Source organism: Nyctereutes procyonoides, unplaced genomic scaffold, assembly GCF_905146905.1.
Source record: "Nyctereutes procyonoides isolate TBG_1078 unplaced genomic scaffold, NYPRO_anot_genome, whole genome shotgun sequence".
In the NCBI taxonomy this organism is placed as follows: domain Eukaryota; kingdom Metazoa; phylum Chordata; class Mammalia; order Carnivora; family Canidae; genus Nyctereutes; species Nyctereutes procyonoides.
This window is the reverse complement of record NW_026575047.1, coordinates 19,683,774-19,972,131: the sequence shown is the minus strand read 5'-3', so window position 1 is coordinate 19,972,131 and position 288,358 is coordinate 19,683,774. Positions and strand designations below refer to the sequence as shown.

At 41.5% G+C, this 288,358-nt stretch overlaps 2 protein-coding genes and 2 long non-coding RNA genes across 10 annotated transcripts; 1 reads left to right on the top strand and 3 right to left on the bottom strand.

The window, feature by feature from the left end:
- Window positions 1–2,856: 2,856 nt before the first annotated feature.
- LOC129510456 (uncharacterized) lies at window positions 2,857–41,112 on the bottom strand. Of its 3 annotated transcripts, XR_008664602.1 has the most exons (6): window positions 41,032–41,112; window positions 37,637–37,705; window positions 37,313–37,428; window positions 11,563–11,621; window positions 6,010–6,183; window positions 2,857–4,886 (listed from the first exon to the last, which is right to left on the bottom strand). It is a non-coding gene; the product is annotated as an uncharacterized LOC129510456 (long non-coding RNA). The 3 variants fall into 3 exon arrangements; XR_008664601.1 differs by having other exon boundaries at window positions 6,010–11,621; XR_008664603.1 differs by lacking the exons at window positions 37,313–37,428; window positions 37,637–37,705 and having other exon boundaries at window positions 41,032–41,111.
- Window positions 41,113–53,710: 12,598 nt separating this feature from the next.
- Window positions 53,711–205,148, top strand: RBM47 (RNA binding motif protein 47). Of its 5 annotated transcripts, XM_055326756.1 has the most exons (6): window positions 53,711–53,776; window positions 53,924–54,082; window positions 192,806–193,968; window positions 194,918–195,124; window positions 196,598–196,794; window positions 202,364–205,148. In XM_055326756.1, the coding sequence occupies exons 3-6, from the start codon at window positions 192,837–192,839 to the stop codon at window positions 202,604–202,606; spliced, it is 1,779 nt and encodes a 592-aa protein (XP_055182731.1). In that variant the 5' UTR covers window positions 53,711–53,776; window positions 53,924–54,082; window positions 192,806–192,836; the 3' UTR covers window positions 202,607–205,148. The 5 variants fall into 5 exon arrangements, with proteins under 5 accessions (XP_055182731.1, XP_055182730.1, XP_055182728.1 ...); XM_055326755.1 differs by lacking the exon at window positions 53,711–53,776 and having other exon boundaries at window positions 53,858–54,082; XM_055326753.1 differs by lacking the exons at window positions 53,711–53,776; window positions 53,924–54,082 and adding an exon at window positions 54,748–55,194 and having other exon boundaries at window positions 194,921–195,124.
- On the bottom strand, window positions 121,740–135,827 carry LOC129510523 (uncharacterized). The gene is made up of 3 exons (XR_008664611.1): window positions 135,661–135,827; window positions 126,501–126,645; window positions 121,740–122,453 (listed from the first exon to the last, which is right to left on the bottom strand). It is a non-coding gene; the product is annotated as an uncharacterized LOC129510523 (long non-coding RNA).
- A 54,765-nt stretch (window positions 205,149–259,913) lies between the features above and the next one.
- On the bottom strand, window positions 259,914–278,971 carry CHRNA9 (cholinergic receptor nicotinic alpha 9 subunit). The gene is made up of 6 exons (XM_055326586.1): window positions 278,925–278,971; window positions 272,610–272,727; window positions 272,199–272,344; window positions 271,115–271,269; window positions 264,801–265,333; window positions 259,914–260,539 (listed from the first exon to the last, which is right to left on the bottom strand). Exons 2-6 carry the CDS (start codon window positions 272,671–272,673, stop codon window positions 259,998–260,000), a joined length of 1,440 nt encoding a protein of 479 aa, XP_055182561.1. The 5' UTR covers window positions 272,674–272,727; window positions 278,925–278,971; the 3' UTR covers window positions 259,914–259,997.
- Between the last annotated feature and the right edge of the window lie 9,387 nt (window positions 278,972–288,358).

Genomic DNA, 288,358 nt, shown 5'->3' with positions numbered 1-288,358 from the left:
CTGACTTTGCTTTTGTTAAAAATGTTGCAGAGCAGTCTTGGCTAATGGTCTTAATATGGCCTTCCGTTGCATATAATTAAATTATCTTTTAGTAGCTAGAAGATCATCATCTTATCATGATGAATTTTTTTTCATGATGAATTTTTATTTCTTGATAAGATACAACCCATTAAGCTGAGTAAGCAGAAAAAATATAGCATAGTCCTCAGCTCTTCTCTGTTCTTAAACAAGTTTCTTCATTTCTCTAGGCTTTGATTTCATATTCTGGATGAGGGGTTAGCAAACCATGAACCAGAAGCCAAATCCAGCCTACCATGTATTTTTACACAGAACCATGAGCTAAGAGTAGTTTTATATTCACAAGTAGCTCAAGAAAATCAAAAGAAGAATATTTCGTGGCAGAAAAAACTATATATAAATTTTACATTTCAGAGTGCACAAAGTTTTATTGGAATATAGCCAGGCTTATTTGTTTATGTATGTTCTAGAGCTGCTTTCACACTGCAATGGCAGACTTGAGTAGTTATGACAGAGACCATATGGCCCTCAAATCCTAAAATATTTACTAACTGATCTTTTACAGAAAAAGTTTGCTGACCCTTGCTTTAGGTTTTTTAATGGATGAAGAACTTTATTAAAGCATATAAAATGAAAATATATGTAGAGTTTTAAATAAATAAAAACAGTTCTAGAACTATCCCATGGATTGAAGTACCATCTTTAAAATGAATTTGGTAAGATAAAAGAATATTCTGAATCAAAAACTAAGCCGATCTTGTGTCAAAAATTTCATGGATACAGGGGCACCTAGGTGGCTCAGTGGTTGAGCTTCTTCTGCCTTTGGCTTATTGGGCTCCCCTCAGGGAGCCTGCTTCTCCCTCAGCCTATGTCTCTGCCTTTCTCTCTGTGTCTCTTATGAATAAATAAATAAAATCTTTAAAAAAAATTTTTACCTATAGTGCTAAGCCAAGACATGAAGGCACCACAGGTATCAATTTGGTGACTTTGCTTAGAGTCAATATTCTTTACATATCTGTTTACTAATTGTTAGCAGGAGTGAAGAGAAACTGATTTTCTATTGAAAAAATGAAATGTTCACTGTTTTTAAATGTTCAGAGTGAGGGATTTCTTACAGTAAGTTATTTGCAATTGCCTTTCACTTTGCATCTTTTTCATCACTTAAAACTCCAACGGTTACTCTCAGGCACCAAGCAGTCGGCTAATTTACATGGGCATATTTGTTAAGTATCACTCAAAATACATTTTAAAGGTCTTTGTTTTCTGTTTTCTATACTTGCAAACATTTCCCATCTAGTTTGTCTCTGTTGCGTGTCTGTGTGCTTCCCAACAGCATGTTATCGTATGTTATTTCTTGAAAGCAGACCATTTCTGGGGGACATATTGTAAGTTCTATAATTTAGATGATAAAGGATGAATTGATCTTTTTTAAAAGTAAAGAACACTATACGCATGTATTGTTTGGCTCCAGTTTTGAATGTCCTCTGGCTGTCTAGTTCTCAGGCTCATGCCCCATGGTACTTGAACTTGTAAGCCCTCTAGATTCTGAAAAGATGTAGATCCATACTGGCATGAATTGTCTTTTATTTGCACCAGAGGTCTCCATGATCTGATGGGATTGGGACCAATTTACATTTTGCCTGTTGATTAAAGAGTTGAGTATGGAAACCTGAGCCAACAGGCATCAAATTTCTGGTTTACTACAGTGATATTATAAACTGGCCTCCTTAAACTGGCTGATGGTTTAATCCTGTGAGGAACAAATAAAACTAGATGTATAGATATGTGTGTATAATACGTGCATGTATAGTATATATGTATATATATATAATGTGTATATATATATATAATGTAATATACTTTTATATATACTTCTATATATATTTTTTCTTATATATATAAAGTACTCTCTTAACACTCTGTTTGGTACAAAGTAGGCACTGAAAGAAAGACAACCTGATAGAGTAATTGTCACCTTGTTGCAGACATCTCCTTAGAGAAGATAGATCAAACACCAGGGAGGTGTGAAAGGGAGGCTCTAAAATAATGCTGTCCAACAGAACTTTCTTTAATAATAGAAAATGTTCTATATCTGGGCTATTCGATGTGGTAGCCACAAACCACATGGGAGCTGAGGAAAGGGTTTTTTAAATTTTAATTTAATTAACTTAAAATTTAAAAATTTGAAACCACATGTGTGACTGGGGTAACATATTAAATAGCACAACTCTTTGGGGCGCCTGGGTGGCTCAGTCCATTAAGCATCTGCTTTGGGTTAAGGTCATGATCCCAGGGTTCTGTGATTGAGCCCCATGTTGGGTTCTCTGCTCAGTGAGGAGATTTTATTTATTTGAGAGAGAGAGCCCACACAGAGACAGAGGGAGAGGGAGAAGCAGGTTGCCCTTGGAGCAGGGATCCTGAAGCAGGGCTCGATCCCAGGACCCAGGAATCATGAACTGAACCCAAGGCAGGTGCTTAGCCAACTGAGCCACCCAGGAGCCCCGCATTTAACAAGATATTTCATGTAATGCTGCAATGATGTGGGAAGGTGAATTAGAATGATAACATCTAGGAAAGTTATTCCAAAATGTGTGTAATTTATTAAATCACATGTATTTATAACAAAATATATTCACATAATCTAAAATAATACTGAATGGGGTGCCTGGCTGGCTAATTCGGAGGATCATGTGATCTCAGGGTCATGAGTTCAAGCCCCACGTAAGGTGTAGAGATTACTTGAATAAATAAAACTTTATAAAATCATACTGAGTGGAATTTCAGTGATAGTGAATCCCAAGCTTACTTCCAAAACAGAAATAACTTCAAACAGTGGATTCTGAGGTGACTTCATTTTATTTGGGTACCGCATTTGATTGATAAATTAACTAATCCAACACATTTCTGGAGCACAAGATATGCAAGGGTGAACCACACAGACATAGGGAGAAGGTATCAGGAAAAAGAACTTATCTGGGGTTAGGAACCGAAAGAGAGCCACCATGACTACAGAGGAAGAGGAACACAGAGGAGAGCACATGCAGAGAGATACAGGCAGGGACTCAATCTTACAGGACCTTTTACAACAGAGGATGGAGTTTGAACTTTCCCCTAAGTGCAAGTGAAAACCATTTGGAAAGTGTTAAGTTGAGGGTTGAAAAGGGATGATGGCAAGATCAGACAATTTTAAAGAATCCGATGATGGAAAATAAAACCAATGATGAAAACCTGTCTAGAGAGGGAAGCATAGAAAACAAACTGGAAAATAGGAAGGTAACTGAATCATGTACAGGGTCTTTTAAGAATGAAATAGATTTTCATCATGTTCCATGACATAGCCCCGAGATGTGTTCCAACACAGCAGCCAGAAGGATACTCTAAAAAGTCAGATCCTGTCATTTCTCCAATTAAAGGTTCTTGTCTCACTCAAGCTTAACACTTGCTTCCAAGACCCCATATGGTCTGGGCCCCACAGTCTCTCTGACCACCTCTCCTACAAATCTCCCCCTTATGCCATGCTAGCAACCCCACTAGCATCCGAGCTGGTCCTTAAACATGCCATTCATTCTCTGTAGCAGAGTCTTTGCACTTGTGTCCTCTCTTCCATCAGATATCCCCATGGCTTCTTCAAGTTTCTGTTCAAATGTCATTATCAGTCCCTAACCAACATATATAAGATAGTACCTCCTGGCTCTCCTACCCCTCAAGGGTCCATTTTCTTCTTACCTTGCTTTTCTGTTCTCCACAGCATTTATCATAGCTGATGTGCTATTTATTTATTTGCTTAATGTTTCTCAGCCCCAGGAAAATGTAAACTCCATGCTGGCAGGGTCTTTGCTTTGTTCTCTGATATATCCTCAGCAGTATAGATGTTCAGTGATTATTTGTGGAATGAACAGAAGAATGAATGAAGGAAGGCTGGACTTGATGGCCTCTCTAACTTCTTCCCTAACTCACTGACTATAGTTTGGGGAACCAGGACCAGCACTTCATGTTCTGCTACTTTGTGCAAAAGCTTTCATATCACCCTCCCTTAAGGAAGGTTCCAAGAATTGTGGCCAATCTCCCATCTTCTATTTCTCTCCCCACCTCAAGTATCTACAAGCAGCTGTGCCAACCCTTCACCCAGTACCAACTCTTTCCAGTGCTATTTTCTCCCCCACTCTTGTGCTGTGCTAGAGAATGAGGGAGCAGACCAGAATGACTGGGAACCATGAGGTAGATGGGGAGCAGGGGGACATTTGGTGGCTGCAGCCCCACTGTAGAGCTTTGAAACTTCTCTACGGATGCACACAGGCCAGCTGGTGCCTGACCATAAAATTGTCTCCCATATACTCCATCCTGGTCATTCAGTGCATAGACTGCCAATCTCTGGTTGAGTGTCCAGAGGTTGTAACATGGAGGTGTCATATATGTCAAATTCACCTGGTGAGCTATTTATTGTTTTCAGATTTTATTTTATTTTTCTAAGATTTATTTATTCATGAGAGACACAGAAATAGAGAGAGGGGCAGAGACACAGGCAGGGGGAGAAGCAGGCTCCATGCAGGGAGCCTGACGTGGGACTCGATCCCAGGTCTCCAGGATCAGGCCCTGGGCTGAAGGCGGCGCTAAACCGCTGAGCCACCCAGGCTGCCCTCTTTTAAGATTTTAAAGGGGGAACCAAGCAAGTGAGATTTTTAACCTGGCTTAAAAGTACCAGTCTTTCTTTCTTTCTTTCTTTCTTTCTTTCTTTCTTTCTTTCTTTCTTTCTTTCTTTCTTCTTTCTTTTCTTTCTTCTTTCTTTCTTTCTGTCTTTCTTTCTTCTCTTTCATTCTTTTTCTTTCTTTCTTCTTTCTTTCTTTCTTTCTTTCTTTCTTTCTTTCTTTCTGTGTGTTGTTGTTGTTGTTATTGTTTAAGCACAGAGAAAAGAAAACAGTGTGAATTAGGGCTCAGAAGGTCTGGGTTTGAATCCTAGTTTGTGACTTGATGCTTGACCATAGCCTCAAGCAAGTAACTTAAACCTCTACAGGCTTCAGTTTCCCATCTGTCAACAGAAAAATCACTCCTGCTCTGCTCAGCCTCAAGGATGTTGTGGGGATCATGAGGCAATAATAGGTGCATACTTTTTGAACGATATAATACTATTCCCACGTAGAGATTGCTATGAACAGAAACCTAGTTGCAGCATCTCTCAAATGCCTGACCAAATGAAAGCGCGATCTCTCTTCACCCAGTAATGAAAGGCAAGTTCAACAGAGGTGAGGAAAAGAACATCAATGCATTTTTGGGCTTTGCATTTCTATGGGAACCATTAGCACACTATTGTCTGTAGGGAGATATTCAATTATAAATGTATTTTTATGGCATGACAGACTGAGTACCTTTAGTCATTTAAATGATCGTCTCTGAAAAAAAGGTGGATTCGCACAATCATGGTGACTAGTTGAAATTATGGCTCTCAAAAGGAATTTACTTTTTAAAAAAATGGTTGCTTTGATTTTATGTATGTGTGTGTATAAGCATATATATAATGCTTACTTTAAATGTGTGCATCCAGAAATGCTTTTAAATGTACTTCATATCATTTTAACCTAAGCAAATAGCTTAATTAAGATTGACATGAAGAGTGCAGTGTTATAAAAGAAAATGTCATCACCTTTGTTGAAGAGTATGAGACTTTAACCTAGTATTCTTTTGTCTTTTGCAAACACGAGGCTACTCTGGTGATTAAGAGACATGGCAAGACTGGTCTACTATTTCTGGGAGAAAGAGTAGGTGGCCACAGGTAAGAGCCCAAATAAAAACTCTTATGTACCTGGGTGCCTGGTTGGCTCACTCAGTGGAGCAAGTGACCCTCCATCTCAGGGTCATGGGTTTGAGCCTCTAGTTGGGTATGGAGATTATTTAAAAATAAAATCTTAAAAAAAAAAAAAAAAAAAAACCACTATAGCAAGTAGAATGAAATGATCTAGATGTCTCTCCCACACAGTAAAAGGACTTGAGACTTACCAAGTAAAACATCTCACATTGCCGTGGTTTGTTGATTCTGAGAAGCAGGCAAACCTGCCGTGCTGTGTGACAAAGCCTTCTTATTGCACTCCAGGGTTCACTTTCCAAAGGGCGATCATTCAGTTTGGGACTGGGCCACTAGCCTTGGCGTCTTTATTCACACACTTCATGACTCTGTAGGATGGGGACAGGGACAAGGGTGGAGTCCTGCCTACAGTGGAGGCATTGGTTGCAACTGCTAATGGAGGAGGAAAACTAAGTTGCTGAAATATAGGCTTGGAGTTTATGTATGAATTTCAAGTGTCTGTGATACTCCTATTTGCCCAGCAGGGAACTCTCATGTGGCATATCCCACAGAAACTGGCACATTTGTAAGGATTTCTGAGGAACCAGATGGAGTTACTGGTTTCGCCCATTTTATTGGTTAATATGTGGTGTGTTTGGGAAGGGATTGGTGTGTGTCTGGTGGTTCTGCCTGTGTCATCTAAGGTCACCATTCTGTCCTCTAGAGCTGAAAATACCACACTTCAAACCTGCCTCTTGACTACTGGTTGTTCATGTGTTTGGCAGCCTATAGCCTCCATTGTCTTCCCAGCATGTTTTAATCTTGCAATGCCTGTGGAATGAAGTATCCATATAATATAAATTGCAATAATCAGCTCTTGACAGATTTCTGCAAAATGTTTATGGATAACTTCCTTGAATGTCCTGAGACATTCTACAAAGAATCATTGTCAATGTTTCAGAGAGAAAGAAAAATGAGATAGCTATCTATACTATTTCTTCATTCTAGTATTGCATGTGCTTGGAAGCCAACCAGATTTCTAACAGGGTCTGAAATGTCAGCCGGAATGTACTGAATATATAGTAGAGGCTAAGATTAAATTTCCTTTGGTTTACTCAGATAAGCTGGGCATGGGGTTAGTTTGGGGGGGTAGGTGGAAGGGAGTCACTGGCCTAATAATATAATTCACTGCCCTTGAATAAATCTTTTCTTACTTTCCTCTTCGATTTGTGCCAATCTGTGCTTTTTGTCATTCCAGAGGGTTAAGGCAATATCCAAGTCTACTAAATGGCATCTTGTTTGAATATATTCTTCAAAAATTATCATGAAAAAAAGGCATTAAATCACATAAACTTCTCTATACCATGAGAAAATAGAAATGAAGCAGTTTGAACAATTCCTTTATTCTCTCCCTAAATTGTACAAGACGCGGAGTTTCCTCAATGAGAATGAATTTTCTTATAGCAGTCCCCAAACAGCATTACGTTGTTTGAAATTCAAATAGACAAGGATATTTTCTGTTTGATGAAAAACAATTTCTACTCCTAAGTTGCAAACAAAGCTGCTAAGTTCCCATGTCATTCCCAGACCCATTTGAATATAGCTGGAAACACTCCAGATTCAGCTCAGCATGTCAAGGAGCTTGGGCTTCTGGGGCATTTTTTGGGTCACGTGTAAGGGTTTGGAAGGGCTCTTCAGAGCTCTCTGCACCTGTCTCCCTGCTGACATTGGCAGAAGCAGAGTCATTATTGCTGAGACTCAACGACTCATTTTTCTTTTTATACAATGGTTGTTGGCAATGTCTGGGCTTTCTTTTCTGCTATGGAGCCTTTCTTAATGTCCAGGAACCAGTGGTCACTGACCCAGGCCCTCCCTCGGCATTGGCTCTAGGATCAAAATCCAGCCACCAAGGAATTCATGTTTTCTCAACTCAGGGGAAAGAATCACCACACTCATGTGCTTTTACCTCTTAAGGAATTTCAACTGCCTTCTTATGCACATGGCTGAATAACAGGGAGGAAATTTCATATGTGACCGAGATGCTGTGACTTTACCATCATACCCTGGACCTAGACAATTATAGTTTATTGTTTAATTCATGAAACTAAAATGATGTAAGTTTCACGATTGTAGATACCTGGACCTGGATGGGGTACTCAAGGTAAGTCTTCAGCCTCAAACCAGAAATGTACATTAGTTATCTTTCAAAGAGTGTTTGTCTATCCTTATCCATGTTGGGAAACATATAAACAAAAAACTGGACTCGCTTTAAAAAAAAAGAGAGACAGAAGACTTTCCGTCTGCATTCCCTATCTCAGTGCCCCTCCTTGGGAAAATGAGTAGACAGTAGCCTAAATCTTATCAGCACTCCTTCTCTTGGTTGAAAACTTTCCCCAAAGATAATTTGGTCTGATCATTCCTCTTGCTAGAGATGAGGGAATGAAGCTGAGAAAATCTCAAGGAATTATAGGTGTTTGAAGGAGAACAAGGGGGTGGAAGCTCGGTTTCCCTGACTAATCCATTGCTTTTAGAATCCTATCACTACATCTCCATGTCATAAAATCACCTTGGGCACTTGACAAAATTTTACAAATGACAATTTCAGCCATTCCAAACCAGCCTCTGGAGTGTTGTCCTTGTGCTAAAATGGTATCTGTCTCTTTTCTACTGTTTGCACAAGGCCAGTGCAGGTAGACGGGCTATACTTCCACTAGAGACTGCAGAATGCTTCTGAACTTTGAGGAAGAATTGGGGTAGGGCAGTGGTTTTCAAGCATTCACACCATGGTAGGAAATAGATTTGATGTTGTGACCCAAATCCCAAATAACATGACTACGAAGATACAAGTATATGTATATAATATTACTGAAATAAATTCCTCAGAAAAATACTTGTCCTTACTACTTCAATGAATTCTGTTCTATTTTATTTAAAAAATATATTGTTTGTGACCCACTGAATTGATTTATGAATGAGCATGATTCTGTGGCTTTACTCAATGGGGATGTCCCTGGCTTGCCTCGTCATGCTATTCCTGCCCAAACTACAGCCGAACATATTTGTTTCTTAAAATAGACCCAGCCACACCCTATAAAACATTTCATTGGGTGCCATCTTGGTTGGTAGTCAGCATGATCAAAGGATTCTCCTGTGGGCATATCCATGGGTGTGTCCTAGGCAAGCAGCTGTGGTTTGAGGAACAGGCTTGTGTCTCCTTTTTCAAACTGCTGAATTATCTTTTGGATACCTCGCCCCCCATCTCCCTTACGCAGCAGGCGTGATCAAAAAATGGTTGCAGACCAACCTGTTCTATCAATGCTATGACCTTGACCAAATCACTTAAAACCTTTGATCCTCAATCTCCTGATCTATAAAAGGGAAAACATTAATTCTACCTCCAAGGCTATTGTGAAAGGCAAGTGATACATTAAGTGTGAAACTGCCTTCTCAACTTCAAAGTAAATGTTAGGTATAATTATAATTTTACCTGTAACACTATAGGCCACGACACCATTAGAATTACAGGTACAAATGACACAGCAAACTGAAGCTCTGGGAGGGTTCCTGATATTTATATAACTCTCTGGTATTTAATAAACTAAGAAACACATTAATATGTTCTAAAAGCAGATTATTAAATCTGTCAGCATCTCTATGAGGTTATATGGTGCTACCTTAGAACCTATTGACTTAAATTCATAGAGACAGAAAGTAGGATAGTGGTTACCAGGGGCGGGAAGGAACAGTGTTTGATGGGGACAGAGTTTCAGTCTGAGATGATTAAAAATTCCTGGAGATAGATGGGATGGTGTGATGATGGCACATCAATGCAAATCCACTTAGTGCCATAGAACTATACCCTTAAAAATGGTTAAAATTATAAATTTTATGTTATGTGTATTTCACCACAATAAAAAGGAAATAGTGACTTAAAACCATAACCCTTGAGGCTCCTGGATGGCTAAATTGGTTAAGTGTCTGCCTTCGGCTCAGGTCATTGTCCTGGGGTCCTGGGATGGAGCCCCACGTCATCAGGCTCCCTGATCAGCTGGGGGCCTGCTTTTCCTTCTCCCTCTGTTGCCCCCCACCCCCACTCATGCTCTTTCTCTCACTGTGCTCTCAATCCCTCATAAATAAATAAATAAATAAATAAATAAATAAATAAATAAATAAATAAATAAATAAAGTCTTTAAAAAAAGAAAACCACAACCCTTTTAGAGTTAGGATTTGTGCAGGGCTCAGCAAGTTCACCCCATCTTGGCCTGTGTGGTGTCTCCTGGGACAATCCAGCTGGGAGTAGAGGATCTAAGATGGCTTCATTTACCACTTTGGTTCTGGCTCTTAGCTGAGGTGCCTCTGTTGTTCTCCACATGGCCTCTCAGCCTCCAAGTCTTCTCTCTACATGTGTCCTCTCTACATGTAGACAGAGTGTCCTTTACAAGGCAGCTGGGTTCTGACAGAGAAAGTAGAAGCTCCAGACCTCTTAAGGCCTGAGTATGACGTCCCAGAAAGTTGTTTCCATCACATGCTGTTGGCCAAGCCAGTCACTGGAATGGCACAGATTCAGTGTGGAAGAGGACTATACATAGGCATAAATTCAAGGAGGCGTGGATCACTTAGGGTCATTTTGTAACAATCTGCAACAGCCTCCATGCCAAATTGCCAGCTAGAATTTCTCCCTTATTTTGCCTGATATTAAATTCTGTTCTAGTGCCACACATACAGATTAACAGTACAGGGTAGTGGTTCAGAGGGTGGACTTAGGGATAAAGCTTCAAATATTGGCTCTACCATTTATTGGCTGTGTGACCTTTGGCAAGTTATTCACCCTATATCTCAGTTTTCATACCTATAAAATGGGGACGGCAATAGTACTTATCTCATCGTGTTGTGGTGAATATTGGAAGAGTGACTATGAGTAAAAACCTCCATAATGGTCCCTGACATGAAGTAAGAACTACACAAGAACTTGCTGTTATTGTTTTTGTCTCTTTTGTCAGAAAACAAAGGAAGAGGTAGTGTGGTGGGGAAGGGAATATTTAGGCTAAATACGACAGAAAGGCTGGAAACCCTTGCTTGGGTACACAGGACCTCCCTGCCTCACAGAGTTCTCACTTACATCTAAATCCCTTGCTGACATTTAAGCCTCTTTTCTTTTGTTCTGCCCCCAGGAGCCATGGAGAACAGCTGATCAACATCTCCCCATAATAATCCCCTGAACACCTGAAGACAGCTGTGAGAGCTTAAAGACTTGCTAAAGCTAATCTGAGCATAGGTAATTGAGTTGATGATATGTTCCAATGCATGTAAATCTGTGCCTGGGCACAGTTAGCGAGTTATAAGTAGTTACCTCCCACTTCTCTTCACTCCCCTAGGAGCTTGAAGCACAGATCTTCCCTTCCCTGAACGCAGTTGGGGAGTGAGTTTCCTCTTGCTGAGCAGAAACCTGGAACAGGTTTCTGAGGAGGAAGATAAGGCAAGCAGGGGCTAGGAGATGCCACGTGTGTGGACTCTGCTGGCTCAAACAAAGGGTTAAGCCCAGGAACTGATAAAATTGAACAGTTAATTAGCACCTACTGTTTACTACAGTGAGCTCTTGCTGAGCTCACTGGTGGCCCTAGTACCTAATCCCATGGGCACTCTTCTGTCCTGGGCAGCCTGATGGCATTTGTCATCGTCTCCTATTTTTGGAATGAGGCAGCACATTGTGGGGATTTTGAGTATTGGAGCCCGAATTCCCGGATTCAAGTCCTGTTTTGTCACTTACCAGCTGCACGACATCATGCAAGTTACTTAACCGGTCAGGTTCTTCATCTTCATCCTCATCTATAAAATGGGATTGATAATAGTACTAAATTATTGGGTTGCTTGAAATATATTAATTTTTTTTTCTGTGAACCTCTTAGCACATGGAGGAGTAAGAATTCAAGATATTTTTTTAGAATTCTTCTCCATTGACTTCCAGGATGGGGCTCTTCTGCTTCTTGGATCACTCCTTATATGCCTCTTTCATCCACCAATGAAAAATTGGCAGTGCCCCCAAGATTCTATCTTTGATCCTCCACTTTTATGATTTTGTATAACCTCTTCTGACTTCTATGGGGTTGAAGAGTGAACAGGGATATTAGAGTTCAAGCAGTAATAGAGGTGATCAGAGTTTTGGCTCAGCCTAACTGGAAAGCCATATTAATATTTTGTTAATAATACCTTAGGCATCAGCTAGGACACTAGATAAAACATGTTTTAAAAGTAAGGACCAGGGATCCCTGGGTGGCGCAGAGGTTTGGCGCCTGCCTTTGGCCCAGGGCGCGATCCTGGAGACCCGGGATCGAATCCCACGTCGGGCTCCCGGTGCATGGAGCCTGCTTCTCCCTCTGCCTATGTCTCTGTCTCTCTCTCTCTGTGACTATCATAAATAAATAATAAAAAAAAAAAGCAAGGACCATATTCTAGAGCAATAGTTCTTGGATAATTGTTCCTCAACCACCAGCAGCAGCACCTGAAAGTTTGTTAGACATGCTGCTGGAAATGCAAATTCTGAGGCCCCACCTCTGATCTACTGGATCAGAAACTTGGAGGAAGGAGCCCAGAAATGTGTTTTAACAAGCTCTTTAGATGATTCTGATACATGCTACAGTTCAAGAGTCACTGTCTTGGAGGAAGACCTATTGTCCTAGGTCTGCCCTAGTTATGCCTAAAACTAAGCCTTGACAAGATCCACAGGGGAAATGGTTTGAAGATTGAGCACACTAAATTAGAGGAGCTTTTCTGAAGATCTACCCTAACAAAGTGGGAAAAAAAAGAAAAAAGAAAAACCTGCATAAGTTCAAAGTGAGCAACCAATGATTAACTGCCTACTAGAACAAAAACTAAAATTTTTTAAAGGAAGACAACAGAATCCAGAGTCTAAAATTTCTATAATTTATCACCTTTATCCTCTGGTGTTACCATGAAAAATTATTATACAAGCGCAAAAATAAGAAAACAAAAGTAGACATTAGAAACTGACCCTAAAATTACTCAGATACTAGATTTAGTAAACAAAGACATTAAGGCAGCTATTGTATTTTCAAATAATTAAAGGCAAATGTGTTCAAAATAAAGGAAAGTGTGATCTTAATGAGTAAATAAATAGGGGATAAGGAATCTCAGAAGAAAAATATAAACTATACAAAAATAAGCAAATGCAAATTCTTGAAACTTTCAAAATAAAATAACAAAATTCTTGGGGCCCCTGGGTGGCTCAGTGGTTGATCTGACTTTGGCTCAAGTCATGATCCTGGGGTCCTGGGACTGAGTCCCTTATCAGGCTCCCTGCAGGGACCCTGTTTCTCCTTCTGCCTGTGTGTATCTCTCTCTGTGTGTCTCTCATTAATAAATAAAATAAAATATTTAAAAAATAATAAAATAATAAATAAATAAATAAATAAATAAATAATCACAAAATTCTCTAAGGGTTTTAACAGGAGACAGGAGAAGGAAAATTCCAGAAGAATCCTCTAAAGTTCAATTGAGGGCAGCCCTGGTGGCCCAGCGGTTTAGCACCACCTTCAGCCCGGGGTATGATCCTGGGGACCAGGGATCGAGTCCCACATCGGGCTCCCTGCATGGAGCCTGCTTCTCCCTCTGCCTGTATCTCTTCCTCTCTGTCTCTCATGAATAAATAAATAAAATTTTTAAAAAAATAACATTCAATTGATAAAAATTATACAATGTGAAGAACAGAAAAAAAACCCTGAAGAAAAATGAATAGATCCTCAGAGACCTGTGGTACAGTATCAGACATGATGTAATTGGTGTCCCAAAGGAGAAGACAATAAGAATAGGACAGAAAATAATCAAAGAAATAATGGTCAACATCGCAAATCTGACGAAAATATCAACTTCACAAATCCAAAAAGTGAGCCTTAGGCAATATAAATATGAAGAAAAACATACCTAGGTCCACCATTGTCAGATTGCTAGAAAATAAAAAAATAAATAAAGAGAAAAATTTGAAAGTAGTCAGAGAAAAATAACACATAACATATAGGGCAACAATATGTGGAAATAATCAAACTGCTATGAGAAACCAGAGAGAACAGAAGACAATGGCATGACCGCTTTGAAGTGCTAAAAGAGTCTAATTCCAGATTTAATACCTTCTCACTCCATTCTCTTCTCCATTTGAATTACTGGTCACCATCTCTTTCCTTTTCCACGTCAGAAAACGGAATCATTCTAGACACCTGTTTTTCCCCCATCCTGGTATCATCATCCAGGAGATCTTGATACTACTTTTTAAATGTCATTAAACTAGTCCCACTGTTATCTCCACTGTTGCTGCTTTAAGTCAGGCTCTTGCTAGCTCTAGTTTGAAGCTCAGTTTCAGGAGTCAGATTGCCTGGGTTTGAATTTTGGCTTTACGCCACCTATTAGGTGCAACTTTGGGCACATTCTTTGACTTTTCTGAATCTCAGTTTCTTGATCTGTAAAATGGGAATAATAATTTTTAAAAAACTTATTTGTGGAGACTTTTAAGATGCTACAGTTACAAATATCCTTCAAACCTCAGTGACCAACAACTGCACCTCATATTACATGCCCACTGGAAGTCAATGGGGCTCTGCTATCTATTGTTATTCTGGAATCCAGACTAAAGAAGCACCACCATTTGGAATACTGACAGTCACCATGGCAGAGGAAAAGCCAAGAATCTGACAAATTATATTCTAGTTCTTAGTTCTTAAAGACCACTAATTCTGAAAGCTTCCACCATTTCATTGGCTACATTAGGTCACACAGTCACATTAAAAGGAGGTCAGAAATGTGTGGTTTTACTTCCTACTCAGAACTAGGAAATGATAGTAGCTAGTGCTAGTGTCTATATATTCCTGATTCTTGAGGCGCCTGGATGGCTTAGTCAATTAAGCATCTGACTCTTGATTTGGGCCTACATCATGGTCTCAGGGTTTGAGGATTGAGCCTCACATCAGGCTCTGTGCTTGGTAAGCAGTCTGCTTCTCTCTCTCTGTCACTCTCTCCACCCATGCACACCCATCTCTCTCTCTAAAATAAATAAATCTTTAAAATAAATAAATAAATACTCCTGATTCTCCTTTTGAGCACATGGTAGGATTGCACTTCCTTGCCTCCCTGGAAAGGAGTTGGCTATGGAGTTGACTATGGCTCTGTGACACTTGGGCAGAAGCTTTCCGAGCCCAGAGACAATAAGCCACATTCACTTCCCACTGCTATGATGATCCTGTCTTGAAGTTATGAGGTATGTATTGAAATGAAACTCCCTTTACTCTGGGTTTTTGTGTGACTATGAGGAGCATTGCCCCCTGGCCAACCTACATGGGACGTGTGGCATGAGCAAATAATTATTTTTATTGTTTTAAATAATGTTGGTTAATTATTTGGGGGTTGTTTCTTTAAAAAAAATTATTTCAGAGAGAGAGAGAGAGAGTGGGGTACAGTGGGAGGAGGCAAGGGACAGAGGGAGGAGAGATCATCTCAAGCAGACTCCACACTGAGCATGGGGCCTGATGTGGGACTCAATCTCAAAACCCTGAGTCAAAATCAAGAGTCTGACGCTTAACCAACTGAACCACCCAGGCATCCCTTGGGGTTGTTTCTTGTCACAGCATAACCTAACCCATCCTAATATATTATCTTATAGGATCAATGTGAGGTGTGAGGATTAAATGAGATAACGTAAAGGGGCACCTGGGTGGCTCAGTTGGTTAAGCATCCAACTCCTGATTTTGGCTCAGGTCATGATCTCAGGGTTTTGAGATAGAGCCCCATGTTAGGCTCTGCACTGGGCATGGAGCCTGCTTAAGATATTCTCTCTCTCTCTCTCTGTCTCTCTCTCCCTCTGCCTATCCCTTCCCTATCTAAAAAAAAAATAATAATACAAATAAAAATATATTAGTTAACATGTCAAGTGCTTGACACATGATTAGCACTCAATATGTGTGAGTAATCATCATTCTTGCCCAAACCCTTGTAGTAACCTCCTAATCACTGGTCTCCAATCCTGCCCCATTTACTCCAACTACATTGCCACCAAAGCCATCTTCCTAAAATGTGAATCTGACCGTTTCACTTCCTTACTTAAAACCCTTCCGTTTCTCCTGACTTTGATAAAGCCTAAATTCCCTAGCAGGGGTCAAGACCTTCCATGGTCTGGACCCTGCCTGCCCCTCCAGCCTCATCTCCCAGAGATCCCCCAGGATCCAGCCACATTAAGCAACTATTGTTGCCTGTTCTTGCTATGCTCTTTCTTACACTCTGGTATCATTGCAAATCCTGTTCCTTCTGCCTGGAGTACCCTTTCTTCTCTTGCCCATCAAGCAAACTGTTTATCATCGTTGAAGACAGCTCAAAAATCATCTACTCTGATACATTTAGTAAGAATTAACTACAGTCCTCTGTTTTGCACCAATTTTTTTGTTTGCTTATCTATTTTCATTAGACTGTGGCCCTCAATGGCAAGGTCTGTTCCCACTTCATCTGTAACCCCAGTGCCTAGCACAGTGCCTGGCATGAGCCAAATACGTACTTACTGCCTGTTTATTGAAAGAATGAATAAATGAATGTTTTTTGAAATTGTTTCTAATATGATTCATTAACTGGGACATACCAAGATGGGAAAGTTTCCAATTTTTCTTCTTACACATGAAAGAATCTAAATAGAAAAAAAGTTTCTCAAAATAAAAGCAGTGCAAACTAATTTGTAACTCAATATTTTCTATTCCGAAGATCTCACTGCTGATCCCTAAATTCAGCAATATGGTTACCACATCAGTGGTAGCATAATATAATAAGTATATTTAATAGCTGTTAATAGCTGTTGCACAAAATGCTTATTTTTTGACATTTTGACTACCTGAGATACTTGATATGACAATATTTTTGATCTGATGAAAGAGATAAACCACCAATAGATAAAACATCTCAGGAATATATCGCTTATTCGTATTTTCTGGGTGTACTTTCTTTTACAAATTGTGGTTTTCATAACCTTGAATACCTACAGTCACTTTTCTGGAAGGATTGCTGCTTTTCCTGTGGCATTTTTTTACTATTCCTTTAATCAGCAGTGTTCTTTTTTTTTTAATTTTTTATTTATTTATGATAGTCACAGAGAGAGAGACAGAGAGAGGCAGAGACACAGGCAGAAGGAGAAGCAGGCTCCATGCACCAGGAGCCCGATGTGGGATTTGATCCCTGGTCTCCAGGATCATGCCCTGGGCCAAAGGCAGGCGCCAAACCGCTGCACCACCCAGGGATCCCAATCAGCAGTGTTCTTGAGAGCTCTTTATTGTTTCTCTCTTTGTGAGAATAGTAGCCTTTTTCTGTGGAATTTTCAGAAACTTTTACCTCTACTTCTATCATAAAATCCATAACCATCACAGAGGTAGAGACTGAGATTTTTCCAACAAAGCTTTCCCTTTATGAGTCCATGATCTGATTTCCGTGGACTACCATAAATTCTGCAACACTTATATTGCCCACTGCTATCAAACTACCATGGTTCTACAAGGGTGATGCATCCGATAGCAAAATTTCTAAATGAGAGAACTCTAAAATCCTAAGAAATATATTTTCAAAGACTTACAAAGATCAGAGAGTGCCTGGGTGGTGTAGTTGGTTAAGTGTCTGACTCTTTGGTTTGGTTGGTTTTGGCATAGGTGGTGATCTCAGGGTGGAGATCTAGCCCTGCATCGGGCTTGTGCTCAGTAGAGTCTGCTTAAGACTCTTTCTCCCTCTCCCCATAACCCTCTCTCTATCACTAAAAATTAAATAAATAAATCTTTAAAAAAATCAGAGCAGAAGTTGAGGTGAGAAGGACATGAGATCATAAAAAAAGGAGATCCGGGTATATATATACTTGAGATCTATACTTGATCTATACTTGAGATCCGGGTATAAACTGGCGTGCGTATCTCATGTGTAGTAGAGTACAGGGACCCAGAATGACTTCACGTAGAAAACTGTACAGGTTAAGTCTTCAGAGAAAAGAAAACATGGCTAATGAGATAAGTGTAGCTCTCAGGAAGGGCATGACTCATAACTTTAAGACTTCTGAGAAAGAACTGTGGCACCTCCTACGTGGACTAGCCCTTAGATCTGGGAGGCAGGATGACTGTTCTTGGCAGAGGGGAGGAAAGAGAAGAGCGGAAACATAGTTCTGGGAAAGGAAAAGGACACCTCCAAAAATATGCTCTCTTCTCATAGACCAAGAAAAAATGGCTTCAGCCAGAGTTAGTGATTTCCAAAAAGGAAATTGAAAATTCCACAAAAGAAAGAGTGTGAGCAATAGCACAGCCATGTAGACATTGGTTGGAAAACATATTATGGAAGGTGGTAATTGCACTGACATTTTAGGTTTAAATAGTCTGTGGCATTATCAGGGAGACCTGTCCAGTGTTCAGAACTCTGTCCGTAAGAAAACAGGCTCCCAGGTGAAGGTAAGACTAGAGTACAGGCTGTTTTTTCAATTGTGGTGGGTTGTAATCAAGCAATCACCTCTTTCAAGTGCATAACACCTTCAGCAGAACCTGGCTAGCCACAGGGTGAAGAGGGACTGGCAAATTAAACATATAATGGTCACTGGACATAAATGTCATTTTTATTTTTACAAAGAAACAAATTGAACAGATCCAAGGGGACAAAAGGAATATAGTTTCTAAGGTCCTTTCTTTCGTGGGTGGTGGTGTCTCAAACACTCTGAACATGTGGATTGCTTATTGTTAGCATGTGCTTTAAAGAGAGGCAATATCAGATCACATAACAAAATTGAATCTTATTAGCAAGGTGTTCCCAATGTTGATGGATACAGATTGAAACTGTAGTTGTTGGTTTTCCATTTTCTAGACTTGTTTCAGATAATAGACCAGGGGATATGATTGCTCTTTATTATTTCAGGTGAAGTGAATGAATGAAGTAGAAATGATGGGCTCTGTGGAATTATTTGCTGATATTGTTAGGATTTCAGAGATTGGGGGCACCTAGATGATTAAGTGGGTTAAACCTCTGACTCTTGATTTTGGCTCAGGTCATGACCTCAGGGTCATGAGACAGAGGCCCATGTCAGGCTTCACTCCAGGCATGGAGCGGAGCCTGCTCAAGATTCTTCCTCCCTCTCCTTCTACCTGCCGCCCCCCCAACTTGTGGGTGCTCTCTCATGATCTTAAAAAATAAAAAAAGGGGATCCCTGGGTGGCGCAGTGGTTTGGCGCCTGCCTTTGGCCCAGGGCGCGATCCTGGAGACCTGGGATCGAATCCCATGTCAGGCTCCCGGTGCATGGAGCCTGCTTCTCCCTCTGCCTGTGTCTCTGCCTCTCTCTCTCTCTCTCTGTGTGTGACTATCATAAATAAAAAAAAATAAAATATAAAATAAAATAAAAAATAAAAAAAAGGATTTCAGAGATGGATTGGATGTGTTCTTTCCTCATGATGGGCAATGTTCCATCTGTCGTTCTGTGGTAGCTTGAAAAGCAAATAAATTATTAGTCTGGTTGAGACATACATTTCTCAACTGAGTTTCTTTGCATTTTCAAGTTAAAATCTGAATAGCTTTTCCAATTTTAGAAACAGGTGAAAGGCTATTTTCATTTTGAGTAACATTATCTGAAAACAGAAGTTTTTTCCAAGAATTCTCTAATTGTTTCAGAGAATGTCTGAAACACCAAAAGCTGGAACCACTGGATTAGTTTGGGATTTAGGAGTCCTCTGTGACACACAACTAGGCCAAGTTGAAATTTTGTTTGCACAAAAGACCAGAGATAAAGGAAATCCATTTTCAAAATATCCTTGAAAAGCATTATGTCATAAGAGCATGCCAACATAAGGAGTCAGCAATTTGGTGAGACTTAGGATTAACAGCTATACAGGGTGGTTTCTATGGTTGGTTAATAATGCTCCTAAATTCAGAGAGTATTTTTTTTCTCTGACTCATGTGGGTCAAGCAGAGGGCAGTGTACGAGTAGGGAATGGTGGCATGTAGCTGTTAATACCATATTCTAACATTATTATTGACTTTATATACTTTTAATGATAATGCATAATTTATCTCAAAATTTCAAATAATCTTAAAGCAGGATGTGAGATTTTTATGTTGATTAAATAGATGCACTGGTTAAAATGAACCAATGTTGCATGAGGACCATTGGGGTCCCTTGTTTAGACTGCTTTTTTGAAAGAGTCCAGGGTAGTCCTTTTATATAGATTGATCACAATTCATAATAGCTATCATCATTTAAAACTACAATCTCAAGAGAAACCATAAAATCGAAATCTTCCCATCCAACCACTAGTGACTTTCAAGTTTGATGCTACAAGGATATCTGCTCTTTCTTCCAAGGATCCACCTTTGTTAGCAGCAAAACAGACAAAGCCAACATCCCAGTGATCCTTTTCTATAGGAAGGTAAAGTCTGTCTGCTTTCAGAGTAGTAGCTACTTCCACCACAACACACTATAACTGTGTTCAAAAGGAAGTGTTGTCAGAATAACCTCCCAGAATACACAGAGCCTCACAGGAAGTACTTAACTGTTGCACAGACCCTTTCAAATAGATTGAATAGCCCCACAATGGCTTATCTGAATCCTCCACTCAAAGCTTACCCTGGATGGTAGGGTCAGATTGAGAGGTCAATTGTTATAAATGTGTCTGCAACAATAGCCACCCAAAACCTCCCCTGAGCCAATGCAGTTGCTCATCACCAGATGTTAAGCAGGTCCCAATGGCTTTCTACCTTAAATACATGCCCATCAATCTTTTAGATTTCACTACTATTACCTCACGAAGAGGCCCATTATATTATCAGAAAGTTCTAGATCAGTGGTTCCCAACTTTCTTCTTTATTGGAATCTCCTTATTAATATCAACCCATTTCTACTGGAAAATAAAGGAAAAGAAAGAAAAAACTTTCAGACCTAGTTCTAGCAAACTTCCAACCAACTTGGACTGAGATTCAAAACAAATATATGAATCTCAGTTCAAAGACAAATTTTCCAAAAACTGCTAAGTCCTTATCAGACAAGGCTGAGGTACAAAAAGATCTAAACTATGGCTGTACATAATTCTAATATGTAAGATCTTTAATTCAAATCTTATTACTTAAAAAAATATTTTTTTAAAGATTTTATTTATTTATTCACGATAGACAGAGAGAGAGAGAGAGAGAGAGAGAGCGAGGCAGAGATACAGGCAGAGGGAGAAGCAGGCTCCATGCCAGGAGCCTGATGCGGGACTCAATCCCGGGACTCCAGGATCGCGCCCTGGGCCAAAGGCAGGCAGCAAACCGCTGGGCCACCCAGAGATCCCCAAAAAGGTGGTTTCATCTAGGTTTGTTGTTTTCCTTCCCCCTAATTATGTCCCCAAATTAACAAAATTGCTCATATTTTGGTACATAAAATCACCTTTATAGTATTGCATACTGTTAATTATCACATGAATATTGTACAGTATAATATTACCAGGATTGAGTAGCTTTGAGTAATATTCCAAGGAAGAAAACGTCTTTCACTAGCTAACTATATTTGCAGCCAATGGCCCCTCCTGGGCAGAGACACATGCTGCTTCTCAGCAGGAAAGAGTTAGTCCTAGAGGTGTCATATTGTTGAATGCAGATAGAGATTCACTGACGTCAGCATTTTCCAGATTGACTCTGCACACTGTTGATAGGTGATACTCAAGCAATTTGGTATTGTCATTGCTCTAGCTTCTGAACACAAAGAGCTCTGTTGTATCTGTTGAGAGCCATCTTTGGAAGGAGAGGGCCTGAAGTCCATTATCAAAAATAGCAGATGTTCTACCATTTACATGTCCCAATCCCACATGAACCTTAGGGGATCCACACTAGGCAACCAGAACAGATATTTTCATTCTTAGCTGAATGTCCTCAAAAATTCCTTGCAATATTGCACTGACAGCTAGTCTGTTACCACAGAGAATGGGACAGAAGCCAGATTTAGCCTTTAATTTAAAGAATCCTGGTTTCTAGAGGTCCATTTATCTGCACTACCATGACTATAAATAAGAACATCCCTAAATGCTGCTATATTTGCTAGTAAATGTGAATGACCATATTGATACCAGAGTATCAAAGCTAAGCTTAAAGTCCATAGCAAAGATAAATACTTTAGGGATGCCTGGGTGGTTCAGTGGTTGAGTGTCTGCCTTTGGCTCAGGTCGTGATCCCTGGGTCCTGGGACTGAGTCCCCCATTGCGCTCCCTGCAGGGAGCCAGCTTCTCCCTCTGCCTTTCTCTGTGTCCTCATGAATAAATTTAAAAAATTAAAAATTTTTAAAAATTAAGAAAAATAAAAACTTTAGAATAACACATTCTTTTGGTGAAAGGATTGGGAAAACAGGCACTCATATACTGTAGAAAGGAATTTAAATTGGTCCAACTGCCATGGAAGACAACTTGGCAATAGATGTCAACACTGCATATGCTTTTTTTGCACATACTCTTTAGCCAAGCAATTCCACCTCTAGAAATTTATCCTTCAGATATCCTTAAAGATGTGCAGAATGACATATGTACAAAGGTATTAATCACAGTATTATTTATAACAGAAAAGTTTGAAAATGAAATGTTCATCAGAGGACTCAACAGAGGACTGGTTCAACAGAAGACTGGTTGAATCAATATGGTGTACCCTTCCAGTGGAATACTCTACTGTCATCAAAAGAATGAGGCAGCTCCTTATGTGCTAATATGGAAGGATCTCCACGAGACACTGCTGAATGGCAAGGTTCTGAACAGAATACAGTATTATCATCTGTGTTAAAAACATATCTGAAAAATGTCTGATGACATATTATCATAGAAGCATTTATACTGGAGTTTATGTATAGACTATCTCAGGAAGATACATGAGAGCCTAGCTCTGCTTCAGGGAGCTCAGTGTGCAGATACCTAGGATAGAAGAAAAACTTTTTACTGTTTCTCTTTTTTGCATTCTTTTAAGTTTTGTAGGATATGCAAACTTTGCTAATTCGGTAAGTAAATAAATAAAACACAATTTGAAAAATCCATGCCAGTCTTATAAGAGAGGAGGTTAGGCCGGGGAAGAAGAAAGAAGCCTTTAAGTGACTCACTTTTGCTACTTCTCAGTAGCTCTGATGAAAGTGGAGATGGCTCAAATTTATTTGCTTAACAAACACTTCATATAGTAAGTACTTCTCCGCACCAGGCCCTGTTGTGAGCACTTTATAAATATTTAATTCAATCTTCACCACAACCCTATGAAGTAAATGATGTTTTACAGATGAGAAAACTAAGCACAGAGAGATTAAGTAACTTGCCCAAGGCCACATAGAAAGCAAATGTCAGAGACAGGATTTGAACCCTAGTAGTGTGGCTCTAGGACTTACGCTCTTTATAAAAGATGCTGCCTTGTGCCTTATGATGTCATGGTGTGAAAACTATGTGATGTCATCAGTGTGAAAACCATGCCTTGGTTGTCTTTAATATAGTCAACCAAAATAGTCATAGCTGAAATGAGTTCATTGTGGATGTGATGTGCAGAGGCCATTCCTTCCCTATTTTATTTTATTTATTTTTAAAGATTTATTATTTATTCATTCAGAGAGAGCGAGAGAGAGGCAGAGACAGGCAGAGGGAGAAGCGGGCTCCATGCACCGGGAGCCCCACGTGGGACTCGATCCGTGCCCTGGGCCAAAGGCAGGCGCCAAACCGCTGCGCCACCCAGGGATCCCCTCCTTCCCTATTTTAAAGTGACTTCAGCCAACTCCCAGAATTCAGCTGGTATCTATACTATAAAAGCCTGAGCTTACGGTCCTATGGTGATAAACTCACCACAAAGTACACGAGAAGGAAGAGGAAGGGTAACAGCTTTGCCAAAATGAGTTGATAAAGCAGAGAGATGTAATGCACTCAGAAGAAAAAGGAGAAACTCAATCTCTCTTTGTTAAATTAGATCAAATAGAATTTCCAAATCAAGTCATCAAATCAATGCTCCAATTAAAACAGAGATCACTTGCAGCACCCGGGTGGCTCGGTCGATTAAGCGTTCAACTCTTGATTTTAGCTCCGGTCATGATCTCAGGTTGTGAGATTGAGCCCTGCGTCCTGGGTCAGGCTCTTCCCCGAGCAGGGAGTCTGCTTAAGATTCTCTCTCGGGTAGCCAGGGTGGCTCAGCGGTTTAGCGCCACCTTTAGCCCAGGGCCTGACCCTGGAGGCCCAGGATCGAGTCCTATGTCAGGCTCCCAGCATGGAGCCTGTGTCTCTGGGTGTGTGTGTGGTGGCGGGGGGAGGTGTCTCTCATGAGTAAATAAATTAAAAATCTTAAAAAAAAAAAAAAAAGATTCTCTCCTTCTGCCCCTTACCACTTTATCCCCCTGCTAGCAAGAGCATGTTCTCTTTCTCTAAAAAAACAGAGATCACTTATTATGTTCAAAGTACCGCAAGAAGCAGTTAGGGGAAGAAAAAGCAAATCCCGTGGCACTTGTTAACATATTGAAACACGCATACACAGTTGCTTTGAACACAACCCTCTCCCCAAGGCCTGGCTCTGTAAATATTAGCTTGATAAAGACACTTATTATGTTCAAAGTAGTATTTTAACATTTATAAATATGAGAAAGATAATAATATGTACCATAGACAGTATAGTTTTGTCTTATACTTGATTCACTCAGCTGAGAAACTTACCTATACTGTACCTTCCTCCAAAGGGGTCCTTATGTGTAACAGTGGCAAGGTTAATTGTCTACTATTTTACACATATACATTATCCCTCATTCGCAAGGAAGTTTTCTGAGGAAGGCATTTGTTGTAGGCAAAGATTTTAAGATGACCCTCAAAGGTGTCTTGCCCTGATCCCTGGCACCTGTGAATGTGATGCGCTTTCACTCTGGTGGATGATAGCATGTTATATGGCACAGGTGACCTTAAGAAATGGAGATTATGGGATCCCTGGGTGGCGCAGCAGTTTGGCGCCTGCCTTTGGCCCAGGGCGCGATCCTGGAGACCCGGGATCGAATCCCACGTCGGGCTCCTGGTGCATGGAGCCTGCTTCTCCCTCTGCCTATGTCTCTCTCTCTCTCTCTCTCTCTCTCTCTCTCTGTGTGTGTGACTATGATAAATAAATAAAAATTAAAAAAAAAAAAAGAAATGGAGATTATTTGGGTGGGCCTGACCTAAATACACGAGCTCTGAAAAACAGAGATCCCTTAAACGGTTGAGAGCAGAAGTCCCAGACACCCCAGATGTGAGAAAGACCTGATGCGTAGGCCCTGGTTTGAAGATGGAAGGGCCACGGGAAGAGAAATCTGTGGGCAGTCTGAGAGAGCTGAGGGGGACCCCCGGGCTGACAGCCAGCAAGGAAACAGGGACCTCAGTCTGACAACTACCTGCAAGGAACTGAGTTCTGCCAAGAACAGGAATGCACGTAGAAGGGGGCCTGAGCTCTCGGTGAGAGCACAGCCGAGATACCGGATTCCAGCCTGGGAGGCTCTGACTCAGTTACACCATCTGGGACTACTGACCTGCACAGCAGCTGTGAGGTAATAAATGGGTGTTGTTCCAATCCTCTAGATGTGTGCTCATTTGTTACGCAGCAGCAGAAAAACAAATCCAGTGTTAATGCCCCCCTCTTACAGGAGGAAACTGAAACTCAAAGAAGTAAATTGGTTAAAACTCTCTCTCTCTCTCAATCTCAATCTCTCTCTCTCTCTCTCTCTCTGTCTCGGCGAGGGAGGATTTGACTTAGATCTGACTTCAGAGCCAGTTCGCTTTTCTCCCTCCCTGCCACACCACCTATGACAACCTGCCCACGCAGCTGCTAAGAAATGAGCTAACCAACCAGGAGCTGCGGAGGGAAAAGGAATAAAGCTTTCTCCGCTTGAGGAAAGGATGAGTCAGATCCTTATTTTTAGAAACCAACCTGAAACTTTGGCTGAACAATCGCTTTGGTTTCTGCACCGATCTGGATCCGAGGGAGTGCCCTCCCCTCACCTGCTTTGCTTGAGATGTGTAAGTGGGTCTCCTGTTCCGGCCTCAAGCACTAGGTGACTGATTTCCAAACGTCTGAAGCTGAATGGATTTAGCCAGATTAACATTCTAACAGCAAGAAGCAGTTAGGGGAAGAAAAAGCAAATCCTGTGGCACTTGTTAACATATTGAAACACGCATACACAGTGGCTTTAACACAACCCTCTCCCCAAGGCCTGGCTCTGTAAATATTAGCTTGATAAAGACACGTCCGTCCGTTTAAAAAGGAGGCGTTTTGAAGAGCAGTTTCCACCAGGAGCTGGGCCCAGCAACCTGTGTGACCTTGCCTTCCTCTTTCCAGCTCTCTCCGCTCCGAGCACAGGGCCCCTGGGCATTCTCTTGAATGTGCCACGCCCTACACTGCCTCAGGGCCATTGCATTTCTGTTCCCCCTGGCCTAGAACATTCTTCCTCTTGTCCCTGCCCTTAATTCTGATCACTGCTCAAATGACGTCTTACTGGAGTGTCTTTCCCTGAACATCTTCTTTAACACAACCATGTTCCCCGCCTGTCACTCGCTCCTTATTCTGCTTTATGTTTCTTCACAGGACTCACATTACCCAAATGCACCGAACGCATAAAACTACACTTTTCACTTGTTATAATCTGCCTCCCATACTAGATTGTAAAATCTAGGGGGGGGCAGAGACTCTTTGTCTTATGCTTTGTTCTCAACGTCCAGAACAATTCAAGGCATGTAGCAGGAGCTCAAATATTTGTTGGATGAATTAATGAATCAGGAACAGAAGTATCGCATCTATTTAAATAATTTGTCACTCCTGATGTATCCCTGCATCCAATTTTTTTTCTCATTTTTTAAATACCATTTGCTAACCTGTTTAATATAGAAAAGATACTCGATTGCATAGTTGTACAAAGACCAGAATAAAAAAGATTAAACACTATAGAGACAAAGGGGCACCTGGCTGGCTCAGTCAGTAGAATGTGTGACTCTTGATCTCAGGGTTATAAGTTCAAGCCCCACATTAGTGTAGAGGCCACTTTTAGGCAAATAGGCTTGAGTAATGGAATGTAGAAAGGATTATATATCCGTAGGCTTTAACTAACCAATGGGCTACTTACAACCAGGCACAGTTACCAGAAAAGGGAGACTTCCATACATCATCAGACCTCCTTACATCCCCCCTTTAAATCTCGCCCCTACCTACTGTCTCATGGCAGACAGCCTCTCCTCTGCTGTCCTGCCCACTACTCCCTTGTGATATATTCGTTAAACTTCTATCTCCTTTCTTCTGTCTCAGGTGAGTTCTTTCACCTCCCATACCACGGGCTCCCACCAGATCATTGCCCCACATTTGGGTGCCCCCATCCGATCGATGGGACACCTTATGTATGTATGTATTTAGAGGAGGGGGAGGGGCAGAGTGAAGGGCTGCAGAGAATCTTAAGCAGTCTCATTGCCCAGGGGCTCAATCTCCCAACCTTGGGGTCATGACCTGAGCAGGAAATCAAGAGTTGGATGCTTAACTAAGCCACCCAGGCGCCCTGAGAGATATTTTATTTAGACACCACAGTTAGGTGTAGAGATCACTTAAAAATGAAATCTTTAAATAAATAATAAAAACTAGAGAGAGAGTGGTCTAAGAATAAAATCCTTTTCAAGAGTAATGTGACCTTGGAAAAGTCATTTATTTCCCTGGCTCCAGATGTCTTTTAAATAGAGGTGATGACAGAGTCTGATTGGAAGGGCTAAAGCAAATAGGGTCTGGAGTTTTATTCCTGTGCTAAGATTCTTAGAAATTAGAATTCAGTTGGTAGGGAATCAGGAAATATTAGTTTTAACCCTGCCTATGTTAAATGTAAACTGAGTGTGTAACTTCGGGCAAGTCCTTTAACCTCTCTAGGCCTTGAAGAAATCAAAATTTGAGTCCTTTTGAGGTCAGGCCTTAGTCACTGGCAGGGTTGGGGGTTGGGAAGGAGCTGGGTCAACCAGATGTTCTGGTGTTTGTAAGATCTTAATCTCTGTCCCTACAGGGCCATAGGTCCACCTGTTGTTTGGTAGAGGCGAGGCTCAAGACTTAAAATTTTGGTTCAGTAAATATTTTCAGAGCACTGGCTATGAGCTGTGTGCTGGGGGATACCACACACAACACTCAAACAAGGTCCTTGCCCTCTGATGTTCTAATGGTAGGAAACACAATAAATGGCTAAATGGAAAATGAATCAAGACTAATGGTAAGTGCTAGGAAGGAAGTAGAAGAATGCTCTAAGAGAATAGTAGATAGGAACCATTGAGTTAACTTGCATCAGGGAAGGCCTTTCTGGCTGAGTCTTAAGTGATGAGAAAAATGCAGCCATGGCAAGAGCATTTCAGGCCAAGGGAAAGGCAGGTACAACCATCAAGGCCTGAGAATGGAAGGGGTTAGGACATCCATAAGCAGACAAAGGCCATTGTGCAAAGGGGGTAGTGATTGAGGGGACAGTGGCAAGAGATGACGTCATGAGGCAGGAGCCCTAAATGTGAGTGAGGCCATACAGGCCATGGAGAAGGTAAGCAGTTGTCCCTTTTTTTGCCCAGAATGGAGGAGTTTCCTGGGATGTGGGACTTCACATGTTTAAATCAGGAAAGGCTTGGGCAAGAGACGATATGTTGGTCACCCTAGCTGTGATTGGGGGTTATAGTTTACCCTGTCTGCCGTAGGCAATCCCCCTAGGAGGTTTTAAATAGGGAAATGATATGTCTTGATTCCTGTTTTCAGACATTGCTCTTGGCTTTTGTGTGGGAAATGCACCGGAGAGGAACAAGATGGTAAAGGAGGAGGTCAATTAGCCAATTATTGCAATCTTCTAGGCGAGAGGGAATGGTGGATTGAAACAGACTGGTGGTATTGAAGCTGTAACGATGTGGGTGTGTATAAGATGCATTCTGGAGGCAGAATGAACCCGATTTGGGAATGTATGCAGTGAAGGAAAAGAAATTAGGGATGACTCCTGGACTTCTGGTTTTAGCAGCTAGGTGATTAGTTTTGCCAGCAAAGGGAAATCTAAAAAGGACCAGATATGGGAGCTGGGAGAGACAGGGATGGAGGCACCTAGGGTTCAATGGGGAGGAAAGTGTGACGCCAGAGTGAAGACACTGATTGCTATGGGTTCAAAGCATTTTGTAAGCACTAGCTAATTAGTTCTTATAACAGTTGTTCTGAGTTGTTAATTACCTGAACCCCATTTTACAGGCTCTGGAGAAGAGCAAGTGTCTGTAATTTGCCTAAGGCTAAAGTAAATTATAGAACTAACAGCAGCACCAATTAATTCCTGGTAGTCCTATGCTCTGCCAATCTTTTAAAGAGTAACTCTTTGGTTAGGATGAGTAAATCAAATGGTATTTTGGGAGACTAAGGCATGGAATTTTGAGGCCAACAGACCTGGAGTCATGTTTTAGTTTTTTCCCTTGGTACTTATGTGACATGACCACATATATAAAAGTAACATCCTTGAGACTTCAGTTTCCTATAAAACAATAGTTATCGAGTCAAAGAAAACATGTTCTTACTTTCTGCTATACCCTCTGTCTAGAAATGGTTTCACCCAGAAAACCAACTGTCATCCTGTTAGAGAGACCATCTCTGATCACTCTATAATGAATTAATATCCCCTATCCAAAAACACTCTCCACTCCCCTTTAGCCTGGTTTGTTTTCTCTTTATAACACTTATTTCTACCTGACCTACTATATATCCATTTCCATAAGTTTAAGGATTTTGTCTGTCTTGTTCCTTGCTCCGTTCCCAGAGTCTAGAACCATGCCTGGCACAAGTGACTGCTCCGTAATATTTATTGAATGAGTGGCTAAGTGAAATTATACACATAAAATAGTAAACGATGTGGACACATGGTAGGAACTTAAGCAGTTACTATATCAGAATAGGAATTGAGCAACATACTCAGTTTTATATGTTCCTTGTCTAAGAAGTTGTTTTAGCAGTGCTTCTTTATGTATTTAGTATTCAAAACAAGTCGGGGCACCTGTCTGCCTTAGCAGGTAGAGCATGCAATTCTTGATCTTGGGTGATGAGTTCAAGCCCCATGTTGGGCATAGAGTCTACTTAAAAAAAAATTAGGGTGGCCTGGGTGGCTCAGTGGGTCAAGCATCTGACTCTAGATTTCAGCTCAGGTCATGATCTCAAGGTCCTGAGATCAAGTCCCACGTGAAGCCTGCTTAAGATTCTCTCTCTCCCTGTCCCTCTGTCCAGTCCACCCCCCAAAAAAAATCAAAACAAGTCTTCAAGGTATTATTGAAAAGGTATTTACCAGTTTTATACTTCATTTGATTCATGAACATAAAGATAGTCTTTGCTCTTTCATGGTGATCCTCATTATCATCTTGTGGATTACAGTTATGTGATCCGAGAACAAACCACTTAAGACACAAACTCATAAATAATATGTGTGTGAACAAACAAAACCACCGAAGGCTCAAAAATACGCTACTGCCACTTAGGGATGGAAATTGTATTTTTACATAATTGAGATAAAACTTGAGTTACAGATGTTTTGTCATCTCTCAGACCTCTTCAGAAAGAAAAAACTACAAGTAACTTTTCCTCTATAAAAATCATCAACCTCAAAAAAAGTACTCAACCTCTTAGTAGTAATTTTATTATAAAACATTTATTCTTAATTTCTAGAACCCAGGAATATGAATCTTACCATTATTTTTAAAAATATTTTATTTATTTATTCATGAGAGACCCAGAGAGAGGCAGGGACATAGGTAGAGGGAGAAGCAGGCTCCCTCCTGGGAGGCCGATGTGGAACTCCATCCCAGGACCCCAGGACCATGACCTGAGCCAAAGGCTCAACCACTGAACCACCCAGGCGCCCTGAATCTTACCATTCTTATTGCCATCTCTCTTTTAACCCCAATGCCTTTAAATATTTGTTCAAATGCCACCCTATAGGTGAGGCTTATTCTGACCACCACTCACATTCCAGCCTACAGCCCTCCTGCTCTCATTTATATTTACTGTTTTTTTTTTTAAACAAAACTACTTGCCACCTAAAAGTATATAATTTACTTATTTATCATGTTTATTGTTTATATCCCCTTGGTTAAAGTGTAAGCTTCATGAAGGCAGGAATTTTTGTTCATTTTGTTTGCTAGGTATCCTCAGGGCCTAGAACATAGACTGCCACCTCATAGATGAATGAACAAAACTTACACTCTAAGACTTAGCAAAATATAAGGTTGTTGGAGGTTAGGGAGGTGAGTAGTCCCTGGTCTCATCAGGTGGCTGGACATCAGGTGGCTGGAGCAGCACAGACCTGGGTGATGCCAATGTGACTTCCATGCACGACAGCAGCAAGGCTGTCACCGTCTTGGTTCTCTCTGACATGTCCTTTTCTGTTTTTTCCTCACCCTTCCTGGCATCAGTCTCTACCTGGCCCCCAGCCCTCAGCTCAGTTATTTTCCTGGCCAATTTTAAAAAAAAATTTTATTTATTCATGAGAGAGAGAGAGAGAGAGAGAGAGAGAGAGAGGTCAAGACACAGGCAGAGGGAGAAGCAGGCTCCATGCAGGGAGCCCAATGCAGGACTCAATCTGGGGACTCCAGGATCACGCCTGGGCCAAGGACAGGCGCTAAATGGCTGAGCCACCCAGGAATCCCCTTTCCTGGGTAATTCTATTTATTAACTCTCTTTTCACTATCTTCCTGATTCTTCATCTTCCCTCCCTCACTAAGAATAGGAGAATAAACAAATGAATGAGCCATCAATCAACTGACCATCAACAAGCATTGACTGCTTGCCTGCTATATACTTAGCACCTACAGGGTATAGTATATTCTAGCAGTTGAACGAGCAGCTCTGGGATTGGACGGACTTTGGTGGAAATCCTGCCTTTCCTCCTGCTATGCTTGCTGGTTGGCTAGGAATAGTCACTTAATTCCCGTTTCTTCATCTGTGAAATGAGGATGATAACAGTGTGAGCCTCAGAGGCTGTTCTGAAGAATGAGGGCAATAATGAGTATGAAATACTTAGAATGTTGCCAGACACAAATTAAGTGGCCATAACTATTAACCCTTAAGATTAATTCTGTCTTGGGGCACCTGGATGGCTTTGTTAGTTAAGCCTCTGACTCTTGATTCTGCTCAGGTCCTGATCTCCCAGGATCAGGGGGAGATGGAGCCCTGCCTGGGACTTTGTGCTCAGCCCTGAATCTGCTCCAGATTCTTCTCTCCCTTTCCCTCTTCCTCTGCCCTCCTCCCCCCTTGACTCTCACATGCTTTCTCTCTCTTCCTAAATCAATTCTTTTTTTCAAAGATTTTCTTTATTTATTTTAGAGCAGGGAGCCTGATGTGGAACTCCTGGGATCATGACCCCAGCTGAAGAGAGATGCTTAACCAACTGAGCCACCCAGGCACCCCATAAATAAAATCTTAAAAAAAAAAAAAAGATTAATTCTGTCTTAAGGCTCTGTGGGAAATTGGCTAGACATCCAAGACTTGATCCTTGTCTCCCTGGAACTTCCCAACCCATGAGTCAATCAGAAAACAATCCAGGAGTGGATATATGACCTAGGACTAATTTGTGTGGTTTAGACTGAATAAAGATGTAATGATATTGAAAGGAATAAAAAGAGAAAAAAAGCAAATGCCAGAAATAGTGATTTTTAGTATATTTAAGAGGTAGAAAATATGTATTATTAGATTTGTGATATATTAAACACTTTATATATAGAATATTTAAAATATATATATTAGGTTCATAGTATACTTAAGGGAAGAAAAGTGTATGAATTGCAGGGTTAGTAGCCAGTCGAAGTGCAATGTATTCAAACATTCAAGAACTTCAGTATTCTGGAGCCACATGCACCGGTTCAAATCCCAGCTCTACCCTTACTAGCTGTGTGATGTTGGTCAAGTCATTTAGTCTCTTTGTGCTGGTTTCCCCGTCTGTTTTCCCCATCTGGAGGTGATAATACTATTAAATATCTCATAAGATTGTTATAAAATTAGATTAATTAGCACATGCAAAGTACTGAGGACAGTGCCTAACATCATTGCAAATATCCAAAGGTCAGCTACTATGATCCCACATTTATCTTCTTTTTCTCCTTAAGTCTTCATTAGAGAAGAATAATTTATTTATTTTTTAAGATTTTATTTTTATTTATTCATGATAGACATAGAGAGAGAGAGAGAGAGGCAGAAACACAGGCAGAGGAAGAAGCAGGCTCCACGTCAGGAGCCCGACACGGGACTCGATCCCAGGACTCCAGGATCATGCCCTGGGCCAAAGGCAGGCGCGAAACTGCTGAGCCACCCAGGGATCCCCAGAGAAGAATAATTTAGAATGTCATAATTGGATTCTTCCATTATTTATCCCAATATTAATATGTGTTTCTTTAACTTAAGCCACCAATACACTATATTGGTAGCAAATAAAACAAAACAAAGAAAACACAACCCTCCTTATGAGTGGTCTTGATGCAGCAATGCCACTTTAGCATCCTGTGGCCTGCTGGGAGACCAATTCTTGAATTCTGAAAATGAATTATACCATGTGTGAAGATGGTATGGGCTTAGATTATGCATTAAAGGGGAGAGCTAGGGGACCCCTGGGTGGCTCAGCAGTTTAGTGTCTGCCTTTGGCCCAGGGCGTGATCCTGGAGTCCCGGAATCGAGTCCCACGTTGGGCTCCCTGCATGGAGCCTGCTTCTCCCTCTGCCTGTGTCTCTGCCTCTCTCTCTCTCTCTCTGTGTGTCTCTCATGAATAAATAAAAAAATATTTTTAAAAAGAACAATAAAAAATAAAGGAGAGAGCTATTATACTGCCTTGTATGTCCCAACATTTAGCTGTGAAATTTTGCACGTACAGTATTACTCTTCTTCCTAATGGATCTTCAAAATTTTTCATTGGCTTTTTTTTTTTTTTTACCACTCAGAGAATTACCATTTAATGCATATATGTGGCACACACTTAAAGTATGGGACTCACTGTTATTTTTTCTTGTCTCTTATGTTCTTTACAGTATAAATTTCTTCATACATGTTATCTTAAGTTTACAACTTAAGAGAGCTAGGGGTTCTATTGGTCCTAGTGTTCTATTGGTCTACTACTCCTGATAAAACTTTTAGACCCTATTTGAATGAACATTGTCTAGAAGTAACCAAAATAATTTTTTATGTGAGCTGCTACTCAAACTGTATTTTAAAGTAGTTCTCTTTTACTTGAAATAATCAAGTACATTGAGATGCTGGGTAATAGGTACAAAAACTTTCATAGAGCAGGATGCAAATGCAAAGCATTATTGCAGACTCTGGCATGTCAAAAAAATCTTCCTTTATTTTGAGGTTACTAATAATACCTTCTAGTCTGAAAAATAGGTATGTTAACTTTACAGTGGAGAAACCTTAACCAAGTAATCAAGGTTAATATCCTCATCAATAAGATATATCAGCAAGCTGCTCCAAGCTTGCACCAAGGACATCTCACTTGTGTAGTACTCCTGCCAAAAGGATTAGTGATTAGTCTAATCATGAGTAAACATCAGATGAACTGAAACTGTGAGACATTCTATAAAATAATTAGCTGGTATTCATCAATAGTGTCAAGGTCAGAAAAGAAATACAAAACCTGAGCGACCCTTGCAGGTTGGAGAAAACTAAAAAGGCACAGCTACCAAGGGCGATCAAAGTAAGAGCCCAGGTTGGGTCCTGTGTTTAGTGGGAAACTGATGAAATTCAAGTAAGGTTTATAGTTTAAGTAATAGGCTTGTATCTATGTGTTAACTTTCTAGCTTTAATAATTATACTATAGGCATGAAAGATAGCATCACAGAAAGCAGGGTGAGGGGTAGTGAACTCTCTACTATTTTTGCTATTTTTCTCTAAGTCTTCAGTTCTTTAAAAATGAAAAATAAAAAAAATAAAAATAAAAAAATAAAAAAAAATGAAAAATCAAACTAGCAAACAAAGGAACTCTATGTGTCTGACTTTAAAATCCTGATTCTGGGATGCTGAGGTGGCTCAGTGGTTGAGCATCTGCCTTTGGCCCAGGACGTGATCCCTGGGTCCTGGGATTGAGTCCTGCATCTGGCTTCCTGCAGGGACCCTGCTTCTCCCTCTGCCTGTGTCTCTCGTGAATAAATAAATAAGGAATTTTTAAAAATAAATAAAATAAAATAAAATAAAATAAAATAAAATAAAACCCTGATTCTTGGTGTGCCTGGGTGGCTCAATTGGTTAAGCATCTGCCTTCAGCTCAGGTCATAATCCCAGATCCTGGAATCAAGTCCTGCTTTGGGCTCCCTGCTCAGCGGGGAGTCTGCTTCTCCCTCTTTCTCTGCCCTTCCCCCTCTGCTTGTGTTCTCTCTCTCTTCTGCTCTCTGGCTATCTCTCTCTCAAATAAATAAAAAAATCCCCTCTAAAACAAAATGCCCTGACTCTTAACCACCAGAATGTACTTAGAATTCTAGTTTAAACTACATAGGGATTATTTGATGTTTGGCTTCTGGAGCTCCATTGCACCTGTCTGGTATCTCAGAGCTAGTCCTGTGTTTAGGGTACCAGGAAAAAAAATATAGGAAAAAGAATAAAAGTTCAGCTTTAATTAACCTATGCACAAATTTTCAATCCAAAAAATGACAAGAAAGCATGTCAGCATTCAAATAATAGCTCACATTTATATGGCACCTACTATGTACCAGTCTCCTCTCTAAGCATGTTACAAAAAAATTTTTTTTAAGATCTTATTTTTACTTATTTGATACACACACACAGAGCACAAGTAGGAGGAACAACAGAAGGAGAGGAGGAAGCGGACATCCCACTGAACAGGGAGCCCCATGCAGGGCTTGATCCTAGGACCCCAAGATCATGAGCCAAAAGCAGATGCTCAGCTGACTGAGCCACCTAGGTGCTCCCCATGTTACAAATTTTAATATATTTAATCCTCATACCAACCCTAGGAGGGTAGGTAGCATTACTTATCTCTTTTTTTACAGATGAGGAGATCAAGATACAGATTTTTTTTTTAAGATTTTATTTATTTATTCCTAAGAGACACAGAGAGAGAGAGGCAGAGACACAGGCAGAGGGAGAAGCAGGCCCCATGCAGGGAGCCCGATGTGGCACTCGATCCTGGGTCTCCAGGATCATGCCCTGGGCCAAAGGTGGTGCCAAACCGCTGAGCCACCCAGGCTGCCCAAGACACAGATTTTAAGTGACTTGCCCAAGGTTATTATACTTGCCCATTATTTCACTCAGAACACAAAACTGATAAATGAGAACACCAGAATTCAAACCCAAGCTTCCTGGCTCCAGAGTCCATGCACTTATCCAAGCTTCAACACTGCCCTCTGCATTGATTTTTTTTTTTAAGATTCTATTTATTCATGAGAGACACAGAGAGGGAGGCAGAGACATAGACAGAGGGAGAAGCAGGCTCCATGCAGGGAGCTCGATGCGGGACTTAATCCCAGGACTCTGGGATTACGCCCTGAGCCAAAGCCAGATGCTCAACCACTGAGCCACCCAGATGTCCCAGATTTTGTACTGTTAGAAATTTTATTTTGAATTACCTGTGATTTGGGGAGCACTCATCTGTCAGTGTATAGGGTCTTGAGGCCTGGACTCCTTAGACCCTAAACTATGTCCAGTCAAGGCCTGGTACACAGCTCAAACCCTCCCTGCAGTGTCCTGGGTCTGCAGATTGGGCACTGAAGCCTCAGCCAGGTTGGCTCATCTAAGTTTGCTCCAGAAACCTGAAGAGAAAGGATTCTGTTCCCAAACCCAGGGCTCAGTTCTCTCAGCAGTGGGTTTCATTTTCTCTACACAAAAAAGATAATCAAATTCATGCTACATAATCAGAGAGTTTGCAAAGCAAGAATTCCATCTCCCTCTGATAGTCTCAGAACTGAACATGCAAACCAACAGATTCCTAAAACTATTGGTGAATCGATTCAACTAGAAAAACAGAAAATATGCTAATTGACATGGCAGGGCCAGAGAGGGTAGAAGAAAGCTAAATTTCTATTCATAAAGTCTGATTCATTTAGAAAAAGAAAAAGTCACATGCCGTCAGATTGGGATTTGTGTTCACTGCAGTGAAGAGAAATACAGAGCCTTCATACTCTCAGGGGTGACTAAGCCATTATTTCACTCAGAACACAAAGAACTGTTGCTGTGCACACCCCCTCACTGTAATTAGCTCTTGCAAACGGGATGAAGAATCGAACACGAGAGGTCCTCGGCTGTGTGCCAAGCACTCAGAATTATTTATTTTATTTTGTTTAAGGAAACAGAGGAGAGGACCATGTCTAATAGCCTGTTTCTTCATGGGCCCCTGCATTACATGCAATGAGAAGATATTTCTGCTCTCTTCTGTTTGAGAGCAATAAGAGGGGCCTCCAAGAGACCCAGACCACACATGCTTGTCTGGGCCAGTGGCAGGCTGATAAATGTTTAACAACCAGTTGGGGGGCAAATTGAAGGCTGATTGGTAGTATTGCCGATTTCTATGGTGTAAATACTCCTACCTTGGCTGATTTCAAACTACAAATCCGACATTCCTGAATGAGGAGCTGGGAAGAGATGTGTGGTAGTGCACCTCTGTGTGCTCTTTCCACCACTCAAACAGTTGGTGCAAAGAACCCTAAAAGGAGATAATCATAAAATATAACGAACTAGTTAGGAAATGGTAAGTTTTGTGTATTTGTTACTTCATTTTAAATATAGTTTATTTCATTTAAGTTTGGATCATTTAATTTTAATACTGGCTATGTTTAACAACTGGCCCACCAGTTCCAAGAGCGGGACAAGGAAGTTCCAACACTGCTCTGAGTCCTTCAAATGGAGCTCACCCATTCTCATCCAGGGCTGCTATCTTCTTCTGTGAGAACAGTCATTGCAGCCGGCCTTGCCTTTACCTGCTGACAAAACAGAGAGATCACCTCCATTCCTCGTTATGGTGTCTGTAGGCTATCTAATCCAAGCATCTGACTTTATAAAAGCGGAAAGTAAATCTCAGAAGAGTCACATAATAGTAATAATAGCTGGTATTGATTAAACTCGTACTATATGCCAGTTGCTGTGCTAGGTGCATTGCAGAGTATGTCCTTGCAACTTCATAAAAATCATACAGAAGTGCCTCTTTGGCACCATTGGCCTCATGGTTCACCAAAGAGCAACTCCTCCTTTTGATTTGGTGTTTTCAGCACACAAGCTACCTTTCATTTGTTCTTTGAAACTTAGACTTCTTTTATTTAATTTTTTAAAAAAATATTTATTTGAGAGACAAAGAGCATGTGCAGAGGGAAAGGGAGAAGCAGGATCCCCTCCCCAACAGGGAACTTGATCCCAGGACCCTGGGTTCATGACCTGAGCCAAAGGCAGACACTTAACCAACTAAGTCACCGAGGTGACCAAACTTAAAGATTTCTTAAAGTGGCTATGGCTTTATCCTGACATATCTTGCACAGAGCCATATATATAATAGTGCACAATACATGTTTACTGAATTTCAGTGTTGAGCTATTTAGGCTCCAGACCCAAATATGTGCTTAAAGTCTTGGAAAACATCATCTCAGTATTCCCTGTCATTGCCAAAAAAAAAAAAACCTTTGGAACTAAAATTTACCATTTTAACCATTTTTAAACATACAATTGAATGGTGTGAAGTACAACCACAATGCTGTATAACTTTCACCACTACCTATTTTAGAACTATTTAAAAAAGACATCCACAATAGGTTCTACTTTTGTTTATTGAGTAAGTAATATATTCACATGACAAAAATGTAGTCTGTGAGAGTTTGCAAGACAAAGAAAGTCTTCCCTCTCTAGACCCCATAGCCCTCCATGTCTCTTGTCTATAGGCAACCAGTAACCATTTCTATACTTCTCCATAGGAGATGAAAACATGAACCCTAGATGTAGCTGACCTGGTTTAAATCCTGGCTCTACCACTGACCAGCTGTGTGACCTGGGGCAAGTCATTTAACCTCTCTGTGAAATAGAGATAATAATAGTGCCTACGTCCCAGGGTTATTATAAGGATTCATGAATTCATATGTTTAAAGGGCTTAGAATTGTGCACCTAGAAAGTACTATCTAATTCCTAAGAATACAACTCTGGAATTCTGATCTTCCCAAAGACCTTAGTGCATATAAGAGTGATGTGCCAGGGTATATATATGTCAAAAATCAGTGTGGGAATGCTGAAGGATGAAGGATGGGGTGGGGCAACATCTTATACTAGAACATCATATGGGGAGTAGGAGGTTCATGTTCTGCGTGTGCCACTGAGCCGCTCTGGGGCCTTCAGATTTTACCTCTCGGGGCTTTTGTTTTCTTGCCCATGAAATGAGAACATTTGACCAAATGAGTCCTAAGGTTCCTTTCACATTTAACAGTCTATGTCTGTCTCTAAAGAGTTTAAAAAGTGCCAGCACTCTCTCAGGGAGCTGAAGAAGTAATTAGGAGGTAGGGAGGCGAGTTCCTCAGACAGGCATTGATAGCTCAGTGGGACTGAGACTCCTAGGTCAACTGTGCCACCTGCTTGAGTCATCTGGTTCCCCACATCCTCTTTTAAAGGAGCTGTGCACTGTCCCTCTACCAGAAGATTCAATTTCAAGTTAACATGCTCTGTTTAGAAGACCAGAGGGATTCTTTGTTGGCCTTGATGACTCATCCGGAGAGTTTGTCACCTATTATATTCAGATTGCAATCCTGAATTATTACACTGATAGAGTATTGAGTCTTTTGCTTGTTTTTTTAACAGGTAAAATTTACCAGCTGGTAATCTGTGGTTACTTTCTGGTGTGCTTGGCCAGATGGCACTTTCAGTGATAAAACTGCATAGCACAAAGAGGTTTCACTATGTTCTAAATCTTCTCTGCACTGTTTCTCAGATATCAACATTTCTGCTCAAGCAAACTGTTTTTCTGAGCCCAGAAACTTAAACACAATGAAAACAGATGAGGGAAGCTCCCAGGGTCTGATTAGCTTGGAGCCATCATTTAGGCCCTTTTGATTAGACATTCAAATAAGATTATACAGCTTTCTATTTGGATACTCACTTTGATTGTGAACATGTAAAAACTCACCATCACTGTTGTCATTACTGCTGCATTATTACCATTATTGTTTTATTGATAACGAATCTTACAGAGAACACTTGTATATTGCCATTTGCAAAGTATATTTAAAATATTCCCTTATTTGGTCTATATTATTATCCTTTGAGGAAGTTTGGGAGAGTAGATAAGAGAATAAGCTTCAGAGTTTTACCAAATTGCATTTGAATCCCAGCTCTGCTCTTAGATTTGGTTTGACTCCATGTCTGTATCTATAAATTAGGGATAGCAATACCTAATTTATACAGTATAAAGTGGGTGGATTTGGAGGCATGATACAAAGAGCCCAGCTCAGTGCCTGGCACAAAAGCACCCAATAAATGGTAGTTTTACTGTTGTTTAAATTAGTCTCCTTTTTTGTTTTAAGATTTTTAAAAAAGATTTATTTTTATTTATTTGATTGAGAGAGAGAGAGAGAATGAGCAAGAGGGGCAAAGGGAGAGGGAGAGAGAATCTTAAGCAGATTGTGCTGAATAAGAAGCCCAACGCAGGGCTTGATCTCACGACCCTTAGATCATGACCTGAGCCAAAAACAAGAGTCAGACGCTTAACCAACTGTGCCAGCCAGCTGCCCTGCCAGATTTTATTCTTAAGGAATCTCTACACCCAATGTGGGGCTTGAATTCATAGCCCTGAGACCAAGAGTTGCATGCTTTACTGACTGAGCCAGCCAGGTGCCCCTGATCTCCTTTTTTATACAACTAAATTAAGATTCAAAAAAGATGCCTCTTCATCTTTTCAGTGACAGCCTAATGATGAAGATGATAACATTTTTAACAGTAACAGCCTTTACTCATGTCTTCTGGACTCAAAACCCATCTGTGTTCTTTCTACAGTGTGACACTGCCACTCAAAAAAAGAACACTTCTACACTAAAAGTGCCTAGCTTAGTTATCTGACTTGCTGAAAAGATATTTGTTGGGTTTTTTTTGTTGTTGTTGTTGTTGTTTTCCTTTTTTCTGAGTACCTTTTGATAGTTTTTTTTCCCCTCTCTCTTTCTCTTTCTTTTCATAGAACCCAAATAAGGAATTGGAAATGAAGAACAATAAAAACAGCCCTCGGATTGGTTTCTGAGTCATCATCATATACCAGACAGCTCTAGATTACTTTCAGTGGCCTACCTCTTTGAAAGCTTCCACACGTTCCCTGAGATCTTTGGAGCTGGAAGTTCTCAGTTCTCTTCTGTGTCATCTAGGCACAGCTCCATCATGAAAGCAGAGGAAAGTACACAGGAAAAGTTACTGCAGGAATTTCAAACTAGTGACGGAGTCAGGACTAGAACCCACATGTCTAGGATTCCAATCCAGATTTCCTTCTTCTTCATTTTGCTCTTCAAGGAGAGTTCTCTCACCTCTCCCTTTGTAGTCAAACTAATGGACATTGTGACATTGTCTTCCTAATCCTATATGTTGGACTGCAGGATCACTTTAAATATCAGCAGGTTACACAATTGTGACACTTGAGACATCACAGTCATAAGACTGAAAAGGTTTCTTTGGAAATCACGCTGTCAAGATGAGAGTCTCCTCCCAGGGGTTTTGTTCTGGTCTTAGGGTGTAACAAGAGGCTTTCTCGTGACAAACCTAAGCCTTCCTGCTTGGGGCTGAATTGAAAGTAGGGCAGGACTTGCCAATCCCCTGGTATTTCTGGGTCTCCCTTTGGTCCTCACCAATATCAGGAAGGGTGAAAATTTAAATCCTAGGCTTGCAGCTTTCCTCCTTCCCTTCCTCCCTCCCTCCTTTTCTTCTTTCCTCCTTTCTTCCTTTCTTTTTAAGCCAAGCACACTGCTAAACCCAAATCTGGAGATTTTCCAAAGTTAGGCTTCTTTAAACTTGATCCTCTAAAAGATCCTTTCCCTTCTTTTCTCCCACAGTAATAGTGCATCCAAAGGCAGTGAATTTACAAATGCACGGAGGAGGAACAAAGATGGTGTACACATGATTTCGAGTTTTGGTTCCTGACAATTTTCAGCACCTGACCTTACCCAGACAGCAATGGTTACTTTGTGTTTTGACCTGAGTTATTTCGAAATGCTTATTGGCATTGAGACCTAGATTTCATGCCATACCATTTCAGAGACCTTAGGCAAGTCATTTAACCTCTCTGAGTTTCTGTTTTTCCATCTGCAGAATGGCAATAGGAATGGCTCAAAGCTATTGAGGCCAAGTTTATAGTACTCCTAATACTGACATAATAACAGCTCAAATGTCTCCAATATGAAAAATAAGTAAGTGCCACCTGCCTGGCACATGACAGCCTCTAAGCCCTTCTTCCCTTGCCTACTGAGTCATTTACTACCTTTCTTTCATTATTACTCCCCTTCTTCTTCTTCTCCTCAAACCCTCCTTGGTTCTTTCCTGATTTCCACGTACAACATAGTGGAACACCGGTTCATTTTCCTGTGCCAACTCCCATTTCTTACACTTCAGGCTGCTTAGTTCATTTCCATTTCTGCTCAGCAGGGAAGACCAACTTTCCTTCTCGTGGCTCTGGAATTTATGTTTCTGTTTGTTTGTTTGAAGTCTCACATCACAGGGGATCAGCCTGTGCCTTCCATCCTTGCTCGGCCTGGTTCTTCAGAGGGGTCAGGTCTTCCTTGGCAGTGAGATTTTAAAATAACACTGCTGGCGAAGCACAGAAAGTCAGCCGAAACCAGCCTTCCCCAAAGACCAGCTATCTGCTCAACCAACAGTTTTGGATTCCTCCCTAGGATTATATCTCCTTTTGGGCTCTTTATTCAGCCCCCAGCTTACCACGGGGCTGGCTTTTACCCTGTGATAAAAACTACAAAGATAGCAGCTGTCTTAGGGACTGATGGCATCTTTGAGTTCCCTCGGGCTTATCTGTAGCAATTTTTATGTGGCCATTGCACCAGCCCTCAGGCCCCTCAGTCACTGGTTTTTCACACCCTTGGAATTTGCTCCATGGATTCCTAATGACCTGGACAAGTCTGCTTAGACGCTTGTCCTGCATTGAAAGGGAGCCTCTTCTGGCAATAAGAGTCTAACCAGAGTAAGTACATTGCAGGGGTGGGGGTGGGGGGATGGGGGCAGAGGTGGGGAGGGGGGCAACGAAAGGTTTCCTGGCCTCCCTCTCAAGGCACAGTAAGACCTCCCCTTTACCCAGAAGTGCCCGGTTGGGAACGTGGCTCTCAACTTCTTGCTGTGTACACAAGGCTGAGAGCCAGGAAACCACAGCAGAAGGGTCACGTATTCATTCATCAGATACTTGTTAGGCATCTTCTCTGGACAATGCACTCTGCCAGGGCCTGAGTTGACTAAGGAGGAAGTCGTGGTTCCAAGTGAGCAAAGTCAAATATGCCTACATAGAATGACAGCGCCATGTGACGCACATCATAAGAGACGTCTGGGTAAAGGGCCAGGGATCTACGGATCTCAGGGGAAGAAGACCCTCACACTGTCCATGGTGGAATGTGGTAGATGGGAAATGGCATCACAGAAGGGGTGACTGTCCTGCAGAACTTTTAAGAATGAGGAGCTCGACCCACTGGAGGCCAGTGGTCTAAGGGCCCAGGAGGGGAGGAGACTGAAGACACCGTTTGGCAGCCAGCCAGCCATTGGCCCTCAGACAAGGACTTGAATGCCATAGCTAATCTGGGAGATGATTCCAGGAAACAGCCACAGGGGAGTGGGGAATGCAACAAGGGATGGAAGAAAGGTTGTTATCAGGACAGTTGCCATTGCAGGTAGTTGGAGCTCAATCCCCTCTGGGCAGCTCTGGAATTCAGTGTAAAGCATGTCTCAGAGTTCTGTCAACAGAAAGCAAAGAAGCCCAGATGGAGGGGATGGTTTCCAGGAACAAGTCCTGCTTGCCCAGCCCAGGGTGCCCCTGCAGCCAAGGTAAAGTTATAGAAAGAGAGGTGCAGGTGTTTGCAGCAACAGGTAAATGTGGCCTGATGTGAGTGAGGCCCCCATAGCATCTGCTATAGGGGACCAGTGGCATGTGAAAGGAGCATCCTGAATTATGGACCATTCGGTGAAGAGATGAAACTGTAAAGGAAAGCGGGAGTCAAATTGTACACCTCGCTGGGGGGTGGGGGTGGATCTTTATTCAACAGGGAATGGGAATCACTGAGGGCTCTGGGCAGCAGAGTGTTCTGACAGAGGAGCCATGTGCCCCATAAGCAGGACAGGTTGAACGTGGAAAGGCAGAGTCACCAACACCAGCCCTGCCAGCCCGTAGATGGATGACTCCGCGGCACTTACAGGGATATGAGTGAATTGTTCCCTTTTCTGTATTCCCAGGCAAAGCAGGGTCCTTATGCTATTGGAATGATCAGTCATGCATATCTGTGCTTACACAACCAGACCCTCTATAGGTTGTGATCTCATGCACCATCCTAAGCCCAACAGCTTGTACAGGATCTAGCACATGGCAAAGACTCAGAACGCATTTGATTGATGGACGACTAGGTTGCTGTATACTCACAGCTCTACCCAGAGCTATTCACTGTGCTCGTACCAGGATTATCCTTGACCCCAAAGGCACCAGATCATCCCATGTACACATTTTGGAAGTGGACCAGAAAGGCAGTAAGGATGGGGTGCTCTGAAGTATTTCGGAACTCCTTCCCTATAAGCCCAGAGCTGGTCTCAGAAGGTGCTTCCTTCTAGTCTTTGCTGCTTCAGCAAGGCCTACGGTGGAACTTTGCCCAGTCGTCACCTCCACAGAAGACATTTTGCCACAGTCCTAATATCGTCACAGGAGGCTGGACTTTCCCTCTGGGTTTGGCCAACTACGTGGTGTAGGCCCTGCTTTCTGCCCAGATCTGACAGCAGTTGCTTCTGGTTGCCAACCAGAGAAAGAGGCTATCCTTGTCATTCAGCAAGGGGATGGTTTTCTGAAGTGGCTGTGTGACCTTTTCAGAAAATCCCCATGGAAAGGGGAAGTATTCTGATGGTAAACAAGAGGAAAATAGAAAGCATTCAGTAGCCAAAATCTTTTCTGGAATGGTGCTCCACACCCAGTGATTCTGACCCAGATCTTAAGGTAGAGGAGACTTTTAAAAAAAGATTTTATTTATTTATTCATGAGAGACACAGAGACAGAAGAGAGGCAGAGAGATAGGCAGAGGGAGAAGCAGGCTCCCCATGGGGAGCTGGATGCAGGAATCGATCCCAGGACCCCGGGATCATGACCTGAGCCAAAGGCAGACAGACGTTCAACCACTGAGCCATCCAGGCATCCCAAGGTAGAGGAGAATTAACAGGAATCCACCACCACAGAATTCATAAGGAACTTCTAGAGGTCACATTCAATCCACCCCCCCCCCCCCCGCTGTAGGTACGACCGAATTGAATTCATTAAATATTGTATTGTACTTCAAACATTTTAGGAAAAGATTCTGTATCTTTTTCCATCAAGGATCCAAAAAACATTCTTATGGGTAAGAAGCCCTTCAAAGGAGTAATAGAACCTAAGGCCTGAAAACTCATTTCATAACTGAGGAAACTGAAGCAGAGCCAGAACTAAAACATTGTGGGCAGCCCAGGTGGCTCAGCAATTTAGCACCACCTTCACCCAGGGAACCCGGGATCGAGTCCCACATCGGGCTCCCTGCAAGGAGCCTGCTTCTCCCTCTGCCTGTGTCTCTGCCTCTCTTCCTCTCTGTGTCTCTCGTGAATAAATAAATAAAATCTTTATAAAAAAAAAAAAAAACTAAAACATTGTGCCTTGACCCCTAGTTTGGAAACTTCCTTCAGTCACTCAGAGAATATTCCTTGAGTGCCTACCCCCAGGACCTCTACTTAAATCTGGGAAAACATAGCCCAATAAGACAGTTTCTGCACTCTGAGGAAGGGGTTCATAATCCAATAAAACAAATATTTGCATTTTAATTCACTGTAACTGTCACCAATATTATAATAAAAACATGTTCAAATGCATCTTAAAGTCTTACCAAGGGTCCTTTCTGCTTTTTTTTTTTTTTTTAGAAAAATGGGCGCTTTTATAACAGATTGCACAAGCTTCTACTTCTACCTTCTCCCTCCAATCCTCATATCTATTAAGAAAGATTCACTATTTGATTCACTTAGGCACACATTTAATGACAATTGTGTAAATCCCTGAGCTTTATTGTAAAAGCAGAATACATAAGTTCCCATCTTGAATTTGCAATGTCAGGCTATTATTTGTCCAAAGAGTTCAAAGGAGCTGGGCTGAGGTCCATTTACCTTTCTATTGCCTTAGAAATGTGGCCACTGTGCTAAAAAAACAAACCAAACCAAACCAAAGCAAAAAGACAACTTACTACTTGTCCAGATTTGTAAAAAAAACAATGAAATACTTAATATGAATGGAGGAGTAATGTGGGTCACTGGCCCATGGGCTGGCTGTCATTGCCAAAATAATCAGTTGAGGTTAGAATTTGATTTTATTTGAGTAATACTGCATTATTTAGGCACTGAAAGAAAGATATTAATCCTTATCATTCTAAAAAAAAAATTCACTAGTCTTACCAAAGTTAAGAAAGGAGATAGTACCAAGAAGAGAGCTTTCTGAATAGTAAAACATGAGAGAGAAAATGCTGCTAGGTGCAGATGGATAAGTGTGTATGAATTTCACTAAATCCACCATTGCTATTTTATAGGAGTCTTCATTCAAGAATTGAACTTGAAGGTGTGGGTCAATGATGCATTGCAGTAAAAATCCACTTAGGTTCAATATTAAATCTCCTTCCACCTCCCTATTGTGTAGTCAGTAATGACCTAGTTTCAACTGTCCACCCCGTAGCTGGGCACTATGGAGCACTTGTTCCAATCAACTTGTGAGATGGTCCACTCTGCCACCTGCAGATCTCCACCTCTCTCCACAAATCCCTATTTTGATTGATGACCACATGAAGCTAGAAACCTTGGAAGTTGTTGACTCCTCTCTCCTCTCACTGCTACCTTCTTCCTCATTACATTCAATTGGTCATCAAATTCTCCCTCAGTTCTATTTATTCAATATATCAGGCAGGGTTCAACTCTAGTCAAGAGAACTCACTCTAGCCGTTTTAAGCAGAAAGGGATTTTATACATGCAATGAAGCGCTTACACAACTGTTGGAAGAGTAGGCACTCAGCTGGACCTTGAGGTATGACTCCCATAGGAACATTGCAGAGCTGGCCTGCTGGGAAAGCTGTGGCATGTGCCACAACCAGGAAGGTTGGGAATCAGAAAACCACCACTAGTATTCTTGAGTTCAGGGACACACCACTTCTGTTGCAATTTGGGATCAAAAAGTGACCATGGCCATGTTAGACACGATATGTCTCTAATTCCACGCCAGGAAAAGAATAGGTGCCCTGTACCCTGTGCTCTGTGCCCTAGCTACAGAGCTAGAGCAGCACCCTGGGATGTTACCACAGGAACACTCTACATGTTTATGCCTGGGCTTGCTACGAACTGGCCTCTTCCTCACTTTCACCTTTCAAATCTTGCACAGATGGATTGGTTTCTCAGAACTCACATTCCATTTGGAACTTGAACTGCAAAGGAGTCTGGGAAATACAGTGTTTAGCTTTCCAGCCTGCCAGTACAAGAAGGAGAGTGGAATGAGATAATCCACAGCATCTTTAATGTCTCTTGAACAGTCGTGGCCCTATGGACCTTGTCATCGCTTACCTGAACCATTGCCATTTTCTCACTACTAGTTTCTCTGCTTTCAAGTTGTCCTCCCCTTCCATCCATCCTCTGCACTGTACTTGAGTTTTCTTTCTAAGACACACTGGTGATTGTATCAATTTCCTGTTCAAAATCATGTCACCCATAATAAAAGCCATTCTCCTTTCAAGTCTCTTAGCCATCTGGCCCCAACCCCCAACTGCCAGCTGCAAAATCCTGCCCCCACTCTGCACCTCCAGGCTGCAGTCACACCAGATGCTAAATGCTTTTGCCACCCTTCCCCCATCTTACTGTTCATGAAGTTCCCCTTCATGTTCTCATTTTTCATTCAAATGTTACCACCTCTAGGAAGTTGCTCTTACTCTCCTCCTCCTCCACACACAGAATTAATGGGTTCCTTCTGGTATTTTGCTTCCACCTCTATTGACCTCCTCCCTTTTATTATATATATATATCTTATAATGTGAGGGAGTGGACTGTGTTTTTGTTCATCTGTGCATCTCCATTGCATGACTCTTGGTAGAACTCAGTAAATACTTGTTGAACAAGTCTAAGTTAGACTGCCACTAACTTCCTGGGCTTGCAACACGGAAGGGCCATTGGCTGGTTGCTCACCTGTCACTATGGAATATTAGGTCCTTTAAGATAAGGACCATATCTCATTTATTTTTCCATATTCAGCATGATGCACAGAACATGACACATAGGAGATATCTGATAAATATTCATTAGATAAAAAATGGATGGTTGGATGGATGATCATAACAGAATACTTGCATGGGGCTTATAAAGGCCTGGTGCTGTTTCCAGCACCCCATTTACAGTAATGCATGGGATCTTTCAAACACTCCTAATGAGGTGGGCACCAATGAAGAGTGTTAAGCACTAGATAGTCAAGTTGTTTGCCCACAGTCACACAGTTAGTAGGTGGCAGAAACAGGATTCAGGCTCAGGCAGCTGGTTCCAGACTGGGTTCTTACTATGCTTATACTGGTGATGTGTGGATGAATGGATGGATATACAGGGGTATTCCAAGCAGAGAAACAACAGACAAAAGTAAGAATATTCACTTCATTTCTACATGGCTTTTATGGTCAATAAATTTAGCCACATCTGCAATTAATTCTGTCCTATAAAATATCCCCTGCAGTATATGTCAAATTAAACTTTAACCATATTTTTGAAAACGTACTTGCATTCACCCTGTAATATGACCCTAAATCTCAGACTCTCAATGAGTTAAACCCTACTTCTCTTGACACATGCTTCTAAGTACTGATAACATTCAAATGTATTTCCACATTCATTCATTCATTCATTCACTCATTCATTCATTCAACAAATGCTGTTGAGTGCCTACCATGTGCCAGATACAGGCTTTAGGGTGGCATTCCTACTACCAGAATTCATACATACATAAAATAATCATAGTCATATATAGAATCTTTTGTGAGTCCATAGAAGGTAAGGATCACAGGCTCTAGAGCTACCGGCCCTGCTACTTTCTAGTTGTGGGATTTCCACAGGATCACATACCTACTCTGCGTGTTGGTCTCTTCATATATGAAGTGGGTGTAACAACAGTCTTTATCTTATGGGGTTGTTGTGAAGATTAGCTAATACACGTAAAGTACTTAACATAGTATCTGGCAAATATGCTAGTAAGCACTTAATAAACGTCAGTAATTTTATGTTGACAATCATTTCTGGTAAGTTATTGCTGAATGATTGAGCTTCTTAATGTGAGGCTGTTTTCCATTATGAAATAAAAAGAGGTCTGGAGATCTCTGGTGGGGAATCTGTCTTAAAGGGATATAAAGGAATTAACAGCATCTGTTGCCATAACAAAACCGTTTCTTGGTCTCGAGTGGGCCTTTAAGGGGCCTATAATTGACTTTCGTGTTCCTTCTGTCTCAGCAGGCAGGTGGGGTGGGAAAAGCCTTCAGTCTAAGGAGGCTGGCTCTGGCAGAGCTATTTGTGCAGGAAGGACGAAGGTCAAGGGACTCCTTGTATTGAAGGCCTTTCTCAAAATGAAGGATTTGGCTTCTGAGATTAATGTGTAGAGGGAACCCCTGCTATACTTAATTCCCTTTTTTGTGAGCTCAGTGCATTTTTAAAATTCAGTGAGGGGCCCTCCTGTAGTGTGGCATGGAGACCACAAACCCAGATGCCCCTCTGACAGAGTCCTCAGGGGCTGTCCCTCATCCTTTGACCTATGAGCTGACGACTGTGTTCTAGACTTAGTGGCTGGGCCAAATCATTTGCATTCAAGTGTGCCCACGAATAATGTGTCTTAAATTTGCACAAATTAGATCCAGTGCAGATTTTATATAAAAACGAGAAGAGAAAAAAGATTAAACAAAAATTCTTCTGTGGGTAGCTGGTAGCCACCATATAAAGGAAGGGGAGGCTATGAAAACTGTGGTTTTCCTGGGTAAAGTTGCATGTTCTAGATCAAAATAGGGTTTATTTTCCGAATAATTTCTGTTGGGAAAGATAGCAGCCTCAACAAAGTTTGGGTTTGGGTCGGTGACTATAGTATCCCATCCAGCAGTAATTTTTCTGTTTCAGGTAAAATTAGGGGAAATGAAGGAAACAGGTAGAAAGTAAAACCACTGAAAAGATATCGCCCTTTTTTATACTGTAAAAGGGTACCTAAAAGTTCAGCTCTTATAAGAAATAGATAATAGAAACCTCTCCCTCCCCAAAAGTCAGTTGCTTACTATGACTTCACCATAGTCACAGGGAATTGCTTTATTTATAGCAAATAGTAAACAGCAATCACATGCCAGGGATTATTCTCAGCTCTTTACATTTATTTATTGCATGCATCATCTAGGCCTTAGCTGCACTGTTTTATTTAGTACATAGTCTTTAGTCTTTAAGAAACAGATATTGAGGGGCACCTAGGTGGCTCAGTAGGTTAAGCATTTGACTCTTGGTTTCAGCTCAGGTCATGATCTCAGGGTCATGAGACTAAGCCCAGTGTCTAGCTCAGTGCTGGGCATGGAGTCTGCTTGGGATTCTCTCTCTCCTCCTCCCTCTGCCCCTCCCCCCCACTCATACTTTCTCGCTTTCTTTAAAAAAAAAAGAAAAAAAAAACAGATATTAAAAACAAGTTTATGTCCAGCACCATGCTTTTATGTGTATCATCTCATTTAATCCTCAAGATGGCCCAATAGATAGGTATGTGCCATCAGCAGCAATCTGAGGCTTAGAGAGACAGGTATCACTTCCAGGACACAAGCTTCAAATCTCATGGACTTAAAGCCCAACGTCTTTCTGTTGCCATCCTTGTGTTTGTCACAGAATCAGAGTTCCATAGGGTCAGCATACCTCACTTTCATAGCGGACAGATCCTTGATGGGGTTCCTTGTGGATTTCCAAAATGAGAAGTGTCCAGATACTCTGGGCAGATTCTCTTGGCCCTCTCCCTGCAACTGTGAGCTAAAACCATCTTCTGGAACTTCTTGAGTCTGTTCCAGTAAAGTAATCACAATTCTAATCCTAGGGAAGAGTAAAAAGCAGTAGAAACCTAATTTTGCTACTTTGTAGCAACTTGAAACAACTTAAGAACTGTTAAGAACCTCAGGTTCCCTCTCTGATCAACGGGGCAATACAAATGATTTGTGCTTTACCCATCCTGACCTCACGCAGTCGAGGTGGTCAAAGATGATAATATTCGTTGGAGATGCTATGGAAATGAGTGGTTATTACTATACCTTCAATTTGCCTCTGTTGATGAGAGTTTCTTGGAATAATGTTATTTGACCTGAGATTTAAACATGGGCAGGAAGATCCTTTGTAAGCCATGGATTAGGTTTTTTCTGGGTACAAAAGGAAATAACCTTTTTTTTTTTTTTGAGTACCCACATGTGCCAGGGGTTGTGCTAAGATTTCACCTCTCATTTAACCACTCAAGAAATCTGGGGAGGTAGGTGCTAGCTATAAACGAAGACACTGTGAAGCTCAGAGCAGTTAAGCAATTTGCCCAGCACCTCATAGCTGGCATAAAACTGAGCTTCAGACTCAGATCTGTGGGAAACCAAACTCTATGCTGTTTGCATTCACTCTAGCACATTGCCTCATAGGCAGAAGGGAAAGATGGAAGCAGAAAGCAAAATGCAGGGGTCTGCAAACCTAAAATACCCTGGGGTCCAGGGATTTGCCTGAGAATTAAAATTAAAAATAATAATAATCAAGCATCAGGGCTCAGCCACAAAGAAAAAATAATGTTGGCTGACATTTCTTTTGTTATAGCCCGTGGCTTAAAGAGTCAGTTTTATTTTCACGTACTCCTGGGGAGGATAGTGGAAAGTAGTTACAAATATTATAACCGTTTAATGGGTGGTGGTGGGCAAAACTGAGAAAGAAGAAGTGGAACAGCCAGGCAGCAATTGAGAGAAAGTAATGGACTCAGAGCTGCCATAAGGTCTTCCTTCCAGGGACTTGTGCCTTGTCAAGGGCGATCTTCTCTGATGCCAGCCCAGTTCACCTGCAGTCACTGACCTCCACACTTTCACACTCTATTATTCCTGGTCATGATTCCCCAGGCTTTGGCCCAGTGCTTCCTGTGGAAAATCCTGTTCTCAGGTGGAAAAATCAGTAAGCCCAAGAATGCCCTCTCTTGATCATCCTTGACAGTGAAAGGTTCTTGAGATCACAATCCGGACACTTCTGAAAAAGAAAAATCCAGGCTAACGTAGAGTTGCAGTTTTCACACTGTCCAAAGATCATGGGACCCTTGTTTGTGACTGGCAGGGTCAACTCTTAGAGATGGTAAGAGAACCTCCATGTACTCTCACTGCCAGCTGTCGCTAGTTCATCCTGCTTGACAAGGAATGAACCCAAAACATGTTTAACTTATCTGAGTTAAATCTTGCCCCCATAGGGAAGATAATAAAACCCAAAGGAATCTAAAATGTTTCAGAATTCTTTGCTGGTTTTAAGGAATCATTTTTCCTAAAGGTGGCAAATGCTGCTTTTAGATTTAACTAGAATTGGGAACTAGTCCTGGTCTCACTGTGCAGTGAAACCCTGAACTAATGTTTATTATGGTTCATAATGGTTTATGGACCTGAGTGTCTTCATCTGCAAAATGGGGGTAAAGTAGCTCACAGGGTTGATCTGTAAGATCAGATAAGATGAGGTGGGTGAAAGTGCTTGGTAAAGCACAAAGGGCCTCATGAATGTAAAAGGGGTGGTGATTTCTTTCTTTCAAGGTGAAGCTAAGTGGAGGGAAAAGGGTGTCGCATCAGCACTGATCATACTTTTCAGCCTTCAATAATCCCTTGTTCATATTTATGAGGAGTTTTAAAATTATTTCCCCCGATTTCACACTGTTTTTCAAATGGCGAAGACCATTATTTGGCCTGCATCGGTTTCTAACTGAACAGGATGAGTAACTTTCCCAGGGTCAGACAGCAAATGAAGTGCCTAAATTTAAATTAGAATGAAGCACACATCTGAGGCTGATTGCTGGTCCTGGGTTTCCTATTAGTGAACTTGTGGAATGCACAGGCCAATTTATCTCCATGTAGTTTGTCAATCTTGCAACTTTTAAGTGAGATAAAAATCAGTTGGACACCCCTTTACAGAAGCTTTACTTTCCGTTGTATTCGTAACTGTCTACAGTGTAAGACTGTGGGCAAAACTCTCATCATCGGAATCTTCCAGAAACTGAGCAAAAGTCTCATCATCAGAATCTTCCGGAAGCTGGGAAAAGTTAAAAAACAAGAAACAAAAAACAAAAACAAAAAAACCCCAACCCTGCTCACAGCGTTAACAGCTAGGGAATAGCTGTGCTGGGTCTGGAGTCCACTTCTACCTCGGATCATGCCGTCTCCACTTCCGAAAAAAAAGCCACAGTGCAAATGCAAATGATGATGATGATAATAATAATAGTAATAATAATAATAATAATAGTGGCTGCTAGCTACCTGCCACGCACTGTTCTAAGCTCTTCGTATGTACTAACTCATTTAACCAGCAAAAAACATTTTTGGATTAAAATAGCCCAGTGAGAAACTACTTTTTTTCTTTTTCTTTTTCTTTTTTTTCTCAGTTGGTGACATTGCAACCCGAAATCACAACTCCGTTTTAGGTTCCTGGTGGTGCCTGCTTCCTCTTCTAGTTTGTTTAGTCACAGAATTCGATTCCTGTTGGCCGGTTCCGCGCCTACAAACAGGCTTAGCGCTCTATTGAAATGCGTGAGGCTCCTTAACTCTTGTATAAACAGGTAACGCGGAGGGGTGGGGCCCAGATTGCGGGTTTCTGTGCGATGGGGATGGGGTGGGGGTTAGAGCCAACTCCCCAGAGATCAGGCAAGGTTAAGGGAGGGCTTGGCCGCTGTTTTTAAAGGCAGTGTTTTTTGTTCCCTTTCTAGAAACCAGCTGTAACTTTAGGTCAGGGCGCATTAAAATGAGCCACTTCTGAACGAGCAGCGCCCAGGCCCCAGGCCCTGCTGCGAAGGCCCCGGCAAAGGTCAGGGTTTCGGCCGCGTGACGTTCCTTCCTGCGCCCGCCCGAGCGCTGCGGCGCCCCAGGTAAGGACACTCCGGGAGGTCCCCCGGCTGCAGGCCCGCCGCGGGGCTGGCGGGGACACTACCTGCCCCGGCGACCTCGGTGCCAGGGGGGAAGCACGGGGGGGGGGGAGGCTGGTGCTGGGAGGCTCGTGATTCCACAGCAGGTTCCTTATTCCGCAAACATGGTTCTGCTTCGCTTCTCTGAACAGCCCAGAGGGGGCCCGACGTCGGAGGACAGACGTCCCCAGGTGGAGCAGGTGCCACTCCTGGGGCCGTTTCTGGATGCCTGAGATGGATGGGACTTTCTGAGCGGGGAGAGGAGTCTGTCTGCTGAAGTCCCCAAATCTCTCCCATCCAGGAAGAATTAAAAAAAAAAAATTTTTTTTTTGTGGGGGTGGGGTGGGGTGGGGGTAACCTTCAGCCAAGGTATCTGCGCTCCTAAAACAACAGGAATGTTGCACTGGCCTTTCGCCAGCGGAGGCTCAGCGAGCAGGATAAAATTTCAGTGCAGATTTACGGGAAGTTGCCGGTGTTGGGAGTAAAAATCTGGTTTGGTGAGTTTAAGGGAAGGGAGTAGACGAGAGACAACCTGGCTACTGTGAGGCGAATGGCCTGGGCTGGGGGAGGGCGGCGGGAGGAGGGCGGAGGCCACCGCGCGGAGCTCGGGGACCCGACGCCGCCGGGCTCCCGGGGCGGCTCGGCGACTGCCCCCGGGCTGCACCCCGCGCTGTCGGGCTCGCGCTCCCGCCGGGGACTGCGCGGCCCCCGCGCCCCCCGCGCCCCCGGGAGCTGCCCTCGGGTCCCCGCTGCCGCCTCCCGCTGCGCGCCGGGGAGGAGCCGGCGCCTGGGGACTTGGCCCCGTCGAGAGTTTCCCCCGCGCGGGTGTCCGGGGCGCGGGCATTCCGACCAACCCGAGCGCCCCGAGCCGGGAGCTCAGCCTCAGCCTCAGCCTCGGCCGATCTGTTGCTTTAAGCGGCGCGGCGGGGAGTAGCTGGACACTCCTTATTCTGGTTTTACATTAAAAAGAGGGAGGCCGAGAAGATGTTGTAGGTTACTTCCTAGCTGTGTCCGATGCTACGGGGCTGTGAACGGTGTTCATTTCCGAAGTGGGCGACTCCAGATACTTTGCAAAGGTAAGGTGGGCTTTGCCAATCCCTCGGACTACCTTCCCTGCATCCGAAGGTCAGGGTCCCAGTTTTGGATTTTTTTTTTTTTTTTTTTTTTTACTTTTTCTCTCTTCAGCTCTGATCTCCTGGTAACACTCTCCGTGCAAACTCTGATATATTTAGTGGGAAAGATATGGTTTCAAAAAAGGATCTTAAAAGCGTCAGCTTCTGGAAAAGCAGAAAAATCATATAGTCAGCCCCCTCATGTTTCCTCTGGTGATGAAACCTCTTCCATGCAAGACACAGATTTTTTTTTCCCCTCCCCACCTTTGAAAACACATAATTGGGCCATGCAGAGGCACAGGTGACTTGTAGAATCAGTCCATTAAAGTGAGATTGAGGAAATATTCGGGCGGGCATCTATCTCATTTAAGTGTTAAGGTGAGGGGGGGCGGGAATGAGGAGGAATGTCTTCTTGCAGGAATTTACCTCCAAAGGTAACACTGAGCACGGGGCTTAGTTGTTTAAAAGTTAGGAATTGAATCTGTGTAAAAGCGTAGGCCTGATGGATTATGACAGCTGACGAGTCACCAGTCACCGGATATTTAAGAAATCAGTTAAAATAAATGACGTGGGAATTTTTCAAATAAATAAGTTATTTATTTATTTTTTTTAATTAGGTAAAAGTTTATCTACTCTTGGATACTGTCCCAGGACATTTGGGGATGTGGCTTCTTTCTAGAGGCTTATCAAAGTGATAGAAAGATAGTGTCCTCAAGGTATTTATTTGTAGGCCACACTGGTTTTTATGAAAAATCAAGCAATTCTTTTCTAGTGGCATCTGAATGACTCACTCGTTTGTCTTTAGCAGGAATGCAGATTAGAAATGTGTTCTTTATTTCTCTAACTTATTTCACTTAGCAAAAAAAAAAAAAAGTGTTCTTTAAAAGTTTTAATGCCAGAGTCACACACGTTTTTCGGGGGAGCAAAAAAGCAAAGGTTTGACAGCCCAAAACGTGAAGAAGTCGCCACAGTTTTAAGCAGGACTGCGTTCAGACCAAGAGCGTTTGAGGACTGCAGGTGCCCATTGGATTCTAAAGGGTGAGAGGTTGTCAGTGGCGTAAAACACAACCTCTTGGATATGGCAATGAGATAGCGCTTTGTGGGAGTTTGTGTTGCTATTTATTTAAACAATCTTTGTCAGATTGATGATCTGAAATCTTGGAGGGAAACAAAACCATCTCAGTCTGAAAGTGAGACAGGACGAAGAAGAGAAAGAAATGTGGGTTTTTGTATCTTTTCTTGTCCGCCTTATCCTTCATTCACCCTGTTCTGATATGCGTACTGTTGGCCTCTTTGTCTTAATAACTGCGTACTGGAGAATGAGGAATCAGAAATTTCACAAAAGCCTAGCTTCGTTATTAACGTTCAATAGTTGTTAAATGAGGAAATAAGCTGACAGCGACAAAGCTGCTAGCCTAACTGTCATGCTTCTTTACCTGACTAGGCTACTCCTAAATTCATCTGTTCAAGGGTCTTTTTTGAACGTATGTGGAAAAATGAGTTGAATTTTGAAGACGCTTTAGCTTCCTCTTGGTTAGTGAGTTTTCTGAAACTTGTAGAATTGAAATTATGGCATTATCATTATACTCCAAACTCTATTGTTTTAATAGTCAACATATTTGTTTTTGATTCCCTCCTGTTCTGCTCTGGGCTAAATTTTGGAAAGATTCTGACCAAAACAGTTGGTGACACTGAAGATAGAATCAAGATAGAAAGCAAGGGAATTGTGCTTCTGGACACGAGTCCTGTATAGTTGCTACAACTACTCACATTTTTTTCCCTCACATGATAAGAATATTCAGATTGGACTGTTCTCCTTGATTTATTAGTAGTGGAACCTGTTCTAGGTAAGTTAAACAAAGATTAGAAGGTTAAAGTAGATGAAATTATTATTTTTTTTTCACAAAACGCATTTACTTTCCAAATCCTACTCTTGATCTGAAGATTAAGATCAAGAGTCTCAGATAGATGATTGAGCTTTGACTGCTATAGGAAAGCATTTGCCTGTTTCAGACAAGATTCCAGCTCCACATTTCCAAGCCCTTCTGGTTTTTCAGGAACAGGCAGAGGATAGGTGTAGGGGAGTTCAAAAATGGACAAGAGGTTCAAGTGAAACGGTGATTAGGTTTTCCCAGAGGATGCATGATCCTAGAAAAAACTTACTCTGACGAGGGCTTAGGTTTGGGATTCATAAGATTTAGAAAAAGGATGTGCTTTGCCTGAATCTAGATTTTGTGTGCTGAACATTTGAGTTACTAGGAAGACATGACTGCAGTTTTGAAAGTGGTTGTCAGAATGGTTCCGTGTTTGAGATTATTGGCATGTCTCAACCACTGGTCTGATGAAGAGATATAGTTTTCCTCTTGGGAGCTGTTTCTGTGTCTTATGATGCTGTCAATTTTCTGGTTTCGTGTTGTAAGAGACGTGTGAGTCAAACAACCACCTGCTTGGAGTAATTGCCTCAAAGAACAACTGGAAAAAGACTTTCAAGAGGGGCAAGGCAGGAATGACTTGGATTATGAGGTAGGAGGCCTTTAGATTCTCCAGGAGAGAACTGTGGTGGGAATGACAATGGGTGATTGTTCAGTTGCCACCTCGAGTTGTTGGAACCACCTCAGGCTGGAGGGATTTAGGGGGAAATGGCGCCTTGCCACTTGTTGTGTGTGGTCTGAACCATCTCGTCAGGAAAACTCTCCCAAGGTGGTCTGCACTTGATTTCTGGTGGTTTCTACTTATCTCAGAGTTGCTTCCCTTTCGTTTCTATTGGCATCTGTATGGGGGAGAGGAGACTGAGGGCCAAGATCATCTCCCCTTACAGTTGATGTGTCCCTTCTTCTTAGAACCTTTTCTATTTTGTCCTGAAAAAGGGGTGAGGGAGGAATTTTCTAGGAAAAGTAGAAAGGGAGAGAGTGTCTGGAGGAGTACACGGTCAAGAAATAGGTGAGTTCCCAACACTGTTGGTAACATGGAATTCACCAGAAAGCTCCCATGGAGATTTATTAATGCCCTCTAACCGCGGCAGGTGAACTGGCAACCATAGGAATTTGAGGCTCACCTCTGCCCCCCTTTTGTAATTGAAATGTTCCCAGCACACTGCAATAGATGGCTAATTTGAATGGGCTCAAGATATCCCTTGGTAGGACCATAAGTAAACTGATTACAAAAGAAACTCGCATCCATCTTACTGCGTTCCACTCTGTCTTTTCTCTACTTTCTGCTGTGGTTTAAGGACACCCAGAAGAAAAAAAAAATTACAGCTCAGTTTATATAGCATATGAGTATAAAACGAGCATTCTGTTTTGTTGTGAATATTCAGTTGTTGTCATCACAGGAATTTCATTTGTGCAAAAATGATTTGTAGGTACATTTAGAAGTACGCGGTTTGTGTGTTTGTGAAATACAGAGCATACGTAAACTGATACTATGCCAGAAATGATTGATTGTAGTTTATGGTTGCTCTTTTGATAAACCCTATCATGTCTTAAGAGTGGAGTCATTTTAGAAATCAAAAGTACTATCTCTGCTTTTTCGAAGGCCATTTAAGAGAGATGACATCAGGAGAAAACAAAGTGCTGGGGTAACCCTGAAAACCCTTTGTGATATTTGGGAAAATGTCAATGTTTTAGTCTCAGCAGATTCCTGGTAGTGCAAAATATCTTATTTATAAGTTACAGCCATTCACGTTCATCACAAAAGCAATCTCCAGCCTCCTCAAATCATGATATTTGTCTTTGAGGGTGCTGTACTTTTGTGATTCTTAGGAACATGGTGGCCCAGTGCCAAGACCGTGGTAAATGCCAGGTGTGTACATGTTGAATGAAAGGGGAGTTGCTCATAGTTTTAGCCTCTGGATTGTGCTTTGCTTTGGCTAATAGTCAATTTTGCTCATATTCCTCAATCCCCTGGGGAGAAAGACAATTTGATCCCAGAAACTATGGGTAATCCACACGTGGGTGAGCAAGAGTTAACTATATGTGCCAATGGGCAGTGGGTGGGGGTACAATGAATGTGGGGCATTGTGCACTGAAACAGGAACAGGATGCCCCTACCTGACCAAGGAAATGCCAACCTGTAAAAATTATAATAAAAATATTTACCTTTCAGAGCGCTGAGACCTGGCTCAATCATTTTTGTAAAGCATTTTACATCGTGCCAAAAGAAAAAAAGAGTATTTAATAAAATGAAGAAGATTTTTTTTTTTCAGGTGCTAATTCTCATAGATCAATTTGACGCCCATTCTGAAAATGGTTATTTGGGCCTTTCCAGCTCAGGTCAAACATTCATCTTCTAAAAGTGGGAATCCATGTCCAGGATGATGATAGCACTGTGACTTTTGAAAAGACAGCTTAACTAATATTTCTTTCTGTTTGTTGTCATTTATTTTTAAAAATAATAACACAGTCCTCAGTACACCAAGCTCTTGCCAAGATTAGGCCCATCTTCTCAGTGGACTTCCCAAGACAAAGTTGCCTTTGTGTAACTGTAACTGGGAGGATTTGGTGGCACAGGAAACTCAATGGGGCACTGAAACTTATTATTAACAGAAAATTCAATGACCTGATGTGTGTGTGTGTGTGTGTGTGTGTGTGTGTGTGTTTTTTACTCTGCCAGCTGCTATCTATGATCTATTTCTCCATGCAGATGATCTCACTATATTAGACTTTCCCAGGGAAGAATATAATGGTTTACCTTGGAGTTCAGTTAGAGGATAGAAGACCAAAACTGCAGCATGCTGATGCAGAGGAGAGCTCACTTCTGTGGATTAGTTTGTTCATAAGGTAATCAGCAAAATTTGGTCATAGGTGAAAAGAAAGAAAAGATGGTTAGCCAGAGTGAAAATGACAGTTTGGGGAAAACAGATGACGATTGCGCTAAATTCAAACTCCTTGGCAGAGTGGCTAAGAGTATGGACTGCCTTGATTCACATCCTGCTTTTGCCACTTATGAGCCAGGGGACGTTAGGTGGTTACCTAAAAAATAAAACAAAAAAAGAAAACCACCCCCCTTGTGACTCAGTTTCCCCAACTGTAAAATGTCCACTTTACAGGGCTGTTATAGGATTAAACAGATTACTGTATGAGCAGAGTTAGAATGTCACAGGGCGAGTAGTCAATATAACCTGGTACATAGTCAACGTGGTATGCATACGTATCACGTTTTGATGTATTTCTGTGTTTGAATTCTTATCTCACCACCCTACTTCATGTAAGAGTTTTTTACACGAGCTCTTTTGCTGGTTGGAAGCCAGGATTCTCTTCCTAACCTCGCTGTTTGGCTTTGAACAAGTGGCCATTGCCATTGTACACAGGCACTATTTTGCTAAGTTACTTTTGGTTTTTGTATTTAGTTGTATGGAGAAAATTTTATCTAGAATCACCAAGGGACATTTTTCCCCCTCTTTCTCTAGGGAAACAAAAGATGTTGATTAGAGACAAAAGGAATAATACTGTTATATCTTTTGGTGAGAGACCACTGGGTGTTATGCTGAAAACTGAGTATAGATTCTCAGAAATAGTGGGGTGCCTGGCTGGCTCAGTCAGTAGAGCATGTGACTCTTGATCTTGGGGTTGTAGGTGTAAGCCCCACATTGAGTGTACAGATTACTTCAGAAAATAAAATTAAAAAAAAAATTCTCAGGGCTAATGTAAAATAGAAGTATTCTGTGTAAAAAAACCTAAATATAGCAAACCTAAATAGTTCCTATTGTGACTTTTGTTGGTTAGTATTAACTAGTCATGATCATGCTATATAATATGGGACTTTCTTAGAACTGCCACAGTGCCTTATCTGTGTACTTCTCATGGCATTTTATATCACTTCTTACTTTTGTAGATTCACTGTTTTCCCTGTCAAACCCAAATTAAGTTCCTTGGAGATAGGATTTGTGTCTAAATAATATTTGTATCTGTCAATGTCTCTAGTTTATAGTTGAGTGCCCAATAAATAAGAATTTCTTTGCCAGGATGCATTGCAATGTAAAGTAATGGCATAATTTGCATTCCATGGGTATGTAGTATATACTTTTTTTTTTTTTTTTTTTTTTAAGTAAGCTTTAGCTTCAGTGTGAGGCTTGACCTTAGGACCCTGAGATCAAGAGTTCCATGCTCTATGGGCTGAGCCAGCCGGGCGCCTTGTATTTGCAGGACTTCTTTCTTTTTCCACAAGCATTTTACCAAAAGTTGTTAGAGGAAATATGTTAGAGCTGTAGTGAACTGAACTCAGACAGGACTGAGCCAGAACAGAAGCCCTATCCACTGGCCAGCCTCTGAAAGCATGGCAGGGTGGGGGAGGCCAGGGGTAGGGAAGGGCTGAATTTTTACAGTGCTTGGGTGCCCACTGCATTGTTTAAAAGTTTATACCTCTTTTCTCTGCTCTTTAACATCCTTCAAAAAGCTCAGACTTGTTGCTAGGTAACTATGAGAAAACGAAGAAAGGCATTTTCTCAAAATTAGGAGAAATTTATTAGATAATTATTAGGGAAAAGTGCATCTTCCCCAAATTAGGGGACATGAACAGAGAACAGAGAGCTCCAGGAGATGAAATAATGTTAGGTGAACCCACAGATCTGTGAGCCACAATGGTGTGGTTTTGTCAGTGGCCTGGTACTATACTCTTGGCTGAGGAAAAGTGGTGAGGAAGGAGGACAGATGATCAAGAAGCATTGAGAGAGTTGCCTGTAGTGAAAAATCCTATTTGCAGAGCAAAGGGAATCCAGGAAGAGGCTAGCAGTTAGCTCTTCACACTCAGTGCAAACAATAGTTTGGCTCAGGCACCTCCTTTGCTCTTTGCCCTTCATTGTGTGTTCCAGGATCCACCTCAAGTTCTACGTAGCTTTGCTAGTGAGTAAACACAAACTACTAGCTCAGATGTGTGTCCTGTCTTTGCAGTTGCTCCATCTGCAGAGGCGCACTCCCGGCCCTGAGACCAAGCCTGGGAAGGCAGGGATCTTGGAATATTCTCTCAGCAATCTTCCCAGAGGGGAACCTAGAAGGAGTCGCTCCCCGGTAGTGACTGTAGGAGGCACACAGACCCTGACATTAATGGTAACACCCATGTTCTCACACATCCTAGTTATTTGTCACCAGTCTTCCCTTTCTCTACCGACTAGTCGTTGGAACTGCAGAATCTGCTTTCTGTTCTCCTTGCTTTCACTTCTGCCCTTACTTACCCCAACACTGTTCTCGATATAGTGTCTAGAAGGTTTATTTTTAAAAAATTTTTACTTATGCATTTGAGAGAGAGAGGGCGAGAGAGCACGAGTGCAGAAAGAAGGGCAGAGGGAGAGAGAATCTCAGGTAGACTTCGTGCTGAGCTGAGTGCGGATCCCTTGTGGGCTCGATCTCACGACCCTGAGATCATGATCTAAGCCAAAATCGAGAGTCCGACACTTAACTGACTGAGCCACCCAGGTACCCCTAGAAGGAAAATTTTTTTTTTTTGAAGATTTTATTTATTAAGAGAGAGGGAGAGAGAGAGAGAGAGAACATGCAAGAGCAAGGGGGAGAGGGAGAAGCTCAGCAGGGAGCCCCATGTTGGGCTGGATCACAGAACCCCAAGATTGACCTGAGTCAAAGGCAGATGCTTAACTGACTGAGCCACCCAGGCACCCCCAGAAGGACTATTTTAAAACAGAAGGCAGATCATGTCAGTCCCTTGCTGAGATACCCCTCTGCATCTCAGTGACAGCCAGTGAGGCACTATATTTCTAGTCCCATTACCTCTTATTACTCAGTCCTTTACTCACTCTGCTTTAGCCACAGTTTCATGCCTCAGGGCCTTTGCACTAGCTGCTCCCTCCCTCTGAGCCATTTCCCCCAAATATCTGCATGGCTCACTTTTTCACCTCTTTCAAGTCTTTGTTCTTCCTTCCTTTATCTAAAACAGTACTTTCTCCTTCCTGTTGGCACTATCTCCCTACCCTGCTTTATTTTTTTATTTGGTACCTCTTAACATGCTATATGATGATAGAGTGATTGTCTCTTCCCAGTAGAGTGTCTGCTTCATTTATTGATGTATCCCAAGTACCTTAGAGTGGAGTCTACCACAAAGTAGCTACTCAGTAAATATTTGTTGAGTGAATGAATGAATGAATGAAGAAAACACACAGGCTTTGTGACAGCACAAATATGACTGAGTGTTCTACTCAAAATACAGCCGTGAACACATCTTTCTGAATAAGCCTGATTTTTCTCCCCGACCTCCCCTATGAAGCTGCCATGTTTTTCTCTGGTTTCATTACTTTCTGTGCCACCAGGAGCCCTTGATGGAGGCTGATGACTAAGTAAAGAGCAAGGTAGGGCTGAGTGTGGGGATGGCGCAATCATTTCAGCTCTGCTCTGTTTCCAAATCAAAGCCTCATATTTGGCAATCTTTTTGTGATTTCCATCTAATTCTTACAGCCCTGTTTTGAACCAGTCTTGTGAATTGCATGCCCTACAGATAATTACTTGTCTAACTCATGTTATTATATAGTTTATTACTTTTTCTATTGTCATTTAATTATAATTAATGATTGTTCTGGAAGTAACTGTCGAGTTGTTGTTTTTTTAACTATCTCTTTTAACCTTTGAGATTCTGCCAAAAATACCTATTGCTGTTACAGGACTCCATCTAGATTTTTCTTGATTGTAGATAGAGCTCACTTAGGTATTTTGCCTTGACATGGCATGCAACGAGAGTGGTAGTGTTGTTGTCTGCATCTTTAATATTTCCCCAGCACCTTTGCACAAAACCTTGCTCTTGCCTTCTACTGAGTGGCATAACAACTCTCTGATCTGTTGTATTTGTTTGCTGGCCCTGGCCTCCTTGTCTCCTTTGCATGGTTAACTTGGTTTGGCAAAACTGCACTTCTCGGTCCTCGGTGGCACAGCTCTCTGTGTGTGTCCACCTGCCTTTTTTAGAGCTACCCCATGGCACTGGAAAGAGCTTCTCCAAAGGCTGGTAGAACTGTGGCTATTAAGCTTGGAAACACTAGAACTGCTCTCAAGGTGAGCGTCTACTCCGTCCAGCAAGGTTCTTTGCATTAAAAAGGCAATAGTATATACGTTCTGCTGAAGGTACGGTGAAGATCCTGGATTTACTTTGGACCTTTGTTGATTATGGCTTGTGGCCCAGTGAGAATTATTTGGATTTTTTTTTTTTTCACCTCCAAGTTGGTTTGGAAGCTGTCATTGCAATTAAGAGTCCCTGGAAAATTTGTTGGGAAATTTAAAAAACTAAATATATCTAATAAACAGCTAATAATTCTAGTACTTCCTGCAAATCATCTTCTTACTATATGTACTGAATGGGACATTAAAAATGAACAGCACGGGGGCACCTGGTGGCTCAGTGGTTGAGCGTTTCTGCCTTTGGCTCAGTCATGATCCTGGGATCAAGTCCCGCATCAGGCTCCCTCCCTCTGCCTATGCCTCTCTCTCTGTGTCTATCATGAATTAAAAAAGAAAAAAAAAAAAAGAGAATAACACACAAATGTTAAATTAGACTTATCTTTAACAATGTACTATGTAGACAGCTGGTGTCATTATTTATAAGTTAGAAAAATTTATCAAAATACAGACCTAGTAAATAGGTACACTTGAAAACAAAAGGTAAATATGAACTAAAATGATTTAATAAACTAGACAGTGAAAGACCTATTTTTCTTATGTAGACAGAGACTCAGCTGTTATTTTTCAAGTAGCTGCTATGTGCCAGACACTAGGTAGCAGGTATGCAGGGGAGGATAAAAGTTCTTTGCCCTCAAGGGGCTTTCTTAGGGGTGTAGCTGGGATTCAGTACTCTGAAGGAACTACCAAGTATTAAATCGATGATAGTAGGTGGGACTCTCCTACCTGGGTGGTCTAAGAAGTCTCCTCCAGGAAGCTGGATGCTGAAGGCATCTGATGGATGGGAAGATCCTCACTGGATAGAGTAGCATTTATGAAGATCCTAAGCCTGGGAAAGCTTGGCATGTTGGGGGTCATAAAGAAGGCTGATATGCTGCAGTGCTAGAGTGAAGGGCAGAGGGGGATGAGGTAGGGTTTGGGGGTTACTGAGACCTAGAGTATTTACGCTTGTCAAGACCATGGGAAAGAGTCTGCATTTTGTTTCTCCTGAGCCCAGTGGAAAGCCATGAGAGGTGGTTTGCTAGTTAAAAGATAAGTGACTGCTGGGTGAAGCCTGGATTGGAGGGAGGTTGTCCTAGCAGATGTGGCAAGAAAGACTGGCAGTGAACATGGAGAGAAGCATACGATTCTTCTGTGCCTCCTCCTGCCTTTTTCTATAGTGTCTGTTCAGCAGTGGCAGGAGTTTCACCAACTGGTGGAAATAGCAAGATTTGGTGATGGCCTGGACATAGGAGTGAGGGAAGGAATGAGGATTCTAGCTTAAGTTACTGGGTGCAGTGGGGAGACTGAAGGAGAGCCGATTTGAGGGGGGAAAAGGGAATCAAGAGCTCTAGTTTGGGCATATTTACTGAGTTGCCTGTTAAACTTCGCAGGGAGATGTTCAGTTTCCCTTTGTATCCAGTGCCATTAGCAAAACAGGGGGCACTTCTTCTAGGCAACTATTTTATATTTTAATATTTCTTTCTCACTATGGCCAGATTTACAAATACAGGTTAAGTGTGTGACCTTTATTTATATATCCCAAATGACAAAAGAATATTCTAACACTGAGTATCTACTGTATGGAAAACTGATGGTGGGGGTGATGGGTTAACATTAAAAAATCTTGGGGCTCCTGGCTGGCTCAGGGGTAGAGCAGGCAGGCAACTCTTGATCTTGGGGTTGTGAGGTTGAGCCCTGTGTTGGGTGTAGAGATTACTTAAAAATAAAATAGTAAAAAAATTTTAAAAAAATCTTAAGTAGGGGCTGCCTGGGTGGCTTAGTGGTTGAGTGTCTGTCTACCTTCAGCTCAGGGTGTGATCCTGGGATCTGGGATCAAGTTCCACATTGGGCTTTCTGCAAGGAGCCTAGTTCTTCCTCTGCCTGTGTCTCTGCCTCTGTCTCTCTCATGAATAAATTATTTATTTATTCATGAGAGAAACAGAGAGAGAGGCAGAGACACAGGCAGAGGGAGAAGTAGGCTCCATGCAGGAGCCTGACATGGGACTCGATCCCAGGTCTCCAGGATCACGCCCCGGGCTGAAGGCAGGCATTAAACCAATGAGCCACCCAGGGATCCCCAATAAATAAATCTTAAAAAAAAAAAAATCTAAAGTATGATTTTAGCCATTGAAAATCTTTTCTAATTCAAATTAATCCTATATGTATTTATATATGATCTCAATATTAATAAATTGCTTGAGACAGTGGAGAGTAATAAATAGTAGACTAGATCAATAAATAACGCTTGACATTTGTATTATATAGTTAATATCTTATATATCGATATATGATAAATATATATGCCGAGATAATTAAATGTATATTTAATATAAAAAACATGTTTGATTCACATTATGTTCCAATCAGTATTGAAGAACATTTAATATTGGAAACTAAGTATAAATAATGCATGAACAAAGATTCATCCCATATTACAAAAGAAAAATATGGGATGAAACTGGATTTCCTTGTGAGTTATAACCACTTACAGGCATGCAAATTCAGGCTGTACATGTTGATGCTTAAAAATGGATCCATTTGGAATGCACAAATATATTTCTTGTCTCTTCCTTACCTAATGTTACAAAGAGTCCTCTGCACTTCTGCATGTTATGTAAGTGGGAACTGGAGGCCAATGTAGACACACTTTCAACTACATTGTGCAAGGCTGATTTGTATCTCTAGCAAACCCATTTTTTGGACTTGTAGAGCAAGTCCTGGGGGTGTGATTGCAAATGAGGCATATGGCTTTGGGGGCTTAGGGGAATGGGAAGCATTATCTGTTTTATGTTTTAGTACCACCACTGCCAGCCCTTCTCCCCATCAGTGGTTTACCTAAAAAAAAAAAAAAAAAAAAAGCATATATTTTTAAACCTGTAGGAATAAAATACTATTAAAAAGCACTAGAAAACTTCAGCCCAGAAGTGTAATGATTTAAAAAGTCATCAATTATTAGTGGTGGGTGACTGGAAGTGGGAGAAGAAGTTACAGCGGATAATGTTTTGTAATCATGCCTATAGAAACCATCAACGGCTGCAGCCTTGCATTCTGGTGTGTCAACACCCTGGAGCCCATGAGGCATGATCAGATTTATTGCTTAATTGGGCCAAGTGGTGTGATTTGGGTTTATGCACAAGACGGGTCACTTTCCAAAAGGATATGTAGTGTCTGAAGGTTTCACATTTCTTTAAATTCTGTGTTTAATATGAAAGACTGGTGAGGAGCTGCTATGTTGTGGACCCTTGATAATCAGAGAAAGAAAGAAGTGAGGCTTGCCCTGGGTAAGTGCTGAACAGCTATCTGTAAGAAAATATTTGGAGTTGAAAGTTGAAAGCAAAAAAATAATAACAGTGGCTAATAATGATGGCTGACATTGAATGAGCACCTACTGTATGCCGGGCATGAGCTTCTTCAACCAACAGAAGTACCCTTAAGAAGTAGGTTCTACTATGATCCTTATTTGGCAGGTGTGGAAATGAGGTGCTGCTAGGTCAAGCAACCTGCCCAGAGTAAAGAGTGGTCAGGATTCAGACTGTTGCAAAGCTGCCTACATAAGGTCAAGTTGGGAAAATCCTGCACCAGGACCCAGGCTTCTTACCAACATCTGCTGCTGGTTTAGCAGATATGTGACCTTGGACATGGCACTTCACCTTACTGGCTTTCGATTTCCCTGCCTTTAAAATTGAGTAGCAAGGAGGGAAGAGGGATGCCTGGGTGGCTCAGTGGTTGAACGTCTGCCTTTGGCTCAGGATGTGACCCTGGAGTTCTGGGATCGGGTCCCATGTCAGGCTCCCTGCATGGAGCCTGCTTCTCTCTCTGGCTGTGTCTCACAAATAAATAAAATCTTAAAAAAAAAAAAAAAAAGATTTGAGATGAGACATGTTTTACACAACCCCCAATTTTTCTAAGTCCTTTTACTTCCATGGTTCAAACCTGTAAAAGGGAAGGAATCTCAAAAAGGAAGATGGAGGTGGTAGGAGCAAGTGGCAGAAGGGAGTTGAGTTAGAAGGGTGATCACTCTGTCATTGAATCCTAGGAGGAAAATTGCTAGGTTACATGGCTTGTCCACATCTTGCAAAGGTTTTACAGACTTGATTCCTAGATCCCATTCGGGATAGAGAATATTGGTGACATATAGGGTGGTTCTAGACCAGTGCTTCTCAGCTGGGGAAGACTGTCCTCCAGGGTACTTATGGCAATGTCTGGAGACATGGGTTGCCACCATTGGTGGGGGGTGGGGTAGTACTGGCATTTATGCTGTTAAACAACCTGCAATGCATGGGACAGCCCCTCACAACAAAGAAATACTTGTCCCCCAATGTCAATAGTGCTAAGGTTGGAAAACACTGTCCTAGACCAGCCTTTGCTCGCAACTGCTACAGCCCCATACACCTTGAACAGATAGTGTTTCTTCCTTTAGTTTTTTTTTTTTTTTTTTTGAGAGAGAGAGTGAGCGAGAGAGAGCGCACGCGCACCCGTGAGGAGGGGCAGAGGGAGAAGGAGAGAATCTTAAGCAGACTCCATTCCCTGTGGGGCTCGAGCTCACTGAGATGATCTGAGTGGAAATCAGGAGTTGGTCGCTTAACCAACTGAGCCATCCAGGTGCCCCTGTTTCTTCCTTTAGTTTTTAACACCCATCTCCTTTCTGAAGATTAAAGGCCAGAGAAGGGATTTGGAGGAGAAGGTTAGGACAAAGTTGAACTGAATTCTGTTCCCAGGATGCAGGTGTTTGCCGGGACCCCAATTAACAGTTTGGAAAAAAAAATCCGCAGTTAATGGTTTATTTTTCTCCTTGCCATGGGTTCAGTGCTTAATGTGCACTCTCTTCTCAGGCTCTGAGAATTTTTCCTTAGGTCCTACTCATGTCATGAAAATCATGAAAATACATAATTTTGGTAGGTTTTCTCTTTTCTTTTTTCTTTCCTTTCCTTTTTCCTTTCCTTTCCTTTTTCCTTTCTCCTTTCTCCTTTTTCCTTTTTCCTTTTTTCCTTTCCTTTCATGTCTTGGCAATTCCTAACAGAGCTGGGCTTTGAGAAAGTTTGTTAGAATCTTTTCAGACCTAAAAGATGCCTTCAGTTGAAAGCTTTAGGTTAAATAGAATGAAGGTGTCTTGTGTTTTATCAAGTCTGGATCTTAAATTCATTTAAAATGGAAAATCCTTATACAATGCTTTAAACTCCACGGAGAGAGAAGATCTCTATTAAACAAATACATGCTGGTATATAGGCACACTGTCAACAGCCTTGGAAAGACAACAAACATTAAAAGATGGCTAGAAATGAATTCCATGTACTAGGCTGAGATTTTCCTTTGAAGAAACATTTTTATAGGTATATAATGTCCTGTAGATCTAGGGAAGAAAGATAAATGTCCTGTAGATCTAGGGAAAATGTTTAGGTTTGCAGTTGTTCCTAGCTGAGGGAGGCTTAGTTCACCGAGTTACCATAAGAAATTAATTACAATTAGGGAACACCCTTCGTGTTATGCCAGGTCAGGTCATTTAGGGTAATTCCTGGAATTTTTAGTTACAGCTCTTTGAATGTCAGTTAGATACAAGACCCTAGATACCATTATCTCTATACACCCACACATTATTTGTCCACGATAAGTAAATTCATTTGCATTCTGGAGAACTTCTGTCCATTTCCCTGCCTTCTATCTTTAGGAACAGTTGGTTCTACAATTTACTACCCTCTAAAAGCTAACTTCGAGGCTTCTAGATGCAGCTGATTTAATTGTACCCTGGCCCTCTTGTTCCTTCATGCTTTTGACATTTGAGTTTTGTTTTTGTTTTTGTTTTTTTGTTTTTTTGTGTGTGTGTGTTTTGTAGGTAGGTAGGCTCCATGCTCCATGTGGGGCTTGAACTTATGGCCCTTAGCTCAAGAGTCAAATGTTCTACTGACTGTGGCAACTAGGCGCCCACCTTGAGTTCCATTTTATCTCAGTCTTCACCTTTGTGTTTTGAAGAGGCATATGTCTTGTATGGAAAGCTAACACCCAATGCTTGATTATTTTAGTTGTTCCTCATGATATTTTATATATACATATTATGTATATTATATATGCATATATACATATTACATATATTTATATTGTATATACTCAGGTATATATATGTACATATAGAATTCCTGATATCTTTATGCTGAACAAATTAATGTAAGATGCTCTGTGGTTTTCCCCAAGTCTTGAGTAATGCTTTTAAGTTTGCTCGCCAAACTATTCTTGAAAATGCAATGTGTTTTGTTGGCCTTTTTGGTTGTAATAACTTGAGCCATTTATTCACTGAATGTGTGTAGGTCCTAGATCAGGCATTGGAGGTGCAAAATGGGTAAGAAATACTCTGGGTTCTTAAGGAGTCCACAGATAAGGTAAGACATAGAAACCAACAAAAATAGTACTTTAGTTTTTTTTTCTAGAATATTCTAGAGTAGCTATAGAATATTTCTAGGGGTATTTATTCATCCATTGATTTGCTGAAAACTATTTTGTGCCTACATTTATCTTCTAGAAATAAGAAAAGATCTTTTCAAAGAGCTTATGGTCTGGTATAGACAGACACATTATGAATGAAATATTCTAGATACTACTGGAATCCATAGCATCAGTTTAATCTGAAGAGGCATAGCAGGGGAAGAGGGAGATGTTTAGGGAGGTCCTCATAAAAATAAGACCGTTAATGTATTTCACATATACATAGCATGTCCTAAGTGCCTGGTCCTATTCCAAAGCACTTTACAGAGAATAACTCATTTAATCTGCAAAAAAACCCCATTGTCAGGTACATACAATTATTATCCCCATTTCACAGACCAGAACACTGAGGTGCACAGAGGCTAAGTAACTTGTCTCAAATTAGGTAGCTTAGTAAATACTGACAGAGCCACTGACAGAGCTGGAGTTAGAAACCTGGCAGTGTGCCTCCAGAATTAGAGGTGATTCTTTCTTTCTTTTTTTTTTTTTTTTTTTTTTTGAGAGAGAGAGAGAGCGAGAGCGAGCATGAGCTGGGAGAGAAGCAGATGGATTGAGAGAGAGAGAGAGAGAGAGAGAGAGAGAGAGGCAGACTCCCTGCTGAGCAGGGAACCGATGTGGGGCTTGATCCCAAGATCCCCGATCCTGGCGCTTAACTAACTGAGCCACCCAGGTGCGCCCCTAGAGGTGATTCTTGAATGAGTCTTGTAGGTAGCTGCCCTTTGAGGGGCAGTCCAGAGAGGTGAGATGAAGGAGTGGGAAGAAACTTAATCACAAGGACTTTGTCTCATAGGCAAAGCATGTACTTTATGCTATAGACATTTAAAAAACAAAACTAAACTAAAAAACGAAAAATAATCTGAATTCTTCTTAAATTTTGTGTACTTTTTCTTTAAGCTCTTTTATAATGTGTTTGTCTTTTTTCACAAAGTTGTCTACACCACCCTGCAATTCTGTAAATGACGGTCCCTCCCTTTACGTGATCCTCACACCATCCCTGTGATGTTCAAAGTCTCCCTTTTACGGAGGTGGGTACTGAGGCTCCTCGAAGAAATTGCTGAGTTCACATGGAACCCACAGTTTAATCCAGGCGTTGTAAATTGAGGTTTTTCGTTGCTTTCTCTTTCACACCTGCCTCCCCAAAGTGGATGTATAAAAAGAAAAGGAGGGAAGTGTATCAAACGTCGCAGGCAGCTCACATGTTTTGTGTCATCTTGCTTTTCCAAATCAGAGATGACAGCGGGATTAGCAGGCTGACTCTAAGGAATGTACATATAAGACACTCGCCTTCATTCAGCAGTGCCATGCTTGTGGGATTTCTGCTACGCGTACTTACTTCCTAACATGTGCACACCCAGAGTGTGGCTTCCAAGCCAGGGTCTTGGATTGTACCTGTTTTGCTAGCAATGGCTTTGGCAGGTCAGTGATTGTCAGAGCAGACATTGTTACTGCTCCAACAATCTCCAAATTCAGGATTTGCATGTTTGCTTGGCACAAACAAGCCTAGTTGACAGGAGAGAGAAAGAAATCCAAGTCTAAGCTTGTTTCAATCTCAGTGGTGAAAGAAAGGGCTTTTTAGGCTGTTTTGTACACAATCTTAATACAGAACAGGGTTGGGCCTCTGTGTAGGGGCGTGAGATCTTTTGCTACTGGGTTGGAACTTCAGAGTCTGCACATGGGAGGAAATAAATTACTCCCTACACCTGCTCTTCCCTCAAGTGGTAACGTTCTGCTTATGATACAAGCATTTACTGGAGCAGCTCAGAGGGACTGGTCATGCTGCTAACTTCTGGGGCGCTGTAGATCAGCAGGACCCTCTTCCTTCAAGCTGCTCCAGCGGGGAGAGCTGACCTGTCAGATCACGAGGCATGGGATCTGCACAGAGCACCCAGAGGAAGGGGCAGTCAGAGGAGAGATGGGCTTTCAGCTGGATTTTGTTTGTTTGTTTCTTGGAGATAATTCACATACCATGAATCGCTCCATTTTGAAGTGTAAAAGTCAGTGGTTTTTGGTCTATTCACAAAGTTGTGCAACCATTAACCACTATCTAATTCCAGAACATTTTCATTACCCGAAAAAGAAACCCCATGTCTGTTAAGCAGCCACTCTCCATTTCCCTCTCCCCTACCCGCTGGCAACCGCTAACCCACTTTCTATCTCTGTGGATTTACCTATTCTGGACATTTCTTATAAACAGAATCATACAATATGTGGCCTTTATATCTGGCTTGTTTCACTTAGCATATATATTTTCAAGGTTCATCCGTGTTGTTAGCACATATCTGCTCTGCATTCCTGTTTATGGGCGAAAATAATTCGTTCTATGGATATACCACATTTGTTCATCAGTTGATGGGCATGTGGTTTCAGCTGGAGTTTGAATAAATAGAAGAGTTTTTGCAGGGCATAGAAGGGATGGTGGATTTTAGGGTGGATAAGAGTCTTCATTTTAATGAACACATGCACATAGCATAGTACCATTGTTGAATGCCAGGCACATTATAGGTCCTTTATAAATAGTAACTTTTTGAATTCTTTAAAAAAATATATTTTATTTATTCATGAGAGACACAGGCAGAGGGAGAAGCAGGCTCCATGCTGGGAGCCCGATGTGGGACTGGATCCTGGGTCTCCAGGATCACGCCCTGGGCCAAAGGCGGCGCTAAACTGCTGAGCCACCGGGGCTGCCCCTAAATTTTTGTTACAACCTAGTGAGGTGGCATATGAGGAACAAAGAATGTATCAGGATTAACCCAGATTGCTAGCCAGGAAGTGGAGGTCCAGATCCAGGCAGGCTGGCTCCAGAATGCATTGCTCAACCACCATCCAGCTCTGCTACGACGGTGAGGTCATGGGGCAAGGCAAGCTCAGTCTGCAGTCTGTAGAACTGTCTAGGTGGGGTTAAAGGGCAAAGTGGGTGCAGGAGAGAATGTTAGATGAGGCCAGAGGTGGGGTGTCCTCCACTCAGCACTCATCCTTGTGAGTCATCTATGTGTCATTCTCCAATGTCAAAACTGCTCCCCGTTCTCTCATCTTTCTTTCTTTTTAAAAAATTATTTAATTAATTAATTAACCTGAGGTGGAAGGTCGGGGTGGGGACGGGAGAGGAGGACAGAGAGAGCCAAGTGGACTGTGCTGAGTGAAGAGCTCCCATGTGGCGCTCAGTCTTAGGATCCTAGATCATGACCTGAGTCAAAACCAAGTCAGATGCTTAACCAGTTGAACCACCCAAGCACTTCTCCTCCTCCTTCTTTCTATATTAGTTTCCTAATACCAACCATTTCCTACCTTTCCCATTTTTCCCATACCCATATTTCACTTATATCATCATTTAATATTTTTTAAAACTCAGCTCCATTTTGTTTTGCTTAAATACATTTATTTATTATTTTTTAAAAAAGATTTTATTTGAGAGAGAGACCCAGAGAGCACAAGTGGAGGTGGTGGGTGGGGGGAGGCAGGAAGAGGGAAAGGGAGAAGCAGGTTCCCTACCGAGCAGGGAGCCTGACATGGGGCTTTATCCTAGATCTCCTGGATTATTACCTGAGCCAAAGGCAGATGCTTAATGGACTGAGCCACTCAGGCACTCCTAAATACATTTATTTAAAGTGGAACTTTACTTCACTACAGTAAAAGAAAACCCAGTACTTTTCTAATAGGTATTTAAGTAAACCAGGCCATTAAAATGAAATGCCTGGGGGATCCCTGGGTGGTTGAGCAGTTTGGCTCCTCCCTTCGGCCCAGGACTTGATCCTGGAGCGCTGGGATTGAGTCCCGCATCAGGCTTCATTCTTGGAGCCTGCTTTTCCTTCTGCCTGTGTTTCTGCCTCTCACTCTGTGTCTCTCATGAATGAATGAATAAAATCTTAAAAAGAAAGAAAAAAAGAAATGCCTGTACTCATTAGCACCTAAAGCAACTTGTACATTGGCAGGTGTGTCATATTTATTGAAATATCGGGGCTTGCAGGATAAGGTTCAAACACTGTACTGGACCTTCAAGACTCCATTTCAGTCTGCACTCTAGCTCTATATCTAGTAGTGATACCCCATGTGGCTGTCATGTCAAACATGCTTGCCTCCTGCCTGGACTCATCATACCTTTTCATTATAATATGTTGGGGCACTTGGGTGGCTCAGTTGCTTAAATGACTCTTAATTTTGGCTCAGGGTTGTGAGATGGGTCTCTGATCCCTGTATCATCCTCCATACTCAGTGGGGAGCCTGCTTGAGATTCTTTCCCTCTCCCTCTTCCTCTGCCCACCCCCCACCCCACACAAATGCTCTCTATCTCAAATAAATAAATTAATCTTAAAAATATATATGTTGTTCCTTTGTCCTCATTTTCTCTGTTTCCTTCCTTCCTTCCTTCCTTCCTTCCTTCCTTCCTTCCTTCCTTCCTTCCTTCTTAGGACTAGCTCACATAATTTTTCCTCTTTAAATATTTTCAGATTCTCTGGATTCCTCCAGAATTTGGCTTTGAGATGTCTTGTCATGTATTGCTGTTACTTATTTAGTGTGTCCCTATCAGATTGTAAGGTGCCTCGAGATTGGGACATTATTTGTTGAATGAATAAATGATTGGTTAAGGCGAAAGAGTAGAGACCTTGAATGTGATAGTATTAAAACTACAGCATTCCTAAATCATAGAAGGTTTTGAAACAACCAACATGGACCATACTTTTTTTTTTTTTTTTTTTTAAACAAAGCTAAGGTAGGGTTGGCTGTGTGCAGAAGTCAAATGAAGGAGTGAGGTCCTGGAAGCAGGGAGAGAAATATAAAATAAGCACTGATTAAAATGCCTGGTGCCAAAAAGGGGATCCATTAAATCTGAAAATATACCTACGTTATGGACCAGTGATTCTACTCGCAGGTATATTCCCAATAGAAATCTGTATGTATGTTTACCAAAAGATAAGTTTAACAATGTCCTTCGCATCATTAAAAATATTTCCAAACTGGATGCAACCCAGATATCCATCAATAGTAGAATGAGTTAAAAAAACATGGTCTCTTCATTCAATGGGATACCATATATAATGAGAATGAACAGCATTATTGCATGTAAAAAAAAAAAAAGGCTTAAAACTCAACAAACAATGGCAAAAGAAGTCAGACCTTGAAAAATGTAAGATCCCCTTTTGCATAAAGCTCAAAAACAGACAAATCTATGGTGTTGGAAGTTAGGATAGCAGATCAGCCTTGGGTGGATGGTGGCTAGGAGGGAACCCGAGGGGGACTTTTGGTGTGTTGGTGATACATATATGTTCAGTTTGTGAAAATTCAGTTAAGAAGTAGTCTCTTAACCTATACATTTCCTTCATATGTGTTGTACTTCAATGAAAAGTCTGTATTTTAAGAAATGGAAAGAAAAGTAATTAGCAAAAAAAATTAAGTTAAAAAGCCTTCTTCCAAAAAGAAATAAACAGCAGTTATGAAAAATAAGCAGAGAAACTAGTGACAAATCTAAGATCCTGAGCTGTTTCTCTCAGTTTTCATTTGTCTCAGTTGTCTTGGGATTTATTACTGCTGTGTTTTGGCTATGAAAATAATAACTACTCATAATTGCATTTTGTTTTGCAACATTTGAATCATAGGGTCATTATTCCGTTTAATCTTTAGAACTTCTTTATGATGGTTCATTATTATCCCCATTCTCCAGATGGAGAAATTGAGGCCCAGAGAGATTTCTTAATTTGTCCTTACAGAGTTGGTTAAGTGACTGACCTGAAACTATTTCATCTAAGTCTTGTCCGTGACTCTGGGCCACATGGGATTGGCAGTTGGACTTGGACTTTGAGTCTCCAGGAACAGAGAGGAGTGGAAGGGGGTTGACACTAATGGAGGGAAGAGTGGTGAATGATCTATATGATAAATCCACAATGGAAGCTTTGTAATTAATTATGTCAAGCCAATAAACAAAGCTTTTTTGACATGTGAGTTAAATCCATTGTTCTTTTGCTGTTTTTCTGCTTCCATAATTAGGGGTCTGAAATACAAATTAAATGACCTCAAATTAACAGAAAGAAAATGCCATGGACTTGATTGAGTTATAATTGAAAGTGTTTTGGGCTGCTTTCATTGAGCTTTCAGCAAACACAAACTTTCCATGAGTGGCCGTGGAATCATCTAGCATGTTTTCGGTTGGATAGGAAGGATGACAGGGGCTTTCTGGTTCAACATTCCATCCAATGCAGTAATACTTCTGCAGCATTAGTGATAATTGTGATCTAATAAGTATGCACACCCAGAGCTTCCCATGGGCCAGGCACTGATTACATTTCTCTGAGGTTGCTGTTAATATCCTTGTTTGACAAGTAAGCAAATAGATTTGCTGTAGAACATACAGGTAATTAGAGCAAACGAGATCTAGACGGTCCTCTTGATTCTAAACTTGAAGGGTTTTGTTGCTGTGTTACTTCACTGCTTCTATCTTGGCCTTGAATTCATTCAGTGATCATCAGATCATCATTTCCATGAGACACACCATGTTGGGAATGGAAAACCATACTGGAAAAGTCTTTCATATATTTATGTGGAATCCTCTTTCTCTTAATTTTCATCAGTGGGACCTAGTTTTACTCTCAAGAGTAATACCACTTAAGATTCCCCCCTTTCCAGTGAAAGCCATATGTCCAGAAATTAAAAGTGTGCGGTTACATTAGTTCCAGAATGTTGCAATGGCTCCAGTGATTGATTGGTGTACAACAAACTACCTTGTATCTTAGTAAGTCCAATAACCACCAATGAGTACCTATCCTCTCTCATGATTTGGCATGATTTAAGTAAGGCTTAGCTGGAAGATTATTTTGATATATATGCACCAACAGAGATCTGTTGGTAGTATTCAACTTGTGTCTAGTGTGGTCCTAGAATCCAAGATGGCTTCATTCATGCCTGGTACCTTGGCAGGGACAGTCTCAAACTTTTCTATTAGGTCTCTCCTACGAAGTAGTTGGACTTCTTACATGTCAGCTAAGAACTCACAGGGTGAGTGTTCAAGAGAGGACATCAATCTGCCAGTCTCTTCAGGTGTGACCTTGGAAGCTGGAAAGGTTGTCACTTTCAGGTCAGAGCAGGCAGAGAGCCCACCCAAGTTCGAGTGGAGGGACGAAAACCTCACCTCTCAGTGGGAGGAGTGTGTCAAAAGTTTTGCAGCCATTTATCATTTGCCACACTGAAGATTAGTCCAACTTAATCCCCATTTTCCTGGGTTGGAGGTGATACTACTTATTCAGATGTGAAAGTCCCCCTTCTGAAGTTACTATTTTCTCTATTTTGGGGCATTTGAACTTTAAAGGGCTTCTTTTCTAACTAATTATTTTAGTTATAGAGCACGGTCTTTTTCAGTACTAATTGCTGAACTTAAAGAGGGTAAGCCCATTAATATTACAGTTCAATAAGGACAGATCTTCCTTCAAGCTGTCGGACAAATGACTTTCTGATATAATTCATTTGCAGTTTAAACATATGTGAGTAGAGGGCAGAAGGATGCTGGAGATGGGGTAGAAGAAGAATGTAGAGACCCTAAATCAAAAGGGTTTTTATAAGTAGCTTAATTTGTACTCTTATCCCATTATATCATTTTCTGTTTTTCATTCCTGCAGAGAATTTGTGACCTTTTGAGTCTTTAAAACAGCATTTTAAAGTTCTGTGATTTTGGTCAATGAAATGCATACTTTATTTTTTCATTGGAAATTGAGGCAAAAAAAAAAGGAAATTGAGGCAAAAAAAAAAAAAAAGGAAATTGAGGCAAAATTAAATGGTTATTCCTCTACCTATATTGACCGAAGGACTTAATTGAAATTGTTTCTAATCTTTTGATCCTTGTCACACTACTCTGCTATGCAATAATACACTAAAGAATTTTCAGAAAGCAACTGTTGGGGACCTAGCATAACTCTTTGCCTTAAGAATATGCCATTTTGTAGAGTTATGCTAGCAGCTGGTATGCTGAATTGATCAAAAGGTGCTGTTAGAGAAAACAAAATGCTTTTTGCAGAAGTAAAACCAAGATGTTTTGGATAAGAGGTGTGAATTCATTGTTGCCAGGTACCTTGTTTTTTTATTTGTTGAGAACCTAATGAAAATCTTATATGAGGATTCAAAAGCTGAAATAATAGGTTTTTCCTGCACAAATGCTATTTATTTTTTACTGATGTAGTCCTTACTGCAAAAATAGAAATGAACTGGAGCACACATGCTTGATGAGTCTTTGTTTTATTAAAGTATTTCAGACCTACTGAAAATTACAAGGAGTGGTATGCCAAACACTCCTGTGTCCACAGTCCAACATAAGAAAGACCACATTAAAAACAAAAACAAAAAACCAAAACAAAACAAAAGACCACATTAGAGAGATACCTGAAGCTCCTGTGGACTTCATCCCAACCCTCTTCCTCTCTTCCCTAAATGCAGGATTACCATTTCCCGACATGACTTCTTACCTTTACTATATATGACATATACACATAAATAATACATAGGCTTTAACGTTCTTAATGGTTAGAGAAAAAGAAATCAAAAGAACAGTCTTTTGTGACACTTGAAAATTATGTGAAATTCAAATTTTGGTGTCCATACATAGAATTTTATTGGCATTCAGTGTAAAGATGTATCATCCAGGGATCCCTGGGTGGCGCAGCGGTTTGGTGCCTGCCTTTGGCCCAGGGTGCGATCCTGGAGACCCGGGATCGAATCCCACGTCGGGCTCCCGGCGTATGGAGCCTGCTTCTCCCTCTGCCTATGTCTCTGCCTCTCTCTCTCTCTCTGTGTGACTATCATAAAAATAAATAAATAAATAAATAAATAAATAAATAAATAAATAATAAAAAAGATGTATCATCCATGGTTGCCTTTGTACAAAGTGGCAGATTTGAGTAGCTGGAACTGAAACTATATGGCCTACCATGCCTAAAATATTTACTATTTGGCCTTTTATAAAAACAAACAAAAAAAAAATGTTTGACCCCTGTCTACCATATTCACACACACAAACACAGAGTAAATAATCTGGCTGGGGCAAGATTGGTATGTAGGTATACATGCTTTGGCCAGGAGCAGGCTCATATGGACAAAAGGCCTTTTTTTTTTTTTTAAATAACCTAGATATTTTTTCCTTTTCTCTGGTCTCAGGAGACCAGCAGTGATTGACCTTTCCCCTCTCAGCCCCCATCCCTGAATGTCTTATTCCTCTGCTTTAAGGTTTCCCCTTTGGTCTCACTTTTCCCACCCTTGTGTCTATAAAACCAGCAAATTCCATTTCTCCTGTGACAGAAAGAACAGTTCCAAGGATAGTCACCTCCCTGAAAGTTCTTAGCTTAGCAATACGCTTTGCCTGCGTCTCCGATTTGGCACATTGCGTTCCCTTGCACTTTCCTTGTCTTCTGTCTCTTAGAATGTTGGCTTACCACATACCAAGAGATCACATCTACAACTGGCTGCAGATAGATAGGCGAAAGTCAGCAAGGAGCGACTGAACAAATGTTCTTTTAAACAAACTGTATAAAGAGTTGATGAGACTATTTCAATTTCTTTTGCAGAAAGAGAAGTGATAGTAGTGATACCTTTTCCTTTTTCTTTAGTATGATCTTCCCCTTTCCCAAGCCAGAATTATGCAGATAATTGTCCCAACTGATAATTTTCTCTTCCAGTAATAGCTGAATAACACTCGATAGTGTAGTGGTGAGTTTCGGGCTTTGAAGTCAGGCAGTCCATCTGTTAGCTAAGAGACCGTGTAGTTTTCTTAGCAAAGGAGAAGGAAATGGCCATCCGTGGTGACTGTCAATAAAGGTGGAATACAGGGACACCTGGGTGGCTCAATGATTGAGTGTCTGCCTTTGGCTCAGGGTGTGATCCTAGAATTCAGGATCGAGTCCCACATCCGGCTCACTGCGGGGAGCCTGGTTCTCACTCTGCCTGTGTCTCTGCCTCTCTCTCTCCGTGTCTCTCATGAATCAATAAATAAATTTTTAAAAGAAATAAAGGTGGAATACAAAGAGTAATGATACTTTAATCTCAGGGTGCTTTTAAGTGAGTTGGCAAAATAAAGGAATGGCAGAAAATGGAAAATACTACAGGGTAAAAAAACTAGAGTGTCATAAAGGCTATCAGAGAGATACAGAAAAGGTACTGGAAGGGAAAGACAGGAGAGGTGATTTCCTTTTTGGGACAATTTGAAGCGCTTCTCGAAGGAGGTAGCAGGGAGAGACAAGGATTTGAATCAATGGAATTTAGAGCAAAACCGTTCTAGGCCACTGGGACAGCATGAGGTGCTGAGATATCAGGTGGAAAAATAGAGGACAGAAAAGAGTTCAGTTTGCCCATATATGAAGGGTCATAGAGAGATGAGAATGGAGGGGAGTATTAAGGTCTGGCAAGGCAAGGCCTTGAATGCCAAGGAGAGGAGTTTAGTAGCAATGACAGTATACACCCCTTCCAGTAATATGTGTACTTGTACAATTATGACTTTTGAGTCTCAGCTCTGTCTTCAGCTCTAGAAGACTGCTGCCCCACAAGGCCTTGACTTTTCCTATCTCGGTCCAATGTCACTCCATGCAGATTTGCTATCTCGGTACAAAAAAATGTGAAAGATACTGGAACATGTTTTACAAAACATCTCCAAAAGAACCAATCTAAGAAGCGTTGTGCAATGGCCCTCATCTCTCCATTATCACTCTCAAATCAGGAGAAATATCTCTGACTATAGCAGAATATACTGTCTCTTCTGTTCCTTGCTCAGCCACAGTTCTGGCTGAGAAAAGAGGCCAGAGTGGAAACTTTCATATTTGAAGTGGGCAGAGGAGGGGAGGAGAGGAAAAATGATTTTCTAAAGTATTCCCTTGGATCAGTAGGGATATACATTTATCAGGGTTTCAGGCACATCTGAAGTGGCCTTCCATGGGTCTCTTTCCTGTACTCAGGTATTATTTAGGCTTCCATTTATGAAGATGGGCCATTGGATAGAAAGATCATTTAATGTTATTATAATGAAAGGGTGTCCCAAATATTTTTCATTGAAGTTAAATTAAATACAGAGGTTAGTAAACCAAACTAAAATTCAGAATGCCATTTCAATATTGACATGAGAGGACCCCTGGGTGGCTCAGTGAATTAAGCATCTGACTCCTGATTTTGGCTCAGGTCATGACTCCTGCTTTTGGCTCAGGTCATGATCTCAGGGTCCTGGGATCTAGCCCCATGTCAGGCTCTGCACTCAGTGAGGAGTCTGCTTGATGTTCTCTCTCCCTCTTTCTCTGCCCCTCCCCCCAACTCACATGCACACCTGCATGTCCATATATTGACATAAGGGTCAGAGATTCTTCGAGTATGTGCAGCCTGAGTCCTGCATCCTAGTCACTCTGAGTTGAGCCTGGGGATCTGCATTTGGACCACACCTGAAATGAAAGATGATTTTTAAAAACTTGTTATTGTGGTAAAATTTATCATTTTAACTATCCATCTCTGGAACTTTTTTTCATTTTCCCAAACTGAAACTCATTAAACCATCATTCCCCATTCTCTTTCCTCCAGTGCCTGGCAGTCGCCATTTTACTTTGTCTCTGTGAATTTGACTAGTGTAGATACCTCATAAAAATGGAGTTGTATGGTATTTGTCTTTTTATGACTGGCTTATTTCACTTTGCATAGTGTCCTCAAGGTACATTCATGTTGTAGCATGTGTCAGAATTGCATTCCTTTTTAGGACTAAGTAATACTCCATAGCATGTATATGCCACGTTTTATCTCCTTACCAGGGAATGAGCACGTGGCTTGAGAAACCTTCTGGCTATGGTGAATAACGCTGCTCTGAATATCTGTGTGCAAATATCCATTGGGTCCCTGCTTTAGCCCTTTTAGGGTGTATATCTAGTACTGGAATTGCTGGGTTATATAGTAATTCTATGTTTAAATTTGTGAGGAACCGCCATACTGTTTTTCCATAGCAATTGCACCATTCATATTCCCACCAACAGTGCACACATTCTGTTTTCACCACATCCTCACCAATATTTGTTATTTCCTGTTAATTTGTTTTTTTAAATAATAGCCAGCCCCATGGGTGTAAAGTGATTTGATTGAGATGATTCTTTTTTGTGCCAAGTTTGATAAGAAAATGTTAATTCACAAAGTTGTAAAAAAATTACCTCATTTTTAAAAAAAAGATATTTATTCATTCATTCATTCATTCATTCATTCATTCATGAGAGACACACAGAGAGAGAGGCAGAGACACAGGCAGAGGGAGAAGCAGGCTCCATGCAGGGAGCCCAATGCCGGACTCGACCCCCCCCCCCCGGGACCCCTAGGTGCCCTAAGGTGAAGGCAGGCACTAAACTGCTGAGCCACCCAGGGGTCCCTACCTCGTGTTTTATATTCAAATATGTCCCAAATTGTTTTCATTGAAGTTAAATTGAATAGAGAGGTTAGTAAACCAAAAAGTCAGGAAAGCACCCTGAAGGACACAATATAGCTTTAAATTATCTAATAGTATAGTTTCTTTAAAGTGTGATGGAGCTGGTGTAAGTAAGAGGAAAATAAGCTGATGGTTGTGAAATGATGCCTCTCCTGTATTTCATGTTGATGCTAAGTTTTGCAGACTCTCTACTCCTGAAATCTCAGTCCAAGGAAGAGCTAAGAAAAGGGGGGGGGGGGAAGAAATGAAGTATTTGGTGGTAGTGGGGAACATTGGACTTTTAAAGCAAAGGTCTAAGATTCTATGTTTGAAGCCTGAGTGGGAAATGGTAAAAGTGAGGAGACACTATTTTTTATTTGAGAGAGAGAGAAAGCGTGCTTGCACAAGCAGGGGGAGTGGTAGAGGAAGAAGCAGGGACTGGTGGGGCTTGATTCCAGGACTCTGGGATTATGACCTGAGCTGAAGGCAAGCACTTAACTGACTGAGCCACCCAAGCGCCTTGTGAGGAGACATTATTAACAACAAGTGTAGCACCCCTTGGTTAATGAATACACACTTTTCCTGAGTTGTAAAACATATTTTTAGAAGTGATTCTCTCTGGGATTACCATAGTGAATCTCTCCTAGGCATCCAAAAAAAAAAAAAAGTATATATATAAATTTTTAGAGATTCAGTTTCTATACACATTTACCTCACACCAAATTCCTGCCAATCCGTGAACATTGTATGCTCTTTCTGCCGTATGTCTCCTACCTAGAGAACTCCCTCCAATGTCCCTCCACTGGGGAGCCCTTCTGGTGTCACAGGTAAAACCTATCACCCGCCAAGATAATTGTGAAGTTGCCTCACACATCTGCCACTCTTTGATTTTCTTACCCAGATGCTATTGCCTTTTTTTTTTCTTTTTTAAATTGAGGTGATATTCATGTAGCATAAAATTAACTTTTAAAGTCTACAATTCAGTGGCATTTCGTACATTCACAGTGTTATGCAACCATCACTTCTATCTAGTTCCAAAACATTTTCATCACCTCAAAGGAAACCCCATATCCATTGAAGAACTCACCCTCATTCTATCTTCCTTTTGCCCCTGGCAACCACTAATCTGCCTTCTGCCTCTCTGGATTTAACCTTTTCTCAATATATCATATAAATGGAATGTACAATGTGTGGTCTTTTGTGTCTTTTTTCAGGTAGCATGATGTATTTGAGGTCCATCCATGTTATAACATGTAGCAGTATTTCATTGTCTTTTAAGACTGAATAATATTCCATTATATGACTATACCACATTTTGTTTATCATGCATACATTGATGACCATTTGAGTTGTTTTTAACCTTTAGGCTGTTGCTTTTTTAAGGTAATCATGACTAAGCTAAATGATAATCACCAAGTGAGGCAGTGTGTCTTCAGTCTGGAAATTAGGGCCCTTGTCCAGGAAAGAGGGACCTCTACTAGGACTGCTTAGTGACCCTAGATGAAAGGGTGCAGATGGGCAGTTCTCAGGCAAAATGAGGCCTTCAAGATGTGTTTGATTTTACGTGCACTGTTGTCCTGTTCAATCTTTAAAACTTGATTTTTTTTTTTAATTGAGTAGGCGCCATGCCCAGTGTGGGGCTTGAACACACAACCCTGAGATCAAGAGTCTCATGCTGTATTGACTGAGCCAGCCAGGCACCCCTGTTTGTTTTATTTGTCAGTTATCTTTAAAACTTGAATCCATTGTCCACATTTAAATTTAAAAGATTCCCCTGCTTCTCTCTCCCTCCCTCTTTCTCAGTCTCTCACACATACACTTGAATATTTGTCTTTTTTTTCTTTAGATTTAAAAAAATTTCTAAGTAATCTCTATACCCAATGTGAGGCTCAAACTCACAACCCTGAGATCAGGAGTTGCAGGCTCTAACGACTGAGCCAGCCAGGCGCCCCTGAATGTTTGTCTTGTTACAAAAAAAAACAAAAACAAAGCTTTGTCAGTACCTGAGCTGTATCTGCCTGGCAACTGCCAGGTGGAGTTGGATGCAGGCTTGTACTTGGGAAAGTCCTCTCTAGTTTGCCATAGCCCTGACTCAGTGAGGCCAACGGTCAGGACGTTTGAGTTGCTGTCTTCTTCTGATAATGGAGTTAGAGGAATGTGAAAGATGGGCTCAGTCTCTATCAAAAAACAAAATTCATTTGAAAAGAGATGCAAGTGGTTGCCCCCCCCAACTGCCTTTCTTGGTCCTGCAAGCACCTGGGATCATGTCCTCTATTTTACCAAGTGTTCCTCATTTCCCTAATACCAAAATTTTAAAACCCATTTATTGAGATATTCCATACCATTCACACATTTGAAGTGTGCATTTCAGTGGATTTTAGTATATCCACAGGTACATGCAACCATCACCACCGTTAGTTCTACAACATTTAGACAAAACAGTTATTTAACATTAAACAGTCATTTATCACAGTTAGAACCTTTTCATCATCTCAAAAAGAAACCCTTTGGCTGTTGCTCCTCTGTCCCCCTTCCCCTTGGACCTAAGCAACCACAAATCAAATGTTGGGATTTTTGATGGCACACCAAAAAGGGATTGGAAGGGAACACAACACCAAGCACGTCAGCCAGAATTCCAACCCAACTGCTGTTGGAGTGTGACATTGTTGGAGTTTGACAATGTCTCTCTCCCATTGCCAATGAGAGAAAAAGGAAGGAGGGATGGTGAGATTGAGATTATAGCGCTTCATTATTGCTTTTTTGTCACCTGGAAGCCCTGGTTTCTGTCCCGCCCACTCTTTTTTTTTTTTTTTTTAATAAATTAATGATGCAATCTACTCCTTTGGGCCAGTGAATACAGGATCTTTCTTTGGAATCTTAATTGTAGCACAGTAATTTATACCTGTAAGCAGCTCATCACCGCATTTCAAGACCAAGGGAGGCAGCTGCCTCTGACTAGCAGCCAAGAGAACAGACATAGTGGGAACAAAAATTATTTTGTCTTTTTGATCACGGTCTGGCTACTGTCACACCTAAAAAGCTGCTGGGTCCTCATCCCAGTCAGTGAATTTCAGGAACAAAATCGCTTAGGTTTTCAGTGCTTTAGTGTTTTTAAGGGAGTGTGTCCTGCCTTTGTCTCCTACCCTAACATTTCTTGGTTAGTTGGTCGTTCTTATGGAGAATTTCAGTTTGCATTTGACACATGTAAGAACCTTCCAGGTGTTGTCATTATTCTCATTGAATCATTGCTTGTGGCACTTCAAATCCTAAAGGGAAACCACCCCAGAAATAATTACCTTGGTGGAGAAGCATTGAATTTTAAATGACCAAGCCTCTGGGAAGCTGGAATGTTCCCCTACAAAGCCTACAGCACTCACCTTGCTGGCAGTCTTGAGCTTCCTCTTGGCCTATGGTTGCCATATTTAGCAAAGGAAAATGATTGTTATCTGAGGTCCAAATTTTTGCTTCCACTCCAGGACATCGTTGTGCTGCGCATCACTTGTCCTTTGAGTTGCAGGTCCTTAGATCTAGGTCTGGAAGAGCTTCCCGCACCTCAAGGAAGTGGGAACTCAGAAGAGCAGCCATAGGGCTGGTGACCCCTTTCCAGCTGACACAGGTGGGCCCCACAAACTGGCCAGACCAAAGACAGATTCTGGCAAGTTCCAGACAAGTAGGAAAAACATAGACAGTAGTGGCACTTAGGGTGCTGTTTGGTAGAGGGCTCAATTTTAGGTTCTGGCTTCATTAGCTTGAACCTCAGCAGGTCACTGTAATTCTTTGGAACCATAATTGCCATGTTTTCACTTCCCTGAAATGAGAACAGTGAAAATATCAGTAACCAGCATTTGTTTCAGGCACTACTGTTTACTTCTCTAATTTACTTAGCAGTCCTAATCAGGGGGACATCCCTCCTAACTCCCTGCCCTGGGCATCTCAGAGAATCCTCACAATGACCTTTGAAGGGGGTCATTATGCCCATACTATAGACCTAGAAGCCAAGGCTCTGAAGGTTTAAGGAAAGTGTGCCACCCAGCCCCTCCAGTATTTTATTTAGTGAAGTCAGTTGGAGAATTCATAGAAGTGGAAGGAAAGGGCGAATCCACATATTTTGTCTTCATAGGTTTGGTATCTCTCCCCATACGTCCCCCACCCCCCAATCTAGTGCCTGGCACATGGTCTTCTCTCAGTGTCACCCCTGGAAGAGTGAGGGGTCAAGGTCCCTGGTCTCTTCAGTGTCACCCCTGCCCCTGCCCCAGTGTAGGTAGAGTCCTCCATTCTCAGCTCTTCAAGCACTTGGTGTAATATCACATATTTTCGTATTTAGGATGGTAGCTCATGTCAGAGTAGGAATTTCCCTTTGGTCCTATTCAGTCCAGACCCCTCATTTTAGAAGGAGAACACTGATGTCCAAGGTAGTCCTGTGATAGGCCTAAGATCACACTTTTACCTAAAATAGTTGTTCACTGCCTGTGCACAGCTGTTCTGAAAGCGTCGCCTCCATCATCCTGTATGTTTCAGTGGTTAGGGTGTATGCACGGTCTTCTGTAAGGAAACCCACAAAGCACCCTGAGAAGGGAACTCAGATCTTCCAGACTGACAATGGGCAGTGTCACCAGTGAAGAGGAGTGGCTGGATCCTCCTAGTTCTGACTTTTCTTTCTAAGGACCATCTTCTTGGCTCATCCATTATATTACCTCCACCTGGCTATTCTCAGGAGCACTGTTCTGACTTTAAAATTTGAGTCTAGACTGGATGTAGGATGCTTGAAGGAGGTAGGATGAATGCAGAAAGTTATAAGCAGCTAGATATTCTGATTAACAAGATAAGGCTTTTCCATTGTTGCTGGTAGTTGGGCCTCTGCTCCCAGTCTCCTTCCCTCTCATTTCCAAGAAATAGGGGTTGCTGTTAGTCTGGTTCCCCAGGAGCATCCTCCAAAGTCTGAATCTCCACGCAAGAGAAAACTCCAAATGGCAGTTTCTGTTCCTGGTGGTCAAAGTCTCATCTTCCGGATTCTTTTTCTGGTTGGAGGAGCCTCTTCTGTTTCAGAGTGTGTAACGTTAGGAATAATCACATTCTCTAGGGAAGGTGCCCGCCACTGCCACCACTCAACAAGGTTCTTTTGTTTTGTTTTGTTTATTAAGATTTTATTTATTCATGAGAGACACACAGAGAGAGGCAGAGACCTAGGCAGAGGGAGAAGCAAGCTCCCTATAGGGAGCCTGATGTGAGACTCCATCCTAGGGATCATGACTGAGCCAAAGGCAGACGTTCAACCACTGAAGCCATCCAGGTGCCCCTCATCAAGGTTCTTTACCCCAAACCTCAACAGGACATAGCTGGCAGATTACAACATGGTTGTGTCCACATTTAACATGTTCTACAGAGGAGTGGGAGGTGGAGGACAGGCATTTAGGGCATCTCCCTAACATGTTAATTCTTTAAGATGTGTACCCTCTCTTCTCTTGTTTTTTCTGTCCTGTGGGCATTTAGCCCAGTGTTGGGCACTCAGTGAACCCTTTTAGAATTGGGTGGATTTGATATATCAGGTGTACCTTAAGGAAGGAGTTTGGGTGGGTGGGTGGGGCCAGGGACATGAGTCATGTGAGAAGAGAGAAAGTTTGCCATCCTGCTTACCACCTTCTAGGCTACCGAAGAATGCTTATTCCACTTTCACCCCCTGGAGTGTATTCATTCATTCATTCATTCAGCTAATAATTCTAGAGTGCTTACTATATGCCAGCTATTATATTTGGTGCTGGGCATCAGCAATGAATAAAAACAGCCTCTGTGTCTGCCCTAAAGAGCTGTTTTTTGCGTGGTGGTTGATGGATGATCTGTCCCAATCTCATTAGTAACAGTAGGAGCATTGTTAATAAACCCTGCTTGATCCTGTGCTGAGACACCTCTGTCTTCTGAAGATGCCTGCGTTTGCTTTGATTTTGTTGGGAAGTACGGATGCTAAGACGAGTTTTGCCCCAGAAGCACCACCAATGTGATTACCCCGGTTAACCAAGACGGCCAGTATGAGGCAAGGAGATAATAGGCTGTTGTGTAATGTGTGCACTTTTTCTTTACACAAGACCTTTAAAGGTCAGTTTATTACAGCCTAATGAAACAATTAGGTATATATATGGGGTAATTTAGTTGCTTCTTTACTTCTGCAATAAAAGTCGCAGGTCTTGGTGATTACAGACTTGCTCTGGGGCTCTGAAATGAAAAGGATACATAAGAACTTTAGGCTCAAAGGAACTTGATCCTATTTTCCTCTTTTCATTTTTTATTTGGCACATGAATTTCATTCCATACAATTTTTTTTCCTGTGCACAGTAAAGTTTTAAAATAAACAGCAGCAACTCTGTTTTCCTAGTTTAGCTAACATGGAAACACCTAATCCTCTTAGTTTTCTTGATTTTTGCAAACAAGGATTTGTTGGGATAAAATCTTTAAGTAGTCCAGTCACATGGACTAGATATTCATTTAATGACCCCAAGTACAACCTGTGAGAAAAGCAAACTAATGAATTAATAATGTTCCCCACAGATATTTTTCTGCCTTATTTTTCAAACACATGTTGCATGAATTGAATGGAAGTAGTAAATGAAAAAGTATTCACCCCATAAGTAGGGAATAGTCACTTCACCTTGTAGCTAGCCCTCCTGTCAGCTTTCTGACCTTTCCCTATTGAGCAGGTAGGAAAAAAAAAAACAAAAAACAAAAAACAAAAAACCCCAACAAACCCCATGAGTTATATAGATGTACTGTCCAACACAATAGCCACTGGTTCCTGGTGGCTACTGAAATGTGGTCAGTGTGACTGAGCTGAATTTTTCAATTTAAACCTAAAAGCAGGAACAGTGTATTTTTTTTTAGAGATATATTTATTTATTTGAGAGAGAGAGCATGTGCATGTGGGAGGAGGGGCAGAGGGAGGGATCCCAAGCAGATTCCCATCCTGAGCAGTGAGCTCTGATGTGGGGCTTGACCCCCACAACCCATGAGCTCATGACCTGAGCCAAAACCAAGAGTCAGTCGTTTAGCCTTAGCCGACGGAGCCACCCCGGTGTTCCAGTGTAGAGTATTTTTTTTTGTTGAATGCAACTTTACTGGGAGGCTTGTATGTATGTTTGGAGCAACTTGAATGTGTGAATCCACTTTTTTAACTATAAATTTTATGTCATAGAGATTATTTCTTATGATAATTTTGCATTCAAATTGAGATGTGCTATACATGTAAAATACATGGCCAGATTTTAAAGACTTTGTTAAAAATAAATATGAAGGGGCTCCTGGGTGGCTTAGTTGGTTAAGTATCTGCCTTCAGCTCAGGTCATGATCCCAGGGTCCTGGGATCGAGCCCCGCATTCAGCTTCCTGCTCAGTGGAGAGTCTGCTTCTCCCTCTCCCTCTGACTCTCCCTCCTGTTCGTTCTCTCTCTCCTCCTCTCTCGCTCTCTCTCAAATAAACTTTTTTTTTTTTTAAAAATCAATGTGAAATGTCTCATTTAGTAATTAATAATTGTAAGGCTATATTTTAAAGATTTTTTAAGTAATCTCTAACCCAACTTGGGGCTCGAACTCACAACGCCAAGATCAAGAGTTGCATGCTCCACCCACTGAGCCAGCCAGGCTCCCCTTAATAATTTTTTATACTGATTACATGTTGAAATAATAATGTTTCAGATACATAGAGTTAAAAAATATATTAAAATTAATATTGCCTGGTTTTTGTACTTTTTAAATGTGGCTACCACAAAATTTAAAACATGTGTCTTGCATAATATTAATACAGACAGCACTGTTGGTTTGTTGTGTTTAGAACAAAAGGTTCCATGCCATGGTCCACAAAGTTCTCTCACCTGTTTACCTGGTGAGAACATCACAATGAGCTTGGTTAAAAACATGAACAACAAATTCTGTGCCATAGCAAATCACAAAATATATTTAATAATTCTGTTTTTTTATTTTTAAGCTTGTCAAACCCAAGTGGTCTTAGATACTTTTTGACTGCAAAACTACATCACATATTTAATTCCACTTACCCTGGGGGAAATCTCATCTAAAGTTTGAAACAACTCAGCTGGTTAAGAGAGCCATTCAACAGTATGGTTTAATCACTCTAGTTATAGATAGCTTTACAAAGCATTTAAATAATATTTTATGCTAGAAGCACTAAAGTAATTGTGGTTCAAAGCTCAGGTTTTGGAGTCAGGCACACCTGGGCTTGAATTCTCTATCTGCATGTTTAGTTGTGTGACCTCAAACTAGTGTGTGTGGGTTTTTTTTTTTTTTTTAAGATTTTATTTATTTATTCATGACAGAGAGAGAGAGGGGCAGAGACACAGGCAGAGGGAGAAGCAGGCTCCATGCAGAGAGCCCAATGTAGGACTCGATCCCGGGTCCCCAGGATCACATCCCCAGCTGAAGGCAGCGCTAAACCGCTGGGCCACGGGGGCTGCCCTCAAACTAGTGTTTTAAATGTGTTAAGCCTTGGTTTTCCTCATCAATAGAATGGGACAATAGTGGTCCCTATGTGATAGGGTTGTTATGAGGATCAAAAGTTATAACCCATGTAAAGTGCCTGGCACATGAGAAGTGCTCTGTTGTTAATTGTTGTTGATTATGAAGTTGCCTTATTGTTGTTATGATTATTCCTTGTGAAGTATCCACCATTGTCCTCAAAGACCCTACCTACTATCTTGCTGTTGGATCCGGAAGGCTGTGTCAGAGCTGCCATTTATTCGCAAGTAGTGTCTTGTGAAAATTACTTGCTCTTCTTGAGCTTATCCTTGGCCTTACTTTGTTCTTTTCTCCTTTCTTGTTCTTTGCCCTACTCTGCAATCAACCTTTGATCTTGAACTTTCTCTTCTCTTGCTTTGTGTTCTGTACTTGGCACGCTCCATATCTCTACTAAGATTTTATTAATGAGTATGTATTGAGCACTTACTATGTGCCAAGTTCTCTGATAGATGCTAGGAATACTAAGATGAGTGACAAAGCTCCTGCCTTCCAAGAGCTTATTAAATAGTCAAGAGAGAGAGTTTATTGATCAGGGTAACAAGTGTCACAGGTATCACAATGGAATTCGGCAGAGTCCTGTGTGGGCAGGGGCAGGAATGAGATGCCACAAGGGTGATGATCAGAAAAGACTGACGTGACAAGTGATTGGCTGATAACGAGCAGGTATTGAGAGTCAGCATTGTGTTAGAGAAGAGACAGGTAGAGGGCCTGGGATAGACACATGGGAACAGCCTGCAGCCAGAACAGTGTGTTCTGGAGATGTCAGTAGCTTGAACGGAATAGCTGGGTCACCATATGGAAAGATGAAGTTGAGCCAGCACATCAGCCTGGAGAACTGATCCTGGAGGTCTTGGTATGCTTTGCTAACTAGTTGGTATTAAGTGATACAACCTGGTCCCAGTTTTGGCAAGATCACTTTGGCAACGAGGACTGGCATTAGAGGTGGAATCCTGTAAGGCTACAGCCAGAGTCTGAGTTGAGTGAGGAATCTGAACCAAGAGGTTGGCTTTGGGACAGAGAGGAAGGGGCCAGATCTGGAAAGTCAAGGTGACTCTGCAGTGGTGGTGGAAGCTAGCCAGACTTCTTGTGGTGATTCTTTCGCAATATATGCAAATATCAAATCATTATGCTGTATACCTTAAACTAGTAGAGTGTTACATGTCAACTATATCTAAATTTTAAAATTGTAACTAGTCAGTTTCTTTAAAAAGAACAAGATGACAACGATGGCAATGAGGACGATGATGGTGGTGTCCAGGAGGGGGGAGAGGAGCAAGGAGGGGAACTGGCTTAAAGCCTTGGTGATTGACTGAGTGAAGGCAGGGAGGGAGCAGGAGTCAGACACCAGCCAGGATTCTTGCACAGTGACTTGGGGGATGGAGCTCCACTTGCTAAGGTGGGCACAGGGGAAGGGAAGCAGGCCTAGGGGATAAAGAGTGAGGTCTGTGTGGGCTGTGGTGAGGGCAGTGCTCTGCGGGCTGGAGACGGAGAGTGAGGCTGGCTGAAGGCTCCGGTATAGTGGCCATTACTTCCTCTTGTGCTTTACCCTCTTGAGGGACTGTTGTCACTGATGCCACAACCAGCCCTGTCCACCCCCACACATGCTCAGAATGCTTTCAGGGTTATGTTTTGAAGTACTTTTTGTCGGGATTGGGGTGGGGGTGCGCCCAACTGGCTCAGTCAATAGAGTGTGTGACTCTTGATCTCAGGTTCATTAGTTCAAGCCCCATGTTAGGTGTGGAGCCTACAAATCAATCAATCAATCAATCAATCAGTCACATTCTGTTGGGGTTATGGGCTCTCTTCTGACAAGGGACAACTTAATCTCACTACACACCCCGTCCCCCATCCTCTCACAAGCAGATGGTACACCAAGGGAGAGTCCTCCTCCAAAACACAAATGAACCACCCCTGTGTGATGTTTCCTAATTCTTCATCTTCCTAAGTGTCCCTCTGCAAAGCTTAACACTCTCCAGTGGCATCCCTCACTGCTCCGCCACAGGACCCCTAGCCGTTTCCCCAGCCTCGGCTGCCCCACCTCTGCCTCCCTCACCAGATTCCAGCTTATAGGCTCCTGTTCCTGGAGTTACACACAAAACACACAAACAAATGTACTTGTTCCTGCTACAGGATGTTTGCCCTTGTCTGTGCCTAGAATGTTCTTCCCTCAGGTCTCCACTAGGCTCCCTCCTTTTCTATCTCCTTTTCTTTATCCAGTTGTCAGTGCTGGTACCTCGGGGTGGCCTCCATGTACTCATCCCTGTTGGTCTCCACCCAGTGCCCTGCTCTTTTGACGTCATAGCACTTCCACTGCCTGAAATGATCTCATTTGATGGCTTATGCGTGGTCATCTTTCCCCAAAAGTGTGTAAGTTCTTGGTTCCCACATGTCCCCAACACCTGGCAGAGAGCTTCCAGGTAGCAGGCATTCATTACATATTTGATCTAAGAGCTTGAAATCTTGGTTAAACATCCCTGAATTAAGGTGTTCCCTCCCCCTCCCCCGGGCCCCATATCAGCTAAGTTGTTTTGCAACAAACTCCAGTTTCTAGAGTGACTTTATCTTTGGTGGGAGGAAGGGGAGGCGGCTACCCCAGTCAGATGCCCAATGGGAAACAGATGGACACTCAACAGGATAATTAAGGAGAAATTAATAAAGGGATTATCAGGGTTTAGGGAAACCAACAAGAGATTGTGAAGTACTGCCAAGAGCCCAGAGAAAATAGTTAAATGAAGAGGCTCTGTCAGGAGCCTGGATCAGGCTGTGGCCACCCTTTCATCACCCACAAGGGAGAGAATTTAGGGGATAAATACTCTGACCTTGCTCTACCCCCAGCCTCTCCGTCTTATGCCTGTGCCTCTATTGGCTTAGTTCAGTGGGGTTGCCGAGGCAAAGGGAGCCTAGGCCACGTGGGTCAGCATCCAGGGACACAAAGTGGTAGTGGAAGGGGGTGCTGAGGACACGTACAGTGGCAAGATCAGAAAATCGCATGATGTCCATGCCATTTTCCTTTGTCCCTGATTCAAACACTATTTTGTACCGTTACTTAATTATTTTTTATACTTACATGTGATGCCCATGAGAGAAAGGTATGGGAAGACAGGGAACATGCTTATAACACCTTTATTTTTTTTAAATATTTTATTTATTAATTCATGAGAAAGAGAGCCAGAGACACAGGCAGAGGGAGAAGCAGGCTCCATGCAGGGAGCCCGACATGGGACTCGATCCCAGGTCTCCAGGATCAGGCCCTGGGCCGAAGGTGGCAGTAAACCACTGAGCCACCCAGGCTGCCCTGCTTATAACACTTCTAAAGAACCTGGAGTGATGTGATAGGGGGCGATTCCTAAGTATGTGTGAGCTCTGAGTGTAATGGAATGATAGGTGAAAACTCGCTAAGTGAGCATGATCCGAAACCAGAATATTTTGGGCAAATTTTAGGAATGACAAGCAACAGCTTAATCCTCCATGGCAGCATTTCCATAGTACCCCCGTGCCTGGTGCGCAAGAATGCCAGATGGTCATTTTCGTGTGTTGGTTTGCCTGTTTTAGTGCATCATTTATGGCCAGAGTCCTAAGACTCCATTTGCTTCCCAAGTCAGAAAAAATTCTCCGTAGGGAAGGGGACAGTCGATGAATCTTCCAGAGCCCTTTCTTTATCTCAGCTTACTCTACTCTGGGCTGATAATATCACTAAAGGGATAGTGATGCCGTGTTTTCCTGCTAACTAATATATTTTAGGAGAAAAAAAAAAGTTATTTGTGTTAAAAAGATAAAGAGTGAAGTTCTAATTTATTCTTTACCATTTGTTGAGAGCTCATGGTATAGACCATGGGTCCCAAAATGTAACAAAAAATAATAGCTCCTACCTTGATTGAGCACCTACTGCATACCAGGCACTGGACGACTTGACATAACATCCAACAATCTCATGTCATTGGTATAATTAATGCAGTTTTATCGTTGAGTTGGATCTAAAGTCATCAGCAAGGAAGGGAGATTCAGAAAGGCAAAGACTGGGGGGGTTCTTGCTGCATGTGGAGATGCCCTCAGATGACTGCTGGGATTGCCGTGTAAAGCCTGTTGTGGAGTCAGGGTGGGACGACAGAGCTGGTCAAAGGAGGACATGACTGAGGGTGGTCATGAATCATTCTGCTTGGCCATGCGGTGGGAAGGAAGCCACGACAGAGCCGGATGAGAGAAAGATGTGGAAGAGGCAAGCTGAAGGCAGCTGATACCAGCAGGGAACGCCAGTGAAGAATGCAGCCTCCAGTCTGTGACTCCCTGGGGATGCTGCAACCACGATTTCAAGCCCCTTCTCTTGGAGATCACCTGTCCCGGTGCTTACGGTCCTAAGGTTTCCACAGGCTTCCACGTGTCTGAGGTTCCTCATTTGGGATCCAGAAGGTTATCCTGTAGTGTTCTGAGGAATTCCTGGAACCTCGAAACCAGGAAGAGGATATAGGGTTTAGGTTCCAAATGAGGAACCTCAACTCATATCATGTTGTCATTTCACAACTAACAGAATGTATTAGAAACTGGGAGGAGGAGGATGGGGAAGGAAACAGGATTCAGGCACACAGATAAGTCACCTGGATTCTTTTTTTTTTTTTTAATTTTTAAGTCCCCTGGATTCTAAGGGTTTTTTTTGTTTGTTGTTGTTGTTGTTAAGTGGAAGTAAACAAATTCAGAAAATATCCATGAGATGGAGTTATTTGATTATTTGATTTTGCTAACTAATTAAGTTTAGTTGGAGAAAGAAAGGTTTCTTGGTAGAGAGAGGCCCATGGTATTTGGTGTGTTAGAGTTTAGACAGGGTTTGCTGGTACTCTAAAAGTCTGGTTTCAAGGAAAATATATTTGATTTTGCATAAGATTTTCTGTATAGTAATGGTCGGTGTGAGAGAAAATGCTTTGTATTTCTGCCGGTCAGTAATTACCCTAAAGTCCACTTTCCCAACATAGTAACTCCAAGACCACTGGAGAATATGGCTGGGGAAGGCTCCTCAGGGAAAAATGCTTCAGAGGAGGAGATTAATTAATGAACGTAAGGTGGAAGAGAACGTTATAGAAAAGGCTCACAAAGATAAGCTTTCAGTTATAAGAACAATGAAATTTAAGTAGGCTCTGACACTAGGTAAGGACGTAGAAAGATCAAGCTAAGAAAACTGAAAATGGATAAAAGTAGAAGATGGAATCAGAGGGAGACCATTTATTTATTCAACTGTTTGCTGGATGCCACGGAGAAAATCAGTGTGTGTTTGTGGGTTTCTTTACGGGGGAATAACACCGTGGGGCTGCATCTGTCTAATCATAAGATTTCTGCAGAAGTAGGAGAAAACACCAGAGTTTGAAAGTGTCCCTGATAAGACAGAGATTTGGGGCTTTTGGTTTCTTGTTTGGCTGCATTCCTGTCTCTTTGTAACTATCAGGTTATCCCAGACATCTTGTTTTGAAAGCGTGAGACACCATGGAGAGGACCAGGGAAAGGAACACAGGATTTAAAAAAAAAAAAAAAAAGGATGTAGGAGGAGAAAATAAATGGCAGAAGGGAACATCTTTATTTTTCCAAGGAATCTGACCCTGGTGCCTATTATACTGTCTGCATCTATTTGGATGGACACATGAGCTGTTTCCAGAACTATCTTCATGACAGTATTAACTCTGTGATCTTTCTGAGGCTGTCTGCAAACCTGCTGTTGGCCAAGGACCCTGGTGAGCAGGCATTTCCCAGTTTGAGGAAGTCCCCGTGGCCAGTGTGAGACTGAGGTCACCAGTGTGTGGAGGGCTGGAGTGTGGACTCAGTGATTGGCTAGATGGAATTTAGCCTTTTTCCCAGAACTGAAACTGGTCCCAATCCATTTGTTGGCTCAGCACTCGAGGAAGGCTATTTCAGGAAGCAAACCCAGAAGGAACTAAGAACGCAGTCATGTGTTCATGAGTGACTCACTCAGGGTTTCTGCTCTAGCATGTGACCTTCAGGCCACCAAATGCATGGAGTGGGCTGAAAGTTAATGATTCATTGTGGGAGGGGGAAGCCCTTTATCTGAGCAACTCCCTACCAGGTCCTGGAGTGGCTTGAGTGACAGGTACCATCCAGCATGAACATTGCAGTCAGCCTGCCTGAAACTGCTCTCACTGTGACCCTGGGAAAGTTATTTAATATCAACCTCTATCAGTTTTTTCATCTGTAAAATGGGCATCATCATAATAATACTTGCTAGGATTGTGAATATTATGTAAGGTCACACATGCACAGTGTGTGGATGTAGCACAGTACTGGCCATTGCAAAAAAGAGAAACAACATGGCAATTGCTAACCTCAAACACAAACGATTTCTCATTAGGATGTTAATATGTTACATTTATTTTGCATTTTACAGTTTGTGAAATGCTTTCATATGCATTATGTCCATGGATCAGAGAGGATAGATCAGAGGATAGTAGTAAAAATGTTTCACATTTATAATAGGCTGATGAGAGTATAATCTAGGAAAGATAAGGAGAAAGGAATGTATTCCATTGCCTGGTGTTCTACCCCAGGAGGAGTTTAGGAAAGGTGGCCCCACCGATGCTGATTGCATACCCTGCCTCTTAGCAAGCTATGTGGGCCTCCAGGGTAAGAGTGTTTCCCTAAGGATGCTGTCCAAAGGAAAACATGGACCACTGACCTGGGTGGGCTAGAATGAGGTGAACTATTGACAAATAGAGGCCCCAAGAAGCTTCTCCCCTGTTTGCCAAGAGGCAACCACTAGGCCCAGAGAGTATCTGAGAGGTCAAACCCTTTCCTTCCTGGAGCCAGGCCATGGAACTTGTTACATGTGAGAAAACCATGAAGAAACCAGATTTCTCTCTTTAAGAGAGAGAAATTACAGATGACCAAATGGCACCATGCTCTTGATCAATAGAATAGGACAGTCCCGGGCAAACCCACAGGGGTTGGTACCCTTGGCACACAGTAGGCCTGGATCACAGTGGCCCGAGGGGGATTAAGGACAAAGCTATAACTCAAAGCCAGATAACTTGGTGAGACTTCTTTGTAGATAGCTACTCGGGTGAATCTTCCTTGTAGGTAGCCACGGTGATAATATTCCCTTTGTGAACGATAGTGTTTGTTGAGTGTTTCTGTGGGGCCAATAGCCTACCCTCAGGTTGGGTTTCTCAACCGTTGGCACAGTCGATATTTTGGATTGTTGCGGGATGTTGTCCTGTGCATTGTAGGATGTTTAGCAGCATCCCTGGCCTTTACCTACCAGATGTACTAGCACCTGCCAACAAAAATGTCTTCAGGCATTGCCAAATAACTTCTGGGGTGTGGGTGGGGGCACAATGGCTCTAGCTGAGAACCACTGCTCTAAGATCCATAACAGCTCCCACGTATTGGGAAGGTGACCACCCCATCAACTTTGTAAACTCTTAGTTTTTTGCTCTTTCCCTCCAGCTTTGCCCCTCCTAATATTCTGATAGCTCCCCACTCTTCTCTCCTCCTATCCTCCATGATCATGTGTCATTCCTAAGTTTGTGAAATTCTAAAACATACCTACAGAACACAAGTTCGTCTAACAGTCTGAAGAAGTCATTTCATTGAGTTTTTTTTAGATCTCTGGGAATTCTTTCTGGGCTTCTTCATTTGTCTTCTGAGGTTCAGTGGAATCAAGCACATAAAAGTCTTTAAGGTTTCTTAAAAAAACAAAGAACACCATAATTAAATTCGATCCTCTTACTGGAAAGCTTGTTTGCTCTAATGGTTCTAGCTTTGCTTAGGCAGCTTCTGAAATGATGAAATTATAATCTGTGTAAAAACTCCAAAAGGAGCTCTTTACCTTCTTGGAGAAGATTTTAAATCTTAAAAGTCTAAGAACTCAAAACACCTGCAGAGAGGCTGTGGGACTATAGATGGTTTGTACAGCCTCGATTCTTCACCTATTCAGTCAGTCCCTTTCCTACTAACCCTTAATGAAAAAATATTCTGAACAATGCTCTAAGTTGCAATAACACCTTTGTAAGGAGAGGTCATCAGATCCACCTTTTGGCCTTTAAAAAATGAATATTTAAACCAAAGATGCTTAATACTATTCATAAAGTTTTGCAGAAATGGAAATTTCTATTATCTTTATTAGTGAACTGTTCCAGTTTTTTACTTACCCTCAAAGGCAAAGTTTCTTCCTTTTCTTACTCACTGAAGACAATTCCTCTTTATAATATTTATTTTCTTAGAACAAAAGTTAGTCTAATTTTAAAACTAACATGGGCCAGTAGAGGGGAAGAACACAAAGGCAAAAAGAAAAATTGGTAAACCCACAACCCAGAGATAATGCAGATGATGTTTTTGGAATTAGGCATCTTTAAAAAATGCATATAATATGTGTTTATCAGGTTAACTTTTCTCCTATTCAGTTTTCACTAGGGAAAGAAAACACTTCTGCAATTTTGTGGTGAATTTTAATATATTGTACTTTTAAATGCATAAACAAAGAGTTTCACAGGGGAATTAAATTGACAAAGAATGCATAATGATGAAGACAGAACTTCATTATGGTTTTATTTAAATAGGTATGGATGTCTGCTGTTCTTAGTCTCTTATCTGTCCTTCAGGAATTTATTCTGTGTAAGTAGGTACATTTATGGCTTCTACCCTCCTCTTCCTTTTTCCACAGAAAGTAGACTCTTAGGTGAATTGTTTTGAAGTGTTTTTCTTCACTTGGCAATACATTTTGGAGATCTCTCAATCTCAGCACATTGAGGGCTTCCACATTGTTTTGTTTTTGTTTTGTTTTGTTTTTTTAATGTTTATTTGAGAGAGAGAGAGTGTGTGTGAGTGGGAAGGACAAAGGGAGAGGGTGAGAGAATCTCAAGCAGACTCCATGCTACGTGTGGAGCCTGACACGGGGCTGGATCTCACAACCCTGAGATCATGACTTGAGCTGAAACCAAGAGTCAGACATTTCAACAAGTATGCAACCCAGGTGCCCCTGATTTTTTAAAAAGCCACATAGTAGTCCATTGTATGGATTTACCCTAATTTATTTAATCCCCTGTTGATGAATATTTAGCTGTTTTCCAGTCTTTCACTATTAAAAATCATGCCATAATAAGTTATCATGTACACATGTCATTTCATAAGCATAAAATATATCTGTAGGTTAAATTCTCTGAAGTAGAGTTGCTAGATTAGGAAGTATATGCAATAGTAATTATAATAGATATAATGAATGTATAATATAGTAATTTTAATAGATATGTAATATAGATAAATTTCCTCCATGGGGGTTGTACCAAGATATACTCCTATTGGATATGTATGAGAGTACCAGTTTCCCTAAAGCCTTCCAATATATTATGTTAATATGTTACTATCAAACTTTTGGATTTTTGCCAATCTGATAGATGAGAAATATTTCAGTGTACTTTTAATTTGCATAATTTTATAGATTATTTGTACTCTGCCAACTATCTGATCATCTCTTCTGCCCATTTTTCTATTACTTTATTGATCATTTTTTTTCATTGATTTGTACAAGCATTTTATGTATTACCAAAACAAGCTCTTTGTGGTGTGAATTATGGATATTTTTCTTTATCTTTTGATTTTGTTTGTAGCTTAAAAATTTTTTGTATGTAGTTGAATTTATCAGTCTTTCATTATGGCTTTGGTTTATGAGTCATAATAGAAAGATCATCCTTACTTCAAGGTTATGAAAGAATTTTCCCATATTTTCTTGTAGAATTTTTGTGGTTTATTTTTTCACATTTATATATTTGATCCATTTGAAATTTATCCTGGTACGGGTTAGGAGGTAGAGATCCAACTTTGTTTTTTCTAGATGTCCCAGCAATATTTATTGAATAATTTCAGTCACCATTGGAATAAGATTCCTCGTTTACATTCTGCCTAATAATTCCCTTATCTGGAGTCCTTCTGAGTTTAGTTTTGTTTTCTGTATTTCTACATGATGTCACTCATGTTGTCATGATGCACCTGTTTCTCTTTGATTGGATGCTGGATCTTATATTTGAAACTGTTGTTGTGAAATAATTTGAAGTCTAGCATTTAGTTATGCTCCTCTTAGATCATACTATTTATTAAGGCTTTATATTATATTTTAATATTCTCATAGTACCATTTAGCCTTCTGTCAGGATTGTGCTGGTTATGTACTTAAGATCAGCTTTTATCAACTTAGTTCCAAGCCTCTCCTCCTTAAAAAACACTGCATTGGTGGCACGTGGGTGGCTCAGTTGGTTAAGCATCCTAATCTTGATTTCGGCTCAGGTTGTGATCTCAGGGTTGTGAGATCAAGACCTGAGTTGGGTTCTTTCCTCAGTGAGTATGGAGTCTGCTTAAGATTCTCTCTTTGCCCTTCCCCCCTGCTTGCATGTGCATGCGCGTGTGCGTGTGCTCGCTCTCAAAGTCACAATGGTTCATTATTTTACGAAAGCAGAACGTGCTAATTTATGCATTGATTCAAAATGGCATCTTACAATGTTACATATTCTCATCAAAGAATATGGTAGAGATAATACTTTAAAAAATGTTGGCATTCTTGGGTATTTTATTCATGGACTTAAGAACTATTCTTTGAGATCTAAGAGAAGTCAGTAATAGGTATGGTTTAATATATAAATAATCATTTTAGATGGCTTCATTTATACAGCATGATAACTTAATGATACTGTGATATTAGACTTGTGGCCTCTTGATCCTGTAGCATTAGGTTTTGTTTTTGTACCTTTCTCATCTTGTCTCCTGTACTGAGTCATGTTGAACAACCAAAAACTTTGACCTTTATCTTAATTCTCTTAGGCTAGCCTGCATTTCGTTGGTTTTGTCAGACACTGGATTGCAATCCTTTCTTCAGATGTTTTTTTCTGTGTTGTTCACAATTGTGTGTGTTATCCAACAAGCATGCTCGCTACGCTTTTACAAAGTCTTGGAGTCAGAGACAATAGAGCACAGTATTTAAGACAGCAGGATCTGGTGTCTGACTGAACTGGAGTGAAGTTGTAGCTGGGTCTCTTTATGAACTTGGGCTAGATACTTAACCTTTCAAAGCCATAGTTTTCTCTGGGAAATGCAAAGAATTTCGTCAAAGAAATTGAATCTTCATCGAAATATTTGTGATCATTAAATGAGAAAGCTTACAGTATAGACAACAACATATCAAGTGCTCACTAAATGTTAGCTCTATTGCAACATTGTACAGATAGATTTTCCCAGGTTCAATTACTGAAGTGGAAATGGCAGAGCTTTTGGTCTCTTTTCATGGTGCCACCAATGAATAATAGAATGACCAAGATGTATGGTCCCACTGCATAGGCTCCATTCTTAGTGCTTTACCTCTGGGGGGTTTTGGGTATTTTTTGTTTATTTGTTTGGTTTGGTTTTTGTTGTTGCTGTTATTTGCACTTTACCTCTGTTGACTCAGTTTATCCTTACTAGTCAGAAGATAGAGACTATAATTATATCCATTGTACAAATGATGAAACTGAGTTACAGAGAGGTTGAATGATTTACATACAGCTAGTAATGGCAGCTAGGGTTTGAACTAAGGCAGCCAAAGACTCCTAATGATATTGGCCTCAGAACGGGCTCCATAGTCCAGTTTTCTACCATAATGCAGAGCAAGAGTGTCTGGTAGGTAACATTCTGAAAATGAGCACCTGGTGAGCCCAAAGGTCTCATTTCGGCAGGCCATCCCTACCACTGGTGGTAGGGCTTTTGAATCCGTAGCAACCTTTCCAGGTTCCTGTTTCCCTTTTTCCCTTTTGTCTCTCCTTCAGTCCTGTCCTTTTCATTCTACATCTGTATCATTTATCTTCTACTTTTCCTTTATCTGAACCCTGTGAAGGGGGCTTGCCCTGAAGACAATGTGAGCTGGGATGGGGACTTAGGGGAATTAGCACCTACCAAACCTCAGGCATTGCATCGGATGCCCTCATGTCCATGTTCTCGCCCCCATTTTGCAGCTGAGAAAGCTAAGGCTCAGAGAGTATAAGTAGTAAGTTACCCACATTCACACCATTGGATTGTACCAGAATTACTATTTGAGTCCAAGTCTGTTTCTAGAGCTTGCTGTCTTCACTAGGGCTGATAAATAGTTGTATGCACTGATAGAGCCATGTTGGTTGTTAAAATACTGAAATGTCTCTGTACCTCTTGGTGGATAGCTTCTCCCAAGCCTCCCATGTGAACTTCTTCCTTCCTCACTCCCCTCCCCGCTTGCCCCCTCCCTCTGCCCCCCAGCCTCCCTGGACCTGCCCATAAGCCAGTAAGTAAAAGGTTCATGCCCACTCTAGCAGGGGCATCAAGGGCCATTCTCCAGTACCAAGCTGGCTGGTAGATGCATCCATGCCCTTGAGGTATTCCTGCTCTGAATCATGCCACCACCACCGTGTAGTATCAAGTATCATGCTGAGTACTGCTTAACATCACTGGGGCAGCTCAGGATGAATGAGAAAATAACAGCTCATTAATGAAACTGCCATTTGGTATCAAATCAGAAATGCTGTGGAGGCTTGGCTGAATTCACTGCCTCCTTTGACAAAGTACAGAATGAGGAATGTTGCATCTGTGGACAAATAGATTTTATGTTTACCAAGACTGAGGTTACTAGAGGAAGTGTTTCCAGCCCAGTCTTCACTCCCACCACCCAAGCCGCTCATGCCAGGGCCCTCCTTCTAGGCATTCAGCCTCTGAGCCCCTTGCTTAGAAGCTCTTCTGCCTCCTTTGCCTGCTGAGGATCCTCAGGCCTCAGAGGTCCACAAGCCTGGCGTTATTTTTAGAATCCTTTCTATTGTACTTGGGTAAAAAAGATTTTTTTTTTGGTTGAGTTTTCATTCCTAACATTCTTTCTTTGGAGAAGGTATTCTGTGTTTCAAAAAGCAACTTACAAATGAACTTTTCTAAAAAGCAAGATAGGAATTTTTCTAATATTCTGGAAGGAGATTAAGTATGATATATCACTCTTGCCCAAATGTTGTTGATTCCTTCCTGTTGTTTTGTGGTTGATGATAAACCCCTAGAAATGTTACCTGTGCCTCTTATTTCTCCAACTTTAAAGTCTTTTAAAGTTTTTACTTTTGCCAATCCTCAGAGATACCCTGTGTACTAGTTAGGATAACCTAAGTAGGAGTAACATATGGACCCCAAAATATTGGTAGCTTATTCAATAGAAATCTATTTCTGGCAATCCTGGTGATGTGCAGATTGGCAGGGTAGCTAACTTCCATGGACTCAGAGATCCAGACTGAGAGTGGCTTTGCCTTTTCCAACACACAAGGTCCAGAGTTGCTTGGGGATTGCTATCTCAGTCAGCCAGAATAGGAAGGAGCCTAGAGGAGAGTGTCTGGTAATATTTTAGGGCCAGGCATCATGGTACACACACTTGATTTCCTCTCCGTCCAGTGGTTAAGTCAAATGGTGATGCCTACCTGCTGTGTGGGAACTATGGTCTTGCTGTGGCCCATAGAAACAGACTTTAAATCCTAGAGAACAAACTGATAGTCACCCAAGGGGAGTTAGGGATGGGTGGGTGAAATAGGTGATGAGCATTAAGGAGGAGACTTATGATGAGAACCGGGTGATGTATGGAAGTGTTGAATTTGTACATGTGAAACTAATATAACACTGTGTGCTAACTATACTGGAATTCTTCTTCCTTTTTTATACTAGAATTAAAATAAAGATGTAATAAAATTTTTTGAAAAAGGAAATAAAAGAAGGAACCTTGATACCAAAGCCATACTGAGAGGAGCTTTTGTTACCTCTCTGGATTAGGCAGGTTCAGAGTTGACCAGGGGGAAGGTGAACATGTTGGTGCATCCACCCAGTTTCTTACTGCTGGACACCACTGAATACCATCATGCATCACTTGGGAGAGGCCTCAGTTCTGGGTCCTGCTGAACACTGACTGGCCTTGTGACCTTGGGCAAGTCACCTGCCTAAATATCAGTTTTCTTATCTAGATCAACTAGTAGATATCTGAGGTATTTCACTGGTTTAAGATGGCATGATTCTAAGAATTTGGCCTCTGGAGATCCTACCGGATAATTACAGCAAGCCACAAAATTTAGAGAGCATATTATAACTGTTATAGCCATTCAGTCTTCAGAAAAAAAGAAAGAAAAGGAAAACTGCACAGATCATCAGTGTTCATTGTTTAAATGCTGTTTATGAAGCAAAAGGATTTATTCTGAGTCAGCCTCATTCGATGGTGAGGTCAGAGGTGAGCAACCACATTAAAATATATTTTTGATTTTAGGAAGGACTAAGGAGGGGGCTCGGTTGAGCGTTGGACTCATGGTGGGCTTGGGTCATGGTCTCAGGTTCTCAAGATCAAGCCTCACACGGGGCTTTGCACTCAACTAAGAGTCTTAAGAATTTTCTCTCCCTCTTCCTCTGCCTCTGCCCCTCCCCACTGCTTGTGTGGTCTCTCTCTCTCTCAAATAGTAAATAAATAAATCTTTTTTTTTTTTTTTAACAAAAGGAAGGGCTAATGAATACCAATCTAATACAACATATGGACCTGTTCACTCTGCATAATTTTAAACTGCCTACTTAATGCTGTCTTATCATTGAACTTCACCTTCTTTGGAATACGGCATTTGGACCTTCACATGCACCCAATATGATTCTCACCCCTTGCAGTGAATTCTTCATTGATGTCTCCTTATCTAAGAATAATATTGCTTCTGAGCAGTAATATTGAAGAGCCAATATTATTCCATATGGAAAAAATGTATCTGTGAAACCAGTTTTAGTTTCTAAGGGGTAGTCATAAGTAGAAAGGAGGTGTTTCGTGGGCAAGTTATATGTTTGTGTGTTTATTATCCACTATGTTGTAAGGAACACTGTATTGTGCACATAAAAACTTTGATACGCTTTGGCCTAGAAAATAGCCATGCCTGGCTATTGTAAAAAACTATTAAGAGCTCACTTGTTCAAAGCAATGGGTTAAGCATTGTGTTCACATTTAGAATATTACCATTAGCTTGGGCTACCTAACATTAGCTAATCTGAATATTATGCCATGTGGGATTCAGTGGGGCAGGGTATAAGCTTCTGGTACTACACTTGGGGCAAAGGAATGAAGAGAAAAAGGGGCCTTGGTTATAATAAAAGCTGTTGTACTATTTATCAAGACACATTTTAAAAAATTCTGAATCCCCAGTGTATCACTTTCAATACATTGCCTCTTACTGGGCCCACACTCACAATAGGCTAAATGACTTGCCAGAGAACTGGGTCAACCAACTTGCCCAATGAGTAGAATTACTGGAACACTGTTTAAAATGAGAGATTTATAGACCCTTCCTTTGGTGGTGCTGATGCAGAAGGTCTACAGCAAGGCCCAGGAATCTGATTTGGACAAACTCTTCAGGTGATGGGCAAGCTTGAGAAACTATGGAGTGCACTGGTCTCCAGCCTTTCAGAAGAGGGTGCTATGAGGGATACCAGGGGATGAGAAGCTCTCCCAGGGGAAGGCCCTGGGGAAGAAGGTCTGGGTGAATATCTAGTGTGGTGGTGGCTTGTCACAGGCCCCCTCCATCAATATGTGTTGTCAATTGAAAATAAGGTTACTTTTGGGAAATGAGCATGTTCTCTCTCAACCCGGGGTATACAGGGAGAGGCAAACCATGTTCACAAGACCACTGGGTGAACATGGAATCACAGCTAGAGGAGAGACATCTAAAATTTAATGGCACCCACCTCCTTGACCTGGTGTACCTCAGTCTGTTTCACAGTAGGCTCATGTTATCTCTGGGCCTGGGACCCTTCTGGAGTCCAGTGACTTTAGAAGTTTCCTCTCTTGATCTGTATGCCAGTGGGCACTGTCAACTTTTACCTGGCCAGCTTTTTCTGGGCTTCCAAAAGGGGAACCACCCTTCCCTCTGATAGTCACAATTTTTCTTTAATTATGTTAATCTTACAGTCAGAGAACCAGGCACACCAGGTGGTCTCTTTCTAGCTGACTTTGCATATCTTTAAATCTAGTGGATTTTGAAGACTGTCTCTCGGGGACTCTTTCCCTGCATTGTAATCTGACTGTACAGATTGTAAAACTTGAAATTGATTTAATAACAGATTTTAAAGTGAGAAAATATATACATTTCGCTATGTGAGAGATGTTGAAATGTAAAATTTGGTGTGTTGTAGAGTAGGAGAAGCAAGCTTCAAGCTACTGAGTAGACCATGCATTGTAGACCTCTAATAAATGTTACTGACTGGATGGATGAATGGCAGAGATTCCTGATCTCCTAGTGGGAGGATCTCTCATTTTAAGACAATGGGATAATTTCAAGAAGATCAAGCTTTAAGTCTCAGCCTACCCCTGAGAAGGCTTTTTAAACAAAAGAATCTCCCTGAGCATCAGTTTCCTTCACTGAAAGTGGGTTTAACAATTTCCCACCTTGCCTGGTTGTTGGGGAGGATTAAAACAAGACACATGGTTTGGTTTTCCTTTCTTCTTTTTTTTAAATCTTATTTATTTTATTATTTTTTTAGATTTTATTTGAAAGAGAGTGAGAGAGATCATAGGGAGAGAGGGAGGGAGAAGTAGACTCGCTGCTGAGTAGGGAATCTGATATGGGGCTCGATCCCAGGACCCTGGGCTCAGGACATGAGCCAAAGGCAAATGCTTAACCGACTAAACCACTTAGGCGCCCAGTATTTTATTTTATTTATATGTTTTTAAGTAATCTCTATATGCAACATGGGACTCCCAACATACAATGCCAAGATCAAGAGTCTCCTGCTGTATGGACTGAGCCAGCCAGGTGCCCCACGCTTAATGCAGTGTCCAGCACATAGCCAGTGTTAAAAATATGACAAATAGTGAAAGAAAAGGGAACGGCATCAACTTTTGATGTGTTCTGCTGGTCAGTAAAGAGGACCTAGAGCAATATAATGCACAAAGTATATTCAAACTTGAGATGCACAAGGTTGGGGTGGGGCCACCCCGAGGCTGCAGTGGGAGTGGGCATGTGTCATTCTACCTGAGGAATTGATCATATCATGAGTTCTGGTTAGTTTTACAAATTCAACCCAGCAAATGCGCTTTGAGCCCTGTTGGTCAAATGAGGGTAGGAGGAGAGTGCTGGGCCATGTTAAATCTCTCGTCTCTGGAACACTTCTGCCCTGGAAAAATGGAGACAGCCACAGAGCAGAATTTCCACGCCCTTCATTTTAAAGTCTGACCTTAGTGAGCGCTTAATGCATTTTAGGGGTTTTCTGCACTTTTCATGCAGGGGATTCAGATTCTGCAGGTGATGTTGGTGAAACCTTCCACTGTCAGCAACCCTGGTCATGTTAGGAAATTCCTGGCAACTCTGAAAATTCTGAGTGGGAGGCTTGTATTTTGACAACATCGTTTCAGCCGACTGGTCTGGTTTTAACTGTTGTGCCTCTCTGAGAGTCAGGGTAGAAAATGAGAACAGGGTACTGCCAAAGTTGAGTGCCTGGCCATGGGTGAATGATTCATAGACCTACTCGCTAATCTATCTATCATAAATTTGACCAGAAAAAAGTAAACATTAAAAACTGCTTGAAATACGGTTGACCCTTGAACAATACGGCTTTGAACTGCATGGGTCCACTTACACATTAATTTTTTTTTCCAGTAACACAGGAAGGTACTATAAATTTCTTTTCTCTAGCTTGATTGTAGGAATGTAGTCTATAATATACATAACATACAAAATATGTATTAATTGACTGTTATCGGTTAAGTTTCTGGTCAATAATAGGCAGAATTAGTTAAGTTTTGGGGGAGTCAAAAGTTATATGTGGATTTTTGGTATTGTAGGGGGTCGGTATCTCTAACTCCCGCATTGATCAACGGTCAACTGTATATAGACTGAAGGAAAACTGAGTTATATATTTCATTTGTAGTTTGGTGTGCTGGAGAATCAGAGTTAGGGGATATTTTGTGCTGCTAGGAGGAATGAGGAATTAAGAAATCAGGAACAAGTGTTCTTTCCACCCAGTAATGAAGGGCCTGACTTAGCAAAACAACACAAATCCTACTTTTGCTCCGCCAAGAGTTTTCCTGATTTGGGTGGGTCCTGAAGGACGGTAGAGGGGATATTTCATGAAACTAAAAAGAACTTTGCTGAATTAAGGTTTTCTCTGCTCTTGTACTGGTCACTTGCATGAGCAGAGTTAGAACCTGCATTTTATATTTAAACAACTCAATCTTCCGGGGCACTCTTGACACATTAAAAAAAATTTTTTTAGATAAAATCTCCAATGTTCACTTCAGATTTTCTCACTTGATACTCTTCAGCACCGTGGGGCTTCAGTTGAGCCTTTTAATCAGGTTCAAAGTTAAATAAGAATAATAAATTGAAGTAACAGCTCAAAACCATAGAGAACATGTCATAGGGCACCGAATGATGAACTGCCAAATAGAATTGTCCCGGCAAGAAGACATTTCACAAATCACAGGTGAGAGAAGACCTTGTTTATGTCTGCTAGTGAAGTGCTGGCCAACTCCTGGCTTTCTGTAGAAATTCTAGACTCCTTCATTCACTCAACAAATATATATTGAGCTACTAGGATGTGTCCGGTGCTATGCTACATGCTACGGATATACAAGTGAGTAGACGGGCACCTGGGTGGCTCAGTCAGTTGAGTGTCTGACTGGGTTTCGGCTCAGGTTGTGGGATTGAGCCCCACACCAGGCCCAGCGGGAGTCGGCTTGAGGATTTTCTCTCTGCTCCTCCCCCACTGCGTACTCCAGCTCTCTCTCTCTCCCTCTCAAATAAATACATCTTAAAGAAAAGTAAGAAAACAGGTAAGGGTCCTGCCCTCATGGAGATTACAGTCTGGTTGGGGACAGCCAGACAGTGAATAAATTAACTCTGTAGTATTTAATTATAAATCACGATGAACCCTATGAGAGAAAACTTACATCAAAATGTAAGAGAAAATGGGGGAGGGGGAACAATCAATTTGGGGTGTTAGAAAATCTCCCCTGAGGAATTAATATTTGAACTGCTATCTAAGAATGGAGTTTACCCCCCAAGGACTTGTTGAAGAAAGACTACCACTGGTCCAGTTTCAGTAGCATCTTTTATTTCCATAAATAATTAGCTTGAAGGATAGAAATAAAAGCCCTAACACAATTTATACTTGTTTTGCATTCTGGGCATTAGGAAAAAAGTCTGTTTGTGATAAGCATATGCTTCCATGCACATACACACACCCTTTCTACTCACACATTTTCCTGCTAACACCCCACCCACAGCTCTCCCATCCCACTTCATAGAGTAATTTTATATAAGAACGTAGGAAAATCATCCCAGATGCCTAGCAGGTCTACCTCAACCTTTCTTAGAAACTCCTGGGGAGGCTCTCAGAGAGGTGGAACTTTTTTTTTTTTTTAAGATTTTATTTATTCATGAGAGACACACAGAGAGAGGCTGAGACAAAGGGCAGAGGGAGAAACAGGTTCCTTGAGGAGAGCCCAATGTGGGACTCAATCCTGGGACTCTAGGACCACAACCTGAGCCAAAGGCAGACGCTCAACCGCTGAGCCACCCAGGCTTCCTGAGAGCTGGAACTTTTGATGGCCAAAAGCTTCGAGTGCCCCCTTCCTGAGTGTGGCCATGACTTCCTGAGAAGCTCACTATGCTCAGGTTACTGTCCCTGAGCCCCCACTGGCTGGAGTCTTCGCTAGTCCAACGTCAGACTTATGTGTGATGTCACAAGTTCACCCTAGCCATTCGCCTTGCTGAATCCTGTGTCCTGGAGCTATATCAAGAAATAATTGAGGAAATAATGACTTTTCAGCTCACACTGACATCATTGATTAGACAGGATAATATGTGGCCTTAAGCAGGACCTGCAGAATTAGACTGCCTGGGCTGGAATCCCCACTTTGGCACTGCCTCCCTGTGTGGCTGTGGACAGCTCACTTCTCTGTGAGTATAAATCTGAGACATCGTCACCTGAAACTCTGGGTCAGATGTCTTTTTGGAATCCAGAATATTTCAGATTTTAGAAAGATAATAGATTGCATGTACTCTACTTGGCTTAATGCTACTGGCTGGGTCTGGGGCAACATCCTATAATCAAACCCATCACTATTTCTTCAGCGAAGCCTTTGGATACTCAGACATACTGGAAGAAAGGTAGTCTGTGGAGTCTCGTTCGAGTCTGGAGGGTCTAGATTTGGTTGCTAAATGACTTCTAAAAGATACATGGTTTTCAGAGTTGTGGTATCTCCCTTACAGGTGATGTGTATGTCTTGGAGGATTCAGTGAGAATACATAGGTAACGTGCTGAGACCAGGAGGCACCCACCCAGCACACGTGAACTGTTACTATAAATCACACTTGTTACTGTAAAGCCATTATAGACAGAGTAGAAATTCAATCTATATGTCATTTTCTTCTCTTCTCCCTTCCAACAAATGGGCCTTGACTGTGTGCCAGGCACACTGCTAGGTGCTACAAGACGACAAATGGCAGGCAGACACGGCCCCTGCCTTATAATACAGTTATTGCACCTGTGGCCACATACACTGCTGGCTCTTTTCTTTTCTTTTCTTTTCTTTTCTTTTCTTTTCTTTTCTTTTCTTTTCTTTTCTTTTTTTATGATTGCTTTGCATATCCTACTTTTTCCTAGGTATTTTCCATGTTGGGCTATTTGAATTCTGTTAGAGTCAGACTATCCCCTAGATACACTGTCATGCAGTGGTACGTCGTCAAACTGCATTTTAAAAGGAAAGCGGACAGGAAATAATGACACGTGACATATGTAACTGGAAATGGTTCTCGGGCAGGAAATTATAGTTGAGACAGCCATGAGAGGAAGTATATTTCTGTTGAATGAGCACTGATGGCAAGACTGAGTGTAGTTGTTACTCAGACAGGCTTCTGCTGAGCTTATCCCATGTACCAGGCACTGTGCTGGATCCTGAGATTAATAGAAGTGAATCAGGTAGGCTCTGTGCATCTTTAAGTGACCCAGTATTTGCTGATGTTCACGATTTTGGCGTGAGTCTGGAGAAGCCAACCAAACTTTCCAAACCTGTGTACTTACCTTCAAAACAAAGGCTGGTTCAGTTGGTAGTGTGTGTGACTCTTGATCTCAGGGTCATAAGTTCAAGCCCCACGTTGAATTTAGAAATTACCTAAAAATGAGATCTTAAAAAAAAAATGCTGGAGTAGGTTATAAGTTTTTTAAGGCCCCATTTTACCTTGAAAAGTCTGTGGTCCTGGGCACCTGGGTGACTCAGTCTGTTTAGCGTCTGCCTTGGGCTCAAGTCATGATTCCAGCGTCCTGGGATGAGTTCCGCATCAGGCTCCCTGCTCTGCGGGAAGCCTGCCCCTCCTTCTGCCTCCCCCTAGCCCCAGTCTCTCATGAATGAATAAAAAATAAATAAATAAATAACCTGTGGTTTTAAAGAATTACTAAACTGACTTGTTGGTCAAGCACTGTCCACCACTCTGGGATTTAAGTAAAGCATAGGGACTTCTATTGCAGTAAGAGAGGCTTTATTCAAGTAGACCTTAAGAAGGATTGGTCGACAGCGACAAAGTGTTGGAACGTGTTTCATTCAGGTTTATTAATCTCTGCAAGCAGGGATGTTTCATTTCTCACAAAAATGAGTATTGACTAGTTTTAGACTCTGTTTCAGAAGAGAAAGCCCTTTTTTTCATGGACCTTATATTTCATGAGGGCATAGAGATAATTAAAAGTGACAAAAATGAATACATAATGTAATTTCAGATGATTACAAGCGCAAAGGAAAAAATAAAAAATAAAGATAGGAAAAAGGAAAGAGAGTGCAGGCTTGGTGATTGGAGGCTTGTTTTCAAGGAATGGTCAGAAATGACACTTAGAGGAGGTGATATTACAGCAGATACCTGAATCCAGTCTGAGAGAAAGCCAGACTGGGAAAGGAAACTCCAGGCAGCGGTGATCTCTGCTAAGGCAGAGAGGTGAGAAGGAGTTGGCAAGTTGGAGGAACAGCCAGGAAGCTGGTGGTGGGCCCAGAGAGAGTAAGGGAGTAGGGAGAGGGGCAGAAGGGAAGCAGAGACAGCCCTGCAGGCTCCTGGAGGGGAGCCCTGGGAAGGACTTTGGGTTTTATTCCAAGTAGAAGGAGAAGCCATTGGAAGATTTTGAGAAGGAAAGTGACATGATAGGATTTTTTTTTTTTTTAAAGATCACTCTACTAGAATATGGATTCAGCAGCCATTTATCAGGAGTTAGTGTAACCCTCGTGTAAGTTCATTTAGTCCAACGTGATACTGTTACAGTGTGGACTAGATGAATTTTTTAACAGTTGAGATACAGCATCTATATCTATTTTTTTTCTCTATGTTCCTTTTTTTTTCATAAAAGGCCTTATATGAAGATGGATTGCTTTCTAAAGGGAAAATGTTGCCATTTTTGAGCTAATGCTTGTCCTTTTATCTTTTTTTTAAATTAAAAAATTTTAAATTTTATTTTAGAGAAGGGAGGAGAGGGAGAGGGAGAGGGAGAGAGAGAATCTTAAGCAGGCTCCACTCAGCCTGGAGCCTGACATGGGGCTCAATCCCACGACCCTGAGATCATGACCTGAGCCAAAATTGAGAGTCAGATGCTTAACCGACTGAGCCCCCCCAGGTGCCCCAGCCTTTTTCTTCTGTAGTGCAACTTTTGAAAAGATAGGCTCTTCGGTGCTCCCTCCTCCCTGCTTTTTATCCTTTCCCGGCTGCTGCTTTCGTCCCTCCCTTCTTTCTTTTAAACAGATGCTTTGTGTTTCCTAAGACACCTGGATCCCCTGCACACCAGTGTTAACAGAGGCCAGTGTTTGGGGAGGGTGGCTTGGTGGTGGCGGTAGTTTTTTTCAATATGCATAGATATCTTGGGAATATTGTACAAGGTGGTGGAACTGAAATTTTCAGTTCTGTTTTCTGGACACCCATCTTGTTTGAGACATATGCTTGCTTCTGTGATGCTGGCTTCATGCTGCAAAAGTGAAAGCGTGTGCTAGAGTGTGTTAAAAGTAAGCAACGACTTAGACTGCACCAAACCGCCTTTGGAACTTGGCAGCCTCCGACCAGATGGATTTTGTGGTAACCCTGTTTTCTTAGGTATTTACTGCTTGGCCATGACACAAGCCCATCAGGCCCCACACACAATCTTGTGGTGGCCTATACACTCACCCTCCGTTTCCCCTGAGAAGTATCCAGGGCCAAGCTGGGACGGCCACCTGAGTTAATAACTGTCCAGTTTGTGCTCAGGAAATATACGTCAAAGCCACAAGAGGGCAGCTTGTGCAGTGAATCTGGAGGTAAAAAGTGCTGCTCTCCAGACATGGCATGATGAGGGGGGAAGCCTTTGAAATTGTTCAAAATGTTTCTTGTATAAGGAAGCTTTTATTTTATTTTTTAACATTGTTAGCCAACTTTGTCCACTCCAAGAAACAATGTTTTTAGAGTTTAAAAGATTTAAAAAAATTTTTTTTTTTTTTTTATGAGAGAGAGAGAGAGAGAGAGAGAGACAGAGGAGCAGGCACAGGCAGAGGGAGAAACAGGCTTCTTGCAGGGAGCCTGATTTGGTACTCGATCCCAGGACCTGGGATCATGCCCTCAGCCTAAGGCAGATGCTCAACCACTGAACTACCCAGGGATTCCCTGGAGACTAAAAGATTTAAGGCAAGTTCTTTTACACAAATCTATTTGGAATAAGTATCTGTTTTCCCTTGAGTGTCCCTTTTTCCTGGTGGCCCAGCTTCCTTCTATCTTTCCTGAAATATAATTTACATATAAAAAAATTCACACAATCTTTAGGGCTACGTGGAATACATCCAGCCGAGGAACCACTGCCTGAGTTAAGATAAAGAAATTTCCGTCTCTCTTGAAAGCTCTCCTGTGCCCCTTTGCAGTGTGTCTCCTTTTGCAGGTTTTACAGTCCCCTTGAATCTTTAATCTTTGAAAAATGTTTACCAGAGACAAAGTATTTTTATAAATTTAAAGTAATGGTCATGCACAAATACTAGAACTTTTTTAAGAGGTGGTGTGAGTGTTCTGGAGAGACCAAGGGGATCAGAGGCAGCTCCTTTCCAAGGCAATCATATACCTTTTTTATCCTGTGGTTGTGGTTGTTGTTTTAACCTGGTTCATATTCACTGAGAGGGAGCAGTGTCCTTAATTGCACAGGCATTAATTATCCACTTATTTTTTAAAGTTTATTTATGCTTTCATAATAGCTAACATTTATTGCACTTAAATACTTTTATTAATGAGTTGAAGAAATCCTCCCTGTAAGGGAAGTGCCATTACCATCTACTTACAGATGGGGAAACTGAGGTACAGGCACACGTGGCTCTGACAGATCAAAAACACGAGTGGAGTTCATTTCCTGATGTGAAACGTAAGATAAATGAAATTCAAAGTTTCTTAAGAAATGCATGATCTCATTGATCAAAGTAGTGCTGGCTTTTTAAAAAAATCAAATAAAAACAGTGCTTCTCTTTAAAAACATAATGTCCCCAGGCAGTGTCATCCATGGCCACCCATCCCCCCATGATGATTCCAATTCTATATCCCTGACCTTGACCACTAAGTATCCCTATGTCTGTTTCCCTGGTTCCTGCCTTGATGGGTCACCTTGCCTGGGCCTCTTCTGCATTGTGGTCAGAGTGATCTTTCTAGCAGGCGGTTCTGGTAAAGTCGCCTTCCTGATTAAAATGCTCCATTGGTTCACTGTGCAATAAAATGTGAGCTCCTGGTTCCTTGCCTTGTTCAGCTGTACTCCCTGCTGCTCTCCATGGCCCACCCTGAGTCCAGCTAGTTGTCATTTTCCAAAGATGCTGTGCTCTCTGGTCCCCACACCCAGGACTAGCTGTTCCTTCGGTCTGGAAAGTGCCCTCTCCTCCATCATCCCTGTCTGCCAGGCCCTCAGAACTTGGCTCATACCTTCCTCAATTAGCCTTGACAGAGTTGGAATCATCTTCTTCTCCACTGACCTTGCCCCTTGTGTATTATAGCCAGTGTCACATTACTTTATAATGCCCCCCCCCCACCTCTGTGCATTTCTAGCCTAGCTCAGCACCTGGATTCCCCCATCCAGACCATTCTATACCATATAGGCCCACAAGATGCATATTTTATTCACCACTGCTGTGCCCAGTGTCTGGCACAGAGCCTGACCTGTAGTAGGTGTTCAATTAATATTTATTGGAAGCATCAATGGTAGGTATTTTTAAATGTCAGATTGCAGTGCATTAGCCCAGGGATCGCAAACTGACAGGTCACCGGCATCATCAAGCCATGGACATATTTGTACGGCCTCACAGTATTTTTGATACCTGTAGGTAGAGCCTGCTGTCTCCTGCTTACCACTATGTTACCCTATTTCTTGTCCTTGGGTCACTTATTTGTTACCTGCCTGGTCCTGGGACATAAGGTTGAAAGCTGCAGGGTGTATGAGTGTGCTAGGCCTGCTGTAACAAAGTACCACAGACTGGTTGGCTTAAACAACAGAAGTTTATTTTCTCATGGTTCTGGAGTTCTGAAGGCTAGAAGTCCAAGATCAAGATGTCAGCCTGTTTGGTTTCTTCTGAGGTTTCTCCTCTCGGTGGGCAGACAGCTGCCTTCTTGCTGAGTCCTCACATAAACATCCCCTGGTCTGTGTGCGGATGTCCTAATTTGCTCTTATCGGGACACCAGTCATGTTGCATTAGGGTCCCCCTAGATGAACTCCTTTAACCTTAATCGCCTCTTTAAATCACCCTGCCTCCAAACATAGTCGTATTCTAACATGCAGGGGGCTGGGACTTCAGATGAATTTGGGTGGCAGGAACACTTCATCTCGTAATAGGCAGAAACACAAACTGGCAACTACTGTGCTCTTTGCCTGGTGTCTGACGGGTGTTTTATAACAAGTTAATAAAGGCAAGTGCAGGAACCGTCCGAGAGCAGTTTGCTCACCAAGGCAGAATCTGGAGACACATGTCATGCATCTGCTCAGACACCTGATCTCTACTATAATCACTTCGATCTTGGGACCATATTCATGTTTCTTAAACATCTGATGTTCAGTTAAAACACCAAGTAGAATTTAGGTGCTTTTCAGTTTGGAAATCTATATCCTTTCATCCTGTGCACTCCAAAAACTGACATCTGGGTTGCAACTCTTGTCTCTACTATGGAATCAGTGGACAGTAGAGGTAAAAGCCGTCCAACGACAGGGCCCCGCCTCCGTGTGCCGTGAGCAAACAGCCGGGCCCTTTATTACCCTTGAAACCAGCACTCGTGACACAGATTGGACTCGGGAAGCAAGTCAAATGCCAAGTTTCTGTGGGTCAAAGTTCCTTCAAACACTGTATGTTAATCAAAAGCTCAACCTTAGTTAATTAGGCATTTTGTTGGGAAGAACTTTGGAACAAATGGTCACTGAGTTGGGCTGCAGGAGTTAGCAGAACCCTGATTTTGGTTTCCAGCACTTGGTCGTGGGCTTGTGGTCTTTCTTGGAGGGCGCGGGAGTGAGACTCTTACTGGGTTTCATTCATTCTTGGTGGAGTGATAGCATAATAAAACCTGCTGTACAGGGGCGCCTGGGTGGCTCAGTTGGTTAAACGCCTGCCTTCAGTTCCGGTCATGATCCTGGGGTCCTGGGTTCGAACCCTGGGTCCAGTTCCTTGCTCAGTGGCGTGTCTGCTTCTCCCTCTCTCTCTCTGCCCCTCTGCCCCCTGCTCGTGCGTTCTCTCTCTCTCTCTCAAACAAATCCAATCTTTATAAAAAAATAAAAGAAAATCAGTGGTACAGAGCCTGGCTAATCAAATGTATTTACTTAAAGATGAAGCTGAATAGTTATAGGGTATTCTAGGGCTTCCAAAGGTAAAGAGACATTTAAAACACTGACAGTTCACAATGCTTTAACATATTTTCAGTGTTTGGTGATTTACCCTAAAAGACCACAAGCAAATGCACCTCTGCAGAAGGAAATTTAAATGACTGTAATAATCACAGCTGTCCTTCACTGAGTTTTCTCTCATGAGACCCTAAGGGCTTCATATCTGTCATCTTATTTATTGTCACAATGTCTTTAATAGGTGGGTAATATTAGGCCCATATTAGATGAGGAATACAAGGTTCAGAGGGGTTGAGTAACATGCCTGGGATCACCCAGCTAGCAGGCAGTAGGTCTGAGTTTTGAGCATGTGGACAAACCCTTCCTTGTTACGCCACCTCTCTCTACATTACTCTCTTCTCATCAGAGTCAGATTTTCTTCCTTGAACATTCTTTTAGCTAATATGAACCCACATCGCCTTGTAGAATTGGCAAAAGCATGTGTCCTATTTTTTCTGTGTATTTGGGCCAGTGGAAATTTCCTATATGACTGGGTTATGTGCTTCTCCTTGTACCATGCACACACGAAGGGTATATGATGATAATTAAACCCCACATTTCTTCTTACCCCTCCTCCCTCATTACTCTTAGTGGCCACTAGTTGCATCCTCCTCATTCGCCATCTCTGGGTCAATAGAGTTATCCTTTCAATTTCATAGTTCAGTAACAGGCATTCGGGGGGCACCTTGCACCAGGTCACCCAAAGGAGACAGCCCTTCCTGGGCTCACTAAGGCGGTTTGGTAAGTCAGGCTGGCTTCATTTTCACCATGGCTCAAATGAACGTAATCCAAGGGTGGAAAAAAAGTAGGTGAACGTTACGTGGTGACATTCAAATGCTCGTCCTTTATGATTATTTTTTTAAAAACCAGTCCGTATTATTTTTGCCTTTGGGTGTTTGCGTAGCTTAACCAGGCCAGCATGCTCTCTATTGTATAAGCGTGAATGGCCCAGAAGACTCCCACAATCACAAATGACAGTACTACATGTGAGTGACTTTGTATTTCTCAAAGAAAGAAATTTGATTCTAACATTGAAAGAAAAACGAATTGTTTTGATAACTTCATACAATGATTTTGAGATTCATAGCCCTAGAACCTCATAAGCAGTGGTACTGGCCCTTGGGACAGCCTGTGTGAGATCATGGAGCAGCCTCCCAGGCAGCCAGTCCCCAAATCACTCTTACCCAAGACCAGGTTCCCCTCCAGCAATCAACATTGTAGGATTTGCAACTAATACTTCTTCCTATGCCTCAGAATGATTTGTTAGCATCCATTTATCTGTGAATGAATCCGAAGCCACATCATTCGTGTTAAATTCATGGGAAAATACATCTTTCTAGAGTCGGTGTCATAGAATGAGCAGGATTCCTCAAGCCACATGGATCAGGTTTATATAGGCGTTAATATTTGCATAACCTCCATATTATAGGGCCCCATGAATGATACTACACTAATCCCGAAATCAGTATGGATACAGGAAAACTGGTTTATAAACATTTTCTGAGCACCTACTACATGCCAGGCTCGGTGCCCAGGTATTGGGTAATTAAGAGATTAAGACAGAAAGATTAGATTTCTGCTCCTAGGCAGCTGGTCTAAGATTCAGGGCAAATATTAAATAAAAAAAGAGTAGAGGCACCTGGGTGGCTCAGGTGAGCACCCAGCTCTTGATTTTGGCTCAGGTCATGATCTCAGGGTTATGGGATGGAGCTCCGTGTCGTGTTCTGCACTCAGTGGGAAGCCTGCTTGAGATTCTCTCTCCCTCTCAATCCTTCTGCCCCCTCCCCCTCTCTCTAATTAATCTTAAAAAAAGAAAAAAAGTAATGAGTGGGCTGAAAAATTATAAGGAATTCAGGGGGTTTAAAACCAGAGGACCTAACTTAAGTAAGAGATGTGACCAGGAGGGAAGGTTTCTTAGAATCTAAGTGGTGTTTTAAACCAAAGAAGAAAGAATGATTTGCTAGGCAGGGGGAACTTGGGGGCAGGTAGTAGTGATGTACTAAATGAGGAACAACCTTTGTGAGGGTCTCAACTTAGAAGAGTGTCAGCTTCCAGGAGTAAGCAATGAACCTAATTGGGCAAGAGGGAGAGGGAGAGGGTTCCAGATGAATAGAAGATGTCTTTTGTAAAATAAGGACTAACTTAAATTTTTGGAAGGATCTGCGAAGCCCCTTAGAGATTGATTTCAAACTGGTCAGATGTTTTGGTTTTATGGTTCAGACATCAATTCTTCCTTCTGTATTAGCATTATATTCTAGAGCTGGATCCCAAGTCCTGTTTTCTTGCCAACCCTTTGAATTCTCTCCAAATCTATGTTCTTAATTTCCTTCACCCTCCCACAAGAAGGTGACTGGGGAAGGGTGATCATTGGCATTGTATATGATCCTCCCCCCACACCATCCAAATGCTAGATTAAAAAAAAAAAAGTTTAAACAGGACAGACAGAGGCCAGCTACTTGACCCTGCTTCCACTCTTGGACCATTATGAGTTATTCAGGTTTCAAGTCTTACTGTTCTATGTTGACATTTCTATCAAGAGTACTGCCGAGCTGAGCACCTTGGTCAGTAACTAAACTGGCAGATTCAGAAGCTCATACTTGTATATGTACAAACATACATATATCCGCACACAGAATCCTGATTCCATTTAATTAGCCATGTCAAGCTTGCTCATTTCTTAATCATGGGTGAATTTGATGTGGTCATTTTTTAAGAGTTCTGTTTAGTGTAGGGGGTGACCAGAGTTAGATCTTTTGTTTTTTTTTTTTTTTTAAGACCTTTTTAACAGACTTATAATCTTTTGAGGAGGTTTTTTTTTTTTTTTTTTTTTTTTTAATCGCAGTACGAGATAAGATTGGTCTCTTTTCTCCATACAGAAGGAAAGAGAATCACTGGCTATGATTGATAGGAACAGATTTGATCTTTAGAATGAAATGCTGGTGACCTCCTTGGCCAGCCTCTTAAAAAGTTAGTGTCTAGGTTATTACCTGATTTTTTCAAGCAACAGGAAGTTTATGCTCCCCCATCAAGATATGGGTTAGATGGTGGAGTGGTGGAGATCCTTAGGAAAGCCAAAGCGGGGGGTGGGGGGGGGGGGGTGGGGGGGGAGATTATGGAGTTCCTGATGGAAACATTTCTTTTTTTAGATTTTATTTATTTATTCATGAGAGACACAGAGAGAGAAAGAGGCACAGACATAGGCAGAGGGAGAAGCAGGCTCCCTGCAGGGAGCCTGATGTGGGACTAGATCCCGGTCCCTGGGATCAAAACGTGGATGCTTAACCACTGCACCACCCAGATAGCCCCTGGTGGAAACTTGACATAAAATAGTAAGAGATTTTGAGTACTGACCTTTTCCTATACATCATAGACTAGCATCCCCTTCCAAGTAAGTTAATAAACTAAGACATGGATATTGTTTAACCTATAACTTGAAAATTCATGTTGCTTTTGAAAAGGAGGAAAAGGTGGTCTGTGAGAAACATTGTTTTCTGCAGTAACATGCTGTTCATGTTTCTGAATTGAAGTTTTCACTTAGATAACATATTTCTTAGCGATAGGTCTTCCAGAATCCCTGAAAATGACCAGAAGGTGTCTCTTTTGGAAATTATCCTCCCATTATTTTTTTTTTTCTTCCAGGAAGGCAGGCTGTAATTCCAATAGAACATAGGTGATCTCCTAACTGTTGCACAGTTCTCATGTGGTCCATATAAAGGAAACTTGCTAAAAAACATACATACAAAAGTCAAGCAAGTGAGTTAGATTCTCTTTCATTTAGTCAGCTACTAATAGGAACCTGTCACAAAATGACCTCCCACTGCTCAAGGCAATTCCCAAAGGCAGGTTCCTTTTCTTCTTTTTTTTTTCTTTTCCAAAGGCAGGTTCTAAACACAACTATTCTGTTTCTTCACCTGAAAATAGAAGGGAAGTTTTCCTATTACATATTACTTCCTACTATTTGCCTTATGCCATATGGCCTACTGCTACACAGAGTGGGGAAAAGGCCTGTAATTTAATTTGATTCAAATTAATATGACTACAAAGGACCCACACACACAAGAAAGATAGTGGGGCAGGTGCATGAGGGATATAAAGATGAACAGACATGATCCTTGCTCCATAGAGTTTCAGAATAAAAGTTTTAGGGGTGCCTGGCAGGCTCAATCAGTAGAATGTACAACTCTTGGTCTTGGGGTAGTGTGTTCAAGCCCCACATTGGGCATAGAGCTTCCTGAGGGAAAATATGGAAGTTTAAATATTTAGTTAAGAAATATTAACAATAAAACAAGGGTGAGTTAGAACAAGCAACATCATAACTCAAATATTTGATGGCATTTTTGAAAATGCAATAGAAATTAGTAGATCTCTTTTCTCACCTATATCAAGATTTACCAGGGAGTAAACTCATCGCTTTCTTGTCTGGATCTCTTACTCTCCTTTTCTTTTGTTTGATCTCTGACCCAGTTCAATACTAGTGCTAATTCAAATATGAGGCCCACTGCTGGTAAGGACTTATGCAGAAGTAACCCTGAAGTCCTTTACTGTTTATAATTATCAATGTGTAATTGATAATAAGCTAAAGAACTTTCCAAGACTTGTCAGTATTTGGGCTCTACTCATACTTAGCCTCTTGTACAGTCAATCAGGGACTTCATAACAAGGCATTCCTTTAACCAAGATAATACTGAGATCTGTTTCCTGGACCCAAGTGAACATGTGTTTGTAAAAACTAGTTTTCAAAGGGAAAAACTGGTTTACACAGGGAGTTTTTTGGTTAATCCTAAACTGGATGATTTTCCCTTTTAAAATTATTTCAATCATACGGGCAAAAGTCTCATAGAGCCAGTGTTCCTTTGGCAACCTGCTCCTTGGTGGGTTGATATTTGCAAAACAAGGTGACCCTTTTCAAAACTGAAAAAAGGTAGAAAGGGGATGTGGGTTGTGACTCAGCCAATAACAAATGGTAGACAAACGGATGTTTGCCGACAAAAGGATGACTGTCTTCCTAAAAGGAAGAGGTTCGTTCCCACCATGGACAAGGAAAAAAGAGAGCTGTGGGCATCAACAAGATGTGTGTGTCTCTTGGCAGAATAACAGGTCGATGGTGGCATTATGCTTTGTGGGAGGGTATTTGGTGCTCTGGAAAGCAAACAGAACGAATACTCCAAGGTTATGAGGCTGACATCTGTGGCTAACGATGGCATCAAACTCTTAGGCAAATTTCATGGGTGTCAATCAAATGTCAGCTCTGAAGTTTCCAAGAACAAGATACTTCAGTCATTAGACATGCATCACAGTTACGTTGAGTTGAGTTGGAGCCTCATCGGAGGCTTGGTTCAAACAGGTTTTCCCCCAGGTGTGTCCACAGTTGCTGAAGCAGGCCAGAATCGAATATCTGACGTTCCCTTCAGCCATATTTGTGGGGGTCTGTGCTACCCAAAAATAACAGTAATGAACCAACTACACTGTTTCATCAAGAATGGCCAAAACGCAGTGTCTGCAAAATAAGTGAGGTCCTTTCGAAACGAAGTCCAAGATTAGCAAGATACAAGGGGCATCTCAAGCAAAGAATGGAGGGGTGATTGAGAAGTCAGGCTGGCACGAAAGGAGGCCCCACACCCACTGGGTCTTGAAATCTAGGGGTATTGGTAGCTGCTGATTTTTGTTTATTTCCATATGCGCCGTCACCAAATGATTCTTAAGGTCATAAAACATCGTAGTTAGAAGGAACCCTAGAGGTGATGATGATGATGATGATAATAATGACAATTAACATTTCTAGAGCGCTTACATGTGCTCCAGGCACAAAAGAAGTCTTTTACTTACCCTGTTACTCACAGGGCCTCATTTCATTTCTACAAAAATCCTGTAAAGAATGTGTTAGCGTAGCTATTTGGCAACTGAGAAAACTGAAGTATAAAAGAGAATATGTAACTTGCACAGGATCACACAGGCCCCTGGCAAAGCTGGCTCACACGTCTAGGTCTGTCCAATAGCTCCCCAGAGGGCGGAGGGATCCTCAGACAAAGGCACGCTCATTGACCAGAATCCATTGCCTAACCTGAGTCCATAGGAGTTCTCTAACACATGCTTAAGTGAGAATGACAAGGGGATGCATTGAAAATGACAGATCCTACACCCAGAAACAGAAACTATATAGTGCTTACTATGCAAATTATAAAGTGTCCTGGTGGGTACCGTGTTGGCCTCCACTGCCCCTCACTAAGGACCTGGCTACAAGTCTTAATCTGGGTGGTTAGGAGCATCATGTCAGATCTGGATCCCAGACTGTTCTTGTGCCCCTTGAACTGTTTTTGCTCTGGGGCATCTGCTTGTACTTAGGGTTTCAGCCATTTTGAGAACTTAAAAAGAAAAAAAACCCACATTGATGCATAGGTCCCATTCACTGAGACTCTGATTCAGTTGGTCTCAGGAGAAGCCCAACCATCAGTATTTTTTGAAAAATTTGCAGTTAATTGACACTCATGTATGTCCATTGTGGACAAGCACTGGTTTGGACTTGGCTTCTTAACCTGACAAATGGTGGTATATTACCTTCTCTGGAGAAAATAATTTGTGTTCTCCAGTAGCTGTTTTGTTTTTGTTTTTCCTAGGCTCTGTGAGGATGGATGGGGCCTTAAAATCCTTTGCAACCCCAGCTGAGAATGGATCCTCTGTTTATACCACCCCATTATGTGTCCTGTGAACCACACCCATACATCCTCCTTTCAACACTGCTCAGAACATATGGTTTAATAACTTTTAAAAGCCTAAAATCTTATAGACAGACTGCCAGAGGCTATATATGCCATTCATACAGGTTCAAGAACAAGGGAGCATTTTTGTCTTATGACAACTTCTGTCTATATACGGTAATCACTTAAAATACAAACATATATACATATGCTTTTTTTTTAGTTCCATTTTATGTTTGAAGGATATTCTCAAAAATCTCATCTGACCCTTAATGAGACAATAAGAAAAGGTTAAGTGACTAGTACCTTAATTCTTTTTTTTTTTTTTTAAGAGAGGGAGAGTGCATACGTGGACGTGCAAGATGCAAGTGGGGGTGAGAAGGACGGAAATGGAGGGAGGGAGAGAATCTTAAGCAGATTGCATGCCCAGCATGGAGCCCAACCTAGGGCTCGATTCCAGGACCCTGAGACCATGACCTGAGCCGAAATCAAGAATGCCCAGGTGCCCCTAGACCAGTACCATGAGTCTAAAGTGAGGAAATCAAATCTGGAGTTGGAGACAAGGCTCACTGAAATGGCCAGGCCTAGAACTCAGGTCCCTTGATGCGAATGGTCTTTTCCCTGCATCATGCTGCCTCACTTAAAACTTTCTTCTGTCTCCTTTCCTCTTCATTCATACTCCCACCTTTCTAGGTCTGGTCATATCTGTATTCCTGAATTACTGCAATAGCCATGAAAAGATAAAAACAAACCTGGGAGAAACTACATCAAAATGCCAACAGTGGTTGAGTTTGAACAGGAGAGGCCTGTTTTTGTGTGATATATACTTTTTTTTAAAAAAAAAATAAACAATTATTACTTTCCTAAAGGAAAACCAAAACCATTAGAAGAATAGCCTTCTTTCCAGTCTCTGAACGTATATATTCATTATGCAACCAGTTCTCTGGCTTGATTTCCCTTCCTAAAACAGGTTTTATTCCAGTCATTATCCTGCTTAAACCTTCTGGGGCACTCTTGAGAAAAGTCCAAACTCCTGGAATCCAAAGCTCTCCATGTCTAGCTCCACCCTCTACCTGTTCCCCTTATCTCCCAACACACCCAACACAATCCTCCCTTTCTGCTGGGCCAGCATCCTCCTTGCCCGAGAGCCAGGAGAACTCTGTCCATTTCCTCTGGTTCTGCTGTTCTGCTCTGTCCTTTCCTCTTTACCTGTCCAAATCTATCTTTCTAGGCTCGGCTCGAGAACTTCCTCCTCCAGCTCACCTTTGTCACCATGTGAGTATCAGGAGTGGCGGCACATAGGTTTCATTACCTATTACCAGGTGCAGGCAGTTGAAAATATGTTGCACAGAGTATCCTGAGAGTTAATGTTTGCTCACAGGGAAAGTTTTATCATCAGTTGTAGTTCCTGTCATAGACATAGCAGGGAAAAAGTGACAAAATGTATGTTACATATCTTCCATCCAGACCTGGAACCTTTCTTTTAGATCTATGATGTCCAGTAGAGCAGCCACTAGCCATACATGGCTATTTAAATTTAGATAAATTAAAATTAAATACAATAAAAGTTCACTTTCTAAGTCATAAACCCACATTTTAAGTGCTCAATAGCCACATGTGGCTACTGGCTGTCATATTGAACAGCAGATGTTTTACCCATATAGTTATGTAATAATTTAAGACAATAATATTTGTTTCCTGTGTTGTTTTCTCAGGGAGGCCAAAAGCCTTTTATAGGAAGATATCTTCTCTTTTTTGTATCCCTAGGGCACCTAGCCAGTGCTGGGCACATTGGAAATACACTGTATTTGTTGAGTTAGTATTTAGTACTGATTTGGCAATGTGCAGTAAAGTAGAACAATAAAAGAGAACTGATTTGGAAATCAAGAGTTTGTGGCTGTAGTTCTGACAATTAGTATGGGATTTGGAATATCTCATTTAACTGAAGTAGGTCCGTTTCCTCAAGGACACGCAGTTAAAGTCTAGGCTATACCAGAAGATTTTTTCAGGCTTGCAGTTTTGTGATACATATGGAGAGTTCACTTTTTAAAAAGTTTTTAAAAAGATTTGAGAGAGAGAGAGCAAGAGAGCGTGCATGTGTGCACATGCATGTGCATGATTGCAAGTAGGGGGAGGGGCACAGGGAGAGAACCTTCAAGCAGACTCCTTGTTGGGCTTAGAGCCCAGTGTGAGCCTCGATCTCAGGACCCCTGACATCATGACCCTGAGCTGAAACCAAGAGTCGGGCACTTAACCGACTGAGCCACCCAGGTGCCCCTGGAGTGTTCACTTTTAAGCAAAATGTGTATATACCCACACGCATGCAAAGAATGAAAACTTTTAAAATACTCTGATTTTAAAACTTGTGTATCTCATTTTGCAAATATATAAGACTAGCATTTCAGGATTTAATTCCCTGCCAGAGCTACAGCTAAATTATTTTTTTTTAAAGATTTATTTATTTATTTATTTATTTATTTATTTATTTATTTATTCATGAGAGACACAGAGAGAGAGAGGCAGAGACACAGGCAGAGGGAGAAGCAGGCTCCATGCAAGGAGCCTGACGTGGGATTCGATCCCGGGGCTCCAGGATCACACCCTGGGCTGAAGGCGGCGCTAAACCACCGGACCACTGGAGCTGCCCTAAATTCTTTTTTTGAAGGGAATCACAGCAAAGGCGAGATGACCTTGTAAGTAGAGAATGTCAGATGTGGGCAAGTGGGACAGAGAAGGAGATAGCCTTTGTCAGCAAGACAGGGACAGACATCTACATTCTGACATGTTTGACACTGTATTCGTCCAAACTGTATGCAGGCGTCACCCTTTGACCCCGCCGGCCCTTTGCTGTTGCTCGGAGTGAGGAACCAGCCAGCTGGCCTGCTCCTCTGTCTGTTTTTATATGTTTTGTATGTAGCTAAGAATGGTTTTGTTTGTAGCTGAGGATGGTTTTTACATTTTAAAGAAGAGAGAGAAAGAGAAGGAGGGAAACATGTCTGTTAGACACTGTATGACCTGCAAAACCTAAAATATTTACTATCTGGCCACACTAATGACTAGTGACCACATACAGTTCCCGCACTTTTCAAGACAAATCGCTTTCTGAAATGTCATAGGGCCTGTGTCTCAAACAAAATGGGAAAAAAAACCTTCATGTTCTCTGTGCTTTCGAGAACCCGGAAGACGGGAAAGGCCGCCAGGCTGGGGCACAGTGGGCGGGCCACACAGCTCTGTCACCTTTGTGTCTGAAGCAGGCAGGACCCTTGGCTCCATTGTGACGGTAGAAAAGCTAGTCCTCAAGCCTGAGACTGTGTGTTCCTGTCCTTAGTTCAGAAAGTTGATGAGTCATCGTTTCTGGCTGGGTCCTTGACATTCAGCATTCAGAGAGTGAATTCTGAAGGCCCCTGGAAGAGGAAAGCTTTCGAGAATCCTCCACCTCCTGCCCTTATCTAGGGAGAGAGCCCAGGCTTGCCTCTCAGTTTATTCTTTCTCTCTCACCCCTTGCCCTTTCAGGGCTTGGGGGATCTAGATTGAGTGAGCAGATAAAGGGGCCAAGCCCAGGAGGCCGACGCAGCCAGCAGGGTTTTGGGCAGGGCTGGGCCAGTGTCTGCACTCAGACAGCAGCCCTGCCAGGTGGACCCAAGGCGAACTGCGAAGTGGAGGGTTTTAGAAGTAAAACATTGACCTTTTTCCCTTGGATGACCCGTGGCCTTGGGCCTCCCCAAACCTTCTTCCCACCTAGGCCTGTTCTCTAGACTTTCACCCAAGTCTTGGTTTCTAAAAATGCACTTCTTAATTATCTAACACTCCTGTTTAGATATTTTTCCTTTTTTGATCTACCCTTTTTTTTCTCCTCCCTATTCCCTGGGCTCATTGTCAGAGTCCTATCACCATTGGCTTCTGTATACACAACTGCCCCTAGTTTAATCCAGTTTGCCTCACATCTAATAAAAATCCAAATTTACAAAACAAAAAAGATTTGAAACGTAAATCTTCCCTTTGTTAAAGAAATTTCCCCCATATGAAAGACTGGTATCTCTCCCTCCCTTTATGTTTACCACTTTGGACACTACCTTATAGCCATGGGTGATTGGGGGGAGGGCCTCCAGTTGACTGCAGGCAAATTCACTTTCTATTTGCAGATCATGTGGCACAGTGAGTGTATACTCTTGCCCCATGCTGGATCATAAAAAAATTTACTTTCCCTAGTTTGTTTACTGTTGAGCTTGAGCTCATTAAATATATCCAGTGGCCTGGGTCATGATCGTACAAAAAACAGGACCTTGGCTTGCTTACAACAGTGGTTGCATTTGCTTCAGTTGGTACAGATTCATTTGGAGAAATTCCCAGTTTATTCTCAAGGATGATTCTAGCTCAGCACCAAATCCCAGTGGCTTCCAATTAATAGTGATGAGCAGCGCCAGTGTGCCATAGCTGCATTCTAGAATTCCTAGCCTGGAACAGCACTGCTGTCGTGCCCAGGGGAGGATCTATCAGAGAAGTTGGCTCTGGGTCAAAATACTGATGCCCAGTTCTGGATAGAACTCTTTGACACACAGCCTTGGGTTTCACCATTGCTCTGATAACAGAACACACAACTGCGTGAGAGCTGTGTGTATATGTGTGTGTATGAGGAAGAGAGAGCAAGAGAGAGAGAGAGAGAGAAGAGAAGCATCAGAGATTGGATTGCGAATAAATAAAAAAACATCGTCTTTGGGAATCTCCCATTATTCAGAATTCAATTTAAGCCTAATAGTTACAAGCTGAGATTTTGGCAACTGAGTGGGTGGGTTCCAGGCTTGCATTCCACCAGTAATTAGCTTCATCTGACTTCTTTGGGTTTCTGTTTCCTCATTTGTAAAACAGAGATTGTAAGAGTACATGCCACATAGGGTGGGGCGGGGGCAGGGGGAGACTGAAGAAGTAGTCTATGTCAAGAAATTAGCACCGGGTTTTGTATACAGTGGATGCCTAATAAATGTTAGCGTTTCAGCACAAATGTGAGGGGTGTGGTCTGGTGCAGTGTTTCTTAAACTTCTGGGGCTCCATATGACTTAACAGGCAAAGAAAAGGGGCACCTGGGTGGCTTGGTCAGTTGGGTGTCGGCCTTCAGCTCAGGTCATGATCCCAAGATCCTGGGATCGAGTTCTGTGTTAGGCTCTCTGCTCAGTGGGGAGTCTGCTTCTTCCTCTCCCTCTCCCCCCACTCATTCTCATTCTCTCTCTTTCAATTTCTCTCTCGAATAAATAAGATCTTAAGAAAAAACAGGCAAAGAAAATTTAAAAAATGCACAGATAACTTCAGATAAAGTTCAGGTAAGCAATAAGTAATTTTTTAAGTATGAGTATATCCCAAATATTTCACGGATACTGTTACTAAATTATCATTTCTTATTTATCTGAAACTCAAACTTAACTGGATGCCCTGCATTTTCATTTGCTAAATCGGGGGCAACCCTGTCTTTGCATTCTTAAAAATTATTAGGGAACCCAAAGTACTCTTGCTTATGTGGATTGTACCTGTTGCTATTGAGCATGTTAGAAATTCAAACTGATAAATTAAAAATATTTAATTCCTTCAAAAATAGCAGTAGTGAACTCTTGTGTTAAAAACATAACATTTTTATAAAAAAGCTATTTCCAAAAACAAGTAAATGGTGAGAAGAGTACATTGTTTTTGCAAATATCTTTCATGACTGGTTTGATAGAAATGAGCTATATTTTTATATTTGATTCTGTCTTCAATCTATTGATATGTTATTTTCACAAAATTATATCCAGAAAATTCAGCCTCACAAAGATATGTAGTTGGGAAAGGGAAGAGTATTTTAGTTGCCTTTTCAGATAATCATAAACATTCTTCTTTGATAGAAAATCCATATTCTCAAGAAGAGGTAGTTTGTTAAAAGTTAGGTGCAGTATATGGAATCTGAAACAGTATCAATGAACTTTCCTTACTCTATAACATGAAAATCCACTGGTTTATTTCATACATTGAATGGCTCTTTTACCCATGCATGATTCTGTAACATTATGAATTGGTCATTTGGAAAATATTGGTTTACTGGGTTGTGAAGATCTCCTAAATATTGACACATTTTGTTATATGATACTTAAAAAAAAAATCACATTTGTTAACATCACAACTAATCTCATCAGAAAAGCCTTTAGTTATTGGCAAGCCGTCAAATGAATGGTGGCAAGTGCAGTTTCTCCAACATTTTAACTTTTGACTTGAAAGCTGGAAGTTTATCATTGGAAACAAATACTATCAATTATGTTCTTTGAAGTGACAGGCACACTTCATTCATTTTCCAGAAAATGTCTGCCAAATATCCAAGTCTGAATAACCATGGTTTTGTCTATCAGTCATTCATTCAGGTAAAAGTGGTGTTCTATGACAAAGACAGCTTTAATTCATCCACTCTGAGGCCCACAAAAGTGATTTTCCTTGAGACTATCATCATAATTTGGCATGGAGCGAGAGAGCTTTGTGCGTACTTCCCGTTTCATCACACAGACTATTACAAAGATATATACTTAGGAGTCAAGGTAGAATAAAATTAATATATTCTTGCATCGTCAAGTAGATTCTTGAGGAAAATGGGCTCTAAAAAAAACAAAACAAAGCAAGCTTTGGAGTGCCTGGTGGTGAAAATACTGTGATTACTAGTACACATTGTTGCCCCTTCCTTATCTTACGCTGCTGTACCCACCACTGCCTTTACATCTTTAGGGCAAATGTCAACTCCTTGAAAAAGGTAAAAATATTAGAATTATTATGAAAATAGTTATGACCTTATAGACTTCTTATTTATTCATTTTAAGATTTATTTATTTATTTGAGAGAGAGATTGAGAATGAGTGGGAGGAGCAGAGGGTGAGGGAGAGAGGATCCCAAGCAGACTATGCACTGAGCACAGAGCCCTATGCAGGGCTGGATCCCACAACCCCGAGACCACGACCTGAGCTGAAACCACGAGATGGACGCTCAACTGACTGCACCATCCAGGCGCCCCTGACCCTATAGATTTCTGAAAAGGTCTTGGTCCTTCAGAGGGCCCAGGGACCTCAATTGGAGAACTGCTGGTCTAGTGGATGATGTCTCAGTGAAAGACCATGTTGGGCAGAGAAGATTCATCGTGTATTCTTCTGACCTGTTCCAGCCTCTCCTTCCTTGGGCAACTTGGGAAAACATCAGGGGCTATTGGGATACCTTGCTTGAGATCTGAGTTTAAGCTGGATTGGGTGATGAGGAATTTCTGAGCCACACTTGGAAGGTTCTTTGAAGCCACCTTCCAGAAAACTGAAAGAGCATGGGTGATTCAGGGAGAATGCCAAGGCCCTTGGCAGATTCTGGGAGTCTTAGCAGCTCCAAATAAAACCTTCACCTTCTGCTGCTTCCTTCTCTCTTATCGCCTAGATTCCAAGGGAACTCAAAAATCCCTTCCAGAGTCTGGAACCATCCTGCAGGATAAATATATGTGAGACTCAAGGATATCTAAGCTAGAAGGGGGTCCTCTAGAACTGCTTGGGACAGTTCCAGGGTAATAGAGTAGCATTTGCCTAGAGTTTGATTATTCTGCCCTGTTGGAACTTTGCAGTTATAAATTTCAGGGGCAGAGGGGGCACCTGGGTGGCTCAGTGGTTGAGCGTCTGCCTTTGGCTCGGGTCATGATCCTGGGTCCTGGGATTGAGTCCCGCATTGGGTTGCCCGCATGGAGCCTGCTTCTCCCTCTGCCTGTGTCTCTGCCTCTCTGTGTGTCTCTCATGAATAAATAAATAATATCTTTGAAAAAAAATTTCAGGGGTATACCTGGACACTGGCATAAACAATAGAGCAAAAACTTGACTTAGAAGTATATAGCTAGAAATGGGGAAATGTTTTATAAAACATTTATATTGTACAGAAAGCACGAGTCTTAGGGGCACAGAATTTGGTCTCTGAGCAGTATGAAATATATTATTTGAATACAATAGCACACCAAATGCTCTCCATATTGCACAGGGAATTTTAACACAGCCTGCAGTGTTTAAAGTCAAATATCAGATTTGCAGCCCCAGAAGAAATGAATATAAATGGCCTCCCAGAAGTGGGACAGTCCATACTGTCTATTTGGTTAAGGTTTTGTGGTCAAACGAGGGCCCCTATATTAGAGTTTGTCAATAGATTTTAAAAGTGAACAGGACAGATTGTCTTTGGGATAAGAAGAGGAGGTGGAGGGAGGAGGGCAGGGAGGCCAAGGAAAAGAAGAGTAGAAGAACAGGGTCAAGCAGGTTCTGAGCACAGAGTGGCAAAAATCACCCGCAGGTGGCTCTTGATTGGGGCACTAGTCGTGTCCTTGGAGTGAGTAGGCTGCAGAGTGGCTCTGGCACAAGGACAGCTCAGGCAAAGAGCAAGGATGGAGACCTGCTCTGATTTTCAGTTCTGTCACTATCAGCTGCCTGCCCATGGGCAGTCTCTCTGAACCTGTCTCTTCCTGTCTGATTACAGTAAATGAGGTAACATATGTTGAGTACCTGGTAATTGCAGACATTTAGTAAATGATGCTTGTTTCAGGGCACAATTTGATGGTTAGCTTATTTGCTATCTCATCTTTATAACACACTTTTCTTATCCTTATTTGAGTACAGCCCCCCCCCCACCACACACACACACACACACACACACACACACACACACACACACACACAGACAAACCAAAATGCAGAGCAACTGTGTCAAAACCCCAAACTCCGGCCTCCGCTTATACCTAAAGTGTACTCCACTAAGGCGCTGCCTTAGATTCAGATACTACATCCTCACATTTTTTTTTTCATCAAAATTCTAATATGTTCCTTAATCCTAAGCCCTGGACCCCATGCATGGGAGGCAGAGGTGGGTGCTCTGCTGGTCCAGAAAGCAGTTGACATATACACAAATAGTGAGGTGCAGGATAGCATGAGCTACATGACCCAAAAGGAGAACTAGTGAGGAAAGTCTCCTAGGAAGTGAATAACTATCCTCCAGGCTTACAGGTTTGTCAGTTTGGAGATCTGCTCCTGTTGGGTTTGCCTAAAGAAAGGCATACAGGGGTAGCAGTAGTCAGAAGTGGGTTGTAGGGATTCAGTGACATAGACCCTAAAAACAATAAGGGGTTGACCAGCCAGGAGGGAAGAAGGAAGGAGATGAGGAGATGAGTGATCCAAAAGGAAAATGTGCACAATTGGCAGGGAGAATTGACTAGGTGGGGACTTTGGGGTACTGAAAGGGGCATTCGCAGCTGGGGCGTTGGCCCACACTGGAGTGGCAGCAGGGAAGCCCTGGCCTGTGGGGACACTGAGCTGTAGGGCCCCATCAGCAGTTGGCCTGAGACCAATCTAATCTCTGAATCTCAGGGCTCTTGTCAGTAGAATCTGGATGATAGGGGTACCTGGTTGGCTCAGTGGTTGAGCGTCTGCCTTTGACTCAGGTTGTGATCCCAGGGTCCTGGGATTGAGTCCCACATCAAGCTCCCTGTGAGGAGTCTTCTCCCTCTGCCAGTGTTTCTGCCTCTCTCTCTCTCTGTGTGTCTCTCATGAATAAATAAAATCTTAAAAAAAAAATTTCTCAGTGATAAAAACATCTGACTTCCCTCCCTCATCAGGGTGTTTGATATGACACATAAAATAATAGAAAAAATAGGATGAGAGGGTAATTCCTCTCTACCACATCCCCATCCTTTTGCTCAGGGAGGCAAGGCAGAAAGGGAAGAGGGGCAGGGGAGAGAGAAAATGAAAAAAAAAAAAAAAAAAAAAGCAAGAGAAGGAAAGGGAAGGTGAGGCCAAGATGAAGCTTTATAAGGCGGTAGCTGGTTGTGCCCAAGGGCAGGTAGATTCATGATGAGGGGAAAGCTGAAAACAGTTCAGGCCTCAAGGTTGCCCCTGGGAGGCAGATAAACCACCATTTAGGATACCCACCCGAGGTAGATTAGCCAGTTAGACCAAAGGGAAGTGAAGTCAGTTGTCCTTAGACATAGCACCAACTGGAGGCATCTGTATTATGGGGAAACCGAAAATAAAATGGGACCTATATACTGAAGGTCAAGGGACCAAAAAAATTGCAACAACCCTGAAGATTTGAAAACCTTAAGTTTTGAAAATGTAAAGAACTGCTCTTGGCCATTGTTTAGGTTCTGATTGGGACAGCTGTCAGTTCTTTGGGGTATCTTCGCAGGTTCTAGATGTTTTTATGATAGAGATGAAGACACAGGCTCCAAGAAGTTAAGTGATTTACTCGAGGTTACACAGCTGGTGTGTAGAAAGCCATGATCACAGTCCTAGGCTCGATTTTCTTTCTGCCCCACTAGACAACCTAAAAGTATGAAATGCAGAACTCTGAGTATTCCTCAGAGTCCCTGGGGCCAGGGGCTGGGGTAAGAGAATGGGTTTTCTTATTTGCCTACCCTGGCTGTGTGTGGGACTTCGGAGCCGAAGTCAATTCTTTCTGCTCCTCTGGACGGCCTTGCTTGGTCTCCTTTTAGCGAGGAGGCTTGATAGTTGCTCAGTGATTTTACTGTCTCCTTTCTCAGACTGTCCCACTCAGAGCTCCGGGAGCAGGTAGGTAGGTGTGTGCTGCCCCCATGGGCCTCGGACTCCAGCAACCTCCGTGTGTAGTTTTCCTAAAACCAGGCAGCTGATCCCTGAGCACCTCCTCTTGCTCGTGTTAACCCTGGTGGTACCAAGAGGCACCTGACTTTCTGGGTATGCTAATAATTCAGTGCCAGCAAGTTCCTGTTATCCTCTGGTTGTAATTGTTAACTTGAATGGAATGCAAAACTTCTGGTTTGGAGCAGAGTTGGGTTTTAACTGTGAATTACTTGAGGAATATAGCAAATGGGGAGTACATCTTGTTTATTGTGCAAGGTGGCCTCGAAAAGCTTTTTCAGGTTGTATTTTCTGTAATAAGTAGAAATAGGTGGTAAATGTGAAGTTGCTACTGTGTCTGTCTCCAAGCTCACTGGTGAACTCTACCCTTTATTAGCTCTTGCCTTTGACACTTTTTTGGTTTAGCAAGCCAAGACTTGCTGGGGGATTAGAACAATGGCTTATCATAATGCCGCTCCAACACACACGCACACAACTTGTAATGCTTCTGGTGTCAAGGTTTAGTTCTGCAAGCCCTTCCTGCCAGCCTACCCCTGCCCCTCACAAGTTTGGAATTTCTTTTCCGCCTTAAGGGGAAGTGTAGAAATAGAGCCTGCCTGTTCATTTGCATTATTGTACATCACACGATATCTTTGCAACCATTATATTGTGTTCTCTCAATGGTGTTTGCTCTGAGGGTGGGACACAAGGCTGTTTAGTGTCTCGTAAAACATTTACCAAAAGCACTGAGCCATGGTTTTGAAGGGCATTCCGTTGCCAGAGTGTGGGAGGAGAGCGAGCAGGGAAAGGAGAGCTCCAGGTGTTTGGCAGGTACTTGTTTCATACTTTCGTATTTATAAATATTTAAGATTTCGGATTACATACGATCTGGGTTGCTTTTGGCCAAACGGGCAGGAGTTGGGGAGGGGGGGAAGAGACAAAAATAATTCTTTTGCAAACTGTTTCTTGGTGGCCCAGAGACCCCGGAAAATTGTAATCTTCCCTCTCGGTCAAGCATTGTTTTCGGTTTTACTAGAGGGACTGGGGTGTCGTGGAGAGCGGGGTAGTACCTTCCCGGGCTTGAGGTTTTCCAGCAGCATGAATCAGATGTTAGCGTTTGCTTTAGCAAAGAATTCGGAACCAGGTGTGGTGTTTCTAAGAGGCGACCTGTAACCTTGTGATTTGCACTTCTGTGTGCCCCGTGACTCATGCCATTAAAAGCTTTTGCTAAATGGTGGTTCTGGTTTCATGAAAATACTTTTAAGCTTTCTTTCCTCCCCACCTTTTCTGTTAAATTTTGACAAGATACCAAAGTAAAAGTCAGCTTCAAAGACTGCTTCTTATCCTCAAATCTGTGTTTTTAGAACAAGGTCACTAGGAGTGACTATATACTGTTCATAGACCATTTTTGGAAAACTAATGACTAAGTACTTCTTGGAAATACTAAGTATTTATATTCTAGCGTGTCCCCCCTTTGGTTAAAAAAAAAATCCATACATATTATAAAACTAGAGCCTTAATTGAATATTTCACATTTGATCAATTGTGGTAATGGTATCCTGGACACAGGTACCTGCAACCATGTTATAGTGACAAAACCCCAGACAATAAATAGGAGAAATCTAGAAAAAGATTAGCTCTGAAAGGTTTCTGTAATGCCCAGTTCTTGGGGAAAGGAATCACAGTATAATATCTGCAATTTAACAAACATGGGATCTTTGGACTGTCTTCATACTATCGTCTCCCACTACGTGGATAGACAGCACTAAAGTGAAAATCCCATTGATTATGAAACAATGTGATTTGTGGACATTTTTGCCCAGTGACATTGGCAGCAAGAAGCCAACAGTCTTTCTTCTTACAAGTTCCCAGTCATTGCAAAATGGCTGGAAGAAATGATTGTTTCACAATTAGAGGGAACTTCCTTCATGGAGAAAATTTCACTGTGGCTTTGTGTATTTAGGCAAATAGGACTAAATCTAACAGCCACAGAGGCCAAAAGACCTCGAGTTCACCCGAGGGATAGCAGATTTGATTATTTGTGTGTGCCTATCAGAAAATTGGGTTTAGCGGCGAGTTGTTATATTCCCCTGATGGCTGAAAGTTAATGTAACTTTCGGCAAGTGGATTCACTTTTTCATACCCACTCTTTTAAGATTCCGAAACAGAGGGAAGAGTACTCGCTTTCTGCTTTCCTGGCCCATAGTTGCACTTAGATGCTTAAGAGTCTGTGAAACTTCACCATCTGTGATGCCACATAAATCCAAATCCTAACCAGTGAAGGAGCTCATGCATCAATTCCACCATTTCTAAACTACACTGGGGAAGTTTTAGGTTTGAAATCTTATCAGATGAACTGACAGACTCTGGGAAAAAGTCTAAAAATGTACCATTTCCAGATACTTGTCATTCCTTGTTTCCCTTTATTTCATTGGGAAAATCCTTATTTGGTATAGTTCCTTTGTTTAGCTTTTTCAAATTCCGAGTCCCAAAGATCTACATGAATTTTTTTTTAAATATTTTATTTATTTGAGAGAGAGCGAGAGAGAGAGCACGAGCAGAGAGGGAGAAGCAGGTTCCCCACTGAGCAGGGAGCCTGACATGGGGCTTGATCCCAGGACCCTGGGATCATGACCTGAGCCGAAGGCAGACGCTTAAGCAACCGAGCCTCCCAGGTGCCCCATCTCTGTCATTCTATTTATTTTATTTTATTTTTTAATTTTTATCTCTGTAATTTTAAACTTTACTGCTATTACATGAGATATGATAATAGTGTTTCTAGATCAGGTTGGGTTTAAAAGGTATATCATTCTGTGGTCTCTTCACAAAGGGTATTATCATCTGTTCCTGCTGTCCTATAGCATGTAAGTTCTTGATTTGTCATATGCCATGAAGGTGGACTTCAGGGACAAGCATAGGCCCCAAATTAGGTGGCAGTTTGCAGCCTCCAATAAAGCCCAAGGAGTTGGGGTTGCTTTCACTTGCTTGAACAGAGCTGTCACACAGAAGTGTGCATGGGTGACAACTGCCTATCCAGATGATTTTGGGTGACAATACCAGAAAAGTCACATTCAAAGGACCTGGGGGTCAGAGCTCTGCAGGCAAGCTAGAGGAATCATCATAAAGATTTGGGCTACGTTGGGCTGGTTTTGTTTTGGTAGCATGAAATGAAAACTACGAATAGGTTAGTTGAGCAATGAGTAAAAATTCTTCACTAGTCTAGTAACTTGGTGTTCTGACCTCCTAAATTATTACCTGTACTTCCCTCTTTCTGATTGTCATCACATTTATTTTATACTTGACTCCTCTGCTAAAACGTAAGTCCCCTTAGGTCATAGGTCATGAATGTCTTTTTCACTACCATTCTCTCCAGTGCTTAGTACATACAAGGCATTCAAAAACATAAGTACTGACTATATGAATAAATGCATGAATGAAAGCAAACGAGAAGGACTGGGGGTCCTCAGAGACAGGCGGGTGATGACAGTAAGAAATAGCCCCAGATAACACGGAAGAGGCAAAATCTACTGTCATCAGTATAGAAGCTATGACCTCTGAAGTTATTACTCTGTCTCAGCCCACCTTGACCAGGTAAGTTTCTCAGGATAACCTTGGTTCACCAGGAGGAAGGTGCTCAGTCATGTCTACTTAAAATGATAGTGAGGACTACAGATCATTTTATAAAGATTTTTATCCAAGAAAGTACTAGTTTTCTGATGTAAGTGGATAAATGCAATTATTTGGAAAATTTCGTATTTGAGTAATTCTTTATTCTACAATTGCAAGGTACCAGTGAATACATTTATCACCCATGGAAATGTAAAAAGAGCCTAGAAGAATGCACAAGAGAGAAACTTTCCATGTGATAAGATTAAAGTCCAATAAATGCTTTGAAAAGTATGATTTTTTTAGGGGCACCTGGCTGGCTGAGTCAGTGGAGTATGCAACTCTTGATCTTGTGGTTATGGACTTGAGTCACATGTTGGGTGTAGAGATAAATAAAATCTTTAAAAAATATTATTTTAAACATAATTACTGAGGTATGACAAAGGCAGTAAAATGCACAACTCTTAGAGCTTGATGAGCTTTTACATAAATGTGCACTCAGATCAAGGTACAGAACATTTTCAGTGTCCTAGAAGGTGCCTTGTGCTTCCCCTCTGTCACCCCATGGCTCAAGATAACCATTATTTTAACTTCTTTTACCATAGATGAGCTTCGGCTGTTCTTGAACTTCATAAAAATGGAATCATACGTGCTCTTTTGTATCTGGCATCTTTCATTCAATATTATGCCTGTGGCATTTGCCCACATTGTTTCACGTAACTGGACTCTATTTCCTCATTGCTGCATAATATTCTGTTGTAAGAACAGACCACCATTTCATGCATTTGGGGAGGGGATTAAAAACATGGCTATATGGACTGAAAATCATTCCTAGTTAGTGCCAGAGCTTTCAAGTGATCTCAGAAAGGGTGGAGTGGAAATGTTATCACCTAAAAGAGGTGGAGAGAGAAAAGTCTGTTTCTGGGAGTATGTTTACTAAGTGCTCTGCATGGACTGTTTACTTAACTGAATCCATCAGTTGGTCTGAACTAAACACTTAAATTGTAGATTATTTTGGGGGCAACCCTGTCCTGGCAAAGACTGCGCCAGATGTGCCACCTTGTTACTCAGCTTTTATGCAAACAGCGCAGGGTGCGTATCTCCTGTTGGAAAGCTAGCCATTGACCAGACTTCTCTTAAGTCATTTTCTCTCTGTTTCCTCCTCAACGTTTGTTTTGCTTTGAAAAAGGGCACACTTGTGTATTTTTCATTCTCACCTTTACTTATGAATAAATTTTTTTTGCGTACGAATAGTTTTTATTTTCAGATGTACATGGTACATTCTAAAATCTGAAGATAGCAACTTTTGAGGGTTTTTTTTTTAAAGCTCATGTTTTAATATTTATGCATGAAGAAATATTCAGTCACCATAAGAAAGGTAGGTGAATTTCAAGTCAGACTTGCTGAGAAATTTCCTGGGAGACAAAGGTCATGTCTTTCGAAATGGGGTTGGAAGTGCTTTACATTCTAACTCACACAGGGCTCTCTACATGCTGATCCTATGGGTGTCAAAGCCTCTGACTCAACTGAATATCTTAGAGATGAATACAGTTTCTCAATTTCCTATTCTACAAATATATGCATTCACAAATATTTCATTCTTATCAAAAGTTACTGGAGACTACTCAGAATGTCTTTCACTTAGAATAGCAAAAGGAGGCATACACCCTTAATTTTTTTTTCCAGTTGTGGATGAAAATGCTTATGTTTTGGCTTTTTTCTTAAAAGATTTAATTTATTTATTTGAAAGAGAGGGAGAGAGTAAGCGTACAAGCAGGGGGAGGGGCACAGGGAGAGGGAGAAGCAAACTCCCTGCTGAGCAGGGAGCCCAGTGTGAGACTCCAACCCAGGAGCTGAGATCCTGACCTGAGCTGAAGGCAGATCCTGAACTCTGAACTGATCGAGCCACTCAGGTGCCCCAAAAGCCATTATGTTCTTAACTTTGCATTACTATGATAGGTGGTTCAGTGCAGTCACGCCATCATTTCGGCAAGCACCCTTGCCCAAGGGCAGACAAAGAAACACTCTGAGTTAAACACTCTCAGTTAAAATTCTAAGTCACGGGATCCCTGGGTGGCGCAGCGGTTTAGAGCCTGCCTTTGGCCCAGGGCGCGATCCTGGAGACCCGGGATCGAATCCCACGTCGGGCTCCCGGTGCATGGAGCCTGCTTCTCTCTCTGCCTATGTCTCTGCCTCTCTCTCTCTCTCTCTCTCTGTCTCTCCCTCTGTGACTATCATAAATAAATAAAAGTTTAAAAAATAAAATAAATTCTAAGTCACTTCTAGAAAAAGCAATAGATGCACAGATTCTTTGCTTTATTATTCTCACAGTTAATAGAACCCTTTTCATGTGGGATACTTGAGAGCAGTCATCAAAGATTTGACTTGATTCTTTTTAACTTTAAGAGCAGCTATAGGAAGAGTATCTACAGGAAGAATATTGTATATTTGTATACTTCTTTTTTTTAAATAATTTTTTAAAATTTTCTTTTTTTTTTTAAATTATCTATTTATGATAGCCAGAGAGAGAGAGAGAGAGAGAGAGAGGCAGAGACACAGGCAGAGGGAGAAGCAGGCTGCATGCACCGGGAGCCTGACGTGGGATTCGATTCCGGGTCTCCAGGATCGTGCCCTGGGCCAAAGGCAGGCGCCAAAACGCTGAGCCACCCAGGGATCCCTATTAATCCTTTCTCCATTCTTTGGTTTACCTTTTCTAAAAAATTCTGAGATATAAAATATACCTATCTTGTACTCAAGAAAGCTGAAATAGAGAAACTAAGGTCACACATCTGGTTAGTGAAATCAGATACTCAGATTTTCTATCTCCACCATGCCCAGCTCTCCGCACTGGCCCACACTGCCAATCAGACAGCGTTTGGTGAGCTGTGTCAGCCATTAGAAATGGCACTCCTTAAACAACACTCTGGTCTTTGATGGCTTCTTAAATCATACTCTTTGCGCACTTAGTATGTGTCAAACATTGTACCAGGTACTCTATGTATATAACCCCCAATCTTTTTTTTTTTTTATAAGACCGGATTATTTATTCATGAGACACTGAGAGAGGCAGAGACATAGGGAGGAGAAGCAGACTCCCTGCGGGGAGCCTGATGCAGGACTTGATCCCGGGACCCCGGGATTATTTTTTGACTCTTGGAGCTGTAGGAAAACCAGATTAGGTTGCCATGGGGTCAAGTCATATGTGCAGAGGGTCCTATCCATCAGTGAGATTGTGGGCCCTTTTGATGGAAAAACGGTGACTGTCTGGAATGGAGATGAGTCCAGGTGGGGTAGCCTTTCCCCCTGATTTTTGCACTGCCATCCTCCTTGCTTATTTATATATTAATTCAACAAGTATTTATTGAGTACGTACTGTTAAAGTGTAAGATGGTAATGCCATAGAGAGGTGTAAACCAACTGAATTGGACTAATCTGAAGCTAACTGCAACATCCTTAGTTTGTAAAAGTACCAAATCACAGTCACATTCATACATTGTATTAGAAATGAAAACCTGTGTGTGTGTGTGTATGCCTTATGTCTTCTAGCAATTAGAAGCCATCGTGTCAACTGTCAAACTTAAAAATTTTATTAGAATATTGCACCATATTTTGCTTTCCAACAATCCCTGAGGGAGAACTGCCAGATTTCCTGGTAATTTAAGTATTTTAGGAAAGGGCATTTAAAGGAGCCTTGATGTTTGATAACGGTATCATGGTGCCCCATTAAAAGACTCACCACTGATTATATGGCCCAAACCAATTGTATATTTATCAAATTGAGCAAAACTAGATTGCTCAATGAAGTAACTTCAAATTGCAGATGCATATTAGGGTTTTGAAGGCAGGCTGGTAACAGCTCTTGACATTTGTGTCTGCTTTCTAGACTTGGAGAATTTTTAAAAAATAATAAACATTTGCAGTTCATAATATAAAATGAAGGAAGCTTGTTTTGAATTTATAAGTATTTCTCTGGGTTTCACTAGTTTTTAAATGTATCTGTGGTTGGATGTTAATAGGTTATCAATTTTGGATTATGTCAAAAGCAAAAGAAAGAGAAAGAAAGGAAGGGAGAAAAGTCAGGAGTAAAGACACTCAGCGATGAGGGTTATCTTTATAGTAGAGAGAGGGTAAGCTCGGGATCAGATCTCTCTGTGCCACTGAACTTACTGTGCAATCTTGGGTAAATTCCTTTCCCTCTCCATGTCTCTATTTCTTGTGCTAAAAATGGAAATGGTGCCATTTTCCAGGGTGGTTGTAAAGATTAGAGATGATATACATAAAACACTGCTACCAATGTCAGGCTGCTACCAGACTTCATAAGTGACAACTTAATTATCTGCTTGTGGAGAAGAAAGAATAAGAACAGCCTAGGCTTGGTTATGGCCCAGATCACCCAGAACAGTTGCAATGGTTGAGATATCTATATGAACGAGTGGTTTGTGACCTTGGCTACATACTAGAATTACTCAGAGGAGCTTTAAAAACCAAGGCCCAGGACACTACAAAAATTCTAGTTTTTGTGGTGATCTTTCTGTTTTTAATTTGTTTTAGCTCTCCAACCCAGATTAGTATATAATAGTTTAGACTGAGTAATGGTCTGGAAGCCATCCTTCCTGCTAGTAGCCTTGCTCTGCACTGTACACAACAGATTGATGGGCAACCCGCTGTTTAGCCCCCACAGGTGCTGATCTGGTTCAACCCTGATCTAAAAAAATTCTCTTAGTGGATTTTCCATGGCTTCCTGTCAGAGTTGCCCCCCAATAGGTTTTGTTCTTTTTTCTTATCTACACTCTTTTTCTAAGAGGGAAGCAGGAGAAGGCAGATAAAATAAAAGGAAAAAGAGAAGTGAGGATGATCAATTGTTTCTGAGTTCTTTGAGCAAGCCCAGTTAACACTGCCAAGGACAGCTGACAGACTCAAGAGAGACAAGCCTTTTAGGGGCTGCACTCCAGTGGCATTCGGCTGTAATCATTGCAAAAGGGCTCTCTCTGTGAACATGAGAATTTTCTGTAAAATTCTACTACAGAGAGAGAGAGAGAGATCTGACCACTTTTCAAAGTTAAAAATAAGGAACTTCTAGAAGGAGCCCTCTTTTGTGAGAATGTCCTTTGTCATTTTTCCGTTTGAAGTCTAGCACTTCTCTTCAAAGATACGTGAGATTAGCGACCATTCTTCCGTTATACCAAAAATGGTGAAATACCCTCTTCAATAAAGGCAAAGAGGCCTAGATTCAAATTTTACTGATGGAATTAAGGAGGGAAAATAGCAACTTCCTCTGGCACCCGGAGAATACGCTCGATGACCTGGAAAAAAAGATTGCCAAGAGCAGGTGGGTCAAGTGGGATTACTGGGTGACCTTCTTGGTTACATAATAAGATACACACCGAGGACGAGCCAGGAAGGGAGACCCTTTGTTAATTAGGACTCTTTTGGTCGCAAGTGATAGAATTCTAATCCCACATCTCTTCAAGGATCAACCAACAAATAGATCGAACTAAATTCTACACGTGAAGTTCCATATCTACATACATGTTGACTTAACTAGAAATTCCAAAGGGTGGCACATGACCGGATCAAGGGATTCAAAATAGGCCATCAGGATGGCTTTTCTCTATCTCCTCATCTGTTGTCCTCTGCGTTGGTTTCATTTTTTTGGCAATTTCGGGCTTATATTGTTCTTAGAGCTTTTATTCCTATGGAAAACCTCACAGCTTTCTTATCTGGAGGAGGACTCCCCGCATGGACCTGCCCTTGAGTTGTGGGACATGGGGTTTGGGGTGAGGGGGATCTGTTAGCCCAGAACACAGGAAGGCAGATAGGCAGGGCGGAGGAGGCGCCTGTCCCCTCACTGGTTTAGGCATCCCCACATCTTAGGTCACAGACTCCAGAGTCGAGTTATACCATGTTCCTTGAACCACCATAGATTTACCGACTCTCAAGGTGGTTTATCTGCACAGCTAAGCCTCTTGAGAACCGTGGAGGTTTTATCATCTCAGCAAGATTTTGCTCTGAGAACACGGAGTACTTGACTTGTCTCCATTGAGAAACTATCAGTGTCTTTTTTTTTTTTTTTTCCCACCGAGGGGAAGCCCATTTGCAAACATCTAGTTCTCGAAATTACAATAGAAGCACAGGTCCAATCAAGAAGAGCCCATTATTATCAACATTATTTTCCTGCTTGTTTCAAGAACAAGTTTAAACCTCTTGAGCAATTATTGTGGGGGAATAAAAACAACATGTTGTTCTGCCCTGTGTTACAATTATCAAGGGCCCGGTCATTTGTAAGCTTGTCATATACTCAATTTTATGTCTCTGTTGCCTGGTGCCACATAATAGGGGGTCAGAAAATATGTCTCAATATTGAAGGAAGAGTCAAGAATACACAGTACTGACCCCAGGACATCTGCATTTATTTGTTATAATATCAATGTATTATGAATAATACCTTTCTAGTTTATTATATTTATAGGCAGAAAGAAATAAAAAAGTGAGGCCCGGCTTTCTTTAGTTGAATTTAGCCCCTGATAATACCCTGGCCAGAGCAGTGAACAATCCTTTCCAGTTTCTTACCTCTTTTGACAAAACTTAATTTTTTTCTTCTAAATTCCTAGGGCCCTTCGTGGGGAAAGAACTTCACACTCTCTGAGCACTTGCTATGTGCCAAGGGTTCTGTGGACACATTGTCTTATTAAAGTCTCAGAGCCACACCATAAAGCCTTCTTCCTCCTTTTCCACCATTAGGAGAATTAATCACTCCCTCCTTCGTGATACTATCATTGCATTTATCACGCTGCATTGTAATAATGATTTATGTATATTTCTGTGTCTCCTACTAGTTTTTGAACTTTCCAGCTACAGAGTCTGTATCTTACTCAGGTGTGTATTCTCAGTACCCAGCTCATAGTGGAACTCTAAAAAAATAATTTTTTTAAGTAGGCTCCCCACGGGCATAGAGCCCATCATGGGGCTTGAACTCATCACTCTGAGATCAAGACCTGAGCTGATATCCTGAGTTGGATGCTTAACAGACAGAGAAGGTGCCCCCTACAATTTTTTTTTTAACAATTTAAATCACCATGTGATTTTCATTTTATAAATTTGACAACTGAGGCTTGCCTGAGGTGAAAAGTAATAAGGTTAGTTTTTTTAATACCCTCTTGTCTATCAGACTCTCAAGCATGTTTTCTTCTAAACCATTCTGGGATATTGGAAAGCATAGTTGGCTGGAATGATGAGGATGATCCAGGAGGAAGACATAAGTGGAAGATAAATCACTGTTTGCTGGGGCTGGGAAAGGAGGTTAATTATACATTGCTTGGTTTAGCAATGCTCTGACCCCCAGACTCCATCTCCAACAAAGCACACACCCACGTGCACACAGACACCATCGGGGACTTTTGTCACAGAGGGAGTGCTGACTGAATGGGGACCAGAAAAAGCATGTTCTTGGAAAGCTATTCAATGTAAGAGTAACAAAGAGCTGGAACACTAAGCCATCCACCAGGACATAAAAATATCATTGTCCCAACCTCCTCTGTAATGTTCTTCTGTGTGGTGAGATTTTACCTGTAAAGTTCTAGCCTGAAATGAAATTAGGGAATAACATGTAACGTGAACATCACAGTTACCACAGCTGCATGCCCAGATTTTGCTTCTTGGGCATGAGGGTTGCAATGGGAGAAATCTGGGGTAAGCTTTTGAAATACATCCCTCTGAAGTGGGCATGGTGAGTGGCAGCACTTGCCATACTTCCACTCTGATATGCTTGGCTGGCCTGCCTTGCCTGCCTTCCTTCTTCCTCCTTACCCCCTTCCATCTCTTTCCTTCCTTTCCTTTATTTTTTTTCTCCTCTCCCTCTCCCCCCCCCCTTTCTTAACAGTTTCATTTGGGGTCTAATTCACATACAATATACTTCACCTATTTAAAGTATACAATTCACCTGGTATTCATAGAGTGTGTAACCATCATTATAATCAATTTTAGGACATTTCATTACCTCCCTAACAAATCCCCTATATGCATTACCACTCACTTCCTCTTTTTTCCCCATCCCTCTATCTCCTGCCCCCCACATCAGCCTTCTACAACCACTAATGTACTTTCTATCTTTATAGATTTGCCTTTATGAACATTTCATATAAATACAATATGTGGCTTTTGTGACTGACTTCCTTCACTTAACTTAATGTTTTCAGGGTTCATCTGTATTGTAGAAAGTATCAAATTTCATTCCTTTTTAGTGCTGAATACTATTCTGTTGTATGAATGTATCACATTTTACTTGTTCATCAGTTGATGGACATTTGTGTTGTCTCTACTTTTGGGCTATTATAATGCTATGATTATTCATGTACAAATTTTTGTGTGGTCACAAGTATTCATTTCTCTTGGGTATATATGTAGAGTTAGAATTGCTGGGTCATATGGTAACTCTGTGTTCAATCTGAGGAACTGCCAGACAGTTTTCTAAAGTGGCTGCACCATTTTCCATTCCAACCGGCAGTATATGAGGGTTCCAGTTTTTTCCCCATCCATCCCAACCCTTGTTATCCTTTATTTATTTGTGTTTGTTTATTGATGCCATCCTAGTGACTGTGAAGTGGTATCTCACTGGGGTTTTATTTTTATTTCCCCACTGGGGTTTTAATTTCATTTCCCTGGTGGCTAATTATGGTGAACATTTTTCCTGTGATTTTTGGCCATTTGTATACCTTCTTTTTTTAAAAAAATATTTTATTTATTTATTCATGAGAGACAGAGAGAGAGAGAGAGAGAGAGAGAGAGAGAGAGAGGCAGAGACACAGGCAGAGGGAGAAGCAGGCTCCACACAGGGAGCCTGACAGCAGGACTCCATCCTGGGTCTCCAGGATCCCACCCTGGGGTGAAGGTGGCGCTAAACCGCTGAGCCACCCGGGCTGCCCTGTATACCTTCTTTGAAGCATGTTTACTTCAGATCCTTTGCCTGGCTTTTAATTGAGTTGTCTTTTTATTAAGCGGTAGGAGTCTGTCAAAACCGTTTTTCCAACAGCATTTGCTCACTTTGTGTCTCTTTGAGTCACATTTTGGTAATTCTTGCAATATTTCAAACTTTCTCATTATATTGGTTATGGTGATCTGTGACCAGTGATCTTTCATGTTACTGTTGTAATTGGGGGCACCATGAACCACACCCATATAAGATGGCAAACTTAGTTGAGAAATATTGTGTGTGTTCTAACTGCCTCACTGACTGGCTGTCCCCCATCTCTCTCCCTCTCTGTGGGCCTCCCTATTTCCTGAGACACAATATTGAAGTTAGGCCAATAAAAAACCCTGCAGTGGCTTCTGTGTGTTCATGTGAAAGGAAGAGTCCATCGATGTGGCTAACTTCATTGTCTTATTTTAAGAAATTGCCACAGCATCCCCAACCTTCAACCACCACCACCCTGATCAGTCAGCAGCCAGTGACTTCGAGGCAAAACCTCCACCAGCAAAAAGATTATGACTCAATGAAAACTCAGATAATGGTTAGCATGTTTTAGCAAAGAAGTTTTAAAATTAAGATATGTACATTGTTTTCTTAGATATAATGCTATTGCACACTTAATAGACTACAATAGAGATAATTTTTATATGCACCGGGAAACCAGAAAACTCATTTGACTTGCTTTATTGCAATACTCTCTTTATTGTGGTAATCATGAACTGAATGTGCAGTATCTCCAAGATATGCCTGGAGCGATATCTCTTCTCTTATGTCTGAGTTTGCTAAACTGAGTCTTTATTTTCTTGGTCATTCTAGCTAAAGGTTTGCCAATGTCCATCTTTTTAAAGAACCAATTTTTTGTTTCATTGATTTTTCTTTGTTGTTTTTCTGTTCTTCATTTCCTTTACTTCCGTTTGAATTTTTATTCTTATTGATTTCCGTTCTTTCCTTACATGGTTTTAAGGTTTCTGTAGCTGTTCTCTTTTAAAGTGGGAAGTTAGGGGACACCTGGGTGGCTCCCTGGTTGAGTGTCTGCCTTTGGCTCAGGTCATGATCCTCCACGAGTCCTTTATCAGGCTCCCCGGAGGGAGGGAACCTGCTTCTCCCTCTGCCTGTGTCTCTGCCTCTGTGTGTGTGTGTGTCTCTTATGAATAACTAAATAAGATCTTTTTTAAAAAAACCATAATAAAGTGGGAGGTTAGGTTGTTTACTGCATTGTAACTGTTGTCTCCATTCTTCATCTCACAAGACAGTTTGTAAGTGTGAATGATCAATGCTGTGGCTGAGTCAGTTCACATCAGACCTTCCCCTTTGGGGATAGAGTGACAAGGTAACTGAATTCATGAGGCAAGTGCACAGAGCAATGGATGAAGTACTGACTTCTCACTGGTGGAGTGTATGTGGTGCTGTGGCTTAGGGGTCTGGAGTCTGGCTGCCTGATTGTGAGTTCTGTCTCTGCCCTTTAATGGCTGTGAGATTTGGGACAATTATTTAAGCTCTGTAAACCTCAGTTTCCACGTGTGTAAAATACGCATAAAGATGGTTACTACTGCATACTGTTGTTGTGCTGATTAGACGAGCTCCGTATGGATGAAGTCCTTAGCTCAGAGGTGGTACCTGGCTGATGCGTGGTAAGGGTTGGCTATTCTTACTTTATTGTTGTTGCTGTTAGGTCCCATGGCCTATGCTGGGCCAGCACCGTGTAAAGTAGCCTCGGAGCCTGGAGCTGTGTTTCCATTAGTTTTGTGCTTCTTTGCCAATCATCCATGACCTCACCTGCATAGGCTACCAGGATGCACCTCACCTGCGTTTGCTACCAGGTGCTCAGAGACATTTCCCACTGAGGTGTGGCAGCTCTGGATGTTACTTCCAAACAGGAGATTTTTCGTTCTCTGAAAGATTGCAGACTTGACTTATTTGAGTATCCACCCATATTGAAATGATGATATAAGAACAAAGGCAGGAAATGTATTTTCCTGAACAAATTTGAAACAAGCTCAGGATGGGAGTACCATAAATTATGAAAATTAGTATCATTAAAAAATTCTAATTTAAGTTTGATAGTACCTTAAGTTCTCCTCTTGAGGTGGGGATAGAAATGCCCTTCTGTAGATTCCCTAGAGGAGCTTAATATTAAGTCCTGTTAGTCTAATTCTTTAGCCAAAGGATGGCCATTTAATTTTACAAGAAGAAAAAAGGGTATGAATCAGTCCTCATTATGAAACTTTTTTTTTTTTTCATTATGAAACTTTCAGTTAGCATCCTTGAAAATGAAAATATAGGGACGCCTGGGTGGCTCAGCAGTTGAGTGTCTGCCTGCAGTCTGGGGCATGATCCTGGAGACCCGGGATCGAGTCCCACATTGGGCTCCCTGCATGGAGCCTGCTGCTCTCTCTGCCTGTATCTCTGCCTCTCTCTCTCTCTCTGTCTCTCATGAATAAATAAATAAAATCTAAAAAAAAAAAAAAAAAAGAAAGAAAAGAAAATGAAAATATAACCAACCTCTAGTTATTTATGAATGATATTAGCTAAGATTATCCTAAGCCTTCACAAAAAGTAACATTTTAATACAAATATTTTATTAACTATAGCTAGATAATAGCTTTAGGTTGTTACCATTTGAATATAAGCACTGATATTTAATATTGAAACAATAGGCAAGCATTATTTTAATAATATATATTCTTTTTCTGAAAATGCAGCACATTTTCATTCATACTGTATATTTTTCCCCTCACAGCATCTCTGAGATTGTTACAGAGAAATAATTATTTACATTTTACCTATAGGAAGAAGAAATAAAATGTTCTAAAGGGAATTTTCCTAAGATCTAATTAGTAGAATCAGTACAACCAGTATTCGATTACTCAGTATTCTCCTTCCCTCCCTTTTCCCCTCCCTCTATGTTTCTTTCTCTTTCCATCTTTTCCCATTAAACCTTTTTATCAAGAGCATCACTAAGTAGTAGAAAGGATGTGGACTACCCTTTTATCTGCCCCTGTAGGTGCAGAAAAATTAGAAAACACTAGGCTATACGTAGAGAAAAAGTGAAAAAAATAAGTCATGAGCCTATGAATTGATAATCAGCTTTCTAAACTGTATATACATCAAGAAGATGAATTTTATCTAAGAGATAAAGATTAGATTATATTTTAGAGGACTGAATTTAGTATAAATAGTCAAAGATATAGTTAAAACGATTAAGTTTCATTCATCTCTTCATACACGGAGCTTGTGTCACTTGTTCTTTGTATAACCATGCATACAAATAATATATAAGGATGTGAAAGATGGCGCATACAGGGTGCTCAGGAGACTGGCTGGCTGTGGGTTCTAGATTAGACAGAGTGGCCTGGAATCAGCACAAATACCTCTCCAGGTTTTGGCTTTTTTTTTTTTTTTTTAAAAACCACAACACTTTATTTAGAGGGAGAGCAAGTGAGCATGAGTGGGTGGGAGGTGGGTAGCAGAAGAAGAGAGAGACAATCCCAAGTAGGCTCCATGCTCAGCACAGAGCCCCATGTGGGGCTCAATCTCATGACCCTGAGATCATGACCTGAGCTGAAATCAAGAGCCAAACACTTAACCGACTGAGCCACCCCCAGGCACCCCTCTAGGTTTTGGCTTCTTAAACACTTAAATATACCACAGAAGTTTCTATGATCTACTGAGAATATAGTGTTGAGAGTTATCAGGTTAAATGCATTTTGTGGCTCTAATTTACCAATCAGTAAATTTTATTGGCTGTCTACAATTTCCCAAAACTTTTAGGCCAACAAAGATCACAGCACATTAAATAATTTTCAGAGTGCCAGGTATCAAGGTAAGCCACACATGCTGAGGCAGGTATAAAGGAGTGTGTGTGTGTGTGTGTGTGTGTGTGTGTGTGTGTGAGAGAGAGAGAGAGAGAGAGAGAGAGAGAGAGAGAGAGTGTATATTTATTATATATCAAATTCAGACACTGGATTTTGGATAGGAAGGAAATAGATGATTTAGAGGTGAAATCACTAACATCATCAGATGGTAGAGACCACAAGGAGTATTTCAATTCTTTTTTTTTTAAGTTTTATTTATTTATTTATGAGAGACAGACACACACACACACACAGAGAGAGAGAGAGAGAGAGAGAGAGAGAGAGAGAGGCAGAGACACAGGCAGAAGGAGAAGCAGGCTCCATGCAGGAAGCCCGACGTGGGACTCGATCCCAGGTCTCCAGGATCACACCCTGGGCTGAAGGCGGCGCTAAACCGCTGAGCCACCTGGGCTTCCCTGGAATATCTCAATTCTTAAGACACGGATTTATTGTTTTCTTTCTTTCTTTTTTTTTTTTTTTGTATCATTCACTTCCGTCTGCCAATCCTTAATAAAAGTTCCACTCTGGTGTAAAAGAGCTAACAAATGAGTCTTGACCATCCTAAGGTTCCTCATGGTATATTTCCCTCTTGGTGAGGGGAGCAGGGAATACCTTTTGGTGGCTCTTAAATTCTTACGAACCAAAAAAAAAAAAAAAAATTAAAAAAAAAAATTCTTACGAACCTTCCATTCCAGTGAGTGCTTAAAGAAGCACTGGCGTTAATTGTTGGGATGCAAAAGGGACCTGAATCCCTGTTCGATGTTTAGATTTCCATTTACTTAATCGAACAAAGTTCAGTTTGAATTAAGTTGAGCATAATTTTATGTTTATTGGCCATGGAGTTTTTTTTTTTCCCTAAGCTGCCTGTTCATATCTTTGCTCATATTTATTGGATTATATTTTCTTATTGACTTGTAAGGGCTCCTACATATTAAGGAAATTGATTCTTTGTTATATATGTTTAATCCACCTCATTTGTAGTCTGTTTTTGATTTTGTCTTAGTAAATATTTCCAAATTCCATTTAATGTTCAGCTTTTGGGAGAAAGTAAAGTAATGAAATTTAGATAAATTATTAATTTTGTTATCTTTAGTTATCTTTTGTTATTTAATTCTCCAACCTAAGGTCAATTATTAACTGATTTGTCTTCTGGCACATGTGTGTGCACATAAGGAGTCTAGTATGGAGGTTTTCTTATATCATCATTTTTCCTTATTCCTTTCTGAAAGAAAACTGAGTACCATTAATGGTATTCTGTTTTTTCAATTAATTGTTATTATTTTACAGTTTTACCTCCAATAAATGCATTAGTTGACAATCACTCATAAGAAATTTAATAAGCTGCGACTGCAAATCATGTGTTTGTATGTTTGAGGGATGTGTCTACTTCGTCTTCACGATTGTAGGTTTTCACAGTAATGTGTTTCTCAATTAAAATATTCGTCCATTTGAGTCACTATCAGGAGTCATGAGTGACACTATCATTTTTATTAACACTAGATCAAAGTGATTCTTATCTAGTTCTTACCATGGTTTCACTTGAAACTCAGGAACTGGTCATTTTAGTGTTGGCATGTCTAAAAACATGCTGTGTTAAGCTGCTTCCTGGCCATTTCTTTGGTTTCTTTGATTATAAAACAGAGCTGGAAAAATGAGGTGTCTGTCAAAGCACTGAGGTGTCAGGGACTTAGCTGGATTTCATCGGAAGCCTGAAACAAATATGGTGGGAGCACTGAAGAGGCAGCCACATGCATATTTTGACAATTCAGAGACAAAAGCTGTTCATGTGACTTCTTCCTGTTTCCATACTTGTTCACCAAACAGCTGAAGAGACTGAGCTGTGAGGGCTTTGTTACACAGTGGTCCTTTAATAAACAAAGTTTTCCATGTCGTATGTCAAAAATATTTTACCAATAGTTTGGAATTCTTGTGAAGAATGATTATTGAGTATCCAAGTTAGTGAATTTCTGTGTTTCTGCACTGGGCAGGGGATAGAGATCAAATGGAAATGCCTTCGATATACTTCATAAGGAACTATTGTCTTGTCATGTAAGCAGCTGGCAACTGTGTAAGCAAACAACCTACCAGTGTATCTCATTTTTCATAAGAGATGATCTTAAATTTTGTCTATAAGTTTTAATTTTCAAAAGTACAATTATAGTTTACACATACTAGAAGCATTTGGTATTTAGGCAATGTGATAAAACAGGACTTTCTATTTTGCAAGTTTGATTGCAAATGACAAACATACAATTGCCAAATGCATGCATGTATGTGTATCTATATGTGTATATATATATGTGTATATATATGTATATATATGTATATATATATGTATATATATATATATGGGGTGCTGATTCAGCAATGTGGCAGTAAAGTTGTTTGGAAAAAAGTAGACACCTGGATAAAGAAGGCTTTCTAGATGATTCTAGAGAAGAGTTAGGGTATCAAACAAGGATATATTAGAGAAGGTAGAAAGGTAGTCTTGGGGATTTTGCATGTGGGTGTGTGTCTATTGAGGTTGAGAGGAACAAAGGGAAATTATGCAGTGGGTTGTAGTCAGAAGTTAATCAAAGATTTGCAGTTCATGATCAAAAGCTCAGAGTGTTATGGATGACCAAGGATCACATCAAATCCCCTTCATAGGGGTAACATGATCCCAGGGTAGATCATTCTTGCTCCTGCTCTCAGGATGGTTAGCAGGGAAAGTGATTATAAGGGAGGGAAGCAAAGGCATGGAGGTGGGAGGTTGTGCTTGGTTAGTGCTGAGCAAAATCAGTGAGAAAGGAAAGGAAAAAAATGGTCAGAACTTAATGATGGGCTGTAAAGGGGAGAATGGGCCTGAACAAAGAGATTTGTTTGATCAAATCATTTAAAATTTTCTAATGATCAAAGTTGTATATGTCAAAGGTATATAACATAAATGTATGTGTGTATAATGTTAAAATGCAGAAGTAAAAAGAAAATTTTAAATCACCCATGTTCAATACTCTAACCAGAAACAAACCACTGTCAATATTTTGTTATATGTATCTAGCTTTTATTTAGTTTCAGCTGAAAGCATGCTGTACATAGTTATCCATACTATTTTCTTAATCTCATATCTTATAAACCTTTACTCATGACAGTAAAATTCTTCGTATTTTTTAGTGACTGCACAATGAACATAATCTTTAGTTACAATAGAATTTTTTATTTAATCACTTCCTCAAGGTCAAGTATTGGTTAGTTTCTAAATTTATTATGAAGAATTCTGAGATAAACATCTATGTGTATAAACTTCATTTTTTATTTCTTTAGGATAAATTCTTAATGCCATTGCTAAGTGAAGAGAATGAACATTTTCAAGGCTTTTCATGTAGAATTTTAAACTACTATTTTTAAAGAAAAGTTTTGATCAATTGATATTGTCTTACCTAAAGAGTGATATGTCAGCGCTATTCACTAAGTATATCTGCTGGTTTTATTGGTTAAAGGTGATATTTATATATTTTCCCTTAATTTACATTTATTTGCTTATCAATGAGGTTGAACAACATTTTGTTGGGCTTAAGGCATTTTAATTCATAGAAGTGAGAGATAAAAATACACATCTTGCATGCATGATATATAAGTTAATTGGCATACCTCATATTATTAGCTAAACAGGACATCTGAATAGATTGCAGCTTTTTTTTTTTTTATGGAAAGCAAGTGCCAAGTGTTATAATTATGAGGAGGAGATCTAGAAGGACGAGGGAAGAAGGTTTTAACTTTTAGTCAATGTTGGTGGACAGAGAGAAGGGAAGTCAATCACAGAAATCCTGCAAAAGATGATAGTCTCAAGTGGAACTACCTAAGAACAGGATCACGAAGCCTAAAATGGAAAAAGTATGGACTATCAAAGAGCAGAAAACTAAGGGAGGAGCCAGGTGGAGGTGAAAGCCAGATTGTGGGGAGAGAGATCTTGAAAGTGGAGAATGAGAGGGGCGCCCACTCATTAGCACCCCCAACTCTACCTTCCATGAAGCCCTGGGAGTTTTCTGGGCAGGCACTTGTTTATGCAAATCGTTGATTCCCTGAAGTTTGGCAGGGTTTCCGGAGTATGGACCTTTTGTATACCCCCTCTCCCACCCACCTACCCAGTGTGTTTCTTAAATTTGTGGTTTATTGCTTTTACTAATGGAGGTCACTGAGACCATTTTGTGTATTTTGTTTGTTTGTTTGTTTGTTGGCCCTGAGGTCAGTTTTCCATAGTGCATACATTTGTTTTGGATTAAAGAACCATAAAAGTGTCAGAGGAAACTAGATACAGGACTGCAGAGTTCATGCTCAATATATTTAGCAGTGGGGATCCCTGGGTGGCGCAGCGGTTTAGCGCCTGCCTTTGGCCCAGGGCACGATCCTGGAGACCCTGGATCGAATCCCACGTCAGGCTCCGGGTGCATGGAGCCTGCTTCTCCCTCTGCCTATGTCTCTGCCTCTCTCTCTCTCTCTCTCTCTCTCTCTCTGTGTGTGTGTGTGTGACTATCATAAATAAATAAAAATTAAAAAAATATATTTAGCAGTGAAGTTAAGGACTGAGGGCATTGGTTGGCTAAAACTTAGGTTTTTAAAAACAATATTCCAACATGCTGCCTGATGAGTAACAGTACTAACACACTATATATTTGTGTTTTTACTGCTTATGACTGAATGCCATGCCATAAATAAGATTTTGCCCCATGTTACTGACGTGGTAGTATGGCACCACTCTTTGCTTGATTGCTCAGTGTCATCCTGGACACTGCCATTCGTCTGAACCATCCATTGGCCAATTCCATCAACTCTGCCTTTAGGATACAACTCAAGGTCAGCTTCTCTTCTTAACCCCTCCAGGATTACCTCTCTAGCAGAAACCACCATCATCCCATCCCCAGAGGACCAGAACAGTCTCCAGCCTGTCCCTCTACTTCCTCCTTTGCTCACCTGTGATCTCTTCTCCACACCAGAGAGATCTTAAGGGAAGCAAAATCAGATCACGTTGCTTCTCTGCCTAGAATCCTCCATTAGGTCCAATAGAACCCAGAGTCCTGGCCAATCTGGCCCTCACCTCACCCTTGCCAGCTTTGCTCACATTATTCATCAGCCGTGTTGCTCCTTTCCTGCTCTTCTTCAGATACCCCTGAAGAAGACCCTTCTGTAGCCCTTCCTTCCTTCTGGAATGCTTTCTCTCTGGGTCTTCAGACCATTTGTTCCTTACTCCATCAAGTCTCTCTGCCCAAGAGAGAAAGGACTTCCTGGACCACCGTAAGCAACAGCCCCCCACCATTCCTCCTAACCCTGCTTTATTCTCCCTCATTGCAGGTGTCTATGCTCCCTCCCCCAAACATACCTATATGTGTTATATACAAAAGATGATTAGCTCTTTCTTAGTTACGAGAGACCACATCTGGGTCCAGGTCTTTGCAGTTCCCCCACACACACCAGTACTTGAGTACATCTTGGAGTTTTACTGAACGTGCTCAGGAAACCCCTCTCGAGATGGAAAAACAGAGTACTCAGTAAATCCAGAATCGTAGGGGATTTCTGTGGTAATTTGGAGGAAATTATTAAAACTCCAGTAATTATTAAAGAGTAAAACTCACATAATACTTGGCAAAACCACACGCTTCCTGAGTTCTGGTTAACCTGACTGCACATTCTAAAGGGGAGGAAATCTACTTTTTACATTATGACTTAATATAGCTGGCTTTTCTCTAGCAAACCATAAACAAGAGCTTGGATTTTACACATTATTTATGACTTTGTAATAGGCATCTCCTTTCCGCCTGCATTCAATATTCTGAACTTCCTCTTTTAAAAAGAAAAAGTCTGTTAGCATGACCACGGGATATATAGGGTAAAGACAGGTAATTTCTTGGCTTATGAGACACCACCATTTGCAATGTTGGCCAGAAAGGGATCTACGAAATCTAACAGGTTTCAATGTATTAATGAAGAATGCTGCCTATGACAGAGGAAAAGTTTAGGGAGAAAATTCAAAGAGAATTGTCTTTAGAGTTAAATTGGATTCTGGGGCTTTTATAAGCTATGGCTTCGCTCACCAAGTATTAAAGTTTCTCCCCCCAACTTCAAAGACGTCATTTCCAAAGTTCCACAGCGTTTTTGGTAAATAAAGAAATGCCTGTCACTGGCAGGGTCAGAGCAGCAAGGTGAAGGATGTGTGGGTAATGAGAGAAGCAGGTGATTAAGACGAAGGAAAGAAGAGAGGGAGGGAGGAATAGTATCTATCTATCCGGAGGTAGAAAAGTGTGATCTCTCAAGCCAGAGTCCCTGGGTTCAAATCCTCCCTCCACTATTGCTAATTTGTTTGTTTTGGGCAAATCACTTTATTTCTTGTGCCTTAGTTTTCTCATCTGTAAAATGGGGACAGTACTAGTCCCTAACCTCAAAATGTACTTAGGAGGACAGTATGTATTAATTTATGTGGAGCGCTTAGAACAGTGCCTGGTATATGACAAGGGGTATAGAGAGGAGTTAACCTACAGTTATTTTATTACAGATGGAGGTGATGAAATTTCAGTGAAAGTTAGACAGGAAAAGAGTGTTGTACCTCTTCATTGGCTGCCTCACCAGGTGTTCTCTTACCTTTAAGAACCACAGGTGCTTGAAGCTTCTGGGCTCTTCACTGACTGCCCGCCCATTCAGGAAAGTGGAGAACACAGGAGAGGCTATGCTTCTGTGACAAATTTAAATCTAAAAGTAATAAAAGAAATGTCCCTTGCTTGAGTAAAGGAGTTGGTTGGAGATGGGGTGGGGTTATTTAATTTATTTGCTAATTCTCTCATTTGAGTTGCCCAAGAAGTCGCAGAAACGCTCCACAGTAGGCATAGTAATGTATGATGTTACAAGGCTCTCGGATGAACTCACTCAGTATTGGAGATTTAGAACCCTAGACTCTGAAGAAAAGTGAGTAGTCCCAATCTTCTGTCTTCTTGCTCTCTGTCTTCTTTCTCTCTCTGAGTGATGTCCCTGTCACAGTGAACATTTCTAAGGGACAGGGACTCAGTCAAGCACATCTATAATCGGGGGCGGGGATGGAATGAGCCAGAGTGAGGGTGTGTGGAGATGTCTGAATTGCCCAGCCTGGTCTATTTAAACCCTTGGAAGTTCCTGCTAAGCTGAGAAAGTAGTGCAAAATTAGTTTTACTTCAAAACAATCCTGCAAAAACATTACATTCCCTCTTGGATTTCTTTCCACAGCACTGTGTACCTGGCACCTAACTATTGCATTTAAGATGTCTGCTGCCCTGCCTGTGTCCACGTTAAATAGCTACTACTGTGTAAACAGGAAGTACTTGACATATGGTTTAAATGAGCTTAGATATATGCTTAGATGAAAAGCGTATCCCACTAGAAAAATAATGGATTCACATGCTTAAATTTTATAATAAGTAACAAATAGTAAATGTACTTGTAGGTCAGAGACCATGCAGGACACCACCCTCTTCCTCCCTCCACACAATCCTATTCTCCTTCCCTTCTGTTTTCTTCTCCTTAGCTCTTTCACAACCTAGCATACTATCTGTTGTACTGATTTACTTATTAAATGTCTTTTCCCCCATAGGACTAGAGGGCTCATGAGGGCAAGGATTTTTGTCTGTTGTGTTCACTGCTAAAGCCTTAGCAACCTAGAACAGTGCCTGACACTTAGAAGGTTCTTGATAAATAGTGATCTAGTGGATGGGATATACACATTAGTTACTATTATAATTTTACTTTTTAAAGCAATCGTACTGAGAGGATACCATAAATTTAAAGCCCTTTCCTAATATCTAGGTAAGATAAACTATCCCAAATGTGGCAGTGTCCATTTTTTAATTCTTCCTGTTGATCCCACAATGGGCTATTTGCCAAATTAACCAAAAGGGATTACTGGGGTGCTTTAGATCACACAGGTTTGTGGACGCTGGTCTCCAAAAGCAGAGGAAGACTTTTTGGTCTACAGTGGTGGTAGAAGAGGGAAGGCAAAAGGATTTTAGCAGTGCCTAACTGAGACCTTGTATATGTTGTGTGTGTGTGGAACCAAAAGGTGTCTTGAAGGAATTAACCCTTGGTATAATATTGCCATTCTTAGAGTGAGTTCTTTGTGTCACATACATTCTTTAGAAGGACTCTTATATTTACATACATGCCCTCATCTCTCTGAGATTACTTTTCCAATGCTGGTTAATTAGCTTCACTGCTAATTACTGCTGACACCACCAATGCAGTTATAGGGCTTCCATGCCAATGGATGATACTTTTTCACATGGAAGCTAGTACTTTAATATGTGCATGTATATGTGAGCAATTTCTTCTTTTTATCCTTTAGTTATACATTAATACAGCAAAGACTTTGAAATTCTAAATAGCGTAATTCTAAGTAGCATAAAATCTACTTCTGGAAACCTATGGACTACTAGGTTATACAAAGCAAATACACATTCACTTGCTCTCTATGTTGGCTATATCTTAGCCTTTATTTAAAATTTTTTAAAAGATTTTATTTATTTATTTGAGAGAGAGAACGAGTGGGGGAAAAGGGCAGAAAGAGAAGCAGACTCCCCGCAGAACAGGGCCGGACTTGGGGCTTGATCCCAGGACCCTGAGATGATAAGCTGAGCCGAAGGCAGACTCTTAACTGACTGAGCCAGCCAGGCTCCTATCTTAGCCTTTAGATAAATTAAAATAAAGCATAATGCTCTCTAGTAGCATATAAAAATGACCTTAATAGGTATTACCTGTATTTAAAATAACCCCACATAAGTTTCCTGGCTTCATGTCATGTCACCTGTACTCCACTTCTTGCTCTTCCAGACCTATCTGAGTCTTGTTTCTCGTTCCTTTTTCCAAATTACCTTAGAATTTGTCTTTGTCTCAAGCTTCTATTTTATTGTGTTTTTTTTAAAGGTTTTATTTATTTATTCATGAGAGACAGAGAGAGAGAGAAAGAGAAAGAGAGAGAGAGAGAGAGAGAGAGAGAGAGAGAGAGAGGCAAGGACACAGGCAGAGGGAGAAGCAGGCTCCCTGCAGGAGCCCGATGTGGGACTCGATCCCGGGTCTCCAGGATCATGCCCTGGGCTGAAGGCGACGCTAAACCGCTGAGCCACCCGGACTGCCCTCAAGCTTCTATTTTGTATGTGTACTTTTTTCCTATTCTCTCCAGTCTCAGATCTTGGATCTGCCTGCTGTCACTCCACTCTGAAAAGAAAGGTACTTTGTTGAGATAAAGAGCCCTCTTCTAAGGATGGCTTAAGCTGGTTGCAAGCCAGATAGATGTATCAGAAGTTAACACAGGGAATGTAGCATGACATCTCTACCACATGGCATTGACTTACCAGTTTTATACATTTGCTTATATCGGGTGCTACATAGTAGCAGTCAATGTCAGTGGCAGTAAGAGAAGGGTGGCTTTTACTTTTTCTGTGTATTTTTCTATATTGTTTGGGTTATAACTAATGAATATCTGTGTGCAATTTACCTGTATTTTTATTTTTTATTTTTTATTTTTTTAATTTACCTGTATTTTAAAAATTAACTTTGTTCAAAGCAAAAGCAGGAAAATATTGTTTATTTTTGTTTGTTTGTTTTAGGGCAGGCTGTAATTGTAATTATTGCTTTCAGGTGTTCAGTAAAAAGCCACTCTGAACTTACCTTTAAGGTGTATGTTGAGATGGTTTGTTTCCCGAGTCTTTGCATTCTTGATAATGTTTGGTATAAGAATGCATACCAACATACGTGCACATACACAGGCACGTACACTCGCACTCATGCCAAACATCCAAACCGAGAATACTCTCTAATGCTTAAGGCATGCCACACACCCAGAATTTGTAAAAATTCTTGTATAAAATACTCATAAAAGGCAGATTTCCTGGGTCCCATTTGTAGTCGAGGAATTTGGTCTCAAATCAGTTTTTTGGAAACATTGCCATGGTGTTTTGGGGAGATTGCTTCAATTTTCCTCCATCCAGAACCTATGAACTTAGTTTTATGTAATACTTAACGTGATGGTAATCTTAGACTTGTTCTGGATTTTGGCCCTTTCCTAACCTGCTAGTGTTTTCTAGTCTCTATTGATAGTTTTAGATTATTTTATTTAGGAGTAATAATGCTGCTTCTGTTTTGGGTTTTTGTTTTTGTTTTTTTAAGGTAGATACACAGATTTAGAACTTTGTCCCTCTGGACTTTTTACTTCTCACTCTGGCAACTTCAAGTTGCTGAGGTTTTATGGAATTTAGTAAGATTAACAATTACAGAATAACCCCTAAGGGAAAACTGGAAATCACAACTTTGAAATTACAGATGTGTTTCCCTTTCTATGCTGTGGAGCTTATTTTAATCCTTGTTCAGAAGACCTTGGGTTCCAGATGTCACCTCACTTTCAGGAGGGCCCTCTACCAGTCCTCCTCCTGTTCTTTGCTTCCCTAACCTCCCCACTGCCAGAACTGACAAACCCAACCTCCAGAGAGACTTTCGATGAGCTTCCATCTCTTAACTGCCTGAAAAAGGAGTGTATTTACTCTGCTTGGGTGCTTCAGGTCCTCCAGATCCGTTGTTATGTACGAACTGTCTCCATTACCGTGAATCATGTTTTACCACTCCCTTCTTTGTCAATCGCCTTTCTATTTTTCTCTACTTCTTACCAGAAAATCCATTTCCAGCTCCAAATTTGAAGTAGAGTAAGATCAAATGAGGGTTTAATTCCTGTGTAATTTTTGCCTCTATCTAAGCACTTACATGTATTCGTTCATTTAATTTCCACAACAACCCAGATGACTGTTTTTTCTTGTCTGCATCAAGCAGCACAAGATAATGGGCACCTGTCTTATTCTAGGAAGGCGGATTTAAAAGATCATTTGTTTTCTTGTAGTCAGTTTTGGCATTTGAATAAAAGATATCAGCTAAATTTCTTTCTCTATAAAATGCCGGAGCTTTTGTCTTCTTGGGCCTTCCCCAAATCCATCCATTACAGTAAGTTTTCATTAAGTTTTCAGACTGCTGTTGAGCATTCTATATCGGGCAATTTTAACACCTCCCTTCTTTCTGTACCACCCATTCAAAGCTCATTCCAGGTGCCCTTAGCAAATGACTCCCAAGGCATTTAAATGGCCAAAGCTCATTGACCAATGAGGGGACGTGTGCCATGTAAAACGGAGTCACGCAGTTCCCTGAATCAGGAGAGAAGGTTGCAAAGCTTCTGTTACTTACTATTAGCCTGTCGCATCCCGATTGCAAGACTGGAAAGGTAGGGGACACCCTTATTTGTTTTAATTGGAAGAGAGGACGAGATGGTTGTGTTTGGTTACAGTAATTTAGATCAAGTTGAATAAACAAATGATCCCTTTTTTAATTGAAGACAAAAAAAAATTAGAGCTTTGTAATAGTCTCAAATATTGTAGTTTGCTTTACCAGCAGCAAAACCAAATTTCTTAAGTTATGAAAGTTTTTTTTTTAATCAGTTCTTCCGGAAGCTCTTCACTTTGCATACTTGAAAAAGCTTAGGCCTTCACAAAGTAAAGTCATTTTTTCATAGATCGCTGCTATTTTAACTCTGGGATAAGAAGCAGGAATTTATCAAGAATGTCCACCCTTGTTTTTCAAAGTCAATTCAGTCAGTCTGGAGAGAAGAGATTTGTGATTTTAAGAAATGTGATCATGAAAAATAAACGGAATTGGCATTGTGATATTTGCTACATAAATTTAGCAATAATGGCAATTTCCTCTCTGAACAAAGGTCTGGTATAAGAAGACTCTTATAGCACCATTTTTTCAAGCCAGTGGTAAAGTTTATGAAATGAAATTAGTTAAGTTCAGGTTGTATGCTTTAAAGACTAAAGTAAGTTTCACTTTCATTATAAAGAATAGTTATATTTTATGTGCTGTTTGAGATTTGTTCTAATATTAACTCAAAAAAAAAAAAAGAGAAATACAATATTTGCTGCTTTCTACCTGGAAATGGAGCAATTTAAATAGCATTTGAGGCTAATTCTCAAAAGAAAAGCCTTCCTCATTATGAATAAATTTGTGATGAATCGGTATTATGACAAAATGTATACATATAAGAAATCTATATCATTATACTTATTTTATTCCTCTATCATTATACTCACTCATTTCTCTCCATTTAATGCTTAGTATCAGAAGCTAAGTTTGACTTCAAGGAAGGGTCTGATTTTCCTTGGTTGCTCTTTCCCAGGGATGGCGTAGGATGGTTTGTATTTTAATATAGAAATTCAATAATATGCTTGTTTAGAATTTTAGTATATGAGAGATGGCACCATTTGGTAAGTTTTTTGAGTAATTAAAACTATGTCCAATTTATAAGGAGAATTTCTTTTTCTTTTCTTTCTTTCTTTTTTTTTTTTTTTTTTTTTTAGTATATATACCACTAAGTATAAGTGCCCAATAATTCAAGTTCTCTCACAGTCCCCCCCCTTTCTTTTTGTTTTTGCATATTTATAAGATTTGCATCCTGGAACTTTCCACTTTTATCAGATTTATTCAAAATGCCATTAGATTCATTAAAAATGCGATTTTATGAGGAGTCTGCTCTCAAGATCTCCCTCATAGTCCCTTCCTCCAGGAGACTTTTTAGGGGAGGCAGTTGTGGGTCGACCAGCTGTCCCAGAGTTAACTATTCATGGCAGGGAATACTTGCTAGCCATCTTCTCCAGTACAAGTAAATGCTATTTCTCAATTCCAAGCCGAGGTTCAAAGGTTTAGACTAACCTCACAGATCAGAGGTCAGGCACGAATTGCTGCAATTTGTAGTTCAATTCTGCCTATATGACAGAATTTCACAGCTACGATGATTGCTTTTTTCCACTTTGCACACAGGCCAGGCCGGGCAGTTAACAGTATAATTTGTACAAGTCAGCCCTTGGCACCCAAGTTTAATGAGTAACTAGCTGGTGCCTTAGGTTTCACTGGTACAAGGTGCATATTATAAAAAGGGTCAAATGTCAATGCGCAAAGATGGAGGGGCGTGGGGAGTGATATCTCAATAACTACCACCTGTGAATCATATGCAAAGAATTAATAACCTGTATCATTTTTAAAAATCATATTTCTGTGGTGTGAATGTTAGTGTGTTCATTTTCTTTGCTACTAAAAGAGGTAGATAATTTTTTTAGATGTTAGCAAAAAAGAACAGTCAGATCAGAGATTGTTGACCGTTCAGTAGAAAGTGAAATTGCAGGCAATTGACTCCTTTTGAGGAGTCTGATTTCTCAAAAGCCTGCCAAAATGTTATGATTTCAAAAAGCATAACTGCCTTTCAAGAATCTAGGGAGCACATTGGATAACTGGGTTTTCTGAGCCCATGATATTTATGAGTACCTGACATTCTCTACTCTTCATCCAGGAAGTTACACTTCTATCCTTATTTCCAACCCAGGTTGAAAATATCTTTTACTGTTTAAAGTTGAATATTGGAATTCTTGAAAAAATTCTTAGTTGTCTTTGACAAATCATGGATTTGCCATTCATAGGTTTGACTCATAAATGACCCCGAAGCGCTAAGTACACACAGAATAATTTGTCATTTTGGTTACAGCTCAAATTTTAATTTTCTACTCTTCCAGACTTGGATGCTTTGGAAGCAATCAGATTCTGCCACAGAGCAGAAAAATTAAAATAATTCTGGTCTCAGGTCTTTTGGCTTTGAATTACAGCTTCATCACTTACAGCTGAGGTACCTCAGCCAATGGGCAGTCTCAGGATGAGTACAGCCAGAGTTCGCTTTATGCTCTATGATTAAATAAGACAGTGTACATAAAATGCGTAGCACAGTACCTGATGCATACTAAGCACTCAATGAATGTTAGCTGTTATTAACATTATTAATTTTATTAAGTTATATCACTAGTGAATAAGCTTGGCCTACCCTGTATATCATCCACCCTTAGTTTAGACTTAGTCTTTGCTCTGTTCATTTCTTTTCTTTTTTTTTTTTTTTAAGATTTATTTATTTATTCATTCAGAGAGAGTGAGAGAGAGGCAGAGACACAGGCAGAGAGAGAAGCAGGCTCCATGCAGGAAGCCCGATGTGGGACTCGATCCCGGGTCTCCAGGATCACACCCCAGGCTGCAGGCGGCGGCTCTGTTTATTTCATGAGGGACATAAGCTATGCTCTAGTTGGATAAGGTGATCTGGGGACATTTTAAGATGCATTCCTTTTGAATATCACAGGGAAATGTATTTTATTTTTAAGATGTTATTTATTTATTCATGAGCAACAGAGAGGCATAGGCAGAGGGAGAAGCAGGCTTCCTTTGGGGAGCCTGATGTAGGACTCAATCCCAGGACCCCGAGATCACACCCTGAGCTGAAGGCACTCAACCACTGAGCCACCCAGGTGCCCTGGGAAGTATATTTTTAAATTCCTCAGTTTCAAGTCTAGCACTCTTAGATGCTGTCCTTTCCCCCTAGCTGATCTGCTTTGTGTGGCAAAAGCTGTAAAAAGAAATAAATGCAAATCATCTGGTTTCCTTTGAGAATTGTTTTCATTCTGCCCTTTGGTGAGAAACATTGAATGAAAAATCGCAAATCTGTAAATGATACCACACCAGTGGGTTAAATTCTGCCCCCGATGAGGTATATAATACTTATTAGAAACTGCACTTTCGGGATCCCTGGGTGGCGCAGCGGTTTGGCGCCTGCCTTTGGCCCAGGGCGCGATCCTGGAGACCCGGGATCGAATCCCATGTCGGGCTCCCGGTGCATGGAGCCTGCTTCTCCCTCTGCCTGTGTCTCTGCCTCTCTCTCTCACTGTGTGACTATCATAAATAAATAAAAATTAAAAAAAAAAAAAACTGTGCTTTCCTGAAATGCCAGACGTGACAATCTTAAAAAAAAAAAAACAACAATTTTTTTCCATTGCATTTCATTTTATTCCTGAAGAACATAGAAGTAGCTTTTGAATAATAAAAACATATTTTACTACCAGTGACAATATATAAATGATGTGCTTAGCGTTAAAAAGGTAACATCTCACACTAATTAAATAGTTAAGCACCTGCTGCGTGCTAGGATTAGTTGTGGGGCACTGGGATTATAGTAGTAGATTTTGCCCTGGTAAAGTTTACAGCTGACTGGGGAAGTTTATTATTATTCTAGTTGTTGTAAGATTAAACCATATAAATTTGCCAATATTCTACTGTTTCTGTCCTTCAAAATAGCAATCTCATAGTTGAGTTTAGTGTTATGAGGAGTACAAGGAGAGATTACATGGTGTTATGGGAACATAATCCTGGGGAATCGAGAGATGGCTTCTGAGGAGTGACACTTAAGGATGAGAACAAGCTGGCTGGGCAGGGGGACTGGTGATAGTTTGAAGCATCCGGGACAGCGTGTGTAAGGAAGAAAGTGATACAACGTGAGGTTCGAAGAGGAGTCTAAGTCTTCCTTTTACAGGCCGTCCTTAGGCTATTGACTTTATTCTAAGGGCGTGTAAAGGTTAAGCAGGAGGGTGTCAAGACATGCTCAGACTGTGGTTGTGCTTTTGTTTGTTTTGTTTTGTTTTTAAAAATCACTTTGCCTGCCATGAGAGCTAGATTGATTGCAGTGGACAAAATAGAGTCAGTTGGGAGGGTAATGCAATCGTCAGGTAGAAGCTGATGGATGGTGGTTTATAAGATGCTTTCAAATGTAGTATTTTTTAATCCTTTTAACAGCTCTCACATGAGGTATTAATATCAGCTTCAGGACACCGATGAGGATGCTAAGGCCCAGAAAGTTAAGTGGCACGCCCATGCTCAAATACAGCTGGTGGCAGAGTAAAGATTCTCTTATCTGAACTCTGACTCTTGCCCTGGTGGTCTTCTGGTAGCTTTAGGCCCATGTACCAGCATCCCTGAGTATGGGTGATTGGCTTATCTTCAGAAAGGATGAGAAAGTTATTTTTAGCCCAGGCTTATGACAGAGTCGAGAAGCAGAACATGACTTGGAACTTGATATTAGACTGGGGTGTCTTTTTGGAAAAACATTTATTAATTTCATGTATTTATCATTCCAAAAATGGATTTGGAGCCGCTTTCAAAGCTACATATGGAAAGACAAGATTAAGGAGAAAGGATGAAAATCAGGGTGGGCAAACAGATGGTGCCGTAGGCGTATAAATCCAGCGAACATTCGCCCTCAGACTTGCCATTTGTTGAAGAGGGGAGGCAACTCTAAGATTCACATGCCCCCCAGAATTAAAACAAACCAAGTGTACTGCTCGGAATAACTTTTCCTTCTTCCAGAATCTAGGAAAATTTCCTGATTAGGTCCTCATAGAGACCCCATGATATAGTGAGCAGTATCCCTAGCTGTTCCACAGACTGAGGAGTGGGTGAGGAGTTTGAAGTGAATTAATTAACCCAATTAATGTCCGGAAACCATTTCTTTCTCTAGGAACTGCCCGGCAAGTCTTAATATAGTTATGTGACCTTCAGTAAGACAGTTACCTCCACTCTAAAACCCAGGAATTGTAGTAGAGATGGACTTTTCAAGCTAGATGCCTTGGGGCACCCAGTATTGTATCAGGAGGAATGTGAAACCATAGGACAAAAGAAGCACATGGGTTTTGCTTGAAGATTTTTCAAAACAGTATTAACATTTTTATGAAATGGGATTTGTTTGGAGTCAGTCTAGAAAATCAGATTTTTCTGGAAATAAACAGCCGAGCCGAAGTATTTTATTTGGGGGAAATTTTCTGTTGCTTGTATACCCATGAAAGGGACATCAATAATCCTTCTTTCAGTCATCATAATATAGCACAAAACTATATAAAGCCTATAATTTTATTTATAGGCTAGTAATTTGCTTTCAATTCATCCATTGCCATGATACTATTTTTTAAAAGGGGAAATTTTGCCATTATAGAAAGAAAACTCACAATTCTGCACAACTAATGTGTGCCAGAAATGGTACTTTATATTCTTTATTCTCCATGCAGTCCTTCTTCTGTTCTCATACAATCTCTCTTCTCCATAATATCTCCACTTTATGGATAAGGAAATCAAGGCTCAAAAAGTTGAACAAATTTGTCTGGATTCACTTAGCTAGTAAGTGAACAGTGCATGAATCTAAGTTTTATTCTGTTGCCCCTACAGGGCAGAATTAATTTCAGGACATGCCTTGTAATCTGCACATTTATTTTTATTTACCAAATACTGTGATGTTGACCATTAGGTATTATCCAGGATAACAGCATTTAGGAAATTGTCCTCACAGATTTGGGTAAGGGTTATATGCTTTGAGAACTAGTTCACCAGCTATTACTCTATGATTTATTTGAGGGTATGGCTGATTTTCTTCCCTTCCTTCCTCCTTTCCTCCTTCTCTCTCTCTCTCTCTCTTTCTTCTGTCTTTCATAGATCATTGATAAGGATGAAAAACCAGCTCATGGCTTAGCTTTATTGCTTGTATTCCCATAAGGTTATGGATTTCATCGAAAGCTTTTTCACACTCTTGGCAATATGTAATATAGTCAAGGCAAAATAATTTGGAACTGTAACTAACTTTAGAGGCCATTTAATTGGCAGGTTGTAAACTGTGCCCTCTATAGTCCTACAGGTTCTCTAGGCTCCCCATCTGGCCCTAGTGGACAATGGAGCAGAATGGATGGGGATGCCTCCCTTGCCCCCACTTCAGCCAGCTTCCTGTTTATCAGTTCTGTTTTTGCACCCAGCTAAATTTTTGGTGGAAGACAGGGTGCTACATCTTTTAAAAAAACAAAAAAAGAAGCAATACAAACCAAAAAATGGTAATCCAACTCCTTTAATTTTCTTCAAGGGAGCAAACTATATTTCCAGATGTGAAGTAAAGGTGAAAGTTTTGTGCTTAGCATGTATTTTAATGTCTCATCTGAAATACCTTTATCTTGAACTTAACTCTCTTTAATTTGAACATTTTCTGTATCATGACTTTAAAGGTTATCCTAGGACCCCATATCCTGTTTTTTGTAGAATTCAGTGTAAAGAGCATTCTCAGAGAGTTTTGACTACACATTTTAGGGCAGAATAGGACATTGTCTTTGTAGCCACTCAAATCAGTTAGTAGTGGATGGCTAGAGTTCTTGTTTTGAGACCCTGTCTGGATTCAGCAGGAGAGAGTGTACCGATCTATTAGTGGTGTGTAGCATAAGCCCCCAAATGGGGAGAGGCAGCCCATCAGCTAGATATTAGCATCTCTTTAAAGGGCACCAAAATATAGGCTATATCCGTATTTCTTCCTAAGCATTGTGTTGTTCATCTTGAAGTCATGGATGCTGTAAAGAAGGCAGAGGGAAAAATACAAAGGATGGAAGAAGTTGGACAGTTTCTTATTACTGTTCCCTGCTTCAAGAATAGGACAAAGGATAAATGGTTGCATTTCTTGGTTTGTAGAGAGCATGATAGAGTAACAGTAGTCCATTTTTAAAGAAAATGATCCCCAATTTTTAACACGTTTATGAAAATAATACTGAAATCAAAAGCATTTCTAGCATTTTTTTAATCCCTCAGGATTTGGCTCAAAGGGCATGCCAAAAATTGAACTGAAAAATCCCAAGCGAGCTGCCTGAATTTCCCTGTATATTCATTCTTGTTCTGTGTCCTATAAAGGACCAAGCAAACCAAATTAGTGAGTTTTTGCTGAGTATATTCCCAGTGTCCTTTTCTTCTTCACTTAAAAAAAACTTAAATTTTCATTCCTATCAACCAAGATATCTGTTGCTTAGACAATATGTATACGGTGTGTGTTTATGTGACAACCCTTGGTGGTTTATACGACATAATAAGTCATCTTAAACCCACAACAGAAATCCTTTTTTTCTTTATTCAGTTTACATCATTGTGACCTGAGAGGAAAAATAACTACAGCTGTCTGTATGTGTGAGAGTCTTTGGAGTTAAGAGACAAGTAATAATTATGTATTGCTTATAAATTGCCTCTTACACCACCCAAAACAGAGGTCACGGGTATTTCCATCAGAGTGGTCTTTCAAAAGTGTTGGACACAAGAAAGGGTCCTTTGCACAAGCTAGAAGAGACACTTGTATGTTCTTGAACAATCCTCATGGAATTCCCTAATTTCTGTTCTTCACCTTTGTATAATGTGAAAATAACTGTCATGTCAGACTCTCCAAATCTTGGCAATCCAGTGAATTATAACCCATGTAAATGCACTCTGACAAGGGCATAATTTTCTACAGATAGAAGGTATTAGTATTATATGGGTGACAGTCCCATGTGTGCTATAGCAGGGATGGGGAGTATGAAAGAAGGAAGCTGAACCTTGAATGGGCAGCTTTTCCCAACCATAGCCACAGCCCTCATAAAGCTCTGAAAGGCAGAGACAATAATTCTTGTATATATAGGGAGGAGGTGCTAGCATTGACACTGATGTGCCCAACACCTCCAACCCCACCAAGTCTCTTATTTTCTTACCCTCTAAGTTGGGTTCTAGATTTAGTCTACTAAATTCAAGGACTCAGCTAACTTTTTTTTGTAAAAGCATATTCATTAAAGAAAACCTGGAAATTTAAAGTATGAAATTGCTTATAGTCTCACAATCTGAAGATAACCACGATTAGGATTATGGTATATTTATTTCTTTGTTTTTTAAAAAATACTTCATATATATTCTAAAATGTTATTTAATAGGTTTAACATAGTTGGGGACATAAGATAAATATTTTAGCCTACAACTATGCCATAATTTAGCCATTTCTATAACATTGTACACTGTATTTGTTGCATTCACATATAAATATGTGCTATTATGTCCATTACATTATAAATATCACTGTAGTGAACATACTTGACCATAAATTTTGTGTCTCTGATTATTTTCTTGAGATATATTTCTATCAGTGGAATCACTGGGCTAATGAAAATGAGCTATTTTAATGAACTTTGTAAAACTCTTGTTATTACCAACCTGTCTTCCAGAAATATACCAAATTATACTTGCCCTCCCTTCACCCATTATATATGACAATGTTCATTTCATGCATATATGTAAAGACTGAGTTCTATCACTTTAAGATTTAAAATCATAAATATTTCTACAGAAGGTCAGGAAATAAAGCCTCTTCCCTCCCCTCAGCCCTATCCCAATCCTAACCAATATCAGGTTTCTAAATATGAGGATAATGTCATCCAATTGACACTGTGTACCAACCTCCATCTCTTGGATCTATTTATGGGGAAAAGCATATATGAGCCTTGTATTCATTAACTTGTTATTTGTTGTCACCACTTCTGTTCATTTCTGTACAATGTGCCTCAGAAGAACAAAAGAAGACCTTTTCATTGTCTACAAGGAGCCCAATTCTGTTGATGAGTCCAGACAAACAACAAACTCAAAAATACTTAACCTTGGACAGGTCACTTAACCTCTCGAGGCCTGTTTCTTCTTCTTTAACGTGAGAGGCTCAATTTGTCTATAATTAACGGGTGTCTGAGGTGGTTTTCAGTAAAAATATGAGTGCTCAAGGTAGGGGAAACATCAAGGGGTATCATTATGTAGATAATCTAAACTTAACTGAAAAACATGATGTGTTGTATAACCTCCATTATCTAGCAATGAAAACACATCTGTTCTTTGAGAAAACTTTCCCTGCATTTTGAATACTCGGAAAAGTTTTCAAGTTAATCATTTCTTTTTTATGTAAACAATGCAAAGGAAACTCCTTCAAGATGGCCTGTACAATGTCTTATAGCTCTAACATCTATAATTCATGAGTAATAAAATACCAAAAGCTGAGGACTCCTAAGGCAAAGGAATGGTCAGTGGACCTCACGGAGAACTTTGTAGAATCCTGACAAGAATTTTAAAGTGATAGAATCTACAGATCCGTTCTTTCTAATCTTCATCCTCATCTTGGCACCCAAACAGTTGTCCCTAAACAAACAGCCACAGGAAAAGTCTACACTTGCCCTGTTCATGGGTTTTCATTGGATTTTCAAACTCTGGAACACACCAAAAGGTTTTAGGAGTAACTGAGTTCTTGAATATTTGGCTATCCTTCACCATTACCAGAAATGTTAATGTGTGACTCAGCTACTGAGCTGTGCTGAGCGATTTCAGGAGACCAAGCCAAAGTTTGGCAAGAAAGTCTGCCATTGGCCAGTTGATCTTGCTCTCTGACGTAGATTATCCTTTGCATATCAACATAGAGTAGATAACTTCATAAATATTTGTTGGATTCCTCTCTACTCAGGTTTTGTGCTACTTTGTAATACTGGTTTGTTTTGTACTGAAAAAATTATTTTTACATATATGTTAGAATAAACCTCCAAAATCTAAAAAGCATGAAGAGATTATAATAGTTCCTTAGACTAGCTCTAATCTTATCCTTGGTATAAGGACACCTTTTGACTAGATTTCACAGAGTTAAAAAAAGTCTCATCAGTTAAAAAGCTAATATGTGGGTCATTTGTCTCTCCTTGCAATTTGAATTCTAAACATTAAAAAAAAAAAAGCTGTGTAACCTACAACATCATTTTTCTAATCATCTCCCCATCTCTTAAAAAGCTACCTCCCTCTTCCTTTTTATTCCATATATTAACTCTGCTGGTTTTCCATGACTCTATTTTTTTATTATTATTGTGGTAAGATAGACATAGTAACCATTTTTAGGTGTGCAGTTGAGGGGCACTAAATACATTCACATTTTTGTACAAATTCTACACCATCTATCTCCAGAACTTTCTCATCTTCCCAAACTGAAACTTTATACCCCTTAAACAATAACTCCCATTCTTCCCTCTCCACCAGCTCTTATCAACCACCATTCTACTTTCTGTCTCTATGAATTTTGACTATTCCAGATAACTCATTTAGTTATTACATAATACAATATTTGTCCTTTGGGATCTGGCTTATTTTACTTAGCATAATGGTTCATCCATGTGATAGCATGTGTCTGAATTTCCTTCCTTTTAAAGGCTCATGATATTCCATTATCAATATATGCCACATTTTGCTTATCCATTCATCAATGAAAATTTGGGTTATTTCCACCTTTTGTACGTGAATAATACTGCCATGGTCACAGTGTACCTTTATCTGTGAATTCCCACTTTCTTTTGGGTATATACCTAATAGTGAATTGGTGGGTCATATGCTAATTCTATGTTTAAGCTTTTGAGGAACTTCCATACTGTTTTCCACAGCAGCTGTACAATTTTACATTCCCACCAGCAACATTCCCTTTCCACATCCATGCCAACATTTATTTTCTCTGCGTCCGTGTTTTTTTTTTTAATAGCCATCCTAATGGGTATGAGTAGTATATCACTGTGGTTTTGATTTGCATTTCCCCAATGATTACTGATGTTGAGCATCTTTTCATATGCTTGTTCACTATTTTTGTATCATCTTTGGAGAAATGCCTATTTGGCCCTTTGCCCATTTTAAAATTCATCGGTTTTGTTGTTGTTGCATTGTAGGAGTTCTTTATAGCTTCTGGGTATTAATTCCCCAGTGTATTAAATATTTTAAAGGATTGCTTTCTCCCATTCCATTGGGTCTTTTCATGCTGTAATCGTATCCTTTAATTCATAGAAGTTTTCCATCTTGATGGAGTCCAATTTATCTATTTTTCTTTTGTGGCCTGTGGTTTTAGTGCCATATCCAAGAAATTAATGCCAAATTAAGGTCACGATTTATATTTTATAGAAATATCAAACTATATTATATATATTTTGCTTCTAAGAGTTTAATAATAGTTTTTGCTCTTACATTTAGGTGTTTGATCCATTTGGAGTCAATTTTTGTATATGGTGTATGGAAAGGACTAGAGTTCTTTTTAAAGAGATACTTTTCAATCCCATCAAGTCTCAGTAGTTATGTGTCAGCCTGTTAAGCAAATGGCACACACATTCACACCAAATGCTTATCCTCACTTATTTTTCTTCCTAGTGTAGGCTTAGGTGGTTTCCCTACAGACAGGTGAGAGAAAGCTGAAGCAATTAGGGAACTAACAGCTCAGCTGGCTCAGCTCTGGTAACTAGGATACAGCTGTGAGGTGGTGGCTGGGATCAGCAAGCATTTTGATGTAAACATGCTTGATGAAATTCCTAGCAAAAGAACAGCAGAGCTAGAAGCATTTTAGGCTAAGAACAAAAAAGAATGTGTGTGTTTTGCTTATGTAGATATTTGGCAGCACAGGGAAACAGAGGGGACACCACACTGAATCTGGTTGTGAGTTGTGAGCTACAGTTAAATATTTATTTTTGTACAAAAATAGATTTCTCTCCATGTTGCTTTAGAGAAACAAAATTAGATTAGCCACACTTATGTGGGCAAACCGTGTTTCCAGTTATCCTAGTTCTGTTTTATTGTGGATAGAACCTAGGTGGGCTAACAATAGAAAATGTGAAGGTCTGCTTAGCCTTCACTTGCAGAATCTTGAGAAGTAAGAAGAAAGTACCAGGCTATGGAAGCTGCCTCACCTAGTATCACCAGGACCAAAGGTCTGTGCTGGACTGGCTACTCTCTCACAGGCTTATAGACAACAGTGCCACACTAATGTAACTCACAGGTTGCAAGATTCTCCACGTGAATTAGATTCTTAGCATTAGAACACACTATGGCAGTTGGGTGTCCAAATCGCAAATAAATTCTTATTAAATCTAAGGCTCTGGCTTCAGGACCTATGAGAAACAAACTGTGACCCAATCTGCCCTCTCTTGGTTTTCATGGGGACTGATCTATGAGGGATAAGCTGTTTGCTATTGTAGGTCCTCATTTTCTCTTTGCCATAAAAGGGGATTTGGAGAAAAAGGAAATAAGCAAATTAAGTTTTCTGATGTAGGGTAGGATAAGATAAGCCATGCTTTCTAAAAACCGTTGGTAAGACTGGTATACTATATTTCCCTTGAAGCATTAAAGTCATTTCACACTTTATTAACTCAAAGGATATCCACTATTTCTCTGTGAGACTGGGAATAAATGACTAGCTCAAATTGGGAGCATTTTTACCAGCATGTTCGTTTTTCAATTGAAATATTAACTCCAAGTGCACACGGTGAAATTACGTGTATGTGAGACACGAGCAGGAATTATGTCTACAAAAATGATCCCAGGGAGTTTAATATACCTGGAAAATCATAAGCTTCCTCACACTTGAAAATTTCATTCTAAATGCTCTAGTTTCAGTAAAACTCTAGATATATATTTTCTGTTCATTTCTTAAAGTGCAAGTCTATATTTTTATGAATTTCTTTAACTAATATGGTAGTACTTCCATGGAAATTTTATAGCCTACGGAACTTTTATGTAAATTTTCAACTAACTTTAACTGCCTAGTTAAATTATAGAGACTGGGAAAACTGGTTCTCCTTCCCCTCACTTTCTTTTCTTCCTTCTTTTAATAAATCTTTACTCAGAATAGAGCAACATTGTGTCTTTCCAAATATCTACAAATTCTTCCCAAAAAACTATAAATTTAGCATTTAAGTACTTTATAATTGACAATCTCTCTTCCCTTCCCTAGTTTCAGACTGTATATTCCTATATTTTGTTCAAATGGTGAATACTCGTTAAAAAGTAGGGTGTGTGTGTGTGTGTGTATGTGTGTGTGTGTGTGTGTGTGTGTGTGTGTGACTTAAGGATTAAAACAACTAGCTAATCACACAGTAGCATTGCTCTATCCCTGTATGTTACTCTGGGTATTTATTAACCGAGGTGATTACATTTGAAAACCAGGGATATTAAATGAGAATTTAAGATGAGGACAAGAGGAAAATAATTTAAAAATGGAGAGAGAAACATAAAAGAGGAAGAACAATGGCAGGCAGTAGTGATTTTTTTTTTCTCCCTCCACTGAAACTAGAGGTCTCTGTGCTGCTTCCCCACCTTTTTCTTTTCTTTTTCTTTATCTTTTCTTTCTTTCTTTCTTTTTTTTTTTTAAGATTTTACTTATGAAAGATGGAGAGAGAGAGAGGCAGAAACATAGGTAGAGGGAGAAGCAGGCTCCACAGAGGGAGCCTGAAGCGGGACTCGATCCTATGACCCCAGGATTACGACCTGAGCCAAAGGCAGATGCCCAACCACTGAGCCACCCAGGTGCTTCATCCCCACCTTTTTCACTCTGCAGTAAGAGGTGTCCCTATGTGGCACACTACCATGGAAAGTAAACAGGTGTGTGACATTATTGGATCGAGAAGGTTGGATTTCACATATAAACATTTGTGAGCTTCTGTGTTATATTCAGTATCAGATTAATTCTGATCTGTTTTCCAATTCATTAAAACTCACTGCTGTATGGCAGAAACTGGCCCAGACCACAGGAGTACAAGGGAGAAAAGGACTGTATCCCAGCCAGTGTTCATGAGCTCAAGCACAGTAATACTCAGCCCCTTGAAATACCTGCGCATGAAGGAGCGTTTGGAAACTGCCTTCATGTTCAGGCATGGTCTGTGCCTATTTCCTTGTGGCATAAAATCTCTACCAAGTCCCTGAAACAGGATAGTAGAAGTTAAGCATATCAGCTAATGCAGAAAAAAAGGCGGAGGGGTGGGGGGAGTCACTTAAGTCCTATAGCTACTTAACCAATGCCTACTTTACCAAGAAGTTTCTAAGGAGGTTAACATTTGCATCTAGTGTTAGTCCATCAATGGGACCCTGTAGCTCTTCCCCTTGATGCTACCATTGTCTGAGCTGTGTATCAGAAATGCCAGCTCCCCTTCCAGGGCTGGCTTATCCATCTTTTAGGGGGCTACTTTTGGTCACATAGACCACTGCACAATACTTGGTATGGCTATTTGTACGTAGTTCTGGATGTAGGTAAACCACCAAAGTTAAATATAAATAGATAAATGGAAAAAATGCCCAAAGCAATTTACTGGTAATTATATATGACGGTGAAATTCTCTTTGTAGCTTTATCTTACCGTGTTTCTTATAAGACCATGCTCATGTGCTTATTCATTGGTTCTTTCATTCATTGATGCCTTTATTAGAACATTCCTTCATTCAGTGTTAGGTGCCAAGGATACCAAAATAAGTGTCCTTGCCTTTGGAAAGCTTCAATTATAACTGATGAAACACAAACCATAAGAGACTCTATAGTTAATAGAACAAAAGGGGGTGGCTGGAGGGGATGTTGGGGGTGGGCTAATTGAGTGATGGGTATTAAAGAGGGCACTTGCTGGGGATGAGCACTCAGTGTTACATGTAAATGATGAATCACTAAATTCTCCTGAAACCAATCCTACACTATGTGTTAACTAATTTGAATTTTAAAATAATAATAATTCTCATTTAGAACTCATTATTGAATTAAATCCAAAAAGAAAATTTAAAAAAAAAACTGATGACATAAACCATATTGTTTTGATTTTTCTAGTACATTCCAAATGGTATAGATAAAAGTGGAAATAACCTAAAATCCTTCCATGATAGAAAATGAAGTTTACTTTTTCTGTTATTAAAGGACCTCTCTCAGATGGTCCCTTGTCTCATAGTCTTTTGAAAACTGAAAACCAAATGAGGTTGATAAAACATACCACAATATTCACAAATACCCACCCAGAATAACTCCAGTTCCTTCATATCAATGAACTCATGGCTCTTCCTTCCTTTTCCAAGTTCTTTATAATAAAGAAATGATCTATTGGGCATTAGGGTTTGATGTTAGCCATACTTTTGCTAGAGGACCTATTCAATAAACTATCACTTTTGTATCCCTCTGAATGCAAAATTATAATAATAATAATGATGATGATAATGATAACCATCACCAGAGGGAAAATGAAGCTAGAAAGCTAAGTAAAGAAAAAAAAACTTTAAACATTTAATGAATAGAAAGAAAACAAAATTTTTAAAAGATTTTATTTATTTATGCATGAGAGAGAGAGAGAGAGAGAGAGAGAGAGGCAGAGAGACACAGGCAGAGGGAGAAGCAGGCTCCATGCAGGGAGCCCAATGTGGGGACTCAATCCCTGGTCTCCAGAATCCCACCCTGGGCTGAAGGCGGCGCTAAACCGCTGAGCCACCAGGGCTGCCCAAGATATTTTTTGATTAAAGACTCACTGTAATGCATGCTGTCTTCGTCTCCCACTAGAAAGGTTTACTTCCTTTTATATTTCTTTTCTCACAAAGAGCCTCTCATTGGTCATAATGTCAAGAACCACTGTTGTGGTATTTGAAAATATTTTTAACTCGAAAAATACCCCTCATTCAACTTAAACATTGAGGAGATAGTAATCTACTTCTTGTTCAGCGTTGAGGGTATTCCTGGCCAAATGCTAGTTCCCTGTCACTATTGCCTTGAGATACTACTGGTCAGTGACCTATAAGGACATCAGCATTAAACTGGATCTGGTTTTTTTTCTGTGGGAGCAGATAATGTTTCATAGTCACAACCGAAATGACTAATGTTAGCCAAATAAATCAGAAGGTCACACCTAAAACTGAAGCTAATGTTTGACTGTGTAACTCTGTTTCAGAGTCTTTGTTTCAAGACAGGCAGTGTGTCTGTCACTTTCCTTACAAAGAGACCTAGCATGTTCCTGTATGGTACCATCTGGCATACCACCAGGAGGTAATGAAAGAACATATCCTGTAAAGCATGTACTCTGATATAATATGGCATAGCAATAACAGGCCATACTATTACTCTGTAACTACTACATCCAAACTACTAATACGGTTTGCAGTTGAGGGAGGGGAGAAAGAATAGCATTTACACATCATTATAAAGACTGTGGAAGCTAATTCTTGAGGAAGTTCACTTTCTAAATCTGTTTTGAGATAAATTCAAGAAACTGAATGAAATATATCCTTTGTGCACAAATTTTAGAATTTTTCACTTATCTTATGTTTTTGAAAGATTTTATTTATTTATTTGAGAGAGAGAGAGCACAAACAGGGAGCAGCAGAGGGAGAAGAAGCAGGCTCCCTGCTCAGTAGGAGACTTGATCCCAGGACCCTGAGATCATGACCTGAGTTGAAGGCAGATGCTTAACCGACTGAGCCACCCACACACCCTAGAATTTTTTAAAAGCCCATTTATATCTAAAATTCTGCTGTATTTGCTGGGGTTTGATTTGGTTTTGAATATAAACAGACTACTGTCAAATAGAAATTAAATTTGAGACTATCATCCCAAAGATAAAGCTTCTCTATTAAGTTATAATCCCGAATTTGCCACCATTGAATTGTGACTTTGAGCTTAAACATAGGATCATCCTTGTTCTCAGTCTCTCCATCAGAAAATGGGACAGATCCTTTTACATAGTATCGTAGGCATATATGGATACATAGGAAAGGTATATACAGGACATATATAGGGAGAAATAAATTTTTCTATAAGTTCAGTAATATTCTAAATGACATAGAGGACTTCCTTTCTAAAGGAACTCTGATATTAATCCTTTTATTAATTAAAAAATTTTTTTAAAGATTTTATTTATTTGTTCATGAGAGACACAGAGAGAGAGAGAGGCAGAGACACAGGCAGAGGGAGAAGTAGGCTCCATGCAGGGAGCCTGACGTGGGACTTGATCCCAGGACTCCAGGATCACGCCCTGGGCTAAAGGCAGGCGCTAAACCACTGCGCCACCCAGGGATCCCAAAGAATATTTTTATAATAAAAATGACCTTCCCTTAAATTACCAGTTCATATACTCAAATGCTGGCACGAAGAGTTTTTCTGAGAATATTGTGCCCACATTACTTTCTTAAATGTATGCTAGTAGTTTTAATATCCCAAACAATATTTAGGGCCTATTACATTCAATAAGTAAGCATTCACAAAGCATCAGTGTAGGTATACTTAGTGTTAATAAAAATATATGATACTTACACAGTTGGACAAATATTAAAAAGAACATAATATTTACTTTTTGCATTATCATTAGCTTTAAAATGCATCATTATAACCACATATTTCACATGTAGTGGTTTCTTTTTAAGATTTTGAGAGAGAGAGAGAATAAACAAGTAGAGGGAGGAACAGAGGGAGAAGCAGACTTCCTGCTGAGCAGGGAGCCCAACATGAGCCCTGGGATCATGACCTCAGCTGAAGGCAGATGCTCAACTGACTGAGCCACTCAGGCGCCCCTCACATGTAGTGTCTTAAAACACTTTCCCATATAAATAAAGAAGGCAACATTTATATAAGTTCCCTTTCAGTTTGTCCAGAAAAATTTGGGAGCAAAGTCCCTCAAATTGTTTAGCTTTTAAAATTGCATTATCAAGCAGAAAATGTGTGATTCTAAGCTTTGGCTATATAGTGCTCTACAAAGAGAACATCCTTGAAACACATCTACAGCTTTGCCCAACTAAAACAATAATCATGATGATGATGATGGGATTTGAGCATTTACCTAAACTAGGTACCTTTCTAGGTGCTTTATATGTATTGTCTCATTTAATCCCCACAGCATCATGAGGTCCATTACCACCCTTCCATAGGTGATGAGACTGAGGCTCAGGGAGAGTAGGTGGCCTGTGTGATGGCCCTTGTTTCACAGGTGGTGGGGCCGGGATGTGCAGCTGGGCAGCCTGGCTCCAGAGCCTGGGTGTGGAACCACGGTACCCACTGCTTCATTATGGTCCCATCTTCTTACTGAAACATCTGGATTATGTGAATTCTAGTCCTTGTATATTTCCACTTAAGAATTTAATTCAATAGATTTTTATGTCTAGAAATACAATTTGAACATGTAACTACTTTGCGAAGGGCCAGAAATAGGCTGTGCACGGATCCGAAAGCCCAGGGAAGGGGCGGGCAGGGTGGGAGGTGCGCTGAGGCACACAGTGGAGTGTCTGTGCTTGGGCCTCCTTGAACCAATGTCCATTTTGCACTGATCGTGGGTTTACTCTGTTGACAATGGCTATAGCTGACCCTGCTAATACTAAGGAAATTGCAGAGTACCATGGAGAAAGAGTGTGGGTTTGTCATCAATTAAGTTTCAATTGTGAGTGATCTTGGATGAACTGTTTGATGTCTCTGAGCCTTAAGCTCACCTGATCTTTGAAAGGGACAGTAACAGCTAACATTTAAATGACTTAACCGGGGCACCTGGGTGGCTCAGGGGTTGAGTGTCTGCCTTGGCTCAAGTCGGGATCCTGGAATTGAGTCCCGCATCGGGCTCCCTGTAGGGAGCCTGCTTCTCCCTCTCCCTCTGCCTATGTCTCTGCTTCTCTCTGTCTCTCTTAATTAATTAATTAATTAATTAATTAATTAATTAATTAATTAAATCTTTAGAAAAATAAAAATAAATGACTTAACTATCACACAGCTACACAAATAAAAAGCTGGTGGCTCAAACCCAGGAAATCTGACCCTAGAGCAGGAGGCTTTTGCTATTAAGGGCCAGTCTGTAAATATTTTAGGTTTCACCGGCCTTACTGTCTCTGCTGCAGCAACTCAAATGAAAGCAGCCATACACAATATGTAAACAAATGGGCATGGCCACGTTCCAACAAAACTTTGTAAAAATGGCCACAGGGTTGAATTTGGCCCTGGGGGCTGTACTTGGCCAGTCCTCCCTGCTGTAGATCTCTAGCTCTCCCAATGTAGAGCCCACACTGTCAACTTCAATTCCTAGGAATGTCATGAAAAATCAAATATCTACCTTTAGGTGTATTGTACACAAAATTGGTGCTCAAAAATGGCAGCTGTCATTCACTCAAGAGTTTTAAAACATTTCAGAAACTCATTGAGATATTATTTTTAGTCCATCTCTTTCCCTCTAGGGAGGATTTCATCGAAGTCCTGTTTCTCTCTCACTGCTGCTCTCTTCTCAGCATGTAAGTGAAAAGCACACTCTGTAGCCCCTTTTCTGGAAATATTAGACATGCTGTGAAGCTGTGTCCTCCTCCTCCAAAATGATCACTGTACTGAAAGAACAGCAGTCACCAGAGTGTGTGTGTGTCACAAAGATGCTCAATAAAATGGATTTTGGTTTTTATGATTTTAATGAATTTATTGGATCACATCATCATTACGTATGTATCAGGTTTGTTATAAGTTGATATCATATGATAACATTTTAGTTCTAAGTATAGGAGGATAAGGAGGACTTCACTCTTGCAGAATTTCCAGCGGCCTCTAAATATGATTAAAGCAGATACGTGCAGATTTTCAGTCCTTGTTACAGCAGGGCGACTCCCTGGGTCCTGTTTCGACCCATGGTCTCTGTTGCTTGTACACTTTATTAAGCTATTGGCACTATCAAGCTCTGGCATTCAGTACAGTGTTGAAAGGACATATGTGACCTCCTGGCGTTAAATGATCATATGTGGCTACCCATCTTTGCTCTTGGTTTCCCTCAGCCTCTTTCCTCTCTTCCCTTGTCTACCCTTGGTAGACTAGGAACCCCAAAGGCCATGCAGCAGTCACCACTGTATCCCCAAGAGCTAGCATAGCCTGGCACACAGCCAAATGTCCAATCATCATTTGAATGAATGAGTGAATGAATGAATGCATACATAAATATGGCTGAATCATCTTTTCCATCACATCACTACCTTTTGCCTAAAGGGTACAGATGTTGATTTTAGTACCAGCGAATTGGCTGTTCCAGAAGAATATTTTTAGGGATTGTTCACAGTCTCTCTCTCTCTCTCTCTTTTTTTTTAAAGATTTTGTTTATTCATGAGAGACACAGAAGCAGAGACACAGGCCGAGGGAGAAGCAGGCTCCATGCAGGGAGCCCGACGTGGGACTCGATCCCTGGTCCCCAGGATCACACCCTGGGCTGAAGGCGGCGCTAAACCACTGAGCCACCCAGGCATCCCCACAGTATCTTTTTTAAAAAACAAAACTCTAGGGGTATCTGGGTGGCTCAGTTGGTTAAGCATCTGCCTTCAGCTCAGGTCATGATCCCAGGGTCCTGGGATTGAGCCCTGCATTGGGCTCCCTGCTCAGTAGGGGAGTCTGCTTCTCCCTCTACTCTTCCACCTGAGTGTGACCTCTTTCTTTCAAATAAATAAATAAAATCTTTAAAAACAAAACAGAAGTCTTCTGAATCTTAAGTAAAGCTTTCTACATTATTAAAGAAACCAGCAGTGACATTTGAGACGGGCCCTGCAGATGCCAGCAGTCCTCCTGTGCCCATGTAGCAGAGAGGTCTGAATTTAAATGAGGCACTTCTATAGTTTGGCAGTCCCTTAGGCTGATTTCAGAAGTAGTGTTTGTGTGACCCACTCCCATCAGCTTGCCTGTGCTGACAAATCAGTTTGACAAGAGAATCCACCTGACGGGGCCGTATGGTGGTAGTGGTTTGGTTTGAAAATTGATAGAATTTCAAACAAATTAAATGAGCAGTTTGGTATCAGAGATACACTGGACCTTTGAAAGATGTTGCACATTTCTCGGTCTTGACAGCTTTGACAATAAGACCCAGAAGAAGATGCCAAGCCCATGCTGGGAGTGGCAAGTATAAAATAACAACAACTTCTCTTACTATTTAAGTAATACTTTCCGCGTGCAAGTATATAGTCTGGTTATTACTCCAAGATAGTCAGATTTGATCTGGAATTCTCAACAGGGAGCAATTTTGCCTCCAGGAGACATTTTGGTTTGTCACAGGTGGAGGGGCTTGCACATCCAGTAGGTAGAGGTCAGGGATGCTAGGACATGGCACACTGCACTGGGTAGCACCCCACAACAAAGAATTATCACATCCCAAATGTCAATAAGGAACAAAGTTGAGAAACTTGGGATTAAATGATACCAAAGGTCCCTTTGCAGCTCAAATTCTGGGATTTTATGAAATTAGATTATCTATGTGAAAGAATTTTACAAATTGCAGAACACTATATAATTTCAAGCTACTGTTATATGATATAAACCATTACTGCTTCTCCTTCTTCCTTCTCCTGTCTGTATCTGCCCATCAGCCTTTCTGTTCCTTGCCAGATCCCTCAAAAGTTTGGGTCAAAGGAGCCAAGATAAGGGGTGAAACCAGAAATCCCTTCAACTGCTTGTTTATAGTTTGAGAAAACATTAATCCAGGAGGCAGATGTGTGCCGACTTTGTGGGATTCATTTTTTTTTTTCAGCATTACCCCATCAACCTGTTAAGAAAAAAATGTAAGTGTGTAATGCTTATTTAAAGGGAACCTGATAACAGATTCTTAACAGGTATTTATGTGCTGCCAAACACCCGTAGAAAACCCACCCACTCCTACTGCAAAAAGCCAGTAGCTTTTCCCCTCTGCAGCCAGCTTCCCTGGGAACCCACAGCAAAATGCTTCATTTTCAGCGATGTGTTGATAGAAATGCCTGGGAAAAGTGAGTCTCTTGGCTTTGTATCTGTTTATCAAACACAATCATTCATTGAATGGTGTGCTTTGCCATAACAAAATCTGTACAAGCATCAACATAGTTTAAGACCCTTTGTGAATTAACTCTTCTCAGATTAGCCAGGAGCTGACAAAGGTATGGCCCAGAATATCACCTCTTTATCCTTTTGGGATTTTACCTAAGTAAGAGAGAGTCACAGAAGGATTTTTATGTGTCACAAGGCCCATACCTTCAAATAGCAGGAGGTTGCTAGTGGAGATGGGGGGCGGGGGCACCCTGTGCTCCAATCTTCAGCTTATTGTTTGGGCCTCCAGGTAAATTCCAAGTATTCTGCTTCCATTTTGAGTGGAACTCCTTCAGTGCTTTCCAAACTCTGAGGTAATAGAAATGTCCCAGTGCCAGAGGTCTCTGGCTGGTGGTGGGAATGTTCTCTGTTGTGTACTCTAATGGGTGGTGGTCACGTGGGCCCAGAGCAGTAAGATAACCGCTCAGGGTGAGGCCAAATCTTGGAAGCTTTTTGCAGAAGTTGGCCTTTGATATACCCCCCTCCTTGATTTGTGGCATTAAATATCACTTGATCCGGGATCCAAACCTCTGAAACGGGTGCTATTACTAGAACCATCCTAACCTGTGGTCATGGAGCTGAAGTAATTTGCCTCATTTGACAGTGGCATAGCCACGATTTGAACTCGTATTTCTCTGACTTCAAAGTCTTCACTCTTCCAGAATCTTCCAGTAGGTTACGTGTTTTATTATATTGTACAGTTTATTATACCTATCTGCTAGGCCCTGCCTAAGAAGTGACTATTAGTAAAGACAAAAATTCTGTGGTATAAATAAGGGACATCACAATAGAAATCTAACCACAAACAGAGATTGAATTACCTCTTGAATAAATACATTCTAAAACCTTCCACTGAATTAGGTTCCAGCTGGCGCTGGGAGACACTGCTTACCACAGTATATTATCTTCAGATTGCAATGTGTCCATTCGTCAGCAAATGAAACTCTCCCCTGAATCCCAAATTGCACATTAATCCCAAGTACATGACGTACGTGCATGCACACACATGCACACGCACACATCTCTACAGCTGTGAACCAGAGTTAACTAGTAGTTTGGATAATTCTAGAGTATATGCATTCTGTGTTTAAACCTAAGTAAAGACTTGTTGGCAAACATTGGAAATGCATTCCCTGTATAGTGGTGTTCCTTGCCCTCCCTCTAAAATGTACCAGTTCAAAGTTAAAATCCTCCTGAAAGATACTCTGAACCACTACTCAAAAGAGTATTTAAATCCTTGATTTATGTCTGCTTTAAGTCCGATTTAGCCTTGAAATTGTATTTTACCCTGACAAGCTCAAACTTGACCTAAAACAAAGACAACAAAAACTCTAGCTAATAGTTCAGAGTAACAGCTGGATTTGAAAATATATTTTTCACTGTTTGATACGTCAAACTGTGAATAAACGTTTAAACATATTGCCACGTTTGTCAGCTAACAGCCGTCGATGAAGACAGATGCATTTTTTGCGTGTGCAAGGATGGCGTTGTGTTGGGAAGGTCCTGCCTCGGGGGACCTGGCATCCATGTGGATGACTGGACCTTTTTACATCCAATGCAGCAAGTCTCTTCAGGTTCCTTCTGGAAAAGCCTCTGCAGACTGTTATAGCCAAAGTTTAGGTGAAAAACAGGCTTACACTTGGATGCCTTTGCCACATTGCCAGTGGAGAATCACACTGCCAGACAGCTTACCTGCTAAGAATGGAATCTGGGAGATTCTAGTACACTGGTCCACGCCAGAACTCACAGGCTAGGCTTCTCATACTGACTGGTTTGAGGTTGGCTGAGATACACCTCTTGTTTCCCTGTAAACACAAGAGTCCTGCATAAGAGCAAGATTCTCACCTCAAGTTCAAATATATTTTTTTTAAAGTTCACATTTCTTCTAACATCTTTTGAACACTTAGTGCTACATTCTATGCGAGGAGCGTTACATGAATCATTTCATTTACTCCTCACCACAGCCCTGTGATAAGAATCACTTAGGGGCAGCTGTGGTACATACAGACTCTAAACCAGACTCTCAACGCTCAGATATCAGCTCTGATGCTCACGAACTGAGAATCTACTTAATCTCTCTGTGCCTCAGTTTCCTTATCTGTAAGGCAAAGATTATAATATCCCATACAGACTTTCTGAGGCTTGGAGTGAGTTAATGCATGTAAAGAGACTAGCACACTGCCTGGCACATAGTGGGCATTCAATAAACATTAGCCATCATTGTCACCATTTTAAAGATGAGAGGATATTAAGGCTTTAAGAGGTTAAGTAGCTTTTCCCGGGTTCACAACTAGTAAGCAGAGGAGCCAAGTTTTGGCTCTAGATCTCTAACTCCAGAAACTGTGCCTTTATTCAGCATGGTAGGCAGCCTAAATCAGACTACCCAATCTATTTTAAAACTCTTACATTGAGGTGCCTTGATGGCTCAGTTGGTTAAGTGTCTGACTCTTGGTTTCAGCTCAGGTCACAATCTCAGGGTCATGAGATTGAGTCTCGCATTGGGCTTCGGGTGGAGTCGGCTTGAGCCCCCCACCCACTCTCTCTCTCTCAAATAAATAAATAAATGAAATCTTAAACTATCTTATATTGAGTGGATAATTCTGTGCCATTTATCCAAGTTTTTGTTGTTGGTTTTTACTCACAGATAAGGTTCAACTTACAAAGTATACTTACTACTCATTGTGTTCAATCCTCTACACATGAAGAATCTTGTTAAAGATAGTATATCTCACTCTTCAGATGCCCCCCTCCAAACACCCACATGCACATGTACACTCCCACCCTCTACCCTTCTAAAGAGGGTATTCTAAATTAATCTTTTAAAACATGATAATGATAGTGGCTATGCTTTTAAGTTGGGAAACTATAGTCTTTTTTTTAAGATTTTATTTATTTATTCATGAGAGAGAGAGAGGCAGAGACACAGGCAGAGGGAGAAGCAGACTCCATGCAGGGAGTCCGATGAGGGACCCAATCCTGAGACTCCAGGATCACGCCCTGGGCTGAAGGCAGGTGCTAAACCACTGAGCCAGCCAGGTATTCCCTGGGAAACTACAGTCTTATTAGAAACAAATTGCTAATAATATTGAGGTACAACTCTTTTGAAGCAGTCTCTGGACATTGAGCACAAATACAAGATGCCCTAGTTCTCAGCTTTTTAGGATTTGAAGCATAATTCTCTAGTTCCATTAACCCCAAGGTAGGCTCCATGAGAATGAGGTCCACTGGCACCTGGCACATAGTAGGCACTCAATAAATATTTGCAGAATGAATGAATATAAATGAACATGAACCCTTCTGTGATTGTGCCTCTTAAGAAATTATTATTGTGCACATACAAGTGTTAGAAGCCGAGCCAGCCACCCTCACCAGATTTCTCTTCTTCCAGGTCTCATAAATGTGACCATATACTTAAATGGCAAACAATTTAGACCGGGGGGGGGGGGGAGGCAGATCAAGAAGATTGTCTTTAAAATATGTTAGAACTTAAAAGTTGGTCCTGACATTGCTCTGCATAGGAAACCGAGGAAAATGTGACTGTAATGCGTATCAATAGCAATCTATGCTACTTAGTACCACGGATGTTCTCTGCACATCTCCTAGAGCAGAGGTCAGCAAACTTGTTCTCTAAAAGCCAGACAGGAACTATTTTAGGTTTGGCGGGCCATATAATCTCTGAACTGTTTGACTCTGCCATTGTACTGCAAAAGCAACCATAGATAATATTTTTTTAAGGGTATGGCTGTGTTCTGATAAAACTTTATTTATAGGGGCACCTGGGTGGCTCAGCGGTTGAGCATCTGCCTTTGGCTCAGGTCGTGATCCCGGGGTCCTGGGATTGAGTCCTGCATCGGGCTCCCTATAGGGAGACTGCTCCTCCCTCCGCCTGTGTCTCTGCCTCTCTCTGTGTGTCTCTCATGAATAAATAAATAAAATCTTTAAAAAAAAACTTTATTTATAAAAACGAACGGCAGGCTGTATTTGGCCCACGGCCATAGCTGCCAGGCCCTTGGTCTAAAGCTTGTTTAATTGTAATAAGTTAGGTATTTTGTTACATCTCTGAGAGAAGGGTCATATCAGTAGTATAGTATAGTACCCTTTTTTAAGGCATTACATAAATCATATATCTCTTATTTATCTAAGCTTTAGGCCTTAAAAATTCATTGAGTGGCACACCATACAATATAACGACGGTCTATTAGACAGGAAGATACGGAGAATGGAGTTTGTAGGCCACAAGATTTTCTTGAATGTGTGAAACCTCTTCATTGTGCCATTTCTTTTTTTTTTTTTTACTGGCCTCTAACAAAATCCTAATTTTACTGGATTTTATTTTTGTCCTTTTTGTATCACTCATCTCTGTCACTTTCAAGTTTTTTTTTTAATTGTGGTAAAATATACATAACCAAATTAACCATTTTAACTTTTTAAGTATACAGTTCAGTGGCATTAAGTACATTCACATTGTTGTATAACCATCGCCACCATCCAACTCTAGAACTTTCTCATCATCTCTGATTGAAACGCCATAAACACTAATGCTCCATTCTCCCCTTCCCCATCTTGCAGCAACCATGATTTTACTTTCTAACTTTGTGAATTTGTCTATTCTAGATACTTCATATAAGTGGAATCATACAATATTTGTCCTTTTGTGTCTGGGTTATTTCACTTAGCACAGTGTCTTCACGGTACATCCAAGTCATAACACGTGTTACAATTCTCTTCATTCACAATTCTCACTAAATCATACTGCCCCTTGATGTTACAGCAAGTGAACCAAGGAAGTATGGTTTAGCCAGCTGGCAAATAAGCATCTCAGACCTTTATTGTGTCCCTATAATTTTTCTGTGTTTTTTTTTTCTTTCAAAGATCAAATTTACCTAATTATTTTTTTTATTTTTTTTAAATTTTTTTTATTTATTTATGATAGTCACACACACACACACAGAGAGAGAGAGAGAGAGAGAGAGAGAGGCAGAGACACAGGCAGAGGGAGAAGCAGGCTCCATGCACCGGGAGCCCGACGTGGGATTCGATCCCGGGTCTCCAGGATCGCGCCCTGGGACAAAGGCAGGCGCTAAACCGCTGCGTCACCCAGGGATTCCAAATTTACCTAATTATTCCTGAAGTTTCCCCTAGTATTCTACACAATTCCTCTTGGTAAATTCTTAAAAATAATGTTCCAGATTCCAGTTGAATGATGAAACTATGCCATTTAAAATTGTTTTTACAAAGAGTTTTAAGAATGTGGAGGCATGCTTATAAAATGAAGCAAAGCAGCAAGATATAAATTTGTTGGAAGCCAAGTTCTATTCCCCACCCCCCCAAAAATCCTATTTTTAAAAAAAGGTGGGAAAGTTTAGCTGTGGCTGTCATTGAATAGGAATAATAGGAATTACTCCTTTTCCTGCTTTTCTTAATTTTCCATAAAATTTACCTGAATACTTTTGTAGCCCAAAAAATGAAATAAACTCCGCTTTTCAAAGAGCCATTTTGCAAAAGCACAGTACAAAGCTCCTAATGATAACCTTATTGTATTTTTAAAATCATCTCCACAGAGCCCTGTACTGTATGAGTGAAGGTGGCATGGTTTAGAATTGCACTGTTGTACATGGCTATTTTTTTTTAAGATTTATTTTATTTTTAAACTTATTTATTTATTTATTTATTTATTTATTTATTTATTTATTTATTTATTTGACAGAGAGCGTGCATGTGTGTGAGAAAACACAGGCAGGGGGAGCAGCAGGCAGGGGGAGAGGAAGAAGCAGACTCCCCACTGAGCAGGGACACCGATGCAGGGCTTGATCCTAGAACCTGGGGATCACAACCTGAGCTGAAGGCAGATGCTTAACTGACTGAGCCACCCAGACACCCCTATGTATTTTAGAGAGACAGTGAGTAGGGACAGGGGCAAAGGGAGAGGGAGAGAATCTCAAGCAGACTCCTGCTGAGCTTAGAGGCCAGTATAGGCTAGATCCCACAACCCTAGATGATGACCTGAGCTGAAAATTGAGTTGGACATTTAACCCACTGACCCACCCAGCTCCCCAGGGCTATTTAAGTTAAATGAAACAAAAAACTGAGGTCAGCAGTTAACACTAGCCCCATTTTAAATGTTCAGTAGCCATAAGTGGCTAGTGACAGCTTTTCCATCATCACAGAAAGGTCTATTGCACAGCCCTGCTTTTGAAGAGAGAACGTGGAATCTGCAGCCAAGGTGACTTGGATTCAAGTCCCGGTAGGAGTTGACACTTGCTGGGTCAGGTGAGCAATTGACTCAGCCTCTCTGAGCCTAGAGACAAATGAGGAGTAATGATAGTTAGTATCACTTTCCGTGTAAGGAGGTTAAGAAGATGGGATAAGATAATGCATGTGCCAGTTCTCCAAAGATGAACTGTGGCTTACCGGGTAGTAGCTGCTTTACAAACTCCTGGGGAATCCATGAATGGTTTCTACCGAGACTTCAGCCTAAATGACACCATAAACATCAGAGTTACCATCTCTTACCACGCAGTTCCTAGGCCAAGTTCCTGGCAAAGTGGATGTCCCATTTGACTCTTGTAAAAAAAGAAAAAAGAAAAGAAAAAAAAAGCTTCAGCACACATGTCTGTATCTATGTTGCATGCATAGATAACACCTCAAAGTTTTCTTCGACAACTTAAATACACTGCTCCATTTCCATTCCTCAATGGACAAGACCGTGTTTTTTTTAAAAAAAAAAAAAAAAAAAAAAGCAAGCAAGCAAGCAAAGAAGGAGGCTTTGTCTGCCAGAGGAAAACACATGGGGTAAATAAAAATGGTAGAACTGAAAGGAAATCAATCTGAGTTGCCAGTGCAGGAATTGAGCAAAAGATGTTGCCATTTGCTTGCAAGAGTGTGAGGTTCCCGCTGACCATTACAACAGGTTCTCTGCGCTTCAGAGCTGTTGGGGGTACTGATTAAGCGGAAGTACTTGTTCATTCTGATTTGTGTGTGTGTGTGTGTGTGTGTGTTCCCCTCCCCCCCCTCCTGCCCCGAGTCACTTCTGGTTTTTCCTGCAAAACAAGCTGACTCACGCAGAGCTGCTGTCCTTCGCTCTCATCCGAGCACCTGCTGGGGCACAGCGCGCGTGCCGTGCCGTGCGTGCGTGTGGCTGAGGGAGCCGCGTTTGGGGGCGGGCCGGGGGGGGGGGACCCCGCGCGGTGCACAGCCCACGCTCGCTCACCGTCCCGTCCGCCTCCGCCCCAGGTCTCCGCCAGCCGTGGATGCCTTTGACGCCATGACCGCAGAGGACGCCGCCGCAGCCATGAGCAGCGACTCCGCGGCGGGCGGCGCGGCCTCCGCCAAGGCGCCCGAGGGCGTGGCCGGGGCGCCCAACGAGGCGGCGCTGCTGGCGCTGCTGGCGCGCACGGGCTACCGCATGGTGCAGGAGAACGGGCAGCGCAAGTACGGCGGCCCGCCGCCCGGCTGGGAGGGCCCGCACCCGCAGCGCGGCTGCGAGGTCTTCGTGGGCAAGATCCCGCGCGACGTGTACGAGGACGAGCTGGTGCCCGTGTTCGAGGCCGTGGGCCGCATCTACGAGCTGCGCCTCATGATGGACTTCGACGGCAAGAACCGCGGCTACGCCTTCGTCACGTACTGCCACAAGGGCGAGGCCAAGCGCGCCGTGCGCGAGCTCAACAACCACGAGATCCGCCCGGGCCGCCTGCTCGGCGTGTGCTGCAGCGTGGACAACTGCCGCCTCTTCATCGGCGGCATCCCCAAGACGAAGAAGCGCGAGGAGATCCTGGAGGAGATCGCCAAGGTCACCGAGGGCGTGCTGGACGTCATCGTGTACGCCAGCGCGGCCGACAAGATGAAGAACCGCGGCTTCGCCTTCGTCGAGTACGAGAGCCACCGCGCCGCCGCCATGGCGCGCCGCAAGCTCATGCCCGGCCGCATCCAGCTGTGGGGCCACCAGATCGCCGTGGACTGGGCCGAGCCCGAGATCGACGTGGACGAGGACGTCATGGAGACCGTGAAGATCCTCTACGTGCGCAACCTCATGATCGAGACCACCGAGGACACCATCAAGAAGAGCTTCGGCCAGTTCAACCCGGGCTGCGTGGAGCGCGTCAAGAAGATCCGCGACTACGCCTTCGTGCACTTCGCCAGCCGCGAGGACGCCGTGCTCGCCATGAACAACCTCAACGGCACCGAGCTGGAGGGCTCGTGCCTCGAGGTGACGCTGGCCAAGCCCGTGGACAAGGAGCAGTACTCGCGCTACCAGAAGGCGGCCAAGGGCGGCGGCGCGGCCGAGGCGGCGGCGCCGCAGCCCAGCTACGTGTACTCTTGCGACCCCTACGCGCTGGCCTACTACGGCTACCCCTACAACGCGCTCGTCGGGCCCAACAGAGACTACTTCGTGAAAGGTTAGTGGGGGCTATTGTGCAGGGCCGGGAGGGAGCGGGGGACTGGGGCCATGTGGCCCGGGCAGCGGCAGGGGTGTCCCGGCTGCAACCGGCTGAGCTGGGGGGTGCGCCCCATCCCCCACTCACCCTCCCACGCTTCTCTGCCTGTCAGTTCTGGGGTCTGCGCTTTGCTGGCGCTTGGGGCATTCGCCACCCTGGCAGTGAGGGAAATGCAGATCCTTTGTATGTATGCATGGGGTGAGCGTCGGAGGGCACAGGCACATGCAGCCGCTCCTTGCGTGCCGCCTTTTCCCTGGGCCTACCCAGTCTGGGGCTCGTCCGCTAGTCGATGCGTACTTAAGGCTTAAAGCCTCCCTGTGAAATGAACTCTTTAGGATGTTGGGAAGTGGGAAGCGCAGCGTTGTCACATTGTCGGGGTGGTGCTGGTGGTGGTGGTGGTGGTGGTGGTGGTGGTGGTGGTGTTTGTGAAGTACTGGGCAGGGTAAGACGGAGAGCAAGCATTCCACGGGGAAACTGATACTGAAGTTCTGGGTCCTGCCGTCATCAGATGCACTGGCTCTGTGCCTTTCATCAGTCCCTTGAACCTCCCTCAGCCGGTTTTCTCACGCAGAAAATGAGGAAGGTGAACCAGCTGATCCCCTTGCAGATCTAACTTTTTTTTTTTTTTTTTGCAGTCTATGAATGTGTTTCTTTATTGAAGTGGCGGTCGCAATCCTAGGAACTCCCCATGCAAGTTCATCTCTTGCGTTAAGCAGGCACACTTAGGGTACGATTCTAGGCCAGAGCAGAATGTGGGAAGCATCTTACCAGCTCACTGAAGGGCAGAGTAGTGTGACCACCTGCAGCTAGGCTCAGGGCAAACCTCGAAATGCCAAGAACCTTGGCTTCAGATCTGCCTCTTGTCTGGTCACTGTTGGATGCTCATCATTTTTTGTGTTGTTGTCATAAGCAGGCAGCATAAGAGGCCGGGGTCGAGGTGCAGCTGGCAGCAGAGCCCCAGGGCCCAGGGGTTCCTACCTTGGGGGATATTCAGCTGGCCGTGGTATTTATAGCCGATATCACGAAGGAAAAGGAAAGCAGCAAGAAAAAGGATATGAACTTGTACCGAATTTGGAAATCTCTGCCGTCAATCCAGTTGCCATTAAACCTGGTACAGGTCAGTATAAACCAGAGATAGATAGAATGCATCCGTTCAGCTGAAACCCCAGCGCTCTCATTGAAGTGACCCCAGGCTTTCCTCAGGCTTTCATCTGCACGTGGGCTCCTCTTCTCCCAGGCAGCCAGAGGTTAGGCCAAGAATGTGGCCTCCTGGGCCCCCTTATCCAGAACTTAAGGGAATGGTCTAGCTCCAACCATGTTCAAGCCACACTTTTTCAGTAGTGGGTTTTTCAAATAAGTGTCACCAGTCGTTAGGCTCTTTCTCAATCTGTGGCCTGATAGGCAGAGTTGGAGTGGCGGGGAGGGGCGGAGGAAGACAACAGAAGACCAGGAGGCTCTTCTCTACCTTCTGGCCTGCTCAGACTGTCTTCTCCTTCCTGAAGCCTGTTGCTACACCAGCAGTCGGAAGCCAGAGGGTCCAGCTGATTGCTGGTTCTGTGAGTTGGTGGAAAGGGTAGGAAATTCCACCACGGGAGTGCAAAACACAAGCGTCTCTTGTGCTCTTCGACACACCAGAACACATAGGGACAAGGCAGTGGTGAAAGTTTTTGCAGCTGCTCATGTCCTGGATTCTGATTTCCAGCACGCCTCTTCCCCCTCTTGCTGGGTCAGTAGATGGGAGGTAGGGACACCTAAGTGATTCAAGCCAGAAACCTTGAACTTTGCTTTCACCTCCAGGCCCCACAGTCCAGTTTGCCAGTGTAATCAGTGCCCACTGGTCACCTAACAGGAGGAAGGTCTTCTTTCTGGTCCTGACGTGCAAGGAACTCCATTGTAAGCACGTCATAGCACCAGCTCCCTATCAGCACACCATGCAAGCATCCGGACTCAGGGAAAATTCATCCGTGGACAGTCAGAGCGACCCTTCTCCAGCCCTCTTCCTGGTTTCATGGGGGGAGATGGAGGAGCTCTTTGAGAGAATCCCCCCCTTGAAGCTCAGCTACTCTGAGTTTCTTCTGGTTGAGGATTATACGCTCCTTTCCCTAGCTGAGAGTCAAAGAAGCTGCATTTGGGCCATAGGTTTGCATGGCCACATAGGCCTCAAAAAGCATTTTCCCAGTAGAGCTTCGTTTTTTATAATCCAGTGATAATTTTTTTCACCTATGAAAAAATGTTGTAAATTCTGTCAAGTGACTCTTTATGCTGGATTTCCTCGTAAATGCCATCGACACTATGAGCAACTTAAAACAGATCACGTCTCTGTCTAAAGTCATAAAACAGAGCCTGGATATAGGACAGGCTTCTACTCGTTGGAAAAGGGACCCCTGTTGGCAAGTTGGGAGCAGGGGACGTCTTTACCAGCTCCCCCCTCTTCCTTTTCGGTAGCACCTTGTTACCTGTACTGAGGGAGTGTTAGTTAGCAGGGGAGGCCCGTGACTGCTAAACTTGGTTTGAAAACGACCAAGAAAGCGACCGATCTTCCTCGGGGACTTTCAAGCGATGTGCATTTCCCTGTCCCTTTTTCTTGCAGTGGCCATCCCTGCCATTGGGGCCCAGTATTCCGTGTTCCAGGCAGCGCCAGCCCCTAAAATGATTGAGGATGGGAAAATCCACACAATGGAGCACATGATCAGCCCCATCGCTGTGCAGCCAGACCCAGCCAGTGCCGCTGCCGCTGCCGCCGCCGCCGCCGTCATCCCTGCCGTGTCCACGCCGCCACCTTTCCAGGTAGAGCTCCTGCTAGGGTCATCGACATTTGTGTGTGAGGCTTCCCTTTATCATGGATTCATTTCCTGTTCAGCAGGACGATTAGCTGTGTGCCTAGCTCTCTGATGAAGCATAGGATGGGGTGACAGAAAGAAATGTGTCCTATGAATCAGGACAGGACAGAAAAGTTTAAAATACTAATCATACCACCTTAGTGTTATCACTGTATTAAAGATCGGAAGCAATATGCCAAACGACACATGTAATTCTTCACAGTCTCATAATACCGTCCCTACGATTTTTTTTTTTTTTATGACACTGGATAATCTTTAACTTGTGTTCTTACTGTCCAGGAGCCGACTTACAAAGTCCAGGGAGATAGCTTACATTTTCACATTCCAAATTGCAGTTTGAAGATTTTTTTTTTTATATATAGGTTTTCTCTCTTTCTCTCTCTCAGGGCTCCTGGGTGGCTCAGTGGATTAAGTGTCTAATTCTTGGTTTCAGCTCAGGTTGTGATCTCAGGGTCATGAGATCGAGCCCCACATTGGGCTCCATGCTCGGTGTTGGGTCTGCTTGGGAGTCCCTCCTTCTACCCCTCTCCCTCCCCCACTCCCCACCTGTAGATGAATATTGAAATATCCATATACGTATATAAGAATGTGTGTGGAGAAAGAACTATCTGTAGAGACACAGATGTATGAAACTTTACAAAATCTGCCCTTCATCCTCTCCCCCTTCCAGATCAAGGTATTACCATTCCTCCTGCCAGTCCAGTCTTACCATTCCAGCCTCCTTCCCCACCTTTTGCTCATAGCTTCTCTTCTGTATGTTCTCTATAGTCTCATGACTTCTTTAGAATCTTTCTCACCCACCCAGCCTTGGAAATCCTCTCTCTTGTATTTTCTCATTTCCCACATTATTACTTGGCATATGGTTGCCAGTATGTTCTATGTCCCCAGCTAATGAAGCTACTCTAGACCAAGAGCTACATCTTATATTTTATCTTCAGCGCAGAGCACGTAGGGAATACCTATAGGTGAATAGGTCATTCATCCAAACAAAGCAAAATCGTGTTAAAGCTCCTTTTTGTGAGGCAGTGAATCTCATATACCTTATCACTTGACAAGCACAGATACTCAGGCCTGGGGTCTCTTACCCCACTAGATAAGAATTATCCAGGGAGTATGTTAAAAGCAGATTCTTAGACTCCAACCCAGAAGATTCCCGCTCGACAGAACCCTGTGGGGGTTCTAGAATGCATGTCTTGTACGCGCTCCTCAGTAATGCTGAAATAGGGTCAGACTTGAGAGTCACCGCCCTGCAGTGCTGCTCACTCCCTTTTGCCCTCTCTCCGCACCAGCCTTGACAGTGTTGTTCAGAAAGGGTCACACCAGTTGAAATTTATTCACCTGCTAGTGTGTCATCGAGTATTCCTTAAGCCCGGACTTCCTAAAGCCAGAAAGGAATAGGTCGTGAATGACTCATGCTATAAAATGGCAGCTAAGTGGAGCTACTACTTGTGGACTGACTATAAACCTCTAGAATAAGCTACAAACAATGCTTAGTGTGGGATTCTGGTAATAATTTCTAATTTCTCCTCACTAAGAAATTCGCAAACTTTTATGCTTGGTGCATAGCATCCCAAATTCCAGGTCTCATACTCATGCTCTTGATCACAGACTCTGGCTTTTATCTGTCTCCACCAGATGTTGCCGTCTGGGTCCTCTTTTTTTTTCTTTTTTTTTTTTTAAGATTTTATTTATTCATGGAAGACACACACACACACACAGAGGCGAGGACATAGACATAGGCAAAGAGAGAAGCAGGCTCCCTATGGGGAGCCGGATGTGGAACTCAATACCAGAACCCGGGGATCATAACCTGAGCCAAAGGCAGGCACTCAACAACCACTTGAGCCACCCAGGGGCTTGTTCAGAGTCTTATCAGTTGATTCCGACGGAGATTTTCCCCCTCCTTCAAGGCATCCTGCAGAAAGCCTGGAGCTATGTACTTTTGAACCCAAGAATGACTTCATTTGAGTGTGTGTGGCCTTGCTGCTCACCTACCAGTCTTGGTTCTCTGTGATTGAATTCTTTGACCCTGTGCTTTCTGAACATTCAGTTCCCTGTGCCCCACCCACCTACCCACCTCCGTATTCTCTGCCAAATTACAGCAAAGGAAGGAGCATTTTAAGCAATACTGACTGGTGAAGGGAACACTTTTCTGAGTGGAGCCACGCTAGAAGTCAGTTCCCATCATTTCTTCTAGAACCTTCCTGTGGCACACCCTCAGGCATAGTCCTCTGTCCCATGCTCACATGCTGTTTAGCCTTTTTTTTTTTTTTAAGATTTGTATTTATTTATTCATGAGCCACAAAGAGAAAGAGGCAGAGGCAGAGACATAGGCAGAGGGAGAAGTAGGCTCCCTCTAGGGAGCCTGACACAGGACTCGATCCCAGGACCCTGGGATCACAACCTGAACCAAAGATAGATAGATGTTCAACTGCTGAGCCACCCAGGTGCCCGTTTAGCCTTTAAAAAAAAAAATTTTTTATTGAGAGAGTGAGAGAGCACAAATGGGGGAAGGGCAGAGGGAGAAGCAGACTCCCTGCTGAGCAGGAGCCTGCCATGGGGCTCAGTCCCAGGACCCCGGGATCATGACCTGTGCCAAAGGCAGACATGTAACTAACTGAGCCCCCATTTTGCCATTTTGTATTCTCAATTTCCTTTATAGATCACGTTAAAAAATATTTGCTAGCATGGGCAGTCAGTGTTTTGGATTTATTTCTCAAAGTATTTTCGATCTTTACAAATCTATGGTATAAGTAGAGTAGGGATAGCTATTTGCCTTGAATGAGGTCTTTTTCTCTCCTCCTTCCTCCCCCAACTCCCCATGTTCAACCCACCCAAGCCCAGGGGTTGAGCTGGACCATAGCACAGGGAAAGGTTTCTCTCAGATATCCCCTTCCCTTCAATTTCATCCCTTTGTTCATTTATCACTAAATGTATGTCCACACGTTAGGCAAAGGTTGCTTGTGTCTTGCTGTAAGCCACCTGCCTTCCCAGTTCTGAAGTTTCTCTCTTGTCAATGAGATAGTCATTATTTTAGTGTTGTAGTAGATGAGATAATACAGGGCTAAATGTGCAGGCTCCTGAGTCACCTTAAAAGCCGTGTCACCTCATGCAAGTCATTTAACACATCCAAACCTCTCCATATAATCGTAGTACCAGCTTCATTGGTGGCTGTGATGATTCCAAAATGTCACAAATAAGGCACTTAGAATAGTGCCCAGCAGACCATATTCCTTCCATTCTTATTAATATTTAGTATTATTTTGGTTACAGTTGAAAAAATAGCTCTTAGGTGGTGAATTTCCTTTGAGCATGATTTTGTGATTCTCATTTGCAGATTTTGTAAAGGAATGATAACTAATTCCCTTATGAAAATCCAGTAAGAAATCATTTTTTTTAAAAATCGAATTCTCCATTTTATATATCCTGAATTGCTTATTTTGAAGGTACATTAAGACCTAGAGGCCAGGGCAGCATTTACTACAGGGCATTCTGAGGAACATAAGGTGCACTAGATATTTTGTTAAATGTGTGTTTTATTTTACCACAAATCCCCTTTTCCATAAAGCATCTCACAGAACTGGCTCCATGGCAAACCCTTTGGGAAATGCTGAACCACAGTCTTCCCTCTTTACACCTCTTTGTTCAGAAAACAAGTATGTTACGCTTTCAAGTAGAGAGGAGCCAAGTAGCAGGGACTTTGATGGAGCTAGTGGTGGCATCTGCAGTGAGGCAGCTTTAGTTAGCTTGCCTTTCCCTACTTCCTTCTCCCGTGGAAACTCCTTATCCTTCAAGACCCAGTTCAAATGTCTCTGCTTCCAAGATGCTCTCTCCAACTTCCCAAGTTAGTTGGTTCCTTTTCTAAGCTTCTACAACCATCTGTGCAGTTGACCCTTAAACAACAGAAGGGTTAGGTGTGCCGACCCCCCACAGAGTTCTAAATCCATATGTAAGTTTTGACTCTGCCAAAACTTAACAGCCTACTCTTGACCAGAAGGCTTACTGATAAGTCAACGAAACATATATTCTGTGTGTTATATGTAAGCTAAAGAAAAGAAAATGCTACTAAGAAAATCATAAGGAAGAGAAACTACATACATTTACAGTACTGTGCTGAACTTACTGGAAAAAAATCCACATATAATTGGACCCACTCAGTTCAAACTCACGTTGTTCAGGTCAACTGTATATATAGTGGTGTCATATCTCAGGTGGGAGGTGGTCAAAACCATCAATCAGTCACCCTTGCTGAAAATTGTATACGATCACAGGTTTTTTTTAGGTCACAGCTTAAAAAGCTGCCCCTACAGAGATCTAGACACTTTGTTCCATAACATTGTCACAGTGTGTTTTCCACTCTTGTTTTTGAAGCGTCCTGTTCCTTCAGTTGAGGCAGCTGGCATGTATTTTAGAGGAGAAAAAATATATATATACATATACACTCGCGCACATATGCACATGTATTTTATTTTATTTTATTTATTTATTTTAAAGATTTTATTTATTCATTCATGAGAGACACAGAGAGAGGGAAAGAGAGGCAGAGACACAGGCAGAGGGAGAAGCAGGCTCCGTGCAGGGAGCCTGATGTGGGACTTGATCCCAGGATTCCAGGATCACGCCCTGGGCCGAAGGCAGATGCTAAACCACTGAGCCATCCAGGAATCCCCTGCACATGTATTTTAAAGATTTTATTTATTCATGAGAGAGGGGCAGAGACTTAGGCAGAGTTGGAGGAGTCTCAACCACTGAGCCACCCAGGTGCCCCAGGAAAATATCTATTTTTAAAGATTTTATTTATTTGAGAGAGAGAGAGAGCATGGGAAGAGGAAGCAAAGAAAGAGAGAGACAGAGAGCATGAGCAGAGGGAGGGGTAGAGGGACAGGGAGAAGCAAACTCCCTGCCGAGCAGGGAGTCTCTGATCAGGGTTGGATCCCAGGACCCTGAGATCAAGGCAGACTCCCAACCGACCCAGGCACCCCTAGGGGAAAAAATATTAATTACAGTGAGATCAACTGAGCAAAGGGTAGGTTCTCCAGTCTCTCTTGTAGCTGGCTCTAGGGCCTACGGTGATGGAAAAGAATGGCAGATAGAAGGTTCCAGAGTCTTTTTTTTTTTTTTAAGATTTTATTTATTCATTCATGAGACACATCACACACACAGAGGGAGAGAGAGAGGGGGGGGGGCAGAGTTTTTTAAGATTTCATTTATTCATGAGAGACAGAGAGAGAGGGGGAGGGAGGGAGGGAGGGAGAAGCAGGCCCCATGCAGGGAGCCCGACGTGGGACCCGATCCCGTGACCCGGGATCCGGCCCCAGGTCGAAGGCGGCGCTAACCGCCGAGCCCCCCGGGCTGCCCGGTGCAGAGTCCTTACCGGCCCCCTCAGCCCGGCAGCTCCGTCACCTCGCCCAGCTGCAACTCCAGGGAGCGCTTGAGGAGGCCCGGTCGCCGCCTTCCCTCAGGGCCGCCGAGCCCGCCCCGGGCCCCCTAACGAGCCTCGTGCGTCCCCTCCCCAGGGCCGGCCCATCACTCCGGTGTACACGGTGGCGCCAAACGTGCAGAGAATTCCCGCGGCCGGGCTCTACGGGGCCGGTTACGTCCCGTTCGCGGCGCCCGCCACCGCCACCGCCACGATCGCCACACTACAGAAGAACGCGGCGGCCGCCGCCGTGTACGGGGGCTACGCGGGCTACATACCTCAGGCCTTCCCCGCCGCCACCATCCAGGTGCCGATCCACGACGTGTACCCGACGTACTGACCCCGCGGGGAGGGCGGAGGCCGGCCCCAGCCACCCCCGCGCGGAACCCTGTGCTATTTATGAAGAACCAACGTGCCGCAGGAGCACGCCTCGGAAACCTGAAGGTGAAGAATGTTATCAGACGTCATCCTGAAAAGATTTTATATTCATGAAGTTTTCACTAGTTTTGTTGCTGTTGTCGTTGTTGTTTTGTCTTTTCGTTTTTGTTTTTTAAGACTATTTTCGACGTAGCGGCCTGCGTTCAGACATTTCTCAGAGACTTGGCGGCGGCTCGCGCCCTTAATTCCATCTCCTAAAAGATTTGTACGCTGCAGTACCTTTGTATAGAGGTTTTTGTTTTTGTATTTTTAAGGATATATTTTCAGTATGAAGGTTATTTTCTTAAACTTCTGCACTCCAGAGATTTCTATTTTGTAGTATCTTCAATAATATATCAATTATATATTGAAAAGCACACTTGAGCAGCTAGGGAACTATTTTCAAAAAAAGATATATTCAATATTTAAAGATACAAACAATAGTGCTTTAAAATACTACATAAGATGTTATTTTAAAAGTTATACTGGAAAGTGCAATTTTAAAGCGAGTAAAATCTCTCTTTCAGCTGGCATTAAGGGTTGACGGTGTTAACCACGTGTTATCTATGACAGTTATATAGTTTTTCTTTTTTTTTTTTTTTTTTTGAGAAATTAAACACTCGATCTCTCCTTAAGCCCACGTTGAAAAGACTTGTCACACTTCTCCAAGTCCAAACACTGGAAAGCTCTCACCTGCCACCATCACCCTGTTTTCCCTGCTGGTTCTCCACGTGTCTTTCCCTCCCCAACCCCCTACTCATTTCCCCAGTCCCACCTCTGGGTTTGGCAAGTCTAGGGCAGATGAATTACTCTGAAGAGAGAACATTGATGGTTTTTATACTTCTTCCTGGGTTTTTGTTGGGTTTTTTTGTTTTGTTGTGGGTTTTTTTTTTTTTTTTTTTGTCTCGGTTGGGGAGGTTTTTTCAATAGCAGAGTATGCATAAGCATAAGATTTTAATAGTTTCCATAAGACATTTTTGCATTGCTATTTAATGTCTCCTTATAAAGCCTTAATTCCTTTTCTAGTCATTTTTGAAGTATGAATTTGTAGAGACAGTGAATGTCATTGTAGACAAGGCACCCAAAGGCACTTGTCACTGAAAGTTATGCTTCTAGCTGCCTTATCATGTTTCAATGCAAAATGTCTGTGGTCGTCAAGGGTGTTAGAAATATTATGTTTATTGAACAGGGCTTTCCTCCGTTGCTGTGCTCGCGGTAGGTGACCTGAATTAGGGCGTGCACACCTAGGAGGAGGAGGAGGGACCTGTATGAGTTAGAAGATAGCTTGTAAATAATCTCCTAATGCTGGTTTTTAGTTTTATGTTGCAGAAGTTCATTGGATAGAATTTAATGCAGAGTGAAAACCATTTTATTTCAATGTTATTAAAAAGTTTTATTATTAGGAAGTAAATGTATTGTTGCAGTGTTGTGCCTGTTTCAAGGCTTTTGTTTAGCAGAGTGAATGTAAAATACAGTAAAATGTTAAGATTGTCATCTACTTTATGAAATACATCAACTTGGAACTTTTTTTTAAAGGCTCCATCGAGGAATTGAGGTGTGCAATAGGTAGCAAGTACACAGTTGTGTTTTTATGCCACATCAGAGATCTATAAAATCTTTCAATTTTTGCTAATGGCTGAATTCTTATTTATGGATTAATAAGAAGATCATGCCTTTAGCAAATATTTTAGTTTTGTTTTAAATTTAAATTAAGACGTTCCCAAATGCCTTCCCCCCCCCATCTTAGGGTGGGATGAATTGTTTATATATAAGCAATATTTATTTAACTGTTCTATAAAATTATTGAGTGCCTACAAAGGCCTTTAAACATTTCTAACATTTCTTTCCATCATTCTTAAATGACATAAAATAATTGTGCAATGTTCCTGATGATGTACTCAGCAAGCTGCATCCAGACTCGAATCTGTTGGAATGAATAATCCAACAAAATGCAATTTGGATCAGATCCTCATCCCTTGACTTTGTGTGAAAGAAGTACTCTCCTTCTAATAAAGGATTGTCACAGAGGTTCACTGGATGAGACTCTGATCTAGCGGTCTTACTGTATTTTACATATGCCTGTAAATTATTTGGGGGAAAAAAAAAGAGGGTAATAAAAAGAACAGAAAAAAATTGATATCTTAACATGGCAACTACCAAACTACCTTAAAAACAGATATTGGTGAGCCTCCTATCTATGTTCTGTTTCTGTTTCAAAACCATTTCACATACACTACTGAGTTAAGTTTATAACTTGAAATGTGAACTTTTTTTTTTTAGGGGTAAGAACAAACTATATAAATGTTTTAAAAAAAAGCTTTAGTGTTCTTTGTTTTCAAACATTCTAGCAGTTTAGTTATCTTTAGTTGCTTTGTATTTGAAAAGCTTTTAAATTTATTTAGATTTCCTCTATTTACAGTACATTCTTAGGATGTATGTAGTAAATAAAGCTTTCTTTGAAGCAATTTCCAGACCTTATTTTAAGTTGTGTTTTCTTTATACTGATTTTTTTTTCTAACAAAATTAGAAAAATTAGAAAAACCCTTAACACTGTAGAAGGAAGTAACTAGTTCGGTATTTTCAGCCAAAGAAAGCAGCAAGTTACTATCTTGCTTTTGGCTTGGAATTACACTGAAGGTGAGTTATATAGGAAAAATTGTGAATTAACTTGAGCTTAGGTGGTTGAAGGTTAAGCACCGAAATTCTGCTTAGTATCTGGACTGGAATAGGATGTGGCAAAGCCTGTCATGGAATTCAGTACTGAAGTTGATGATCCCAAGAGCTTCACACTCAGACCTCTAAATGGAGACAGTTGATGTGACATTGAGTTTGGTGGTCTCATGAAAGTACTGGGTGACCTGAAGGTCTGTCACTGCATTCAGAAACCACAACCTTGTGTTCCTCATTTTCACAGTGCACAGCAAGGTTAGCAGAACACTTCCCTTTTCTCTAGAGAGCATCACTGACTTCCGGTAATTCCCATTAGCAAAGCCAATCAAATGATTCAAGGGCAAGTGATGGATTGTCAATGGAATTACTTCTAAAGAATTGCCCACGTGGCTTTTCCAATGGCCAGGAATTTTACCTTCTTAGTCTTGAGCAGTCTGGGCTATAGCCTTCCTACTCACATTTCTTGGAATAGTAATTTCTTGCTTCCTCTTAAGAAGATCATGGCGTTTTTTAGAGGCAGGAGCAGCCACGAGACTTCCCAAGATGACAGATCATTAGACAAGATGTTCAAGGGCAACAAGATCTGATTGCTTTTTGTTCTGGGGGAAGAGTACGGATGCCCTTCAAATTACAGAATCACAGAGTTTGCTTGATCTCCATTAGAAAAAAAATCATACAAAATGTGTATCACACCTCTACCAGGTGCTGGAGTTGTTTCTATATGCTTTAGCAACTACAGCATGAACAAACCCACTAAACCTTGCACGAGTAGAGCTTACATTCCAATGGGAGGACACAGATTGAGCAGATAGCATGTTGGGTAGGGACAGATGCTATGATTATGTGACTCATTTGGCTTTTTGGCTTCCATAATCTCATGTGGACCTCACAATAAATCAAGTAGGCATTGTGACTGGCCAAGGTCACACAGCTGGTAAGAACCTGGACCAAAATCTATGCTCGGATTCCAAGTCCCAGATTCTTGCTAACAGGACACTGACCCCGGAAATGGATAAAACCAGTCATGCCAACAACCTACTTCAGAGCCTGGAGAAAGAAAAGAAAAGCTTTTCCACAAGTGCAGTTTTCGGTTGAGTTCTAGTATGTTTTCATGTGTGACCTCTTTCCTTGGATGAGAACTGAAAGCAGAATGGCTGAAAATGCCTATTCTCATCCTGTGAGACCTCACAGCTCTAAGCAGAGCTGCTAAAAATGTACACACTGAGTAAGAAATTCCATCTATAAGGCTGTACCAGAGAGGATAGAGAAGGCTAAAGAACTGTCATAGGAAGTTAGCTGTACCCTTCTGATTCTTGACTAGAATTGGTGCCCCACTTTTTTATTTCAAAAATATCTGCCATGGCAATATACACAAGCAATTATTTAGTTAAAAGAATAGTTGGAAAACAAAGTTCTGGTATTTCTTTTCCAGTGAAGAATAATCCCATGACAGTCCAGTATTCACTGGATACTGTTACATGCACTGTGTTAGGTGTGTTTTGTTAGCCAAAATTGCCCTTATGGGCTTATCAAACTCTGTTTTAAGGATATTAGGGTGCTCAACTGTTTAACAAAATGTATATTACCTCAATTATTATGTGATAGTATTTTAATTATAAAGTCTTCTGGGCACTCAGCTTCTATCAGAGGTGGGTTTTTTCTTTAAATATGAAATGTGACATTTTGGCATGGCTGTTTCGATGACATGACATTTTGACACCATGACTCAAAAAAATACATCTTCAGCTTTTAAAAAAATGACTGGATAGGATGATACTCATTTTATCCTTGCCCTACCACTTTCTTGACACATTCCCCCTCTCCAACCAGCCAAGGTCAAGGGCAGGATTAGGCTTCAAAATAAAATGAGGTTCAGGAGACATCCACAGGTGTTTTGCTTTAATTTCAAGTTCTAAGCTGTTGGACTGGATACAGCCTTTCCTTTCCCCTCTTTTCCCTCTTCAGTCATCTTTTTCTAGATATGCAGTATTTCCGTTTCCTGACTACTCAGACCAATATACCTGGAAGAAATCTGGTTGCCCAAAGACTTGCCTCTGGACAAGCACTGTGGCCCTAGTGGAACAAGGCTGGGTTTACAGTACACCTGCCCCAGGGGATAAAACCCCAGCTTTGCTACTTGCCAGATGTGGGACTTCAGAAAAGACGCCTGGCCTCTCTGAGTGCCAGTTTCTTAAGTGGTAAACATAATAATCCAGACCTCACAGTTATTGTGAAAATCAGATGAATTAATGAATCTAAAAGAGCCTGGTATGTTGTAGGCACTTGAGAACACATTTCCCTTCCCTTGTAGTGTGAATGCATTCTGCTGTAACTCTTGAGCCTTTCCACTTACTCTTTTTTATTCTTTTGTTTTCATTGGTTCAATAAACTTTTCTTGAATGCCAGTTGTGTGCCAGCACAGCACGAGGCATTGCAGAGACAACAATACAAAACCGACCCTCTCTGCCCTCCAGAAACTTCTGAGCATGATAAGATCGTGTTGCAGGAGCTATGAAATGGGAGAGGGCAGCCGCACAGGCTTGGGCAGGGCGGGGTTAAAAAGGCCTTGGGGAAAGAAGCGGTGTCTGAGCAAAGATCTACAGAGTGAGCAGGAGTTAGGGCAGCTAAGCAGAGAAAAGAGGGAACAGGAAGTAGCCGGGTCTAGAAGAAAAAAACATGGGAGAGTCAGGCACCCAGAACAAGCTGAATATGGCTGTCTTGGGGAAAGAGGGTGTGCAGTGAAGAAACTCAACCTTTGTTCTGTTCAATATTCAACATGGTTCATGATCCTGTGTTAACTGTAGAAGGAAGAGATTTGATACCTATACAAGGAAATGGGCAGAACCCTAAATCATTCTTCCTTAGCACGTTGAGTTCCAGAAAATGGTGGAAGCCTTCATTTACTGAACTGCAGAGAAAGAGCTCGTTCTCCATAACCGCCATGGCGCCTGGGAGCACTCCCCCTACCGGACAACTCCCATCGTTCTGTCTTCCTGGTCCGAGGTAATGCCCACCAACCTTGACCTCCTGGCAGAGAGTTTGTAGGGTCAGCCAGAGCTCCTAGGGCTCCCCATCCCTTCCTTGCTTAGGGCCAGTTTCCCATCTGGAGCCCTTCTTCCCTTTCCTCTCAGAAATCATACCACAGCTACCCGTGCTGGGCGTCCCCGCTCTCCGCTCTCCCCGTGGCTGCCCTACAGAAATGCAGGCCTTCTCAGCAAAGATGGGAGAGGCCTATAGTCCTCCACAGGACTGTGAGAGCCAAGGAAGGTTCCAAGTAAAATTTTCCAAGACTCACTGGCTTCTTCAGGGGACTCTATTCCACAGAGTTATACCTGCAATCAAATGCAGTACCAAGCCTGCATTTGCAAGAAATATGACCTTTCCTGAGCTAATTTTTAGCCATCCTTTTCTCTTGGCTTGCTCCACTTTGTTTGTCAAAAATCTTCATTAATGATTAACCAACCACGAGGCTTAAATAGGCCTTAGTCATTCTGAGGCAGGTAAGATGTGTTGCTGAAGCCCAGTTCTTTCTAAGATGACCTTGCTGGGGGTGCTGGGTCAAGACATTTTGAGCTTATGGTATTATGATAACACTGGGCCATGCCAGTTTGCTTTTTGTGGGAAATTTTCCTCTCTGTTTTCAGGACCTTTATTCTAAAGACTGGTGGCACCAGGAATTTCTCTCAGCCCTGCCAACCTCACCCCAACCCTGAGTCAAAGATGGCCACTTGATACTTTCTGAATCTTATGCAAAGGGCTAAGCAGAATCCGCTCCTGACAAGGTCTTAAGCCCCCCTTCCCAAATAAGATGTACCCCTAAGAGGAGAAATTGTGGAAATGTGACTGAATCTAAATGTGCTCTAGCATTTCTAAAAGGGAGCATTCAGGGATCCCTGGGTGGCGCAATGGTTTGGCGCCTGCCTTTGGCCCAGGGCGCGATCCTGGAGACCCGGGATCGAATCCCACATTGGGCTTCCGGTGCATGGAGCCTGCTTCTCCCTCTGCCTGTGTCTCTGCCTCTCTCTCTCTCTGTGACTATCATAAATAAATAAAAATTTAAAAAAAAATTTTTTTTAAAAATAAAAAAAAATAAAAGGGAGCATTCAGAGCATAAGAGAAAATAATCTATTTCGCATAATTTCCTGACACCTAACTGCAGATATCCCCTGCCCTCAGTATTTCTTTTTATTCTTCATTTCCCTTATGCTTGGAAATAATGTTAAAGACTTAGAGGGTGATCACTCGGCAGGAGGTAAGAATAATATAACAGTGTAATGAGCTAAAAGTTACTCCCATGCTGATTGAATACTCACTGTATGTCGCTTAGTTGACATGGATTTTTTTAAAACTTTATTTAAAATAATGTAAAGAATTGTGCACATGTCATATATAGCTTGAAGAATTTTCAGAAACAGTATATTCATGTCACCAGCATCCAGATGAAAAACATGACCACCATGCCAGAAGATTCCCTATGGCCCTGTCCAGGCACTGCCTCCTCACCAAGGGTAACCACCACTTTGACTTCTAACAGCATAGATTAGTCTCGCATGGGTCATTTTTCTCATACTTGAGATTGCTGCTACTATTATCCCTTTTAGAGGTAAAAAGCAAGAAGGCAGAGAGAGGTTTAATAACTTCCCCAAGGTCACACAGCTGGTGTGAAAGAGCCTGAATTTGAAACCAGAGTATCTAATCTGGAGCTGGGGACAGGGTTTGTATTTGGGTGGGTAGTGGGTATTGGTAGGGGGTAATTATAATATACACATTTTTAAGGACTTAATTTGTTTCTTCTAGAAGTTTGCACTGACCTAACAGAGTCACTTTACCATAAAGGTCATTGGAAAGGGGAGATAAAAACCCAGCGTGCATGGCACAACAGGGGATGCAAAACCTTTTGGAGTTTCTGGCCCCTGTGGGATTGTCTGTCCTTTTATTCCCAGTGGCCTCCAAATCTCTGGCATTCCAGCATCCCTTTTATCAAACTTCACTCTCAAGAAGGGAAGGAATGAACTAAATCACATGGAGTTATGCATTTTTCACTAAGGGCAAATCCCTTGTTCAGTAAACTGAGTTCTAATTTTGGCATTTAAGGCTTTACCCAGTATGATACAGAGAATAACTTCAAGGATCAGGAGGTGCTCCACCTGCCCATGACCATGTACCACACCGGCAGCCCAGGAGGGAGCTCAGCCTAAGAATTCTCAGTTGCCAAAGGGCCACATAATTAGAAACTTGGAGTGTTAATTGAATAATGTTAAGGACCAGTGGCCCAAATATGAAACATTACTGAATAAAATCCTGGAAAGACATGGCAATCAAGGAATTTTTATTTTATTCTAAAATGCTAATATTATTTGGGCGCCTGAGTGGCTCAGTTAAGTGCCTTCAACTCAGGTCATGATCTCAGGGGTTCTGGGATCAAGCCCCATGTTGGGCTCCCTGCTCAGTGGGGAGTCTGCTTCTCCCTCCTCCCTCCCCCCACTCTCTATCTCTCTCAAATAAAAAAATATATTTTATAAAAAAATAAAATGCTAATATACATATTAGCTTACCTTTGAATAACATTTCACTATCCACAGAAAGCTGTCTTCAGCTCTACCTCACTTGAGCCTCAGGACATTCCATAAGAGTTAGACATTCTTCTTGTTCTCCTCATTCATTCATTTATTCAACAAATGTGGCGGGTTTTTTGAGCATCTGTTGTGTGCCAAGCATTGTGGTGGGACCTAAAGAAACAACGATGAACATTATTTCCATTTTATCAAGGGAGAAACTGAGGCCCAAAGAGGATACGTGGCTCACTCAAGATGACAATGACACTCTAAATAATAGGGTGTGACTGTTTATGTGGTGCCAAAGACTTTAAATATAGTGTCTCACTAATACCTCACAACAACTCTATGAAGCAGTTACCATTATTTTACAGTCTCATTTCATGAATGAACAAACAGCGGCAGAGGGAAGTTAAACAACTAGCAAGGCCTCACAGCTGTGTGGGTGGAAGAGCCAGCATTCACATCCTTGTTGGGCCGATTCAGGATATGAAAGCATGTAAGCATTATCCTACAGATTTAACAACCAATGTCCCATCTGAACCCTAACTCACTCACTCACAGGAGCTTTCACTCTGAGGCAAGCTGTAGAAGGGTAAGAGCTCTAAGGTTCTGAGGGAGTCTGGAAACTGACTTGGTTGGCTCAGCATCAGCCCTACTTCTTGGGTGAAACAGATACTTCAGTGCATCTCTCAGAACAGCGTTTTCTTTTTTAAAAAAAATATTTTTATTTATTCATGAGAGACACAGAGAAAGAGAGAGAGGCAGAGACACAGGCAGAGGGAGAAGCAGGCTCCATGCAGGGAGCCCGATACGGGACTCGATCCTTCACCCCAGGGCCTAAGGCAGGCGCCAAAGTGCTGAGCCACCCAGGGATCAGAACAGCGTTTTCAGAACAGCTTTTTCACCCAAATGTTAAATACATCCATTCAAACGGAACTTGGAATTTGAAGTTTTAAAAAACATGCCACAATAGCTTAATGTTTTCATTTAAACACCCTGCCCCAAATAGAGCTAGGATAGCCCACCAACAAGAGAGAGGTTGGCCAAGGAAGACTTCACTTCCACTTTTCAGAATGTTCCCCCTGGTAACCTGGGTGTTTGGATACCTCTTTCCCCCAAGGTTAGTCTCACCATGGGGGTAATCATATGAAGGAGTGTCTGGCTCCTTGTGTGTTGAGATTTCCACAAGAAGAGACATCATATCATTTTCTCTATGGAACACCAGCAGTACCTAGTACCATGTTGTGAGGTTAACAGTGGCATGGACAGCCTCCTCATGACTCTCCCTGCTTCCTTCTTCTTCTTCTTCTTCTTCTTCTTCTTCTTCTTCTTCTTCTTCTTCTTCTTCTTCTTCTTCTTCTTCTTCTTCTTCTTTTCTTCTTCTTCTTCTTCTTCTTCTTCTTCTTCTTCTTCTTTTTTAAGATTTTATTTATTGAGAGAGAGAGAACGAGTGAGGGGGAGGCACAGACATAGAGGGAGAAGCAGACTCCCCACTGAGCAGGGAGCCTGACACGAAGCTCATTCCCAGGTTCCCAGGATCGTGACCTGAGCTGAAGGCAGATGCTTTAATCGTCTGGGCTATCCAGGTGCCCCTCCCTGTCTCCATTCCTACACCCCTTCCACTTTCTAATCACCTTCCACACCATAGCCAGAGTGATCTTCCTGGAGTCAAACTTGAATGACACGTCAAAAACCTTCAGTGGCATCTGTCAACGGCACAAAGTTCAGACAGTAGCTACATCACATATAGTGTTTTATAATCTGGACCCTGTGCATCCCTCTAGAATTATCTCCTGCCAGTCACATACAGGCAGAACTGACATTCAGACAATATACTCCAGCAGGACCGTTCCAGCCATTTATCTCTGGTGGCCCCTCTGACTGACCAGAGTCCATGCTGGTGCCTGAAGATTTGGACTATGCTCCTTTCACCTGGTTACCATTCTCTCCAATTTAAATATTTTCATTCTTTTTAGAAGTTCTCTTCTTACCTCTGTCCAACAAACTTCCATTCATTCATCAAACATTTATTGAGCATGAACTATAGAGTAAGCATTGTGTTAGGCATTCAGGATAGAGAGCTAAAAGACCTGCTCTCAAAAAGTTGTGGTCCAGGGGGAGAAGTGCTAAGATAGAGAGAAATTCAGGTGCTCCTGGGGCACCAAGCAGGGGTACTTCAGCCAGACCCAGCGTTCAGGGAACTGTTCCTGGAGAGGGGGGAACCATTTACACTGGGTTCTTTTTTTTTTAACATTTTTTTTTAAGATTTATTTATTCATTCATTCAGAGAGAGTGAAGAGAGAGGCAGAGACACAGGCGGAGGGAGAAGCAGGCTCCATGCAGGGAGCCTGATGTGGGACTCAATCCGGGTCTCCAGGATCACACCCCAGGCTGCAGGCGGCGCTAAACCGCTGCGCCACCGGGGCTGCCCTACACTGGGTTCTGAAGGCTATGGGGGGAAGAAGGAATCTCCATACAGGGAGCAATGGGCCTGTAAACAGCACAAAAGGAGTAAAGCTCAAATAGGGGTGAGGCTAGTGAGGTGAGTTTGAAGAGAGAGGCTGCTGGTGTGTGTGTGGTGTGTGTGTGTGTGTGTGTGTGTGTGTATGGGGGGAGGTACATGCAGTGCAGAATTGGCCATTTAGGAGTAAGATTCTATCCTGACCACAGTGGGGAATCAGTAATTCATTTTCATCAAGGAAGTGACTTGATCAGAATTGCATTTTTTTTCAAGATTTTATTTATTCATGAGAGACACAGAGAGAGGCAGAGATACAGGCAGAGGGAGAAGCAGGCTCCCTGCAGGGAGCCCAATGCAGGACTCGATCCCAGGACCCTGGGATCACGACCTGAGCCAAAGGCAGATGCTCAACCGCTGAGCCACCCAGGGGCCCTCAGAGTTGCATTTTAGAGAAAATGTTCTGGCCAGAGCATGAAGAATAGACTGGAAGGGAAGGATAAGAGGAGGGAGGTCGGTTAGGAGGCGGTTGCAGGAAACAGATGAAAGGTGATGTGGGCTAAACTAAGGCACTAGCAAATGGGTTAGTGACAGAATGAACTCGAGAGTTGTTAAGAAGTCAATAAACTTTGGTGACTAGTTAGTGATGGGATGATGGGAAATGAGAATTAGCTCCAAGTATCTGGCCTGGGTAATTGGGCTGGCAGTGGTGCAGTTTTATATCGCTAACATCACATAGCACTGTGTTAAGCACTTAACAGAAATCGGCCCATTTAATCCTCTTAACTCCATGAGATATTATTATTTTTGTTGTTGTTGTTGGGTTAGGGTATGTGCCTGATATCCTGCAGTCAGAGAACTCACCAGAGAATAAAACCTCAGACTTCTGCGGGAGTAAGGATAAACATAGCAGCTATCTATGTCACTGAGGCAAGGAGGGGATTTGGGGCTCTAAAGACTCTTTCAATAGATATTCAATTGGTCCTTCGGTTTTAAATAAGACATTATTCTTATCCCCAATTTGTAAATAAGGAACCTGAGTCACAGACAGGTTAAGTTATCCAAGGTGACACAGCTAGTAAGTGACAGAAACAGGATTTAGATTCAGGCAATAGGAGTACAGAATCCACATTCTTTTTTTAATTTTTAAAAATATTGTATTTATTTATTTGAGAGAGAGAGAGTGTGGGGTGGAACAGGGAGGAGCAGAGGAGGGGGAGAGAGAATCTCAAGCAGACCCCACTGCTGAGTGTGGAGCCCGATGTAGGGCTTGATCTCACAGTCCTGAGATCACAACCTGAGCTGAAACCAAGAGTGAGATGCTTAACCAACTGCACCACCCAGGCATCCCCAGAATCCACATTCTTAACCAGATCCCTGGATTGCAATTTACTTAACTAAAGAGTATAGAGGGATCCCTGGGTGGCGCAGCAGTTTGGCGCCTGCCTTTGGCCCAGGGCACGATCCTGGAGACCCGGGATCGAGTCCCACATCGGGCTCCCGGTGCATGGAGCCTGCTTCTCCCTCTGCCTGTCTCTCTGCCTCTCTCTCTCTCTGTGACTAAATAAATAAAAATTAAAAATTAAAAAAAAAAAAGAGTATAGAGGCCGTAGCAAATTTGGTTAAGAACTTTGACAAGCTCATTTTGGAGATGTACTGAATTTGAAACACCTGTAGAGAATCTAGGCAAAGTCCAGAAGGTAATTGACCATATAAAGGTGAGTTAAAACTATGGATTTTAAAAGGATGACCCTTCATAATAAAATATTACTTCTGGAAAATTTCAATGGATACATTTTCATGTGCTGTAATCGTAGCGTTTTGGGGCTCCCCAGATTTAATGATTCAAAGAGTGAGAGGCCAGTCAGAAGATCAGTTTCTTTTCAGTCCATTGTAAGACAATAGTTTTGAAACTCAGGTATTATCAAAAGAGAAGCAGAACCTCTGAACCTCCGAATCATGACAGCTCCCATTTCAAGGGCCAATTTGGTCAAATCAGACCAGAATTGGTGATTGTTCCGACCATGAACAATCATTGAACCATTGAACCACCATGGTGGTTCAGACCATGATTGTTCAGTTGACAGCACATCGATAAAAGCCAATACCCACCCTGATTGGTCAGCATCCACTGTGATCTGTGGATTCTGGGTCAGCCCGTCCAACAGGAAAGGAGGAGGAGGCAAAATATAGGAGGGAGGACAGGAAATCAGGGGCAAAAGTTCCAGTCCACAGTCAAAAAAACTTGGCAAGAAGATGGGCATACACAACAACAACAAAAAAGAAGATGGGCATAGTTTTTTAAATATTTCAGTGCAGAGAAGCAAGATGAAATAATCTAAAATCCAATGCAGACCCCAGATATGTTCAAGGAAAGTCAAAAAAATATTGTAGCTGGTACCCTACTTCCCTGTCAGATCCAACATGGCACAAGAGGCAAAATAATGTTTTGGAGTCAGGTGACTGGCTAGATATGCCTAAGAAAGTGTTAGTGGTTCTAGGTTCTCCACAATCTTATGATGATGTTTTCCTACATGCTCCCACCTCCCTCCAACCTGTTTCCTGCCATGCCCCACCTGCTCAGTAGAGAAGAAAACCTAACCAGGGTCACCATAGCAACGGTTGCAATGGATACCAAAGGTAGGGGGCTGGCAGAGGATGTGACTGAGATTCCAAGGGTCCACAGCTCCAGCACCACAGAATGTTCTGGTGAGCTAAGTCAAGCTTTAGTCCCCATGCATGGCAAGAAAACCAAGCACAGTTTCCCTGGCCACACACTTCATTGATCAGCACCAGGACCAACCCCCCAGAGATCATATTAAACAGCCCCCTGCATCAGAAACCAGCGAAGACCCACAGACCAGCCTGAGGATCCAGAGCTTCTAACCTCCTGCAGTGATGTTACACGAGCTCCCGGCAAACAGCGCCATTTTGAAGGAAGTGGAACAAGAAGAGGAAAAGAGCTCTGGTGGGGAGGAGAACTTTAAATGATTGGCTATTTACTTAAAAGAGACTTTTTAATCTAAAATAGATTTTACTCGTGGCATGATAGTTTCACATATGATTGATAAATTTGGGGGAAAAACAGCATTCTGGGCTAAGCAATTCCCTCTTCCTCTTTGGGAAGTAGCCTAATGGCAGATGAGTTCCTCTCTGCTCTCCCCTCTCCTACATTCCCCCCAGGCCCAGGGTTGCCTGGGACTGGGTGGAGTAAGTCTGCCTAATTCAGGAGTTTATTGAACAGATCTGGTTCTCATTCCAAGCCAAGTCACCCAATATCCTCCAGTTTCCTCCATCAGTAATAAACATGATACTCCCACTTCTATTTTTTTTTTAATTTTATTAAGGATAAAACTAACATAATAGTCACTATTTTAATTATTTTAAAACATACAATTCAGCAGCTTTTATTATATTAACAACATTGGGTAACTACCACTATGTAGTTCCAGAACATTTTCATCACTAACACCCCCCACCCCGCAAAAAAAGAAACCATCCCTTTTTCTTAACTGCTTACTCAGTAAGCAGTTACTCCCATGCCCTGTACCTCCAGCCCCCCAGCAACCGCTGAACTGCTTGCTGTCTCTATATACTTGTCTTTTTGGGACATTTCATATAAATGGAATCCGATAACATGTGGCCATTTATGACTGACTTCCTTCACTTAGAATGTTTTGAAGATTTATCCATATTATTGTATGTATCTGTACTTCATTTCTTTTTACACTTTTTCATTTCTTTTTACACTTCATTAATATTCCATTGTATGGATATACCACATTTTGTTTATCCATTCAATAGTTGATGGACATTTGTATTTTCTACTTTTGGGCTGTTATGAATAACACTGCTATAAATATTCCTGTACAGGTTTTTGAACACCTGTTTTCATTTCCCCTGGGGACATACCTGCCTAGGAGTACAATTGCTGTGTCCTATAAAAATCCTATGTTTAATTTTTGAGGAACTACCCAACTGTTTTGCATAACAATCACACCATTTTACATTCTCACCAGCAATGTATGAGGGTTACAATTTTTTTAGATCCTTGCCAATACTTTTTCTTTCTTTCTTTTTTCTTTTTTTTTTTTTATTATAGCCATCCTAGTGTGTGCGAAGTGGTATCTCATTGTGGCTTTGAGTTTCATTTCCCTGATGACTAACGATGTTGAGAATGTTTTCACATGTTTATTGGCCATTTCTATTTCTTTTGGAGAAATATGTATTCAAATTCTTTACTCATTTTTAATTGGGCTGTCTTTTTGTTGTTGAGTTGTAAAAGTTCTTTATATATTCTGGGTGCCAAGCTCATTTCAAATATATGATTTGCAAATATTTTCTCCCATTCTGTGCATTATCTTTTCACTTTCTTGATGGTGTCCTGTGATGAAAGAGTTTTTAATTATAATGAAGTCCAATTTATCCTTTTTTTTTTGTCTTTTGTTGCTTGTGCTTTGGTGTCATACCTAAGAATCCATTGCCAAACCCAAAGTCGTGAAGATTTTTCCCTCTGATATCTTCGATGCTATCACCAAATTCAGAGTTGGAAGCAAAGTGCAATAATCCAGCATTTTTTGGCATTTCCACCACATTGATAAAATAAGTGTAAAAAGCCTTATTTTTGTGTTGAATATTTGTTACCTTTTAAAAGGTATTTTAAAATATAAGTTACTTTATTATAAGTTTATATAGTTTGATTTTTTTTAATTTTTATTTATTTATGATAGTCACACAGAATGAGAGAGAGAGGCAGAGACATAGGCAGAGGGAGAAGCAGGTTCCATGCACCAGGAGCCTGACGTGGGATTCGATCCTGGGTCTCCAGGATCGTGCCCTGGGCCAAAGGCAGGCGCTAAACCACTGCACCACCCAGGGATCCCGTAGTTTGATTTTTAATAATGGTTATTTTTAACAATCTGCTTGCAAAACTGAAAATTTACCAATCAGCTCTCATGAGGGAACACAAACCAGCTCCAGCCTGGGCTGGAGGCATCCTTTGAGCTTAAGGAACACGTGTCCTTACATAAACAAAAGAGCACAGGGCGAGGAGGTCAGATGGACCTCTCTCAGACTTACTTCCTGTGAGAATTTAGACAAGTCACTGAATACTAGTTTCTTCATCAATAAAATGAGATGGTAATATGACTCTCTCAAGTTTGTGATAAAGATTAGAGATAAATACAGAGTCTGATCCATAAGAGGTGTTCAGAAATGCTATTTTAACATTATTTTGCCATAGCTTTAAGCATCACTTCAACTTTCCTTTGGACTCAGACATTTGAGAGTCCCCCAAGGTACAATTGGGAGTTACCAAGTCCCACATTAGGTATAGCATTTGTGTGAGGACACAGATGCAAATAAATTTCACTCATTATACACTTTGCATGGGCAGAGCCTTGGAAATCTTGCCCTGGGGAGTTTGGGAGGAGGGGAAGCAGAGTATCAGGCTAATGGCAACCCTAGAAATCAGAGTCAGCCTCTGATTATGTGTCTCCCTATAAGGCCTTCATGGCTCCTCAAATGTTTCTGACAGACTGCTCAGAACCTTGACAATTCTACCCTTTCCCCTTCAAATGTGTCGCCTAAAGGGAACAAGGGTTGGCCCTGCATACATCACAGGGATCAGCTTATCAACCAGCCTGGAGGGCAGAGAGCAAGGCCCCAGGGAAATGTCACGTGGCAGTATGTCTTTATGGACTGGAGGGAGGGGAGACTGGGACAGTTTCTGGCACAGAGGAAGGCTTTGCAGGGGGCTATTGGGACAGGATACCAAACCATGGTGAGAGGGAAAGGGGCAAGAGGAGACACAAAACCTGTTCTCCCCCACCTCCCAGAGCTGCATGGAGCCTCTGATTTCACACCACCCCGTGAGAAAACTAACATCCTCTTTGCCTTTCTGTGTCCTCAACTGCAAGTGCCAGGGACACAGGTAATCAGGAAGTAAATGCACAGTGGCTGGCACTTGATCCACCTTCAACTTGTTTGTCAACATTTCACAGCCTCTTTGGAGAGGCCTGTGGAAAGATGAGCTGAGAAGTATAATCCTTTCGCCCTGGGGAGGCCAGGTGCTTTTCCCCCTAGTTTCTGGCCACTTATGAAACAGCAGATGCAACCTGTCACCATTTGGGTATGGAAAATCCAGCATCCCGCCAGCCCCACCAGCAGGATTTTAATTCAGAGATCGGTGGCCAAGAGAGTGTCAGGAAACCTGGCTTGGTGCTCAGCTAGGGGACCCTGAGCCAGGCACCTGGCTTCTCTAGGCTTCCTTACTCTTTCTGTAAATTAGAGATAATAGAACCCACCTAGGTTGTGGGGAGACATAACTTGTGTAAAATGCTTTGCTCAGTGGTAGGTAACGTAATGTGCAAGGGTGTTGTTACTACTGCCTGGGTGATCTCGAGCAAATTATTTCATCCTTTTAGGTCTTGCGGGCCTGGTGATCTCGGAGGATCTCTCCTTCTAGCCTTCTATTATTCTATGACAAACAGGATTATTGGCCTCAGCTCTGGACCTGCCTATCTACAGCCAGAGATTAGGCCATTGGCTGTTGCTGTTGCAATGCTCAGATAGCAAAGAACTTTGACAGCAGAGAAGGCTTGTTTACCCCTCCCCTTGAGTGGAGTTTTAAGGCTCTGGGACAGAGCAAGTTGGGGTGTTTCTCTAAACACAGGATTAGGAAAGGGGACAGGGTGCTAGGCAGGAGGATGTATTAAAACAATCACCCTTAAAATACTGCCAAGAGGTGAGAATAGATGTGATCTTTGGCCAAGGTCATGACAGGCATGTCAACATTTCCTTGGGGTTCCAGCAACATCTCTTTGGATTGTACCCCCCAAACAGGTGGTGACAGAGTGGGGATGAGACAGCTCTACACTTTCAGAACAAAACTCCCCCCTGGACTCTGGCTGAATGAGGCAAAACCTTCCTTTTCTGAATGGGGCCCAATGAATAATTATAATTAAGAGAGAGAGAGAGAGAGAAAGGCGGGTGGGTGAAGTCAAAGCTGCATCTCCGTGTTAGAGGGGATGAAGGGGTAGGTTGAAGGACAGTGGAACCCTATAACTGCTTAGCTCTCTCTAGTATTTTGAGTTGTCCTAATGTCCTTAACTCAGGCACATACGGGGTAAAGATTGATGACCTTGGACACAGAACAGAGAGGCTTCTTTTCCTCAGATGTGGGTCCCTAGGGCAGGATGCTAAGGGTTTCAGACTGACTTATTCCCAGAATATCTTAGATCAACCCTCTCTCCATAAAAAAGACAAGAAAAAAAACCTACAATTATGCACAGAGCACATTTTCTACAATCTGTATTTTCCCAGAGCCTCATTTATTTTGCTGCCCACCCCCCCACCCCCCCACCCCAACTAATTTCCATTAGTGATTTCCGGATGTCAGTTAAGGAGCTGGTTTCCAGCTGGTAGAAAGCGTTGCTCATTAACAATATTCACAAGACCTCGGAGCTTTCTTTGGATGACAAGTCACAGGGCTTCTGTCGCCCTCCCAGCTGGAAGGTCTCTACTGAATGGCAAACTTCCTGAAGTTTTTCCCTACACATCTTGGACTGTGATAAAGTTTCAAGATCACACTTTGGTTTTTTTACACTGTCTCAAATATTTGTGCTGCTAATTCTGTGCCTCCCCGTCAGTATGAAAAAAGCATCTGTCACAGAAAAGTGACTTGAGTGGGCAAGGGGACACCCAGCTGCCATCTGTCTGTGTTTCTGGCACTCTGTCTCCTGCCTGGACCCAGAGGGGTGAGAGCTACCAGACATCTTAAAGATCGTGTGTTCTTATTCATTCCAGCCTGCTTACCAAGCCATCATGCCATGGCCACACTTCTATGCTAAATGATGGCAAGCAATATATTCTCCAAGTCCTCAGAACAGGAGCCTCATTTTAACTTACCTCTTTAAAAGCCTTATCTCCAAATATAGTCAGTTTTCCTCTGAGGTGCCGGGGGCTTCAACATATGTAGTGAGGGCCACATCTCAGCCCATAAGAGTGAATGTTTCTTTTTGTTGTCGTTGTCGCTGATGTCGATGAAAAGGGGGAGAGACCATGCTCTAGAATTTTAGAGGAATATGAATTTTTTTAAAGATTTTATTGATTCATGAGAGACACACACACACAGAGAGGCAGAGACATAGACAGAGGGAGAAGCAGGCTCCATGCAGGGAGCCTGATATGGGACTTGATCCCTGGTCTCCAGGATCAGGCCCTGGGCTGAAGGCAGGTGCTAAACCGCTGAGCCACTCAGGGATCCCAAGGAATGTGAAAGTTCAGGAAATATCCAGAGGTCCGCAACTAGAACCAAGAATGTAAAATAGAAAAGTTAAGAGAACACAAATCACTGGGCCTGAAATAGAAAGGCTGATTTTCTTATTGAAACATACAGGGGCATCTAGGTGGTTCAGTTGGTTAAGCATCTGCTTTCATCTCAGGTCATTATCTCAGGGTCCTGGGATCAAGTCCTGCATCAAGCTCCCCACAGAGCCTGCTTCTCTCTCTGCCACTCCCCTTGCTGTGCTCTTTCTGTCAAATAAATAAATAAAATCTTAAAAAAAAAAAAGAAAGAAATGTAGGGTAGCAGGCTTAAATATGCTCACCATACAACTTGGATGTGCAGGGAAAATATTTTCTTCGTGTTATTATCTTATTGGTTGTTATTTGCTAAGCAAAGAGGAAAAATGTAACTGAATGTCTAATCCAGCTTAAAATTTAAGTTTTTTTGTTTTTGTTTTTAAAGAAAAAGAGAGGGAGAGTGGGTGAGCTGGGGTGGGGGGTTGCAGAGGAAGAGAGAATCTCAAGCAGACTCTGAGCTGAGCTTGGAGCCCAATGCCGGGCTGGATCCCACTACCCTGAGACCAGGACCTGTTCCAAAACCAAGAGTCGGACACTCAACCAACTGTGACACCCAGGCGCCCCTTAAAATTTAGTTTAAATCGATCATTGAATTGGTCCCTTTTGGATCTTGCTCAGGATCTCTGATTTCTGCTGGCTTCTCCCCCATTCTCCCTAAGGGGGTGGGTGAGTCTTTGGCCGATGGCATTGTTGTGGGGGCAGAAGGCATCTTGGCTTTATGCAGGCCCTTAGGTGGGTACTTCTGGAAGTTCAGCTGGTGCCCTACTAATGTCTGCAACTGGCATAGCTCTGTGTCTGGGCTCCCCATCACTCGTCCCAGGATTCTCACCTCACCATGGAGCTATAGACCCCTCAGAGCCCTGCCCCAGCCTCCCTCTGCCATGCTGGTGTGGTGGGCATCAGGGCTGGCTCATGGGCTCACCCATGGGAATGCAGGAAGGCACGGACTGTAGAGCATAGGCTCTCTCTCTCTGCCTGCCCAGCATGCACCTGCCTTTTGTAGCACTTTGGACTGCCCCATCCACCCTTGGCTCCTGTCCCAGAGCACAGCATGCTACCAGAGTTCTCCTCCTGGAGTCCTAAATAAGCAGGTGGTATAAAAGAAACCTGTCTTCTAGGTGCCTCTGGGCTTCTCAGACATGCCTTTTAAAGGGACATCAGAGCATGCGTCTTGCCACTTCCCCTCTTAACTCGCTTTAGTTCATAGTGTCCTCTTCTCACAATGCCCCAGGACAAGAAGAGGCAGCAGACTCATTTACTCCCTCTGCTTTGCCGTTTCCTCGCTTGAACCTAAACATAAACTACAGACTGCTGGTTAAACCCAAATCGTAAACAGCATTATCTTCTCTGTCCTATAAGGGAAACTCTGTGATCCTGACCAACGGGCAGCTGAGGTTATTTAGAAAACTCCTTTCTCAAACCTACCATTCAAGTTACTGTCTTGCTGTGAAATCTTATTTTGAATGTCAAACCTGAATATTTCCTCTCTCTTGCTATTAATTCCTTTAGGAACCATTCTAATCCCTTCTCCAAATAAAGGGATTCCTCCAGCCAGCAGGGATAAACCAAAAATGAAAAGTACATTTATTCCCATTAATTAAAACTCCCATTACCACAGTGTATGTATTCCTTGATGGGCAAAGGCAATTCCCCCAAAGTGCTTGCTTAATGTTTTTTTTTTCTTTTTTTTCTTTCTTTCTTTTTTTTTTTTTTTGTAGGGAATGGAAGGTTAAAGAAGGAAGGAAATCAATATTTTGAAGATAATAACAAATTTCCCCCTGTTTTGATACAGTTGAACAAGGGAAATTTGGGTTCAATCAAAATGGAAACTGTTTGGAGCAGTTTGAGAGAAGTGGAGCGTGTGACTACACTTGGGAGTTAGAGTAAGAAAGGGTAATGGTGCCAAAGATGAAGAGATGAACTAAATGACCTCTGCAAATCTCTTGTAGATCACACACCTGCTTGCCTAATCCCAGGAAGGCCCGGAGTTGATGTTAGAGCCATCTTTTCTGTCGTCCAGTGTGTGTGTGCATGGCCAAAGGGGTCACACCCAGCATGGTAGCCTCTGTGAGAACAGGACCATTATGGTACCAGGAAGTCTGGTTCTACAGAGTTTGTAGATTCTTCCCAGCCAGGGGACTGAAGCTCTGTAAACTTCAGGGGACTCAGAGGCTTCTGGAAAGAAGCACATCAGAAAGGCAACAGAGACTCCTTTACCCCTAGTTACTGGGAAGCTGAAGGGGACTTTGGGGAGAGTGAACCAATCCCACCAGAGGGCCTGCTTGGTGACTCTATGAGGGCTGCTTAACCAGGGTTCTTTTTTTTTTTTTTTAAGATTTTATTTATGAGAGACAGAGAGAGAGAGAGGCAGAGACACAGGCAGAGGGAGAAGCAGGCTCCATGCAGAAGCCTGACATGGGACTCGATCCCGGGACTCCATGATCATGCCCTGGGCTGAAGATAGACACTAAGCCACTAAGCCACCCAGGGATCCCTTAACCAGGGTTCTTGAGAAAGATGTCACTTGATTTCTCCAAGCCCGTTTCCTCATCCGTAGAAAGAAGATATTGGTGCCTGCCTCCTCTATTTAGTGAGCAAGTTACATGAGATAACTTAGACCCAGCCCCTAGCCCTCGTTGCAAGTTGTCAGTAAATGGTAGCTGGTTTGTGACTTCCACTCTTTTTAGGGAAATTGAAAAAAAAAAAACAACACAGGCAAGGCAGAGTAGAAAAACCTACACAAGGATCTTCTGGTATACAAAATAAGCAAAAGATTGCTTTTTTAGGGCTTTTCCCCCCACTCCTTCTGGATAAACCCAAGGAGCAAAGAGATGATTCTGAAGTTGCAGCCCATGTTGTCAAAAAGGAACCTAATGTAACCCAGATCATCTGGGTGTTCACTGAGAAAATGACAAGAATATTTGACCCCACCCTGCAGGGGAAGGGTCAAATGCTGAGAACTCAGCCCCTCCACTGTTCTCTTGTGACCCCAGGAAAGTCAGAATCCTCAGGCTGAGTGATTTGGGGCAATGTATGCATGATACTGAGTGGGAGGACTCCGGGGTGAGTGGAGAATGGGAAATTCACATTTTTATTGTGCCTCATAATTAACTAGTGGGTTAAAAATGAACAAAAAATATATATATAAATAATGCAGACCAGAATTAGGGATGGGAGAACTAAGGAAGTCAGGGATCCATGAAGTAAAAGCAAGAAAAAAAAAAAAAGATACTCAAGTTAGAATCCTAATTGTCATGATTCAGCAGCTCTGGGAATCTTTATGGTCACCACCCTTGTGATTTTCCAGATAAGGAAACTGAGGCTCACAAAGTCAGATGACTTGCCCAAGTCCACAGTGAACAGATCTGGGTCTCTTGACTTCAATCTAGCACTCTTTCCACATCCAGGGATCACAGACCCTGAGAGGGGAACAGCCTACAAGGAAAAAAACAGGTCATTTCTAGCCAAGTGCCAAGATCTATGATTGGTTAGCTGGCAGGTTGCAGCTTCATGAAAGGAAACTTGACTCCAAGAACTGCAGCCAGAAGAAAGCCCTGGGGATGGAGGCCTAATGTTAAAACAGCAAGAAGTCTGAGTTGAGCAATGGATGGCAGGACTCCAGGCCCCAGAAGGGAGCACATGCACCTGTCCAGGTACCGAAGCATGACAGGACTTGGGCAGGCCTGACCCCAACAGGAGAGAAGCCAGAGGAGGGCAGAGCAAAGGGCCTGGTTGAAAAATTCGCTTTATTTACAACACTCTACATTTCATCGGCTTGCCTTTCTTCTTTCTTCCCTTCTTCCTTTCCTTTCTTTCTTTCTTTCCTTCCTTCCTTCCTCCCTCCCTTCCTTCCTTCCTTTTCCTGCCCAGCATCTAAATCCCCCTTCCAATTTTGAGGAAGCCCCCTCTGTGAGTCAGAGCTGGTGGGCCCTTGCACCAACATCTTGAGAGTCAACCAGAAGACATGAAACCAGTGTAACTACTCTGTCACTTCTGGTTGCTAGCCAATGCGTGTGTAGTACAGAAGTGAAAAAGCAGAAATCCTTGCTTTTCTTTTTCTTGGTCACCAAAGGAACCACAAGGTTGTAGGACATCACCACCCAGGACTTTGAAGTCACAGAAATAGCGGTGTTGGGTCCATGATGTCCCCTGAGGTGGTCTAGCATTAAGATTCATGTCTAAGGATAGTGACCACAGTCCTTGATAGTGGTGGCATCCCAGCCACATTGTGTCGGCTGCCCAGCCTCCCTGGCTTCCAGGTCTGCTTCTCCTACCTTCTTACAGATTCTGTGAGCAGCCTTCCATGAATTCACTTTCCACCATTGTTGGCCAGCATTTGACTACAGATACCTGGCCTACGCAGACACCATTCCTCACTTGGAACAGCAGAAGCCATGAAGTTTTAAAAGGCTGGGACCCAGCTCAACTGTGACTCTTACAAAGGCAGATGTGAGAGCATGATGGACGATAAAAAAGCTTCACGGTGGAACACATGCTATGGAAACACATTTGCAAACCCATATGTTATTCTTGCCAAAACCACTTCCACGATGCTGAGATAGTGCTTGGCCTGACAGTCCTGGCACTGGTGCTCTCCGTTAGGGACAGACCCAACACTCACGTTCAAGGCTTAGAAAGTTACCCAGAGTCACACAGGTAGTTAAGTGATAGGATGCATGGAAGCCGTTGGGTTCAACTGAACTTTGAAATGTCAGGAAGAAAAGAGGCTTTGACTCCTTCTTGAAAGAGGCATTAGATGCTAAAGGTCTGGCCTGGATTATATAATCTGCACCAAGGACTTCCTCAGCCCCACAAACAATGAGGCATTGATTGGGGGAGAAAGGGAGTTGAGAACTGTTTCCTGATTGAAACAAGGAAGACAACCCCACAATTTGTAAGCCATGCAGAGAAAATGACGTAGCTGCAGTGTCCCTGCTCTTCCTTGCTGTTCCTAAAAGAGGAAGAGGGAGAGATCCAAGGTGGATTTGAGGAAATACCCTCTGATCTTCCACTGGGCTCTCATTTTCTAGGTCCATGCCCCAGGATCTTTTTTCCTTCTTTGCAATTAGCCCCGAGGACTGTTTCCATTCCTCACCTGCTCTGTCCTCTGGACTTCTCATCACTGCTCCATCCCAAAATGGCTATGGAGGAAGAACATCTCATTCCAGCTAACCCCAAAGACAAATACAAGCCCTGATTCTCTCGAGGATTTTCTTCCTAAGAATTCAGGACAAACAGCAGACAAGAAAAATACAAATACGTAGTTTGTTTGTTACAAAGCTTAAGAATCTTAGAAGATTCCCATAGAACTGGTTACTGCACGCTGAGCTAAGACCATACTAACCTTAGCTAACATGCACCAGGCACTTCTTACCAGGCACTGGACTGCTTCAGCAGGTGTAACCCACTTTATAGTCCCAACGACACTCTGCATGTTGTTAATGGGACTGAAGCCGACAGAGATTAAATAACTTTTCCAAGGTCAATTGGTAATTAGCATCAGAATTGGAATTTGAACCCAAGCCTGTCTGACTCTGTATCTGTATTTTAGTTTTATAATACTCACTTCCATCCCTGTCCCTTCATCTCTTCCCCCTTCCCCTTTATAAATTATTTCTGTTAATTTCTGATTTATCTTTCTTTATTTTTGTTTCAGTGTTTCTTTTTGAGAATATACATATATACACGTGAACATACACACAGATTAATGATGGTACTGCTTATGAGCTCACCATGCTCAGGTGAATGCCTACTCTGTATTTTTTTAAAAAATCAGTTGAGGGGCACATGAGTGGCTCAGTCAGTAAGGAATTCAACTCTTGATGAATTGGTCATGATCTCAGGTCATGATCTCAGGGTTGTGAGATGGCAGTCAGGCTCCACACTGGGCATGGAGCCTGCTTAAGATTCTCCCTCCCTCTCCCTCTCCCTTGCCCCTCCCATTTGCACATGCACATGCTCTCTGCCTGTGTCTTTAAAAAAAAAAAATCAATTTACCAAAAAAAAAAAAAAATCAATTTAATCAGAAGGAAAGGGTTTTCCAGAGCCAAATAAGAGAACAAGAGGAAGTGAATGTTTCTTTAGACGGTGGAAAACAGACACCTAAATTTTCCAACATTTCCTAAAATGCCCCCAGACAGTTTTTTTTTTTTTAAAGTGTCTCAGCAATAATATTAGTGTTTGGAAGTCAGAAACAAAAGTGTGAACAAATTGGAAGTATCCCCAACATAAAATAGAAATTAGGTATAATCCTAGTAAGAGCCAGGTGCCCACGTGGGCAAGTCTGTGCACAGAGCCACAAATCAGGAACTGCAACCAAAAGTAATAAAAACTAAATATTAATCTCTACTCATATCCTTCAAAGAATAGCAACAGAAATTTAACTCATAAGCCTCAGCAAATGTCTCAAATCCAAATTCTCTCCAATATTCGGTCCATATTTTTTCTTCCTTCCCCTACGTTTTTCCCTTTCCCCTAGCTCTCAAGTATGCAGATCAACTTACCTTCTTATGCTGTCTTTCACGCTTTCTTCCCACTTCATAGATCCTGTCTATTCTATTTTTTCATTCCTTCTAGAATCTAGGAAACTGAGCTGGCAATGATTCTTCTTTAGTGGCAGGAGAAGGGCTATTTTAAGGAATTCTTATGTGCTGATAAAGCACTTCCTGGTACACCACACAGTAATCATCTTTGGTAATAATTGCAGTTTAGTGGAGAAACATATCAGCTATGTCTCTAGAAGGAACAAGAAATTACATCAATTATTTGAATAAGGAAACTTTAAAGAACTGTTGATTAATAAAAGGTGATTAACTACTAAAAGGAGTAAGAGAAGCCCATAAGGGGTTCAGCAGTAGCCAGCGCAATAAAAAGAAGCTTCTAGGGCCACTTGGGTGGCTCAGTTGGTTGAGTGTTCAGCTCTTGGTTTCGGCTCAGGTTCTGATCTCAGGGTCATGGGATCAAGCCCCATATTGGTCTTGGCTCTCACCAGGGAATCTGCTTGGGTTTCTCTTCCTTTCCCTCTCCCTCTGCCCCTCGCCCACTTGTGCTCATTCATGCTCTCTCTCTGTCTAAAAATAAATAAATCTTAAAAGAAGAAGAAGCAGCTTCCACCTTTAGGTCAAAAGAGCCTGAACAAAGAAGGGACTAAGGGCTTGGGAGACCTCTTCAAACAGGATATGGCTGCTGTAAGAAAACCACCCTGACAGGGCAAAGAGAGACCCAGGCTAGAGCTGTCCCTGGAAGAGGTCCGAGGTCTTGGGCAGACCAAAGCTGCTGAAAGTCACAGTAGGGAGAGCAAGGTGTCCAGGAACCAACGTGTCCACATGGGCTGTTGGGCCACCATGTTGACTGATAACAATGGAGGGAACTAGAACCAACAGCAGCTAGAAGGGAGCTCTCTTTCTGTGGCTGTGTCCCCTGCAGTGTCCTATTGAAGGAACCTAACATTCTGCCAGCTGGCAAAGGAGAAATATTTACAGGGTCTGGCTCTGATATCACAAAGCTGTGTGAAGAAGGTTGAACTTGAAACAGAAAGACAATAATTTGATAAAAGGCACAGGCCCTGGCCAGTCAGAGGGGATGCCAGCTGTAAACAACCAGTATAGACTTACTGGTTTGCTTTAAGTGAGTAACCTGAGTTGTGCAAAGATGTTGTATTTCTCTAGAATCTATTTTGGCTTTCTGCTGTATCCCTAGAGATCGCATGGTAGAAAAACCTGGGATACAGGATATAGCCTGTTCTCAAAAATCAGAAGGATCCAGGGGTACCTTGGTGACATAGTTGATTAAACGTCAAACTCTTGGTTTTGGCTCAGGTCATAATCTCAGAGTCCTGGGATTGAGCCCCACATCAGGCTTCCCTCTGCCTCTCCCACTTGGGCTCTCTCTCTCTTCCTCTCTCAAGAAAGAAAGAAAGAAAGAAAGAAAGAAAGAAAGAAAGAAAGAAAGAAAGAAAGAAAGAATTTTTTTAGAAAATCAGAAGAATCCAACACGAACAGGGCAGGTGATAAGCAAGGTACCCAAAGGCTAATTTTTATTGCAGACATTTATAAAGTACTGATCATGAGCTAGACATTGTACTTGATCATTTATATGCATTATCTAATTTAGAGCTTATAACAATCTTGGAAGGCTGGTGTTATTCCTGTCTTTTAAGTGAGAACACTGAACTTTGCAGAAGCTAAGTAAGTTCATGAAGTCACACAGCTAGTAAGGGGTGGAAAAGAGATATGAGGGCAGCCCGGGTGGCTCAGTGGTTTAGCACCACCTTCAGCCCAGGGCCTGATCCTGGAGACCCAGGATCGAGTCCCACATCGGGCTCCCTGCATGGAGCCTGCTTCTCCCTCTGCCTGTGTCTCTGCCTCTCTCTCCCTGTGTCTCTCATGAATGAATAAATAAAATCTTTAAAAAAAAAAAAAAGAAAAAAAAGAGATGTGAGCTCAGGTCAGCTTAGTCACCACCAAAGCCTGTTTGACAGATCTTTTCTTAGGGGAATGTGTTATGGGGAAGCTGCTATGGTTCCGTAAGTTGCTGCTTTAGGTATAGAAAGATAGCATACTTGTTAATGATTGTTGATACAGGTCTTATAATCAGCATATAATGTCCTCCTTTGTCCCTTATGATCATTTTCAACGTAGATTCTATTTTAGCCATTATTGAAATCACTACCCCACCTTTCCTTTGGCTTCTTTGCACATGTTTTTCCATTCCTTATTTTCAAGTTCTCCATTTCCTTTTAGTTCTAATATGGCTCTGCAGACAACACATTACTGGATCAAGGGGAGGAGGATGTTTTCTTGTTATCATTTTAACAATTCAATCTAAGAGTCTCTCATTTCTTATCTTCAATTCTAAAATCTGTACACTTTAGAATCAAAGCACACACTATATGCCTCCTCAGAACAAGCTCGGCCGGTGGTTCGGAAGATTCAGAAGCAAAGACAAAAAAATCTAGACATGAGACCAGTGGTCAGTATGTGAGTTCCAAGCCCTGCAAGGGCTGTGAGGAGTGCACCAGGTAGGACCTCAGGTTTCAGAGAAATAGGGTAATAAACAGGAAAATTATGTAGAACCATGAATCGCTTCTTAGGATAGGGATTGGGAGTCTGACAAGAACCCCTAATAGGGTTATCAGAACCAGAAACAAGCCAAATGAAGTAAAGAATACAAAAAGACATGGTGTTCACATATGTTAAAACATTTATGATTCCCTATCCCAATATCATGTGGACTTTTTTTAGCAGATGGGCTAACTGACTTCCCAGCAACACATTCTGAAAAAATTGCTTTCTTCTCTCTGCATTTGTGTCTTTTCCATCTCTGTTCTAATGGGTGTATTTGAGGGTAAATCAAATTCCTTTAAAACAATTGAACAAAATAGTTTCTAACACAATGTAAATCTGGCAATTACTCTTTTTTGAAAGATTGCATTACTTAACCACCTTTCTCCTCCCAGTTCTGTGCCTGCCTACTCCTTACCATCAAAGGCATTCATCTGCAAAAGGGAATAAAGTCATCAAACGCCATACTTCTAGATCTATTCATCATAGGAAAGGAATGGAGATTGTCAATAGGACAGTCCCAAAGGGCCATCCATTTGACTCATTTATTATTTTCCTTTGATAGTCACTCAGATTATTCAGTGTCCCAGAAACTGAAAGTTTGGAGTTCTCTTGACTCTTACTTGGGTTCACAAACTATATAAAAGTTATCTTGCATCATCTGATCTGTGGATAAGATCCTTTACATCCAAAGAGCATTTTTCCAGGTATGAAACACTTCCAAGTCTAGCATGCATTTTAAGGCCTCTCATTTGCTCACTAAACTGGAATTCTACAGCCCAAGAATCCAGAATAGCATTTTAAAGATGACAGCTAGTTAGCAACTGAACTAGGACTCAAATCCAGTTTCTGATTCCAAGTTCAGTTCTCTTTTCACTTTTCATTGTTTCCTCCTCTCCTTCAATAATTTTGTTCTCCATTCTATCTCAGCCACTTCCAGGGTCATACCTTAAACCTTGTCATTACTAGTAACCTACTTATAATGTTAGGTTTTTTTTTAGATTTTATTTATTTATTCATGAGAGACAGAGAGAGAGAGAGAGAGAGAGAGAGAGAGAGAGAGAGAGGCAGAGACACAGGCAGAGGGAGAAGCAGGCTCCATTCACGGAGCCCGATATGGGACTTGATCCCGGGTCTCCAGGATCAGGCCCTGGACTGAAGGTGGCGCTGAGCCATCCAGGCTGTCATAATGTTAGTTTTAAGAATCTCAACTACCACTGACTTTTTTTAAAAAGAGTTATTTATTTTAGAGAGAGAGAGAGCATGAGTGGGAGGGACAGAGGGAAAGGGAGAGAGAATCTCAAGAAGACCATCCACTGAGTGTAGAGCTTGATGCAGGGCTCAATCCCAGGACCCTGAGATCATGACCTGAGCTGAAACCAAGAGTCTGAGGCTTAACTGACTGAGCCACCCAGGCACCCTGCAACCACTAACAACTTTTATTTTTCCAGCTCTTTCCCTCTTGACACTGACCCCAACATGTCTTTGATCCCACCAGGACCTATAACCCATTAGTCCTGTCTATTCACCCTATATTCTTGCTTTCCCACGTTTCTTGCTCAGATTCTTCAGTATATCTTTGTCATCATCCCTTTTGACTCGCTTGCTCCCATTTCTTTCCTGGTCAAGTCTAATTTGCCACCAAGTTGGCAATTCCCCCAGGCAGCTGAATGTGGCCAAAGACACACACATACATACACACATGTGAACACACACATACTACAGATACATTATCAATCTCTGAGGCTGTCCTTCAATTAACAGCATCCCTCTTTCCCATCATATTATCAACAAGTTGAGAAATAATGCAAAGTAAATGGGGAGGCCAAACATCAGCTTTATTGTGAATAAAGACCAGATTAGAAGATAGGCATTAGGGCTGTTGGTCAAGGCGCTAAGTCCCAGTACCCATCCACCTCCAGCAGCAGCACTGGACTAGGGCTCTGCCTCAATTATTTCTGTAATCCAGCCACTCCTCACCATCTTAATCACTACCACTTGGTCCAGGCCATCATCATCTTTCCCCTGGAATCCTGCCTGCAGTAGTCTCCTAATTGTCTCTGGATTTCCACCTTCACCCACACTCCTTTTCTCATCAAAACACCCAGAGTGAGCCTTTTAAGTCAGTAGTTTTCAACTTAAGCTTGACACTAAAATCACCTGGGCGAGTCTTGATCCCAATCCTCACCAATTAATTCAGAGTTAGGGGTGAGACCTGGGCATTATGATTTTGTAAAGCTTCTCAGGATATCCACTGGGCAGCCAAGGTTGAAAACCAGTATAGTCAGATGTGTTATTCCTCTGCTCACACCATTCTCCATGTGATTTCCCTTTTCACCCAGAGTAAAAAAGCCAAGCCCTTTAAAAGCAAAGCCTGAAAAAAAATAAAAAATAAAAAATAAATAAAAGCAAAGCCTGATCACAGAGTCACAAGAAAGCTTAGGACTATTGGAACCAGAAACAAGCCGGTCATGGACTGGCTTTCCTATAGCCCTCCAAGTTCATCTCCAGACCACTGGCCTTCTTGCTATCTAACCCTCAAGGATGCTGAGTGAGCTCTTCCCCGGGGGGTCTTTGCACTTGTTCCTCCTTTCACTGTCTAGAGAGCCTTTCCTCAAGATAGCCACATGCCTCTCACTCCACTTCCTTTAGGTCTCTGTTCAAATATCTCTTTATTAAGATCCCTTTTCCAAGTACTCGATTTAAAGAAACACACATACTTAACACACACACACTTCACCCCATCAATCTCTGTCTACATCACCCTGCTTAATTTTTCCTCATGTCACTTTTGACTCTTCCTTCCACTAGAATGGACGCTCCGTCAAGGCAGAGATTTCTCCTTGTTTGTTTACAGATATATTCTCAGCACCTAGAATGGTGAATGACACAGTGCGGGGAACCTTAATAAATAACTGTGAATGAATGAATGAGCGAGTGAGTGACCAAACAAGTTACCATTAACGAAGATATATCCAACTGAGGATACCAGGTATGACTTTTGACTTGCTAAAGAAAAATATGAGTGGATAGGAAAAATACCCTCTCTTCTCTCTCTTCTTTTTATTTCCCCAACCCTATCAGCATCTCTGAAACAAGATGAACTCTCAGCAAAGTATGCTGGATTAAGCCTGAGTGTTCCCACTGGTAAGGTGCCCTGCCCAGTTTGGCTGTGAAGAGAAGCAGTGTGGCAGAGTGTTTGTGGATCAGGGCCATCAAAAGACAAGCTGCAGAGCTTCCATCCACATTGGAAGAAGCAAAAAATCTCAGTCCAAAGCCAATAGCAAAATCAACAAAGGAAGAAAGGAGGATCAAAATCAGAATCCACGATGGATCATCCTGTACCTGTTATTACCAGAATAAGTAGGTTTTTGGTTTGTAAGGGGTAGGAGGCAGAGGAAGAATGGGAAGGAGAGAATAGATTCTTGTCGAATGCATTTACTTTTAAACACATCTTTCTTATAAGCAAATAGTGGAGAAAGCTAGGAAAATCTTGAAAGTAAAATAAAGCAAATAACACATTTTCGTTATCCCACTACCCAGATGTAACAATTGCTCACATTTTTATGAGTTTCTTTATAGTCTCTTTCCTATGTGCATTTTGTCACCGCATAATGGCCTCCCTTTCATTGGTCAAATTTCTGATTATTTCCATAGAATATTGCTCCAAAGTTTACACCCAAACATGATCATTTTAAAAATGTTTTATTCAAGTATATTTAACATATAGTGTTATATTAGTCTCAGGCATACAATATAATGAATGATTCAATAATTCTATGCATTACTCAGTGTGCCTCATGATAAGTGTACTCTTAATCCCCTTCACCTATTTTACCCATCTCCCCACTCACCTCCCCTCTGGCAACTACCATTTTGTTCTCTGTAGTTAAGAGACTGTTTTTTTGTTTGTTTGTTTGTTTGTCTCTTTTTTTCTTTGTTTTGTTTTTTAAAGTCCACATATGAGTGAAACTATGATATTGTCTTTTCTGCGTGACTTACTTAGCATTATACCCTTTACATCTATCCATGTTCTTGCAAATGGCAAGATTTAATACTTTATTTTGGCTGCATATTATTACATTGTATATATACACCACTTCTTTATCCAACAGATGATCATTTTTAAGTTATTTTGAGATGCATTGCCTAATAGCTTTCCAAAGAGGTTCCCTAATTTACATTCCCTCTAGCAGAGAATGAGAATATATACTTCACCTGGCCTCACCTGGCCTCACCTCACCAGTGCTGACAAAAAAATCAACTTGAAAACATTTGAATCATGACTCTTTGTAAAAGATGCTACCAAATGGCACTACCTTCTGACTTTCCAGAGAGGCAATGAAAAGGCAAGGGATAACATCTGACAGGTTAAAGTGCATCTTAGTCTTAAAAAAAAAAAAAAAAGTGCTGATCCTCCCCTGCCTTAGTCTTTTATAACCACAATTAACTGCTTCTCAGTTCTCTTGTCAGATCTCTGGCCAATCAAATCCTTTCCTCTAGGGCTTCTCTTCTCCCCTAATGTCATATTAAGCTGGACTTTTTTTGTAATTAACGACCTAGGAATCATCTGAATTCAGCGCCCACTGCCCTGCCCACAGCAGCTTCATCAATAGTTCTCCCCTTCTACCTCTCCCCTTCCTGGTTTGTGGCCTTGCTTCTCTTCCTGCCATTTGGAGATTAGGGGTAAATAAGCTGGCATCCTTAACCTGGGTGTTTCTCCTGTGGGGTGTGTATGTGTGTGCATGTGTTTAAGGACTCAAAATACTTCAGAGATCACGGTGATGATGAAGGTGGTGGTAGGGTCACTGCTCTCTGTAGCAATGCCTGGCGTGGACTGAATGCTCCCTTTACTGCTCAGCAACTAGATACATGTGTCTTCTTAATCCCCGCAGCTACCCTATGGGGTGGGCACTATTATGATAGGTTTTATAGGTTCTACAGGTTAAGGAAACTTAGGGAAAGGGGTTCAATTTAGATGACTTAATCTGTATGGTAGAGCCATGACTGGAGTTCCATCTCACTCCAGAGATGGTGTTCTTAAATCTGTCCCCTGGGTTTTCAACATACCCGTCAAGTATTCACAATGTTTTCACTCTCCCATTCCTTTCATAACATAATAAAAATAACAACAACAACAACAACAACATCTTCAAATCACATAGATACAAAGGAAATCTCTTTCCCTTCCAAAGATCTCAAGATCTTGGAGGATGGGGATAACTGTCATCCTCAGTGTAGATGGCTGCTCCAGGCTGGTTCATCCATCGTTCCTGCCTTCTCATTACTTTTCTCCAGGCGGTGGTTCACCCGAAACACGACTTCTTTTCTCTCCACCTTCTCCGTTAGAACACTACAACCAGAGTTGAATACAGACAGCCTTACTGAAGGCTTGTGGGGGGGGGGGGGCGGGGGCGGACAGGTCAAGGGGCAGGAGATTACTGAGCTAACAGGAGGGATTGAAATTGGCTATCAGACTTGATTGCTGAGAAGTCTGGTGATGAGACAGCACAGTGGAGTGTATCCCGGTGTAGAGGATCTGGAGCCCAAGTCCTGGCCCTGCAGTGAAAGCGAGCTCTCAGCGGGGAAGCCAACGGCGTAGTTCACAGTGGCCTCTGTTCGGATGGGTTGGAATTCATCCTGGCACCTATTCTGAATGGCCTGTTTCTGGGACTGTCCATTCTGAGTATTTGCTATTAACATCAGGCTGGTCATTAAACATTTTGAATATCACTGCCTTTGTGTATAAATTTGAGCCCATTACTTAAGCATTTTTGTGATTCAGCATCCTCATCTTTTTTGCCAGAGGCAAAAGATGGAATAGGGGAAGCTACTTATTGCAGTGACTGGCATCTAAAGATGGCTAGAAGGAAGCTTAGAAAATGAGAGATCTCTGCACAGTGGTGCTGACGTAGGCCATCATCCATATAACTCAAGGCATATGGAGTGGGACTGGGCCCTAGATGGCATCATAAAAAAATCCTAAGCCCGCATGACTGTTTGCTGACCATTGCAATTTTATGAGGTCAAAACTCCCTAGTGGTTCGCTATAAAAACTCCTTATTGTGTCTTCTTGCAGAAAAACAGCTTACTGTCATCTGCCCCAGGTGAGCAAGTTTCAGATAATAAGCTTCAGAGGGGTCTTTGGAAATAAGATAAGGAGAGATTTCCTGAGTAACTGCAACAGTTATGAAAAACTGTTGCTTTGAGTCTAAGCTTGCATCGGAGGAAGAATTCACAATAGATTTAACTACATAAAAATGTAAATTATTTTGTTTAAAAAATCATAAAAAGACTAACCACAGACTAAAAATAAATGTCACAACACATGGCAAAGAATTTAATGTCTTTAATATATAAATAACTTACACCTGTTAGTGACATTTGAAGGAGAAGTAGTCTAGGAATATGGAAAAAACATCGTCTGTTGGACCTTAATTGTTAAAAATGGCCAAAGAAAATAAAAATAAAAATGGCCAAATAACATGAATAGATGAAACACAGAGGAGTAAATTAAACCACTAAAAACCTTTTGGAAAAAATATTCCCCATCTTTGCTAATTAAGTAAATTTCCATTTAAAGAACACTTTGTCAGTAATTTATTCATATTCATTGTATATTTGAAAGTTGTAAGACAGTAAATCTTCAAAGTTCTCATCACAAGAAAAAAAATTTAACTGTGTGAGGTGAGGGATGTTAACTAGACTTATTGTGGGGAGCATTTTATTTTATTTTTTGTGGGGAGCATTTTAATTATACAAATATCAAATCAGTATGTTGTATACCTGAAACTAATGTAATATTATATGTCAATTATATCTCAATTGAAGATCATTTATTCATTCATGCAACAATAAACACTGAGCATGTACTACATGCAAGACCCTATTCAGACCCCGGAGCTTCAGCAATGAACAAAACAAACCCAAATCCCGCCGTCTTGGAGATTCCAGGCTAGTGTGGGAGATAGACCAAAATAAATAAATAAATAAAATATATAGTATGTTAGATGGTTGTAAGTGCTATAAAAGAGAACAAAACCAGGGAGTGGAGGGCCTTAAGGATGGGGAACAGGGAGTGCTCTTTTAGATACGGTGGCCAGGAATGAATAACCGAAAGAAATGAGGGAGTGAGCCATGCAGGTATCTGGGGAAAGGACTTGTCCACAGAGATGGCAGAAAGTGCAAAGACCCTGAGGCAAAAATGTGGCTGCTTGTGTGTAAGGAACAGCAATAAAGTTAAGTGGCTGGAAGAGAATGAGCAAGAGAGACAGTAATAAGAGTAAGATTAAAGAAAGGGGGTGACACTCGGGTGGTGTAGGGCAACTGCAGGGCACAGTAAGAACTTCAGCTTTACCTTGGAATAAAATAGGAAGCCAGGCAGGAGTTGGGGAGAGGATGGTGCAATCTGATATGTCAGTTTGCTAGAGTAGAGCTGCTGTAAGAAAATACCAGAGACTGAATGGCTTACATGACAGAAATTTATTTTCTCACAGTTCTGGAGGTTAGAGGTCCAAGATCAAGGTGTGTGTGGGCTTGGGTTTTTCCTGAGGGCTCTCTCATTGGTTTGCAGATGGCTGTCTTCTTGTTGTGTCTTCCCATAATCTTTCCTCTGTGTAGGCACATCCCTAGTGTCTCTCTGAATGTTCAAGTTTCCACTTTTTTTTTTAAAGATTTATTTTTGTTTATTTATTTGAGAGAGAGAGAGAGAGAGTATGAGCAGAGGGTGGGCAGAGGGAGAAGCAGGCTCCCCGGTAAGTAGGGAGTCCGATGTGATGTGATGTGGGGCTCTGTCCGAGGACTCCGGGATCATGACCTGAGCGGAAGACAGATGCTTAACTGACTGAGCCACCCAGACATTCCACAAGTTTCTTCTTCTTATAAGGACACCAATCAGATTGGGTTCTGGATCACCCTAATCCTCATTTCAATTTAATCACCACTGTAAATGTTCTATCTCCAAATATAGTTACATTCTGAGGTGCTGGGGGTTAGGACATATGAATTTGGGGGTAGGGGGTACACAATTCGGCCCATAACAACTAATTTACATTTTAACAACATCATTCTCACTGCTGGTTAAGAATAGATTCTAAGAGCAGAAGCCAAGAGAACACTTAGGAAGTTGTCACAACAACCCACATGAGACATAATAGTAGTAAGAGTAGTGGGGGTGGTGCAAAGGGATTGGATTTGGATCATCTTGAAGGTAGATCGAGCTGACTGGATTGACTGATGGATTGGAACCTGGATGAGAGAAGAAAGACAGGAATCAAGGATAACTCCAAGGTTTTTAGCTTAAACACCCAGGAAAATGGAGTTCCTGGTTATTGATGGGAGAAGAAGGTATAGGTGTGAGTAGAGGGGGCAGAGGTAATATCAGAATCTCTGATATTTAGACATGTTAAGCTTGAAATACCCATTAGACATGCAAGTAGAGAGGTGGTGAAGGTAGTTGGATCTATGAGTCTAAAGTTCAGGGGAAAGATCAAGGTGCATATAAACATTTTTAGAGTTAATAATTTTTAAAGCCTCGAGTTTTACATGAGGTCACCAAGAAAGTAAGTGTAGATAGACCACAGTAAATGTATCATTGTCAGTGGGGATGCAATGACATGGGCATTCAAACACACTGTTTGGTGGCCATACACATTGACACAGCAGTACAAAGAAACACCTTGGAAGTATGTATCCAGGGTCTTAAAAATAGTTTTGGTTGGCGTTCTTCCTTCCTCTGACCACTCAGCATCTGAACCCCCTTCCTGATAACATAGAATCTGCTTCCTACCACAGAAGTCAAACTTGATAATTACTTCCTTTCCTAGACTCCCCTTTGGCATGTGATGGAGGCTTCACCTATCAGCTATACTGGCCCAGACCTGGAACCAGTGCCACCAATGTATAAAAGTGAGGACTTTAGGGAACACCTGGTGGCAAACATGGCAGCAACAGAAGTCAGTTCCGGGGCCTGTGTCCTCTGTCCAAGCTTTGTGACATCTGTGCTACAAACTACAGAGGCTGACCTCTGCAGTAATGGCCATGTTAAACTTATATTTTCAGCCCTGTAGTACAATTGGAAGCATTGCTCCCAGCTGGGAACTCTGAGCCTGGTTCTCTCGTCCCAGAGATTCTGTGTATGGAGTCATCGGGCTTTCAAAAAAGTAAAATTACTTAAGGGGGTTGGTGGGGAGGGTGGAGGCAAAATGTGTGGAAGGTATCAAGAGATATAAACTCCCAGTTATAAAATAATTGAGTCATGGGGATGTAATGTACAGCATGGGGATTAGAGTCAATAATATTGTATTAACTTTGTGTGGTGACAGATGGTAACAAGACTTACTGTGGTGATCAATTTGCAATGTATGTAAATGTCAAATCATTATGCTGTATACATGAAACTAATAGAATATTGTAGGTCAATTCATACCTCCATTTAGAAAGTAAAATTATTTTTTTAAAAAAACGTAAAACTTATCTTATTAATTAATTTTGCATAAATGAATCAGAGTTGGGGTTTTTTGGCTACAACTAAGAACTCTGATATAAGAGGTTCTTTGTTTTTTTTTTTAATCAGGTATTTTGTGTGGTCATTCTACCCCAAGAATCTATAATAAAGCTGTAGAAAATTCTGACTACCATTATACTTATTACCTTCTAACATACCAGGTATGTGACTTTCCCCACAAGAGTGGAACCACAATTTTGTCCACTGCTACATCCACAAATAGAAGGCAGATTCTAAGGTGTCCCCCACTGACCACACACTCTGATGTTCTGCCCTTGGTAATCCCATCCCTTGAGTGTGGACTCAATCTATTGACTTGCTTCTAACAAGCAGAATATAGCAGAAGTGTCACTGTGACTTCTATCTTGGATATTTCTCTTTCTGTCTCTTGGACCACTTGCTCTGAGAGAAGCCAGCTGCCATACTGTGACGCCTCCTGGCGAAGAGATCCAAGTAGCCAGGAAGTGAAGGAGGCCTCCAGCCAACTAGGAACTGAGGCTCTCAGTCCAATTATGAGGAATAGAGGCTCATATGAGTGAGCTCAGATGTAGATACTTTTCTGAGTCTTCAGATGAAACTATGGTCTATTGAGAGTACATCCTTATAAAAAAACAATAATAAATAAAATAATTTTTTTTAAAAAAGAGAGTACATCCTCATGAAAGAACTTAAATCAGAGCCATTTAAGTGTGCCATGCCCAAATTCCTAGCTCACAGAAATTGTGAAATAATGCTTTTTGATTTAAGCTGCTATGTTTTGGAATCATTTATCATTCAGCAATAGATGACTAACACATCTCAGCACTAAAAATAGTGCTCTGTAAATACTGGTTGAATAAATGAATGAATAACAACTACACAGCTATATGCAGAGGAAAAAGACAGAAAATACCCCATATCATTGATAGTGATTGGCTCTGGATAAACTTGCAGGCTCATGGGTGATCATTTTTAATTATTTACCACTCTCATACTTTGTCCCACCTTTTTATTATGAAATACAACACAAAGATATAAAATTGCATAAACATACAGCTTGATGGAATATTACAAAATCAGTACCTACGTAACCAGGTGAAAGAACAGAACTTTGCCTACACCCCACAATTATGAGATTATTTTTAAAAACATTACTTTCTTATACACAACGAATGAATCACTAAATTTTACCCCAAAAACTATTAATATACTGTATGTTAACTAAATTGAATTTAAATAAATAATTTTTAAAGTAAATAAAAACATTATTTTCTGTATTATCCCCTCACCATCCATGTATTACCTTTTCTAGCATTCTTTTTAAAATTTTTTATTGTGATAAAATACACATAGCATACAAGTTACCATTTTAACCATTTTTAAGTGTACAGTTCTGTAGCATTAAATACATTCGCATTGTTGTGCAATCATCGTCACTCATCTTTAGAACCTTGTTCATCTTTCCAAATTGAAACTCTGAATCCATTAAACACCGCATTTCCTCTCCCCCAGCCCCTGACAACTGCCATTCTATCTTCTGTCTCTATGAATATGACTACTCTAGGTAGGCCATACAAGTGAAATCACACAGTATCTGTCCTTTTTGTGAATTACTTCTTAAATTAAAAAATATTTTGCATTTACTAAGATAAAATTAAACTCGTAAGAACCAGTTCAACTTGGTTGAAACCCCATGATTCATAATAAACAGTCCAAAAGTGGCTAAACAGCTCACTGGATGTCTCAGCATGACAAGACTTAGCAATTCCTTGGCAAAGATATATTTTTTGGCCTATTTCTGCTATTCCCTAGTTTGCTCAAACCACTTTGGGTGGGAGTGAAGCAGAAGCTGCAGAACAGGGGGCAGATTTAGGGATGCCAAAGCATGACCACGGTAAGCCTGCCACGTCACCCCAAATGACCCTTGACCTGGAAACGTCCATAGCAGAACAACTACAATAGGACTATTAATAATTAATTGTACCCGCTGCCATCTATTAAATACTTACTGTGGGCTAGGTCCCACTTTAAGTACTTTATATGTATGAACTCATTCAATCCTTAGAGCAGCTCTATGAGAAGATGGATATCACCATTATCATCATTTTGCAGATGAGGAAATTGAGGCATAGGGGAAGTTGAGTAACTTGCTGAAAAGGAACTCAAAGCCGTTTCAACACCAGCAGACAGGTTTACTGGCCTTGCTTTTTACCAGTGGTTCTCAGATGTTGAATGCACATCAAAATCCTAGGAGTGGCTGTTAAAACACTGATTGGTGGGCCCATCCCTGAGTCTCTGATTCAGTAGTTCTTGGACAGAACCCAGAATCTGCATCTCAAATACACTCCTAAGTATTCTATGCTGCAGGTCTGAGGACCACACATTGACACCTAACAAGGAGGTGAAGGTAGTCACCGTGTCACAAGCATCTACTTTGAATCAGGTGCTTGACAAGAATAGCAATAGTGGGGTGCCTGGATGGCTCAGTGGTTGAGCATCTCCCTTTGGCTCAGGTCATGAGTGCAGGGTTCTGGGATTGAGTCCTGCATCAGACTCCTCTCAGGGGACCTGCATCTCCCTCTGCCTATGTCTCTGTATCTCTCATGAATAAATAGATTTTTTTAATTTTTATTTTATTTTATTTTTTTAAAAATTTTTATTTATTTATGATAGTCACACACACACAGAGAGAGAGAGGCAGAGACACAGGCAGAGGGAGAAGCAGGCTCCATGCACCGGGAGCCCGATGTGGGATTCGATCCCGGGCCTCCAGGATCGCGCCCTGGGCCAAAGGCAGGCGCTAAACCGCTGTGCCACCCAGGGATCCCAATAGATTTTTTTTTAAAAAAAAGAAGAAGAACAGCAACACTAGGAGAGGATGTTACCATTTTACAACTGAGCATTCGTGAGTCAAAAACATGGAGGACCTCCTGGTGTTCATAGAGTTTTGGGAATGCCACAGCCTGAGTTCAAGTCCAGCTTTCTGAATGCCATCGCTCCTGTCCTTCACATCCCACTGCCTCACTAACAGAAGTGACTTGGTGCTTTGACAGGGTAATATCTGGGCAGCTTTTCAAAGAAATGTTCAGCAAATATTTGTCTGCTGGTTAATTTAGTAGAGGCAAGAGAAATAGATTTCTGTTAATAGATTCCTACACATCACACATGCATATTTATGTTAAAAAATACAATTAAGGGGATCCCTGGGTTGCTCAGTGGTTTGGCGCCTGCCTTCGGCCCAGGGCGTGATCCTGGGGTCCTGGGATCGAGTCCCACATCGGGCTCCCTGCATGGAGCCTGCTTCTCCCCCTGCCTGTGTCTCTGCCTCTCTGTCTCTCATGAATAAATAAATAAAATCTTAAAAAAAAAATTCTGGAAGCCGGCTTTAAAAAAAGAAAAGATACAATTAATTCCCCGTCCTAAATGTCTCCTGACATTTTACCCTTTGTGGCAGTGTCTTTCATTTTATATTGTTTGTGTTACTCATAACTGGATAGTATTTGGTCATTTACAGTCATTAAGGATAATTTAATGGATGTGGTGTTAAAGTCTTGTTCAACATTTAAGTTTACTTCTTTTTTTTCTTTTCTAATTTTTTTATTGGGATATTTCTTTCATCTCTAAAGTTCTTTTTCAACTTATCAAACCAGAAAAAAATCTGAGAAAATCTAGTAAAGGGTTTAAGTTTCAGACTTTCAGCTGGCTCTGGGAGCCAATTTTATATTATCATCAGCTGATCGTTCTCAGAGTTTGTGGGGTCTTCTTCACTGCTATTGTTCAGGAACTGTGAGCACAACAAAGTACTAAGAAAAGTGGGCACCGACACAGCCCCAGAGAATAAACCTGATGTTCTAAAGCCAGTCATGCAAAGCTGTGGACTAACCGTTGTCAGCGACTGGTCTAAGGGTGTACATGTGACCACATTCTCGCCAATGAGACATACAAGGAACACCAATGAGGCCTCTAGGAAAAATTTTGCTCCCTGGTAAAAATTAGGAAAGCTATTCCCCTTCTTATTCTTTCTCATTACAAATCTTTTTTATAGCACTCTGTTTACAGAACGTTTTTTAGAACAGTGTAAGTTACTAATTCTCTTAGAGTTAGACCAAATGGTAGAGCTGTTCTTTGTAGCCTTGACCTGATAGCAGTTGCCCAACATGGAGCAGGAATTGGAATGCTCAGAGTCCACTCCTAGGGACAGAGAACACCTGGATGTCCACCAGCTCTCTGTCTGCTAGCTGGTCTCTGGACCTTGGCTCAGCTAATTGATAATCCCAATTATTATATATTCTACAGTTAAATTACATATGAAGGCTCAGATAATCTTATGGCTTAGATAACTTCCCACAGAACCAGCCACTAAGAATTCAGCACAGCTGGTGCAGAATAAGACAAATCTGTATCTATAGGTTGGTTTTCTAGATTTTAGGGACATCTGTGGGCTGCATCGAGATCCTTAACAACTGTTCAGTTGCTACTACAGTCCTGCACCACAAATTAATTGAGTTAATTAGGAATCAGGGACTATGGCATCTATTTTGGCTTGGAATTGATTTTAACCCAGCCCAAGACTCTCAAGGGTAGGGGAAGAACCCTGCTTCAAATTTCTAAGATTTTGAAACAAGGCAATTCACTTGGCTTTGGGTATATATATATATATATATGAATCATCTAACCTGGGACTTGCAAGTGAAGTTATTAGTCTGTAAATGATTGAAGTCTCATGCTTTCAGCCCATCTTCCTGACAGAGACAGGGCAATGGAAACCTTTCCTTTGCTGATAGCCAGGAAGGAGATACTGCAGCCAGAGTTTGTAAAAGTGCTGTTCCCCCCAAACTCAAAAATGAACCAGACTTTCATTGTCCCTGTAAAAATACAGAATTGTTTTGCAATTTATGTTTCTGAATTATGTTTCTTGTCTCTTCTTGCCTAATGTTCCTCACTCCCCCTTTTTTTAAAAATTCAGGCCCCTTTCAAAACCTTTTCAGAGTTCTTTATACCCCCGCCAGCCAAGATTTAGTCAGTTTTGCTTCCTGTAGTCTGATTAATGAAAACAGTAGCTTTGTGGAAAAATTGCGTTTGCACCAAAGACACTTAATTCTCCTGGGTCTCCTGGAGGGATCTTCCCCAATTCAAGAATGTGTGTCCTAGTCTTGTGCGTTATGTCTTAGTCCTTGCACTTTAAACCTGTGATGAATCATTTCTTTCTTTCATTTTTTAAAAAATATTTTATTTATTTATTTGAAAGAGAGCAAGAGCAGGAAAAGGAGCAGAGCGAGGGCTCAATCTCATGACCTAAACCAAACCAAGAGTTGGATGCTCAACTGACGGAGTCTTTCTTTCTCTTTCTTTCTTTCTTCCTTCTTTCTTTCTTTCTTTCTTTCTTTCTTTCTTTCTTTCTTCCTTCTTTCTTTCTTTCTTTTCTTTTCTTTCTTTCTTTCAAGATTTTATTTATTCATGAGAGACACAGAGACAGAGGCAGAGACATAGGCAGAGGTAGAAGCAGGCTCCCTGCAGGGAGCCCAATGCAGAACTCAATCCCAGGACCCTGGAATCATGACCTGAGCTGAAGGCAGACACTCAACCACTGAACCACCCAGGTGCCCCCTTAATCATTATTTCTAAATGTGATTAAGGTGCATACTGTGTCAAGTAGAAATTGTATCATAGTTAAGTTTATAATGATCTGGATAAGGAAACATGTACAAAAGAAAGAGATCTTTTATTGCATCTCTCACTATCCCCATCCCCATTATTACTTTTTTTATATTTATTTTTATTACTCTCCTGCCAATTGGCATAACTTATTGGCTACAAATCAGGGTATACTTTATTGCACTTCCCCTTTGATCACTAAAGCATAATTGCTTGTTCTATGAATTTTACTTTCAATATGAAGATTCTATAACTTCAATTAAATTAAAAAATCACTTTATCAATGTCTCCTATATGCTTCTTATAGATTGACTCATGTCCCACAAAAGGATATATTGAAATCCCAACCCTCAAACCTGTGAATGTGACCTTATTTGGAAACAGGATCTTTGCAGATATAATCAAGTTAAGATAAGGTCATACTGGAGTAGGCTGAGCCCTAAATTCAATGACTGATGTCCTTATGAGAAGTGAGAAATTTTGATATAGAGACAGAGACACACAAGGAAAACATCATGGGAACACAGAGCCAGAAATTGGAGTGCTTAATTTCAAGTCAGGGAATACCAAAGACTGGGAACCACCAGAAGCTGAAAGAGACAAGAAAGGATTCTCCCCTAAAAACATCAGAGAGCCTGACCCTACAGATATGTAGGACTTCTTGATTTTGGACTTCTAGCCTTTGAATTGAAGGACAATAAATTTCAGTTGTTTTAAGTCACCCAATCTGTAGGATTTTGTTGCAGCAGGACATGAATACAATGCCCAACTTGACAATGAGATTTGAAGATAAACACGGGATGAATCTTGTCATCAGGGGCCCTCACAATCTAAGAGAAGTCATAGCTGTGACATTTTTAAATTACAAATTTTGAGTGTGTTATAAATGTGAATATATAAATCTGTACACACTATAGAGACACCACAAAGGAGAATTAGCAAACTAAAAGTTCAAAAGAAGCTTTGCAAAATAATAAGGATTTTTTTTAAGGATTTTTTGAATTCTTGGGATCCCTGGGTAGTGCAGCGGTTTGGCGCCTGCCTTTGGCCCGGGGCGTGATCCTGGAGACCCGGGTCGAATCCCACGTCAGGCTCCCTGCATGGAGCCTGCTTCTCCCTCTGCCTGTGTCTCTGCCTCTCTATCTCTCTCTGTGTGACTATCATGAATAAATAAATAAAATCTTTAAAAAAAAACAACAACAAAAAAAGGATTTTTTGAATTCATAATTTTTTTACTTTATACAGATAAGCACTGGCCTTTTTTAGTGAATTCTTCCTCCTTTTTTGTTTGGATTCTTTCCTGATCTCCTCCCCTTTCCACTTATATCAATCAGCATACTTCACTCCAGTTAACCTTGTTAATTCTATGTTTTTTATTTTTCCATGTTTTTCTCCAAGCTTAGGTAATCAGTCATACTCGCATACATGTATATGTTGTCATTACTCATTTTACAAAGATGTGATCATATTGTAGATATTCTCTATTTCTTCCTTTTCTTTAGCAATACCATGTAGAAACTCCTACATTTCAATCAATATAGCTCTAAATTATTCCTTTTATTGACTGTATAATATTCCACCTGTAAGTATGCCGTATTTTATCCAACCATTTCCCTGTTGATGGATATTATACACACTGTTGCAATGACAAACATTCAGATCAATATTTGGACATCTTCGGACAAATATTCTTACCTGCTGCTGCTTCTATCTCTATGAGTTAGATTCCCAGGAGAGGGATTTTTGTGCCAAAAGACATACTTTTCATATTTTAAAATGTTGTCAGTTTGCTTTTCAAAAATACTACAACACTTCACGTTTTTACTTGTGTATGAGAGTAGGCTTTCTTCCCCCCAACCCATTCCCACCAGCCATAGATGTCAAGATCTTTTTAAATATCTGCCAACAAGCTGGGTAAAAAAAAAAAAAAAAATGGCATAGCATTAATTTTTTTCCTGAACTATTCGTGTGTCTTAGCAAATATTTTTTAAATATTTTTTTATTTATTTGAGAGAGAGTGTGTGTCTGTGTGTGCATGTTTGTGTGTGTGTGTTTGTGTGTATGTGCAAGCAGAGGAGAGGCAGAGGGAGAGGGAATCTCAAGCAGACTCCTTGCCAAGTGTGGAGCCCTCCTGGGGACTCGGTCTCACAACCCTGAAATCACAACCTGAGCCAAAAGCAGGAGTCAGACACAACCAACTGAGCTACCCAGGCACCTCTACTTTAGCAACTTTTAATATGCTTTTTAGCCATGTCAATTTGTTTTTCTGTGAATTGTCTTTTCATATTGTTTGTTCGTTGTTTTTGATTGGGTTGTATATTCTTTTGATCATTTTGTATGAGTGTTTTCAATATTAACAGTACTACCAGTATATCTATCATTTATCATTTGACTTTTTCATTGACTATATTATATCGTTTGTCATATAAAATTTTTACTTTAAGATTTTAATCCTTCATTCTGTTCATTGTGGTGTATCTTGTTTATTGATTTGTATTTCAGGGATAAATCCCACCCGATCATGGCACATGATCCTTTCAATGTGTTGTTGAATGCAGTTTGCTAGTATTTTGTTGAGGATTTTTCCATCTTTGCTCATCAGGGATATTGCCCTGTAATTTTCTTTTCTCTTAGTGTTATTATCTGGTTTGGTATGAAGGTAATGTTGGCCTTGTAAAATGAATTTAGAAGTTTTCTCTCCTTCTCAATTTTTGGAAATGTCTGAGAAGGATTGGTATTAATTCTTCTTTGAATGTTTGATAAAATACACTAGTGAAGTCAACTGGTCCTAGGCTTTTCTTTCTTGGGAAGTTTTTTATTACTGATCAATCCCCTAACTTATAAATGATCATTTCAGATTATCTATTTTTTCAAGATGGGAGTTGGAAGGTTGCATGTTTCTAGGAATTTATCCATTTCTTCTAGGTTGTCCCATTTGTTGGTGTCTTTGTTTGTAGTAGTCTCTTATTATCCTTTGTATCTCTGTGGTGTAAGCTATAATGTCTTTTTCATTCATAAGTTTATTATTTGAGTCCATTCTTTTTCTTCTTGGTTAATCTAGCTAAAATTCTGTCAATTTTGTTTCCCCTCAAAAATTCTTGGTTTCAATGATCTTTTCTATTGTCTTTCGAGTCTTTATTTCATTTGTTTCTGCTCTAATCTTTGTTGTTTCCTTCCTTCTGCTAACTCTGGGCTTTGTTTATGCCATTTTTTTTCCAGTTTCTTGAAGTGTAAAGTTAAGTTGTTTACTTAAGATCTTTCTTTTTTCTTTTTTTCTTAATGTCGGCATTTATTGCTATAAACTGCTTTTGCTGCATCCCATAAGGTTTGATATGTTGTGTTTCCATTTTAGTTTGTCTCAAGGTACACTTCCATTTCTCTTTTAATTTATTCTTTGATCTGTTGGGATTTTAGGAAACTATTGTCTGATTTCCACATATTTTTAAATTTTCCAATTTTCCTCCTATTATTGAGTTCTAGTTCACACCATTGTGATCATAGAAGATACTTAATTTAACTTCAGTCTTCTTAAATTTATTAAGACTTGTTTTGGGTACCCACCATATGCTCTATCCTAAAGAATGTTCCCTATGTACTTGGAGAATTTGTTTTCTACTGCTGTTGGATGAAATACTCTGTATATGTCTGCTAGGTCTATTTGATCTATAGTGTTAGTCCATCTACTGTTTCCTTATTGATTTTGTCTAGATAATCTAATGAGGATCTTGAAGTCTCCTTCTATTATTGTATTGTTATCTAGTTTTCCTTTCAGTTCTATTAAGATTTGCCTTATATGTTTAGGTATTCCAATATTGGGTGCATATATGTTTATAGTTGTTATTCCCCTTGATGAATTGACCCCTTTATCATTATATAGTGACCTTCTTTATTTCTCATGACTGATGTTTTTTAAAGATTTATTTATTTATTCATGAGAGACAGAGAGGGAGAAAGAGAAAGGCAGAGACACAGGCAAAGGGAGAAGCAGGCTCCCTGCAAGAAGCCGGATGTGGGACTCAATCCCAGATCCCAGGATCACTTCCTGAGCCAAAGGCAGATGCTCAACTGTTGAGCCACCCAGGCATCTCTCTCATGACTGATTTTGACTGAAAATCTATTTCAGTTATTTCAGTCAATATATATAACTAAATACATTCAGGAAATACATATAACTAAATATAATCATTCCTGCTCTCTTTTGGTTACCATTTGATGGAGTATCTTTTCCCATCATTTCACTTCAGTCAATATGTATCTTAAAAGTTAAAGTGAGTCTCTAAGCAGCGTATTATAAGATCCTGTTTTTTACATTTATCCAGCTTCTCTTGTGTCTTTGATTACATAATTTAATCCATTTACATTTAAAGTAATTGTTCATAGCTAAGACCTCACTATTGCTATTTTGTTCATTGTTTTCTGTTTTGTAATTCTTTTATTCCTTTCCTCCTCTCTCTCTGTCTTCGTTTGTGATTTGTTGATTTTTTTTTCTTTGTACTGGCGTGCTTTCATTTCTTTTTCTTTACCTTTTGTGTGTCTAGTAGAGATTTCTTCTTTATGTTTACCATGAGGTTTACCTGAATCATCTTAGTTATAATGGTCTATTTTAAGATGATAACAACTTAACTTCAATCACATACAAATTCTCTGCACTTTTACTTCTCCTCTGAACCCCACATTTTATGCTATTATGTCACACTTTACATCTTTCTCATATTGTATATCCATTAACAAATTATTGTAGCTATAGTTATTTCAAATACTTTTGCCTTTTAATCTTTTTTAAAGATTTTGTTTATATATTCATGAGAGACACACAGAGAGAAAGAGGCAGAGGGAGAAGCAGGCTCCATGCAGGAAGCCCAGTGTGGGACTCCATCCCAAAACACCAGGATCACACCCTGAGACAAAGGCAGACACTCAACCACTGAGCCACCCAGGCATCTGTCTTTTAATTTTTATACTGGAGTTAGTGCTTTGCACACCATCAGTACAATATTTGAATATTATGAATTTGACTGTATTTACCTTTACAAGTAAATTATATATTTTTAGATGTTTTCATGCTGTTACTTAGCCTCCTTTCATTTCAACTTGAAAAAAATCCATCTAACATTTTTTATACAGCAAGTCTAGTCATGATAGACTCCTTCAGCTTTTATTTGTCTCTCTTTAAGTTCTGAAAGACAGCTTTTTCAGGTGTGGTATTCTTTGTTGGCAGGCTTTTTCTTTTACCACCTTGAGTATAACTTCCCACTACCTTCTAGCCTATAAAGTTTATATTGAGAAACCTGCTAGTAGCCTATGGGTGGTCCCTTATATGTCCCAAGTCCCCTTTCTTTTGCTGCTTCCAAAATTCTCTTTGTCTTTCACTTTTGACACCTTGATTATCATGTGTCTTGACATAATGTTCCTTGGGTTGATCCTGCTTGTGGTATTTAAGTTCATGTATCTGGATGTCTATATCTCTCCCAAAATTTGGGACATTTTCAACCATTATTTCTCTAAATAAACTTTCTGCCCTGTCCTTTCTCTCTTCCTCTGGTATTCCAATGTATATATTCATTCTTTTGATAGTATTTCATAAGTTCTGTATGCTTTCTTTACTTTATTTCATTTTTTTCTTTCTTATTCCCTAACTGGCTAATTTCAAATGATTTATCTTTGAGTTTGCTGATTCTTTCTTCAGCATAATCCAGTCTGTGTTGAGCTTTCTTTTGAATTTTTAAGTTCTGTCACTATACTCTTTAACTCCAGGATTTTGGTTTGTTTTTTGTTTTATGCATTTTTGTGTGTATGGGTTTTTTTATGGCTTCTGTTTCTTTACGAAACCTCTCATTCTGTTCATGCATTATTTTCATGATTTTGTTAATTGTCTACCTATGTTCTCTTACATTTCATTGAGCTTCTGTAAGATGATCATTTTGAATTCTTTGTCAGGCAATTTGTAGATCTTCATTTGGGGGAGGGGTCGTTTGCTGGTACTTTATTATTTTCCTTCAGTGGTGGCACGTTGTCTGAATTTTTATGGTCCGTGTAGTCTTACATTGGTTGTATTTGGGGGTTTTGGTTTTTTTTTTAAGATTTTATTTATTTATTCATGAGAGACACAGAGAGAGAGAGGCAGAGACACAGGCAAAGGGAGAAGCACACTCCATGCAGGGAGCCCAGTGTGGGACTTGATCTCAGGATTGGGATCACGCCCTGAGCCGAAGGCAGACGTTCAACCACTGAGCCACCCAGGCATCCCTGGTATCTATTTATTTGAGGGAACAAATACCTCTTCCAGGCTTTACAGATTAGTTTCGGTGGGTAGAGTCCTGTGTCAGGTCCCTGCGGATTGATAATATTGTTTCCTGGGTGGCAATTAAGTGGAGTTGGAGCTGGGTCATGTGGCTCCTCCTGCGTCCACCATGGAGTCCACAGTTGACAGGCCTATTACCAGGAGTTTGGGAAGATGTGGATTGTCTGATCCCTTGGGCAAGTATGGGTTCTATCTGGTTCCTCGGTGGACAGGACTGCCTCTAGAACCTTGGTCAGTAGGCTGTCACTGGAACAAGGATCTGCTTCAGGATCCTTAGATGACAGGACTGTTACTAGCATGTAGATGAATGTGGCTCCTGCTGAGTCATTAGGAGGGCTCCCTGCACTGGTCACTGAAGAGGAGCAGTCCCTGTGAAGACAGAATTTGCCCCAGACCATAGGTCAGGAATTGGAGCCAAGTCATAGGGCTGCACTAGAATCTACAATTGGACCAAAGTTGTTGGGCCTGCCTTTGGAAACATGAGAAGCATGTTTCTTACTGGGTCCCTGGATGGCAATACTGCTCCTGGACTGCAACTGACATGAGGTAGAACTGAGTCATAAGTCTGTTTTAAGATCATGGTCACACTGAAGTCAGCTGGCCTACCTCTGGAAGCATGGTTGGGTATGTCTCCTCATGGGTCCTTGCGTGGACAGGAATATTTCTGTCCCATGGCTGAGAGGAGATGGAGGCCAGATGCAGGGCCATTTCAGGATATGAAGTCAAACTGAGGTTGGTAGGCTTACCTCTGGGGACATGGATGGGTATGTCTCCTTCTGAGCCCTTTGGCAGATGGTGGTGGTACAGGGCCAAGGCTAAATGGGCTGTAGTTAAGTTCATGGGGACTGTTTCCAAGTCTGTAGCCAGGACCATATTTGATGAGTCTGCTACTTGGACATGTGCCTGCCTTCTCAAAATGGCTCTTCTCAGTCTTGAGCTCCATTAGGGTTTCACAATCTCCTATCTGGATTTCACAGTATTCCCACAAAGGCACTTTTGTCTATGAATGGCTACTAAAGTGTTGTTGCTGAGTGGGGGATATTAGAGGACCTCCTAGTCCACCATCTTGCTGAAGTCCTCTTAGATTTTCTTACAGGATTGCTGTTGTTTGATTTGTTTAATCCATCTTAAATTAGTATTTGTATCTTATTTAAGATAGAGGTGCATTTTTTTTTAAACAGATAGCCTTTCTTCACTGATTTGATCTACCCTCACGGATGTATATTAAATTCTTACATACACTGAGGTCCATTTCTAGATTCTCAATTCATTTCCACTGATTTTATTTGCTTTTGTCTATTTCTAGCATAATCCTAATTTGAATTGTTTATCATGACCTCCAATATCTCCTTAGCAAATACCCCCTCACAATCTTCTTTTGCCTATTTTTTCTTGACTATCAGTGTTTAGTATTCATTCCTCCATATAAATTTTAAAATTCAAGGCCTCAGGTAAGGGTATATGTCTAGCTCAGTCTCAGTCACATGCACAGAGTGGGAAGCCATCTTTGCAACTCCAATTCCTTTTTTATTTTTTTATTTTATTTTATTTTTTTAATTTTTATTTTATGATAGTCACACACACACACACAGAGAGAGAGAGAGGCAGAGACACAGGCAGAGGGAGAAGCAGGCTCCATGCACCGGGAGCCCGATGTGGGACTCGATCCGGGGTCTCCAGGATCACGCCCTGGGCCAAAGGCAGGCGCCAAACCGCTGCGCCACCCAGGGATCCCTCAATTCCTTTTTTAACTATCAAACACCAAAAGTCTTATTTCTAAACCCCTCTCATAATGAAGACCTTAATTTTTCCTGGGGTCTCAGACTCTCACAACAAAAAAGGTCTAATTATTTCTCTTTCAAGATACAGTAGAGGGGTTACTTTTTATGCCAAGAAGATAATTTACATTCCCAGGGTGAACAAAGGAACACCTTTTACTAGCAGAGAAGAAAACACCTATGCACACATTTTTTAATTGCTGCTATATTGTATGAAGGAAGTTGGACTTTATCCAACTTGTGCATATTTAGTTAGTCATTTAAAAGTTTTAGGTGGGAGAGTCACAAGATCAGTTTGGCAGTGGCAAAGAAGATGAAATAGAAGGGGAAGAAACTGGAGACAGGAAGCCCGGTCAAGGTACTACTGCAACAGTTCAGGCAAAGATGACAAAAACTTTAAATAAGGGAACCACTAGAGATATAAAGAAAAAAGGACAGTTTTGAAACCACTTAGTAGGTAGAATTGACAGGATCTGTGAGTGATTTGATGTTGAGTTAGATAAGAATCCAGAGTAACTGCCAGATTTCTAACCTGGGTGATAGAGTTGGTGGTACAGCTGAATGACACAGAAGCACAGAGGTGGAGGAGACTTGGATGAAATGTAGATAATGAGCTTAGTTTGGAACATGTTGAATTTGAAGGTCTGTAAGACATTTCAGTGGTGATACTCAGCTGACACGGAGATGATATTGGGTTTGGAACTAAAGGGAGTGGCAGGACTGAATAAGTAGTTCTAGGAACCACCAGGGTATATGTGGTAATAAAAACCATGGAGGAGGAGAGCTGAGGATGGAACATGGGAGGGACATCAGCCAGTACCAGAGGATAGAGGAATTGGAGCCAACCAGGGTTTCTGAGAATTAGTCATTTAAGAAGCAGAAAGTGGTAACACAGAAGGTAAGAGAGATGAGGTATAAGAAGGAGGAAGTGGTTAGTTGTGTTGAAGGCAGCAGAGAGGCCTCAGAGGTGCCCCATGGATTTGGCAACTACCGAACAGTGAACTTCGTTAGAGCAGTTTCAGTCGAGTGAGGTAAAAAGAAGTCAAGTTTTAAAGGTAGAGTGAAGTCAAAGAGTGAGGGAACGTGCCAGATGCTTCCCCTTTGTCCCTCCAGATCCCTGCTCTATCCTTTGACACTCTGCTCTCTGTCCCAGGTCAACGGCAATATCAAGAGTATACCACTGAGTGACTCCATTGAGTTTGGCCAGCAGTGAGCCCTGAGAAGACACTGGAGGGAAGAAAGAGTGAGATGGGGATATATATTCCCCCAATTCCCTCCTTCCAGAGTCCGCTGCACTCACTCAACCAAAAGTCACAATTTTCTCCAGCTGGGTTCAGGTAACCACTTTCTCCTGACTCCTCTCAGGCAGTAATAACTCTGCTTTCCTAGTCCTAGTGTTCTCTACCACCCTTTGTTTTCTCTACATCCTGCCTAGAGCTCTATAAAGAGTCCTTTATTAAACCTCCCATGAATTATTCTAAATTGAGCACACCATTTGTATCCTGCTGGAATCCTGAATTATGCAAGGAGGAACCCTGGCTGGGAAGAGTGAAGAGACAGAGATACGCAAAGACAAGGAAGGTTTTGTCATGGGGTTTATTTTGTAAGGGTTAGAAAGGTTTGGCTATATTGACAAGCTCATGAAGTTTCAACAGCCAAAGCCTATTTCAATGATGTGATCTGATAGAAAAGAAGAAATGGGCAGAGAGCTCTTATGCCTCTGGAGTTGATGACATTATCGGTGGCCTCACCCGTTTCCAAGACATTCTAGAACCTGTGTTTCCAGTTTGACCAAGACAGCCCATTTGCCAGGTTTGCCCATGGCTGTGTTGGCAAGTGTTGGTCTGAGCAATGAGCTCATGGAAAAGTAGAAACAGAGACTAAAGAAGGAGAAAGAACAAAGGTCAGGACCTTAACAAACCCAGGTACATACCTCAATGCCACCAAGGCAGTGGGACAATAAACAAAGTCATTGGTGTTTTTTTAAACTTTGCAAGGCGCTGTGTGAACCAGCCTCCTCACCTTGCCAATCTCCTCTCTTGCTCTTTTGTCGGTTGCCTGATTTGATTGTACAGCTCAACCTCACTGGCCTCCTTTCACTCTCTTAAATAATAAGCCCTGTTCTGCCATTGAGCCTGGATTCTGACTTTTCCATTGCCTGTGACCTGACACTTTCCCCAACTCTTATCCTGGCTAACTCCTTCTCATCCTCAGATTTCATCTTAAATGCCACTTCCTTAGCTGGCTGACCACTCAATCTGAACCGTCCCCTTTGTCGCTCTTCTTTTATTTGGACATCCGGAATTTTATTTGGAAATTCTAGATTCTCTCACAAACCTTTCATTTCTGTTTATTGTTACCTCTAAGTCTTTAATTCATCTGGGATTTATTTTTGGTCTATCATCTAGAGTAGGAGCCCCTTCACAGCCTGCACTTTTAAAGCACTTGGATGGACCCTCTTATAGCTCTACCTTTCACTCCCTCATCCCCTAACAATCACTTCATGGCTGATGACCCTGTACTAGGCCCTTAATTGCATACAAAGAGAATGTCCTTATTCCAGAGGATAAAAAGAGAATAATGCCAGAACTTCTGGGCATGAGGCCCAGAGAGGATCTCCGTATTCTTGGGGATGCAGACACACAAATGAAGAAATGACAGTATAGCAAGGTAAATGCTTTAATGCCACATAATGATTATCATCTTCTGGAATTCTAGCAAAGAGTGTGTTTCTAATCATTTCAGTCTCCCAGTTTGTGGCGCTGTGTCTTACCCACTGAAATAACTTAATAAATATTTTAACAATTAACTGGAGTGTAAAATCTTTCTTTTTTAAGCTTTCACTTTTGTCCAAATTTCCGAATGCATGTTCACTACTTAGATGTCTCCACCAGGATGTCCTATAGGCATTTCCAAAACAAGATGTCCTAAACAGAATTCTCTCCTCCAAAACTCCTTTACTCTTCACCTCAGTTTTCTGGGATAGAAAACTCAGAATCATTCTCAATGTCACTTTCTTTCTGACCCATCACCATGCCCTGTCTATTTAGGCCATAAATACTTTGTTTTAGGTCATAAATGACTCATTTACTTATCCCCACCATCTTAGATCAAGCCTTCACTATCAATTCCCTGAAGTGGTAAAAAAAAAAAAAAAAAAACATGCCAACAGATGTCTCTGCCCGTTTTCTCCTTTCTCTACAATCTTCTACCACAGTACTTTGCTACCACAGTCTTGTTTCTGAAACACAAATCTGGCTATGACTCTGTTACTTAAAATCCTTTTGTAGCTCCCCAGGGTTCTTGGGATAAAGCTCAAATCTTTAAACCATGATCAATGGAAACATCTCACCCTGGCTATAGACAAATGTATCCCAAACAAGTGATCAAAAACATGGAAAAAGTTATATATGCAGAGTTGTTCACTGGGTATGATATTAGCTTTTTGTGCTCTAACAAATTAGCACAAATTTAGTGCCTTAAAACAACACAGAAGAAATATGAAACGATCCCTGTTCTTTGTATCTCTAGATTTACCTTTGTGTGGATGAATAACGTTTCTCTGCTTAAGTCATACTATGTTGAGTTTTCTGTTATATGTGGTCAAATGCAACTGTAATTAATAAAAGTACTTCTATAATTAAAATAAAGAAGAAAAAGTGGTCTGATTCCAAGTTCTATTTCTCTAATTCCTCATCATCCATTCCATGAATAGGCCAAGGCCTCTGTTCTAAGCTCTTCTCATACTCTTTTCTTTTCCCTAATGCCCTCTAATTCCTAATGCCCTCTAATTTTGTACTCTACTTCCTTCTGAGTTTAGCAAACTCCTGCTCATCCTTCAAAGTCCAGCTCAAATGTTACACCCCCACAAAGTTTTTCCCAAGTTTTCCCTCAAATAGATCCATCACCATTATTTCTGTGGCACTTTGTCAAAACTTCTACTCATTTTAGACACTACATTGTATTTGTATATTTTCTTGACTGTGTCCTCTACTGAACTGTGAACAACATGTGAGCAACTGGAGGGTGAAAAGCCATGTTTTGTATGTTACCTCCAAAGCTGACATAGCACTCAGTATACAGTAGGTACACAATAAATGCCTTTCAAATGCATAAACATAAGAATTAAAAACATCTATATGTTTAAACCAAATATCATCCTCTCTTTCCTAGGTAAATGCCTATCTTCTCTCCACTTCTGTTCCTTTCCTTTGTTCTACTGGTAAAAGAATAGCTGAGTTGGAAGTTAGGGAATGGGTATTGGTACTTGGATTGTTATAATCAAGGTGGGAGTGGGAGGAATTTGATGACACATTTGATTGAAAGTAGGAAAAAAGTAGAGAAGCCTAGGAAGTAATTTAGGGCAGAAATTGGGAGTTAAAAATAAGAATCCCTCAGTCTCTCCTCTTCTAAATCATGATCTAGCATGACTAAAAGTGACTTTAGCACACCTAGCCCAAACTCAGAGTCACAGTGTTGAGAGTCTGAATCCCAGTTCCACTTACCACTGCTGAGGAGATAGGTCACTTTCATCCACCTTCCTCTGACATGGTTTCCTTCTCTGAGAAAAAGGACTAGAAATACCTGCCTGGATGACTCACAGACTTGTGAAGATCAAGAAGAATCAGACTTATGCTTAAGATTTGCTCTGACACCCAAGGCAAATGTGAACCATGTTGCTTTACTATATGTAAGAGAAATCCAATAAATGTTTGCTGAAGAATTTAATCAACAAATGAATGAGCTCATTTAGCAGATTAGCTTGTTTAAGTCAAAGACTAAAGGCAGAAACAAATTCATCTTTAGGGTTTATATGAAATATAACCAGTATATAACATCATTATCATGAAGAAGTTTCCCTTAACTATTATGTTGATGATTCTTAGACTTTCTTTATATGGGACAGAACTTTTAAAAATGTGCCAGCCCAGAGAAAGGTAACACTGCAACTTCAATCACACTAAGAAATCTATGACTATTTTCCTTTTTTCAAAGTGTGTTTTAATAGGGCTATGTGGGAATGTGGAGCTGGGTGGCTCAGTTGGATAAGCTTCAGACTCTTGGTTTCTGCTCCGGTCCTGATCTCAGAGTAGTGCGATCTGGCTCCTGCTCAACCAGGAGTCTGGTGGAGGTTCTTTCCCTCTGCCCCACCCCATACACACACACATGCAACAGAGAACTCTCTCTTTCTCAAATAAATAAATAAATAAATAAATAAATAAATAAAATCTTCAAAAAAATAGAGGCTAAGGGGAAAATGAGTATGTTTTGCTTTAAATTTTAAACAGTAATGTAAGATACTGTGTTATCTGCCCCGTTAAAAGGGAACATAATTGTGTGATCTACAAGACAGCCACCTACACTCTGGTAGGCTATAAAAGGAATCCTTTTATATATCCTTCATCTTCTTACCCTTGATATTTTGGAACTCTTGCTTAACTTTTTTTTCTGCTTAACAAGTAGCTATAATATTGATTTGAAGTTAAAAAGGACCACAACAGGGACACCTGGGTGGCTCAGTTAGTTGGGTGGCCAATTCTTGATCTTGGTTCCAGTCTTAAACATGAGTTTGGGCCAGTATTTAAGTGGGCTCCACACCCAGCATGAAGCCTACTTAAAAAAAAAAAGTAGGGCAGCCCAGATGGCTTGGCGGTTTAGCGCTGCCTTTGGCCCAGGGCCTGATCCTTGAGACCCAGGATCGAGTCCCACGTCGGGCTCCCTGCGTGGAGCCTGCTTCTCCCTCTGCCTGTGTCTCTGCCTCTCTCTCTCTGTGTCTCACATGAATAAATAAATAAAATCTTTTTTTTTAAAAAAGTAAACATAACAGAACCCAATTTTATATATATGTTTATTTATGTATTTATTTATATATGAATTACATATATACATTTGCATGTATGTGTGTATGTGTGTAAATCTTACCTGGAAAAGTAGAGTAGATCACAGGGAATTTTATTGATTTATCTCCACACAACAAATGCCCACTAATCTGCTCTTGCGATGATCAAAACAGTCATCACGAACACCATAATGAAGAAAACCCACATGAAGAATCGGTCTATGACTTTTGCAACCTTCTTCCACTCACTTCCCTTGGAATTAGTGGCCTTGTGGTCTTTGAGGCACTTGGCAATATACTCAATATTCCTTGTCAGCACCTTGTACTGTGCACAATAACTGTCAGCATCCTGTGGGTTCTCACCATGGCACCCCAAGTCATTCTTTAACAGTTTATTTATTTCCTTCTTTCTGGGAAGGTCTTTGTTTCTGTCTGTTTTCAGATTTGGCTCTGGAAGTTTGCCATAAACCTTTGTGAGGAGAGTTCGCTCCCTGTCATGGCGGGGGCTAAGGCAGCTCTCACCCACATCATAGACACACAAAACCCTGGACATGTATTTTAAGATGACTACCCTGGCCCAGTGTGGCACTGGCCGGGCCTCAGCCCCACAGAAGTGGATATTCATCACCATAATGGTCAAGGCGGTGGAGGCTGTGATCAAGGCCATTGTGGCTATGTAGTATTTGCCTGGAAAATAACCAAAACCAAGTTAGCTTAAAATTGTCTTCATATTTGGCTCAAAAATATACAAACACCTTTTCTAGAGAAGCTGTATACAATAATGGTTACTGGTATAAATTTCTAAATCAGACTTCCTAGATTCAAATCCTGTCACTCATTAGACTTGTGGCTTGGAGCAAGTTTTAACATCCTGCTAAGCTACAGCTTCCTTCTCTGTAAAATAGGTATGATAACTAGATCTAATTCGTGGGACTAGGATGAAGCTTAATTGAGACAGTCCATGTAAAGTTCTCCTCACTGTCCTTTACATTGAGTTAAAGGTTTCTAAATGTTTGCTGAGATCATGATGTGAAAAAATTCCACTTTCAACAAATAATGATCTCAGGCAGCTCTCAGAATTGTCTTCAGACCTCATTACTATTGGATAAGGAAGTAGACACTGTGTCACTATTAGCCTTTAACATTTGATTACATAAACCAAATATTCATGAAAAATGAAAATTAAGAAAAGAAATAATAAAGGTAAAGGCACAAACCTATAAAAACAAAAAAACAAAAAGATGAACAAAAGCTATTTGAAAAAAGAATAAGATTAATAAACCTTTGATAAAGTCACTCACAAAATGGAGGTAAGTAGGTTGACAAAACCAAAAGACAACCTACTGAATGAGAGAAGATATTTGCAAATGTCTTACCAGATAAAGAGCTAGTATCCAAGATCTGTAAAGAACCTAATCAAACTCAGCACTCAAAATAATAATAATAATAACAATCTAGTTAAGAAATGGGCAGAAGACATGAACAGACATTTCTCCAAAGAAGACATACAAATGGCCAACAGACATATGAAAAAAATGCCCCATGTCACTCAGCATCAGGGAAATACAAATCAAAACCACAATGAAATACCACTTCACACCAGTCAAAATAGCTAAAATTACCAAGTCAGGAAATAACAAGTGTTGGCAAGGATACAGAGAAAAGGGAACCCTCTTACATTGTTGGTGGGAATACAAGCTGGTACAGCCACTCTGGAAAACAGTATGGAGGTTCATCAACAAGTTAAAAATAGAGCTACCCTATGACCCAACAATTGCACTACTAGCTATTTACCCAAAGGATACAAACAAAATGATACAAAGGGGCACATGCACCCAAATGTTTTTAGCAGCAATGTCCACAACAGCCAAAATATGGAAAGAGCCCAGATGTCCATCAACAGATGAATTGATAAAGAAGATGTGGTGTATATATACTATGCAATATTAACCATCAAAAAGGATGAAATCTCACCACTTACATCAACATGGATGGAACTAGAGGGTACTTTGCTAAGTGAAATTAGTCAGTCAGAGAATGACAATTATCATATGGTTTCACTCATATGTGGAATTTAAGAAACAAAGCAGAGGATCATAGAGGTAGGCAGGGAAAAATAAAATAAGATGAAATCAGAGATAAACCATACAGACTCTTAACTATAGGAAACTAACTGGGGGTTGTGAGAGAGGAGGGAAGTGGGGGAATGGGGTAACTGGGTGACGGCATTAAGGAGGGGCGCATGATATAATGAACACTGGGTGTTATACGAAACAGATGAATAACAGAACTCTATATTAGAAACTAATGACACACTATATTTAATGAATTTAATTTAAGTAAATTAAGTTTAAAAAGAAAAAAATAGAGGCAAGGTGAGGGGGAGAAGAAGGGAGACTGTAAAAGAAGAAATAACAGAATAGAAATTAAAATACAATAAAATAATATTATAAATAGCTGTACGATAATATATTTGAGAACCTAGAATAAATTTCTAGAAATACAGACAACACCAAATTTAGTGTAAGAAGAAAGAACATTGGAATAGAAAAGCCCCAGAGTTAGTTTTATAGGAGAGTTTTACCAAACTTTTAAAAGACAGATAATTCATATCATGCAAGTTAAGTTGTTGTAGAAATATAAAAAGAGAGAAACCTATCTAGCTTATTTTATAAAGTCAGTTTAGCCTTGATTCCAAAAGTAACAAGAAAGGAAGTATTAGGGCCATTTTACTTATGGATGTATTTGAGAAAGTCTTATAAAGATTACTAACTAACTAAATCCAACAGTGTCTTAAAATAATTCATCATGATAAAGGAGGGTTTAACTCAACATCAGAAAACCTAATTCACTATATTAATGAGGTAAAAGAGAAAACTTAGATGATGATCTTAACAGATGAAAACAATGCATTTGATAGTTTGTCCATCCACATAGTATTTGTTAAAAGCTCAAAATAAACCAAGAATCAATGAGACCTGTCTTAATATGATGAAGACAATGGGCCAGAAGCTTAGATCAAATGCTATACTTACTCAGAAAACTTAAAAAACACATTTCTATAAGATTGGAGGTGCTGCAAATAACAAATTGTGATTATCAACATACGCTCCTGTGTACATTGTTTCTGAAAAGACACATTTTGTATTATCATAGGAGCAGAACAAGTAATGTTTGCAAAATTCCTGAGACACGTCCCAGGACATCTCTCTTTATAACTTCAGCCAGCTTGCTTTTGAATGTCACTGCTAAAGAAGAGAGAGAGATTTGCCAATTGTCTTGCCTCAAGTAGGATTATGATTACAGGTCATCACTGTCAATCATTTCTGTCTCAATAGAGGTAATAAAAATGCCAAGATACCTCTTTCTCTTTATTAGTGGTGTGGGGAGAGGGGTGGAGAGAACTTTCTGTGTTCGCTTCTCAAAAAGATGTGTGTCTGTGTGTATTTGTGTCCATGTGTTGGTGTGTCTGTTTTTTGCTTGGAGACACATAACAAGGAAGAAATATCCAAACAGGGAAACCAACGTAGTAATGTCTGAATATCAAGTAATACTGGATTCAGTAGAGGATAAAAGGGCAATACAGTATCCCTTTCATATTGGTCTTTAAATCTCTGTGTGTTCTGAAGTTCCTCGTCATGTTTACTTTGCAAAACAAAAAATTAGGTCTAGCTTCTGATTCTGGTAAGCATTTATTATAAGAGCAAGTCATTGAAACAGAGGTGTTGGAGCTGAGGTCCTTGGTGGCAGCTTGCAGGTATGAAAGGTGTGAGAAGGGGTCTCAGATAAGGTAGGGAGGGGCACCTGTGTGGCTCAGTCTGTTAGGTATCTGCCTTGAGATCAAGTCATGATCCCAGAGTCCTGGGATCAAGTCCTACATTGGGCTCCCTGTTCAGCCAGGAGTCTATTTCTCCCTCTCCCTCTGCCTCTCCATCTACTTGTGCTCTCTTTCTCTCTATCAAATAAATAAATTAAATCTTTAAAAAATAAGGTAAGGAAAGGAAGGGAAGGGGAGGCAGGTGTCATAGTCTTTGTGGGAGGCAGGTGTCATAGTCTCTGTCTCTTTGCCATCCTTAGAAGGACATTTTATTAGTGCAGACTTTTGAAAATATGGTCTATCCTAGAATTGGCTGAGATTCCCAATTCTTGCCCAAGATTGCTAAATCAAACTCTTTGGGTGTAGGAACCTGCATTTTACCAAGCTCTCCTAACTTCTTCCACACCCAATAAAGGTTAAAGATTATTCTATTAAGGGTAGATGATGGGCGGAAAAAATCTAGTCAACCATTTCTATCATGTTTACCACTCTTCCCTGAGAAGAGATCCCGTGCTGTGAAAAGATAATAACAGTCACTACTTATGGCATACTTACCATATGCCACCTTCTACGCTAAGCAATGACATAATGAATAGCAATTACACATGCTTTCCAGGTGACAAAGCAGAACTAAAAGACTAAGTAACTTGCCTAAGATTGATCATTAAGAAATGAGAGGTGAAATCAGAGTTCAAATGCAGATTTCTTTAACTTCAAAATCAGGGCCTTAACTTCTAAACCAGCGAAACAGAACGTGCATCAAAATCAGCCAGAGGTCTTGTTAAAACAGATTGCCAGGCCTCGCCCCAGAGTTTCTAATTCTGTAGGTCTGGGGTGGGCCCTGAGAGTCTGCATTTCGAAAATGATGCTGCACCTCGTGTCCGGGAACCACACTTTGAGAACCACTGCTCTGAACTATATTGCCCCTCCTTCCTCTTTTGTGTAAACCCAGAGACCATAAGACCAGTTTTGGAAAACAGCCATATCTGTATTCAAAGATGCCAGCTGAAGACACTAATTGAAGTATGACTGAGTCTGGAGTTGACCTAATGGTTTAACTGAGTTTAAAGGACCAGATACAATCCCACTCACTACAATGCAAGACTCAAAGTATAAGACACTTGAACTCACCTATCAGGGGGACATTTTCTGAGGCTGGCATGATCTCTGCCACCATGAGCTGAAATACAGTCATGGCCAACAGGATGGTCACTCCCAAGGAGACCTTTTCTCCAGAGGCTGCTGGGAGATAAAAACTCAAGGGAGCCAGAAAAGATATGAGGACACATGGGATGAGGAGGTTGACGATATAGAACGAGGACCTCCTCTTCAGAAGGAGAGTGAATGTCACATCTGGGTAAGGTTCAGAGCAGCAGCCATAGGAGATCACATTCTTCACAGCAGGCATGCCATGGACCTCCCACTCCACATCTTCGATGAAGTCGGAGAGATCACCACTGTCTAGGGCATTGAATATGTCCACCTGGTTGCCATTATAGGTCCAGGAGCCAAAGGTTAAGTTGCACTGCTGGTTATCAAAAGGGAAATAGGTGACATCCACTACACAGGAGCTTTTGGTGATGGCTGGTGCATCCCAGGTGATCAGCCCATCATACCGCAGGACCACATTGGTGTTCACAGGTTCGGAAGATTCATCATCAGCCCTGGAGGTCAGAGGGGGTAAATGAAAGCTGCTTGTCAAGACAATTCATCAACTTCCTTACTCCAGACAGCTCACTGACCTGTGCCCATCCTTTCAGTGTCTCTGGCAATGGATGCCCACTCTCCCTGCCACCCTGGCTAAAAGTTGGAATCAACTCCAATTTTCCCCTCTCCTCCATCTCCTGTAACTACTCAAGGCCATCTTTTCTTGGATTCTTCCCTTAAAGCACCTCTGCTCTATGTCCCTTTCTCTTCATTTCCAAGCCACTCTCTTAGTCCTGGTATAATGATTCAAACATCTAGATAAAAAATAAACACATCAATGCTAAAATCTAACTGGGAGGCTCTGCTTACCTGATTTTGTTAACTTTGGGCTCAAGAATATTAAAATAGCCTTTTGATGCTGTTGGAATTGTACATGTTCATTTGAAAAATGCAGGAAAAATTCATTTACCCAGAGGCACCTGGGTGGCTCAGTCAGTTAAGCATCTGACTCTTGGTTTTGGCTCAGGTCATGATCTTGTGGTCATGGGGCCCAGCTCTGCACCGGGCTTCATGCTCAGTGTAGAGTCTGCTTCAGATTCTCTCTCCTTCTCCCTCCCACCCATTTTTTTTCTCTCTCTCTCTCAAATAAATAAATAAAATCTTTTTCATTGACCCATAATCTAAGAGATTATAATTTATTCTAGATATTTCTTCTTTTTGCTTAATCAACATTTATGCCTGGATATAGAATTTTTATTTTCCTTTAGAAAATGACTTTCTCCACCACCATTGCAAGGCAGATGAAATATTGATCAAGGTGTTTCAGCCTCCCCTGGCCAGGATTAGCATGTGACCTGAGCTACATCCAACGGATTCACTCTTCCTGGAGTTTAGATCTCAAACAGAGTGATCCAAAGAGCAAAAACAGTCACCCTGGTGATGCCTCCTTATAAAACAAGCAAACAAACAAACAAATCAGCTCAATAATCCCTGCTGTCTCAAACTCTAAAGCAGTCCCAGTCTGTCCTTTCTAGGAACTGGGTATTGATTTTTTTTTCCCCTCTAATTCAGTGAGCTATACCATACCCTAACAACAAATTTCTTTTTTCAGAAGGTCGCTAACGTCAGTTTCTAATTCTTACAATCTTAACTAATAAGTTTTTATTAATATTTAATGCATATTTTCCAATCTTCCTTATAATTTTTTCCCCTACAAAATGTATTAGGTCTAGATATAATGTGTAAGGTATCCTGGATTGGATTCTGCAACAGAAAAAGTACATTAGTGATGAAATCCAAATAAAGCCTATAGTTTAATTAATAATATTGTATTAGTTTTGACAAATGTGCTGTGTTATTTTGATGTAACATTAATAGTAACATTGGAGGAAACCAGGTGAAGGATATATGGGAACTCTTCGTACCATCTTTGCAACTTTTCTGGAAATCTAAAATTACCCTGAAATTAAAAAGTTAATTTTCCCCAAAAAAGGATGATACAAAATTTAAAATGTAGTTATTAATTCACATTCTCCTGCAACATCATTTTCATGGCTAATAGTTTTCCTTTGTATTATAAAGAGATGCCATATTTATCCAACCAATCTATTGATGTTCAGCATTGTCATTTCCAGGTTTTGCATTTACAAACAATGCTATGGTGAACATCCCTGTAGTTGAATCTTTGCATTTATCCTCTCTTTCCTTACATTAGACTGCCAGAAGATGTGCTAGATCAATAATTTTTAAATTACTTTTTCCACTTATTAAAAATTGGATGCCACATTAATTGTAATGGTCTGATTGAAGTGAACCAAATCAGACTACTACAGTTAACGCTCAATTTTTAACGAGGGTCTTTTAATGAGGGTTTAAATAGAAGGATCTTTAATATGGTTCTTTGTGAAGATAGCAAGATGAAATTTTTCGAAAATTCCTGAACCCATCCTCTGTAACAATGAGAAATGTATATTTAGCTGTATGAGTAGTGAGCACTCTGGTGAACTGAGAATATCACTCACTCATCCTACCTTCCCTGGTGTAAGAGGAAAGATCTCAGCATCAGAGAAAATCTATTTGGACACTTCCAAATCAAAAATTAGCACCCCCTCTTCCTTTCCAAGGCTTACTTCCCTACTGGTACTGTGATTCCTTTCCTCTCATGTTTGCTTCAGGATTTTGCATCTCTTGGTTCCTCTTTTTCTCTCTGGTTCATCTAGACCATTCCCAATGCTGTTCCTCAGTCTCCTCTGCCAACTTCCCTTCCTCTCAGGCACTTCCCACATCCCGCCTCTCTTTCCACACACTGGAAGTGATACACGCTGCTGTCACTTCCCCTTTTTGCTTTTATTCTTGTAATTTGGCTTCTTCCCAACATGTGATCTTTCAAAAGTCATTCATGACTTGCAGACACACAAATCTAAAAACGTGTCCTAAGGGTCCATCCTGTTCAACTCTTCCCAAGCATTTCATACTGTAGGTTGCTTCTAAACATCCTTTCTTCCTGTGCTTTCTATGACACAACTGTCTCTCACTTCTCCTTCTACCCCTTTAACCATTTATTTTAAGTGCCTTCTGTAAATGTCTGCAGTGAAGAGTTTCACCAATTTTATCTGAAGCCATTTTCTCTCCTTCCTTGAGTAGTTCTATTAGGCCTTTTAGGGTTTTTGATAGCTCTTCCCTGATGCTCTTACCAGACTTGAGGATTGCCTTTTCAGTCCCTTCATTGGTTGTCTCCATGTGGGTGTTCCTTTGGTCCCCGAAACTGAGTAGGTCCTACACCAAACTCATCATCATTTTCCTCATACCTATTCCTCTTCCCCTCCTCTACTTCAAATCTCATCTGACAGGTTTGCCATTTTCTCAACCACTAGAAGACTTAAGTGAACCCTAATGCTAAATTCTAGACAAATCTTTCTGAATATAATAGGGTACCGAATTCTTCAGTAGCTCTAAAATCCAGGTGTTAAGGTGGCACACAAAAACCCAATCCGTAGAACTCTCTGATAATAAATCCATAATCGGAATTTCTGTAGCCCAGTTTCTACCCAATCTAATGTCAGGAATCCTTGCAGCCTCTTGCACTAGCCATTATATTGGCCATATACTTAAACAACCTCAGCAGAATGTTGAGCCCAAATTTATTTATCCCTTTACTGATTTGGTAACAGAGCCAGTATCTGCTTGAACAACTATATTGCTAAAGAGCTCACCACCTCTTGGGAATATTGATCGCTCAAGTTATTTGTTACGATTTTTTTTTAAATTGTTTATCTTCCCCTTAACTTTTCATTGTCTTGGTTTTTGTCCTCTAGAGCAATTTTCTCTTTTCTCTACCTTATTTTCTCCTTGATTGCCTACCATCACCATCAAGTCTTCCCAAGGACTTCTCACTTCCAAACTAAGTTTCAACATATTCAATTGCTCCTCACATGAAGTGAGTAGCTTCCAGATCCATCATCATCCTGATCACACCCTAACAAGTCCAGCCCAGCCCCATGTATTCAGTCACCAGTGGTGAATCTAGAGGTGAGTCATCTTCCTGCCCAAACTATCTTTATCACATCTTACTGGATCACTACCACATGTCCTTCTTTCCTCTCCCCACCACCATTCAGAAAGCCCATTTTGTGGTCTACAAGGCTCTAGGCAAGCTTCTGAGAAATAATGAGGATATTATATGTGGGATTGGAAGAGTCTGCAGGTCCAGGGGTTCAGCTGGAAGGACCAGGGTCAGGGAAATGGCTATGACCGAGGTCCCTTCTTTGCCTGATCTTATAGCCCTCTTCTAGTCTCCTTTTAGCTGGTTTTAGGAAGGCAAATGACATCCAACCATAGTCACATTTAGAATTTCCTCTAAGTAATAAAACTATGGCATTACTGAGAAGGAGAATACAAAGCAGAATAAGGGATCTGAAACAGAACAATCTGAGACAGGAGGGAACAGAAGACTGAAGAGTCAAGCCAGGGAAACAGAAAAGAGTTGATTAATCAGTGTCATGAAAAGGACAGGGAACAGAACTCTCACACCTCAAGGCCAGTGATCTGGGAGGAATGGAGGGACAATGGGGACAGAATTTACCGAAGCCTATGTGAGCTCATGAACACACTACTGGCTTCTGGAATGAGGGGGTACTGGAGTAGGCTTAACTTAGGTGACCATACAAGCTTGCAAAGGAGCATGTTAGTAAGAGTTGGTCACTGCTTCAACCAACCAAAGCAGGAGGAGGAGAAGAACCAGCATTCTGTTTGTTTCCCAGAGAGAAATGTTACAACGGATAGAACACTGTTATCTATGTCAACTATATTCTCTGATTACTTGCATCCTGTGAATGAGAGGAGCTCATGGACAACAAGGCTTGTTCTCATGCCTTCTGCATGTATATGTGTGTGTGTGTGTGTGTGTGTGTGTGTGTGTGTATGAGAGAGATAGAGAGAAGAAGGGTGAACTGGAATAGTAAAGCACTAGCACTGAAATGCTGTCTTGCATGGAAAGGAATATGGAAGGTCCCTCTGGCTACTCAGAGTTGAGAATAGTCAGCAGGATCAGTGCTATGATTCAATAGGTCATGACCCTTGGATGAGCTCTCTGAATAAGGGACAAGACTAAAATCCAGGGTACAACCTGACAGTATTTCTTCCTGAAAAGAAACCCATGCCCACAGGAAGGTTCAGTTCTCAGGAAAGCCCTCTTGAACTGCCCTTCATTAACCATGTTCTAAGTCAAAGATGAACCATTCCCACCCAACAGGACTGAACGTGAATTGTGATAGAGCAACTGAAAGTGAATTGTGATAGAGCAATGTGGTTCCTCCATGAACCAGCAGCACTGACATCAGAGCTTATAGAAATGCAGAATGTCAGACTCCACCCCAGGCCTACTGAATCAGAATCTGTATTTTAACAAACTCTTCAGGTGATTCATGTGCACTTTACAGTTTGAGAAACATAAACCTTTTACCCATTTACTCTAGGCCCCTTGCTCTGAAACCAGGAAAGGGCAACTGCTAATCTTATGATCTAGTTCATCCATCCTCCCCTCCAATGTCCAAACTCCACAGGCCAGCCACTAGCTGGCCCATTCTGATTGAATCTAAGTATTATCATTGTTATTGATACATGATCTAGGAGAAGGGAGCATCACTGTTATTAATTGAATTGTGTCTCCCAGCCCCCAAATTTATATGTCGAAATCCTAGCCCCCAGTACCTCAGAATGTAATCTTATTTGGAATAGGATCATTGCAGATGTAATTAATTAAGACAAGGTCATACTGAAGTAGACTGGGCCTCTAATTCAGTGTGACTTTTGTTTTTATAAAAGGGAAAAAAATGGACACAGACAACACACAGGAAGAATGCCATGTGAAAAGGAAAACAGAGATCAAGGTGATGCTTCTACAAGTCCAAGGACAACAAAGACTGCCAGCAACCACTAGGAGCTAGAAGAGAGGGATGGAACACGTTCTCCCTCACAGCCTCGGAAGGAACCAACTTTGCGCTTCTAGCTTCCAGAACTGGGAGAGAATACATTTTTGCTGTTTGAGCCACCCAATTTGTGTGAAGCCCTAGGAAACTAGTACAGCTTATAATATAGTTTCTCATCCAAAAGGGAAATGTAGCTCTAAGCTTTTATGACCTATTATTTTATTATCTAAGATTTTATGATCATCATTTCAGGGCCTAGGTACATGAATTGGTACTTAATTTCAGGTATGTTTTAAACATTCTTTTTTCGTTATGTTTAAATTCTGTTAAATCATTTAGTTCATTCTTGAGAAACGACTGACTTGTACTTACTTGTTATATAGGACAATATCCGGCCTCCATACCAGGTCACTGGGGATCCTGATGGAGTCCAGTCCATCATACTGGTCTCGATCCCACGTGAGATATGCGTCATGCCAAATTTGGCGGATCCATAAATAGGCAGTCAGAATCTGGTTTCTTTCATCCTGTACAAGTAACCATGATATAACTCTGTCCAGGAGACACCTCAATCAAATGCCTTCCATCTCTAGAACACTTGTTCTTCACAACAGAAATTCCAAGAACACAAATCTACTTTCATTAAATAAATGAGAACTTTTCTAATCTATCATTTTGACTGACTGCCAAGGCCATATTTTTTTCCTGCTTGATTTAGTGTTCTGAATGTAAAGTGGACAGATGTTTAAGCCATCAGATCTTTGCATGGATCAACAGCCCAAATTTCTCTGAAAATTGATCAACTGATGATCCACTTTAATGAGAAGGTCAGGAAATATCTACAACATACAGAAGAAAGTCTTTCAAGTTTCATAACTTTGTGCAATTAAACCCACATAAGCACTGAAAAAGATATGCCATCTTAAAAACACCACCTTTCTTTTTTGAAAAATAGGAATAAAATTCATGTAACAAAACTCACCATTTAGCCATTTTAACGTACACAATTCAGTGGCTTACAGTATATTCATGATATTGTGCAACCATCACCACTATCCAATTCCAGAACATTTTTGTCAGCCCCAAAAAAGGAACCCTATGACAATCAAGCTGTCACTCACTGTTCCCCTGTTCTTCCCACGGCCTCTGGCAACCACAACTCTGCTTTCAAGTCTCTATGGTTCTGCCTGTTTTGGACATTTCATAGAAAGGGAACCATATGATATGTGATACATCTCTTTTTAGATGATCAAGACTGTTACTGCTAATAGCCAGGATTAGGTAACATTTAGTGAAATTATTTTCGCTGAGAGCTTCCTTCCTTGGTATTCTCTTCCCCCACCAGCCCGCTCAGTTCTCATTCCCTCTCAAATTCCAGGTAAGACATCTCTTTGTAAAGCACGGTTAGTTTCATCCTAAGCACCATTTCAAAGAGTCACCACTTAATATTACTCACCATGTCCTTAATCTGAGAAAGTGTAATCTGCAGGGTGACATTCAGAACTTTATCTGTATCTTCTACTGGACGAAGAGCATTGGAATAATCTTCAAAAAGGTCATTAAACAACTTCTGAGCATATTTTCCATCTGCTGTTTCTACAGCTGCTCAAAAAGAGGGACCTGGATCAACATTCAGTGTCATGCATATTTCAAGGTAAAGAACAACAAACTGAGGACTAGAACTGGGCATGACCTGGCATCAGCTAGGGACAAGCTTTGGGTTTATGAGAGTCATTTTTCCAGCCAGTCAATAAGAGGCAAGAACACTTCCTTGCAGTTAGAACATTTGTTCTGTTTGCTGGCCCACTCCAACCAAAGAAGGGACCCCAGGTGAACTGAGATGATTACACGCCCATCAGCCTCTTACCTCTCAGCCCAGAGACAGCAAAGTAAATCCAGCAAAAGGAGATGCAGGAATGGGGCCAGTTCATCTTTTTCCTGAGCCTCCAGAAATTCTCAGCCAGGCAGCAGCCTTTCAGTTCCCTCTGTGAATGGGAAGGGTCTGGGTACAAAGATCCCACTCTGCCACAGTCTCACCAAAACAGATGGAGAGCTCAGGCTTACTGTGCATACAGGGCCCGAAGTCTTGAGATCCAGACTCGCCCTCCCTCCCCTCTGGTAATCCGAGACCCGCAGCTCTGTCAGCAGACCTGCGGGAGCCTGGGTGGGCTAAGTCAGGCAGTGCTGATCTGGGGAAGCTGTCCCAGCTGAGGGTCCCTAGCCACTTTCAGCAGGATCATCCAGACCAAAGTTTCAGAGGAAAGGAGGTAGGAGCCCAACACCCACTGAGACATTGCCGAAGCAGGATATGAGCTTTCTACACCTGCAGCAAACAGACCTAGCCTGAGTCTAAGGACTAAGGGAAGCCAAACAGACCCTGCCACGGGGCATCCTCTGGAAAGGCTCTATGAATGCGCTTCAAGTGGCATTTGAAGAGGGAAAAAGAAGCAATTCCATGATCTCCAGAACAGAGTACCTTCTGCTTCAATTCCTTCAAGATGGGGCACAGAGCTCGTGTGGGAATGTGTGTGAGTGTGGGGGGAGGACATGGGAGAAGGGCATTCACTGCCTTCGGAAGCAGCAGCACTGTGACCAGGATTCGGAGTCCAAGACCTGGGTTTGACTGCAAGCCTGAACCCTTCTCAGCCCTATAGTACTGAGCCTTCCTGAGCTAGAGACCAGGAACATAGTATTCTCTCTCCCCCACAGCTACTGGGACATTTCATGCAAAGGTACCATGTAAGTGTTAGTAATTTTTGCCTCTAATTTTGCAGATTCGGAATGTGTATAATCACCAAATTACCCAGAGTTCACTAGCTCTAAAAAAAAAAAAAAAAAAAAAAAAAGGTTCAAAGGCTAACCAAAATCAGCATGGAAATGATTCATAACTAATGGTGATATTACTAAGGATGCTGTTTCTTTGCATTTGAATGCCACTTTATTTAATTTCACAGTCATTTCTCACATGTGATCTAATTTTGCTCTCACAAAAGAATGTCAATTTCCAATTGCCATAACTTATCCCTCTTTTTGCCTGGGGAAACTGCCTTGGAAAACCAAATTAAGATCATTTGGTTGCCTGGAATCAGAGCAAGGAAATTGGATAGTTCTATTTCATCAGGTTACAGCCGTCTGATGAGTCACCCTGTCCCTCTTCAGGAATCTATCCTGCGAATGGAACAGACACTCAAGCCGTCATCTAAGTGTGTTTCCTCATTGCCTCTGCCGGGTGTGGATTGTGAAGACATTATTTTCCTGATGCCCCCAGTCTGACTCACCTGTCATATGACACGGTTCTTGCTGAAAACCCTCAGGCCTCCTTCAACAAACCATCTGCTCTGGCGTTTCAGAGGCTGAAGGCTCTTCTGAAATTGAGTTGAACACCTCATTTTCACATGAGGAAACTGAGGTCTAGAGTTGTGAGTGGCTTGCCTCTAGCAGTGCCTGGCCAGAGACAGAATCCAGGCCACCTGTCCCAACCCAATGTTCTCACCACGCTAACACCGCCTCTCTTCCTTGTTGTCATTCATCCACGTGGCACTTGATGCTGCTGGGTGATGACTTCTCATGGTTAGAGACTCTACCTATGTTTCTTCAATTCCTCATGACACTCAGAGCAGTCCCTGGTGGCAGGTGCATGACTACCTAGTCTGAATACTTGGTGCTGGCTACTTCGGCTGCTGCTTGGAAAGTGACCATCCCTGGTGATCTTTGATTGCTTTTGACTAACTCAGCTCGTTCATTGGGGTCACTTGAAACTTTTTAAAAATAGCTAACCATTGATGCTAACCTTCCCATGTTAATGCAATCAAGTTAAATCAGTACTTTCAGGGGGGCAAGTCTACCTCTTAGGGCAAAGACGCTTATGACTAAAAGCAAACTCCACCCAAATTAATTTCAAAAGAACAACGCATGAACGAAGTGAGAATTTCAACAGAGGAAGAAAATATGTTTAAAAACTTATTCTAGAAACAACTACTAGGTGTTTTCCCAGGGACCTGCTTATCTTTACCCAACCACTCAGCTCCAAACTATGTGAAGAATGGACCTGTAATATAGTGGTAATAATTTACAAGACATTAAGTGGAAGAAGAAATCTGTTGAATTCACTATTTAGGATTAAGGCTAAATAAGGCTGAGAAGCAGGCAGGTATGCTTTAGGGTGATTTTCTAAAATGGGGCTCAGACAATGAAAATAATCTAAATAAAATATCCAACCAGAAATGTGGACCCTCTGAAAACACCTTTTTCTTTCTTTCTTTCTTTCTTTCTTTCTTTCTTTCTTTCTTTCTTTCTTTCTTTCTTTCTTTCTTCTTCTTTCTTTTTCTTTCTTTCTTCTTTCTTTCTTTCTTTCTTTCTTTCAAATATTTTGTTTGGGGGATCCCTGGGTGGCTCAGCAGTTTAGTGCCTGCCTTCGGCCCAGTGTGTGATCCTGGAGACCTGGGATCGAGTCCTGCATCAGGCTCCCTGCATGGAGCCTGCTTCTCCCTCTGCCTATGTCTCTGCCTCTCTCTGTGTGTCTCTCATGAATAAATAAATAAAATCTTAAAAAAAAAAAAAGATTTTGTTTGTTTGAGTGAGAGAGGGAGCACACACTGGCAGAGGGGCAGAGGGAGAGGGAGAAGCAGGCTCCCTACTGAGCAGGAAGCCTGACTTGGGGCTGTATCCCACGCCCTTGGGATCATGACTAGAGCTGAAGACAGACGTTTAACTGACTGAGTCACCTAGGTGCCCCATGAATACACCATTTTTTGAGTGCCTCATTAACTTAGGACCAGACATATCCATTGGCATATTAATTCAGGTTAACAGAGCACTCAAATATTGAACTTTGGAAGTTCATGATTTTCATGCCAACAGCTACCTTTCCCCAGCTCATGGGTACTAATTCTGAATAGTATCTCACATAGTCTGTGCAAAACCACCACCCAGTGGAGTATACTCTGGTCAGAAAAAGGGGACCCATCATTCAAAGAATTTCTGAAGAGCACAATAATCTTTTCAAAAATCTGCGCCTTTTGAGAAGTGGCAGTCACTTGTCACAAGTTCACAAAGTATTCCAGCCATTTCAGCGTTTCAAGGAGCCAAATCCTCCCTGACAGACCAACTTTGAGGCACTAATTTATAGCCCAAATATGATAGTAAGATATTATAGACATTCCATAAAATCATATTTTTAACATAACTTATTACATAAGTGATACATATTTGTTGCAGAAAAATTAGGAAGCATAGAAATACGCAATGAAGGAAAAGAAAAATCACCCAGAAGCATCCAACCAGGCAGAAATAGATAGGGTTCACAAGGCAGCCATCTTTTTTAAGTGCCCATGGAACATGTTGTCATGTCTTTGAGACCTGGAAGGACATGGGCCATTAGCAGAACTCTGTCTTGCTCATGAACACACAAGTGCAGAGGATGCTTCTAAATACTCTTTTCGTGTTCTGATGCAGTTGCAATGTAGTTCACACAGTTTACCTTGAATGGTCTCTCATCCTTTCCTACCCCTCTCCTCACCCTCAACCCTATTCAACCCTTTTCAGTTGAAACTGCTGAGAACCCTTTGCCCATTGGGATCAAGGCCAATGTATCTCTGGCTCCACTCCAGAAGAATGAAGGCAGTGTTTCCATCCATTGGAATAGACTCCTGCCTGACAGAGAACCCTAGTAAATTCTTTTGCTGAAACAAAAGAGGAGGGAAGGGAGAAGACAAACACTTTCCTTCTGCTGCTGCATTTTTTTAATTGCCAAAGTCAAAAATAATATCTGATAAAGGGTTTCTCCCCTGTAAATTAATATGACATGAATATTTTCTCTCCATTTCATTAAATATGAAATCAGAATAGTTTTAATCTATGAAAAGCTCATTCGGACCATCTAGCTGAGCTCCTTTGTTTTACAGATGAAATATCTGAGGCCTAGGGAGAAGGTAGACAGAAAGGATGCCAACTCACCACCAAGAGCCATGCCAGGTCTTTGGTCTCCCTCCCCTAGGGGCCTGACCTCTCTACTGTCCTGGAGCTATGACACCTGCTAACCAATTCTTCTCAACTCATTAAATTCTCAGGAGATGCCCCAGCATCCAACACCTATTTCACTGCTACTTTCTACATTTGTTGGATTCATCCAGGGCATGCATCTCAAAATTAAAAACTCAAAGTTCCTTTAAAGGAGTGGTCTCCAAATTCTTTCACTATGCAGCAGAGTTTGGGGTGAGGGCTGCCAGCTGGGATGCCAAGTCTCCCCCCAAAGAGCTACCCACTAAGACAGGGCTCTCCAAACATTTTGGAGTTTGTTTCTGTCTCAGTTCTCACAATTAAGAAATACAATATGGTGTAGAGTTTAAGACAATACACTCTGGGGTCCCAAATGCTTGAATTCAAGTCCTGCCCGTCACCTACTAGCTGTGTAACTTTGGGCATATTATTTAGCCTCTCTATGCCCTAGTTTCCTCTTTTATAAAATGGGGACAATTATACTACTGCCTGCCTCTTGGGTTGTTTTGAGAATTAAATGAGTTAAGATATGTGAATCCCTAAGAACAGTGCTTGGCCATAAAAAGAGTTAAATATGTGATAATGAAAGAGGGGCAATGCACCCCAGCATTTTTAAAAATTAGGCATGTAACCTGTAGCCACAATTCCTCCCATTCTGTGTGTGTGTGTGTGTGTGTGTGTGTGTGTGTGTGTGTCTTGTCTATCTTTCTTCTCATCCATTTCTTGGTTCCTCCATCCCCAACCTCTTGACAGGCCTAATTAGAGGATTGTCATTATACTATAGGTGGGAGAATAACAGCTCTGTCATTTTCTTGTTGTCCTTTTTTACTGCAATGTTACTATTATTGTCGATCCATGGTGGATTTATTTGTTTACTTTCTTACTTATTTTTTGCAGTACTCTTTTTAATCCTCTTACCCACTTTGTGAAAGTTAGCCGACCTAAATCGATCACAGAAGCTGGCAAACTCTTTCTGTAAAGGGCCAGATAGTAAATATTTTCGGCTTTGCAGGCCATATGGTCTCTGTAGCAACTACTCTTCTTTGCATCTGTGCTGTGAACGCAGCCATAGACAAGGTGTAAATGAATAAGCATGGCTGCGTTCCAATAAAACTTTATTTACAAAAATAGATGGCCGGCTATAGTTTGCTACTTTTAATATACATCATCAAATCCTTAAGTCCACTTAGCCAGGCTCAGGCAAACTGCAATAGGGGTCAACATCCCAGAAGAAGGACCCTCAAAGGAAAAGGGAGTCATGATACACAAGCTTGCTGTGGGCAGATGGGTGGTGACGCCAGGGCTGACACCAAATGCCACTCATCCAGTGAAATCCAAACTATCTTCCAGTGCAGGTGCCCAAGGGCCTATACAAATTCCTAGAGAGAGGGAGCTCTCACATAAAATGAGCTTTTCCACTGAAGAATCAGAAACACTTGGGAACTAGAGAGCACACAGCAGTCCTGTTTGATGTCTGGAGTCCAAGGAGGCTTCCTTACTTCCACATGGTGACCGTTAGAGCATCATGGGCAGGAAATCAGAGTCCCCAAATAGGGGTGACATACATGATGATAGAAAGTGTGGCTACAGCCAGGTGAGGGGCTGAGAGCAGGGGAGTGTTTCAGAAGTACATGTGAGTCCCTCTTAGGTCCCCATGAATGAGACAGGCAGAGCCTGGTGGCACGGCTGTAGCAATTTCCCTGAGTCCCAGAGCACTGTTCTGTTTCTAGGATGGTGACCCCTATCCCTCAACTGTACCCAAATCCATTTGGCTTGGGGAAATGCAGGTGAAATCACAACAAAAAGGATTCAGGAAAGGCAGGAAGGAGGACCTGTAGGAAACAGGAGCAGTGGGCTATGCATCTCAGCGGGGTGCTAGCATCAAAATAGCTCTTGTGGGGCCATGCCTCCCTTTGTAAATGCACATGTCTCCTTCCCCATGGCCTTCTGGCACTGCTAGAGGTGTAGTAGACTGGAAACTCTTCACGCCAAAAGCCAGCAGGACAACCTCTCTTGGTGATTCTGAGCATTGTGAAAAAAATGGCCAGCTCCCAAAATGACATATAACAGACCCCGCGCCTGGGCATCATCTGGGACTCCTGTCTCTCTCTCACATGGTGCCAGGGCTGCCATTACAAAATACCACAGACTAGGTGGCTGAAACAATAGAAATTTTTTTTCTCACCGTTCTAGAGGCTGGAAGTCCAAGATCAGGGTGCCCCAAGGGTTGGTTTCTTCTGAGGCCTCTCTCCTTGGCTTGCAGATGGCTGTCTTCTCCTTCACACAGCCTTTCCTGAGTGTATCCGTGTCCTAATCTCCACTTCTTATAAAGACACCAGTCATACTGGATTAGGAGCCACCTCGATGACCTCACTTAACGTTAACCGCCTCTTTCGAGATCCTATCTCCAAATTCTAAGGTACCAGGGGTTAAGACTTCAACATACAAATGTGGGGGGGGCACAATTCAGACCGTAATACCCCACATCCAGTCGGTCAACATATCCTGGCTGTTCCAGCTTCACAGCATTTCTGGAATCCATCTATTCCTCTCACCATCAGGGTCCTGGTTCAAGCCCTAACTGACCCCCCACTGGTTCCACCAGATTTGCCTCCTGACAGCAAGCCTTGCCCCACATTCCACTCTCCACACAAGGCCAGCATAAGTCTGACCATGTCACCCCTCGGCTCAGCCCTCCTAGGGGATTCTCATCGTGCTCAGAACAAAAGCCCAAATCCTTACCAGTGACTGCAAGGTCTCTGATTTCCCATCTCTAACCCTGTTCCCCTGGCTTCCTTCATCCCAGCCACACTGATGTCCTCGCTATTTCACAAACATACCACTTCCGCTCAGGATCATTGCTCCTTTGGTTCCCTCTGCCTGGGGCGCCCTTGGAACATATCTTCTCAGCTCCTCCTCTCTCTTCCTTCTTGGTTCAGCTCAAACGCTTATCAGGAAGCCCTCCTCTGAGGACCCTCCCCAAAGTAACACTTCAACCCTCCCTATATCTATTCCTTGTTTTCCTTTCTCACGGCACTTATGACTGGCTAAGGTACATGCAGGTGTATGTGTACCTGCTTGCTCGTTGTCTGTCTCCCTACTAGAAATTAAGTTCCATGAGAGTGGGGACAGGGCCTTGTTTTGTGCCGTATGCTCAGATTCAGAGGAGATATTTATTGATGGAATAAATAAGCATTATTTAAAATGAGAACAGAAATCCAAGGAATTAAAAAGTGGGGAGAAGGCCAGCTCTCAGACAAAGGATGGTGGATTTTATGATTCATGAGCTTCCCAGAATTTTTTTAGCACTTATGGCTAGGGGATTATTTACAGCCTTACGTTACTACTCTAGTGCTGTGTAGTGTTTTAACCTAGGTCAAAGCAAAATTCCTTGAGAACATGGATCATAATTTCTACTTCTGTATATGTACCCTGTGCCTAATACCTAGCACGAGCTCAAGGGGAGCAACTGCCAAGTTCAGATAGCTACATCTGCCATGGATGCAGGAGGAGGGAGTGATGGCATCTCTCCCATGTCTCTGCTGACCTAACGCAACAGGAGAAACATGAAGACACTAGGAGGAGTCCTGTGACCCAGGTTCAAGTCTTGGGGTCACCACTTACTAGTTATATGAGCTTGAGCAAGTCCCATAATTTCTCTGAGTCTCAGTTTTCTCTTTTGTTAAAAATGATCATTACAATATTTACTTCAAAGGGTATTTTGTGGATTAAAGAGGAAACAGGTAAAGTGCCCAGCACATACTCAGCATAGGGCAAGCTCTCAATAAATGTCAATATGATTCCCCTGCTGAACCTCACGGGCTCCAGTAGACACCAAAACCTCCATTGGTAAAAAGAGACCCATTATGTTGCCAACAGAAGAGCCAAGTTCATGAAGAGACATGAGCAGGTGATAAGGGATATGCAGTTTTCTGGGTCAGGAGAACAGCTGATATATGAGACAGGGTATCCGATGCATCCAGGTGAATGATCCGGGGATCATGGCAGGCTCTGGTGTCGATGCTTTGTCAGAGGACACACACTATTCTCCCTGAAACCTCCTCAGGGAATATATTTGAAAGCCATAAAACTTTACACAGTTATTTAGGAAGAGTACCCCTTGGTTTCCTCTTATTTCTGGAGTCTTTCTTCACCATGTGCTAAGGACCCCCCATCTATGAGATCCAAAGGCCCCTTGCTTCTTGGGACTTTCTGAAATTTCTTTTGTTCTTAAGTTTCTGATCCCTTCCTGCCCCAGTATGTTCTCCCTCCACTAGCTTTACTTCTCCTTTCATAGCAGCTCGTGTGGTTACAATTACACCATATTTTCCTGCTAATTCCAGTGACCATCTCTCTGATGACAAGGGTTAGGTGAGAGACAGACAGGCAGGGAGGAGGCGGGAGGGGTCACTTCTCCTGTTAACAGTAACTTTGAGTTGCTGGTCCTCATGAAGGGGAAGGGAAGGGGAAGTGCAGAGGCAGCACCAAGCAGACCAAATTCACACTCTTCCCAGGGTATTTTGGGAGCTTTGGGCTACCAACAGCTCATACAAATGTGTGCTCCCTGAGAAGCAGCAACATGTCTCCATGGGCCCAGGTCCTCACTTATCCCCCACCTCCACCCTAGTCCTGGTCAGAGGGAACCAAAAGGACATATTAAAACAGAAAAGATGTGGGATGCCTGGGTGACTTAGTGGTTGAGCATCTGCCTTTGGCTCAGGTTGTGATCCCGAGGTCCTGGGATCGAGTCCTGTATTGGGTTCCCTGAGGGGAGCCTGCTTCTTGCTCTGCCCATGTCTCTGCCTCTCTCTGTGTGTCTCTCATGAATAAATAAATAAAATCTTTAAAAAAAAAAAAAAAAACAGAAAATGTGTGAGAAGGGGCTTTCTCACCAGAGCAACAATTTTTTAGCAACATTGGGCAACTGCCCTCAGTGCCTGAGCCTCCTGAGCTCAGATCCTTAGCAAAAAGCAGCTCAGTGGGAATGAATGGCTTACGCCCCTGCTTCTGAGAAGCATCTTTGGGATGAGGGTGTGGAAAAGAGGGTCCTGACAAATAAGACAGGAGAACTGGAAGACAGAATTCTCAATTTTTTCCCCTCAGGGTCACTTGTTAATTTTCTATTCTCCATTTCTTCTTCTCACCTATCACTGCCATTGACCCTGGCTTGACCCTGGGTCCTTACCATTGATCTGAATTGGAGGAGACCAGCAGAGCCATTGGAAAGACAAGGGAAACCACGGGGTGGGGGAGGGAGTAGACATGCATCCACTGACCATGGATGAGCCAGGGCAGGAATAGGCCATCAGGGAAGACCATCAGACCTTCGCTCTTTTCAGAGCCTTTCATAGCCATACTGGAGCCTGAATAAAAGAGAAAATCAACAATACTGATCCTGCTATCAGAAAGGGAGACAGAACATGAAAGACTCCTAACTCTGGGAAACGAATTAGGGGTGGTAGAAGGGGAGGTGGGCGGGGGGTGGGGGTGACTGGGTGATGGACACTGAGGTGGGCACTTGACGGGATGAGCACTGGGTGTTATTCTATATGTTGGCAAACTGAACACCAATAAAAAATAAATTTATAAAAAAAATACTGATCCTGCTAATTATAATTTTGACTATTTATCATTTTCTGTTGATAATGACTTTTTTGCATCAATTTTCACTTTTTAAAATATTGCATAAAAACACTGTATATATTCATTACTGAATGGCACCTCCTTAGGATTTGCTCTTGCCTTACCCTTGGTTAGATTTAGCCCAGCTGATGTGTTGTCAAGCCACTGGTCTCTTTAAGGAAAGAGAGGCTGGAGGCCCTAGAAATCAAGTCCATTTTTTTAAAATATGTAACTGCAATCCTACAAAAATATTTAGAAGAAAGAATGAAAGTCTCAACCACAAAAATGGCCCAAATTTTAGACACAATTCAGATCCTTTCTTTTTCTAACAAAGCCAGGGTACTTCACCTTACCAGCCACCAGGTGTCTCTGTAAACTCCCTGCCGGTCCCCACACAAGACACTCAAGATAACGTCATAAGTAAAATCTGCGGTTTTTAACCAGCTCTAAAGAGATGGCATACACCCAGAGAACAGTTTGAAATGCAACAGCTTCAAATATTAAATCTACAGAGACCCATCCATTTGTCCGGGATTGCTGGCTACTAGCTAAATGCTTATGATAATACAATCTATTAACAAGCTATGAAATAGATTGTTAGAATCAGTTTGTCCTAATCAATATCCTTTCTAGAAGGTCCCTGCATTATTCTTTCCTCATCCCTTAGCCAGATCAATGTCCAACAAAGCACAATTCTGCAAGACCATAACAGTATTTCAGGAGGGTCTCAGAGAAATCAACTCTTCACCCAGGCTTTCAGGACTAGCCCACTCACTCCTCTTGGGCAGGGGATTTTGAAAACAGCATTCAAACCATTTGCTTTTGTTTAAAAAAAAAAAATGAGTAAATGCATAGAGTTCTATGGTCAGGGCAGCCCGGGTGGCTCAGTGGTTTGGTGCTGCCGTCAGCCCAGGGCCTGATCCTGGAGACCCAGGATGGAGTCCCATGTCGGGCTCCCTGCATGGAGCCTGCTTCTCCCTCTGCCTGTGTCTCTGCCTCTCTCTCTCTCTCTCTCTCTCTCTCTCTCTCTGTGTCTCTCATGAATAAATAAATGAAATCTTAAAAAAAAAAAAAAAGAGTTCTATGGTCAATGTCCAGTAAACAGAATGGAAGAAAAGTTGTAGCATTCTTGAAAAAGTAAGTTTACCTATGCACGTTATTTTCCACCCTGCTGTCCAAAAGAAATGTAAACAGTCCAGTGAATAGACTATTTCCCCTGACCTTGTTTTTTTCTGAGGTCATTCTGCAAATTAGTCCTTCTTCATTCCACATCTGAGAGGGGCCGGGTAAATGGCTGTTGCGGAAAACCTCTGTGATGATGCTCTTTGAGTTTTTCCAGCTTGCCCAAGACAGCATCCATTCTTCATTCTTAAATTACTACTACGAACCATGGCAGGAACAGTGGCTAATATTTATGGAGTGCTCACTACATGCTTGTCAGCACAATAAGAGAAACTGACAAATACTATGTCCTTGAAAGGTCATTGCTCTGCGCTCCCGTGACAGTCAAGCTCACCTGGTTTTCTCCCAGCTTTCTGGGCAACTTCTTCTCATCTAACCCCTTCTTCAATGTGGGATTTCTCAGATTCAGTCCCAGGCCCTCTACTCTTGGTTAGTGTAGCAGAAAATCTTAGCTGTTAAAATACAATCTCAAACTGTCAGAAAAGAAGAAGAAAAAGTGGGTTGAAAGAGGATAAATTGATTGCATGCACTGAAAAGGGAGTGCCAACTGCAGGTTTGACCCCTCATCCTCGCAGGGGGAAATGAATTCTTTGGATTAGTGCTTCTTGCCTTTAAAGTGCAGTCAAATCACAGGGTGGGTGGATGTCTTGTTAAAATGCAGGCTCTGAGTGAGTTTGTCTGAGGTGAAGCTGAGCTTCTTCGTCCCACATGATGCTAATGCTGCTGGTCCCCAGACCACACTCTGAGCAACAAGGCTCTAGATGACTTAATAATTATAATGAGGTACTGATAAAGTACACCTCAGTTGCCAGTTAAACTGACAGACCAAGTCCATACATAATAATGGCTGAATTATAGGATGGGGAATAGAGATTGTGAGAACTGGTTTTTTTTAGGATTTTATTTATTTATTTGACAGAGACATAGAGACAGCAGAGAGCACAAAGAGGGGGAATGGCAGAGGGAGAAGGAGAAGCAAGCAGGGAGCGGGATGCGGGGGCTCGATCCCAGGACCCCCAGGACCCCAGGATCATGACCTGAGCTGAGGGTAGATGCCTAACTGACTGAGCCACCCAGGCGCCCTGAGATTGTGAGAACTTTAAAGAATATTTGTTTCTGTTTTCTAAAACTCAAAATCGATTTGAACTTAAAAGGAACTTAAAATTTTGGTGATAAAAGGCTAAAAGGCTCAACCTCAAGATTAATTACACAGGCTTGAACTGCTAGACCGGGTATCCCTACCAGGAATCAATCACTTGATAACAGAATCTGCAACATGAGCTAGTCTGAGGGGGGTTGTTTTTTGGGGTTTTTTTTTTTTTTTTGGTGTCTGTGTGTGGATGATCTATATGATTGTTGCAACCATAAGTTGATGTAGAAATAGAAATCCCAGGAAAGCAGAAAATTAAAATAAGAATTAAAATGTAGGTAACAATGGAGATGATGAATGAACAACCTTAAATCCACACTAACAGTTTAAAATAAGATTTGCATAATAATTTCTGTAATCATTGCAAAACTAGTGTGTGTTTTACCAGGTTTTCAAGATGTTGGATGCATTTAAGAACATCCAATGTGTTTGTTTTGTGATTTTAGTTAAATGGATAGAAGAACTTAATTTAGGCTTACAATCAACACGTAAATGTTTAGAGAAGATTATTTCCTTAAAACCATAACTTTTGCTTTATTAATTATATATGTAACTATATAAAGAGAGAAATGCTGACTTTGAGGATAGAAAAAATGCTAGTTGCTTAATAAGTATATGAGATGGTCTCATTGACCTTCTTGTAGTCTATTACATGCTCTGAGTTCCCTGCCAAAGCAAGCCTTCCAAAGTTCCCTTTTCCTAGAATGCACCACCCCCGATTTTCATATGCCTCTTTGCCTCAAACCTAGTGCACTGAGTGACTCTTACCCTGGATCATGAACTCCTTACCACTGTGCCCTTATAGTCCCACGAAGTTATTAGTATTATCTCATGTACAGATGAGGAAGGAGGCATGGAGAGGTTTTTATTTTATTTTTTTTTAGGATTGTATTTATTTATTTTAAAGAGAGAGAGCATGGGACCCCTGGGTAAGTTAGTGGTTGAACGTCTGCCTTTGGCTCAGGTCATGATCCTGGGGTCCTGAGATGGAGTCCGCAACAGGCTCACTGTAGGGAGCCTGCTTCTCCCTCTGCCTGTGTCTCTGCCTCTCCCTCTGTGTCTCTTATGAATAAATAAATAAAAATAAAAATAGAGAGACCACATGAGTGGGAGCAAGGAGTGTGGGGAGAGGCAGAGGAAGAGAATCTCAAGCAGACTCTGAGCTGAGTGCAGAGCCTGATGTGGGGCTCGATCCCACAACCCCGAGATCATGACATGAGTCAAAATCAAGAGTCAGACCCTCAACCAACTGAACCACCCAGGGAACCCAGCATGGAGAGCACATATATCCAAGTGGCAGATCTGGGATGGAAGCAAGTTCTCTCTTACTCGTGAGCCCACGATCAATGTTATTATGCTGAATTCTGTAAACAGTGATCTCTAAAGCTGGGTGATAATGCTGCTCGGGTGGTGTGCTGTCGTCTGCAAACACAGAGTCACATAATTACAGTAAACTCTCAGAGCTTCCCCAAAAAAGAGATTTGGGACAAATCTTTAAACACTGCTTCCTCGAAGGACTAATTATTGGAGAACACAATGAAAATGCGCACCTATAATTTAGGCCTTAATATAAGTTATGCTACTTGCCCTTTACAAAATCCATGCACTGCTATGATCAAAGGCCCAGCGCAGTGCACTCTCCTAACTTTTTTACATTGACAGAATAGCACAGTAGTTAATTGTCTCTAAAAGGATTCTGGGCCCAGACTGTCTGGGTTCGAATCTTAGGGCTGCCATTGTTTCAGCTGAGAAGCTTTGGGTAAGTCACTTAAACTCTCCCATGTTCTGTTGACTCATCAGCAAAGAAAGCATAATAAAGGACCTACCGTGAGGTTTTTGTGAGGTTTGAATGAGGTAATGATGCACATAAAGAGCTTAAAACATGAGTGAATCTCTAAAAGGAGATAGGAACCATTTACTACACGTCTATTAATATTATAGAACCTGAGCAGCCAGTTGAGGAACCGGAACTTGAACCCAGGACATTAGATTCTCATCTCTTTTCCACCAGATCCAATTACTACCTTATCCGTTTTGGCTGAACTTGCTCACATTTTCACTCTGCAGGCATGATACACCTTCCATATGCCCCCCTTCCTCACTTCCATTGCTGCCTTTCTTTTCACTGTGTAATTGAAAACCCCAACTGCAGAAGAAGGTTTATTTATAGTGGAGAAAAAATTAGTGTTATTTAGCTTGAGCTTTTCCACAACCATCAGTCCATTACTGTAAGAGCGTCCACATTTACATTGCAACATCATTCTGTTTTCCCAGTGCCCTGTAATCATTAATTAGCTACTCAAAACAATGTTTATTGAATGTCTACGGAGAGAGAAGCCTGATCCAGCTTTCTTCCATCAGAAACCAGCATCTTCCCTGAGTTCAGATGCTCACATACCAACCACTTACTAGATAGCTCTGCTCGGATGTCCCACATGCATTGTAGACATGACCAGATTTTAACTCATCTCCCATCTCCCTGTGCCAAAACTGCGCATTGGCCTAACCTGCCCTCACAAACCACCACATCCCACCTGTCACCAGTCTCCCTTGGTCCCATCTCCTAAGGCCATAAGGCCCTTTTCTTATCTCCGTGGACACGCAAGATAGTGTGGCCTGGACTATTGCAAATTGCCTCAAGGCTGGTCCCTCTCCATCAATCTCTTCCTCTTCCAGTCCCTCCTTCACATCGCAATTACATAGATCTTTTGACATCTGACCATGACACAACCCCTTCCCCATGTGAAATCCTTCCATGTTCCCCCATCATCCATAGGATGAAGCTCTACTCCGAGACCCAGCCCTTCATGTTCTCAGCCCCACCTTCCCCCACATAGTGTTAGTGCTGGGGAGGATTTGCAGTCCATCCGCAGGCTCCGTGCTGCTGCCCCAGTTACTCCCTCAGCCCAGAATACTCATCGTGCCTTGCCTGACCAGTGAACAATTGCTTCTCTTTTAAGAACTCAATTCGAGAGTTGCCCAATCAATTAGAGTTTTTTCCAGCATCCCCGGGCAGAGTGCTGTACTTCCTCTTCTGTGTTCTTGAGGTTTCCCATACATGCTTCTATTATGAGGCCCAGCCTACTGTTTAATTGCTTACATGGGTGTTCCCCCAACCAGCCCGAATACCTTCCCAACAGCTCTATTTGTCTTGGTATCCCTGGTGCCTGGCACACGAGAGGTGCCCAATAAACACTCGAGAAATACATAATTGTGGTGGCAAGAGTGAGAGCCTGTCGGGAAGGATCCTGGCTGCCAGCTCACCTCCTTCTGCCATGCCACACCTCCCCAGGCAGCCTGGGTCAGCCTCCCTCCAGGACTGGTCCTCTGTGAAAGGATGGTGGGACCTGAGTGCTTCGGGTCTTAACCTTCCCTGGCCTGGGCCAGTGCCAGCATGGCTTCCTGAAGAGGGAGCCGGAACCCGGATATAAATGGGGAGAAGCCAAGCTACCTATTGCCAAGCTCCATCAGGGTCCAGCTTGTCAGAACCTGTTTCTGAAAGGGTGTGCTCTGTTTGGCCCAGGAGCCCACAGATTCCAGTCAGAACGGAAGGAGCTAAGTGAGTCCAGACTCCACCTTTGACCCAAATGCAATGCAGTTGCCGCAAAGCCACATAGATGCTCAAGATTCTACGCTCCTTCGAGAAAGATTTGTATGGAACTCAT

Bases quoted from the DNA above. Each gene is read 5' to 3' on its own strand.
- RBM47 (XM_055326752.1), top strand. From the start codon at position 55,133: ATGCTACGGGGCTGTGAACGGTGTTCATTTCCGAAGTGGGCGACTCCA. The intron at 193,969-194,917 runs GTTAGTGGGGGC...TGTTGTCATAAG, and splicing joins CAGAGACTACTTCGTGAAAG to CAGGCAGCATAAGAGGCCGG. The intron at 196,795-202,363 runs GTAGAGCTCCTG...TCCCCTCCCCAG, and splicing joins CCACGCCGCCACCTTTCCAG to GGCCGGCCCATCACTCCGGT.
- CHRNA9 (XM_055326586.1), bottom strand. From the start codon at position 272,673: ATGAACTGGCCCCATTCCTGCATCTCCTTTTGCTGGATTTACTTTGCT. The intron at 265,334-271,114 runs GTAAGTACAAGT...TCTGACCTCCAG, and splicing joins GATATTGTCCTATATAACAA to GGCTGATGATGAATCTTCCG. The intron at 260,540-264,800 runs GTGAGTTCAAGT...GTTATTTTCCAG, and splicing joins AGAAAATGTCCCCCTGATAG to GCAAATACTACATAGCCACA.